The sequence below is a fragment of the Macrosteles quadrilineatus genome, unplaced genomic scaffold (genome assembly GCF_028750875.1).
Source record: "Macrosteles quadrilineatus isolate MER2022 unplaced genomic scaffold, UCM_ALF_1.0 Scaffold_4__1_contigs__length_99947679, whole genome shotgun sequence".
NCBI lineage: Eukaryota > Metazoa > Arthropoda > Insecta > Hemiptera > Cicadellidae > Macrosteles > Macrosteles quadrilineatus.
Window position 1 is genome coordinate 30,876,008 of NW_026542597.1, and position 273,854 is coordinate 31,149,861.

The window sequence follows — 273,854 nt, forward strand, 5'->3', positions numbered from 1 at the left end:
AGCTTCGAGGTGTGTGACTTCAGACATCAGTTTTGAGACACTAATGGGACTGTAATAAAATAATAGCGCAGTTTAGGATAGTCAAGAATAAACAAGAAATTAGCACTACTGTATTATGGGCGTGATGCCTTCAATTTAATTAGTAAACACCAGTTGACACGTACATTTTAAACTTATGTTTACAACTTCGTGTAAAAATGTTGTTAACACTGAAATTTGAAAACATTTTATTTTTTAACAAAACTTTTCTTCTTATAATTGCTGTAAAATGGCTTAGATTACCCCGGATTTAGGGAACGCTAGTATTTGTCAAAAAATATTTCAATGTGTACAACAGTTTTGTTTACAACATAAATTTCAGATTTGGTTTCCAAAAGAAGTTGTAATCGGGTTACAATCCTTGTTTTAGGACATTTTTACACCACTAATTGCAAAAATAGGGTTGTCAACTCATAATTTTTACATTTTCCAGTTTATACTCTGTTTTTTCACATCCTCTCATATCTAAACCGATCTTAAACTGTCGTCGGCTAAAATTATTCATCTAAACCACTATTCCATTATCCATTATCTTTTCAATTGTAATTTCTTCTGCGGCAACCCCATAGTATAGAACTTCTTAGAAAGGTTTAATTTAATAGGAGGATTTACACCTACATCTAGATTGTACTTGCCAAACACCTAAGACTAAACGCAAATCTTACCAAAACACTTTCTTTGAGAGAATTTCAAAACACAAGGGTAGTATTTTTCAACCTCCTCTTGTTCAGTATAGTTGCTAGGCTAGCTGCAAAAAGCAAGCATATAGCTTACAGTAGGAATCAGGCTAACATAAAAAAAAAAACACATCGCTTTTGCCGACTTCAAGCAATCAGTTAACAATCAACAATGCCTGTGGATAGTGAAGGAGTACCCCTGTGCATGCTCGTTGTCTGCCGCTAATCTAGCATCTATAAACAATCAATCGTATGTTTCTCAAAATCAGCCCATAACAGTCAAGCATGTTCTTTAAAACCTTTTTTCTCAGCTTGTGTGCATCGCAGGGAAAATCTACGCATACCGTTAGGAAGATGTTTCCTGTAGGTGTGCAGAATCCCTTTATAAATTAAAAAAGCAAAAAATAAGCACAAAAAATAAATTTAAAATAAAAAAAATTAATATGGGTCTTATTTGCCATGTTTGTGACGAAATAACAACGAAATATAAACAGAAAATCAAAACAAATCAAAGAAATTCCAATCACATGTATACTTATAAAATGTGTACTGTATTAAATGCACTACAGACGTTGGCTGGCGTGTGTACATTAATAATATTTTTTGTGGTATCTTCACCAGAAAGCAATCATCATCTAAAATATAAAATCAAAATAATAACATAAACAAATTTAGTTCTTAGTGGTTGTGAGTCCGATTTTGCACTGATTGTGTGTTGTGTGCTATGTCCGATTATTATATACTTACTTGTTTAGTGAAATTTTGATCATTTTACTGTATTTGTTTATTATAAACTTGAGTGACATTCAAGTACCATTCTGAAATGTCTCTACAGCGAACCTTAAATGGCCGGATAGAAAGAAGAAACCGTAACCGTCCCTATAATATGATAATTATTCAACAAGATGTAGTTATTATACCGAATATGATAGATAGTTTTAAATGTGTGTTAAGAGAAGTGCCTCGGGAGTTTTGTGGCTCAGACATTGGACTTATGAACTTAGATTGCAGCTTTTGCTATGGAAAACACTTCCGGTCCGAAGCCACACAACGTGATACGACGGCATTCACATCATGTTGCCACATAGGCAAAATTGTTTCACAGCCCTTGATACAAAATGCTTTTTTCAAGACACTTTCAAAAGAAATCCCTATCTCATGTTTTATTTACAGCGTGGGGTGAAAATAGAGAAGTCTGTACATGGGGTGAAAATAGAGAAGTTTTTACATTACATACTTTTGGTTAAGTTTTCGACCACTGGACGACCTCTAGTTTATATTAAATAAGCAGATGGTAGGTTGAGGGTTGCAGCAAATAAAATATCAAGTCAATAAAAATGTTATATTTGAAATGAGCTCCTAGTAATAAGTTCCAAACAGAGTATATACAAGCATACGAAGGCTTAAAGCTAGAGATTACTCTATATTGCAATAACACCATGATACATACGCTGACCCTAGTCCTCGCGACCGTGTTGTTCGTAACATTCAGTCTTGTATTAACAACTACGACAGTGAACACGAAAACTTGATCGTAACTTATACATATTAACAGATAATATACAATAATATGAAACAACGAGAGCTTCGACCCTACACTTTGCATCATTACATTTAACTGTTTGAACATCACTGCACCATTGAGGTTCTACAAATCGTTATGAATCTACGTTACATAAATTAAAGCAAATATATGAAACTATTTATTTCATCAGAAAAGAGATGTATATGACAGCACTTTGTAAGAATATTTAACATCATGTTCCTACTTATCTATCAATGTCCATTAACTATCTCTAAATTCTACAATTTACCGATTTTGCAGGACGGATTACACAACCTTTACAAAGGTAAAAACTTAAGACAGTTTTGCTGTAAAGGAATGTTTGTTCATTTTGCTAAGGTTTTTCAATGATCAAATTTGTACTTGCCCTCCTTTAGTCCATTAAACGTAAAAGGGGTATAAGACAGTCTGCAACAATCTATAGTGCAGTGATCAAGAGTTGGCACAAAATTTCTGTACACACAACACACACAACCACGCAGGGCAAGACTGAATACGCACAGCCTTACCAAGACTGCTTTTAACAAGTCTGTACATGTACAACATTGCTTAATCCACATTCGGCAAGACTGTACACGCACAACAATGCCAAGTCTGCGTTGGCAAAGATACACACCTGTTGCTTCACATTTATCAGAAAAACACAAAAACACTAAGCGTAATAAATAGAGTGCTAGAACATCTAATCGATTTGTGATGCGTTGTTGTAAAATATCCTAACTGCTTCCAGGTAATTATTAACAAACGCTTGTTAAATTTTAACTAATGGCTATGAAGCAGAGATTTCTTGGTCCTTTTCATTTAGCAAAATTTAAGGAAATTTAACCAAAACAAGAAAACCGTCATTTACATAAATAATTCAATAGTTACATTTTGTGTGTGGACTTGATTTGTTGTACATAAATTACAGATGTAACAATAGCTTTATTAATACTATAAAAGGTTTATATTGTTTACAATCACTCTAATTCATTAACTAGAAGAAGTTTACTACATATTTAATTATAAAGAAATCTAAAATATATTCTCATATTAGTTGTAAATTAGTTCATACAATTCACAGTTATCTTAAACCAGCAATATAAGAATATCTCTAATGCAAAAAAACACTTTCAGTTTTAAAATTCCAACCCTCAAAATAATTTTCTTTTTCAACTTTAGGCCAGCCCAAACTGCAAGATCACAGTAAGCAACAATAACTAATTTTATTTACACAAGTAAAATAAATAATTACAATTAATTCAATTGAGCTGGTACCACTTGCTTATGCTAATACAATATTCATTGTTCGTTTTTAGGAAAGATGTAAACGTAACTATACCAATGTCTGCCTTCAATACCTATAGTTTTGATACCAAAAGGTTAACTTGATTATTTTAGATGTAACTGAACCATAAACCAGACGATTCAATTATAAAACGTTGTTGAACAGAGCAGAAACCAAAATGCACAAAAATAAATAATTTTACTAAGTAATTTTTTTTATAAATAAATTTTTTGTAGTATGACAAATGACAAGAGATATATTCTTGAGATGATCAACTACACTTCTTCAGCAACTTGTAACAAAAGTTGCATTACATAAGTCTAGTCAAACTTGCATTACCCATCACTATCTTTCAAACATTTACTAGTATTTGAGGTTGAAAATACATTTATGTAAGGACCTATTCTTTTTAATATACTTTAATATTTGTTTACTGTGCAAAAATAAAGAAAGCTAGGCTACTATTAAAACTCACTAAAAGTGAATCATACAAACAAAGGAAGAAAAACCTTTTTCGTCATACTGCAGCAAAAACCGCTGTTTTTAATGCATGCGTTGCGGGTTTAAAGTAGCATTTTTAGTCTCTAGGGAGTAAAAATAATTTTTAGTCTCTAGGGAGTAAAAATAATGTTTAGTCTCTAGGGAGTAAAAATAATTTTTAGTCTCTAGGGAGTAAAAATCATTTTTTGTCTCTAGGGAGTAAAAATCAACTGTTGTAAACAGTTGTAAATTTTGATTGTGGCAATCGTATCGATTGGAACTATTTATCGATTGATTTATTAGGTAAGGTTTTTGCCTATTGTTGTCGATTGCTCGACATATCGATGGCATAGTAGGTAACACAATCCTAATAGACGAAATATTTGAATCACTTACCAAACAGCTGCTTATTTGCATTAGCAGAATTGAAAACAAGCTGGACGTCATTTTGAGAGGATATCTTTACAAAAAAATTATTTTGTTTTCGAACTTTGTTTTTGTTATTCAATGATGCAATATGACGAAAAATATAGTTCACCACACGGGCAAAAAGTGACTTTTTAACCCTCACTCATATTCCAACCTTGGCTTCGCCTCGATCGTAAAAATTGACCTCGGGTCAAAAAGAGTCACTTTAGGCCCTAAATATATTATTATTAAAACAAGCCAACTAAAAAATGTATCCTGACAAGTTTTGACCAGCTAGGTAGCTTAAACTAGTTGACTCGTCATGGATAGTAGAAAATTGAGTAACCTATAAAAAAGAACTGCTAAAAGCTCCTTTGATCGTTCCATTTCTTTTTCAACTTCAATGCTAGTAAATATGTTGTAGCCTATAACAACAGTAAAAGTGATAAATTATAATATAAAATATCATAAAATTATTAACTACATTATGCTCAGAAGCTGCCTTACACTAGATGTGACTTACCAGTGAGAGTTTTATGCATTGAACTATTGTTTTATTTTTACAGAACATGATTTATTAACAAGACAAACTAAACTGATAAAATCATAGTTAGAGTTAAGGGCTGGAAGTAAAGAGAAAGCATGGGCAAATTCAAAACAAATAAAAATGTATCACTTACTTGGGTTGATTAACATTTTCATTGAGCTACTTTATAAGTTATTTATTTTGCTACTTTTAATTTTGTTAACTGACAGTTATTTTGTAGAAATTCACATAATTCTATATGGATAAATATATTGGCAAATAAGACTTCAAACAATCTGGATATGAACGACTTCGAAATTGCTAGCAATCATACAATGTAAAATACAAAAATATCTGTCAAAGCGTACAGTCAACGTAACAACAAAATGCCAACAATACACCACTTATGGTAAACACATTATACAAATGTACAAACATATGCTATACTGAATTAAAAAAATGTTAGTCCGTGGTATTACTTTACGATTAGATAAGATTTACAGACTATCACATATAAAGACAACTAAGCTCACAAAAAATGTCACCACAATTTCAAATTATTACACATATATATTACATTACGCTTTAATATATATATGGACACTGATTAATATAAAAGTAAATTACACTAATTTTCCTACTTGTTACATATATTTACATGTAGTTTTATTTTATAGTAAAATAATTTAAATTGGAAATATAGATTTTTAACTAGATAAAATATACAAAAGGAAAGTATTCCATACTAAAATCAGCGAGGAAGCAGATAGTAACCTCCAGGGGCTTCATGGAATGTATAGTCCTATCAAAATGTACTTTAACTAGACTAGCGAAAAATACTACAACACTCACACATCCATTGACAATTCCAAAATTTTGAGCAAAATATTTAAATTATTTCAAATTAACTTCAAATTTTGTTTAAATAAGTTTAGCACAACTTTGAAATTGGCGAGACATATTATCTGTTCACAACCTTAATTTCCTGATTTTGAAACATTTAAACAGTTCTAAAATTATAGTTAAATAAAAACGCAGCAAATAGCACTACATTTTAAAAACTACAAAATGCTATGACAAAAATTTAGATCACTAAATGGCAGAGATATTGTTCTGAAAAAATCAAAAAGCAAATTGACATTTCAGGGTGTCTACCAGTAAGTACCCTTGAGTAAAAATATGTGTAGTGTACTATCTTCAACAAAGTAAAAAATTACCCGAATTTCATAATCCATGGGTTAATTAAGCAAATTGTTAAAATGTATAGGCAAATCACGCACTGTGTAGTTTTTTTGTTTAAAAAAGTTATGAAAAACTATATTCTATCCCAAAGTTGCTTGTATTTTTGCAAGGTTTTAAAATAGAAATGTCAGATTTTAAATATTTCATGCTTATGGCCCTGTTAAAAATCCTGGACTTGCCTTTAGATTAAAATTAGTAAGTTTCAAGTTATATTAAAATACCGGTAGACATCCTGCGTTTTCCAAGTTACACAATACCTGCAACACTCGTAACAAACACTCAACATTCTTATTTTAGTGAACGCGTGTAAACATCCTGCGAAACAAAGTCAATACGTAACGACAGCGCGAGACGACGGATGTACAGAAGCGCGCAGGGAGGGCCGCATGTTCTCTTGATACTGGGCCAATTGTGCTCAAAGGTTCAGGCGCCGGAGTCACCAGCTGTGTCTGGCAGCTGAAACAAAGGTTAAAATAGTTAAGTTGTATGAGTAAATAAAATTACACAAAACTTATTTTTGTCCTACTGCAGCAAAAAAAAACCATAAGACATACGTTCCGGGTCCAAAGAAGTTCTTTAAGTCTCTAGGGAGTAAAACACATTTTTAGTCTCTAGGGAGTTAAAGTCAGCTGTTGTAAACTTTGATTGTAAGCTATTGTATGTATCGATTTATTTAACCGGTTGTAGCTTATTGTTGCATTCTTGACCAATGGTTCGACATATCATCTTACACCATTCAACACTCATCTTTCACTCATATTTGGGTATAAATACGCCCCCATCTTAATTATTGGTAATTAATAATTAATTAATAAAAAATAAAAATACAACTATTAGTCAAAATTATATAAAAGTTATACCAAATTTGAATAATAGTTAAGTAATTTATGACCCATTATCACCAATTGGATTGAGCCATAGTATTTCACATCTACACACAGGATTCAATCTTTGGCTATTACTCAAAGTAGATATATCTTTCCTACGTTTTTATGATGACAAGAGTTTTTGAACAGAAAATTTTGTGCTGTTGTCAGTTACTGATTTTTCTCACATTCGCAACCTTTTTAACCAAGCAAAAAAAAAAAACTTATTGTGAGTAGTGGATAATCACGAGATGAGTGTATCATTTTTACATCTCGATATGAGAGAAATTCTAATTCATTGACATCAGTGCACTGAAACATTTCTACAGCTGGTTTTTATTGATTGGATTTCTTCTCTAGGTGTAATGTTGTCTGCTGCTTACCTCGGCTGCAGGGGATGTTAACAATTGGATATGACGGTGCTCTCGATGTAAGATGTGGGTACGAAGCCTTCCTCCAAGTCATTCATCCGACGCACCCTCGTCCAGCCGTCACCTTGGTCCACCTCTATGATCAACAGCTCCTCTCCGTCACTCATGGGAATGCTGCCTTCACTGGTCGCTACAATAGAACATAACAATCCATCACTCGAGCTAAAACTCAATAGCATCATACACGTTAAGTAGTGATGAACTTGTGATCATGGAATAGAATACACAGTGGTTTCCCAAAATCTACATGTACTTACATATGAGAACAAATCAAATGACTTATCTACTAAAAGTGTTAAATATCATTACATTCTTAAGTTATCATCCAATAAATTGTAATCAGCATATCTAGTACAAGGAAAAATCTGTAGGGGAGTAAGTTTTAGTTTTTTTTAAAGAAGGGTCCAAGCCAAGATTGTGGTAATGAGATAGTTCAGGTAGGCTATAGCATAAACACATGCTATTCTGTCCCCTGGGGGACTAGTCAAAATTAGACAAAGAGAGTTGGACAAAATGCAAGAGAGTTTTTCAATTTTCTTAGTCTACACTTGACAAAATCCTACAGGTGACAGAATATTGTGTTTTCTGCGTCTTCTCTATGTACTAGTGCTACCTGGACTCTTTCTAAGGTAAGTCAGCAGCTATAAGGTATTACCTTCGAAGGGGTAGAGCGCCCGGCAGGTGCCGAGGGGTGGCAGCAGCTCCATGTCGTAGTACTCTGTCTGTGGAGCGTCGTCTGAGCCGGGGAGTGAGGTGTGCGAGGTTCCCAACCCTGACTCAGGACTGTCCGAGCACCTGACACACACCATCAGTGTAGTAACAGTACACCACCCACACACAACTTGTATCAGTAGGCCAACTTGCTGAAATATTGTTTAAGAGTCTGCGAGCCAGGCAGTCTTTTTTACTCTGGGGCAGAATGCAAATTTTAGCCCTGAAGTCTTGGTCATAACTGGATTGCTTTAAAAAGTATTGATTAGGGATCAAGTTCGGAAAGATAATATGGATACAATGAGACCAGTAGAGGAAGATTCGGAGGACCGAGAGAAATGGCGACACCGTGTTGGCGAGGCCAAGTACCAGCTTGGATACAAGTGGCCATGGCTGTAAGTAATTTTATTACTTCAATCGGTTTACACAATATTGTACATAGCCTCCTACATATCACGAAAAAATTATGAACGTCTTCAGTTTAACGACAAAATAGTTAACATCATCTGCGGTCACCTCAGGCCAATCGCTGGCCTGACCCCACTCAAAAATATTGAGTACCCGTAAACCCCTACTACTGTTTAGGCTTAGAGGGTACTTGCTTCTTGTACTCGTATTTGCTTGCTACACTTGTATAATAGACTAGTCCAACACACTCGGGACAGTTACAGATAGCTAAGAATGCAGGATTACAAGATTCTAAAAATAGCCATTATTGAGAATACAATATGGCAAATGTTGTTAAATAAAGAGCCAGGTTCAATAATGAAATTTTCCATATACCTATCATCAGTTGATTTCTTGAAAACTGCAAAACGTGACTGGAACGTTACCAGGGTTTTACTCCACTTACAAAATGCAAAGGGGAACAAGTACAGCTCTGTACAATTTGGAAATATCAAATTATATTTCATCAAACAAACCCATATCCAAGAAACATTGTCACAGCATTACCAAATGAAAAATTCTTAATTTATTTAAAAAAATTAACACAGCTTTTTTTAATAATCTTCTCATTCTTGAAACCCATACTATGATCATAAATGTAAACAGGCTCAAACAGACTATAATGTGAGAGAACAGGACTACTGAGGTGTGATACTGACCCGTGCTGTGGTAGTGGCGTGCCTGGCGCGCTCTGCTTGTGGTTGTGGTTGGCAACACTGGAGTCAGACGCAGATCTGCTCAGCGACTCTTCCTCTCCTCCACTACCTCCGCTGTTTCTGTCACATCAAAAACAAAGGCTCATTTCAACCCAAAGACTTGGAAATTGTTTGCATAAAAATTGCTTCTAAACCTAGATTCTATATAAACATCAGTATATTCCAAAGACGATTCTGTGAAAATTGTACTTGTATTCAAAATTAAGAACTAAATTTTTTAAAGTTTGGATTCAGATTTTCAAGATTTGCCTTCCCAAAATCATGCGTCTTCTCATTTATGACGAACTGTCGATTCATGCCCTCTTGCACACCCTAGCCTGCCCACCCCCGTACCTGTGTAGCCTCTGCAGTCCGTTGGTGTTGACATTGTTGGTAGAGTTGTTGTGTCGTCTGTTAGCAGGACTGCCTCCACCCCCCTCCACCTCCTCCAGATATCCCTGGTATTTCTGCAGCTCTTGTCTCAGCTTCTCTAGGTTGTGACTGCTCGCGTTCAACTGCCCCTCTATCGTCATTGGGTCTCCCATGCTCGGGTTCGACTCATAAACTCCTTTCATCTTCATCAACCCGTCCCTGGAAATAAAGGTCACTTTACACATCAAGAAAGTAGAACATAAAATCAATCAAGGCCAAGCGTGCTGTCAAATTGTATACCTTGTCAGTCGTTTTGCCCTTCTTAAAGTGGTATAATTTGTGTAATACTATCTGTCTGAGAATACCACTTCAAAGCAAGGGTGAAATGTTTGGTAGTTAATTACTTTTTATGACACGGTTTACACCAAAAACACAGCCTATATAATAAGACAACAAGGAATGTGGTATCTCATAAACTATTCATTAGTGAATAACTAGCAACGAACAAAGATTCAATTTATAGTTGTGTAAAACAGACATTTACAATAATTTATTTATTTGAATTTTAAAATATATTATTTGTGTTAGCCATCATTTATGCGTTCAGAACATATTTTCCAAGTTAAAAGGATTTTACAGTGTCTGGTGTATTCTGAAAGAAAAAAAAACACTAACTCCTACATAAGTTAAGGAAAGGCTTAAAGGACTTCACTAAATCACAAGTTAGTTTGAGGGTCTCACATAGGTTTGTAGTAATAAGTAAAAAGAATACATAATGTCACAAGGCTCTTACACAATTTATAAAGAAGGTAACTTTATAAAGAGCAAGACACAATACCTGGCAGCAGTTTCCTGTTGTATTTTTGCCAAGATCTCCTCAATTTTCATTTGAAGCCTCTTTTTCCTCTGGTTTGGAGGAAGATCACTAAAGTCCTCCTTGTTATCCCCATAAGAAGATAAGTTGTTCTAGAATTTCAAACAAAACTGTCAATTAATTGATTGTAATTAAAGTCGAATGTCTGTCCACAGATAAATACATTTAACATTATAAAATAATATTCACCTATTTATCATCAAAATTAAAATAACATGACATAAAATGTTGGTCAAAAACAAAAATAATATTTCCTTAATTATAATAGATTTTATCTTGAGGAAGACTTTATTCTTTATTGGATTTGGTAACAAGAATTTATATTTAGTTTGAAATATTTAAGAAAAAATTAGAAATAATGATAAGATTATAATTAGGAATCCATTGATTGTTGGCATCAACTGAGTCACATTTCAAATCCTATCCAATGAGGATACCAATTCACAGATAGTGCAAAACATCTGACAGTGATTAAATCCAAAGACTTATTTGACGCTGAAAACATCAATGGATTCTATATTCTTATTTGGCTCAAACTGGATTGCCATAAAAATACAGTTGAAAAGTTAAGGGATTTTCTATTGAATCACACAGTATTTTTACTAATAACATTCATACATTTACAAGTTTAATAAAAATTCTACCTGAAATTGTATATGATAAAACCCCATAATACCAAAAAAACCAAGCCATCTGGATTGAAGAAAGAAAAAAAAATCAATTCATCAAGTCAAGGAAGGCAGCACTCTTCTGAGACCAATTGTGTATTTTTGTTATACAATGAACAACTTTTATCAGAAAGAAAATACCTCAACAGTAAACACGTTAAAACTTTAAAAAAACCTAAACAAGGAGGGGTTGATAGATAAAAAAAAAAAACTTTTAATAGTTTCCCGACCAATCAAATATGAACAGCAGTTAAAATAGGCATAAGCCTCTGTAGAAATGAGATACAGACTACTTAAAACTTAACTGTAATTAAAAAAAAAACTGTACCTGAAACTTACAACTAACAAATAGTAAGCTTAAGCAGACATTTATTGATCACTTTCACAGACAAAGATATAGTGACAGACAAGGAGGGAAGACTTGACGTACCTTCAGTGAGTTGCACACATCGATTAGCTTCTGATAGCATGAACAGACCAAGCAGACGGATCAGTCATGCAGGCGCTACACTACTGCGGTCCGATCCATCAATCGGATCTGATGAATCAGACTTTGCACTACCACCTCTACAAAGCATTAATGGTTCAACCAGAATCTTGTAATGTCAACGTGATCTTTGAACTTGCGGGTTCAATTAACGGGTCATAGCTGTATAACTTAGATCTGATAATTTTGATTAGGTTATCCAATATCACCTATTAGGTCTTTGTGTATCTTTGTGTTTTTCTTTTGTTTTCATTTATACACATCACAATTTAAGTTCTGTTGGCAAATAAAGAAGCACAAGTGATGCGGTAATCCATTGCTGAATAAAACCTGTATATAACCAGGAACCAAACTGGAAACCCGCACTCGGAAAGACGAGACTTCTGTCACAACCCGAATAAGATTCCTAGTTGATCCATTAATATTATTAAACTAGTTATAAGCAGATAAGCAACAACTCTAGAAGCATAAAACCACATCTGCGAAATTTGAAATCTTTTGAACTAAAAACCTCAGCAGCAAATTCTTGAAGGTATATTTCCACATTGGCCTTTGGAGGTTTTTTTGCCAATCATTAAGTGGGATTCCTTTTAATATTGTGACCTAACAAATAAGTAGTAAGTAGCTAATCAAATTTAGTAATATAAATACAATTGATTAAAAATTAAAACTTTTAACTTATTTCATACAATAATATTGCATTTAAAAAATCACTTGCTCTGTTTAGACAATTAGAAGGAAAAAAAATGGTTAAGAACTTTGTTTTTAAAAGTTTCATCCCTACTATACAGGAACATTAAACTTAAATGCTTTCAATGATATGAGTTTTAGTGATTAGGTGAACTCGAAATACATATAACATGACATATTAGAGAACGAAAATTTAATAAATCAACACACAAACTTATTAATTATTGTTAATATGAACAAAAATGTACAAAAACATTGAAAAAGCAAACACAGATGTATATGGATGAAATTAAACATGAGAAAGTAAAATTGACGGTTGAATGAATGAAGAGTGAATGGGACAACACATGTTTAGTGAAAGCACTGAAGTTAGTGGTGAGTTAGTGAGCGAGTGAGTTCTACGTCAATACTTACTTAGAGTGAGCGAGCCACCAGCACCAAAATACAACGGGGTGCAAGGGTACATCAAATTGCAACAGAAAAATACATAATCATCAACACTTTTGTCATCTTAAATACCCAGAAGACCACACAGAAACCCTTTGAGATTGGGAGCACTATTGCTATGTCAGCTGTCTGGCCACAGTCATTGGTACAACAGCTGGGAAAGATTTTTCATAGGTTGTCCATGCTACTTGCACAGCCAGTAGAACTTGTCATTATGGAAACACTGGGATGCTCAGATTAGCAGAGATGGAAAAACAATTTGTTTACACAAAACTTTTTTTTTAGAGAGGTGATTGTCTATACTCACTTCCATGTTCATCATGCAGTATAGTTCTTATGGGAGATAGTCGTGGTATAAACATTAACGCTTTTTGTTATGTGGATTGCGTCTTCATCCTGTCCTCTCGACCATTGTGAAGGACTAAAGTACATTTTACTCACATGGGTAACATTATGTGTTTTATAATGTAACCAAACAAATTATTGATATTCTTACTTAATGATTTGTGCTCCAACTTTGGCAATGTTAAAATGAATTTAGTGGTGAAAAAATTTTAGAAAAAAAGAAAAAAATAGGAGTATTTCTCAAGTTATAATGTTTTTAGGTCGGCTAGTGTTCTGAAACTGCCACTTGGAATACATGGCTAGTTAGTGCTTCAATTAATTTCATTGTCCTTTACGGTATACAAGTAATGAAGTATAGTGAGCGACTTTGAAACTAACAATTCCAAGCTGGTGGGAGGAAGCCGCTGTAATGGCTGCCGCACTGATATGCTGAAAAAAGGTGAGTGGTACTGGTCGTGCAAGCGGCAATGGCAACCAATGTTAAAACTACCTAGCTGTTTGTCAACAAAATGGCCAATAAAATTGGTCAACCAAACGCAAAGGGTTAACTAACGTATTAGGGGCCTATTGAATTTATACAAAAAAATAATCAAGAGTAAATTATAAGTGATCAAAATTCTTCTTTGTTAATGTACAAGTAGACAGATTGTGAACTATGGAACAGTTAACTATCACCATGTTTCTACGGATGATAATAATTATCGGCACAGCAAACAAAAACCGAACGTAAATAAGTTCAAAGTAAAAAACATTTTAATGAGTGAATTCACTGTCACTCAACAGATGCTTAAACTTCATTTTAACTTCACAGTTGGTTGTATAGTTTTTGTATTTTATCATTTTGTGATAAAATAAACCTGTTCAAGATAATTAAAACATACATAAAACTTTAGATCAAATCCCCATGTTTCCTAGTTTAGTCATTTTGTGATTAGAAGTTATGATGTAATTTACCACAACCACCACTTCAACAAGTTCTACTATTGATTGGTTTAGCTAATTGAAGGAAAATTAAGTTCTAACAGTGTTAAAGAATATTAAATCAAACAAAAATATTTTTTTTAATTACTAAAACTACATCCCCACACCAAAAAAATAATTTATTACTTCATCTCTGTACAAATTTTAGAAATGGTACATGCAATCACATTAAAATATATCCTAAATACGACAGTATAACTCACAAAATAAAAAAAATCACAAAATGTAAAGTCATGCTATTTGCTGTGGCCTAAGATTAAAAATATGAAATGCAAACTGAAATTTGTTTTGTCGTCAGAATTAAAATCATGCAAAAAATACTTGCAACGAATAAATATAATTAATAAATACTTAGATGTGACAGTACATGCTGCATGTTGGATTGTTAAGGCCAGTCTACAGGCTAGTTTCCAGCGTGTAAACCGGCCTTTAGTTCCCAATCGATTGAGCAAATAAAATGGAACACAATTCATGAACTTCTTGCAAAACAACACATATACAAATTCACAAAGACTTTCTTTTCATTTAACATTGACATCTTACCTCATATTTTAACCACATTTATAACTATAGTATCCACCACTTATATTTAACACCGACATTTGAGTTAAAGAAAATGAATTTACAAGCAAATATGATAAATAGCTTGAGTAGTCTGCTTTTAAAGCAACATTTAACATATTTAGAATTAAAGTAAACAAAAAATAGTTACCAAATATATTTTTCAAAAGCCAAAATGAACATTAGACCTACCTTGTTTGATCCGAAGAGCGAGAATAGCCCGACCCTCTTCTTGATCTTGCCAGCCGTCATGGTTCCCTTGACTGTGACTGCTTCGGTCCTCATGATGGCGGGGGTGGGGGTAGGGGTGGAGTCTGTGCGGCTGAGGTCCTCAAACGGGAAATCTGCGGGGGGTTGGTAACCTGACTTGTATCTCTCTATCACCATTAATGTGTCCTGAGGAAACATATGTGTCTTTAGTTTAAAGTTCTTATGCCTCAGTTATACAGTCTTCGGATGTTGTTATTATACTGCATTTTAATCTATTCGACTGCTATGACAATGCAAAGGTAAAAATCACAAAGTTACCAATAGAGCATCAGTTCATTGATAACACACTTCACTTTCCAAAGACAGAAATGGCAATGACACTTGAGCTAATGGTGACAGTCCCAAAGCCACACCAATAGTACCATTGACGACACTGCAAAAAAACCACCTAGTGCCAATGATGAGTGACCATTAGTGCTTTAATCAATAGATAGGACTTGATTGCCGTAGATTGCAATTGAAAAAAAAACTTCACTAGTGGTGATTAACACAACAGTAAAATTTCTAGGTGTGTGGCAAGCAATTGAAAAAACGCCCATAATTTTCACAATGATGATCACAATGAGTGATCAATCAAAATCTAGCAAAAGATACAGCGGCCCACAATGACAATCCTTTAACTACATTAATTAATTTAAAATATTTGTTCATAAATTTTTAATAGCACAGCTTATATTATCTTTCTGCAACCCTTCAAAAATCCCACATTTTCCTGACTTACCAGTCTACTGTTAAAACCCTAAGTTTGTTTTAGCAACTCACGTCCTTCTCGTTGATCTGATTGGCCGCAGTGACGATGCCGTCCAGACACTGGTTGATGATGGGGAACACCTTTCGTTCAACGTCCACTGAATGGATCATGAAGTTCTTGATGTTCTTTATCCTCTTCTCATCCAGCTCCTGCAGTTGTCTGAATACTTCGGGCATGTGAATGTGATAATGTTGGTTCTGGAACGTAACATACATTGCAGAATGTAGGACACAATGAGGTAGGGACAACAAGTTTCCAATATTGATTATTACAATGTTCCATTACATGTATATAGTAGAGTGTCGATTATTTAAAACAGTTGGGGCAGAGGAATGTTGAGATAATAGATTTTTCGGATGGTTGGACATCAACGTATAATGACCGTATATCTTTGTTAAGCGTGATTAGAATCCATCAGTCTTGGCATATAGTGTATAATTTGAGCTACAAACAATGTTTGAGATCATTGTAGAAGTTTTAATTTACTGATTTAATGTAATGGTGATCATCAACACAGGTAATGATATCACCAAGATCTTCGGCATATCTGACCAAACAACTTGATCGTCTTTAATTACTGTAGTAATTAAGCATAGCACACTCAGCATTGCATTTAAGCTAAGCATTGAGCACAGTATACTTAATCTACCACCATATTTGTTCTATGAAATGCAAATAAAGCACTGTTTTGGTGAGTTCGGAACAACACTGTAGAGGTATTTTTAATGACACACTTTATACAAACAATGATCACTGATGTCACTGAAACAAAGTAATGTTATGTGTATACGTGTAGGGCCAAAATGACAGCATGATTACTGTGTCACTGAGTTTTGCGAGAAACGTTGAGCCGTGTACGCTCCTGCTGGCCGCTCTTGTAATGTTGGCGTGGAGGTTAATTTGAATTCACCGTCTTTAGGTTAACCAACATTTTGGATAATCGGCCCTCTACTGTAGATTTATACAAAACAAATACAACCAGGAATGTTGTTCCCAATCAAGAATTTCAGGATTTGAAAAAAATCAAAAACCTCTTGAACCGGATAAGTCTCACTTTATTCAGCTTAGTATGGATTGTTGTATGGGAATCAAACCTACACATGAAGAAAATGTACACTCGTAACATTCAGACGAGGGCAGCTAAAGCCTAAATGTGACACTAGTGCTGGAAGGTAAAATCCAACTAATTACTGCCATTCTTTTACAGCACCAGAGAGTTAGCGACTAGTCCATCACACCTCGAAATACCATGACGTACTAGTACCTCAAAAAGTGAGTTGAAAGGTTAAAGGGTATATACTGTAATAAACCTGGGTCTTTCAACTACAATCAAACTCTAACCACTATATAAACTCTCCATGCAACTGCTAATGCCAATAGCACATCTTTATAAGATGTTACCTGTAGGTCGTTGGTCCGCTGCAGCTGGTTGGCATACTCGTTCTTGTTCTCTTCACACAATTGACTCTTGAGTGTCATGTTCATCCTTTGTTTTTCCACCTCAGCTCTGCTTAAGTTGTAGTCTGCATCTGCCTTCTGGAAGTTCTCAATGGCTCTCTCCGCCTCCTTGAATGCCTTCTCGTAGTTCTTCCTCGATCTCTCTAACGTCATTATCTGGTTGTTCAACGATGTCATCATGCGGGCCCCTTCTTGTAAATGCTGCAACAACGATATTCTGTTAGAGTGTAACATGTTATATAAGTATCACAATGGGTAGATAAAAATATACCACAACTGAGCACTCTAAGAGGTAGTTTTGACTATGGATGGAACTAAAAAGCATTTATTCCCATGTTCAAGCCAGTTTTCAATTGAGACATCAGAGTGCGCTGATATAAAGTAGTGATTTATGTTGAATATGCCAACATTTGGAACCAAGCTAACCTACGATTTCAACTTCATGTTTTAAGCTATAACATCTTTTATGGCACATAAAATATCACAGTAAGAAAAACTAAGTGTGAAAATGGTAGTAGTAGGTAGCTCATTCAACTATTTTCTTTAGAGGAAAGGTGGAAAATGACCTTAAATTAGACATGTTTTACTGTTAGTTGCTCGATGTACTGTAAACCAAGCCAGCAGTACAAAAGGTAATGTGAACTTAATCTTAGCCAAGGTAAAACGAAGCTGAGTCATTTTATAAGAAGAAAAAAAAGACTAAAAAACAATTTTTATTTGCAAAAGAACATACTCCTTTATCTTATTTGAAGGACAAAATATAGATAGATGACATTGAAACCTTAGCTGTCTTTCCAATGTTATTTCAGATCTGTGTTTTCCCACTGTCCTATCCAACACTTTTTCAAGTTCTGGCCAGGTTGCCAGGTCTGGAGCTGCGGACGACGGGTGTTACCAATCATCAAACACGGACGGAAAGAAGAGAATAAATAATCCGTGAATAGAACAAGTATACATCCTGTCTCTTCAATGTAAATTAGATTGGCAGAACATGTTTGTGAAGAAGAAACTTTGTTTGGTCTGTTAATTTTGCACTTCCTTTGAAAATAGATATGCATAACTGAAGTTAAAGGGAGATTAATAGCATTAGCGATAATAGTAAGTTGCATAAACTATACTTAGTTCATAACTGAAGCCCAAAAAGATATTCTAAAACATTCTTTAGTAAGCAAAATGTTTTATAGGTTGTAAAATTTGCTGAGTAAGATTGACGATTATGATAGAATTTTGAAGAAGTGTTACTAAACAAATGTACTACAGCCAGAGTTTTTAATGTTGTTTTTACATCACACATATATTACTCTTGTGTAATTCAACAAGGAATTACAAGTCAATATGCATTTGGTTCACCTTCAATACAGACCTTCAGACTCTGATATATAGCTTAATACACTCAATAGGTAATGACCATAAACGAGACAGCCCCGAACATCTCAAGCATTCCTAAATTGTTCTCTGTTTTCAATTTTTACACTGGCTGTGGTTGTGGTTGTCATAGTTAGTTCTCTCATAGCTAGCAAAAGACTCATTCATATCTAGTATCCTCTTCTTCTCTTCAGTTTGATGTCATAAGTTTGATCTGATAACAACCAAGCATGCAGACAACATAACAACATACAGACACCCACCCGAGTAGGCCTATTCTGTAAGAATGGAAGTTTCTATTCCATTCATACCTTTTGTGCTGGTTAACACGTTCGCTACTGCAATAGTACGAAATTTTCCATTCACATGCACCAGCGACGCACATATGCGACGGCCGGTTTCCACCCATAGACTGCCGTCGCATATATGCGACGGCTAGTCACATTAAAATAGACTGCCGACGCATATTTGCGTCGGGGTTCTAATGTTATTAAAATGCTTATATCTTTGTAGTGGTCTATTTGAAGGCACTGAATTCCCTGCAGTGGTCTACAGAGATGTCTGACGCACAACTGCGTCGTTTGGTCTGTGGATATGATGATTGGTGACGTCATATAATAGTTGGAAAAACTGGTCTTTACTTTTCTGCATCACCGTATTTATGTATGCAGTACGTATGCTGCATTATCCTATGTAGCTTTTATATTTGTTCAGTTATAAACTCTTCTTGAATAATCTGTTTATTTTTTTACTTACTTTCACCTTAAAACACAAAAAAATGAACCGTCGCATATATGCGACCCTTAGTCTATTTCAAGAAAACTATGATAATTTTCACTATTGTCTTCGCTGTAGACCGGGCGTCGCAAATATGCGACATTACTAAAGGTTATAAAAATTACAAAAAAACAAGAATAATTTATTTACAAACACGATTGTAGCGTATTACAATGTAAATGATCACTGTTTTACAGGTTTTCGCCCGTGGTCTGTGTGTACTGTTATCCAAGTGACAGACGGTCTATGTGTAAGATTCAAATGTATACCTCGGTCTGTGGCAATTACCGCGGCGTCGCATATATGCGACGCCCAGTAGCGAACGTGTTAAAACAAATTGTCTTGTATTTTTAAATTCTGTATTTGTAAAATGAATGGTTGGTTGAACGTATTTCTTCTAATTTTATGATCGATTTCCAGACTTGACACTCTAAAACTGCAACTCAGAGTGGATTGTGGATGTATGATTACACGTGGTGTGACGGGAAGTTTGCAATAGGTTGCAATTTACTCATTGATGCACTGAAGGTTGGCTAACCTGACTAGTCTAGAGATCAGCTGATCTTAACATTCTTAACTGTCAGAGGCAATGAAGCGTAAAATGTACCTTCATCAGTGGTAAGTCTATTATATTGTAAAGAGGTGTTGCCTGTCTGTGTTTCTGATTTAGTTAAACATAAAAACTACTGAACTCATGGGACTGAAATTTTATACAAAGGTGGTAATGAACCAAGTCAACACACAGACATTTATGGCCTTAAAAACTCCGGTTTTCTACCATCGATATCCATGGTTTTGTGTGGAGCTTCTGAAAGTGAATATTGTTTGGTCTTTATAAACAGAAAAATGAAAACCACTATGTTTTTATTTGTGCTATTTGCATTTAATTTGTTCAGATTTATATTAAGTTATTCAATGTATTTTGCCAAACAAATGACTTGATTTAAAGAAAGCCAGTTCTATCATGTTAAGTTGTACGATTGAGTTTTGTCCCTATAATCACAGGTAGGTGTGTAGGTAACCAATATAAAAGCAGATTAAAAGAACCATAATAAATAGGCCTAAATATTCTCTTCTGCGCCCTTTGCTGCAATGCACTTTATTATCCTCCAGAACCTCAAGAAAGCAAAAATGTTATTTTAAAGTTGGCATTTTTTATATTATGCACCCCATACAATTATAAAATACATTCTTTGGGTAAATATTTTCATCAAAATAAGTTTCACATTTTCTTGCACAAGCAAAAACACAATAGCCAAAAGTCATGCTATTCCAAATAAAATTAGGCAGGCAGCTAACTGGAAAAACTATATATGTAATAATTACCTAATCCCTACTACATTGTATCCTACATTCTGCAATGTATGTTATGTTCCAGAACCAATATTCGATGCAAATACATCAGCACACTTCATACTACATAATGGTTACTGCATTGCATCAGCACACTAGCCGTAAACAATTACAAGAGTAGTTATTTTACAACGAGAGCTGCGAATGTCATGGAGTAGCAGTAAATAAGCTGCCTGGTGACTAACTATGCCAACTGTACTACAATGAGACATAATGTTTCTGACGTTACATCATTGATACAATATGAATCCACCACAAAATTAAAAAATCCAAGCACTACTGAGTACTAGCTGGTGCAGCATCTTGCAATAACCGGGCAGATTACTTTTTATTAACACTCTTAAAATTTAATCCAACCAGACAGTAATTTTTTGGTCATACATTGTTTCGTTGTAGTACTATCTTCTGTAGCTGACTGACTTGTAAGAGTTTAGGTCAATGGTATCAATTACCTTTTTCCTCTCCTCCTTCATGTCCTTGACTAGTATGGTGACTTCTCGGATGACGTCCGTCTGTAAGTTCTCTGCTATCACCTCATGTTGTCCCGCCATGTCATTTACCTCATTCATCATCGACTTGAACGCCTTACATCCTGTGTACCTGCAACAAAGAAAAAAACTCATTGATATCTTGTAACATTGGGAATCAGTAGTAGAGTTTCAAACAAGTTATAAACAATCAAATCAGAAGTAAAAAAGACGTTTTATAAGACATGCTAGTAATTTGAGTGCGTTTGTTGGGACTTTAATGTCCATCACGAGTAACAAGTAAAACTTGTTGCGTGGCCACCTAAAATAAACAGCATATGGCTGGATAGCTCAAGTGGATTCTACGCGAGTTGCACTTCAAATCGGGCATTTTTCTAAATTTAGGCAATTAATTCTAAGTGAATTGACAAAAAAAACTGTTTCAAAAGAATTAGGGTTTTGTAATCATAAGACAAGGGGAAACATGAAAATAGATGTGCATTTTTCGACCTTCGGTTATACGGCCTTCCGTTTTATCCAACCCTCCCTATGGACAATCGAGTACTGTGAAATCCCATGCTATTTCCAAGTGGTGTGACTGTACCAAAACGGGTGCATTGTAGGGATGAACATCAATAGGCCCACAACCATCAATGTACCGATAACATCGTTGCAAAAACATCGATGTGACTCAACAATCACAAGACCAAGACCAACCTTGGTCTTTAGTGATTGTTGATGTTAATCGACGTTTTTCCTGCTCTCTCTACTGCCTTATTAGTATACTCTACTAGGATTGATTAAACACACTCCTTTGCATTTGTTGGTCTAAGCTGCTGGCTTTACGATCTAGATTGGCAGTGTTTCTTTCACACTTCTAAGACGAAAATATCAATATTAATTTATTATGCCGGAGAGCAGGAGTGTTGCCGAGAAATTTATTTCAAACATAAATTGATTTTAGGTAGAATTTAGTACAAGCACTTCACAAATGTAGATAGTTATATCTCTTACCTACTCTACACTAGTCTAAGTCTAGTCGAAATAAAAAAGTTAGTTTTTTGATGAAAAAAACCTTAGTCACCAAAAGATTTTACAAAATATAAATTTTATTAATTTAACGGTAATTATTTGTAATACATATGCTGAAATTGGTTTTAGCGAATTTCCCATATAGGGAATAAGCTATTACCGTAGTACTCATGGTAAGACCTGGACCCGGGACCGTTTTAATTTTTCGTTATGAGGTCCCTAGAGGCCAAAAATACCATCAGTTAAAATTCATATATATTGCTGCAGGTTTAAGTCCCAAATAGAGATTCTACTGTATATAAAATTAGTGAAATGTCCCGTGATTCAAAGGGTAAAATCACAAAGTGATTGAGGATAAAGGCAATCTTGAATTACACATAACAGTAAAGTTTTCTAGCTGAAGGTCTTGTGTACATTGGAGAGGCAGTTGTGTTTTGGCTGAGGTCATGTCTATTCCTGTATCTACCAAGGCCTGCTGGTGAGGAACTAGAGAAATATAGAACCTAACTCGTAAAATACTAATCATTTAAACTATTCCAGATTTCCAACCACTTAATTTGCAACTTCTTGTAAACCGTTATTCACACAGCGAAATTCAGTGTTGAGTATTTTAAAGACTATTGAAACTTATTGGAAATATAGTTTTATTTCTTGACGAGTTCTTAAAAGGTGTGTTACTTGTATTGTTAGAAAAAATTTGATATCTAGTTTAACTTACAGATTTTTAATCAGTGAGGTTAACATAAAAACTACTTAAGAATTATGCCGATATTTACTTGAGAATTATGCCGATATTTTTAGTTTGATTTAAAACCCTATTGCACTGTTATTGTGTTTAATCAACATTCTTTTTTAATTGGGCTAACTAGTGACAGAAGAATATTGAGAAAAAACTCGGATTTCCTACTCTATAGGATATTTATTATGTAAAAAATATGACTGAAGAGAGAATGGCAATAGATGGAAAGAAAATATTTGGAAGACTCTGATACAACAGAATTCGGAACGAAGACATCTACTGTATTGCAGGTGAAGAAGTTTTGCCTACAGAAACATAAAACAAAAGAGGCTCATCAGGACACCTAGGAGAGTGTAGCTACTAAATTGAATATGATTTTTGAAAGTCAGAATCCATTGTGAAAATCCAGTTTGAACTTGAGGAGACCGGAACACTGGGATATAGTCACTAGAGCATGTCTGAAGAGACACAGATGATACTTGATACTAAAGATCCACCTACACCAGGAAGTATCTTCTGTTACTTAATATATCTGGCCTACTTTAAAGTCCTACGATGACCTTGACAAAAGATGTACACTTTTAAGCTAATAGTTTACAATGGGTAAAAATAATATCTTTCTTTAACTGATCAAGGTGTAATGAACCATTTTTGGTCTTGATTGGGTGAGAGTTGAAATTACATATTGTAAATATTTGTGTATGAGAATTTCTCAATTATAGGACAAAATATTAAAAAAAATATTTTGCTCAGCAAAATGTTAGTGCAATAGTTTGTGTAAAAGTAACCGATATTACCGGGAGCTGTAGGAAGGATGTGGTTAGACATTATATCTACCCTCTCTTCCACAACTTGCTGACCACCAGTTGTCAGCTGATCCTAGCCAAACCCTATATTCGGACACCACAAATATGTTAAGATTTGAGAATTTGTATTTACAAGATGTATCTTTTTGTACCATAATCACTAAACCATACACACACATTCCAATCCAGTCACTAAACTACTGTACCTTAAAACATACTCCCTTAGTATTCTCATTATTATGGTTTAGCTGAAGACAATTTTATTATTAGTTCTGTCCGGTGCACTGTTGAGGTTAGGTTTTGTTTCAAATTTGTTTCTTGTTATTTCAGTAATTTAATACCTAGTTTAACCAAATAAAACAATCCAATCATAAACAATAACTTGTCCTCTAGTTCCTAGTTATTTAACTAAACAGCAAAGCTAAAATCAACCCTACAATGGAAACAAAATTTTGTGGACACTAGTGATCAGTGTCACTGGACATGAACTAGACATGAAAATTGAGCTTCAAAATTTACAATGGGGTGAGAGGTCTACTTGTGTTGGTTAATCTATGATTCCGTCTATATGGGACAGATGTAGTCTAGTTTTTATTCCAATAGAACATCAAAGTTGCTGACCATTAAAGATAGTGCTATTATTAATTTTGTTTTGATTTTGGCACTGAGATTTTTTATGTGACGTAGACGTAAAAGATGCTTAAATTTAAAACAAGCCATCCTTCTAATTTGGCTTGGCTTAAAAGTTTGCATTATCAATAGAAAAATCAGTGATTGATATTAGGACTTTTTGTCGGTGGCTTAACTCAACTAGGCTACATCAATTTTCATTGTAAAACTGGCTGCAAATTCAACATGGATTGGGATGTCTACTTAATAGTTAATTTTAGTTACCTATTTATACAACTCTGCTGGTACAGTACATGATAATCAGAGGCTTTGAGCATAGTAGACATAACAAAGGTTTCTACAGAATATTTTGCGATTTTTAATTTTTTTGGGAAATATTTTTGAACCGAAGAACTGAGAAACATCAATTCCCTTTGCATGTGTGGGTGTGGGTTTGCAGGTTACCCTGATATCAACTGGACTGAGACACATGGTCAGTGATCACCGAAACCAACTGGTCTTCACAGTTACTGTACTATTGCTATCTTATATTTCCTGGCAGTTAACCTTATTAACTTAACTTATTTAACTAATAATAATAACAACCTATTGTCTTTTTTAATTGCCATTCCAAAATTCAATAATTTTTCTTTTTTTCTATTTGACAGCAACTTAGCAGACACACAGGTAGCGCCTATGTCTGCTAGTTCCTTTGTTTTATTGTTATATATTTTGGCTTTATTAAAACTCGTTTGTATTTTTAGTGACAAAAGTCTTTGTCTAATAGACTTTATTTTATTTTACAATCACAGTTTGTAGCCAATGTTATTTGGAATAAACTATATATTCATTCATTCACCTCCACGATAATAGTGAAGCTACATATAGGCTCAAAAGAGTTAATCCAATTGGACCTTTCAAATTGTTTCTAGTTCAATTTTTTATAATTTTTTTGTATGTTAGTGCACTTGATGGAGTGTAATCAACCCATGTTAAATTGTCACGAAATTTACTTATTATTCTAGTATACCTAGAATAGATTGTAAATAAATACTTGTAAAAAAATCTTATATTGTTTCACTAGTAGCTTTACTTAAACTTACCCATGAAGTATGAACCTAACTTCAAAGATGTAAAAAATATCTAGTAATACCATTGATAACAGAATTAATTGTCTAACTTCATGAAATACTTTGTTATGACTTATTCTAACTTAATTCAGTAGTGAAGGGCAAAATACATTGCAGTAGAATAAATAAACATACATCATCTGATTTATAAGTCACAATAAAGTTGAAAAATTAAAAATAATTTTAAATGTGTATGAAAGCAAATATTGAAATACATGGTTATTATTTTTCAAAATATTTTATTTCCAAACTTCATTTAAAAAAAGCTTCAAGTGCACAGGCAGAAGCCTGAGTAGAAATTGTAATTATAACAATCCTGGATTCATAGGATATTTGTGCAAAAACCTAAAAACTTCGTTGAATTTGGTTTAGTGGTTTGTGATGGAAAAACGGATACATTTTTATGTATTTTTTATAAAAATATAGTTTTACTATGTAATTACAGTGTTGGCTTTCTACACCTTCGATTGTCCATTAGAGCATGTAGGCAACAGCTCATAAATCATCTGGGCTTTGGAATGAAACTGAAACTTGGTTATTTAGTATCTCAGATCTCTACTTATATTTTGAGTAGATAAAATAATCAATTAAAATCATAGTGAACAAATGTATACATTCTTAGCTCAAATTGTTGACTTTTGAAAAACTCAGCTTTTTCAGCAATCAAAATTTGTTAGAGTAAATTTTACAGAATAGTTAGAATAGTTTCAAGCTGTGATATTTAATTTTCAAAATGCACTTTCAATATATCACAGAGTCTATGAGTATGTTAAAAGAATAGCCTAGCAGTAAATAGCCTAGGTGGATTTTAGCTGAAATCAGAAAATAAATATTAATTAAACCTATTTCATTCAAATTATTAAAAATCTGGTGTCAAAAATTGAAAAAAATGTTTTTAGCCAGCACACTATAGCTGTGTCTGCACCGACAGCTTGGCAGTTAGTGGCTTTATGATAATGACAAGACTGAGTGGACGGTGGGAATTAGTGGGTCTAATGGTTCATTGTGTGTTGTTGCTAGTCATGTGTTGTTGTTGTTGTCTGTACAACAAACGTTCTGTCGCCTCTACAATACAAAGCATCATGTCTCTCGTAACATAACAACTTGTGATAATTAACTGGAACCCCTGTAGTCCATGTTGTATATTGTGTGTGACAGTGTTCACTATGTAGCTAGTTTACAAGCTATGCGAGGACTCGTGGATTAATTATGTCTATAAAACAGATTCAACTGTAGTTAGGATTCGTCTACAACACTTGATGATTGGATCAGCAAGTTAAGTTGTAGTTCTGTACATTAGGAATTGATTCTCAGACTAACTGACAGCAAATCTAACAAAAAAGTACAGTACAGGTAAAATAGCTTAAAACTCTTTGCGATGTAAATTCGCACACAGTGGTTAGGAAACTTGATATATTGAGCTCCAACAACTAAACTAGGGCGAGTTCAAGAAAAATGCTTGGATGCAAAAATAATCCATTCACAATATCCAGACATACTTGTAATTGAAATAAAAATCGCAAGTAGAAAAACCGACAAAGTAGACCGTCTAATAGTCGTCTGCAAGAAGCGGTCGCGGCGAGACGCAGAAAGAAACAAACGAAAAGGAAAGGCTGATCCAGTCTCGTCATCTGGAGGTTCAATGGACCAAGGAATGTCGGAACTTCCACTGTTTCTGCTGCCACGAGTCTGGGATTGATAAAAAAGTAATTTTATTTTCAGGTAACAATAGACACGCACCGACTGCACTGACCACCCGCCAAGACGACAATTCTGCCGGGTTTACGTCTTACAAATCAGCTGATGCACATGTATCGTGTGATCGTGTCGTATGCGTAGTTCGAAGATCAACGTAATTTGCCCTATACATAAAAATACTGTCTTTAGCCGATGAAAACAACGGCAAACTTGTCCAATAAGTTTCTCAAGATCGCACTACTTATTTGCAAAAATAGTTTTTGAATTAAATCCATGGAGAGTGAAAGCAGAAAAAGTGTGACCCATCACACACATAAATGCCACCGTTGTAGAACGATAAAACAGCAAAAAAAGTTGTGGACCCTGTCACGATATTACCTCCAAGCAGACGTCGATGTTGAACACTTCAAGTCTAGACTTTAAACGTCAAATATCCTTTTAATTTTTAACCTTTCCACCAACGGGAGGAGTAGACATCCTTCAAATCCTGAATTGTCTTGTCTCGGTTGTGGACATAAACCCCCTTCGAAAGTACGAAGTAAGATAACCCCGATAAGCAATAACCGTAAGGAATCATCGGAGAACGATTTTATATAATTCTTGGATAACCACAAACAGGTACACCTTATCAATTATTTTATAGTGGCCTTGTTACTTCGGCGTGGTATTTTCAGACATCCAGAAAATCCCAGATCATCAATAGATCCCATTGTACTGAGTCACCCACTCGACAATAGAAGAGGCTTAATAAGTCTACTTCTTACTTCCAGTCCCAATACGGTTCTGAAGATTATACTCATCAAACAGACAAGAGACACCGGAGGTCAGCTGAGTATGTTCACCCCACATGGCACTATCGGGTGCCGATCCATTGCCTATTGTACACCGTACAGTGTACAGCCTCGACGACGCGACGTGTCCATTGTGTGACGTCACGTCGTCACGTGCAGACAGTTGCCAGTGGCCGCTGTAAACTGTTTATCATTTACCAGACGAATTGGGCTATTAGTTGGAAGAAAGCGGAAAATCCCGATTAGAAAAACGACAACCGTTGGAGACATTACCCGCTGTCGGAAGTAGCAATGTAAACTCTGTAAACGTTCGCATTTCACCTCTCCCAGGGAGTGGTCAGGGGGTCAACAAGAGATGCTTTAGAAGGAACCTATAGCAATCAACGTCAGATTAGCTGTTTTTTGCATTGTTGGTTCCAACAACGAAGAGAAGATTCACTTACCTCTAAATTGTCTAGCACTGCACTGAATAATAAACTTGATAAGCTGAATAACGGCAATGTTTCACACACTACTTGTTTCCATAAACTGTAGAAGAAAGATTTCACGAAGAATTCCGTTTTGAGAGATTGTGAAGTAAGTTATACGGGAAAGCAAGTAAAACCTCTCCGAATGTCTGTGTTCTTCAGAAAAGTTAGTATTTTGATTTTTACACGCTTTTTAATTACGACTAGACTTTGCATTGGCCACTGGTCACTTCAAAGTCGTTGAATTTCGAGTGAAGCACACGGTGATCCCGTTGTGTGGAAACACGAGCAACAGAAAGCCAACAACTAGAAAATTTGAATACAGTATTATTTAATTTTTTTTTCTATTTCGTATTCCATTCAAACTAAAAGCCATGCAGTCAACATTCTTAAACTGAATTTTGATTCATACTCTCATTATTTTTAAATAATTTTATCAAAACCATCATTCAATAGAAACATTATTACAATATCCTCGAGAAAACTTGAATCCCTATGACACTTCTACTAGATACACATAATTAGCCTGTAAATAACCGCGTCAGTCTTTATAACTCAACAACACAATAAAGTCCTACAACAAGCTGAATGGAGCTCTAGGACTGGACACTGTCCAAGAAACTTAATTTTACGCGACAAGGAGATTACACGGTCCGCTTCGGTTTGTGATCTGATTGCTTCAATGTTGAAGAAATAGTCTCAACTGAAAACTGGCTATTTTAAATTCAATTTTGAAGGACCACGATTCAAGTATGAAACTATTTTTCTGTAATTAGTTACACATTATATTAAAAAGTATAGGACAAGAAAAGTAGTTTCAGAGGGTCCACAACTGTCCAGTTATAATAGTTATTATACAGGGTGAATAAAAAGTCAAGACCCCCCCTCTAATATTTTTCCAAGTAAATATACAGAGATATCCTTTTGGTGGTCGAGCAATCTTAGCAGGAAGTTTCATTTTATCATTTTGAAATTTTTGAGTGTCCCCCCAAAAGGGGGGATTTGGAGGGCAACTCAAATATTTTAAATGTAAACCCCCTTCAAGTGACACCTCATTTTGAAGTGTTTAAAAAAACATAAAGAATGGTGAAAACTAGAGGTCGCTATCTCTTCTCTATCCAAAATGGTAGCCCGTCAAATGTTGTGGAAAATCAATGGTAAAATTGTTAATATTGGCTGCCATTTTGGATAGAGAAGAGATAGCGAGCTCTGGTTTTCACCATTCTTTAAATTTTTGTAAACACTTCAAAATGAGGTGTCACTTGATAGGGGTTTCTATTGAAACATTTTTAGTTGTCCCCCGAATCCCAACACTCAAAAATTTTAAAAGTAAACCCCCTTCAAGCGACACCTCATTTTGAAGTGTTTACAAAAACTTAAAGAATGATGAAAACCAGAGCTCGCTATCTCTTCTCTATCCAAAATGGCAGCCAATATTAACAATTTTACCGTACATTTTCCACAACATTTGACGGGCTACCATTTTGGATAGAGATGAGAGAGCGACCTCTAGTTTTAACCATTCTTTAATTTTTTGTAAACACTTCAAAATGAGGTGTCACTTGAAGGGGGTTTACATTTAAAATATTTGAGTTGCCCCCCAAATCCCCCCTTTTGGGGGGACACTCAAAAATTTCAAAATGATAAAATGAAACTTCCTGCTAAGATTGCTCGACCACCAAAAGGATATCTCTGTATATTTACTTGGAAAAATATTAGAGGGGGGTCTTGACTTTTTATTCACCCTGTAGTTCCACTATAATGGGAGTTAATCATAAAGTGTAAAAGGCATTATTTTGAAAATTGAGTTATGTTAAAAGGAAGTGGTATTCTACGTATAAAAATCCTGACATACAAAACTCCTAACGATAAATTGAAATAGGCAATGCAACAAACACGTTGACCACACTCGAAGAAAAATAATCAAGTGAACAAACTAAATAATATTTGGTCTACAAAGAATAAAACATACGCCATCAGTCAAGTTTTGTACAGGGTCTGTGTATGTTTAGGACAGACCAAGGGAGTGTGATGTAGACGTGAAGGTCTTGAAAACATCGACGACTCATCAGTAAACATCAGACCCATGTTGGGTTGACGATGTAAACAAACCAGATGGATCACACCTCTACAGCTCGCGCAGTGTAGATTACTGTACAGTATGGCACATACTTGTACTACTTCAACGATACTAAGTTGACAAGTTATATCGTGCGGATATGTTAACAGATTACAGGACAGGTCTCACCATTCCAGACGTTCAAAACACTCACCGCCCCGACAACACCGCCCTCAAACACCCCAAACTCAATTAACGAGCAAAGTCAAGTCGCTTAGCTAATGAACGTAAGCTTTTACTCCCCGTAAATACTACAAAAGAGAGGTGGGAGGGGTTGATCAACGGGCAAGTTCGCTAACTAAGCATTGGGGCGGGAAGTAAAGCGTAGAAAAAGTAAAGGGAACAAGTTATTAACTGATTAACCGGTTATTAGTGATTAAGTGATTAACTGATTAACCGGAAACAACTAACTATAACTATATGCTAGTATAAAGGCGTTGTAGCTATAAAAGTGGCAAACACGTAAAAATGGCATGGAGAATGGAGATGCCTAACATGTAGGGTGAGAGTGGGTGGGGGAGGAGAGTTCATTCATCATTGACGAGATCATGCCCACCCTTCGAGTACGGTAAAATCATTCCGAAATGGATACATACACCATGGAAATGGATGCATATTCAATTACAGCGATTCAGGACTGACGAGTTAGCCTGGTCTGAGCGCTGTGGAATAAAGAATAACTTGTGGAAACTACCCTTCTGTTAAAATGGTATATAAAATAACGAGTTACGATTTTGTGTGCACGTCAAATAGTTTCAGGCAATTGATTGTGTTGCCCCAACTAATGTACACCAAAATTAAAAACATTGCATTTACAAAGCTCTAAGTAGACATAATGAAGATACACAAGACGACTATATTAGTTATAATTTAGAAATAAACTAACTGACTGCACGTTACAAGTGTTTCAATTTCCTTAGTAGACAGAAAACGCCAAAAAGATATTTACATACTAATCCCTAAAAATTTTCCAGCTGAAATAAATATTCTTTTACCAAGCTGGACCTCATCTGAAGCTATCACTGACACAAAAATCTCATTATACCTACACCGCAGGAATAACTACAATGTGGGAGTGAGGGGAACCAGGAGGGTTGCAACCCCTCTGTACACACAGACAGACAGACAGACCGGCACGTGCCCACCTGCTACTGCACGATACACCTCTACCCCCTACTCTCCTTAAAGCCGGTATTGTAGATAATACAAACCATACTACATACCCAATCTCGTATAAACAATTTGTAAATAGGCCCCTTTCCTCAAATGGAAAGCCTACTGTATTATCATCACAAAGTCAACTCATTTTAAAATGGAAAGCAACTCCTCAATTCTAAGGTAAAAAATTTCCAGAACATTCCAAAATGGAAAGTCTATCCTTCTTGAGTAAAAGAATTCCAAAACATTAAACGGCGGACAGTTGAAGAGTGTCCGGGTACGCGGCAACCTGTACAGTAGGACAGACAGACCGGACCTTGTCTGACCATTCGTGGTCAAGTCCGAGACATCTTTAGCGGCGGTTAACTCAAACACGACCCACCCAGAGTCTGGGGCATCCTGGAGTACAGCAGCAGCCACTGCGACGTGGTAAATTGGAACACCACAGACACACACATTGAATGCCACGCTGATACACCCTGAAGCTTCTAGATTAGTTGTGAGCTTCGTAGTCCTCCGTTGCTATTTCAGACGGTTCCTATGATTTTGTTATTTGCTGGTCTGCTGGATACCTGCTATCGTACACAGTTCTTGTTACATTTAGCTCGGGTCAAGTTATTTTACTTTTTTCTGTTATTTTCTCAGTTTTGGCTATTTTGCTCATAGTCCCTATTATGTACATTTCTGTAATTTTTTCCCAGTTTAAGTTGATTTGCAGAGTAGACTAATTGTTTTTTCTTCACATTCTGTGAGCTCGATTCCTGTCATTTTACCCATCTTCTGCCTTTTATTTTCTTGCACTCAAACTACGCGATATTAGGCTTACGCATTACACAAACCCCACATTAAAACCACTGGATCATGATTTACCAACAAAACTGACTAGACAAAAGACCACCACGAGAAAGTGATTCATGGACAAACAACGTAAATCACCGCGGAAGACAATCGACGTTGACGATCCGTGGAAAGTGATGGGAGAGAATTTACGAGCGACGAGCGACGATCGTGTGAAGATATCGACTAACTAGTAACTAGTGTCGCAGGAAGGAAGATGTTGCCGTCGTCGTGGGAGACGAAAACAATGGACAACTCTCATCTCTGATCCGCTCTCCGACCTTGACTCTGAGAGGGAGAGTTCTGCGGGAGCGAGAGGGTAGGAAATAGTGAAGAACATCCGTCTGGGGAACTATAGTTGTGGTCGTTCATAAATACTCTGCTGCTCTGCCAGAATAATATGAGCAAAGATAGATTGTGCGAGGACTGCAGTCATGCAAAGAAAAAATGCAATACTCAACAGTGGGACAGGGGTGTTGACGAAAAATCCCGAATGTTGTTTGAAATTGTTTGAGAAAATGTCGATACAATCAATGTACGAATATTAGAACAGAACTGTATGAATCATAAACATAAGGTGTATGTGTATGATCCATACCATTCTGTTCTAATATTCGTACATTTATTTCAGTCGAAAACGTGTTAATGACACTAGATATTTCATGGATAAAAATAAATTACCAGGATATGTCAAGCACTTTAAATGCCATGCTTTCAACAAACCGGCCTAGTAAAAATGACTGCATTTGTACAATAAATTACCGTATGTATATCTCCAATTCAAAGAGATCTCACCTAAGAAACTATAGTCTTTAAACTACAATTTTAAAAAGCTAAAAGGTGGAAGGAGGTACTTAAACTTGTGTCCTCAAGACAGAGCATCTCCCATCAAGTTATGTCAACACTCCTGATGAGCTACACATTAGACCCGACCGACACGGGATAAGAACTCTCGATGTATACATTGTTGCTTTCTGAACAAAGGGATAACATGTGTATCGTACTTTACAAAATATTAAGTATTAACTCTACCTCACACATTAAAATGTTCTTTTCTACCATCGACGCTCTAGTAAACTTCTTACAAATGTCCAAACTTTAAATAGAATCGACTGTGTACGCAATAGCTTTGGCAAGCGGGCAAGAACTGCAATTGTTTTCGGCCAGCAAAACCAATCCGAAGTCCATTCACAAACACAGCAGCCACAACTAGAAACAATAGGATGAGGCGTAGGCGGCGCAGATTGGAGGGAGATGTGGCAAAAACCGCAACAACTGCTGAGTCTCAGTCGCTCAGTATGAGACTGTGGTTTAACATCTGTCAATACTGTACACTGTGTCTAGTCAATGGCTTAGTATCCTTGTACACTTCCGGATCGTTAATATGCATGCTTATCCTATATCCAATACAACAATACCACAGGCACTGATGTGGCAAATAACAAATAGAAACAGTATGAAAACAAGAACTCAGAAAAATAATAGAAACAGAGGACAGCAAGTAAAACAACAGAATTGATGAAAATAACAGCAAAATATGTAGAACGGTGCTAACCTTTCACAGATACAACTAACTAGCCTACTGTAATTTTGGCAGTGACCAAAATCACAGGAGCTGAAGAAAATAACTGAAACAGAAGGAAATAAGAATAATTTGACAAACTAATAGCAACAGAAACATAAAGGGTACGTGGAAAATAAAATATACTAGGGAAATTGACAAACATTCAATTTGAGTCATCAAGTTGATGAGTCATTTATACTACAAGGTCAGTAGAGTAAGATGTCGTCATGGGATCAGTACTGGTGAAGTACCGCAACAGTGAAAGTACATAGCTGGTCCAGTGTTGTATACCCAACACAGTTAACCACTCACTGGTCGTGTGTTGTAATGATCCAGCTGTCGCCAGACACACGCAATCAACGCTGGCTTCTGACAATCAATCACATTTCGTGACCACAGTTATCCTTTACAACCGTCGTCATAGTTGGTGTAGATCGATACCGGACAGGATAATGAGTATGATAGTCGTTAGTCTTAAAGTAAATTGTTTTCAATGCAAACTTTGGTTCTACTTGGCAGGTAGGGAAGAAAAAAGAATAAAATACAGGCCATGAAAGAAATCAAAATTTTCCGAAATAACTGCGTCCCGGCATTACTTTAACGCAAGTAGACGCACTTCAATTATTGATAACTGATTGAAAATAAATTGATAATAGCTTCCTTCATTTGATTCATCAGAAAAATAAATCAGTAGGCATGGTTGGGAGGAGTGGTTTTAGATACGTTGGTTCCAGTCTTATTCACGACAGTACTTTTAAGACAGATTGCGTATTGTTGATTTTTAACTCAAAAAAGGTTGTAAGAGGAAATGCCGTATTGGCGGAGCTGGTGGAATGATAGTGCCAGGGACGTTGATTGTGTCAACAGCGGCTACGGTAACAGTATCCCTGCGGGACACCGGGACGTGGGACGTGGGACGCGGGACACAGGAGAGCGAGTCCGTTATTGGGGCATGTCGCCTCCACAGCGTACAGCGTGGAGGATATGTCTCGCAATGTACAAGATACAAACAGTACAGGAGGTATAGGACCACAACTCCTCGGACAGAGCGGAGAAAAAACAAAACATTAACCACCCAACTGTACAGAACGCATTGATATTGGGTACAATAAAACACCGTCTGTTGGTTCTAAAAATATGTTTTTAGAGGTAAGAAGAGTCACACTCACACACACGTTATAAGGAGTGTTTCGATCTCCACAAACAAGTTGGTCGATCTTTCGATCACCATAGGTAGGAAGGTGAAGTTTTTTTCAAAACATAGGTAGAATTGGGGGGATTTCGATCTACATAGATACAGTATGTACCTAAGTACATACTCCGTTCGCCCAGTAGGTCGGTAGGTTCCTCGATAATCTTAAGTGGATAGGCAAGTCTTACATTCAATACAAGTAAAGTATGTACTTAACTAGTTAGTTTCCACACAGAAATCATCATGTAGTTTTCTTGTACAAAAACGTAAATACGTTTAAAAAATAAAAAAAATAAAGATGTTGTGATCATCACAGTTTGGTCGGTTAGGTGGGTAATCAATTTCGACCATATGTAAGTACTGTATGTAGTGTTTTTACCAATCATAGATGAACTATTGGGGGGCATGAGCATTTGGGGTACATTGGGCTTTTACCAATAATAGATGCAAAGAAAGTCAGTAACTGTCCGTCTTTCTTTAAAGATTGATAGGCAATAGTTTCACACTCTTATCTGTCCATCCATTGAGAAACATTCTCCACGCTAATAACTTTACTACATCATATTCAATTTTTTTTACTTGATCGAAGCAAAATTTCTTCCGATTAGAAACGTTGGCTATAAAGCCTTGCACGTCTATACAGAAGCGAAATCCACTACATTGACTCGAACAAACACTGCTACAACATAACACAGAATCACGCTACCGCCATTTTCTGCTAATCAGCTAAGAGCCGCATTACACTAACGGGTTCTGGCGAATCTGTCTGACCATGGGCGGAGGAGAATGGACAATATGGTTAGCGAAATGAGGAGATACGCCCAGTAGCGTGCATGTCTGCGCCACCGAGCGCAGACTATTGTCTTGTGTTGGTATACTGATACTGAGCTATAGATTCATCAGTAATAGTCGGTAGACGAACTAGATCATAGAACCCATTCGATTTATTTCCTATGCCAATCGTTTTGTGTTCAAATCAATTTTGGGAGGGAGATGTTCTAGTGACAGAGTACAGGACTTCGGTACCAAAGACAACAGGTTCAAGTCCCGCCTATCACCAATGGTACCAATCAATGTAATAATGCCGTGATCCTGTACGCCTAGACTGAAGTAATGTGTAAAACGGTTCCAGGTTCCAGGCTAGAGCCTATCGTCCTAGAACTTTATAGTGGAACATGAAAACAAATCTATGGCGGCTTCAAGTAGCTATTAAGTTGAGCTACCTTAAGTCAGGCTTAAGTTTATGGATCAGCGCAATGCTGTATATTGTAAACTTGAAAGTATATACATTTTCGGTATACAATATATTGCATGATAACGGCGATCCGGAGAAACCCTCTACATACATACGGCACGAAAATACAACTGTTGAAATGTACCTTCTAAAACCGTGACAAAAAAGAAAACACAACAAATACGAGTATTCAACTACTGTTTTATGAAAAAATATCATCGATCTGTTACGAAAATTAATTGTTTAGAATGATCATTAACGAAAAACTTAGCCCTCAGATGAAACTGTAGCAGAAAATATCTTTTATTAATCAATACATAAATGTATAGTTGCAATGTTTAAACAGTAAAATCTAAAGCAAATTGAATTGAAGAGCTGGACGCAAGCCAACAACCAAGCTTTACTCAGTAGACCGATCACTTACGCTTAACAAACTTGATGGCCACTTGGGGAGGGAAATTACTTTCCACTAGATTAGGACCACTTTTCAACATTTAAACCCTGTCTTTCGTCCCTCTGAGCCGCGCCAAGCTTAAATCTTGTATACGGTGGACGTTTTGTAGAAGAATACATTTCATTCTTACGTTGAAACCTGTACAGTAGCTAGTTTTGGCTGCACAAATTAATTGGCTCATCCGTATGTTCTTTAGAAGCTGGTCCAGTAGACAGGACTTTAGACGTCTACTTCAGTTTAACAAAGTCAATGTAGATGGATTTATCAAACCAAACATCGTCTTTTGGTTGTGTTTACGGCGAATACTCTCCGCTCCGCACAAGATCGATGACAGACCGTGAGAAGCACCGACGTGGTCCTGGTCCATGATCATGGTCCACTGTTGTGAGTTTACTGTTAGGACCCAACAGCCGACACCGTTACAACTTGACATGAGCCACACTGGGATGCCACACCGTCCTCTTGGTCTTGCAGCTTATTACGCATTTTCCCATTACTATATAAATTTTGTAACCATGGAATTACAGTAATATACTTCGTACTCATAGGTCAGACAAAGAATGCGATTTTAAAGTGTTTCTGTTCTTCCCATTTCCCTTGAAGGGAAACCAATTTTCAAAACTAACTTTAGAGCCATGATTTACGGGTCGAACCATATTCGTCTGCAACTTGCACTTCACCTGTTCAATATCCATCTCCATATCTTCAATTTTCACTCGGACCCGGCCAAACCTTCACTTTCTACAAAGCACTTTGGGCTTGACTAAGCACTTTCTTTCTACAATTTATCTTCAGCACGTCAATAACTTTCCCTCGCTTTCAACATTTTCAAAAGTCTGCAAACAAATTTACGCTATGATAATGCACAAATAACATAAATACAGATATTAATATTTTAAACGCGTAGGCTACATTATGTAGAAGACACAACACTGTCTTCCCGCCTGCGAATATTTAGAGCACGATGAACCAACCGCGGAGGATATTACGAAGCGATTGTCTAATAGCAGATTTAAAATCAAACTAATATTGGTTATTAGTTTCGTGTGAATTTTAAGTCCAGGGAGCCGAAACCCCACTGGACTGGGACTTTTCTATGAGTATGTCCTCTTCAGCCGTTATAACATATTACTTGACAGACTTGACATAACTACTGGAGGTTGAAAAGGGAATGACAGACATCCGTTATGTAGCTGTGATGCGGAGTCTCAAACTATGAATCACATGGTCAATAATTGCCATTTGATGGTTCTTTCTGGTGTATTGTCCTGTCTTACTAGTAGTATCGACGAACCTACTTCTTTACTTAGCATTTTGTATTTAGCATTGTAAAGAGGTGGGCACATTTTATTTTATATTTAATTCGAATATAAATTAAACTAAGCTGAGTGATTACACAAGAAATAATCTTTAGCTGAATGAAAATCACCTGCAGTAACTACAGAAACATCATTTACATCCACGACGACAGCATGGAGTGTCTCAACTAAATATAAATCACCGCACCTCTGCAGAATACTTCCCATCATTTCGTTTACTTTATTTAGATTTCCTTTGAAGATAAATCAACGCAAGTGTATTGTACTGAAGAATTTTAGACCACCAACGCCGACAGCCACGACTACGCGACGACGCGACGCCTCCAAGTTGCCTTCCTCAATACAATACACCACAGTTGTGCAGAATACCTCCCTACGTCGCGTCGTTGTCTGATACGTGTGGAGACAACAGCAGTGTCAGTAGGTAGTGACGCGTGACACACGGTAGCATTGTACTGTACGTGACTGTGACTTGACGATACGCTCGTGTGATCCATGACCTTCGCCACAGCCACTACCCGGCCACCTCATTCATCCTGGTGTCTATACATCATCCAAACAAACACATTCTCCGGCTGATGTTGACAAAGTCAAAGAACAGGCCTCACTGAAACGTCATGTGAGAACGCATTCTCTACATCCGAGACTAAGCCACTCCGTGCTCACCGAAATGGCTTGGCATTCAGAGTTTCGATTGGACTTATGCTCAGCTGAAAGGAACAAATACAAGGACCAAAAACACTATTCCTAAATAAGTTTAACATCGTCTCTTAAAACACCCCAGTCAGAAGAAAGCAATATATTCCAAACACATCCTCAAGCTAAATAGGTCCTTCTCAAAATCATGAATAGACCAAATGCAAACCAAAAACCGTAGCATTCGAGGTTTAATTTAACTTTAGCTCTGTACACAGCAACACATAAAAGCCAAAAAACACTTCATTATGTCAATAGATTACGAAGTTTCAAAACACCACGTAAAATACCCCAATTAGAACACAAAATAGGCCAGAGCAAACACTCAGCGTTGAAGAAACATTAAATAATTCAAATGTCAACAATCCATGAGGCCAGGTTGGAGAAGGCTGTGACGCAACAAACGAGACGAACTGTGACAGTTTCGTAAACAAACAAGCGTCAAACAAACAAACACACAGTAGCTACTTGTCTTGACAAAGGCTTGTATCGCCAAGCTGCGGCATGGTATTGTGGCATTGCTACTGAGACGAAACAAACTAAAGAAAAGTGCTTGTAGAGAAAGTTGAGAAAAGATTATACCAATAAACCAGGGTTGCGGGAACGCATTAAGTATGCTTATTGTAAAATCGCATTAGAACCATTCAGACTAAAGCAAGGTACGTTTAGGACAAAATGAGAAATTATGATGTGTTATTTTATGACACTGTATTAGTTTCCATTCTTTGAATAGACCATATAGTTACTTAATATGACGACAGCTAGGATCGAAAATGCAAGAATATAACCACCAAACTACAACCATTAACCAATGTTATCTGCTAGTACGTAAATTAACTCGTGACTATCAAATGAGGCTCAGAGCTGCGGCATGTCTAAGAGATATCATAGTGCGGGACTTTTATCCTAAAAATCCCGGGTTCAAATCCCACCAACCCTCTTACACGAAGTCAACTTTCTCTGTATTGGAAAATTCCCTCAAACAAAAGCACTACGATATAAAACATTTATTTAACCAACCCCCATTATTATTTTAAATTAATTTAAAAACGAGTAAAAACTTACTAAGACAAAGATAACAAAATAATGAGGGATACGACTGGAAATTGATGGGGACGATGCAATGGTACACTCAGATTTGCATCATGAGCAACTGAGAGTCGTGATGTACATAACAAGGAAGAGAGGCTCCAGAATACAGAACGACAATTCCAGCCAACAATGTCAACAGATCCGCGCAGAAATAGCAGATCCGTGGCGCGGAGCCAGCGAGCCTGTGAAGCTGCAATGATCACAATCTCCAGCGATCTAAATGCTGGACATTCTCACAGAACAAGACAACATTCAATGAATACTGCAGGGTGGTTTAGAGCATGCGGCAGCGGCAACAGATAAATTCTAAATAATTATTTTTTTACTGTGAAAATTTCGAAACAGACTTAATTTAACTTAATGACATTTATTATTGCTAAAGTTCCATCAATTCACGGCACACAGCATGGTGCAGAACATATTTCGCCATTTCAGCTTCTTTAACCAATCACTTTGTTGGGGATGCGGAATACTATCCCCCCGAAAAATCACCCCCAGGTGAAACGTGACGTCACGAAATCTGCCAACTAACCAATATGGGAGCCGTGTCCGCGACTGGAACAACCAAGATCAATTGCCTGATAGCCAGGGCCATTAAACTTATTAAGCTACCTAAAACAGAATCTGAATCGAAAGCATAGATACATTGAGCACAAAGCATACTTTTCAGCAAACATCCGACCTTCCTTCAAATTTTTAACTTTACATTTTTTTTGTAATTTTTCCGATGATTGCTTGAAACATTCGTTGTTTTATTATTGCGTAAACCAACCCCGTATTAAACAGTAGGGGGATCTCAGAGAGCAAAGAATAGAAATTGTTTTCTATTTTGTGCTCTCTGGGGGATTTGTTTGCAATATTTCTCAAACAACAAAAACTTGTCATCACCGTGAAGACGTTTGTGTGTGTATGACGTGATGATAAAGAAACGAATCATACATTCTAATAGTTGGATGTGTGTGTGTGCGTTTGTAAGCAGGAGGAGGGAGGAGTCACTACTCTTGTCCGTCGAGGAAATTACTAATTTGACAAGACGATTAGGGTCAAGTCTGTGACGTCACCGGCTGTACATCTCTATGGGAGTCGCACTCTGCTACAATCACACCACTTGTTTTATGCAACATGTTACACTTGTGACACAATAGTAAAGGAAGTCAATCTCCCAATGAATAGATTTATCGGGTTCTATTTCGTAATTTTTAATGCTCAATGCAAACTCGTATGCACAAAAAACATATTAGGATAGCAAACGAACTCTATCAAATTATGATGGTTTTGATCGAGATTTTTTAGCAAGTTTCGACATAGAATGAGTGTACTTGAATGGAGACGCGATGCTCTCTTGACCCGCCGTGGAGTGTCAGTGTGTGAAGAGTAGAGAGGCATCGATCTTACCAACCTACCAACACACAATACACACCAGTAGTAGCTACACAGCAACGCGGGAAAACGTTGTTATATCCTGTGCGGGCTTCATATTTCTGAACCATGGGGCTAATGAACCTAGGAAGAGACGATGATGGACCCAACATTTTCTCGAGCGAGGTTCGTACTATGGTCACAATCTTCTATCAGACCTTCGATTAGGTGAAGGAAATATAACTTTAAAGCATATTGTGATGTAAAAGTCTCTTTCACTGATGGTACTCCAGAATTTACTTATTGATACAGCTTTAGTAAAGGTCTAAATATAAAACGTATATTATACAACCAACTACAATCTAACCCTGAGAACAAAGCCTATTTGAAACGCTGCTGATGCTTATTTTTGGACACTCTTGACAGACAAGTCTATAAACCCTAAAGATATAGACAGACAGAAGATAAAATTGTGTGAGAAGTGAGGATGGCGCTGCACGCTGCACGCACCTCGCCTCTGGCTGGAATAATGATTACCTAGGGAACTGGAACTGGCAATGGAATGATGGAGTAGATCGACTATCACTGGTCATAACTTGGCACTACTCTATACTAGAGACAAATTTCTTTACCCGTGATTTTAGACGGGGTGAACATGCGGCAGAAAATAACGTAGTTCTCCGTTGTAGAAAACAGGTACAAACCCACCATTCGATTGATTGTTCAACTTAGTTTCGTTGTGGATTAACCACTTTTTTTGGATTTTCGTCTTGCGGATCCATTGAAGACAATTTTAACGTATTTCCAGTTTACGTAGAGTGTACTGTGTCGTTTCCTAGTAATTTATTTGCATTTAATTCGAACGTATGACGTCCAAAAATTCAGCGAGATAAGATGAGTGTGGCCCCGGCCTAAGGGGCTTAGCTAGAGGAGGATGTGAGGATACCCGAACACCGCTGAGGATATACAACAGTGTTATGCTTGTGTAGTCCGAGTTAATGATTTACTTTTGAAGATGTATGCAATGTATTACTTCGATGAATAAACTTGTACTAACATTCATACCCAGATAGAGATAACATCTCTGACTACAATAAACTGAGTCAAGTGAGTGCCATTCTACGATAACGCTCGGGTCATTCCCATCATTCTCTCGATTATAGAAGAAATACCGTTTCAATTAGACTTGCATCTCTAGAATATATATCCCTTATTGTTTCGATGCAGAAATAAACTTGACAAATGTTTCAGAAATATTAAACTGTCGAGGAAGTAATACTCGCTTGAGTGTCAACGCCTCAACAGGTGGGCTTCATTTGTTTCCGAGATTATAACTTTGTTGACTCCGAGTTGTTATTCATGAACATTCTTTGTTCAAAATAACAGGTATCATTCGCATTAAGTCTATACTAAATATACCTTAACTGGCTGAGCGCTGTCCCTAGGCCAACTGGATGTTTCTAACGTACTGCTATGATAAAGACTGAAAATGTGGTCTATTTTTTTTTAAATAAAATATATTGACAGTTTTTCCACTAACTTAATTTTGTAACATTGCGTATTTGTATGTAAGAAACAGTGAAATATACAGTATTTAAATGCATTTCCAGGAGCATGCAGTTAACTTTGAGTTCAAAGTAACGATCTTCAATATAAGACGACAAACGATGCATTTGCACCACTTTGACGGTGGAACTTTGCCGAGTGCATCTATTGATTACCATTAACAGCCATTGACAGATTGATTCATCAGTATCCCAGATACTACAATATCACCATGAAGAAAGGTGAACCGGCAAATCTATAATATTTTTATCTCGAATCACTTACTCAGGAGGAAACTTCTCTAAGCCGAATTAAATTATAGCTCTACGACAAAAATTAACGATTTCGATTGATTTAGACACCACATAATTAGTTGTAAACCAACAGAACCATTAAAATGCCGCATGCAAGCTTGATTAATTACACAGCCGTTAATCATGGAATTAATTAAAGTAAAATCTCAATACCAAGACTTCATCGTGAAAGTTTATTACTAACAAAGCATAAAAATGCTATGGAATTTTTAATGTTATGCAAAAGCTAATTGTTAGGCTAAATGGTTTACGTTATCTTGCTTCGTCGGTAGTGATCTTTTTTTTGTACTACACTACTACATATAGTTTCAGATTCTGGAGGAGTCCCCATCATCAGGTGTAACAAGAACATCAGTCATTCATCCGATTTGGCAAGATCCGTCGTTGTGATTGCGAACACTCACAACACAAACACACGACACAAATACGAAAACGAATATAATACTGCAAAAACACTCGACGAAGTAAGGCAACCTAAAACATTTCGCTAAAATTTATTGATCCAGAGGCTACTGCACCATGAAAATAAATTCTTGTTTTGAGATTTTACTGTATTAATAGTCAAATACTTACTGGTAATCTTCTTCATCCTTTTTCTTTGGTGTGTATGTTTTTACAAGTTTCCTGCAACATAACAGATTTGTGTTAAACAACTGGAAGTCACTACTATCTCTATTCACAACAGATAATCTTAACTGCATTGGACATTTTCCCAATTTACATTTTCCTAATTTACCCTATAAGTATAGTGTTGAGTGAGTTAGTATAGCTATTCTTCCTGGATTTACGTGACAAAAACCACGTTGTGTGCTCTTAGGGCAGTATATTGTCCAGGTTAAAAACAATTAAACTATAGCAGATGATCTACCCTCGAGTCACCTAACCTGCGCATTTCCCAGAGAAACTCGTACAACAGACAATATAATACTCGTACGCAATTCCCAAACCGAAGATGATTCCTTTCCAAACGTGACCACGAACAGCAGCCATGGGGTTCTCCAAATGTAATTGTCTGATCCCGGTAGGCCCTATACTTACATCTACACCTGCAATGGCTTTCTAGACGATCATCTCACACTCGCTCACGATCTTTTGCCACGGCTACCTAGATTGAAGATACGGCAACAGTCAGGGTAGGATTTGATAGGGCTTGCAGCTGTTTGAAGAACTTTTTCAACTCGACAGGATAAACACAGAATGTACCATATTTCAAATTGGAGTTTCACAACACCAGTCGCCGGATCTGTCAGTTACCATCAGGGGACTGAGCGATCCATCCTCAAGCGTAACAAGCCATCCGTCACAGCATATGAGGGACGACCACGACGTGCTCATAACCACCAGGGAGCCTCCGCGAGGAGTTGACGAAGAACAAAGCAAAATATGCCAAAAGTACATTCTGTGTTTATGGTAATTTGCAAACATTGCTGCGACACCACAAGTACATGACGGATCGGCGGACACATGACTCACCCTGGACTATTAGATAAAGCACTGACTTAAGAAAGTAGTGCAGCTTAATGACTTTGACAATACATATTCAAATACATATCAAATTTTCCTAAATCTCCTTTTGAACAAGCTCAATATTAACTTAACTATGAAACATGGATATGCAGCCAGTTTCATCTTATAATATGCTAAGAACTTAATCTCAACATTTAGAGGACGTAGTTTTCAGACAGTAATTAATAGCCCGATCGTTTAGCAACTTTCCTATATATCGCGGCCTGGACAGTTTCACTGGTCACGTAATTGTACAATAGCTAGCCACGAGCCACGATCTGCTATGAATGAGCAACCACGGGCCGCGGCATGCATCACAACTGAGCCTGTGACCCACAGAACACGCACGCGCTCACCATTCGTACACATACCGCGCACCGCGCTGTCGTGCTGGCTCCTGGAATGCGCCGATATCGTATCAGAGAGACAGTGCAGCGATTTTAAATTAAGAGTTAAACATTAAATACATTTTGGAATGGATGGTCCTAAGTATATTTTACTTGACAAGTATAAATAGCCAGGCGAATGACAATGTTCGGAAATTGTAATTCTAATGGCTGAAGCAAACATCTCTCAGGAGGGTGTAAAAGCGGCAGGATTTTGGATCAAGATCACGAGTGTGCCTTTAAGCGGAAGCTGATGTATGTAACATTACCGAACAGTGTAAGAAATATCTCTGCCCTACCCTTAATAACCCCCTTAATAATACCCCCCTTATTAATTACCCTTAATAATCTTGCATTTGATTGCAGGCCTAACGTACTTAAATGGAATCAGGAATAACCAATTAAGAAAATCAATGTGTACGCCGAAATACAAGTTTAAACGGTTCGTTTCAAAAATTAACCAACACGATAGTCAATTAATTTAATTACAAATAGGCTACATTGTGTTACTATTATTTTATAAATCAAACAATATACACGCATAATTATATCCCTACCAACACAAGACAATTGTGAATGAAGACTGTATTGTTTCATAAAAAGAATAAGAAATTCTTTTACCGAAGAACTACAATTTTGTCTGACGCAGCGAACACTTTTACACACGCGAGATTTGTTTTTATCTTGGAACTTTTAACTGTTACACATACTGCTTTTTAACCGGTACATGTTGAAAATCTAACATTGCTGCAAGACCAAGACACTGTCCACAGGATACGGAAGATAAGAAGATGCAGCTGTTACGTCATCACATAACTCAGTGGTTCACACGACCTCGCCAGACCTACACCACAGCAGACAGAGTCTCCTTAACACAACCATCGATGTATAAACACACCACACTTATATCCTATAATAGGTATTTATTAATTTTTGAAATAATGAAATAGCCAAAATCCGTGTTATGACAAAGCTAATCAACACAAATAGGATACTTTACGCACAATTTAGTAGCCATCGTACCCATACATAAAGAGCTGTAGCACTCTAGATGCACTGAAGTAATAAGGGCCAATTAAAGTCACTACAAAATGAACTAGGGTCATCTTTTAAGGAAATAAACTCCATCGCCGAAGGAGGATGGGCATGTGAACCATTGAATATTTATTTACTTATTTCATCTTCATGCTAGTAGGTAACTATATAAAGTAATAATAAATAATATAAAGATAAATGGAGCTTCAGATCGATGTAAACACGTATAGTAGTGGACCATCTGAACTGAGAAGGTACAGTAGTAGTGGTGTCACGTTCCAGCCATCTTGACTGTATCTGTTATACACAGGAGCTGCAGCCTCAGATCCATGTAAACACGTAGAGTAGTGGACCATCTGAACTGAGAAGGTGCAGTAGTAGTGGTGTCACGTTCCAGCTATCTTGTCTGTATCTGTTATACACAGGAGCTGCAGCCTCAGATCCATGTAAACACGTAGAGTGGCGGACCATCTGAACTGAGAAGGTACAGTAGTAGTGGTGTCAAGTTCCAGCGACCTTGACTGTATCTGTTATACACAGGAGCTGCAGCCTCAGAACCATGTAAACACGTAGAGTAGTGGACCATCTGAACTGAGAAGGTACAGTAGTAGTGGTGTCACGTTCCAGCCATCTTGAATGTATCTGTTATACACAGGAGCTGCAGCCTCAGATCCATGTAAACACGTAGAGTAGTGTACCATCTGAACTGAGAAGGTGCAGTAGTAGTAGTGTCACGTTCCAGCGACCTTGACTGTATCTGTTATACACAGGAGCTGCATCCTCAGATCCATGTAAACACGTAGAGTGGTGGACCATCTGAACTGAGAAGGTACAGTAGTAGTGGTGTCAAGTTCCAGCGACCTTGACTGTATCTGTTATACACAGGAGCTGCAGCCTCAGATCCAAGTAAACACGTAGAGTGGTGGAACATCTGAACTGAGAAGGTACAGTAGTAGTGGTGTCAAGTTCCAGCGACCTTGACTGTATCTGTTATACACAGGAGCTGCAGCCTCAGATCCAAGTAAACACGTAGAGTGGTGGAACATCTGAACTGAAAAGGTACAGTAGTAGTGGTGTCAAGTTCCAGCGACCTTGACTGTATCTGTTATACACAGGAGCTGCAGCCTCAGATCCAAGTAAACACGTAGAGTGGTGGACCATCTGAACTGAGAAGGTACAGTAGTAGTGGTGTCAAGTTCCAGCGATCTTGTCTGTATCTGTTATACACAGGAGCTGCAGCCTCAGATCCATGTAAACATGTAGAGTGGTGGACCATCTGAACTGAGAAGGTACAGTAGTAGTGGTGTCAAGTTCCAGCGACCTTGACTGTATCTGTTATACACAGGAGCTGCAGCCTCAGATCCAAGTAAACACGTAGAGTGGTGGAACATCTGAACTGAGAAGGTACAGTAGTAGTGGTGTCACGTTCCAGCGACCTTGACTGTATCTGTTATACACAGGAGCTGCAGCCTCAGAACCATGTAAACACGTAGAGTAGTGGACCATCTGAACTGAGAAGGTACAGTAGTAGTGGTGTCACGTTCCAGCCATCTCGACTGTATCTGTTATACACAGGAGCTGCAGCCTCAGATCCATGTAAACACGTAGAGTAGTGTACCATCTGAACTGAGAAGGTGCAGTAGTAGTGGTGTCACGTTCCAGCGATCTTGTCTGTATCTGTTATACACAGGAGCTGCAGCCTCAGATCCATGTAAACACGTAGAGTAGTGGACCATCTGAACTGAGAAGGTACAGTAGTAGTGGTGTCTAGTTCCAGCGACCTTGACTGTATCTGTTATACACAGGAGCTGCAGCCTCAGATCCATGTAAACACGTATAGTGGTGGAACATCTGAACTGAGAAGGTACAGTAGTAGTGGTGTCACGTTCCAGCGACCTTGACTGTATCTGTTATACACAGGAGCTGCAGCCTCAGAACCATGTAAACACGTAGAGTAGTGGACCATCTGAACTGAGAAGGTACAGTAGTAGTGGTGTCAAGTTCCAGCGACCTTGACTGTATCTGTTATACACATGAGCTGCAGCCTCAGATCCATAAAAACACGTAGAGTAGTGGACCATCTGAACTGAGAAGGTGCAGTAGTAGTGGTGTCACGTTCCAGCGACCTTGACTGTATCTGTTATACACAGGAGCTGCAGCCTCAGATCCATGTAAACACGTAGAGTGGTGGACCATCTGAACTGAGAAGGTGCAGTAGTAGTGGTGTCACGTTCCAGCGACCTTGACTGTATCTGTTATACACAGGAGCTGCAGCCTCAGATCCATGTAAACACGTAGAGTGGTGGACCATCTGAACTGAGAAGGTACAGTAGTAGTGGTGTCACGTTCCAGCGACCTTGACTGTATCTGTTATACACAGGAGCTGCAGCCTCAGATCCAAGTAAACACGTAGAGTGGTGGACCATCTGAACTGAGAAGGTACAGTAGTAGTGGTGTCACGTTCCAGCGACCTTGACTGTATCTTTTATACACAGGAGCTGCAGCCTTTACATCAATGTAAACACGTAGAGTGGTGGACCATCTGAACTGAGAAGGTGCAGAAGTAGTGGTGTCACGTTCCAACGACCTTGACTGTATCTGTTATACACAGGAGCTGCAGCCTCACATCAATGTTAACACGTAGAGTAGTGGACCATCTAAACTGAGAAGGTACAGTAGTAGTGGTGTCACGTTCCAGCGACCTTGACTGTATCTGTTATACACAGGAGCTGCAGCCTCAGATCGATGTAAACACGTAGAGTAGTGGACCATCTGAACTGAGAAGGTATAGTAGTAGTAGTGTCACGTTCCAGCGACCTTGACTGTATCTATTATACACAGGAGCTGCAGCCTCACATCAATGTGAACACGTAGATTAGTGGACCATCTGAACTGAGAAGGTATAGTAGTAGTGGTGTCACGTTCCAGCGACCTTGACTGTATCTGTTATACACATGAGCTGCAGCCTCACATCAATGTAAACACGTAGAGTAGTGGACCATCTGAACTGAGAAGGTATAGTAGTAGTGGTGTCACGTTCCAGCGACCTTGACTGTATCTGTTATACACATGAGCTGCAGCCTCACATCAATGTAAACACGTAGAGTAGTGGACCATCTGAACTGAGAAGGTACAGTAGTAGTGGTGTCACGTTCCAGCGACCTTGACTGTATCTGTTATACACAGGAGCTGCAGCCTCACATCAATGTAAACACGTAGAGTGGTAGACCATCTGAACTGAGAAGATACAGTAGTAGTGGTGTCACGTTCCAGCGACCTTGACTGTATCTGTTATACACAGGAGCTGCAGCCTCACATCAATGTAAACACGTAGAGTAGTGGACCATCTGAACTGAGAAGGTACAGTAGTAGTGGTGTCACGTTCCAGCGACCTTGACTGATCTGTTATACACAGGAGCTGCAGCCTCACATTAATGTTGATCGACCTTGTCCGCGCTCTAGCTAGGCCAATTGTTTTAGGTTTTATTAAATATATCTATTGCCAAAGAAATACTATTCCTTATTATCGCACTTTAATTAAAAATAATAATTTAATTTTTCATACGATTTCACTGTCAGCGCTGCTATTTCAACATTAACTTTTTTTAACATTCTTGTTGAAACGTGTGCTTTAATAAACCTGTCCTGTATATTGAATGCACCAATCTTTGTTTTTACATTTGTCTTTGACTACTGATAGACCTACAGTATTTATTATCCAAAAGTCAATGATTCCACTAATCTTATTGACGGTGCTCATCCCAGCTGGCCCTGGAGGTAATCAAGTGATCAAGCTGGGTGTATTGTGATCAAACAAGATGCCCTGGGGACGAGGGCGGCCCAATCAAGACGGAGGATCCTAGGAGGCCCGCAGCAGGGACTAGGGAGATGGACATGATGTAACCTCCTAATACAGTATATAAGAGGGGCTGTAATATACACTTTGCGGTATTAGGGAAAGCACTAGAAGTATATTTAAAAAATTAAATAGATTTGAAAATATCACTTACTGGATACTGTGGATTGATAGTGGCACCATTAATAAATATTTCGCCAACAAATTAAACAAATAAACTCTTTCATATTTATCTGCGGTGAAAACTTACTGGTCATGTAATAGGTTTGTAATGTAATCCCCACCCACTTAAAAAACAAACACAATATGTGAGCAGTTTAATAGGTTATACATATTAACTTGAACTGTCATATGATTTTTCGAATTTACCATTGGTAAAAAAAAATATAGCCTAATCTAGAAACCATGATTTTTTTCTTGAAGTTTAGACGTTTACATAATTTACATATTTTAAACATTTAAGTGTTTGCCATGTTGTGAATCTTGAGAAAAATTATTGCAAAACGAGTCTTTACAACAGAAAAGAGCTTTTTACCCGAACACGGCCATTTAGTCAATTCAGGGAAACAAATAGTCCAATAATCATGTTCTGTACATTAGCCCCTATTATCATAACCCCTATCATATTAACGCAATGCATTTATGTTTTCAATGAAAATTTTACTTTTATTTTAGTTTTAACTATAAAGTTCTGTAGTTCAGAACCAGAGGCTACTCCATCATGAAAGCAGCCTGATAGCCTTCAATGACCCGGTTTTACGTTATAATACGTGGCATTGCGTCTGAGGGGTTGTGTAATGCACTAAGGGCGGAGGGTGGGTTTATTAGCCTACTGGTGACTCACCTACAGTACTAGGGGCGGCGTCTTGTGTCTGGGACGTTCTTTAATCATTCCTCAACTCATGACTCATCCTTGTAAAGTTCAACAATACAACTGGAGCCAGGATATGAGGATACAATCGTAGTTGGTGACGATAACTGTAGCTGAGAGAGCATTAGAGAAGAGCACATCATTTAGAAATTGCTTTTTTAAAACATGTACTGTATTTTGAAGACATTTTATCGTGTTTGTAAAAGTTTATTAAGCTAAACAAAGCTCAAGTATGTTGAGGATAAAATGTTGTAAGTTCAACGATTATTGTAAGTATATAAGGCATTAAAAACCGAGATTGAGAAATACTAGTAGAAAGTATCGAACAAAGACGAAATGTGTTTCTAAAAAATGTAATGCAAAATATGCAGTAAGAGTTTAATATGTTGTATAATAAGTTTGGAAATCTATCGAAGTTTGTGGTGTGTAAATGGAAAAAAATAATAAGATGCAACGGAAATCGTATAATGTAGGCATGTAATCCGTCAAGCGAATCAAAAGATATAGATGTGTGTAATAAGTAGACTACATTAAATCTTAATGATTTTGTTAATTATTGAAAATGTATAGAAGATTGTGAAAAAGGTATAACAAATATAACGAAGTACAGCAAACGTAAACAGAATAGTGAAAATAAAATATGCGAATGTAACTAAATTAAAATTATGTCCCCTCCATTTTACCACCTACCATTGTGTAGTTGTCAATTCGTCATAGAGAGTCGTTGAATAAAAGTTAATAAAAATCGCTCCTAGTTCAATTAGCCCAACACATTTTGGATTTTACGACATGACAACCCAGATTCTCCTATACCGTTAATGGAAGTTGCCACTGACATTGGTAGGTCTTGACATTTGACTGACCAATTGTCAGCTACACTGTCAAGGACAGTGTGTCAATCACTCGATATATTTCTTATTCACACACAAGTTCGTAGAAGTTTAAGTCAACTTTAGATTAAAAGCTTACAGATCTTACCACATATATATTACCAGATATGACTCAGAACCACTTGAACGTGAAAACTGTCAATCGCAAACTACGAAACACTTATCGAATGATAACGAATAGAATCAGTCATTAAAAAATCGACAAGCGTTCATTAAAAATTTACACATGACTCATGATGTACATTAGACTCATCTGCCTAATCTAGCGATGACTAGCTCATAGTCATTTAGCAGCAGATAATGGGTTACCTTGTTATTTATTCTGTGATCTTAGCTAATAAAATGAACCTGTGGTCAAACAACAGAGAAATGTGTTTGTTTAACATTTTGTAAATGTGTTACATTTGGTGATTATCTATAGGGAATTCACAGCAAGCAGGAGGATTAACATATCTAAACTACATTATAATTATCCAGAGCTTATGCCATTACCAGGGATCTTCGTCATAATCTGAGAACTGTCACTGGCTAACTCTATAAACTGTACGCAAAAATATACATAATTTATAATGCCTGTATTAATGTGTCGACAAGTTATCAGGGTTTAATTAAATTTAAGTAATTGTTAAATATACGAGGTAGGACTGGCTAATTATCTCTATCTCTTGTGTAGATAAAATAACACAAAATTGGATAAATATTTTACATGACACACTTTTAACATGATGAAAAAACATTTAGGCTAACTGTACATAAATCATGCACACAGACCGCCAAGAATATAAAAAAAATTATAGGAGCGCCAGAAACACGCAGACGAGTGATAGTGGTTACTTTTAAGTCATAACTGATAAGTGATTTTTCAAATATTTATTTAAGAAAAACCTTTCATTTTATCGACAAAAATACGTACTATAGCAATATTCTAACAAAATCAAGTTGTCATCAGAGCCGTAAAATTATAATATAAATAAACAAAGTTTACATAAGGCCATTCAAGGCGGAAACGAACAGACAATGTCGGAAATGTACGCATGTACAGTAGACCTTGGGTGTTGAGAGTCTAGCAGCTGACTGCACTTGTGACGTCACTCAGATGTAAACATGACTGGTCAATTGAAACTGTCTCTAGGGAGAGAAGGAAGAGTGTCTTAACCTCAAAGACGCCTGCACAAGTGTAAAATTGTGCCTAATCTACAAATATACACAAACGAATCAAAGCTTTCTTAGGATTGTGTTTCGTCTACAAATATACACAAACGAATCAATACTTTCTTGGGATTGTGTTTCGCAACGACTTCCACCTCAACAACTTGCCAAGGTCGTGGGGAGTTTTACGAGATAATTAAGTGGTAAAGTTACAATGAGTAGCAAACGCGGCGATTTATTCCGAATCCGGTATTGTAAGAGATTTAATAATTTTTGAAGTATAATCCTTTCTTTTCAAGTTATGGATTTCAAATTTGGATGAACTAAATGAATACAGAATCAATCAATGAGCAAACTATGTAGGCCTATTGTAAAAGGGAAACATATGCCTATTTACGATGAGCCGCTAATCCCAATAAAGAAAATGCAAAGGAACGGGAGTACTTTATTAGATGTTATTAGGTAACTTCCGAAAGTGGATAAAAAGACATTATAACGACAATTTATCTATACAAGAGCGTACACTATACGGGAAATGGTCTTTAGTCGCTTTTTGTCCACGCTCGATTATTGATATTAGCGGAAACTCCCTCCATTACAATTCAACATAAGCACAAGTACAGACGCGAGTCTGTATACGCATGTCTGTGTATGGTGCTGTGTACGTTGACGTAAAATGTACGTGTGTGAAGGCACCGCAATGTTTACGACCAAAGGTCGACAACCTAGTCTCAGTCGTGTGTATAAACTTGACACTCGCAACTAAACATCACCGACACTGCACCAGCTGCTCACTACAAATTCTAAACGTAATTGATGTTTAACTAAAAAAAATTGTATCCCGCCATCTAATACCACTTTTGGCCGCCCAATCAGCTGCAGTTACATCGGAAATTAATGTCTTCAACAATGACCTAGTTAAGCCAATCACAGATCTTCAACAGGTCAATCGATGAATCACGGGGGGAGAAGGGTACCGAGTCAACAGATGATAGCAGATAACAGATGTTTGATGATTAAACTGTTGAAGTAGCCGCTTAACTCCTCTTTCAGCTGACTGTTGCACGGTCCGTGAAGAGGTGTTTTTCTATCCACTTTACCTAGCCACCAAAGAAGCCCTGTCATTGTTTAGGACGGTTAATTGGATCGACAGCTCCATTGTCTTGTTATTACGCCTCTAGGTAAATCGGTGATTGTGGAATCCGATGTAAACAAGGTACCCGAGTACAGTAATGTATGTATGAGTAAGTAAATTGTCATTGGAGGTTATGTTTAGTATTTTAAAATTAAATGCGCTTAAAAAATGTGTCCTATTTATCCTACTTATACGGTTGTCGTAAATAATGTTGTGAGAATGGTATTTAAAATGTTGTAAAGTCTGCTTAAAATAGCGCAAATATTGGACTTGTTAAATAAAATATTCAAGTTGTTAGCTGAACATCATCGAATTAGCTGTTCTCTGTCTCTCAAAATCCTCTTCCATCAAGGGTGTCCTAAACCAAATTGCATTCACTTTTGCTGTAGATCTTTTTCTTTCAACACCAGTACTGTGTTGAGCCAAAATGTTCGAGCCATATTTTAGCCACATGCTCCTCGTTCATCTTATTTACGAAACCGAATCACCCTGGTTTTACCTTCCGACCAAGACTGTATTAGGACCAATCTTACTACAAACATCCATACTCTACTATGCATTTTACTAAGGATACAGTTACCTCGAATTTCTTAAGCTCGTGTGCGGAAATTGTTCTTGTTGTTTGGTGTACACTCAATAGGTGACGATTCTACTCTTAAACACATCGAGTTGACTTTTTCATTGAATGGCAGCTGTTGATGAGCAAATCGCTGTTCCTTAAACAATATCAGTACCAGAGGCCGCTACTGCTGGTGTATCCAACATACTGTCACGACCACAGTGTAGGCTGGTGATACAATGCCTAGATTGGCAGGACGAGGTAGATGCCCACACAGCGTCGTCTGCTCTGATTCGCCATCTCACTCTCAAGTGACGTCACACCTCCTACTGTCCACCCTCTCACTCGTATAATCCACTACTTTCCGGTCAGTGAAAAACTCCCAGATCCATACATAAATCCACCAGCTGGACTTTAAGGACCATACAATGACGAAAGTTGCACGACCTCTTCATTTAAATACACCTTTAAATCACTACGATTAAGTTCCTGTAAAATCAAGACACAGTTTCGACTCGCTCTACGGATTAAACTGGTAATAAATCGTAATTTGCAATATTCTAAACCACATTATGTATAGAGTCCACGCCGGCCCACACCGGGTACAAGAGAGTTTGCGAAGGCTGAGTGCGTGGCGCCACAAAGTATTGTGTCGGTAAATAATGCATTGGTTAGGTAATTACCACCTTAGACCTGGTTGCTACCGTGGAGTGTGGGACGTGATATAATCACAACGGCCTACCACTAATTGTATATAAGAGTTACTGAATAACCGTCCTATAACGCTTACGAGAGCAGTAAACTACTGAAATGCACAGGTTTATTTTCAATGGTCCGATGAACGATCGCCAAAACAAGCAAATGGTACGATTAATTGATCCAATCCAATGGTGGTCTTGACGACTTAAGGTCTGAGTGGATTTTCCATTCGACTAGCACAAAATCAATGAAAACGATCAATGAAATGGAAATAGCAAGAAAAATGAAGAATATTTCGTGATGTTGGCAAGCTATGGATCTACTTAGGGACTAAAACTAAGAGAGAAGTGAAAGAATTTACAAGAATAATAACAGGTTTACAGGGGTGAATTTCAGTTTAAGGTAGGTTAAAAGGGTTTTTTAATAACCTGAATAAAGTTGAATAGGTGGACATTGGAAAAAAAATGTTTTTTTTTTAGGGAAGGGCACTGCAGATTCTGTTAGGATTCAACATTGATCGTCTACTGGGAGAGTATGATGGGGTTGTCCAAGAGGGTCAGTACATTGAGAGGTAACAACTAGGAGCACGCTCTCTGAAACTCATAAGCTAAAGACACTGTGGCTAAGTATCCTAAGAAACTTTGGATCCAAGAGGCAAGGGATATTTTTTAAGTACATTTACTTACCCTGTAGAATCAGTTCCAACCAATAAAAATTACATTTTTCTTGATAATATTGAATTCTTTAGTTTTTTTTGCTGTAGGTTATATTACAACAAGTACCATTATTAAAAATATTTGTTTTAGCGAGATTTTTAATCCATACAAAACATTCTGAACTTTATTGTCTTAATACAGACCTCAAACGACACAGAGACACAGACAACGCATTTTAAAGGTCCGAAGTCCAAGACTTAATCTACTAGTTTACACAATAAATGTCTCCTAGGTTAAGCAAATAAGATACACCCTTACATATACAAACCCAGAAAATCGAGGGATAATAAAATCACGATCAAAAATTATTCAAATTGAAATTTCTTACCTTCCAAATATTCCAAATATCTTTCTCTTCTTGCCTTCCAATTGAAAGAAATTAAGTTACGCTTTTAACTTTTAGTCGCAAGGCTTTCAGTAGATAGAGTTTCCTTAGACAGGTAAAATTCTCTTCATATTTAAAATCAATCTTTTTATGTAGATAGATGGCACATGTGTATGTGTGATCCGAACCACCTTGCCAAAACATTACCACAAAGGTAAAATCCATTGACGGGATTAACCTCAGGCCTCTGGGACAGAACTGCTGCGCTGTAACCACCGACAAGTTATATTAAAACACAAACAGTATGGGTCATAAACACAAACAATGACGTCACTGGCCCTAATATCCGTAACAGCTGGGTTGAACGTTCCATTTAAGTAGCGTTAAATAATGTTTACTTACGGGCCAGTGACATATTAGTGTTTATGATCCATTAAGTTTCTGTTCTAATATTCGTGGTTACACACGAGACCCGGCCGAGACGGGGTTCGAAACCTCAATCTAAATCGCCGTTTCCTTCAGGCCGTAAAGCTATTATTTTAACTTTTTAGAAAATATGCAACTATTCACTCTAACTCTCTCGATCGCATTGACATTTTGTAAACTACTCTTTACCTTGCCCACTATGACGCTGTCTAACCACTACACCCACGTTTTCAGCTGTTACTCAACAGTGTTTCGTCACACAATCAATCATGACAATCTGTCTTCCACGAACACACAATCAGCTGGGTCCGTGGGCTGCCGTGATACAGCGTAGTCCAGATCAGAGGACGTTGGTGTTGCTTGCTCGTAAACATAACAACATAACAGGAGGATGGGCGGCGAGTGCAATCAGGACAATCTACTACACTGGATCGTGGACAAGCCTTGATGAAGCATAACATTGTGTAATGAAGGATAAAATACGAGTACAAGACATCTTCAAAAAATACTATACAGGGTATCCGGTCATGAGTGTTAAATAAAAGTATCCGTCAAACTACATCATAGTGGTAATTGAATGATGCCTATTTGAGGTTACCAACTCAAACGGCACGGAAATAAAAGATAAATTAGGATAAATAATTGTAGTTTTTACGAAATAGGATTAAAACTAGGGTTGCTTTCAGAGAGGTGAAAGCCAGTTGAGCGGAACAAACGTGATTTGATATTTGTATAAGTAACTAAATGTAAAAAAGTCAATAGATGTATTAATGTTTGTTTTATTGATTATAATTGTAATAATTCAAATTTGTTTTTACTACATCTTGTTATTCAGACACCTCTTCCAGAAGTGCATTGGTAGTTTTGACCAGGAAAATATTACAGTAGTTGGAATCTGATATTAACATCCAAAAAGGGCATTAAAGTATAAAAAAGAGAAAGGAAATTTAACATTCAAATTCAACTTTAGCCTACAACAAAAACATTGGTGTTCATTTTTCACCCTTACAATCGGTTTAAAGTATTTAAGTATAAAAAACAGTAACTATTTAAAAAAACACGTGAGTATTAAAGTATAACATCAGGAGGGAAAATTTGACATTTAAATTCAACTGTGCAACATAAACATTGGTCTTCATTTCAACCCTTGCAATCGGTTAAAATCAGCTTTCTTTGCTGAAAATAATTTATGATTGTTAATACCAAGAATTCTTGATATGATTGTAATGTAACTGGAATGTAGGTCTTCCACCATTATTGGGACGATTTAGAGACGGCATTTTAATACTGGCCTTAATAAAACCATTGACCATTGGATACAGAAGATTTTGATGAAAAAGCTGGCTATAAATTTAACATGGGGATGGAATGTCTAGTTGTATTGATAGTCAAAGATAACCGTGGTTAAAAGTGTACTTCTATAAGTCCAGGTAATTAATTATTTACTTATTACGGTTATAACTGGACGTATGTATAGTCCGTTCTTGGCAATCAAATAACAGTATTTATATAGGATAGGCTACTGTTATCAACATTTGAAATTACTGAATTGTTACCAAATTACTGTTTCATAAAATGCAGATTCCATTTCAGCCGAGCCATTAAAATGAGGATTTGCCGAACAATTATTAATATTACAGAATAGTATTTAATGATGTACAACTTTTCACATTTCATAAATTATATGTTAGTTTTGCAATGGGCAAAGGTCCAAATCCAAATGTTCTTTTCTTTTGGTTTTTATGTAGTAATTTGCTACAATCATTGACTTTATATAAAGTCAATGCTAGAATACAGTAGATGGTTTGTTAAGACCATATGCAAACATTTTTGAAATCGTTTCCCCATTTAACCAACTATTCCAAAAGATAAAAATTATATGGTGCAACACAAATAAACAACTCGATCACCTACCTATAACCTACACTTTACCTTCCTAATCTAACCTTACTTCAAACATTTAATGTAGTCACGAGTACTCATAAACCCCGACCTACCTTCCCCACATGCCTAAATTAGATCAGTGTTCAATCTGCGTTTTATTAATAAGTGTAATAACTTACTGCACCGTCGATGTAATTCAACATAATATAATCTGTGATGTATTATCGGATTAAATATCGATTTCGATGTGGTTCGATATATCGCTTATTAAATCCTGATTTCTAACATTGGCTGTTTCTAATCAGCTGGCAACACAAATAGGTTCCCATCCCAAGAAAGTAGTCACTGGTCCGTATCCCTCCGCTCCTTGTTTATGCTCCGCGCATTGAGAAAGTAGTTCCGTATATTTTCTCGATTTTCAGTGAATTCCGCGCCTTAAAAAAATGTTGTAACAGCATTTTCTTGTTTATTAAAATCATAGGAATGGTTTAAAAACGTTTAAAAGAAAAGTATAGAAAGTTCAGAAATACCTTATGATTCTCTTGTTTACATTTTTCTTGTAAACAAAAAAACTGTCATAGCTACTTTAGTCCCATAAGCCTAATGTTAAAAATTTAAAAATTTAAGTTCGTTTTAAATTGCATTAGCATTATCTAATTGAAATTTGTTTGTTTACAAACCATCTCATTATTAGTCTAAGTAGTCTTGTTAAGTTTGGCTGAAATGTGTTCAGCCGTTATTGAGTGATGGTGTTATATTGTTTGCATTGAAGTTGATCCCAAAGAGCTTCGCTCGCTTCGCTCGCTCCGCTCAAAAAACTTATACTACTACGTGAGAAAGACATGCATTTAAAATATTCTAACTTTTATTCCGTTACCATTTGAGTTGGGAACCTCAAATATGCGTCATTCAATCACCATTATGATGTAGTTTGGCAGATAATTGTATTTATGACACGGACAAGTTTATTTATTAACACTTATGGCCGGACACCCTGTATTTCGATTCACACTAAAACGATTTGCAACACGGTAAATTCAGGGCGTTTTAAAGTACGACATAGCGTTGACAGATTGTTTCACCGTTTTATTTATATAGATAGCTATAAGTTTGTTGTAATATTCAATAAAGTACAACAAAAATTTCCCGTTTCAGGTAAATATGTAAAAGGTGGCTTCAAACTATAATGGAGTAAAAATCTCAGCAAAAATAATTGTTTTGAGAAGAACCGCAGCTCTTGCCCGAAACACCAAGGAACCTTATTCCAATCCTAAGGCCTCTAAAATCATCCTATCTTTTATTTCCTATTCTTAGCAAACTATCATGTCCCTTGTAAACTTTCAAGAGTTTAACAACTATATTTTGATTAAGATTTGTATAACATAATTTTAAGCCATAGTTAAATAGTAACTCCAACGGCTTTAATCGAGTGGGCAAAGATTATGCGAATCACTAACGGATTTTATAGATTATGCATCAAAATCTGTAGCCTATTTTATAGAAAAGGAATATAATAATATCGAGACTCGGTGGTCCGGAACCCCCCTAACTGTAGATGTGGGTCTGCTTTTCGAACTAAAACAGGAGATCATCTCTGAAACGAGATTAATTGAATTTAAATTGCAATTCTCACAGCTTTTTAATACAACATGTTTTCTTTATAAACACAACAAAAACCATTGTCATAAAAGTAAATTAAAACTAGTAACTTTCTTACTAATATATTAAGCAACCACATAGTTGATCTGATAACACCAACAAAGACATCCAGCTTACGACCTTCGCGTGACCTTGCTCTGACTCAACGCTTATCTCTTATCAGATTGAAAGATCAAGGTCATCTCTCTACAACTTGATGCCAAAAACATCTCGTCATTGTTTGTTCAACGAAGTTTTGTGATAAATTACAAGGTTTCATGACTCATACTTGATGCAAAGTTCTATATGAATTACAAACAATGATAGGGATAACGAGATAAAATACTGAACTGCAGCAAATAGACGTGGTCTGGTCACAAAATCAGAGTTCCGAGTTATTAAAAGTTATTATGTAGACTAGTAGTAGTCAATATACAGGGATCCTTTAACCAAATGTGTCCACCGGTAACTTGTATTGCTTTGTCCACTGAATTAGAACAATATAATATGCGCAACTACATCAATGAAAACCCACTGCTTAAAATTGTCAAGATATCCAGCAAAAGACGTAGTTCTAACATTTAATGGAAAAATGCGCCGAGAGGACGGAAAGTAAGCAAATCGGTTCCACTAATTCCTCGGTTGGACGCAGACAATGAGTTGTAACTTGAGACGACCCATTGTGTGGCGATGTAGTGGTTGCCGACGCTGCACACTGCACTGAGCTGCAATTGAAAACTGCTACTGTCGTTACCAATCAGCAATCCGCTTGGACTATATAGATCACTGCTATAATGAATATAAAATCAAACGCTCTTTGAACATATCCGTGCACCCGAGCTTGTTCCCGATATTAAATTGCAATTAAAACTCGTTATTGATAAACGGTTAGCAATCAGCGTGGACGATATAAGTCAATAAATATAAAATCAAGTCTCTGGTCATTTGCATGTTCTTGATACGTTACCGTTCAGCCGAAACTGTGAAAGATAGTCTCATGTATACGTGGGTAGGTTTCAATCTTATTCCCCGACGTAAATTACTAAGTATCGGTTCCTACTCTTTTAAAGTTACCAAGTTAAGCTAATTAGCTATTTACGAGGATAGAATAAAGAAATTGATATGAGAAATTGATTTTGTTAAAAATAGTAGTTATTTTCCAATTTCACGTTAGGTAGCACATAAGATTATTGGCCTTTGGCTAGGGATGGGACTGGACATTCCATTCCGGTGATAAATATGTAGCCAGTTTTGGAATAAACATAAAACAATAGTTGAATGAAGTCTCCAACAAATTGTGCCTATACTCTTGTCAAACTCGTTGTCAATGTTGTAATCAAACAAGAACAAACAGACAATGTATTGTAGGCCATAGAGGTTAATGTCACATCAAATATCTCAGTAACAAAACTTAGCGAAGAATCGGAATTCTAGAGTCTAGCACACTTGGGGTGTGTGATTCAACCATGTTCCCATTTAATCAAAACAAAAAGTAAAAGATCTTCATAACCTAAAATCTTTTACACCAAAAATCGTCACTATCTTGTACACAAATCTAGGTCATCACCAACTTACCTAAGTCTAGCAGCGTATTCCTTCTCGATGTCGCACCTATCCCTGATGAAGTGGCCGTACTTCTCCAGGAAGTCTATGCCCTTCTGTGTGTGCAGGGACAGGTTCTCGTACTGGTCCTGTAACACACGACGGGTGTTAACCATGGCTGAGCCTATACCACTACCAGGCGTGCGGCAGAAGGTATGCGATTGCGAGGGAGAAAGTAAATCTGACGGACGTTGTGAAACAAACACCTCCGTCTGGACAGGGATCAATGGCTTTTGGTGACACAAGAATCCTTTATTAGAAGAGGCTGTAGGGGAATACACTGTACGTTCTATGATAGAGAGGAGCTTCTTATAAAATAAACATGAAAATTAGGGCGGGAAATAATAGCGCCAACTCTGAGTATATAGTCGGGTATTCCTGAATTATCTAACTCCAGGGAGCCACCTGACAGGTTCATAAACTGCACCAAGTGGCGGCCCTCTTTGACTGTATAATTGAGTAGGTTAGGTTAGGTTGAGTTAGGTTAGGTTAGGATGACACGTAAACAAGGACATTCCTTCTTCCGGCAACTCACCCCTACCTGGCTTGGGCTTGGCGCACCTAAGGAGCATTTTTGGGACCCTTTGAGGACTTAGCGCAATTAATGCACGACCGAAAATATATACGTTTCTTAAAAAAAAGAAACAGGTGACCGCAAAGATGCGCTCAAAGAGGGGTAGGTCCAAAAGAGAACGGCTAAATTCTGTGGACAACTCTTAAAAAATAATCGTTTGCTAAAATAATGGCAATGCATCAACATAATGATTTTGACAAATTTTCAATCTACAAACATACAAATATCTTTAAGAGTAGAATATTTGTAGTAACATACCTTCTTAAAGGCTGCAATGAAATGACAGGACCAAACCCTGCAATGTCTGAATCCCATTAAGATTTTTAATTTAACTGTTGGAAAATAATCTGATTAAAATCCCAAGTCACTGTAGTTATTTTATCTCATTTTGAACTAAGACAGCAAAGCGATACGTTTTAAAAGAACATCAATAGCGTGACTTTTCTCAGCTCGAAACATCAACTAATTTAGGAAAACATAATTCAGGATCGAAGGAAAAAGCACTAGCCATTCTGATACTGTATAACTTTTAATATATCACAAAGTGTAACGTGTAATATACCACTTTGTGAGAAACCGAATGCTCTGTTCTATCTTTCAACGCAGGACGATCTGTTATCAAATCTAACTATTCACTTTCACCATCCATTGAATCAGAGACACCCAGCATTACCATAGTTATAAGTTGTGAGTTTCACAAGATAGCTTCATTGGCTGGGGAGGGTTGTGATTGTAAACTTTCTAGCCCAATTAGAACTGTAATTACTGTGATACCACTGTCGCTCCTTGTAAGGGACCAGAGACCAGAGACCAGACCCATCCTGGCATCCGTCCATCTTACGAACCGCTTACATACTTACAGGAGAGAGACAGATTGATGGATCATAAAAAGATCCTACAATGTTACAAACGAGATACAACCTCTTGGTATGCTTGCTAGAAGAAACAAGCATTATGTCACAATATTCAGACCATGTTTTTAATTTTAGCTCGTATAAAGAGAGCGGTGCCGCTGTAATAGGATGAGATAAATTTAAATGGCCTTTTAAGTGGCGAAATTAGGACTAGCACGTTCTCTTAAATTCTTAACATTGCATGCTGTAGTAAAAAATAAAAGTAAGCCCGCATATACAAGCAAAAGTAAATATAGACATATAGTGTGTTTTAGAACTTGCATTAAGTGAAATAACGTTTAATTACCCACGAATCGTATTAAAATTAGTTTCTGATAATTTTATCAGAAATTTAAGTTTCTGAAAATATTAGTAAAGGCACAAATGACAACAAAAAGCAATAAAACGTCGTGGAAAAACTATATGTAAAACGTGTAAGTATTAGCCGAGATAAACAATAACCAGTTATCAACACGAGCTCTGTAGTCAATGTATAACTATATTCAAATGAGCTCCATGTAAATCTAAACGTATTCATTCTGGACAGAATGGCTATATAGTCAGTGTAAAACCACCAACACATGACCTGAGGAGTCAGTGTAATAGCTTCATTGTAGATGTTAGCATTTGGACTACTAACAACTAGATAATATCCGAAAAGGTAAATTTACAATTAGGCAATCCATACAGTTTTATCTGACATTTTATGGATTTCCTAATACTGTAGAAGGTATTTATCAATATAACAACATATTAAACACGAACTCCGTAAAACCAGTGTGCTATAACCTCAACACGTGCTCCGAGTACAATATTTGGAGTGTAGAATGTGGAGTGGATACACGAGCATGAACCACTTTAGGCTGAGGGATGTCGAGTGGTCTCTGGACTCTACAACATCTACACAACCTAGAGTCTGTGGAGAAATCAGTAAGCTACACAACAAACTACACGAATATTGCTATTAAAAGTTGCATCTCACTGAAAGTGTATAGATCGAGAACGTTTATATTAGTCCTTTCATTGATGATTCGGAAGTATCAATTATGTTCATAGCTTTTGGCCAAAACGAAACCAGTTACATGGTAAGAATCCAGTATGCTGACTCGAATATTAAACGTTATCCTGAATAGATTTATCATCCTCGATGATCAGCTAAGTCACCAAGCCTACAAATAATTTTATTGAATTAATTATTCCCCTCGGTATATGTAGAGAACGTCTTGTTCATGATTTACTTTTGTTACTCAGCCAAACTTGAAACTATTAAAACTAAATAAGACAATTTATTCGTAAATTGTTCTTGCCCTCCGTTAAGAATAGCATGGTGGCTGATTGGATAGCGTCCATAATCTCGTCAGAACGTCTTCGGATCGATTCTGAGTAAAGTTAGAAGCACTTTTATAGTTCCGAACTGGACCCAAACTATTTTGTCCTTGGGCATCCTGGATAAAGAACCAGCTGATCTTTGTAAAATGTGTCATCTCATTCATGAAACAGCTATCCTTCACTCTTATTTTCTACTAGGATACGTACCCTCGCGTGTCGACGTCACGGAAATCTACACTTTGTATGGTCACCATTTCATTGAAAAGTATTAAAGTACAGATGGTTCCTTGGGAAGTCTATTTGCTCTATTTAAAGCCACAGTCTATACTCCAGTTGAGCTACACACATTGTGAAGTGGCAATGTAGTGTAATGATTGACGGAACGGGTTCAATCCACGCAACAATACGCGAGCCTTGACCCAAGCTCGGTCACCACACACTATACACTCAGTACAATAGATTGTGAACCGCCTACCGCCTAATGGCTACTCCTTCTGTGCATCCACTACTGACTGAGAAGCCGACAAAACGTATGTAATGGTGAAGGGTGAAGGAATGTCAAACAACTGATAATACTTGCGTGTTGACACACATGGAAAAAGATTAGATTAACGTTCAACACAATATCAGTCTAACAGTTTTTAACCTGGGCTAATTTGTCACTTTCTTCTACATTCCGACGTTTACCGCTTCCGACTATGTTAAGTAAATTAGCATGTTCACACATCAAAACCTTGTTACATTGTACACGCTATGTAGATTTTAAATGCCTTTAAAAATGCCCCAGGACAATAGGAGTCAGGATGCAAAATTGAACACTACAAACATCGTGTACCTTGTTTTTTTTTTCAGAAGATCCCCATATTTTTAAATAAATATTTCATAAGCTCAGAGGCCTGTAACGTGTGGAATGATACAGTATATAGTAATAGGCTACAGCCTATTTTATGTAACTTAATAGGTCATCGTACAGAAAGCTTGCATAAATAATTGAAGAATGCAAGGTTGCAAACCAAATAAATTGTAACTCTCTACAACTTGTGGACTAAAAAACCTTTTTTAATAACAAAAAATAAGTTTCGCCATCAAGCACAGTCGAACTATCCTCACATTACATTTTTAACCAAACTTTGTTCAATTCCAGCTAGTATCAGAAACTTGTAAGTGGGTAAGAGCAAAATACATCAAAATACATGGCGGAAGGGTGCGAACTGGCAACTAAATACCTCATGTAGCCCACACCTGCGCCTGCATCACCCTGCATATACGTAACATCCTCCATCAGTTAATCGATAAGGGAATTTTACCATCCAAACCAATTTCGTACAGTTAATTGAGGTTCACCCCATAGGTCAGCCGTCGACATTTATTGAAATCCAGAAGTGTGGGCTTTAGTCTCTTATCGCTTCAGTGATAAAACAGGCGCCAGCGACCACCATGTGACCTCTGAATGTCGTAGACTGAGAAATGACTCGAGATATTCTATCACTGAAGACAATAGTGGACTAATATAACAGTGCTTTTGAGATTAAGCGGTCAACTGTTGGTAAATGTGTTCTAAGTACGATTGATTATACAGGGTTCCCTGTGAGGTGCGATTTATGAAAAAAAATTAGGTATTTCATAATGGCCTATGTAATTATATAAACTAGTGATCTATTTTAACTATGCAACAGTCAAACGATACCAATAAATGAATAAAATAAATTGCGTTTTCCTACTCAATAGCTAAAAACTTTTCAACCAATTTGAAAACAAGATCAAAAACTACACATTATACTTGGAAAATACCAAACAGCTTCAACATAAGTCCGCGTCAAAACACTGTTTTTACTCTGAAGAAACTGTACTGTGAAATAAAAGCTATTAAACCTCGGAATAAAGAGCACATCCTAATTCTATGTTATAATCAGTACTGTAACATGTTACATAGTGTTCGTTGCAAGCACGTTAATTTATGCATAATGACCATGGATCTTAACACCTAATTAGCGACTGCTGTAAATAGTTCACGAAGAATCAAACGTAATAGAGATTAATAACAATCCGGATGCAACCATTTTGAAGTTAGGCACATTCTAACCCACTGCAGCACACGCCCGTTGATTAGTTTCACTTTTCAACACTTAAAACTGTACCTTACCAGTCTAAATATAGGAGCGGTTAATTAGTGAGGAACTGGTTTTTCAAGAAGCGTACTCTGAGCTACGCAATACGAGTGAGTGACCAGAGCTGTATTGTGTTGCACCTGCGCCGATAAAAACCGTCAAATAACGATATATTTATAAAAAACGGTGATTATTATAAGTACAGTTTTATCGGAGTAGGATTACCAATACAGATAAAGTACTCTTTGCTTGAGAAACCTACTAATTGAGAGGTTTTAGTGCTCGCCTTAGGTTCAATCCTGAGAAGTATTCGATTGTTCAAAACCAGACAAAGCTGTTCTTCATGAATGGTTTGTGGTCCCGGCTCAGTTCGTAATTATTTCAGTTCGTAACAAAACTACACAGGTCAATTCTCACTCTCGTCTTGTAGGCCTATTCATAGGGTTAAATAATTATGCGTCCCAATCCCATAATGGGCCAATGATGAAAGGGTGTTTCTATATGTAAACCTGAAAAAATATAAACGTGCTTAAACTCGAACCGGCAACGTTTTGGTTTCTAGATGAGGGCTATATCCACTGCTGCCCAGCTGTATGTAGTTGTTCAGTTCATGAACCAAAATTCGGCTATTCATTGAGACAAATTGAGCTTGAAAACAACAAAATGCTAGGTTCTCTCGCACGTGTGAAGTGTGCAGAGTCACAGCGCGGAGAAGATAAAAGGTGGACATTTCATCTCATGTAGCACCGCCTCGCGGAACAGAGGAAACCCCTCAGCATTTCCTGAATGCACACCAAGAGTTCCGCTGATAGACCGTAGAGGGAAGCACACGGTGGGTGGAAGGGGGCGACGGATATGATAACAGAATAGGCATTGATAACACAACAATGAACCAATCTTACTTGTCAACTGTCGTGCATACGGACGGACATGTTAAACTACTTACTCTACATGCGGTAACGTACGGTCCTCGTAAGTCTACGTGTTTCTACTAAGAGCATACAAAACAAATACTAGGCATACTGGAACAGCCACGAAATAGACAACTTATACTTGACAGCCTGGAGCAGCATAGGTCTACAGAAAATATTAACTATTTTGGCGACCAAGTTCAAGTTCACCAATATTTATCCATGTTTGCCTCCTGGATTGAATAATAATATAATAATAGGTTAAATACCTTGTATACGTCCTCAATCCAAGTCGTCTTTTATAATGACTATAGTTTCGGGGCCAACAGCCCCATTGTCAAATTTTCTGTCTTGTTAATTACTGTTTATAGCATTGGTCACCGTTGAAGTACACATATACACATATACACGTCATGTACACTGACGGTACACAGTCAGTGTACCGGTCCGCACAATGATGTAATCACTTTTGTTTAGGCCGGCCAAAAGTATAATTTTTCAATGTTACGTGTAAATATAAATGTTTCGTGTGTCAGTGTATGTGTACTGTATATGTGTACTTCAACGGTGACCAATGCTATAAACAGTAATTAACAAGACAGAAAATTTTACAATGGGGCTGTTGGCCCCGAAACTATAGTCATTATAAAAGACGACTTGGATTGAGGACGTATACAAGGTATTTAACCTATTATTATATTCACCAATATAACACTTAATTATGCAGTGAGGTTTGCAAAGGTACGAAAAGTTCTCAGAAGGAACCAAACTGAATGACATGCGATAAAAAAAAAAACACCCAGGACATATTCAAGGATTAGAGACGGTAGGTAAGAGCTGCTTGAGCCCCAAGTACTTTGGATAGTGATTACTATTTTGTGATTGAATACAAAGGACCGTGAACTGGAAGTGTTGGAAAACGGTCTACTAATTTAGGAACAAATACTGGAAAATTTGGCAGTCAGGCATAAAGGCTTTAGAGGTTTACAAGGAGCTGAAAGGTTGACGCGCTCATTTCTTGGCCTGCTTCCCAAAATATCTAGAACGTGCTCAAAAATTAGCGACAGTAAGATGGAGTTATATAAATCTTTTAACTTTAGGTAAATATTTATGTTATTTAAAAATAACATAATGACACATTCATGTACGATGTATCTGTACGTTCTGAATAAAGATTTTATTGATTGATTGATTGAGTTGACAAAACTTGTAGCCGCCGTTACATCATCAAAATACGAAAACACCAAAAATAACTAAGGCTGGTTCACGGTTCAATTTAATTTCAAAAACATGTCAAAAGTTTACAAAGACAATTAAGAAGCCCAAAATGTCTGAAAAATAGTATTGGCATAATTAAACGCTATAAGCAGGCAATAGTGGGTCATTCATGTGGAAAAGAATTCGGGATTGTAAATCCTCTTCTACCAATTAAAATTCTTTTGGACGAGACCGACGCGTTGAGTTGATCAGTGCTCTTGGAATTCCTACGACAAGACGAGTTACTGGGTTTATTAATGGGGATAAAAACATAGTTGAAATAGTCTACTTTACAGAATTTGCAACAAAACATCACATTCGGTTCTCTAACAGAGAATCCAGAACAACACACATAACACCTCAACACACACCTCAACTTTGAATACTAAAATTATAAAAAAAACTGCGACGAGAATTTTTTCCCAGTCAATTCAACAACCCGCATGGTACTTTGTTGGTTATCTAGGCTACAATGTTATGGGGGACATGGCCGTGTGGACATGAGGGGACATGGGAAAGTGTGACAAGAACACGGCATTCATTATACGACACTGCTTGTATAAACTCATAAAATATCTAATGTTACAGAAATGTTATGCCGATAGTGAAAATAATTTGAAGCAAATTTATTACATCAAATTGGAACTCCAATGATAGGCAGACTTTTTTACTTAATTTAATAATTTTTTGATAATTATCAGATCGTTCAACTAAAAGGAACAACCATGTGAATCAAAACAAGGAAAACAAACTATACTTAACCAAAAGAAATGTAAAAAAAATCAAAGGGGCGTATAAATTGGAATGCGTCGAAGATTATAGCATCCACGTAAAATTCCAAATTAATACTGCAACAATGTTATCAGCACAGAATTACAGTTGTTATCTCACAATAGGGACAATAAGATGGAGAGTTAACTGACATAGGGTCAAGAGTGTCGAGAGTTCGTCAAAAGTGAATGTAAATTAGGGAAAGTGAATGATTGGTCGAGATGGAATGTTTTGATTACTTCCTAGACGAGACAAACACATTTACTGTATCTATATTATTGACAGAAGTTATAATATTATTTATACGGAATTTTACAAAAAAAAAAAAAAAACCCTGGACATCTATATATATAATTCTGTAAGACCAAATTTTTACCAGAAAATTGTGGACGTCTGGTAAGTCGCAGAATAGTGGGAGAGGTCTTAAATTAAAGGTCCTGACCCGAGGGACTCAGGAAAAATAGCGGAATTCCCATAAAGTTACCAGAAAACGAGATATAACGTAAAATGTTCTCCATAAGAATAGCATTAGAAGCCATTTTCTGCTAATTTTTGTTTACTTAAATACAGCTGTATTGAAGTAAACAAATTACACATTAGTTAACATTTCGAAGTTAACATTTGGATTATACTTATTTGCCAGTAAATTCAGCAATGTACTATATAAAATCAGGGATAACGTTACCACATTAAGACTTTAATATGGTTTAATTAAGACTTTTTGGTTACGTTATAGAATGTGAAAATAAATTATTTTACTGTGGAACTTTTCAAGTTTGTTTATTTTTTAACGTTCAACATGAAATAACCACATTGAATAAATAATCAACGATTCAAGGTGAAATGGAAAACTTTTGCTTTGTTTTAATTTTAAAACACATGTTCAAGATTTATTCTACACTTTCTTAGTAATTTTAAAAAAATTTTAAATTTGAGATTTATTGTAGTGTTTAATCAATATTTTGCATGAAGTGGAATAACCTCAACGGCTACTCTTAGAAAATAACCTGGAATAAAGATGGAATAGGTTCGTAAAGGAAATATGTATTTGTTAATTAAGTAAGTACTATGACAAGTTACAATGGGAGGAAAAACACTATTGTTCGGAGATTTTAAACAGGTACTGTCTGTTGCTCTAAACAATAAAGGTTAAAATAATATAGCCTAGCATGTATGGTATATAAAAGGGAGCAGCCACATATAACAGTAAAACCTAGAGGTAGTTTCCGTTGCTTTACGTTTCTTAAACAAACCAAAAATATGCATGTCAATTCTGATGAAAAGTAATTTCGTGATTGGTTTCGATAACTGGGTAATGGAATCCTACCAGTCGCAAAAGAGTAAAAAATCAGCCGATGATTATTAATTTGATAGAATATGTAACGTCAATCGCACATTTAAGAGGAATGCCACCACATAATGTTACACTAACTGTAGTTTTTTTTATGTTGATCAGAAAAAATCTAGGGTTAAGTTTGGTCAATGGATAATGTTGTTAACCCTTGACAAAAGGAGTATACACCTAGAAATATTAACTGCGTAGGGATGCTAATTTAGCGTTTTTTTAGGTTTGGCCAAGAACTAAGCTTACCTCAACACACCTTTATTTGCCTGTTCATATTTGATGAAGAAAATTTCCAAAATTTCAATCAGGGAAGCCTTTTTTTATCACCATTAACCACCAAGACCATTAAGACCAAAGCTACCTTAATAAACCAGTATTTATTCACAAACAATTATATGTTTGCTGCCTTTAGCGGAGTTAAACCTATGTAGTGATTCAAATGATTTATTGAAAATAACATCAACAAAGGCAAACAAAGACAAACAACAAACTATTTTTGTGTACACTAAAGATATGGTGTACAGGGATATCTATTCTGACACATAGATAATATATTTCTGAGTTTGTTTGTATATTAGAATAATTTGTTTTACATTATTGCGCTTTTTAGGGACTTGTGTCCCTACAAGCCACTAGTTCAAAATTATTTCATTATTTATCGCTGCACATGTGTATTCTCAATCGATTCTTAATGTATATAAGCTACATTTATTGTACATACCATGACAAATGCTATAGTTTAAATTTTGTTACATTTAATTTGGATTAAATTCAACGAATGGAAAGAAAAACTATAAATGTATTGGACATTTCCCCCATAGTTAAAGACTGTTCATCAGCGTGTGGGTGGGGAGAAGAATTGTTATTGTCACTCGCCTCATTTCAACGGAGAAAAAAGTTATTTAAGGGAAAATAAACTATGATTTGAGTTTGTAACGTAAGTAACCTTAACCTTAAGTTTTAGTTCACATATTAATTACACTGTTAATTACAAAACAATAGCGATAAGTAGAACTGTGGTGAATGAGACAAGATACTCTGTAAGAAAATAAGTGATAAACTAAACTAGTCTAATATCATAGATAAAACATACTACCTTTCGACAGGTCAACCGACCGTGATTAAGAGGATTGCAGCCTGGGTCATGTGCCTACACCCCCTTTCTATATGTTGAATGAGGGCATCATCAGGATATTAAAATTAAGTTCAATATAGAGGAGGAACAATATTTTGCTAACACGCCTACAGACCGATCCTACAAGTTAAAATTGTATTCATGAAAATATTCTTTTTCAAAACACAGTTCGGCTTGGACGAGTTGTGTGGACAAGAAGTGTGATTGGCTGCCGGTCAGCTGATGGTGTTATCACAGCTGAGAGCGGGGTCAGCTGATTGGAGCGACAGCCGCCGCCGCACCGACAGTACAAACAGATCTTGTTTCGGACTATATCATGGGTGAATCATCTGTAGCTTTCCGTTCCAACAAACACGGACCTAAGATGGATTGTAGTTCTACTTCCTCATTCACAAGACTTAAAAACAAAGTGAAAAGACTTGATATAAAAGAACAGACGATAACCGAAAGTAGCACTCTGCAAGATGCCTGTTAATCAACTGTTATTTCTTAGCACAAACAATCATATTCAACTGATTTCAATCAAAGATAAGTAGCAGTGGTGGTAGCGTAGCCAAGTACAGCATCTGCATTGTTGTTATTTTGCGACCTTATCCTCTAACATGAAAACATTGTGACATTGACTATTAATATTGTAGTAGTACTAGCGTTGTTTCAGTTTTGCTAATAGCAACAAATGGCTAACATTTTCTATACGGTGTTTACAATACCACTAAATATATAACTAATCATTGTCACTTTTACCTTATTTATTTATGCTTTTATTCAGACATCAACAAATAGTTTCAGAGATAAACTAGATTAATGACTTGTGGTGGTAAAGGAAGAGCGAAGTTAAAATGTCTTCATTTTGGTGTGGTTGGGGAAACTCGGCACGTCAACTACAGCTATTGAGGCAATAAAACCTAAAGAGGTTGGGGGTGGCTACATGACACATCAGCAAGGGAGTGAATATAGCATTAACAAGTTAGTAGATTATAGACTGGGTAGGGCGAAGCTAATGGAGAGCAAGCGAGGCTGTGAGTGTACAACTCCAATCCATTTCAAGCTATATATATGTAAACTAACTAAAGACTAACTCCTGACGAATTAAATGCACGGCGAGTGTACGTGTGCATATCCATGTTTTGCAGATGGAGAGAAGGACCCCTGATCAAAGTAGCATCCGCATATCCTCCCCCTCTCTCGCACCTGACAGCTCCTGTGATCTGATCTCTCTAGAGCCACCTCCACCTCCACCTGCTTCCGACCTGGCCCAAGGACATGGGGAGCTCGGGTCGGGTCTCGGGAACTGCTTTGTCATTAGTTAACACCCTAATGTATCGGGAGGGTGCGCTAAACAAATGTATTAAATTTTTGAGGACAATTGTAGGCCTACTTTTTAAGTGTCTTAATTCACAAACAACGACCCCGTCCATAACAACGAACAAAATGACTTACACCAAAATACAGTAATTCATTTGTCATCGTACAAGAATAGGAAAGATTTGTGCGGAGGGAATGAATGAGAGGCGGCATCATGAACAAGTAATTACCGCGGTTAGCAACCACTCTGGCGGGAGAAATGACAACCCCAACAGTCTGTGGGAATGTGGATGTAACAGTAGAATCGTAAGGTGTGGGACGTGGATGCTTCCCAAAGTGCACGATCGATAGCTAGTGTGTTAACATGTTAACAACTGGGTGTACATCTTCTTGTCTGTACAAAACCAAACATACACATTCTGGTCTGCTTCGGATGTTCCCGTGTCTTGAGCTTCGACTAGACCTCTCTAGGTTATGCAATCTAACCAGTCCAATCAGTCCCATCTTCTCCACGACCCTCTGCAGCTCATTAAAAATATGCATTTTCTTCTGGGTCTTTCTCTCAGTCTAACAAAACCCAAAAAACCCCAAACCTAGTTCAACTCTGTTTCTGCTATTTTCCTGAGATGGCGTCAACTAGGCCTCTCCATCTTCTACTAACCCCCTAAAGTTCCTCTTCCTTCACAGTCTACCATCTCGCTCATGACATATCTGCACCTCTCTTCACTTCGACTTACCGTTTTAACGTATTCCTCTGTGCTTAAAAAGCCAGCATACAGTACTAGCTACACATGTTCTTTTTCGTATATTTTTGGGATTGGATGTCAACTAGGCCTCTCCAACCTACACAGTCCATTTTCCTCCACATCTTTATCTCATATGCCCACCTTCCTTTAGATTTTTCACAGAAAATATTCGATTTCAATTCTAAACTCTAACAGTCATAGTAGATCAAATAAATCAGAACTAATCCCAACCGCAAAACAAACCGCTATCGGTTTACCATCAACCCGATCGAACACGTTTCCGTTAAGTCGTCCAACAGTTATTGAAGTGCAAATGAAAATGTACATGATAGGATTTGCATGCGAAATGCTGGTCGGGTCAATGGACTAGTTCAAGATAGGTGAGGACAGCCTCACTGGGTCAATGTTATCTGGATGGTGGTAAACATGCGATCATTGTATCATATCCACAACCTGCACACGTGGGGAGTAACTGTACCATGCGAAACTGGGCGACTTAAAAACATTACACAGCAATTACTGGGCTATTAGCGATGTATAACTGTGTGAGGCTGCGCTCCGGACGGGTTATCTAGCTGTGTCGCGATTTGTTCAGGATACTTAATTTAAACGATGGTGAAGCAGAGCTGCATCATTAAAGGGTGAAATGATTTCGACTTTACGTGCAATGACGTTGTCAATTTAAATTTACTGTATATTTGCAGTATTCATTCAATATGTGTCGAGTCGTTATGGTAGAATCAAGCCAATAGAATCAAGCAATTAGTTAAGAATCGATAATTTTAGAGATTAGAACGAGGAAAAACGATAAGTGCATTTAAATTATTTGACTAACTATAAATCAAAATATTTCTACAATTAGGAGGAAGTTTGGTTTACATTTACTTAAACATGGGGATCTAGTAAACAAGAGATTTTATCTTAAATAATTTACAATTACAATTTATATCGATAAAACAATGTTCATACTTTGTTATTTACAATTGCAACTCCTTAAATAAATATCTGAGTAAAATGCCAATTATAACAAATAAAGGGTTTAATATTATTACTGCACTGAGAAGTGATTGCCGTTTTCAGTAACAATCGTTCACGCAAAAGTTGCAACATTCGGATTCATTTTTAGCCGTGATTCACACCAGAAATGCCGAATGAATCACGGCATCCTTGTACCATGGAGTGGAGCAGTGACATCAGTTCATTCATTCGTTTAGCTTCAACGACAGTGCGTCCTGCATCGCTGAGGTTCCTCTGAGTCATGTAACTAACAATTCAGCGACAAGTCTACCCATCGATGTACTGTATATCTATATATACCACCTATATCCACCTAGCTGAATCACAACATTCAACGATGTATGCTTTAGCATTACTCATCAACATAATTGTACAGGTCAATGTGTATTGTGGGAGCCCGCTGAATCACACCATTACCCATTCAGTGATAAATGTACCTCGTTGAATCACAACACTCAACGACGTTGTAGACTAAGCTCTAGAGTTTCTCATCGACATCATTGTACAGGTCAACGTGTATAGTGGGTGGCTGAGTCCCACCTCGTTGAGGTCCCGCTGAGTCACACCATTACCCATTCAGTGATAAATGTCCCTCGCTGAATCACAAGACTCAACGATTTTGGAGGCTACGCTCTAGAATTTCTCATCGACGTCATTGTACAGGCAATTGTGTATAGTGTGGGTATGTTGAGACCCCGTTGATGTATACTGTACTAAAAATTGTCTGGTTAAAGAGATGTCATTTCCGTCGAGTGTAGTCCGGTTAAAAGGTGTCCAGATAAGAGGGAGTCTACTGTACCATTAATATTCAACGACAATTCTACATCACTTATATTAAAATACAGCACACAATATTCTACAACATGTCAGTCTACAGGCACATACTATTGATACGTACTTGTCCAAGGCATTCTTTTTCTTGATTACTTATAAGAATAAACTTTTAAATTAATGAGAAACAAATTATATTAAAGAAAGGAATTCACACTTTTATTTTGATCACACAAACATAAACATGAACACAGCTTAATATAAAAAGTAAAACATATGATATTGAAAAAATGTACATTTAAACAGTTCAGAGGCAAAATTGTCAATGTTCTAATACATACTACTCGTGGACTAGATTTCTACGTCACGTAAGGAAGTCACAAAACTATAAACCAAATCATTAACTCACAGACTTCACCGATCTATTAAAATCTTGGGCTTAGTTGTGTTAAGAAATACAGGTATCTTAGCGTTATACATTTTTATGTTATCTTTTCATAAAACTTCATGAAAACGCAACATAAAATGCTGGTTTAGTAACGAGCATAATCCGATACATAGAAAGAAGAAAGTGATGACATTCCTTTTTAACTAGGCAAAATTCTCTATAAATAATTAATTGGCCGTGCTTAATTAATAGCTATCCAATCTTAGCCTGTACATCCATCTACAGTATAAATGACTTCTCAGTATCCAGTAAAAGCTGATACAAAAGCAGTCCATCGGGTTAATAGTTTATTTCATGGCAACAACTAAACTACAAGCGTATACCTAGTTTGTTAAAATTCCTGTCGAATAGGAAGAAAGGCATTTGGCAAACAGAAGGCAATTACTTTCCAGCTGAGAGTGAAAGCAAACAAGTTTTTGGATTACGAACCAACTTGTGATAGAAAGCTTTCGGCTTTCGTACGACGCTGTCAGACAGTTGGGTCACCTTGACAAGTAGCCAAGCTGCTCCATAATATTTACATTGTTACAAAGCAACACCAACTTATATTTTGGTTGGGTTGTATAGTTTACCAAGTTCGCAGAGTAAATGTTAGTGGGTCAAGTTCATTATGTATTGAGTATAATTGAACTAGGATCCACCTCTTGTACTAGTATGTATGTATCTACTTATGTACTTGACTAATCATCCTGCAGTTGTCACAGACCAAATCTGACGGCTAAATTTCATCCACACGAATTTTACAAATTATCAACTTCAACTTCAACTTTTACAATATTGTCAATCAACATCAATAATGATTTCATCCTTTTAAAATCGAGCTAAGAAAGTAACAAAACCGATCGGCCCCATCGAAAATATCCGACTACTGAATTTGTCGTTGGGTTAGGATACAAACTCACTTTTCTGCCCAATTGTAATCCTTACTGCTTACTGTAGTCTCCACCTGGCCTCAATTAATTGTCCTGAGCGAGCTTCATGATTATTAAACTCTTTTGCAACCCTTCCCTTAATATTAGGAATGTCTACTTCGAGCCCAGCTACCTTTCATAGTGTTCTGTATTCTTTCATCCTGCCACAAAAACCGATGAAGCATATTGCGTGCTCAATTTGGATTATGTTTACACTCAATTTCGTGTGCAATATTTTGTTTGTTTACAGGTTAAAGTGTATTATTTGAGCATCACAAACATATCCTTGAAACACTTGCTACAATCGACCACTTTGAAGATGTCACAAGTGTGGAGTGATAAGATATCACAGAGGAGCGGCGTTGTTGCACATAACTTTCACAGGTGATGTAAAATGTCACTAAAATCGGGCGGTATTGTCACCAATGAAGTCACGAACCGTCTCAAAAGTCCAAGTTCTCTTTACTTGCTTGATTCTATTCACGATAAGTCTTTGAATCATGTGACCCTTATTAACAAGAGGACACTGCAAGTTTTCCTGGGATTTAGTTCACATATTTTCTTTTAATTTTATATGCTAACTGGCACAAATAACCAATGATTCAATAGTGAAAGTAGAGTTTTCATCGTACATTATAATCTGGAGTCTGTTTTGATATGTGTTTCACGTTGGCTACACTTGAGAGCGCTGAATAAAATAGATATTTTTCTCTTACTTAAGGGTAGATATTGCAGTTGGTTGTATACTCTATGATTTTTACACTAAGGAGCAAGCGACTGTTTACGATACAATGGTTATTTTTATTTATAGGTCTTACAAGTAGTCACTGTGGCTAAACAACAAGAACTTGATTTCAAATTTCCTTCGGCAAATCCATGAGACTAATCAAGCCATGCAAAGTGTGTTTAATCTACGATCTGACATTGTGGGTCATACTTCTGTTTTAACAGACACTCCCGCCGTGGTCAAGCAAAACGTGCGAATGATATCAAATGACAATCGATTTGCCGATGTGAGAATGCCAGTCTGCGCGTGTGTATTTATAACGCATGCGCAGACATGAGACGCGGGCAAGTGGGCCGCCATATACGGGGTCTGGCCCAGGGAACCTGTTCAAAGCCGTTACTGCCAGATTCCTTACCTCCGATACTACTACCTTATTCGCGTTCCGTTTGCGAGGCTCTACTACACGCTATCGGTTCGGTTGGCAACACTGACCATTGATCGCAGTGGTCGTATGACAAGTTACCTTATTCGCGACATTACTGTTGGATTTGCATTCCATTTGTGAGGCTTAACAACACGCTATCAATTTGATTGGTAACACTTACCAGTGGTCAGAGGGACTGTTAGACCAGGCACTACTGCTGGATTCACGTTCAGTTTGCTTTACTACGCACAATCAGTTACGTTTGCAACAATGACCAATGGTCATAGCTTTAACCTTTTTCCTACGAAGAGAAACTATTCACATTCGCACATACAATATACATTTCTCGACGTTTGTTGATGTCTATAGTCTTTTAGATGAACAATACCCCATTGAAAGGTCTAGTAAGTTGACAACGGGAAATGTTAACAGTTGTAACAGTATCAGTAAGGTGTGGGTATAAATAGCAAAGTACAAGAAGTGAGGTGGGCGTGGCGAGGCGGTAGATAGACACAAGTAGGTCTGTTAGGCAACACAACATAACACAGTCCACAGCTGAGGTACATACAAGGAATGTTCAATGACGGAGAAAACTAGTGGCAACAGCCTTGGCCAAGTAATTACACATTTAAGTTAAAGAATATATACGTGACAGTTTTACAGTTACAAAATACAGTAACGCACATCCCTAAGAGTGTTAGACATCTGATCTGGGACAAATTTAAACGTGAGATACATAAAACAAATCTATGAGAAACCAGAGGAAGGCAGTAGGAAGGCCGTGCGGAATTTCCTCAGTCACAAATAATTAACCATCCACAATCCACAGACGGCCACCGTAACACCACATAACGGCTTGTCCGGCCAACACACAACACACGGGTGCGCGGAGGCATATCAGTAGTGCGGTAGTGCGCAGTATACAGTAGCACTGGCATCTGTGGTCAATTGGCCTAGTTTTAAACACTAGATTAACCTTCATCCACCCGTAATACAATGATACGGACTTCGCTTAAATCTTGACAGCAGTTGGTAAACATGTCACACAACAACTTTATGAATGCCCATTTCTGAAATACAGTACGCGGTTTAGTTGTATAGTACCTCAGCAGTATTTCCTTAAACCAAAATACGTCTGTTTTCTGTGTTTTTAAAGGTGGTTTTGTATACGACGATAGCCCACAAGGCCCAGGATTAATACATACTTTCTTCATACTGCATCACCTATTTCATTAAGGACGTCTTAGTCCCTCTGAGTGAATCACGCAAGAAAGTATATTACAGAACATACAAAAACGGGAATTCATATAGAACACTAGAAACACAGTGAACATATGAAGTTGTCGCCACTAACGGTATATGTTAGCGATGATACTAGTGGAAAACTAACTTTCGACGTTTAAAATTCAAACTGGTATTTGAAAACACATTTTGTTTTAGTACGGAATCAAATTAATTTTTTTTTCGAAATAAAAAATGAACTTGACCAAATGTCAACAGCCGGTTGCTTTCACCCAGTGTCGGCGCAGCTTTCATGTCCCTTGGCACAACCATCTGCGACACGCGCTCACTTACTCCGCATACATGCTGAAAGCTGTTTGGAAATTTAACGACACCACATTTGAATAAACAGCTTCAGAAAGTGCAACTTAAAGATTAATGTACGTAAATAACATCGGTGTGTCAAACCTTCTGGATCACGAGATTATTTCAAACTCCAGTAATAATGTGGCCTAAGACTAAAACTACTAAAAACTCAATTTAGTTGTGAGTCTTGAATCATCAAAGTATAGTCTGCAGACTTACGTTCCTGCGAAATAGGTTAACAACTCAAACTGCCACAGTTTTACTCCAACTTACCTGTAACAAAATTAAATTATTGTAAACACATCAACGAATTACTTACATCAACATAATAACTAAGAACAGTCCTATTCGTCTGATAAAAACATAATTCAATTAAAACAAGTAATAAACCCGTCATTCATCTTACTTGCATTACAGAGACGGATACACAAGATGCTTATAAACTTGAAAATGGGTGAAGGAAGGGTATCGAATAAATTAAGATGCCTGTAATAGCTTTGTTACATACTATGACTGGCTGTTTCTCATTGACAACCATGATTGAGAACAGCTGGGTGCAGTTTCCAACCATCAATGTACCAACTCTTCTCAGACGACTTGCCGACCTTTAAGCAAGCACTGTTATATTTTAATAGTTTCTTCGTCATACCGCAGTAAAAACAGCCGTATTTAATGCATGCGTTGCGGGTCTAAAGTAGCATAGGGTGGAAAAACGTTTTTTTAGCCCCTAGGGAGTAAAAAATCAGCTGTTGTAAACACATTTCTATCCGTAGTCGAAGTTAAAGCTGAACTCGTTTGGATTTGATTAACCACCGCTCCACAACATGTGATCAGTTCAACACAATCACACCATTGTAGGAAGGCAATCACTTGACACCAGTCACCACAAGTAGGGCAAACAAGCAGATCCAGGACGAGCTTTACTTTTCACATTCCTGCGGCAACTGTTTGATTCCTTCACTCTTCCTCGGTGGCCCTTGTTCTCGTTCTGTACAACACTGGGACGGTGGCACTAGGAGGTCACGAATTGTGGATATTTATAGGCATGCACTGTGGATGCGATACTCCTTGGTGTGGATTAACGTCCGCAGTGAGTACTAAACTACCTGAAGTACTAATCCTGATAATTAGACCAATTCGTTAATTACAAGGCAAAAATGTTGTTCGGATTCCACTATAAACTGTGGGTCCCTTAGTTGTCATTAGCTGTATGGGCTATTAATTAACAGCTGTGCCCAAGGAATATGTCGGCCTTAGGTTTGACTACTAATAATAGTTAATTAATACTTCAGTATCATTTAGTCAATGGTCTTAGTCACTAACAAGTCTACAAGATCGCCACTCATCCTACACTCATCTCCATTCATACTTGGCTTAAAATGCCTACTTTTGTATGGTCGCCATTTAAAAGTAAACGTATTAAAGTTTTCATTTTCTCTATGCCAATTCTCGACTCCTTGTTCAATAATTATGATCTCAGCCTCTTCTCACATTACTTTTTCTTTTTGTGCTTATCCTACTCTTATTTTTGTCTTATTCCTCTTTCAGTCATTTTACAAGCAATTGGAGTAGTCTTGTTGGTTTCTTCAATGCCTTAACTTATTGCGATCTTCCTGTTTTATGTAACTTTTCCTCTGCCTTTCAAGTACGTTTTCTGTGCTTTCAGTCGAAATTTGATCTTCATCTCATTGTTGCTTTGGTTCTTGGTGGAAGTGCAGCTGTACAAAAATATCAAAAACAATCTACATTTTTGGCCCGAAGATAACCATTGACGCCTATCTAAATTTGCATGGTATTGTTGATTCGCTGCTACTTTCTCAATCTTTTTCTATGTTACCTTTTTAACAAAATGTCCGAGTGGTTAAATTACTAACCTTAAATTCTGAGGATTGCTAGTTCGATGAAAGATGCCATTTGTCATTATGCTACCATTTAATGTATTTTACTAACAGTTTGACGTTAGGAAAATAAAGCCTGAGCTGGGAAAGATCTTAAAAAAATACATTAAATTATAAGACACAAAACACAAAATTGTTGCAGCTATATTTTAACAGAATCCTCCTAACACTCGTTGTTTCACCAACAGCACGACTTGCTTGCGAGTCGTCAGAAATACCTCGCCAAAGATCACGAGGTCGCCCGGTGCTGTCAACAATAAACCAAGGAAACAAGAAACGAGGAGGCGAGGGCGAGGAGACGACAGAGCTACAGTCTGAAGTCTACCGACAACTGCAAGTGGTAGGCAAGGGTAACAATTTAGAATTTAAAAATATTAAATTAGGCATAATCCAATGACAAATATCTTCCCACTTAGGACGGACAGACGGGTTTAGGAATTGATTCCTGTTGATTGATACAGCTGAGTAGCAGAGATGTATTTTTCCCATCGCCGATTTTCTCCTGAGTAACGTCAGTTGCTTTCTGTGTTTGGAAAATGAGACCACATAATCAGACTACCAATATATTCCAAAAATATTAGCCAAAGAAACGGCTGATTAGTCACTAAAAACCCTATCCAAAGTTTCTCACGCTATGATACAACTAAATTTTAATTGTTAATTAACGAATTGACCATACATGCTACATATAACAGCTACTTTTGCGTCTTAGCATCAGACTTCATTAGAATTGGCTATGGAAAACACGATTTTGATATGGAGCATATTCACAAGCACCCATCATTGTGATCTTTATACATGCACGTTGCCCTGACCAATTTGACGTTGGCCAGTAAAGCTGGGTTTTCCTAGGCGCGTAGTCGGCAAGCGGAGAGAGGAACGCGGAGAGCGGAATCGAAATTAACATGGCATTCCGCTCCGCTTCTAGGAAAACAGTAACATTAAATTGCCTAAGACAAGTGGAGTCCGCTAAAAGCCGGGTTTTCCTAGGCGCGGAGTCGGCGAGCGGAGAGAGGAACGCGGAGAGCGGACTCCACTTGTCTTAGGCAATTTAATGTTACTGTTTTCCTAGAAGCGGAAAGGAATGCCATGTTAATTTCAATTCCGCTCTCCGCGTTCCTCTCTCCGCTCGCCGACTCCACGCCTAGGAAAGCCCGGCTTAAGAGGAAAACCCAACTAGGCTAGATCATCTGAATCACTGTTAAAACAGGTAGGCCTACTGTAATTGTGGCTAATAAACCAACAAAGTAGTTCACAACTCAGGCTTAACAACCAGATTCTAGATACATTTACCTCTAGGGCAATCGATGTAATTCCCAGCAAATGGGCCAAACATGGTATTTTAATCCGAAGCAAATCCCACAGTAGGCAATCCGATCACCTGTAAGGCTTCCTACAAGTATTATAGGCCTACCAGTATGAGTGACTGTTTGTTGCTTTTAACCCTGATCTTTGTATTTTAAAACTGTTGCTGTAGTTTGTAAATTAATAGGCGAAATAAAAACAATTCAGTATATAATTGACTAAACCAATTTGCGGTTCTTGTTTTAACATAAGGCTATTTCTCGTGTTATTTATACAACTGGTTGAGCGATTGACAAATGTACCACGAGATCACTATCTTAACGGCGGAGATAAATGGTGGACTGGGAATGTAGACTAACACCAAGTCACACGTCACCGCCTTATCAGACAATGGCACAGTTTGGAGTTAAATAAAACCCAATTCAACACAGAGGTATTTTAAGAGGGTGGTATTGGTTATGTAATAATTCACCATGGTAGTATCAGATTCGTATTTCTTACGTATATTGTTAACCAACCATAAATAGTGTGCAATTCAAAAATGCATTGTTATAACAAATCCCATTAAAGAACTTACGAAGCTAGAGAAATCATACACTATGAAATTTGCATCAGAAATGTAGGTGAAGCTCACAAAAACTCAAGAATATTTAACGGTAAATATTAGTCAGATAGTGTGTTTTGATTACAATAAACAAGTTCAGTTCCCACACAAGTGGAGTTGAGCTGTCTCAGACTGGCGAGGTAAAGTGACGGGACAGACACGCTATATTGTATCATTGTACGAGAGAGTTATCAAAAAACGAGATCAACACAAAAAATAAATAAAACCTATCAATTCAACGCGATGATCCTCTTGAACCGTGGGCGATGAAAAACAAAAACTGCCGTAAGTTTCCAATGCGTAATTTCCAGAAACTCCTGGCGGGCGTCGGCCCAAATAACAGCCGAATTATTAACAGCAGTCAAGTCGTAAGAACTCTTCACAAGGCGAATATAACGAGACCACTACGGAAGCGCAAGACGAATGTATCCGCTGTCCGCTGTCTTATAACGCGGTTTGCATTATAGTTCCGCTCCAGAGACATTGGTGGGTTCGGTTCTAGTAAGGTGTTTTTCAGTGTGAAATGTTGACGATAAAATATCTATGAATTGTGCGTGACTCGCGAATTCCAAGTATACTACACTAGGGCCTAAGTTTATCGACCAAAGTCGGAAAAAGTTAGAGGGTAGAAAAAGAACACGAGGTCCATGTGATGAACTATATTTTTCATCGTACTAAACCTTTTCCAAACTGATCAATTCACACAAATAATTAGTTAAATTGTTTCTCCTTCAAAAGTTATCACGTAATTGTCCCCAACTTATTTTGGTATTAAGAATATAAACGAACAGTAACTAGGAGCTAACCAAGTGTTCGGTCTTTGCAGACTTGGAAGAAAGATATATACAACAGGTATTATTCAACCAACGCAAAAAGTATTAAAAATACTACCAAAATACAGTGTTTGTATACTACTGTACTTAAAATAGTCTACAAAATAAAGGGACGTATTAGTTAGATATCAAGTTTAACACAGTTATAAACACAAATACAATAAAACAAATGCTTTGTCAAATTTGTAGACAAAAGTTGACAAGCGGGGAAAATGTTCATCAGATGTCAACTCCAGTTGATTAATTTCACCCCAAGAAAAATGCAATTATTTTAGCCTTGCATTTTATTGGAAACAGCAGTTTTCTCTGCCAAACAATGAGTGAATACAAAGCTTGTATGTGGACACACGAGTGGCGGCTGTCCGGTAATAATTAAGTGTTGCAATTTCGTTCTCGCCACCCGATAAGAAAGGAAAGCGTGAAAAGGCTTATCACAACCACAACCTCATAAGAGTCACGTGCAACCTCTCCACCACCAGACATACCTGTTGCAACCTCTCATTCATCAAATCTGCAACCGACAGCCGTCAGGTGATAAGCAAGATCAATGGAGTTTGTCTCTTAACAAACTGATGATTCAAAGACATTGTTTGTCGTACTGCCAAGTGACACAATTCACTCATTAAGTATGTTACATATATTTAAATAACGAACACGATTATCCCAACTTTTAACCGCAGTAATCAGGGTGGTAAAATAAGAAGTTTTAAACTGTGACGGACTGAATAAGGATGAAGACATATTTTAAAATATTTAAGTAAAGTCGATTTTATGTTACGACTAGCTGCTGTACCCGTACTTTGCAACGAGAAGAAGACTTGAAAGAGAAGAACTTGTTCTTTGCATATGTTTTAGAAACAAACAATTCAACCGTACCACTTCATTTTATAAAGGTTTGTGGCTTTTAATTCAGGTAATTAATGGAAATCGCCATATCAATAAGATTACACTTTCAAAACTCGGAGACGAAGCCTAGGTTGATACAGCATCGGTTATGGAATCTTACTTAATTCTATAATCAATGACACGATCCAGAACAAATAAACCAAACCTACCACATAGTTGTGAAATAGTTTTTTGTTAGTTTCAGTGTCATTTTGTACCTTTAAGATAACACCCAACGGTTCATTCACTGATGAGCGAATTGGCCAATGTCGTGCCTTCACGTTCCAAATCTGGAGTGAGACAATGGTAAGATTGTCTCACTGATGAGCGAATCAAAAAATAAAGCACTTTCTCAAAACAGTGAGGAACTGTACATTGTTATGTAACTGCAGGAAAAAAATTATTTTATTTGTTTCGATCAGCTGTTTGAAATTGTGAAGTAAGTATTTGACAGTTCTACTTGTTTACACGATTAAAAGTCAATGCAAACGTAAACATTGTGAGTATTCTCACACTGTTATCGATACCAATCAATATTTACTTTTGAAAACTTCACCTCAAAACTTTGGACATCCACGGGCCGTTAGGTGATCTGTGGAAAGTAATAGGCTATGACGCTCCTAGATATATGGATCTTAAGCTATGGGTTTCGTATTTTAGTCGTGACAGCCGCCCAGACAGACACCACTTCAAATAAATAATACTATAGATAAATGTAATATTAGTAGGATCGTAATACGAATTAGTACTTAACCATAGATAACTGTGCGTATTAGGTTGCGATTACAGATATGGTTCCCAGTTGGGTTTTTGGTCGTTACATCATACTCGCATTGCTAGTTGCATTGGCCATTTTGTTATAACAATCTATACTGTCGTTTCATCGGACTTTATGCGGAAACAATCTAAACATAGGCGGTGTTATCTTAAGGTACAAAATGACACTGAAACTAACAAATTCATAAGTGTTTAGCCTACTCAACATAACGACTCTGTCTGGAGAAAGCGTGATCGACGTCGACACCGGTGTCATCCACCCTGCAGTTAGATGCTAATGGTAAAGTAAACATCGTCCGTCATCCGACAACAGGTCCCAGCTGTGTGTTTGAACTGCGTGATGGTGACACCGTTCTCGACTGACCTTAATTCCGCATACAACTAGCCCGGTAGTGAGTCATGGGAATTTATACTACTTGTCAGAGCAGTGATACTAGAAATGATCAAATCTAAAGAGTTAAGAAGTTGAAATCGGTAAACGTGCTCTAGGGTGGGAGTCGGAAGGGGAGAAGAAAGAGCATATAAGCTTTGTCAATGACTCACAGAGAACAATAACTGCATTGACTTAATATTTTACTTTCGATAAATTTCCAAACGGTATAGATGAGGAAGTAAACTTTTGTGGTTACCTCCCGCTATCTCCGCGTCCCGCCACCTCCGTGTCCCGCCATCTCCGAATTTCAAAGTGACCCCTATAATCCTCGGTTAATACCTGCGTTAAGACTTTCCGTTCAAACCTAACCTAACCTAACCCACGGGTTAAATTTTCAAAAAATCTCCCATCCACGGGGCTTTGCAGCCGTGGATGCAATGACAGCTACCAACGCAGGCAGTGACGGTATTATAAGGGTCACTCAAGAATTCGGAGGTGGCGGGACAGATTTGGGTTCGGAGGTGGCGGAACGCGGAGATAGCGGGAGCACACGAACTTTTGTGGGTGTTATTATAAAATTGTCTACTATCCTAATATTACAGTTTTATCAATAATCCGGATAAGTTCAATATATTATAGAAAAGTATTGCTTACTGCTTGAAAACATAGTAATCTAACCTAGCCTGATCGTTAAAAGTATTAGTTTGTATTTAGGAAGGTATGATACCCAGAAATTTTAAATTCATAGCTATTGAAAAAGATAAGACTCGACGTAAAAACCATATCGTATCTAAGCCGAAAAAAGAACGAGTCATGTTTAAGAGTCGTTCAAAGAGCTTATCTCTTCCTTTCAATTCCCCTTCAGCCCATCCCGAGTCTATATTGAAATCTAATTCAACAATACAATATTCAACACGTTTAGTTTATCCTCAATACAGAAATTCAAAAGACAGATGCTTGTTTTACTACACACAATTACCAAAGAGGAGGCTGAAACTTTGATCAGACCTAACCATACTTGACTCTGACTAAACAATCTTTGACCCTTCGACCCCAGTCCGTCTTAGATTGCACTGGCTTTGGTTGTTGTCACCGACATTATCTAATCCGCAGTAAACTATTTAAATATCTTCCCAAATTCAGTTTGAGCTTGAGCCCTTTAACTTTTTAGACTGATAACAACCAGGCCTACTCACAGGCACCTGCCCATGTAGGCTATCACATTAGTACGGAAAGTTTCAACTTTGCTGTCCTGTAATGTTGCATAACTATTTTCTGTTTAGTTCACATTTCTTATGTACATTGGGATGAATAAACGTTTTAATTTCGTTTTCATTTCATTTCCCTCTTTCATCGCTTCTTCTTTGATAGCAAACTTTCCGTGGGCGAATATTTCCAGGAACGAATACAAAAGACGCATGCACCCAGATATGTTCTCATGGTCCAAGGTGCCAATGAGGCGATGGGGTGCGAAGACACGCAAGGTCCAGCGATCAGTCACCTTGACACACGGCCAGGGGCGTCACGTGCAGAGCGAGGTCCTGGACTCCGGGGAGGGCAACGCGTGATGCGACTAGCGACACAAACAAGGTCCACGGAGCAACGGCCTTGAGTAAAGCTTTGATCGAACGGCTGGACACGAATTGGACAACAGTCCTATAGCTTTAGAAAAAGTATACTACCGTCCAGACGCAATGGAGACCTTTTCAGCCAGACTGAAATAGCCTAGATACGTAGAGAAACATTGAAAATCAATGTATAAGTGGAATAACTTGTAGCCTATCTATATCGGCTGGGCACGAACTGGACATTCGTAATTTCATAACAGAAAGAAAATTGTCTAAGAAATACCCTAGGACACTTGTTCAGCTGGTAGACGAACACCGTCTTAGCCCAACACAACCTACCACCAAGTCTAGGAGCCGAAAAGTTATCCACTATTCGATGGAACAGCTCAAGACGGAAGCAATAATGTGGTCACATTTGAAACAAACAAATTCGTCACATACAGTGCGCATTATTTAGCGATTAGAGCTATACCAAGGATTTTTACCAAAAGAGAACAAGAAGTAGGCTAGCCTAACTGCACTGCCAAAAGGAGTGTTTTTACAGATTTTTCTAATGGAATCAACATTTCCATGTAAATCCTTGCAACAGTGCGGAGCTTCGTATTTAGATGGCATTCATAGGAGGTGAATTTCGTTCGACGCAGTTGATGTCCAAACAATTCTTTGGATTCCGTTCGCAAAAGCCTGATATGAAGTATACAAATTTTAAGTTGTACGTTTGCGCATCAGCGTTACATTTAGCGGCCACAACGGGTTCAAGGACTGCCAGTTTTTGCCCAGCAGTGGCGATCCTCTAGACTCTAGAGGCTGACCTATCTCCGCCACGACCTTGCGTCGTAGAGCTCGTCACGACCTCAATGTCGTCATCACACGTCGACCTACATCGCCTATCCATCCATACAATGTACAGTGAACACCTGTCACATCTACGACTGTCATATACGTGTCAGAGTCGACGGATTTCCGAATAAATGTCAATTAAATAATGAAATGATGACGGCACGGCTGGTCAAGTGGTCACAACGCAGGACTTTTGTTCAGGAGACGAGGATACAAATCCATCCAACCACCAGTGTATTTTAACAATGTGATAATGCTGTAAACCACATGGGTTGGAGGTCACCCATCCGGTAGGTGTGTACTATATATGTGGATATATAGAAAAATAATAGGTTTATCAGAGTGAGAACATTTATGTACTGGAGGTAACTTCCCCCTCTCTGAAATTTACAACTATCAATTACCTACTGAGCAGATATCACAATCATGATGCAAGTTTTGATCGGCAAAAACAAAATACAAGAACCATCAACCTCGGTCCAACGTAGCAGCCCTAGCTAAACACAGATGAGGTTACTGGTAAATTACAATTTACTGTAGATGTTGTAATGGCATGGCAATCATAACCTCGCTAAAACTATGTTCCTTATACATTCTCAAATCAAAAAAAATCACAAAAAGAAACCTCTATATACAATTTATCTAAAACAAACCTCAGGGAAAACAACACAGGAATGCAAAATTTCAATCCAAAAAGTGTGCAAAATGTAACAGTAAACTAGGAAAAACAACCCTATTCGAACTGTCGCGAAGCATAATTAAGATTGACAGTCATCTTGCACGAGTTCCAAAGCGTTTAAAATCAACCGTCGTTATCAGCGAAAGAGTTAACAACCCACTTGTCACATTATCAGACTAGACCACGTGCAACATGCGTCACTCAAGACAACTCCTCAGTGTTGGCCTCACTGTTCGGTGCAGAGCTTGCATAACAACTTACACAACGATTCTACTAATCGTAATTGTTTACCCCTCAACAGATACGAAGAATTATTGTTGCAGTTGCCTAACAAAGCCGTTAAGCTGGATTGCAAGAGTGAATGTGATATTGGTTTGTCTAGATAGGTTTTGAGTCAGCAAGGAAGTTTATAGGACAGTCAGAAGACGCCTACGCACATAAACTAAATAATTCAATCTCCGTTAGCTGGAACAATGTTCTCTTATCACTTACACTGTAACACATCTTCAGGAAAATAAACGACCAGAAGTAGGAGCACGCCTTTAGGTAAAGAGCTACCATCACGTGGCAAGTATATACAAGGATATACGTACAGAGGAGGAAGTCTTGTCAATGACCTCTGCCATTATCACTTATCTTATCAGACAGTCAGATAACACAGCCGCTGGACGATGGATCAAAGACTAAATACAAGAGATCACTATTAGTGCAGAGGTCTACCATCGCGTGGCTACAGAGGAGGAAGTCTTGTCAATGACCTCTAGCATTATCACTTATCAGATAGTCAGATAACCCAGCCGCTGGACGCTAGACCAAAGACTACATACAAGAGATCACAAGTGTATTACAGAGGTCTACTATCGCGTGGCTACAGAGGAGGAAGTCTTGTCAATGACCTCTAGTATTATCACTTATCAGACAGTCAGATAACACAGCCGCTGGACGATGGACCAGAGACTACATACAAGAGATCACAAGTGTATTGCAGAGGTCTACCATCGCGTGGCTACAGAGGAGGAAGTCTTGTCAATGACCTCTAGCATTATCACTTATCAGACAGTCAGATAACACAGCCACTGGACGATGGACCAGAGACTACATACAAGAGATCACAAGTGTATTGCAGAGGTCTACCATCGCGTGGCTACAGAGGAGGATGACTTGTCAATGACCTCTAGCATTATCACTTTATCAGACAGTCAGATAACACAGCCGCTGGGCGATGGACCAAAAACTACATAGGCTACAGCACAAGAGATCACTATTAGTGCAGAGGTCTATCGCGTGGCTACAGAGGAGGAAGTCTTGTCAATGACCTCTAGCATGATCACTTATCAGACAGTCAGATAACAAAGCCGCTGGGCTATGGACCAAAGACTACATACAAGAGATCACTCCACTATTAGTGCAGAGGTCTACCATCGCGTGGCTACAGAGGAGGAAGTCTTGTCAATGACCTCTAGCATTATCACTTATCAGATAGTCAGATAACCCAGCCGCTGGACGCTAGACCAAAGACTACATACAAGAGATCACTACACTATTAGTGCAGAGGTCTACCATCACGTGGCTACAGAGGAGGAAGACTTGTCAATGACCTCTAGCATTATCACTTTATCATACAGTCAGATAACACAGCCGCTGGGCGATGGACCATAAACTACATAGGCTACAGTACAAGAGATCACTATTGTTGCAGAGGTCTACCATCGCGTGGCTACAGAGGAGGAAGTCTTGTCAATGACCTCTAGCATGATCACTTATCAGACAGTCAGATAACAAAGCCGCTGGGCGGTGGACCAAAGACTACATACAAGAGATCACAAGTGTATTGTAGAGGTCTACCATAGCGTGGCTACAGAGAAGGAAGTCTTGTCAATGACCTCTAGTATTATCACTTATCAGACAGTCAGATAACACAGCCGCTGGGCGGTGGACCAAAGACTACATACAAGAGATCACAAGTGTATTGTAGAGGTCTACCATAGCGTGGCTACAGAGAAGGAAGTCTTGTCAATGACCTCTAGTATTATCACTTATCAGACAGTCAGATAACACAGCCGCTGGGCGATGGACCAGGGACTACATACAAGAGATCACAAGTGTATTACAGAGGTCTACTATCGCGTGGCTACAGAGGAGGAAGTCTTGTCAATGACCTCTAGTATTATCACTTATCAGACAGTCAGATAACACAGCCGCTGGGCGATGGACCAAAGACTACATACAAGAGATCACAAGTGTATTACAGAGGTCTACTATCGCGTGGCTACAGAGGAGGAAGTCTTGTCAATGACCTCTAGTATTATCACTTATCAGACAGTCAGATAACACAGCCGCTGGACGATGAACCAGAGACTACATACAAGAGATCGCAAGTGTATTGCAGAGGTCTACCATCACGTGGCTACAGAGGAGGAAGTCTTGTCAATGACCTCTAGTATTATCACTTATCAGACAGTCAGATAACACAGCCGCTGGGCGGTGGACCAGGGACTACATACAAGAGATCACAAGTGTATTGCAGAGGTCTACCATAGCGTGGCTACAGAGGAGGAAGTCTTGTCAATGACCTCTAGTATTATCACTTATCAGATAGTCAGATAACACAGCCGCTGGGCGATGGACCAAAGACTACATACAAGAGATCACAAGTGTATTACAGAGGTCTACTATCGCGTGGCTACAGAGGAGGAAGTCTTGTCAATGACCTCTAGTATTATCACTTATCAGACAGTCAGATAACACAGCCGCTGGGCGGTGGACCAAAGACTACATACAAGAGATCACAAGTGTATTGCAGAGGTCTACCATAGCGTGGCTACAGAGGAGGAAGTCTTGTCAATGACCTCTAGTATTATCACTTATCAGACAGTCAGATAACACAGCCGCTGGGCGATGGACCAGGGACTACATACAAGAGATCACAAGTGTAGTGCAGAGGTCTACCATAGCGTGGCTACAGAGGAGGAAGTCTTGTCAATGACCTCTAGTATTATCACTTATCAGACAGTCAGATAACACAGCCGCTGGGCGATGGACCAGGGACTACATACAAGAGATCACAAGTGTATTGCAGAGGTCTACCATAGCGTGGCTACAGAGGAGGAAGTCTTGTCAATGACCTCTAGTATTATCACTTATCAGACAGTCAGATAACACAGCCGCTGGGCGATGGACCAGGGACTACATACAAGAGATCACAAGTGTAGTGCAGAGGTCTACCATAGCGTGGCTACAGAGGAGGAAGTCTTGTCAATGACCTCTAGTATTATCACTTATCAGACAGTCAGATAACACAGCCGCTGGGCGGTGGACCAAAGACTACATACAAGAGATCACAAGTGTAGTGCAGAGGTCTACCATAGCGTGGCTACAGAGGAGGAAGTCTTGTCAATGACCTCTAGTATTATCACTTATCAGACAGTCAGATAACACAGCCGCTGGGCGATGGACCAGGGACTACATACAAGAGATCACAAGTGTATTGCAGAGGTCTACCATAGCGTGGCTACAGAGGAGGAAGTCTTGTCAGTGACCTCTAGTATTATCACTTATCAGACAGTCAGATAACACAGCCGCTGGGCGATGGACCAAAGACTACATACAAGAGATCACAAGTGTATTACAGAGGTCTACCATCGCGTGGCTACAGAGGAGGAAGTCTTGTCAATGACCTCTAGCATGATCACTTATCAGACAGTCAGATAACACACACGCTGGACTATGGACCAAAGACTGCATACAACAGATCACTCCGTAGTGCAGAGGCCTACCATCGCGTGGCTACAGTGGAGGAAGTCAGCAGACAACCTTATCAAAACTGGCACACTTGTGCTATACTATCACACGTTTTCAAAACCATTCATTCAGAAGAGCCGTATTAACGATATAGATTATCCGCGCAATTGAGCTAACTTCATAACGATCATCTGCAGACTGCTTCAACTAGCTAGGTTGAAACGAGGGTATTAGACAAGCCTGGGCAAGCGTAGGTAGACGTCGTCGTGTCGACGGGATTATAAAAGTATCGCCCACCGCCAACCTTGAGATACACCGGGGCGTGGACTGGCCGGGGCAGTCGTCTGATCCGGGACATACTGCAGGAATAGCAAAACTCGAATCTATCGTATACACTGAGTCATTTATCTACCCCAAGCACTATTTCTAACTGGTAAAAAGAAATCAATAACTTTCAACTGATTTCAATAGGTATGAATATGCATCGCTACTGTCAATATTAATCAATAAAACGCATCAATCTTAGCGAAATATGATATAGCGTATCCTCTTTATCATGTCTCGAAAATAAGTAAATGGTATTCAAAATCTGCACCTGGATAATACCACTTTTGAGGTTTACCAATTATTTTTGTTAAAAGTCCAGAGAGTAACCAGTTAACCCAAATTAAAAAGAGTCAGAAAAAGCGCTTAAGTGTTCCAATAGCACGCAGAAAACTAGAGAAGAAGTATCACCATCCATCACGTTTTACAGAAGGGCAAGACGCCAATGAAGCACGTGGAAGTATGTGACAGTGGGAGTAAACACTAGGACTAGACGACCTTCGAGACAGAACGGGCGAGAGAAATGGAAAAAAGGTTACAATATTGCAACTACGTTACTTGACAATCGCTGTGCGTCACTAATTTCTTATAAAAAAATTAAGTGTATAAATGTCTGCATCTTCTTCTAACCAATATTTCGTGTGTTTGTTAAAACATTTCTAAGGTAGGTAACCGTCAAGTCTCGCTAAAAATACACAAAAAACTTGAGATGAAAATAAAACGTAAATTATGCAATTTGGGTCAGATTTGTATATTTAATTCATGTTATACCTGAAAATAGCCTGAAAATAATTTTACCAATCTCCATTCTTGATTGAATGAAGCATTGGCTCATACATTCGTATGGTCGCCATTTCAGAATAAATTAAAGTATTCTCATTGCTACTTTGAGTTTAGATTCAGAGTTTGTTTGTGATTTATCTAATTGTATCAATGTTCCTCATGACTTAACATGGACGTTATTTAAAAGAGAATTTAATTGTACGAGATTCACTTTTATCTAAATTCCACGACGTTATCGCTTAAAACGTAATTGATCATGATTTAATGAAGTTTGTAGATGAGTACATAGAGCAAGATTTACAGTCTTGCATTTCTTGATAAATATGTACTTTAAGGAGAAAATTGGCAAAAACCCTGTGACAGAAATGACTGGCCCACTTGCCATGTGATGTGACAGCCGGTGACTCACACAACAGAGGACGATCGATACGTTCAATTCAACTTGATACACAAACACAACACGTCAGTCATATCATATAGTTAACATCTCCATTCTGTACACAAATCTGAAAACTACACATCAGCTGATCGGCAATAAAGTTTTAATACAGGGATATGCCAACCAAAGTAGGTAATAAGCTTTTTTTGTCAGTAGGCCTAGCCTATAGGCCTACACTGTCATACTCTATTTGGGTTGAGTGAATAATGACAGACACCCTGTATATAAAAAGAATTGGTAGCCTAAGAATAAGAAAGATCCAAGCCGTTGTCAACTATTTTATGGCAATAATAAGATATAGTATTTGACCTCGACTTTTAACTAATTTTTTTATTTTACATTTCAACGGACAACTCCATTTTTGCAGTTTTGAACAATACGAATGAATTCAAGACACTGACAAACATGCGTAAATGTATAAACCAAAATAAATATGCATAAGGTATGGCAATGACGAATGAATTTTTGTGCTTATTAATTTAGTAGAAAAAAAAAACATTTAGGCCTGCAACCAATGTCTTGTGTTACAAATTCAATAGGGTACTAGAACAAACGTGCAAACAACCAGAAACCTAATGCTTGTTTTTTTCATTTATTAAATGTAAATACAGTAATTCTTATTACTCAGTATTATAATTACAAAACACTCAATTATTAATTGTCTCAATTAATTGTTTAGTATTCTCAATTCACAAAACACTTTCTTGTCGGTAATTATTAGTCTTATTAGGCCTTCATCTAGGGTAAATTTTAAAAGCGTTTCAGTAGTGGACATCGTGGACTAAAGCAGTGGAATATGATCAAATCATTTTCTTAACAGCACTTAACTTTATGTGGCTATGTCAACTTGAAAACTCTTGACAGTGTTGGTGCATGATGAGGGGGTGAGGGACACCCAGGAAGTGGGAAGGGGAGGAAGTGACAACTAGAATATCTTGCACCAGGTGCAATAAGAGTAGGCTATTTCTTAAGACGGAGAGGGCTCAGGGCTGCACTGGAGATTTTTTCTTCATTGAGGGTGTCTTGATTTAACAGTACAGTATATATACAGTACAATATATTGTTGAAAAAATTCAACAAATATTTTGCCCCCAATAAGTGCTGCAGTTAGCCAAAGAGGTGGCTGTGCCAAATCCCATAGGCCTATAGGGAATAAGCTATAAACGTTTTTTTTTATCAAAAATGTCATAGTTGATGTGAGCCACCTACAGATTGCGCTGATCTAAATTACTAAATTCTGCCGAATACACAATATTTTTAACCAAGTCAAACTTAGGGAATTGCTTATGATGAGTTATAGGAACTGTTATGACCCATCAACCTGGTCAGCAACAAAAAATAGAATTTTAAACACTATCGCATTCTGTGACTAGCTTACACAACTAAGCTGTAAATCCTTTTTAATAAAAAATTGGCTACAAATGGTCCATCATCGAGTTGTAGTAATAGAGATCGATGACGATGGTCCATATAGATGGGAAGTCTACTTCAGTATCCAATAGTCAATGATAAACATAATTTAGGTCCTAGTAGATTAGACATCCTTATGGAACATCTGAAGCCAATTTTATTGTTAGGCCTAGTTAAGTAAGTAGCACTGCAGAGGTCGTGTTTTGTTTACAATCTGTTTCTTCTTATTTCAGTCATTTAAAACCTTGTTTAACCAAATAAAACGATCTAATCATAAACAATAACTGGTCTCCTTATATACATATACCTTAACTATACATTAAAGCACAAATCATGAATAGCCCTAAAATAATAGAAAATAAAATTTTGTCTGGGCTACACTAGAGTTCAGTGTTGACGTTACATGAACTACAGAACTAGATACGAAAAGCAAGCTTCAAAATTTACAATGGAGTGAAAAGTCTACTTGTGTTGCTTAGTCTATGATTTCCCTTTCAAAAACAAATAGGGGAGTGTTTTATACATAGACTGTTTTATAATAGGCTACTTTTCAATGAAATGGCGACCGTACAAAGTAGGTATTTTAAGCCAAGTATGAATGAAGATGACTGGCGCGATCTTGTACAGTACCTAGTCTTGTTTGTGACTAAGGTCGACTTATTCCTTAGACACAGCTGTTAATTCATAGCCCATACAGCTAATGGCAACTAAGGGACCTACAGTTTATAGAGGAATCCGAACCACATTTTTGCCTTGGTTGGCCCCAGTTAGGTGGTTAGGCCTATTGGCAACTGAACTTCGAGTAATGTAGGCCTTAGGTACTAATATAACACTATGGTACCTTACTGCAGTTTCTATCACGTTTTATGTCATTCAATACTCCTATGGGTAGGTGTATGGCTATATGAAGATGCCAAGTTGTGAGCCAACCAACTAGCCTAAGCTAATGATGTTCAAGCACATTTGATGGTAGGCCTAATGAAACTCCTTAAATCCATAGGCTGTAGTTTTGATTCAGATTTCCATCGTAAATAGTAAAGCAATGTAAATAGGCCTACATTCTAAATCAAGCCAAGGTGCCATAATTTATTCATTTCCAAAATATCAACGAACCTTATAGGTTTACAAGAGTGTATAGTTAAAGGAATTTCAGAGAACCATCCCATTCTCAATTAAGACCTAAAGGCTAGGCTTAATATTGTTAACACAGAGAGGTCAAATATTTTCAAGCAACCTACCCAAAGCTCCGTCCCCCAGCTCATGTTTGGTAGGTAATCCACAAAATTGTTGATTCAAACACTATAAACACAACACACATCAACATTAATTTTCACCATGAAAAAACTGACACTACACTAACACCTTGACATGGCTGATGGGTGACTAAATTAATAACATTGGTATTGGTTGATGGTTGGCAGTTGGCAGGGTTTGGAAATGGCATTATGGGAGCGAAAGACACTGCCTTCCAGATAACAGTTCCTCTTGTTTGTTACTCTTTGCAATTGAAGTAGTATTACATATAATATTTAATTTGAATAATTGTTTTTCGTTGCCCCATTGAAGAAAATAACTAGAAACACAGGAAAATTTCGTTTTAATGCTTTGCTTCATTCTCTAACGAGTACCGTATTTTATATTACCCTCTAATGTTCATTACATCTCCTGTCTGAGCTGGAGATTATCCATAGAGGAATGTAATCTCTCTTCAGTGTTCGTTCAAATGTTTGAGCCTTCGGTCTACCATTTTGTAGTTTTATTGACCAATGACAACTCAGGAAAACATAAAAACATGTAGAAATATTACTGAAGATTGTGGACAGTCTCTAGTATATATTTTCATTACTGTCTGTTTTAGGAGGTGTGGGGGCCATTTGGAGATTGATTCTTTCATAACTTAATAATTTTTTGGTAATTTTTCCTTGCAATAGATGTATATCTACAGTAGTTTTATGTGAAAATAGTTTCAAAAATTGCATTTATGGATTCTTGTAAAAGCGTTACCATTACATCAGATGAAGAGGTGAGTTGTTACAGAACTCTAATTTATAACAAATTTATTATTCTTTGCCAGAATGTTTAACCTTAGCTCCCTCAAGCCCATATGCATTAAAATAAAAATATTACCGTAACAGTCAAGTGTAGACGATATGAACGTTAAGCTAGCCTAGACCTAAAGTAGCCTAATGTAAGTTAAACATGAATAAATAGGCCTCAGTAAGTTATATAGGCATATTAGCCTTTTAAAAATAAATTGAAGAAATAATTTTATAATTTTGATGAATGTAGGCCTAGCCTAGGCCTTTTTCTTCATTTCAAATACTGAAACTTAGGCCCAACTTATTGTAGGTAATCGAAGTTAGTGCTATTTTGTGGGTTTTGGAGGTTAAAAACAATAAGTTAGGCTACAGGATTAAGTGTTATTTTGTCTTAAGGCCTATTGAGAGGTAGGTATACTGATCAACTACACTGTAGTAGGTAGTAGGTTAGGTACAGTAAGCTAAGTTTGATAAAATAGGCTGCCTATAGTTTTTGTAGACTTTCATTAGTGGGGCCAAAAACAACCGAATGAATATATCTATCGATATATTATTCCATTCGATATTTAAGTTATCAAGTTTGTACTAAGCTTAAATCCAGATAGCCTAATTGCCTAACTCCCTACCAGAGACTATTAAACATAAAAACACACAGAAGTTAGTAGGATTGCGTTAACTTAGAAGATTTTTATCAGCGGAATCAGGGTTTCTTCTCGGGTAGACTTCCGTATCTGTTGGCACAAACAACCGAATGAAAATATTGATTATTTCATTAAGTTTAAATATATCGTTTGGTTAGTTAACCCTAGCGCTGACAAACGCCGGATATACGGCGCGAACGGCCGCGGCCGAAATGGCGACGCCGGATATACGGTGCCAATGCCGGTGTTCGGTAGGCCTATATATATATATATATATTTTTTTTTTAGTTTTGTTAACTTTTAGCGAATTTCCCTATAGGGAAGTAGCTATTACCGTAGGTGGCATGGTAAGACCTAGGTGCGGGACCGATTTACTTTTTCATTTTGATGTCCCCAGAGGCCAAAAACACCATTCGTTCAAATTTTTATATATGTATATATATATATATAGGTATATATATATATATATATATAGATTTATATATATATATATGTGTCCGTGAACACGATAACTTGAGTAATTTTTATCCGATTTTGATGAAATTTGGTTTGAAGGTGTAAGGCGGGATAAACTTGAATGAGTTCGCGAACCAGCATGATCGGACCATGGGAACGGGGTTTTACGGGGGGTTTTATGGGGTAAAAATGGGTTTTTCTAATTTTTGACCCTACAAACGAAAAATTTCCCAATTTCTCTTCAGACCTTCTTAAAGAGCTTAAAAAAACAAATAATTTAGTATATCAAAGTGTTTTTGTACTATTATTAGTTACGGAGAAAATTCAAATAATTGTTATTTTAAAATTCCCATGTTATTCTTATGGGGAATATTGTAAAATGTTGTAGTCTGCTTGTTTATGGATATATTTTGATCAAACTTGGTACATTTATTTATTTTATACTAAGTTATTAATATTTCTCTAAAAAACACACTTTTTTACCCTCCCTGTAGCAGCAAGCCTATGTACTCATAAAAATTAATGTTTATTAAATACATTTAATTGAAAATCAATTCAGGCAACTGGAAATTCGCTTAGTCGGCAGGTTTGCTGCGGCGGGGGTATTTTTTTGGGTTACTGTTGTAATAAATAAGTTAAATAATACAAACCAGAGTACCCTGGAATTATATATTAAAATAAGGTGTACGGATTTGTACGACCTGGGTTGGGTGATTATTTGGTACTAGCGCGGGGGTACGATCGACATAGTAATAGGGCTACCAAACAAAATACACAAAATAAGCTAATATAAACTATATATTAACTATATATTATATTGTTAGTGAGTCGGTGGCTCAGTCGGTAGCGTCGCGGACTTCGGGCCCAAGGCAGTAGTGTCGTGGGTTCGGATCCTGGTCACTGCCGATAACATTTTATCAGTACAGTTCACCTTTGTACTGTACCGGCTCACTCCTTGCTTTGCTATGAACGATCCACGCACGGGGGCTTAGTCTATGTGGACGGGCAAATGCAAGGTTAAAAGAGGCCGCCAACCTCTTTAAAAAAAAAAATATATATATTTTTGGAATTAGCACAAAATTTACCACAACTTTACAATTTACCTTATGATGCTAAGTCTTACATGCACTTAGCTATACAACGGAATCTATAATTAAACATTTTATAAAAAAATTAATAATGCCCACAATTTGGAAAAACTAAAAAATTTTTTTTGTGGTAACCATGTAAATCACATATATAATATTGTTCTTTGTCTTATTCTGAACAAAATGATATATAACAATCCAAAGTTATGTTGCCATTTCTAATTTTTATGATGGTTTAAAAATGATATATATATCTATATATAATACGCTAAGCCGATTTTTGTAAACAGAACTCCTCCCTCATTTTTTGACCGATTTTGATAATTAAAGTGTCAAAAGAATGGCCCTGATCTGTAGTTTTGCAAAGTCTTTTTAATTTTTTGAAATTTTTATTAGTTTGGGCAGGATCTTCCATCAAAGTTGGATTTTCTCTCATAAGATTAACATGGGGAAATCTAAATATTTAATTGGAAACTTTGTCTCCACTAATTTGAGAGAACGACTGGGCGTAGAAACTTGGTAGAGGTGTCCAAAGAAAGGTCTTGGTCTCTAGATGAGTTACCAAAAGAAACACGAGGTGAATCCCGTTAGGGCTCTGCCCCAGAAGCATTTAAAGATCCCTCCACAGATTTGTTTACATTTTCATCATGTGGATAATACTTTTGAATTAAACAGCTGTTAATTCTTAAATTGTATTATAAACAACACACGTTAATTGGGAGCTATTGAATTGTCTAAAAGAAGTATTTGCAATGTTATTTACTGATTTAAAAATTGATGAGCTCTTATCGTGTCTAATAACATCCGAACACAGAAAGAAACCTTGCCTAGAATGGTACCGGTACCTATCTTTGACAAATTATTTGCAGTGGCCTATATTACGGACCGTGGCCCACTGGGTTGGTAGCATTTTTGAAAATAACACGACATTTTGGCTGTAAAAATGGCCCAATGAGTAAATACTATTTGATCAGCTACTGTAATGACAGAAAGGTCATATTCCTTTTAAACTAGACCACATCATCCTTTATACGATACGTTGATTAACAATGCATTTTAACATTAATATTTACGTAACAGCCAATTTACAGTATTCTTTCTTTTTGAAAATGCCACTTTGCTATGTCATTTATTTGCATTATTTGTTGCCAATGAAGCCGCACGCCCATATATAAACGAAGAGGCCCCTAACCGTCGAATTCGACGGGTTTCTCCTAGTAATCAATAATATCCCTATGCCAGTACAGTGTTACACTACTGCCAGCTCTAGGGTTAAGTTAGGTTAGGTTAACTTTACCTAACTAACCTAACGACATATCGATCGGTATTTTCATTCGGTTGTTTGTGCCATGGTGGAAGTAAATACTTCCATGGAGGAAGATATTTACTTCCACCATGGTTTGTGCCAACAGATAACTTACGGGAGTCTACCCTTCTTTTCTTTGAAACCTAATAAGTTTTTTCCCTGATAAGGTTTTCTAATGCTTTTTTGTCATGCTCAATTGTTGCAGCCAAGCCTTTAACCCTGCGAGTGTTAAGCGTCGCATAATCGACGCACAACACACCCGCCGTGGTGTTATGCGTCGCTTTTGCGACACACAAACATCATTTACAGCGAAGGCTCTGGGACTGACTGAATCAGATTGAACTGGATCGAGATTGGTATCGTTGTTTTCGGCAGATTCTAAGCTTTCTCCTGATGTCTGTTTCTAGACGCTTTTAATTTTAGTTCCAAAAATATTGTAGCAGACAGCTGACGTGCGTATTTGTAAACAACTTGGTTAACCTCGCATCGGTGACTGATGTGTTTTATTACGTTTATCATTGTTTTAGTGTTAAAAATAAAAAGTAGTGATATACGTGGTGCATTATAAGAAGATTTAAGTGATTTTGAAGGGCTGGTTGATGATCCTGAAGAAGTAGGTAGTGATATTGGTGTAAATTATCCGCCAGATTCCTTGCTATGGTTAGGCTATGCATTATTAGCTAACGCTAAATGTACATAGCGTTTAGCTAAGAATGCTTAGCTAGATCTCTGGCAGATAATTTACATCAATATAACTACCTACTTCTTCAAGATCATCAACCAGCCCTTCAAAATCACTTAAATCTTATTATAATGCACCACGTATATAACTACTTTTGATTTTTAAACTAAAGCAATGATAAACGTAATAAAACACATCAGTCATCGGTGCGAGGTTAACCAAGTTGTTTACAAATACGCACGTCAGCTGTCTGCTACAATATTTTCGGAACTAAAATGAAAAGCGTCTAGAAACAGACATCAGGAGAAAGCTTAGAATCTGCCAAAAACAACGATACCAATCTCGATCCAGTTCAATCTGATTCAGTCAGTCCCAGAGCCGTCGCCGTAAATGATGTTTGTGTGTCGCAAAAGCGACGCATAACACCACGGCGGGTGTGTTGTGAGTCGATTAAGTGACGCTTAACATTCGGAGGGTTAAGTTTCTAAGATACATTTTAATCCCTGCAATTGCACAATAAATGGGCGGACATTAATACCCTTATAGAGACTTGGAGTGTTAATAAAATTTTGTCACTACATTTAATTCATGACATGTCAATACTATTAGTAAAAGCGAATCAAGTTAAATAAAGGCGATACCACCGAGCGAAATAGGCTATATATATTTTTTTTATAAATATTAGTCTAGGTAGGTATCTTGTTTGTTATTATCATAAACTAAACTTGAACCAGCTTAAGCCAAATTTAACTACCGGTAAGTACTGTAACTTAACATAACAGTCTTGTGAAAAAAGGTTTCTTGAAATTTTGAAAAACATTAAGGTGTAAATCAATAATTAAATAAAACCCAGTGGAGACTATCCGATAGGATACAAACATCATACTAATATTTAAAAACTGATTATGTAATGACATCTAGGTTCTCTGAGGAACTGTAACTTAAGTAAGTTGGCTGGCAAAAAATCATAACTTATTTTTTTAATGAACACAGATACAATGTTATAGTTTTAGTGATATTGGTAACTATCTCAAATGCAGATTTGAAACCAAAACGAAAAGCTTAGTACTTATAAATTCTCTCTTCACAACAAAACTTGTATTCTTAATCCTTGACTGACTATTTTTGGATGGATTTTGTGTAATGTCTTTTATGTAGGCCTAGGCCTACCTATATTAATTTTTTTTACTGTTTGAAATAACTATAAAAAGTGTGTGTGAGTGGTGGAAATGAATGAGCTCATTGAAGTTGAGCTTATATAATCAACTAAAAATTAATGAAGTTTTGCTCCTACAAGGGTAGGCTTATTAGGCCTATTTTATAATTTAACTGTTCTTCAAACCTAGAATCATCTTAAGTAACTAAGTAAAAAGATACTTTTCTTAATAAATAGTTTAAACAGTTTTTTTGTATATTTTTTTTAGGGATGTATGCCGAAAATCATCAATACAGTATCCCTCCAAGGAACTGAATTGCAGTTCAATGACGAGCCAGAGAACGAAGAAGATCAGAACCTGCTGTTCCCAGTATGTGAAATTAAGGAGATTACAACAAATGAAGGGATCAAGACTGAGCCTGTGGAAAACGGACTCTCACCGTGTCCAAATGTCAATGAAAAGAAAAAGGAAAAGAAGAGGCTTACAGTCAGTATTTTTTCTTTTTAAAATTCTTTGGTCTTGAACGGTGTTATAACTAAATCTAATGAACCATAAACTCACCTTGCCTTTTTTACATTATTGGATGATGGGGCATGGTTATTTTAAAATTAAATGATTGTTGCGGTTATGTAGCGTCAAAATTGTGCTAAAATTGTCACATCTTATGATTTTGTTTATTTCTAATGTCATAGGAAGAATTAATTATTGACCAAGCTGTTACAGAGCCTTTAACACGTTCAATGCTTGGGGCAGGAATTCACGTCGCGCAGTACCACTGGATTCACCACTGGCGCGGGGCGGGAAATGTCGTTCTTCTCCAATGCCAAAAACATTGCTTCAATGTGAGCTCAGCCATTGACGGGGAACGTTATAATCGTTGCCAGCCTGTAGCTTAGAATGTAAGCTTTATTCTGGTGTAGGTTGGTACTAAAATTTCACGTAAAATCCCGTCTGGCAATGCTTTTGTCCCGGTTCCGGCTATTTTCTCTTTTCAAGCCACATTACAAAGACACTTTGGCAGAAGGATCCAGGCAGTGCTGCTACTTTTGGGTGTTTCAATGAACTATGTGCACTCTCGGGATAATGCAGCACAATCACCGGTGCTCTTTTTTTATTCGTCATACTGAAATATTTGAATGCCAATTGCGTTTTCCCATTCAGTCGTGCGGCGGGGCTTCGCCCAGGCCTCTTCGCCATTTGTGAGCGCCTGCTTGAAGGTATGCCGCACTGAACGTGTTAAAAGAGCTATTATTCAAGAACTCTTATAAATTACAATTAGTGTAAATGAATCACAAAAAATATTGTAAAATGGTAAAACTAATGGTAAAATGGTCAAACTTACCTACCAGAAATATCAACTAGAAATTAATTTTGAAGTAATCATTTTGTTTCAGTTGACACAGCTGCCTCCTGTAAAACGTGAGAAAAGCTCCCACATTAGGCCTTCTACGTCGAGAAGAGATGACGTAAGTTATTTTATATTCAACTTTATGTTAAGCACAACTAATTCTTATTATCTCCTTTACAAGAACAATATTGAGGCTTCAAATTTTATTACTGTGCATTTTATTCAACTATAAAATAGTTTGGGTATACAGTTCCCAAACACAGTCCCCTTAAGTTGATTTTTAAGTTAATTTGATTGATTTCATTGGTTTAATCTTTCCAATTGGTTACAGGTTGTTGACGCCAAAGGACTGGCTTTGCAGGAGAGCCTCTTCAAAACCAAGGAACTTTTTGATACTGTGAGTAGTCCTTATTCCTGGTGCCGTTTAAACATTGGTTTAGCAATAGAAGTTGATTTAATAGAGTTTGGGAATACTCTTTGGCTTTACCAAGTTGTGTTTCTGTTGCTAGATATTCAAATAACCTATAAAATCATTTATAGAAAAGAAAGACAGTACCAAAGAGTAAGATAACTTGTTTAAAACAACCACTGTGTTTGCCGCAGTTCCTGAGGGTCTGCCAGGACCATGAAAACTCAGAGCAGATGGAGCGGGTGGTGCAGAAGATGACTCGTGCGTATAGAACGGCCAAACAAGAGTTCCTCGGCTCCTTGTTCTTCCAAAACATTCTGGAGACGGAGACAGAGAAAGTCAACACTTCCAACACCAAGCCTTGGCTCAATCTCATGCTTGTGATAAGCGAGCTGAAACACAACAAGGTAACTAACTGATAATACAATCTTGGAAGTATACTTGTTGATAAACTGTTTAGTCATATTGTCTAGTTGTTTTCCAACATCCTATCTTTTAGGGATGTGTTGTAGTTTGAAATCTGAGAGCAATGCAAATAACATAAACCTTAATTTATTAATTTTGCAATCCAAAGGCTTATCTGTCTTAGTACGGGGTGGGGCAGGGAAGTATCCCTAATTTTGAAGGTACCTACATTAAAAGACAACAACGAAATATTAGAGCCAAATTTTATATTGGGGTTAAAAGGTTACACCTGGGAGTTTATTGTAATATAACTTAACATGGATTAAACAGCATTTCATGTAAGTGGTGTCCCTAATTGTAAATACACTGCTGTTTTCTGGATCTGGAGCTCATCATAACTTGTTTGAGGCATTTGTTGTGGAGTGCGGCCAACCTCAAGCTGAATTGCATCCTTCAAGGCATCATTGTCCTCTCGTGAACTACCCTAGGCATAGCAATAGAGCATATTCTGCTTATTTAACGCTCCAGAAATATGATGCCAGTGTCGTTGTGGGAGTTCATGTGCAACTACAAGCTTGTATGGATGGAGGTGTAGGTCCTCATGGAGAATACGAGGCACAGCACGATTAGGCAACACCAGCTCGGATGCATGCTTACTCGTACTAGCAGAACGTTGAGGAGACTGCAAAATCGATCTTCTAACAAGGTAAGCGTTTTCAGGAGTTTGGATGGTACTTTGAGCTCCAAATATCCTTCACAAGACACCACTAATACTCTGAAGCCCAAAATGTAACAGCTTTACAGCAGACCATCCGATAACAAGTTCGCAGCACACGCTAGCTGCACAGCAACAATAGACTGATTTGTGAAAAAAATGCATCTCGAGTGCAAAAGCACATTGCTCACTCGAACAAGCCATGTCTACTACTGAAAGTGATATTCTTAGAAAATCCCAAAGCAACAGCGTCATTTGAGCCCAACCCCATTCCTCCAGTACACCCCACTACTCACAGTGCCATCTTAAAAGTAGGGATATATCTAACGTGACCATATATTTTGGAGTTCAAAGCGGGACAAACCTTGCCGGGGGGTCTGGGGGGTATGGAATTTTGAAAAATAATAGGTGTAAACTAGCGTTTTTATGCAATCTAGACGTGATATTTTTTAAATCATAAATTGATTTTTATTTGAGTTTTTACTATATTTAACCTATTTGTTTAAGGTGTTTAAACATGAATTTAAATTAAGTTCATTGGACGGAACATATCTTTACTTCGAAATATCCTCAAAAGTCAAAGTGGATAGCTTCACCAAGTGCACCCTAACAGCGGGAAATGAGCAAAGGAACTGAATTTACAAATGGCGGATGGATGTCATCGGGATTCGGGAATAACTAATAAAACGTAACATGGACAGTTTTTAATGTAATTTTTTATCATACAGTAAAAAAATGCATTGTTATCCCTATATAACATTTTATTCAAAAGTAAATATCCTAATACACCAATAAATGCTCAGCTTAATTGGTAGGCCTGCAAAAATCATCAAGTTTAATCTCGGTGTTCAATTCTAATCGTCAAATAAACATTTGTAAATTATTATTCCACTATGTAAATGTTAACCAACTTTATCCTTAACATCCAACAAATGGATTGTCAATAAGAATCTCAATAAAAAGTTTGCCATTTATTAATTTACAGCGCAAGAAATTCACAAAATCGTCCTTAATAATAAAATAACCATTGACATTACATTACAAAAACATAACAAATAATACTGTAAATGAATACTAGCTCAAATTGAATAATTATTTGCATCTTAGTTTTTCTTAGCAAACGTAAACACACTACGGTAAACGACACAAGGGAACCACTTAACTTAATTAAATATTTGCTCAAACCGTAGCTCAGTCTACTTGATCTCAGAGTTTAGTGGTATATTTGTCACTGGAGGCTATTTGTTGCAACGCTTTTGGAGATGATCGTAACATTGCATAAAAGTCCTGACAACTCAAATTGAAATTAAATTTTGTTTGAAGAATCGATTTTAAAACATTGACAGAAAGTTGAGTTTTTTCAGATGTCCACACTTTTGTCATTGATGAAAATACTCTTTCAACAGATGCATTGCTCCCTGGGAGAGTCAACACATATTCCACAATTTTACTTGCGTATTCGCAGTTTATTGAGTTATCTTTAAAGTGCGTGAAGATCTTAGACCATCTTGAATCTGTTTCAACTTGTTCTTCGTTCCAATTAGCAACATTGCTTTCAACATATTTCAACACATACCCAATTTCATCGAATACTTTAGTATCACAATCTGGTGGAAAATACTTATTCTTAATTAAATAGTCAACTGACGGTTGGATGTCCTCCCACTTTGGAGTGTTCTTCAACATCACCCATTGAAATATCTCCAAGTTTTGAAAATGGACAGTCCATTGATCTAAATACTGCAGTGATGTCTCGTAAAACGAAACAAAGGTGGTAGTGATACTTTGTTTTTCTTCTTCTGAGCAACATTTCGTCATCAAATTGCGAACTATGACATTAGACATTAGACATTAGACATTATTTATTTGCACATAACATTCTTTTAGATGTGATAACATATAGAACAGGTGCATTGTCAAAATTGAGCCTAGACTAGAAAAATACAAAGTACAAAGTAACAGGAAAAAATACCTAGCCAAATAATGTTACAGTAGTTAAGCAAATTATTAAAAACAAAAAATTAACTCAAGGGATGGTTATAAAATTCTTCTATTTTATAAAACGCACGTTCAAGGAGTCCATTTTTCAATGTTTCTTGAAACTTGTTTGAACTCATTATTTTATAATATACCGGTAGTTTATATACATTTTTAAACCTGCATACAAAGGACTTTTTTCAAATAAGGTCAAACGGTGATTTGGTAATCTGAAAATTGTTTCGTTTCTTGTACTATAGTTGTGTGTGAATTTGAATGAATCCGGGAGGTTATTTTTTATATTGTGTATGTAGTTTAATAATTCAAATATGTATAGTCCTGTGAGTGTTTGGATTTTTAAATTTTGAAAATGTAATTTACAAGGACTTCTGGGGTGGGAATTAGTCATAATTCGGATGATTCTTTTCTGAAGTCTGAAAATAGTTTTTGCATCAGTTGCCTGTCCCCACAAAATCACACCATACCTCAAGATGGATTCTGAGTAACATTTTAAGTACTTCAATGGTGACACATTCTCTCAAGTGGACAAAGACAGATGATGCAGATCTAATTTTTTTCTTTATAGCATCTAGATGCACCTTCCAGTTAATATTTTCATCTAGATGAATGCCTAGGAATTTATTTGTATGGACTAAATTGGAAAAACTATTTAATTCTCTTTCATTTCTGGCTGAAAATTTTATAATTTGGGTTTTATCCACATTTAGTTTAAGGCCATTTATTTTAAACCAATTTTCCATTTCTTTCATAACTTCTGTGAGAGATGTAAGAAGCTCTTCTCTACTATTTTCTTTAATGATTGCAGTAGTATCGTCAGCAAACAGAATCAAATCTCTATTAATAGCTTTAGGGAGGTCATTTATGTAGATTAAAAAGAAAAGGGGACCTAAAATGGAGCCTTGAGGCACCCCAAGCGTGTGGAACAAATTTGTTCACGGCCTTCTGTTTGAGATTTTCCTTCAAGATTTTTACTTGAACAGTTACCTCGATTGCTGAGACCTTGTCACCTTCTACATTTGAAACAGTTTGTTGAAACGTAGCTGCTTGGCTATGTATGAAATAAAGCCATACTTCTGAATGTGGGATTCCAAAAAACTTCCTCAGGATCTCAGGACATTTCGGCTGGTTAAGAAAGTACTCTTTAAGTGGCACAAAAAGCTTCAAAATTCTTTCAACTGCTGGCATTAAAGCAAGCCAGCGAGTCTTGCTGTATCCCAACATTTTGTGGTACTCAATGTCGACCGAATCACATATTTCTTTGAAAGCTTCCACCCTTACTGTGTACAGATAGAAAAATGAATACACTTTAACGACAATAACCTCTACATCTACTGGCAAACAATCTGATGCACTTAGTATGGCGTTATGCACTATATGTGCTGCACATCCAATGCCTACAATATCTCTGCCTAAAAAACCTTTTAGTTTGAAATAAACATTTTCTTTCCTCTTTCTAGCTGCACCACCAAAATTTGTATCGGTGTTATCCCCGCTGAATGAAATTACTTTTTGTGTTAATTGATGTCTGTCATTATACAAACATAGTTGCAACTAGTCAGATCCTTTTTAAGCTCAGCCTGAGCTAATGGGGCAATAACTTGTGTAACTACAGCCTGCGTCTTGGTCTTAGCACAGTGGAACTTTGGTTCAAAACAAGTATTTATTACCTTGGATGCGCAGTCGTTGGAGCGGAAGCTGTGGTTCTCACGTACGGTGTGGTAGGCCCAGGCACCCTCAGCCGCTGAGACGTCCAGGTCTTTTTTGTTCGGGACGTTGCTTTTGAAAAATGAAGATATAGTTTTGCTCGAGCACGCAGCATGGTCAGAAGCAACATGTTTGTTTGACTTTAAGTGTTTATCAATATCATTAGCTCCTCCATGAGCAACGCTAAACTCAGTACGACACTTCTCACAGACTACATCACTTTTGTTCGTCTCAAACTTAAGTTTAATAAACGGATATTTCGATTGTAATTCACTATTAAATGTGCACTTCCGTTTGGGCATTATCTAATGCAACAGTAATTAAACCGTAGACCTACAATAGTCAAATCACAAACAAACTTGCACCGAATGTAAAGTTAGAGGTTAAGGTACTGTAAACAACTTGACAGTTTAGTTTACTGACTACATGCGTCTTTTGAGGCCGTAGTAGCCTACAGCGCTTCAACACTCGCGCGGAAATAAATTGTACTAGTGCCGATCGTTGCCTAGTACAGTATATTGTATAGTCGAGTTCACGCGATCGATGGATGAACGATGAAGTGCTAATTGTACAGTTAACCAAATAGGTTAATAGGTTGGTTTCCGTCAGCTTTCCTTAAAATTACTAACTAGTATTCTTACACGAACTAAACATTAGTGTGAAAAGGCGAATTTTCATATTCCAGTGAATATTTCAAACGCCTGACCTCCAAAGCGGGACATTTTGGCGTCCCCCGGCCGATTGTGGGGACAGCGGGACAACTTGTTGTAAAGCGGGACTGTCCCGCCGAAAGCGGGACGTATGGCCACGTTAGATATATCCCTGTCCTACCCTGTATAGTGTTTTATTTTTTTTATTTTTTTTTTTTGTAATTTGGTTTTGTTAATTTTTCAGAAAGGTGGTAGCTCTAAACTCAAAATAGGTGAATCGGAGGAGAGCCAGGACGCAGGAGGCAGCAATGATGATGAACCAGTCATTGAATGTCCCAAAAAACGGAGGCACTTAAAGAAACTGGAAAAGGTTTTGAGGGTAAGTTACATACAAATTAAGCTAGGTATGGGTAAGAGAAAAAAAAGAAATGAGTTGTAGAACCATTGGCTTACCAGATCTTCTATCATTGTTGTAGTTGATCAAATTTCATTTCGTAACCTAAAACCTAATTCAATGAAATTGCTAAAAAACCACAAACCTTTATTTATAAACTGGGGTCTGTGGGTCTCCATAATTTTTGGGATAGGCAGGGCAACAGTTGGCCTGAGAGGTAAGTTCAGGCTATGGTTTCTGAACCATTTCCGGGCCAAGCTCGGGTCGGGTAATTTATGTAAGAGATTAGCAAGCAGTTGGATTTTTGAGCTGAGCGTTTATTCCACAACATGATCGTGATTGCAGAAAGTGTCTATAAGGATTTCAGGATACAATATTCTGTAGATTGATTCTAAAATCGTAGTACAACAATCAATAGTTATAAAATCAATTCTTTCTATACTGCATTCGGCAAGTGTTTGGAGTGAAGCGCCGCTCATTAGGGGAGTGTTAAGGCTAGGCCGAGTCACAGTGAAACCACTGTGGCGCAGCCTTGGAATTGGTATCAACACTCGAGTCCATTCAAACTCTTTTGTTACCAGTTTGAGGGTGGAATGTTAGTCAAAAGCCCCAGAAAACCCTGTCAGCCTCTTTCACCATTTTGCCATGGCGATAAAAACCCTAACTCGATGTTTAGACTGTTGGCAAGGGACTGAGGGCATGTGAACCAGCCTTTTACAATGACACATTCTGTTACACTTTTTCTTTTCCTATAAGCTGCAACCCTCCAGTCCCATTAGACTGGTGGAAGCGTTTCACTCCAAAAACTCACGGAATGCGGTATAAAGCAACTCCTGATTTTTTTTCTCAAAAAGCAAAAATCTACAATTTTGAACCAAAGAAACAAGTTTGGCTCACAGGCCCCTATTATAAAATCATCCCTAACTTCAGGGAGTAGGCCTGGTTTTGAAAACTCCTGAAACTTGAAAATTATTTATTATGTTTAATTTCCCCTGAAAATCATAGGCCTACCCTGGAACCAAGTTCTTTGCAATATTTTGTCGAAAATACTCCATCTAAATTAGTTCATCCGGTTACTTGTATAAGGTATGAAAAATAATACAAAGTAACCAATAGTTTTTGATTTCTTTGAAAACAAGTGGTTTGGGAAGACGTCAGGTGATAAATAAAAAAATATAAATTAGAATCTAGGATACCTACTATTTATGACCAACTTGACTTTTTTCATTCAGGCGATCAATTTGAAGATCAAGAAGATTGAGGAAAGAGAAGTAGATTGGGACGACGAGGATAACTCAGCGTATCTTAAACTCGACAGGTAGGCAAGGTATAATACTACAAAACCTATGATTTACTTGTACTAGTATATTTATTCTTTTTTAATTTTTTTTTTCCAATGGTGGACAATGAATAGTAACTTAAGAATAACAGTGGTTCGACTTCTAACATGCCAAAACACTGATCATGTTACTATCTGTTGTTCACTAGGCCTATATTCTATTTCAGACTATTGCCTATTTCTGTGTGCCAAATTTATTTCAATTCCTTTTGCAAATGGAAATAGAGTGATTTGTCCAATAAATTTTAAGTGTATTACTACTGTAATACAAAAAGTGCCCATTCACTTGTGTATTGATAGTTAGAGTACTTGTAGCCTTTACAAATAATTGCAGAATTTTGACAGTATCAGCTGTGTCTGTCGCTTACCATATTAGACACTACAACCAACAAAATTTGTGTAAATAAGCGTATATTAAGAAAGCCTTCTGAGGGTGGTCGAGTGTTTTTATATTGGCCATCTAAGCGACTAGGACAAGCGATATCAAATATATATCAGCTGCTATTTTTATACTAAAATTTAAATACATAGTCCTTAGGATCACAAGGGGCTGTTGAATGTACAAAACAAATTGTTGAATTGTACCACTCACTTGAAACTGGTTTTAGTACCAACATCTATTAGTACTAAAACTATTGTTGTAATTTTTAGGTATCGAGAACAATTTACGAAGATATATGCTAAGATTTGTGAAATAAAGGGAAAACTGCCAGACGCTGACAGGCCTTACCTGAGGAAGGTCTCGTTTGCAGGTAATCATAACACCTTCTAAATTGATATTTTATTGAAATATTTGTAGTAATTTTTTACACGAGTTTGTTTATTTATTCATTTTGGTTTATTATGTAAAACAGATTTTTCAGATATTTTAGCCAATTCAAGCCTCCTAGTGTAAATTGTGTAGGTAGCATTTATGCAATCTAGAAATTTGCTGATGGGCAAATAATTTTCTGGGTAGCGGAATCATTATTGTGCTCGCCTTCAATTCTGAAGGTTGCTGGTTCCAATCCAAGCGAGATCGTTTCCAGACCCAGATGTCATTTGTCATTGGGCTATGAATTAATGTTGCTATAAAAAAAAGGTCAACGTTAGGTAGTAACAAGACCAGGGTTTGGACCAATCCATTTCAAAACGTAAAAAATGCCACTGGCATAGAAACACAAATAAAAATTAAATAGTCATCTCCATCTGGCCAGTTCTGGATGTCTTGCAGTGGTGTAGTAGTAATATGCCCCAAAGCAGAACAACGAGCGACGCTGCGACATTGTCGCGGACACGAAACGCCGAGAAACGCGGGCCTGCGGACACATTTACGGAGTCATAACGACGATCGCGCCGTGGCCGCGATTATTGGACCGACGATCGCACCGTGACCGCGAGTCATAACGACGATCGGGCTGTGACCGCGGAGTCATACCGACAGTCACGCCGTGACCGCGGAGTCATAACGACGATCGCGCCGTGACCGCGAAGTCCTACCGACGATCACGCTGTGACCACGAGTCATACCGACGATCACGCCGTGACCGCGAGTCATACCGACGATCGCGCCGTGACCGCGGAGTCCTACCGACGATCGCGCCGTTACCACGGAGTCATACTGACGGTCATGCCATGATGGCGAGTCATACCGACGATCACGACGTGACCGCGGAGTCCTACCGACGATCGCGCCGTGACCGCGAGTCCTACCGACGATCGCGCCGTGACCGCGAGTCATACCGACGATCGCGCCGTGACCGCGGAGTCCTACCGACGATCGCGCCGTGACCGCAGAGTCCTACCGACGATCGCGCCGTGACCGCGGAGTTATACTGACGATCATGCCGTGATGGCGGAGTCATGCTGACGATCGAGCCGTGACCGCGAGTCATACCGACGATCGCGCCGTGACCGCGAGTCATGACGACGATCGCACCGTGACCGTGGAGTCATGACGACGATCGCACCGTGACCGTGGAGTCATACCGACGATAACCCCGTGACCGCGGAGTCCTACCGACGATCGCGCCGTGACCGCAGAGTCCTACCGACGATCGCGCCGTGACCGCGGAGTCATACTGACGATCATGCCGTGATGGCGGAGTCATGCTGACGATCGAGCCGTGACCGCGAGTCATACCGACGATCGCGCCGTGACCGCGAGTCATGACGACGATCGCACCGTGACCGTGGAGTCATACCGACGATAACCCCGTGACCGCGGAGTCATACCGACGATCGCGCCGTGACCGCGAGTCATGACGACGATCGCGCCGTGACCGTGAGTTCTACAGACGATCACCCCGTGACCCGCGAGTCACAAGTTTCTATAGGTACCTGTAAATTGTTACCCATTTTTTGGTTTTTATAGATCAGTGCCACAAATGGTAAAAATTGATTTCGTATGTCTTTTTTGGTAACTGCAATACAGTACTTTTTTTTATGCACAGAAAAAAATCCTGTCCCATCCCGTCCCGAAAATCGGGAAGGAAATAAAAATCCCGTCCCGTCCCGTCCCGAACTAAAATTTCAATCCCGTCCATCCCTAGTGTGTTTAGATAAAGAAACTATAGTACATTTAAAGTTTTACTTCTGAAGACCTTGTTAACACTTGTTAAGGTATGTGTATATATATACGTATTTAAAAAAAAGTAAATTTAAATAACCTGACTATGCCTACCCCTTAATAGTTTTTTAGTTTTTTGTTTTAAAAGTAGGCTATACAAGTTATTGAAATTTACTTATTTTATTTAACTATATTACTAGTAGCCCTAAAGAGTATATATATATACCGGTATATAAGTCATTATTTAGCTTTTTAGTTTTAGCGCTTGCGGACACATTTTGAGGTTTTCACAGGCCGTTGCAGACACGTAGGAACCATTCTGCTTTGGGGGTAATATGTCCGGTGTGAAACAAAAAATACAAAAAACTTACTGTAAGTGACAATAATACGAGAAATAATACTGGTGATGGGTGTGCTCAAAGTGATTGGACTGAACTTCTGTCCGATCACGTAGCTAGACGTATGAGCTATGTATCCATTCCTCTTGCCTTCAAAGTTTAAAAAAGTTCTTAAACGTATTAAACAAATATACAGATCCGTACGTAATGTATGAATATAAAACATTTGTGTTAATTTTGGATTATAAAAACAAAAACATATTTAGGAACGACATACCCACACATCAACCGATGCATTGAGAAGTTTTACAACAAGCATCGAGAGTTCCCAGACTTCCAGGACATCAAGAAGCTGGTGACTCTTGCTCTGAAACAGGAAGGCATCGAGATGCAGCCAATCAAGATACATTCCATGGGTGAGTCGTGCTTACAAAATACAACTGTAGCTAGGTATGGAGGTCATAATAAAACCTAGTGAGGCCAAGACACTTTAATACTATGATTGGATATATTTGAACCTCAGTGCTTGACATCAAGTTTGTAGGGAATCCTAATACATTGACGCTCCATGCAAAAAGTCGTATGTAAAAAACTGTAGTTTTCAGTAGACACAACTTAAAGGCTAGGTTTTGTTTGATGTGCTAAAAAAGCAAAAGTCTTACAGTACTTTGTCACTTGTCAGTGGCTGTAGTAGTTCCAGGCCTCTCCGCTGCACTGCAGCAGTGTCGCTTCGGCCAAAGCGACTCTCGCCCGGTCACTCCTAGGGAGTTGGTGGCAGTGCGCAAGCATTTCATATCAGCATCCTCGGGATAGGCTCGTGGCACATGCTGCCAGGAAACCCAAGAAAGGCCCCACTATGGCGAGCCTATGCCTTTATGATATGAAGAATCTGATACTATAATATGTACTTTTTCACTGACACCTGTTTTGCTTTTTTTAGAATATCAAAACAAAGCTTAAGGTGATTGTAGTTGTTGTAATGTACCTTACAATTTTTTTTACATGAACGTCAACGTATGGATTTAAGTTGCTTGTAAGTGGTTCTGATGTATTGTGACAGCTGTAATATGTAGGCCTACAGATTAAGTTGTCGTAGTGTTTGTTTTATTCAGTACTAGTTTGGTTTGCCTGGAATTCACAATGAACTGTGGATGTAGAAGAGAGTAATTAGATTCTTTATACTGTAACTATTATAGAATATAACTGTTACACTGCATTAAATGTTAATATTAGGCTATAGATGTAAACCATGGTTTTATCTTGGATTTTATCTCTGAGAAGATTTAATGACTTGAAGAGGGCCTAAATTATGCCAAATTCATGAACTTGGGTTATAGGATATTATCTATTTACGCACATATAAAAAAAACCATCACTTTTTTAATAATATTGTACATTTATTTACTGTTTGAAACAGCTCAAGCAGCATTCAAAGAGTTTGGGGAGATGCTGAAGCGGCTGAGACAGTATGATGACTACGATGTTCTTGTTTCCTACCTCGACCAGCAAGTAGACCCAGCACGAGACAATGAGGAGCTGCAGGAGCGATTAAACCAGAACGCATTGCTGTTCAAGAAGAAGGAACAGGAGGTAGGAAACCAGGGGGTGGTTGTGGAAACAGGAAGTAGTTCTTGTGAATATGTGAAAGAACTCAAATTGGAAAAGAATTAATAAATGTGGATGTATTTTTCTAGATACAAAAGTACCTGATATTTGGGTGGGATTTTTTACACCAGGAAGGGTTTTCTTTGGGGGTGCAAAATTTTAATTTCAATGAAATAAAATTCCTTGATTTCCCTGATTGGAGGAAAAATGCTGTCTTGTCCTATCCAGAACTGACATTTCAGTCCCAAGCATCTCCAGAAATAACCGTAGCTGGCCGGAGATGCATGAGGTACGGATGCTAAGTTATGAGGGATGATTGTGTTTGCCTTGCCAGGAGATACTTAAATCTGCTAAGATACTCGAGACACAGGAATGTCTGATGGTATACTCTCACTGGCTAAGCTTTCCGTGGGAAGGAACAAAAGGTAAGTAGCCTACCTCAATCCTCATCAAGGATGGGCTGTACAATCCCGTAGGGATACAAGACATCATGTACCAGGCAACTTAAATATTTTGGGTGCCCATTTAACATTACAACCTCCCTGCACGGATCAGTTATTCATGGTCATTCAAGTACAGGCCTACTTTTGGCTGTCTCATGAATAGTGTCTTGTGGCTGGATAGATCCTTGGAAATACTACAACTGTAGCAACATCCCCTCAGGACTATCTTTTTATCTTCTTTTAGCATAGTCATGGCATAATCAGTGTTTAACTCCTATGAAGTGTTGCTCAGTCCAGTACCTTTGAGATTTCTTTACATAACTCATCCAAGTTTTTCTTTAACTGGTATTCAGTGAGTGCCCTCCAGCACGTATCTCAGTCACTTGTACTTCATGAGCACAGACTATGGACCCTCTTTCTCAGACCATTCCTCTGTTCCACCAGCAATCCTTTGTGATGGTAGCCTACTTATTTATGTTATCTTCTGAAAAGTTTTTCTTACCTACTGTCTTCTATCAGTCCTCAAAGGAGCACAAACTGCCCTTAAGCACCTCTTGGTTTGAATGTACTATGTCTGATCTTTTAACCTAGCATCACAGTCAATATTATGGTACGTCTTTTGGATGATTTTGTTTGGCAAGAGGTATTGCTGGGATATGTGGGAGTAATTGTGTTTAAGGTAACCTGTATGACTCATACTTCTAGTGTGAAATTATTTAACACAAACTCTTAATTTGTAGCCCTAATTTGTATGAGCAATTGACTATTGTAATCAAGTACTGTAGTAACATTCATAGAATTTTCACAAAAAGAAAGAGTTATTAAATTATCACCACTCACATGCCTTGCTTGTAATTAATTTTAAATTCTGGTTTCTCTTTTAGGTCATAGATAAATTTGCTGAGCGAGAGAGTGCTAAAGATCTTGGCTCTGATAGTGGGGAAGATTCTGATGAGAAGCCAAAGAAAAAGCGAATGAAATTAATCAAAAGTTCTGATCCAAAAAGAAAACCCAGTTCACCAACTAAACATCACGGATCTAGTAGTGAAAGTGCAGATGAAGAAAAGGAACAATCAAAGCCTATTACAGGTCTTAGTAGTGATGATGAGACTGATTCTGAAGAAACCTTTAAAAGAATATTTAAATGCAAGGGTAAATCCCTGATAGGTAAACAGAGGATAGTTAAAAAGGGTGTTGCAAAGAACTCTCCAAACAAATCTAAGAAGCCAAAGACCAGTATAAGTAGTGACGAGGAGAGTGCCCCAGGAAATACCAAAGAATCATTGACCAGTTATTTGGGTTTGACAGGTTCATCCAGTTTATCTGCAAAAAAAGAATCAAAGAATGTTTCAGTAAGTGAAGATGAAACCCAAAGGTTGGCTGGAGGATCTCATAACCCAATGAGAAATGCGTCATCAGACAACTCCAACAATGATCATCAATCAAGATCAGTAGTAGCTCAATCAAAGAGAAATGGCATAACTATCAGCAACGATTTTAGCAAAAGTGATATGAATATCAACACAATCGCTGACAGTGATAGTGATGTTGAACCAATAGCGGTTGTTACCAAAAGTCCGCCCAAAAGTGAAGCTGCACGAAAACATAAACCGAACCAAGCAAGAAAGAGCACTGGTCCGAGAAATCGTAGCGTTCCTATGAAGCATGTTCCCGAAACAAAAATCAACACACACGAAACCATTAGTGATAGTGGAAGTGAGAGCAGGACTAGTGTTGAGAGTGAGAAGAAGAAACTAAGTGATGTAGAACTTTCACCAGATTCGAGTGATGGAGGTGAGAAAATGAGGAGAGAAGCAAAGGCTGATGATGATGATGATGATGACACCATTGTTATCTTGAGTGAGGACGTCCTTGAGGAACCAAAGCCTCAACAAGACAGCAGTGACAGTGACGATATATGCATCCTCTGTAAGTATACATTCTGCTTAAATCTACTTAATATTTTTTAATTCAGTTACAATGTGTATGCAGTAGGCCTACGCACCAATTTACAAGAACACTTTTTTATTACAGCTGAGTAATCGCTTCACGCCATACCCCTCTCTTAAGGTCCATTATGATGTGGATAGGATACGTTTTCATAAAAAAAAAACCTTAACCTTTTTCATAAAATTATTTACATTACCTTTATTTATTTTTTTAATTATTAGGTTTTAAAAGGTAAAAGCATAATGAAATCTATAAAAAATACTATGAATATTCAAGAAGACAGGCTGACAAGTTGTTTGACATAATTATTGTTTTGCTTTAGGAGCTTATCAGTTTTGACTCTCACTGTTATTATTTCTGTTAGCAATTTTTGTTTCGCTCTTACGTAATATATCTTTTCCCATTCCATCATCTCTACAAATATTCAATTGAAATTAATTTTTTAGCGAATTTCCCTATAGGGAAGTAGCTATTACCGTAGGTGGCACGGTAAGACCTAGACCCGGGACCGATTTACTTTTTCATTTTGATGTCCCCAGAGGCCGAAAACACCATTTGTTCAAATTTTTATATATGTATATATATATATATATATATACGTCCGTGAACGCGATAACTTGAGTAACTTTTGTCCGATTGGACCATGGGAACGGGGCTTTACGGGGGGTTTATGGGGTAAAAATTGGTCTTTCTCACCTTTGACCCTCAAAACACAAATTTTCCCGATTTCTCTTTAGATCTTTTTAAAGAGCTTAAAAAAACAAATAATTAAGTATATAAAAGTATTTTTGTTCGATTATTAGTAGCGGAGAAAATTTAAAAAATTGTAAATTTAAAATTCCCATGTTATTCTTATGGAGAATATTTTCAAATGTTGTAGTTTGCTTGTTTATGGATATATTTTGATCAAACTTGGCAAATTTATTTATTTTGTACTAAGCTATCAATATTTTACTCAAAAACACACTTTATTAGTTTCCTTGTAGCAGCAAACCTAGGTACTCGTTAAACCTAATGTTATTAAAATATATTTAACTGAAAATCAATTCAGACGAATGGAAATTCGCTTAGTCGGCAGGTTTGCTGCGGCGGGGGTATTTTAATTTAACTCTCGCTCATTGAGTATCTATCATATCTATCTATTCTGTTGATTTCCACAAGTTCTGCACCGGCATCATCGATCTACAGTATAGAGAATCTACTAAACTTTCTAAAAGATAACACGCTCCCTCAACTAAAACAAAAGCAGCATTTATGTTTTGCTGTTCTAATTCAATTTAAGTACACATTAGACTAAATTGGCCAACAAAATGTAATAGTTCAATCTCCTAATTGTGATGGAAATAAAGTCCAGTTTTTGTACACAGTTGTCGATTTAAGCCCATAGTAATTAAAATAATCTAGTAAACCCACTATTGTAGATCTTTTTAAACTGAAACAGTCTTTAAATTTCAAACATTGATTAATCAAACAAAATGGGTTTTAGGCCTAAGAGATGACTTGAACATCAATAAAAGAAAGCAGTCCAAACCACTGACAAGTGCTGGGTATCAAACCGGTTGCTCTCTTACGGTTCAAGGCACTTACCACTAGAATGGTGACAGTCATTCAAAAAACCAGAGTACCCTTCCCATTTTTAAGGGAAGGGGTTTAAAAAATATTACTCTACAGGTATCGAAAGAAATGAAGTACATAAAATTTAACAACATTGAATGTCATAAAAGAATCAACCCAGTAATTTCTCCTGTTTTTCCAGCTCAAATTGAAGTCGAAAGGAGAACTGTTGCTCCGAGGAAGATGAAACCTAATAGTGTCACGGCGAGTGGGACCCAGCTGCGGAGACCGAGTCAGGCTACGTCGACTCCAAACAAGAACAGTAAACCAATCGTAAGTATCTCAGCTCTCTGGGCTTCGATGGCCACTCACTGGACGTGAAGCCTTTATTTTCTGTGTTTAATTCACAGTTACTAGTAATAGTGTGTTGTTCAAATACATTAATACTTTTGATTATCATACCTCCAATCTACCTGGCTAACTACTGTATCCGGATTACCTCAAGGAAAAGAATAATATCTACACAAAAAATTAAATTCATTACAGTTTTTTGCTATATGGGTATGGTAATATAATATTTTTATACTGTATTTTAATGCTTGTGAATTGTTAATCATGCTCCTAGTCTGTTGTAGTGTTGTATCTATTGGCAAGCATTGAGTCATCTGCCTCACTGTTTTATGGTAGAAAGGAGTTACTTTTTTCAGAAATCTGAGTATTCAGATTTATTTTTTCCGAACATTTGCCTAACATTTCATATCTGAAAAATATCCACATTCTCTTTATATAGAGTAATTTGTGTCACATTGAGACATTTTGGCTTATAAATGTTTTCATGTATACAGTGAGTTGCTGAATAATTTTCCATGACCACTAATTAATTGATAACCAAGAGATTCTTTTTGAATTTTGATAAACTTCAAATCTCAAATGTTGACTCAAGATTAACATTTTCTATTATTTTAGATGAAGCGGAGGTTGTCTAATCAATCAAACGATGATAGAAGCACAAAGACGCGGAAGTTGAATTTGTCGAGCAATTTCAATGGCAAACAAACGCAGTTGCCTCAGATGATCAATGGAGCCTCGCGCAAAGTGTTGATATCACGAGTTACCAAGTCGGGCAGCAGTAGCGGCAAAAGCACCCCCGACAGTATACCTCTCATAGAACTAGATTAGCTTGAATCTTTGTAATTTATTTATATGTCAATGTGATTTTTTAATATATTATTTGTATTAGTAGTTTTTTATTATTTTAATTATATAGATAAGGATATTTATTTTTATATTTAAATTTGTTATCTATTTAGGACAAATCATGGGTTTGTAAAATGCCAAGAAATCAATTGTACAGAATATACTACTGGCAGTACTTTACTTTATATTAACAGATTTTGTGTAAACTTAGATTTTATATATTTTCCAATTTTGATCTCATGATGTTTAGTCTGTCGTGCTTATTTATGCTTTATTCAGCATGAAGGAGAAAGTCAATATATGTTTATCAGGTGCACAATAAGCTGTTTCAGCTGTGATGGTCTACTCCAAGCCTAGCCCTCTTTTTAGCGAATTTCTCTATAGGGAAGTAGCTATTACCGTAGGTCTCATGGTAAGACCTAGGCCCGGGACTTATTTACTTTTTAATGTTGATGTCTCCAGAGGCCAAAAACACCTTTCGTTCAAATATTTATGTATGTATACCTTCTATCTTACTTGTAAGTCTGTGAACACCATCCTGAGAGAAGAAGATATTGTTAACTATCCAGTAGGGTTTCTCGACTCAGTATCAGCACCCGGTTCGCCTGCCTATGAGCTCACCTTGAAGATTGGATCTCCAGTGATGCTGCTAATGAACTTACATCAAGCCAAATTGTGTAATGGAACGCGTCTTCGTATTCGCAGTCTCAAGTAATACATCATTGGAGTAGAGATTCTCACTGGTTGGTGCTGAGGAATTGGTATTTATCAATTTATCCCAAGACTTCCATTAATTTTTATCAACTACCAATTGAGTTCAAGCAGCTACATTTCCGGGTCACAGTTTGCTATGTCATGACGATTAATAAATCACAAGACCAGACGTTTTCCACAGCCGAATTGAGCGGATCAGCATGTTTCTCTCACGGACAATAGTTGTACGTTGCGTATTCCAGTGTGAGATCCAGCAAAAGCCTCTTCATTCATGCTCCGGGCAGCCAGACTGCAAACATATAATCGTGTATGAGGAGGCACTCAGATAAACCACCCACATTGTCTTTGTCACATTGACTCTTTTTCAACAATAGAAACCTTGGGTGAAAGAAGGGGAAGATCTTCTAAATGGCATATTTATACCACTTCTCATTTAAATGTTTTATTGTAATAAAAAAAACCATATTATTATCAATGTTTAATAGTTTAACTGACATTATTTCCATATAGTATCTATATTATTATTATTTCTTGTTAATACACCGTACTTACTATTGAGTTAGTTATAACTCTTTCTTTTTATTATTACTGTAAATGAAATGCTCGAATTTATACTTGACGTAATAAGATTCCTCATTGTATTGTTCGTACTGTATATTGTATTCACCCCTTACGTAAAACGGGTATACAGCTAGTATATATCTATATAAAATATATATATATATATATACTTATGTGTCCATCCAGACGATAAGTAATTTTTGTCCGGAAATTTTGTGTTTAGAGTGTAAAAAATTAGAAAAAATCAATATCTATCCCATAAAACCCTGTGTCCAAGGTCCAATCATGCTGGTTCGCCAACTTATTCAAGTTTATCCCATCTTACACCTTCAAACCAAATTTCATCAAAATTGGACAAAAATTACTCAAGTTATCGTGTTCACGGACACGTAGCCTATATATATAACAATTTGTAAAAATGGTGTTTTTGGCCTCTGGGGACATCAAAATGAAAAATTGAAAAAGGGCCTTGGTCTTACCATGCCACCTACGGTAATAATTGCTACTACAAATTCGCTAAAAGCTGGTACTCCATTTTATTAATTAGTTTTTCTATTAATTAACAACAATTAGACTAACTTTGGTTGAAAATGCTGTCAGTGACATATTCAATTTTTTTAATTGTCTTCATTAATGAACAAGGAGGTAATCTTTCTTATTCAGACTATCTCCAAAATCTGTTAAGTATATACACTATATGATTCCTCAGTACATTTTAATGTGCAACGGAAAATGGTTATTTGTGTAACTAGTGGGTAAAGTGGCACTTTGCTGCACACGAGAGCAACGTTTACGCACTCGCCTGTGGCTCGTGCGGAATGATCTCGAGTGCAGCAAAGGCCTTTTGCACCCGTGTTACACATTATATTTTTCCTACAGTCACTATAAAGCATATAAATAATTAGTCTTTCAAACACTATACAACACGTTTTTAGGTTCAGCTGGCAACACAAATGGTGCCCTAGAGAAAGTAGTACCTGCGGTCCGTATCACTCCGCTATTTTTCCTCGGCAAGAAATGTGCTCTGCGTTTTGAGAGTATAGTTCCGTATGTTTTTGCAATTTGAAGTGGTTTCCGCGCCTAAAAAAAATGCTTTAAAGGTATTTTCTTGTTTATTAAGATCGTAGGAATGTTTTAAAAACATTTAAAAGAAAAGTTCAGAAATACCGAAACTATAAACACGAAATGACAGGTTAAATCGTAGTTATAATAGTCAATCAGCTGCTCATAGTATTATTATCTTTAAGTGTTGCCAACCTATTTCCAAGCCTACACGGATTACGTGCATAATAGAACCATGCTGTTTTGTGTTGTTTCGTTGGAATCCTGATGTGCGGCAAAGTATAAACCGGACGACAAAGTATAAACCGTACGGCAAAGTATAAATATGCAGCAATTAGCAGCTTTCTGAACTATAAACAGTACAAGGAAGCCAACTTTGTCGGGTGACTGTTGGAAAAAATATTTGTTTCATCTTGCTAGTCATTTGGAAGTAAACGTTTGGCTTTCCCTAACATTTGAACCTGTTTCAGATTTTTTTTAAGTTAAAACTTGAATATTTTTCATGAATTAACGGTATCAGTAATCTGACACAAACTTTCTCCCATTAATTTGTCAAAACCCCTTATCACGAACAAGCAGTGAGAGAAACTATGGTACTTTATGGGTGAAATCAGATGAGTTGCAATAACTAACTTTTGAATGGTAATTTTTACAGTATTGACCATTAGGGGTTGTGCCATTCTGTATAGAGGAAAAAGGACCATAAAATACCAAATTTTGATAATACCCCCGTTACAGCAAACCTGCAGACTAAGCGAATTTCCATTTGCCTGCCTGGATTTCTACTAAAATATTCCCTAAAACTTGTCAGATTTATTTCCTATTTAAATAACATTAATTTTAGTAAGTACTTATAAAAAAATCTAAAAAATCAATAGTAGCATGAAAGAAATGTTAAAGAGGGAAACTACTTTATAACTTGATTTATATATTTTTCCTACAGTTACCTAACAATGTACATGTTCTCTCACTGATTTGAGAAAGCAAAGTGGCCAATTGCTCATCAGTAATCAATGACAATTACTTACTCACTCTCATTACTTTGTCTCACTCACTCCAGATTTGCAACGTGAAGGCATGAAATAGTGAGCGCGTAACATGCAGACAAGGTAGTATGCACGCGAAATACGTTGGCAGTACTGGCTGTAAATCAGCTGGTCAGCTGTTGTACTGTTGTATCATTAATTGTCATATTAAAAGTTCTCTTATGTGTAAAAATATGTCACGTTTCTTTACCAATTTATTTGTTTTATGGTAACTGTAGGAAAAATATAATGTACAACTCGAGTGCAAAGTGCAATTGACTCACTCGAGAGAAATACTTACTCACGAGCCGTAGGCAAGTGAGGAATGGTTTCTCGAGTGAGGCAACTCCCTTTGCTCACTAGTTGCACAAATAACTATTTATACTTACAATATCTAATTTTTTGGTTTTGAGGTTCCCACCTCAAAACGTAAATTGGTCTCGGGACCATGTCTTACCATGAGACCTACGGTAATAACTTACAGAAATTTGCTGAAATAAATGTTTAAGCAAGCACAACCTTCTTTGTATAGGATAGGACTTGTAGTAAAATACCACTTTTCATGTATATGTTACTGGATAAACCCGATTTTAGGACCAACTAACAATAAATACCTTTAGTTTTGTTCCTCAGTATATCGAGATGTTAATTATTCATGCATTACCCTTAAACTTTTTATGAGACTCTAATAATAGTTTAAGCAGTAGTTTCAAACGTCTAAAGCAGGCCAATCTGGTTTATTCTATCGCCACCCTGCCAAACCAGTTAAACCTGTAATCTATAAGGCCAAACTAGTTTGTCCTAAAATCAGGTTTTGTCTGGTAACATATACAATGATATAATCAAATTGAATTATTGTGTTTCTGTTTACAGTACTTTAGAAATTATGAATATTGTTTTCTTGTTTTGTAATAATTTATCAGAGAAAATTGTTGAATGATTTTGGAAAAGGAATGTACATAATTTATATACTAAATTATAAATTTTTAAAATTATTTATCGTTGATTTTTTCCCTAGTTATTGAGTGGACTACAAAAGTATGCAGTAAACATCTATTAGTGGATATTTTTATATCAAACAGCAATATTAATAAGTCATTTAGACCAGCATGGAAAAGGCTTGGACAATAGACCAAGCGTTATTGTACATAGCGCCTGCTACAATGATTACAAAAGCAATTCCCCAGCTGGTACGTGGTCAATTTATATCAAGGTTTCTTAATCTAATTACAACAAAAACAAATTACATCTAAACAGCATGGAAAAAGTCTTATCTTGGGGAATTATTTATTTGTTCACATTACTCATAGCATTTATTCAGACACAAGTCGCAAGTTATTAAGAAACTTTAAAAATATACTAAACACTATTCCAGGTACTTAAATATTACTTAATGTCTATTACATATTGTATATCATAGCCATTGATTGGTAGTTCTGTTATTTTCAATTGTTCATAGCCTTCTAGCTGACACGTTTTATCAGCCAACCTATACCAGATAGATATTGGAAAACCAACCTGATTATTTTTCAGTTGTTTCAAATATGGAGAACTCAATGGTACATGTGATAAGCCTTTCTGACCGTGATTTAGTTTTTATCAATTTCATGGGAAAAGGCAAAAGCCTTCTTGGGGTTCTCTAACTGTTCAGAATAATTTTGCTGTGAAGGTGAATGCCTTAACCTTAAACTCAAGGAGGCTCAATGTTCATTAAATCCACTCTACTGAGACTCACTGCCACAATGTTCAATGTTTATACCATGAGTTTCAGCATGTGCCCTTTTGATCTTGGCTACAAATCCCAACCTCAAATTTCTATAAATTTTCAAACACAAATTTATAAAACTTTGTCCTATTAAAAAAATTGAAAGCGGCTTTGGTGGGTTTTTTTGTCAGGGCATATGTTTGTCACGTGTGCAGGTGATAACTAAAGTTTTTTTATTATATATATACAGTATAACAGTGAGTGCGCTCTTTACTCGGGTTTTATTACTAGAGTCCAAGCTGTAATTTACAAATACATTTTTAAATAATAGGTTATCATAAAACAGACTTGGAAAATTGTTTCTCAGCAAAATCACAAGGATGGCAAATCTATAAGGAAGGATATCTGAGTTTAAAAGAACTCAGATTAAATTTGTCTCAAGAAGTTGCCTCTTACCTGTACTTGGGAGAAGTCTCCTCACAGAGACGCATGCCAGGTATTGGGTACCTCATCCAGCCCAATTAATCAGTATTTACCTATATAATCAAAAATAGATTATCGTCATACTGCAGCAAAAACAACCGTTATAAACGTTGCGGTAGCATTTTTATTCTCAGGGAGTAAAAAGTGATTATAGCCCCCAGGGAGTAAAAATCAGCTGTTGTCAATTTTGATTGTAAACAATCCCATGTATCGATTGTAGCTTACTTAGGTGCCTTATTGTAAATGCTGTAGTTTGTCATATCGATAGTATAATGTACACAAACACAATCATGATAGACAAAATGATCGAATCATTAGCAAATTATAAATTGAAAAAAAGTCAGAACTAGTTTTGAAAGGTTATCTTTATTCGTTTAGTTACATAGTTTGTTCAAATAAAGGTGCAATATGACAAAAAATTAAGTTCATTGCATGATCAAAAAAGTCAACCCTGAATCGAAAAAAAAATGAGCTTGGGTAAAAAAGAGTCACTTTACGCCCTAGTGATGAAATAAACTGAGATTGATAAAGAAAAATACTGCCAGGAAATGAAAAAAGATGGTAATGGAACTAGTGTTGAATGTATGGTTATATCTGACTTGTTTGAAATCAACATTAACATCTTTTATCAAGCTAAACATTTTAAAACTAGAATCATCCATTTGGAAAATAAACCAACAATAATATCAAGATCTTCTCATAAAATTACAGCGGACCTACTTTTAACCGGCCGTTTGGATTGTGGACATTTTGAACTTTTAATTCCAAATGAAAGTATAGTCAGCCAAATAAATCGAAAAGATAAAATATGTGATGAGATGATTACTAATAGTAAAATTTCTAAAAGCATTTCCAGAGAAGTGAAATTTAGGACCTCAAAAGTAAAAACTAAAGCCAAACCAACTCCAATTTCCGATAATACAAATAAAGCTGTATACAATGAATGCTATGACCACGGAAGTGTTCAATTTCTTGTAACAGCAGACGATGTCAATCAAGATGATATGATTAAAGACAATTTTATGAACAAGTTATTTACCAGAGGATTCGGAGTTCCACTTCTTAACTCTGTAAGTTCTCAAGAAAACAATGAATGGCACAAACGGTGGCTTTGTGCAATGAAATTAAAAGGAAGACAATATACAATACCACAAGGTTCAATTGGAAGGCAATTTGTAGATGTTCTAGCCAAAGAGATCCAAGCAGTCCCTAATGGTATAAATTCAACCGAAAGAATATTTTTCTTATGTGCTACCATTCTTCAAAAAGATAAAATGATAAAAAATGGGTCTGACATAAGACGTTTGATGAAGAAAAGAATGGAAATGTGGGAAAATGATCAATTTGATGAATTAATACGTGAAGCTGAGAGATGTGATCGGCAAATGAAAACATCACAAGAACACCAAGAAGAAGACCAGAAAATAAGAATCTTCACAAGATTGGTATTACAAGGAAAATTGCGTGAAGCTACAAGACGGCTCACAGATCGCTCCGGCGATGGAGTACTCACACCTGACGATATCCTTCCTGATGGTCAAAATGTTTTTCAAGTTTTAAAAAATAAGCACCCACGTCAAATGGTTCCGAATGACAATACCTTTCTAGCTGATGAGAACTTACCATTGATGGTAGATGTAGATATATCCAGTGACCACATAGAGAAGATGGCTAGACGTTTGCATGGAAGTGCTGGCCCTAGCGGAACAAATGCTGATCAATGGAAGAATATGTTGCTGCGCTATGGAGCACATAGCACTCGTTTAAGGGAAGCAGTCGCATCGTTAACTCGATGGATGGCAAACGGGATAGTAAACTGGAACTCGATCAGAGCTCTGTTAGCTAGAAGAGGATTAGCACTGAACAAATACCCTGGTATTCGCCCAATAGGAGTTGGAGAAGTTTTGCAGAGACTATGTGCAAAAACCATGGCTTTTGTAACAGGTGACGATGTTCAAGAAATATGTGGATCTGACCAACTCTGCGCCGGAACGAAAGCTGGAATAGAAGGTGCTATACATGCTATGACGGACCTATTCAATGAACCAAAATTGTATTTTACTTGTAGATGCTTCAAATGCGTTCAACGCCTTGAGCAGGCCTTTAACTCTGTGGAATGCTAGGGTGCTTTGGCCTCGTTGCGCTCGTTTCCTATTCAATACATACCAAGGTATGCAACCATTATGTTTAGAGGAAGCAATAAAATCATCCTTAGTCAAGAAGGAACCACTCAGGGAGACCCTTTAGGCATCCTAATGTATGCAATTGGCATATTACCTTTGGTAAAAAAACTAAAAAGCCTAAATTGGAAGCAAAACTGGTACGCTGATGATTCTGCATGTTTCGGTGAAATACTTAAAGTTAGAGAATGGTTTAACGCTTTACGTGTTGAAGGGCCAAAATGGGGGTATTACCCAGAACCCAAGAAAAGTGTATTGATAGTAAAACCTGAATATAAAGAAATACCCCCGCCGCAGCAAACCTGCAGACTAAGCGAATTTCCATTTGACTGATTGGATTTATACTGAAATGTCTACTTAAAAATATAACATTTATTCTTGATTTAAATAGAATTAGTTTAACAAGTACTTAGGTTTGCTGCATCAGGGAGGGCAAAACTGTTTTTTTTTTTTTTTTTTTGTAAATGTGAATAGTTAGTAAGAAATGAAAACATTTTCCAAATTTGATCAAAATATTTCACAAACAAACAAACTACAACAGTTTACTTATTCTCCATAAGAATAACATGGGAATTTTAAATTTAAAATTTTTTTGAATTTTCTCCGTAACCATTAGTCGCATAATAACGCTTCAATATACTAAATTATTTGTTTTTTTAAGCTCTACAAAATGGTTTGGAAAGAAATTGCTAAATTTTATGTTTTTTGGGTCAAAAATGGGAAAAACCTATTTTTACCCCGTAAAACCCCCCGTAAACCCCCGTTCCCATGGTTCGATCATGCTGGATCGCGAACTCGTTCGAATAAACGTACGTTTACACGTTTGTACCAAATTTCATCAAAATCGGATCATTTTTGCTCGAGTTATCGTGCTGACGGACACATATATATATATATATATATATAAATATATATATATATATATATATATGAATTTGAACGGATGGTGTTTTTGGCCTCTAGGGACCTCAAAACGAAAAAAAAAATCGGTCCCGCGTCCAGGTCTTACCATGAGTACTACGGTAATAGCTTATTCCCTATATGGGAAATTCGCTAAAAGCAGAAGAAATTTTCAGAGACCTACAAGTGAAAATTGTAACATCGTACAGGTTTTTAGGGGGTATATTATTGGTAGCTCAGAAGAAAAGAAGGAATTCGTGAAAGAAAAAGTAAAAAAATGGGTTGATTGTATAAAGAAATTTGGCATAGCTGCACATAAAAGTCCTCAAGCAGCCTATACTGCCTTTACTAAGTCATTACAAAATGAATGGGCATTTCTCCAAAGAGTAACAGAGGGATTTAGTGAAGAATACGAAGATTTAAAAACTGCCATACATCACCATTTCACTCCCAACCTTTTCGAAAAAGAGATTTCTGAACTTGAACATGACTTGTTCTCTCTCCCTACTCGTTTTGGAGGCTTAAATATTCAGGACCCGACAAAGAACGATGGTATTTCATTTGAAGCATCAAAACAATGCACAGAAAAATTAATATTAGCCATTAAAAATGGACAACCATTAAAGATTAATGATCATGTATCAACACTACAAGATGTAATAAAGAAGAGAAAACTAGAAAAAGACATGTTGGCTAAAGCAAATAATGAACGAATTATGGAATTACTTCCTGAAAGTCAAAAGAAGCCAATAATTAGAATTGTAGCAGGGAATACTAGCCAATGGTTAACTGTGACACCATGTGCATCTGATCATACGGATTTGTCCCCGGATCAATTCAGAGATGCTTTGTCAATTCGCTATGGCCGCACACTAAGAAATTTACCAGTACGATGTGATGGTTGTGATCAACCTATGAATCTAACACATGCATTAAATTGTAAAAAAGGAGGATTGATCAAACATGGGCATGATCAACATTGAGACCACTGTGCTGCGATAGCAAATATGGCCTGGAAAGGGGTTGAAGTCGAGCCTATTATGAGAGAAGCTGACCCTGCAAACAATGTGCCTGCTTTAAAAGCTGATTTTAAAGTTAATGGTATTTGTGAGGCTGAGAGAGTAGCGTTTTTTGATAATCGCATTGTTAATGCTGACGCTCCCTCTTACGCCAACCAAGAATGGGGAACAATATCTCGAAACCATGCCATTCAGAAACACAATAAATATGACAAAGCAGCCGAAGACATCAGAGGAAGCTTCACACCATTAATATGTTCCACGGAAGGAGTCCCCCACAAAGAATATGAAGCGTTTCAGAGGAGAACAAGCGAAGCCCTGGCTGTAAAATGGAGAAAACCATACTCCCAAATTATCGGATGGTTGAGGATCCAAAGCCAGCTTTCCATCATTCGAGCAGTTTCGCTAAGGCTACGGGGAACTAGACGAAAAATTCGAAGCATTCAATTTGAAGATGGTGCCGCAATTCCCCCATTGCTCTATTGAGCTTTCATTTTATTTTATTTTTTTAAACATTTATATTTGATTGAAAATCATAGTCATATGTTGAATTGTTTGAAATGTATAAATAAAGTTTTATTGTATTCTGATTATTACACCAATTAAATGTTTTAAGAAAAATAACCTCAACTGAGAAAAGATGACAGTAGGACAATATTTCAGTAAACAGATAGGTAGTAAATGACATTTCTTTATTGTACTATTGTATACGAATTATAATGATACAAACTTAAACTAAAATATATTTACAAATCAAATTAAGTTATCGTAGAAATCAGTCAAAGAATAGTCTTTTGGTCAGTTATATTTACACTCTGGCTTTCCCAGGGCTACAATGGACCTGTAATCTCATCTTCACAGCTAGAGTTATGTTTCCTTTCTCTAGTTAATAAAATTAATAGATTTAAAAATAAACAGCAGTAGTTAAAGTTACAGGGAGTAGTAACAATTGTTAAAAAAAAATTAATACAGTACTCGACCCCAGGGCCTGAAATTTTTTTTCATCAAATTGTATTCATCCAGACAGAATTGAGGCTACAAACAAAGTGCTACCCTTCTTTGAGTAGAGTAGTGTTGCCACACAGCTCCGGAAGAAATCCCTCCTCACAAGCATAAAAATCCCGCTTTTCCCTCACTAATCTGCGCACAATACGTTTAAAATACCTGCACTCTGTAAATTAACCTGAGTCTAATATTAATATAATGCTAGAAACATATAAAACAAGTTTTCCATTAATTTTTTCACCTATAACGAAATGAAGCATTCAAAATATATTACAGGATGTTTACACTTGATGCATGCTTACAGTATTACACGTTTATAGCAAATTTCATCAAAATTGGATAATATTTCCTTGAGTTGTCGCGCTAACGGACACATATATAATATATATATATGAATTCAAACGGATGGTGTTTTTTGCCTCTAGGGACCTAAAAACAAAAAAGTAAATTGGTCCTGGGTCCACGTCTTACCATGAGTACTACGGTAATAGCTTATTCCCTATATGGGAAATTCGCTAAAAACCAATTTTTACCCCGTAAAACCCCGTTCCCATGGTCCGCAAACTCATTAATGTTTATCCTGCCTTACACCTTCAAACCAAATTTCATCAAAATCGGACAAAAATTACTCAAGTTATCGTGTTCACGGACACGTGTATATATATATATATATATATATATACATAGCCTATATAAAAATGAACAAATTGAACGAATGGTGTTTTTGGCTTCTGGGGACATCAAAATGGAAAAGTAAATCGGTCCCGGGCCTAGGTCTTACCATGCCACCTACTCTAGCTACTTCTCTATAGGGAAATTCGCTAAAATAAAACCAAGGAGACACTCTTTAACATAAGCAGTACAATCGAGTTGGGTTCTACCTGTATTATGATTGGTGAGTGTATAACTGTTTTTACAGAGGATTTAAAGAACCACTTTATTCACTTCTGTATTCTCACCCCGCTGTGAAGGTTAAAGAATGTAGTAATTGTAAACTTGTACAAAACATCAAAACAAAGCAACATCGAAACAACAGAAAGTATTTTCAACCAAGGAAGGTTTGAGTTGGTAAGGAATCAACTCGTACTTCCATAATTGAAAATGCCATCAAGGCTCATAATATTCCAAGTTTAAAGTTTTTGTGTTTCATAAACTAGGACAGGCTCTTTGCCATTATCATAAAGCCTTACCATCCCAACAAAAATTCATGAAACTAAGATATTTATCTTCACACATTGTAACACTTTGTAACACTTTGTAATGAACTGTAACCAAGTCAGAAATTAATATTACCAATTAATGACTATACTCTATTTTTACAACTTAATAAAATCAAAATGCACCATACACAAAGATATATACAAATATTTTCTAAATTACTTTCTTGAAACTATAATACTGCAATTCTTATACAACTCAAAGTTTATAATTTGAGAAAATGAATTTTAAAGAGCAGGTTGTCATATTGTTGAGTAGAGACTGGAGCTGGGTGTCACGTGGTGAGATCCATGGGAGTACTTGAGCCACTCTCATGAACAAGTGACCTATCTCCCAGCCCAGAGGAGTTGTGATTCTGGGGTGGTGCCAGTTTGCTGTGCAGTATTGCAGGGTCATTGAGTACTGTGACAGGATTACTAATTTCTATCATTGGCTCATTGTTTATTACAGGCGGGCCACTTTGTAATACTACTGGATCACTCTGAAGTATTGCCGGGTCACTTTGAAGTATTGCCGGGCCACTTTGTAGTACTGCTGGATCACTTTGTAGTGCTGCTGGGTCACTGGGTAGTACTACTGGATCACTTTGAAGTATTGCCGGGCCACTTTGTAGTACTGCTGGATCACTTTGTAGTGCTGCTGGGTCACTGTGTAGTACTACTGGATCACTCTGAAGTATTGCCGGGTCACTTTGAAGTATTGCCGGGCCACTTTGTAGTACTGCTGGATCACTTTGTAGTGCTGCTGGGTCACTGTGTAGTACTACTGGATCACTTTGAAGTATTGCCGGGCCACTTTGTAGTACTGCTGGATCACTTTGTAGTGCTGCTGGGTCACTGTGTAGTACTACTGGATCACTCTGAAGTATTGCCGGGTCACTTTGAAGTATTGCCGGGCCACTTTGTAGTACTGCTGGATCACTTTGTAGTGCTGCTGGGTCACTGTGTAGTACTACTGGATCACTCTGAAGTATTGCCGGGCCACTTTGTAGTACTGCTGGATCACTTTGAAGTATTGCCGGGTCACTTTGTAGTACCACTGGATCACTTTGAAGTATTGCCGGGCCACTTTGTAGTACTGCTGGATCACTTTGAAATATTGCCAGGTCACTTTGTAGTGCTGCTGGGTCACTGTGTAGTACTACTGGATCACTCTGAAGTATTGCCAGGTCACTTTGTAGTGCTGCTGGGTCACTGTGTAGTACTACTGGATCACTCTGAAGTATTGCCGGGCCACTTTGTAGTACTGCTGGATCACTTTGAAGTATTGCCGGGTCACTTTGTAGTACTACTGGATCACTCTGAAGTATTGCCGGGCCACTTTGTAGTACTGCCGGGTCACTTTGTAGTGCTGCCGGGTCACTGTGTAGCACTGCCGGGCCACTTTGCAGTATTGCCGGGTCACTGTGAAGTATCGAAGGGTCATTGTGCATTATCCTCTGGACCTCGTACTCTATTGAGCGCAACAACCTCGCATTGTTTATGCTGGACACGCACATGTAGAATGAAACCCCATTCTTCATGCTGTATGAAGGATCTGAAAATTTCACGCACAATTCAGATTTATTAATAAACTAGAGCGGTGTCAAACACTTGGATCACAGAGAATTTTGGGAACGTTAAAGCTACATAAATACTGATGACACTTTATTGTTCATCTGCTACTTCTTATTAAGTGGAAATTAAAGAGCTACCAACCACACAACATGTTGATGGGAAGCAGAGACAATACTGCCTCGGTCGCCGGCAGACGACGCATGTGAGACAACACTGTGTGAAGCCACTCTGTTGTGCCTAGAGCCTGCTTGTAGCCGCATAGTATCACATCCCCCTCCACTGACAACCCTACCTGTTACAAACAACACGTATAAAAATTGTCTCACTAGCACACAGCAGAGGCAACAATATTGTCTAGGTAGTTAAGTGGTTATCGCACCGGTTCGATTCCAAGCGAGATCGTTTCTGGATTTAGATGCCATTTATCACTAGGCTATTAAATAATGATGTTAACAAAAAATGTCAACGTTAGATATTAAAAAACCAGGGTATGGGTTTGGACTGTCCCATACAAAAAACAATAATAATAAAAACACACATGAAATGAACACTGCTTTGTTGGCACTCAACCAGATAGGCAGTTAACATAAAGAAAGAAGAAAAATACATTAGCAAAAAAAACTCTCTAACCCAACTCTGATAGTTTTGGCAGTGAAAATACTCTAACAGTATTATCTGCGGGTTTAAACTCTGGTTTCTTAGAATTCTTGCATCACAAAAACTTAAACGTGTGAATTGTAACATTGTAACAGAAACAGATGCTGCGCTAGACTTAGACTGACCTGATAGAATGAGTGTGCCAGTAGGAACACAACTGCGACAGTAAACTGAGTGAACAGTGGAAGACCTTGGACACACAGACTTTTGGCTACAGGGAGATCTCCAAGAGCCTTGCACAATCTATCCAGCAACTCCAGGTTACATTGAGAACTATCAGTGAACCACGGCAGCTGACTCACATCCACTGTAGCACTGGTAGACACCTCCGTACTCCTGCAGACACAGCAGCAAGATGATCAGTCCAGTCACTCAACAGAATTTGTTTCTAATGAGAATCCAGGCTTTTACTGGCATTCTCGAAAGAGCCTTGTGGTCTTATGGGGACTGTTTTGTCAAGCTGTCAAAATTATCATACTTGAACTTGTTGTCAGAATTCCTCCGTGGTTTACTCGACCGATTATGTTAGTTTACGGCTCATTTGAAATATCTCTTTGAGTAGATGTCATTTAAGGTCTAACATGTAAACATGTAAAAAGGTTGCTTGGGGCTCGGCCTCATGGCCTTTGAAGTTCCCGCATTATCCTTATGGAGAACTAATTTGTTTACCCTATGATCAGCTGGATAATTTAACGGCTGTCAACATTTAAGTTGCAATTCAAGGATACACATACTAAAAAACTTTTACTGATTAACTTGATAGCATATATCAATAAGAATTTTTTATAATTCATTTTAAGTGCACTACTGTGAGCAGTATGAGCAGATATCATGATTTAAGTTGCTATTTATTTTGATCTTACTCCTTACGGTACACTTTTTAAACCTCACTCAGCTCCTTTAATTTGTCAGCCCGCATGGCCCTCAGTGGATAAGGTGGTGTATTGTATGCCAATGATGAACAAATCATTTCTTTTATCTGACCATACTTCTTATTAACTATTTGTAAAAATATCGACTCACAGGGATGTATAAAGTGATGGATATTTTAGTTGGCAAAATACTTCTAGCATTCGACCGTTGCAGAACTTGGAGCTGCGGACAGCTGACACTGGCTGAGCAGTCTTCAGCTGCAACTCTGGTATCTGCTTTGTGTTGAACTGACAAACAAATACAGAATATAAAGTGCACTGTGTTGATTACAGTAAGGTAGAGAGAATAAAATATTAGTTAGTAACTCTAGGAGTAATTTTCGTATGGTTTTTTGCTGTCCCACACGTTTATTGTTGAAAAATTCACTTTAATTATTTTGATTTTACTCATTACTTTTTAGTTTCAACATAAGAGGCATTTTGTAACACAGAGCAATGAACGCTTTTAAGGAAAATTGGTTTGAACGCCTAAATATTTATGTGCATGTTCTAGGCAAGTCCAAGACCCTAACCTCGAGGCTAGCAATTTTTGTCAAATTAATACATATTGTAAAAATGGGAATAGCTATTGTACAATGAATATCAGCTTGGTTTAAAAAGTGATTTAGTTGTGACGCCCTACTATCTTCTCCTAGTGTGTATGCACTTCTTATTTACTTAGGAGTTAAGTGTCAAAGCCAATGTTGACAACTAATCTCACCACAAACCAGCAGACATTGTCAGTGTGCGGCCACACACAAGACGCCGACACTTCCACTACTCTCTGCCACAACTGGCACATCACGGCACCGTGAGGCTGGTCCAGCGCGGCACGGCGCAACCGGTCATTGAATGTCCCTTCTTCTTGCCTCTGCGCCAAGTTGAAACTAGGTGTCTCTGCCTGCAATCATACAAACTATTAATATTATACCTTTACGCTATATTTTGGGACAATTAAAAAGAAGTATGCAGCGTTTTTTTTCAAAAGTTAACACCAAAAACATAAAACAACTAATTTTAACAACCTTTATTGGTTGTGTTGCTAGCCTAGTGGTTAGCGTCTCAGACTTCGGTGTGGGAGGGACGGGTTCAATCCCCGGCACATCCACTAAACATTTATTCTCTCGTGAAATGCCACTGGCGTAGAAAAAAAAACCTACAAAACAATCTGCTGGTTAAATAAATTACTTTAATATATTAAAACTTGTACGATTAATGTTAGCCTAAAATAAGTGTTTTAATGTCTGGTAAAGCTTTGAATATGTTTTTGAAGATACCCTATAAGATCAATATAATGTTGTAAAATCCATCATTACACCATTGGACAACAAATGAAACAGTCACAGAGTTCACAATGGCAATAGTACTCATGTTTTAGTACCTATACACTGTATGTACTAAAACTATAGGCTATAGTGTATGGTATTCAATGAGAACTTAAATTTAAAACTAATAAGGTTTCTAGTACAACCAAGAAATAATGCTGGCCAGGAAATCGTAGATACGAGATGGATTCAAGTCAGAAAACGCTGAAAAAGAGGGATGCAAAGTGGGGGTTGAGCGATAGCGCAACTATTGTGTGCGTACTTTTTCATAGTGATTTATGTGCACTATTTAGCGCAGCTATTGAAATATGAAAAAAGAATAGTATTAAAGATTTCCAGTGAGGAATTACTTTGTGCTTAAATACTTCCCTTAGTTATATTCTGTAGAAGTAACGTAAACAAAATTACTCACCAGCACTTTATTTCCGACAATGTATTTGTCTATTGGCTGCATCTCGTAGTGTTCTAGATACGTGTCAGCGACCTTCTGCTTGATCAATCGAGAATAGAGCAGTTTGGGAGGAGTCGGAGAGTAGAAGATATCCAAGTTTCTCTCTATTACTCCAATCTAAGAAATTATCTTAAATATAAAAAACAGAAAATAAAATTGAGATCTGAAAAAACTAGTCTATCTTAAAATGATTTCTGAAAAAATAATCAACTTAATATCGTTAAGTAGCCTCTAGATCACTGAATTTAAGGGTAATTGGTTTATATTACATTTTTGATGGATGTTTTTGTCTCACTTTATGATGGACTCTAGTAATCCGAAATTATAGTTGTGTACTACCGTACTACTAACTAACCTAGGACCATTTGACACAGCAAGGTGATATTTTAAACCATTTAAGTTTACGATAAATTTCTTTTAGGCCTACAGCTTAAAATGAGTTACCTGGATATCCGTAAACATTTTTGCACACTCATAAACCTGAACTTTAAATTCTTCTGGAATATCTTCTTCAGCAAACATAGCCTTTGACATTGATGAACCTGAAATTCGAGGCAGACTTATAGTTTGAAAATGTCTGATAAATCTTAGTAAAGAGGTTATCAACAAATTACAATGTTAACAAGGAAATTGTTTGGGGATTCAAGCATTAATCATACATTAATGAATTATTGACTGAGATAGACTTGCAACACTATTACCTTGTTTTCACTATCATTTTAATCGTGAAGGAAAACGCCTACAATAATTTTTATAAAGCCTATACAAGAAATATTTTAAAATAAAAAATTATTTTCTTGTAAATACTGTACATACCATACTTGTCTAACAGAGTGGGCAGCCATGGCTCAAGCGTGTCTTGGCCGAGGTACTCAGTGCAGACGACATAAACCTCCGAGTTGCCCTCCTTGCTCTTGACAGGCTTGAACACGTTGACAGTCTTAAACACACACACAAGTAGGTACAGAAGACAGATGCTTTCGCACTCTAGTAGTGTAAACATCTTCAGCATGAAACTGCCACCTAAAACAGTACAGTCAGGTGCAAAACTATACAAAGAAAGAGGAGGGAAAAGAAGTAGAGATATAAAAAGGGAAACTGACAATAGGCCCAATAGATGTTTCATTTTTTTATAAATACTAGCTACTTGATAACTCTGTTGGTTTGTCTCTAGGAGGCCTAGATAGACTGTGTCAATAATAATATAGATTTTTTTACAGAGATGGCGGCAAGTTAGAAAAGTGACACGTCATCCAACTCTTTTAGCACATACATCTCCTACGTCTATTTACAAGCTTTGTCCACACTGAGGTTTTAAACTTAGTAATTTCCAAGTTTCTTATGTCTGGGGAGCGAGCTGGTCTAGTGGCTAGAGCACGGGACTCCAGTTCCTGGGGTCCCGGGTTCGAATCCCGCCAAATCACCATTGGATTTTGATTTTATCTAAGTGATAATGCCGTAACCTCTAGGTCTTTACTGAAGTAATGTTAAAAACAATTCTGGGCTCGTGCCTAGCGTCCTAGGACAAAAAAAAAGAAGAAAAGTTTCTTATGTCTACAGGTAGGCTGTTGAAGAGTTCCATTGCTGCCACTGGGAAGCTCTTAAGGGACTTTGGCAATCTGCCATAAGAGATTCGACACTCCTAATTGTGTTGTAGGCCTACTGGTGAACATCTTGTCATCTTTCATAATATAAGAGATGTTTTGACGCATGTATAGTAGGTAGTTGAACACGCATTGTCCGAAGACCGTCAAGATGCCAAGCCGTTGGAATGGGCTATGGGCAGTGCTCAATTTGTAAAAAATGAGGTGCCGGAACTGTAACCTATTTAATGAGATTTATATCTGTTTGTGTACCTATATATGCCTATATTTTTATCTTCCCGAAAGAGAGGTACCGGAACTCCGTTCTGCCCAGTTCCCCCACAAATCGAGCACTGGTTATGGATGAAAACATCTCCTCTTATTCAGTTAATGTCATCACTCTCACAGCTTCCTTCTAGAGCAATAATATTCCAATGCAAGTAAAAGCATAGCCCAGAGGAGAATACCATACATTACATGGCTGTGAAACAGGCAGAAGTATACAGTAATAAGGTACTATTCGGTGACCACATCACGTAGCTATCTGAGAAGGAAGACCTTAAAGAGAAGATCTTAATGATGATCTTAAATTTGACTTAATTCTTTGGAGGTAGGTTTTAAGCTCTCAAGCAAGAGAAGATAATTCAGCATTGCATAGCAATGACACATGGCACTTCAATAAATTGTAGAGATAGGAAATGCAACACATACCAGGCTGCAGTATAGATAGAGCTGTGAGTGTCTCGCAGTAATGTAGGGGAGCCACGAGAGCTTCTTGCTCAGCTGGGTTGGTCTGACAATCTATACTTCCATCAGCTGTTACCTGCCAAACATTAAACACGATTAACTACTGACAACTGTTCACTCACTTTGAGCTTCTCTAACTATTTGGTAATTTAACAATCCCCATTTTAACCATGATTTCCTTTCAACATGGAATTCTAAGATCTTTTACAAAAGGTTTTCAGTGGACATACAAAGAGGTAGGATTAGTAAAAGTAGCAAATTACCTGATTTATCGCACAAATAATATACTTATCCTGTCAACTTCAACCCAAAGCCCTTACGAAGTAGTTCTAAATTTGATTGAGTTGCAGCAAGTGTGAGCTTTTTTCAACAGTTTTTGTTGAGTTGCACTTGTATAGTAATGGAACTTTGGTTGTCTCTTGTCAGCTATAACAGTAGGTTCAGCTGAGTTAACCCCTCAAAAAAGTCGGTCAGTGAGTCGGTCGTCAGTTTTCAAGCCGTGCACGTGCTCTAAATGTTTTCGTGTATTCGTGTTTTCGTGTGTCCGTCCTGTACATATATGTGTATTATTTATTCACCCCATGACGCAATGCAAATGAAGAAAACTCGTGTTAAATGTGACAAGACTATAGTTTAGTGTACCACTACGCACCTGACGACGCAAACGGCCGTAGTGAAATATTACTCCTGATTGCGTTGACGGTAAGAACTTAGATATTATTATTATATTTTCACGCAATCTGCCACACTCAAGAATATAACTCGTTCATTCAAAATGGTATGATCAATTTGTTATGTTAGTTTATCCTCAGTAAAAGAAAATTGAATGCTTTTACTTGTCATTTACCTAGTGAGTTTAATGTTGTACACTGATTACTCAGGCATAAACAGGATAACCCAATGGTTTTCATCCTGATCTGACCTTAGGGCTCCGCTAGAGACATTGACAAAGTTCCTATTACCGACGGTATTAAAATAACAACTAAATAAAGAAGTGAAGAATCACTTTAGAATTTTTAAAACAGTTTACCACGATATTAACTAATTTAATAATGTATAGTTACATTACCAGAACTGAAATTGTATTTAAAACAATCCATCAAAAGCAAAAATGTTAGTCCAGGATTATGTATATTACATTATAACAAAACTTTTAGTGAAATTAAAAATGATACGTAGATTATTTATTGTTAAAATAAATCTTATTGTTTTATTATGTGTGTAGTTCGATCATAATAAACAAATGCTTCCTAAAAAACCTGTCTGCAATATAAAACAGATGATTGTTACAGGGGATTTCAGTGTAGAAAAGGGTGAATGAGTGGGAGATTTACCATGATAGGGAAATCATATGTTGAATTCCAACCGCACAATTATTTTAGACATACTATAACATTAAAATTGTCTTCAGCTGATTCATAAGGATGGTGATAAATCTATATAAAGAAGGCTATTTTTGAAATAAATTTAGCTCACTGGCTTCTGATTAAGAGGTAAAAAAATTGAGGTTATATATTTGTGCACATATAAACAAGAAAACTGATCTATTGTTACCAAATTGTTAAGAGGTTATTTTATGTATTTTTGTTGTAAAATAAAAGTTTTTCTTTGAAGATGACTTTACGCACCAGCATGACGTTGCCTCCCAATCTGTTCTCCACCTGCTGCTGCAGATTTCTCAGGTTGCCCAAGTCCATCAGGTTTCCCGTCCCATCCCTTCCGAACGTCCAGTGTTGGAGAGTGTGCAGAATGAACCTGTCGTCCTGGATCATGTGGGAGAGTGGGTTACTCTCGTGGTAAGGATTCAGTGTGGTTGCCAGCCAATCCCACTGTAACACCACGTGATGTAAATCAACTATTAGGAGAGCTTGAACTGAACAACCACCCTACAGATATCGATGAGATAGCTAGACTCTAATATTGTCACCATTTTTAACTTAGATAGGCCATCTCAAATCTTTCTTTATTGAAAAAGCTTAAGTGACGTTGAATGAAAGTGCAGACTCTGTTACAAAAAGGACTACTTTCTTGATTGAGATTCATTATCATATGGATTTTCATACATAAATTTAATCCACAAATAATATTGATTGAGATAAAAATACAAATAAGTTTTTTTCCCAAAACGTTCAAAACTATTCTTGGTTTAAATAAAAAATTAAATTACATTCAAACTACCTGAGTATCTGGGTACCAAGTCTGGAGGAAGTGGTTGAGAGCTGATATAAATGCTCCAGGAGCTTCACAGAGGTGAACAGAGTTGAACTGTCCTCCTTGAAACTGCTCTGGCACCATCCAGAACATCGACAAACACTCGTACATCTTGCACCAGGCCTGTGAACATGTCAATTGCTCACAGCATAGGCAACACAGGTGGACTAAATTGAACTGTCCATCCAGAACAGCTACAGATATCCTTGAAAGATGTTATAACTTAAATTTGTCATATTAAGAGTCCTTGGAGGCTAGCGGCCATCTTGGATGATTTCAAACAGCTGTGAAGAGTTATTTACCGTCCAAAAATATTTTTTCAAACACCAAAGTGATTATAATTTAAATGTCTAGTATACCGGTACTGTGAGATTAGAAATTTTCCTTGTAGTTTTGAATTGTTTTCCAAGGGAGTTCATGGAAGCTAACGGCCATCTTGGATTTGCCCGCCATAAGAGCAATGTTGATTTCGTTAATTTCAAATAGCCGCTGAAGAGTTATTTATACCATCTAAGAATATTTTTTCAAACTCCAGAGTGATAGTAATTTAAATATCTAGTATATTGTGAGATTAGAATTTTTTTTTGAAGTTCTTTAATTGTTTTACGAGTTAGAATGTCTAGGCTCCAAGTACTCTTAAAGAGTAATTTGAAGCAACTGCAAGTACGATATATACAATACAGGATTATATAAGTAATCTTTATTAACAAGGATCTTTTCACTTAGGCCTAACAATAAAGGAAGTGTATATAGAGAGGGAACAACACTTGACATAGGTAGTTATACATCATAGTCACAAAACATCGTAAGGGTGGAAATTTTGCTCCTTCCTCGGAATACCTACTTAGACTGCAGATATTATACTCTACAATTTCATTATTTGTTAGAAAAGGTTGTACATGTGGAAAGGGCTTATTATAAAGAAATGGCATCCTATGCATGTTTTCTTGAAACGGTCAAGTCAACTCTATAGGCCTATTATATATTTACCTGGGTTAGGAATTCCGGGCCAAAAGTATGCCTGACTTTTTTCAAAACGTCTCCAGCAGTATTTGTGCTAGAAGTATGGAAATGCCAATCCTTCAAATTTAAATCATTCAACTTGCTCTTCGTCTTGTTCAGTTCTATTTTCAACTGTTGAAATCGTTTATCCTGTAATACATTTGCACAGTGAAAACCATTAAAAAAATACACTTTAAACTTTATTTGAAAACACTTAGAACAAATTCAACAAAATACTTTTTCTAACACTTTTTGATAGGCCTATAGGTTTCTATCCTAATAGGCTTACTGAACAACTATAGTTCGCTACACCACCAAGTGCCTATATATGTATAAAAACTTATCACAATGACAGTGGCGGCCCAAGAGATTGCGGGGCCCAAGGCGAAGTTCCATAGCGGGCCTCTCTTAATATCTGAAATACCACAGTGCCTGGGGCCCCTGGAAAGTGTGGGGCCCCAGGCACCCCCTTGTTCGCCTTTATGTAGGGCTAGGGCCGCCTCTGCACAATAACGATCAATATGAAAAGCATATATTTGGATTATTGTGAGGAGCATATCACGCCATACTATCTTGAAGCCCACATCTTGAAATTAAAATATCAAAGATCTAACACAACAATTTATAATCTATCACAATTTTGTCATTGGTTTTTTAGCCTTTAGAAATTAATTTTGAAAATAGAGTGCCCAAAATATTTTATGTCCTATTTTAAATTTGTATCTCAGGGTAGTTCACGAATTTTGTGTTCTTCGATCACATTGCATATACCTCATCATGTATATGCAACCACATAAATGACAGGGCTTTTGTTGTTACCACTTGCCGTCTGTGGAACGGATTAGGAAATGTAAAAATATTTAAATTAAAAGAAATGAGACACACCATGTTAACATGAGCAAGAAAAACAATGTGTATTGAAAAATAAACAACAAAAAAACACATATGAAATAATTACACATAACTTAAATGCAAATAATCAATTATATTGACAGGTCAAGGGAAAAAGAAAAGGTCTATGAAAAAGAAAAGTCTTCAACAGCCCCTTTACATTAAAATCCTTGAAAATCGTTCCCAGTTTTGGCGGCACTGAAAAATCTCTACTTTGAGCAGATGGTCTCGGCTGGTATATCCTAAGGCTTCTGTGTATTTACACAGTTACCGTTGCGTGTGCCCGTGAGTGTGTACGAATGTGTTTTTGCTGTCTGTCATGAAACTTCAACAAAAATCTTAACATCGTCCGCAAAAAAAGGGCCTCCACGTTAAGCATACTTATACACAATGTCATTAATGGAGGTTATAAGGTGGTAGGCGTGAGACTTCGGTCCCTGGTTCAAATCACCAACAAATTTTAAGTGATAATGCCGTATCCTCTAGGTGTAGCTTGAAGTAATGTGAAAAATATTAGGCATAAAGGCTTGTGCCTAGCGTTCTAGAAGAAAAAATGTGGTAACAAAGAGCCCTGGGGGACGCCTGAGGGTTGCATCAATTCATCAGAGCTGCAAAGGGGCACTTTTACATTCAAGCGCCGCCCTGTAAGATAGTCTTTTATCCACTAGAGAAATGAACCAAGGATTCCATAGGCTTTCAGTTTGGTGACAAGGATAGAATAAGTAATCAACCTTAAAAAGTAAAGCTAATATTATAACAAGTAGGCCTACGCTTATTTTGAAGTTTCTTGAATGTTGCTTTGGCTATTACGCTCTAAACATACAGCTTAAAACTATTTTCTACTCACTTTCCAGTTTTCCACTTGAAATAGAGATGATGGTTCTGGAAGTTTACATGCATTTTTATCATGTATCTTTTCGTGGAAAAAAGAAAAATGTTTATTGAAAACTGCTTCGACATCATTATCAATCAAATGGTTTATTATTTGTGGCTTCTTATTCGATCTCGGTCGATGATTTTTCACAAATCGCTTCCTTTGATTTTGTTGTTGACCAAAACTTGTAGGTAGTCCAAGTCCTTCCATTATCCAAAAGAGACTTATAAACAATTCTGTTTGAACAACTCGGGAAAATGAATCCCTTTGACTTAGCACCTACCCTTCCTATGGCTTCCCTTTGGAATTACCTAGTTAGCCTATGAGCTAGGCCTCACAAGCCTACTATTTTTATTTCAGAACTTATAGATAAAAATCACAATCAACCTCAAATTTGACAGTTTATGAGGATGATAGGAGTACGGTAACTTCATTAACACTAACCATTGACTATACAAAGTCAATGCAAAAACTTATCAAAAGAAGTGGTAACATAGAAATTAATTATAATTTGAAATTGAAAACAATGTGTTGAATAATGACATAGCAAGTTAAGTTAGTAAACAATCACACACTAACAAAACAACTAACAAGATCAACTACTTCGAACTTCGATTCGATCTTCCTTCAACTAGCACTAGCAGACAATTTTGTTCTAGAAGAAGTGAGAACAACAACAAAAAATAACCTAGCTATTCTTCTTTTCTTTCTTATTAGGCACGTAGACTTGTGATGCTATCGATTATATTTTGTCTGTCTTACCGTAGATTAATATTAATCTCCCAAGGCACGGCCGCCTTTAACTACCGTAGTTAAAGGCGGCCGTGCCCAAGGTCGCAAGCGCCAACTTATTGATATGTGAGGTGGAAAGTGAAAAGTGACTTACTATTGGCAATTTCCAATTTTTAGCTATATTTTTAAATTCCTTATTAAATTCCAAACCATTTGGTGCAAGTGCCGATTTATTTGATCAAAGTTATAGGACTTTGAAATTTTGTTAGGGAAAAGGGTCATTTTTGGGAGTAAACTACTTAATAAATATTACTATATTACTATTTAACTATTAAAATACGCATAAAAGAGTTTTTATATACATCCAAGCAACGATTTTATATCAAAAGAGGCTTATAATGTCTTCTTTGAAGGCAATGCCAATTTTTGTCTTAACTCACAGTAGTTCCACGGCCGCCTTTAACTCCAGGCCGCGGCCTTCGAAGTGGCAACGTCGCAAGTGGTGTTGTAACAGCTGTTTTGTTTGGAAGCAGCTAATGGTATTTGTGTATTTAAACAAGATTGGTTAACTGGTTAATGACAATATTGACTCCACTTAAAATGTACAGATATCGATTTTTAATTCATATTGTTTCGGTTTTCAATTCTGTATGTTTTATTTTAAATTTTTAATAAATTTATGTTCATAAATTTAAATTTAGATCGATAAAGTGCGAAATAATGAGCTGATGCACGGCCGCCTTTAACTCCAGGCCGTGGCCTTCGAAGTGGCAACGTTGCAAGTAGTGTTGTAACAGCTGCTTTGTTTGAAACCAGCCAATGGTATTTGTGTATTTACGAAAGATTTGTTACTGGACTATGACAATATTGACCCCGCTTAAAATTTACAGATATTATATTTTTTATTCATATTGTTTCGGTTTTCAATTTTGTATTTGTATTTCCAATATTTTAATAAATTTATGTTTATAAATTCAAATTTAAATCAATAAAATGCGAATTAATGAGCTGATGTCACCTGTCTGCCATGTTTGCTTTTTTTTTCTTTCTTAATGCCTTTGGCTGACTTGGTATTTTAACACCATGTAGTCAATTGTACACAAACTTATGAATTTAATATCCTTTTATCATCTTGTGGTTGCCTGGGTTAATATTTTTTTACATTATCTGCCATGTTATCTTATGGGACGTCTGTCACAAAACAACACCACTTACGACGTTGCCAATTCCACCAGGCCGCGGCCTGTAGTTAAAGGTGGCCGTGGCTGATGTCACCTGTCTGACAGTGCCATGTTATCTTATGGGACGTCTGTCACTATACAACACCACTTGCGACGTTGCCAATTCTACCAGGCCACGGCCTGCAACACTCAACAGCCAACCCAATCACTCGCACTCGATACCATCGATCTGTATTATTACTAGAGATCGATGCTCTACACTCATACCTCATACTCTATCTATCTACTTCTCTCTCTACTTAACTAACTACTCGTCTCGTCTCGTCTCGTCCGTCTCGTCACGTCAATCGTCTCGTCGTCTCGTCACGTCACGTCATTTTGATGTTAGCTATGTGTGTAACCTAACCTAAAACCTGTGTTATTTACTTTACTGACTGAGCCTAGGACTTTAAATTTAAAATAGGATAACCCTAAATCTATACAATCTTTGTAAACCCCGAAAATAATAATGGTGCGAAAGTTAAAGTTTCATGAGAAGAAGCTCTTAAAAAAAGTTGATTTTATATCATGGGAAGTGGACAATAATTTACATGAAGTGAAGGTGATGAGGAGATATTGTATTCAAAAAAGAGAAGATTACACAAAGTGAGTGTAGCCTAGGCCCTAGTCATAGTATCATTTGGGTACATTTTCTTAGCTGGGTTACCCTAAATTTGATTGAAAAGATAACAACAAAACTAGACCTGAAACCTCCAGGGTCACATCCAATACAAGGACGAGCCAGAGCTGTGACAAAAATTGTTATTATATTAAATAGCTCTGGTAGACAATCACAATGAATAGAATGAAAACTATTGATCTGTAGAATTTAACCTAACTGGAAAGGCTGCACTTTATTTGACGTCCTACACTCATTCGATTGTTTTTTCGATTCGATTGTTTCATTCGATATATCGTTTGGTTAGTTAGGTTAGGTTAACCTTACCTAACTAACCAAACGATATATCGAATGAAGCAATCGATTAATCGATATATCGATCGATATTTTCATTCGAATGAGTGTAGGACGTCAAGTAAAGTGCAGCCACTGGAAAGATTATACTTAAAATGGTTTAAAATACCTGCATATAGTAATCCTTTGTTGCTGATTTAGGCAACTAGTTTCGGTTCTTGTTTTGAACCATCTTCAGGCCTCAAGGTGTCAAGTGATCACTTCATTCGAAGGTCGTTAACAGAGTTCAATAAATAAAACATATACAAAACACGATACACGGAACGGACACACATTACAAAAAACACGAAAAACACGAAGGGACATTGACAATCGATCGTGACCGGGCTGAGGTAAAGTCTAGACTGGTGGTCAAAGTGGTCTATGACGTTGTCTCTGTCTTCTTATCACCGGTGCGTGTTCATTCATTCATTGTTCCCTCCAGTATCCTTATAGCTGTGTTGTAAATATAGTTGGATTGGAAGGAGAGTTTAGTTAGTTTACAACACAGCTATAAGGATACTGGAGGGAACAATGAATGAATGAACACGCACCGGTGATAAGAAGACAGAGACAACGTCATAGACCACTTTGACCACCAGTCTAGACTTTACCTCAGCCCGGTCACGATCGATTGTCAATGTCCCTTCGTGTTTTTCGTGTTTTTTGTAATGTGTGTCCGTTCCGTGTATCGTGTTTTGTATATGTTTTATTTATTGAACTCTGTTAACGACCTTCGAATGAAGTGATCACTTGACACCTTGAGGCCTGAAGATGGTTCAAAACAAGAACCGAAACTAGTTGCCTAAATCAGCAACAAAGGATTACTATATGCAGGTATTTTAAACCATTTTAAGTATAATACAGTAATCCGGAGGCTAAACAACTATTTTTTAAAATGAAGTTGGAAAGATTATATCTTGGACACCTTATATCTATGTAACCTTAATACCTCCTGCGACGTGGTAGGCCTATACCAGAATTTCTGGATAGACTGTGTCTAGGATGAAAACCACTTTCACAATTTTTCACATCAACAGGATAGTTGTACCAACCAATTGATTTAAGCAATAGGGTTGTATCCCAGCATTTTTACTCATTTTATCGATGGTAATTACAATTCATTGCCATAGATCCTCATTGTTTTGTGGTAAACAATAAGTATAATATTAATTCATCTGATGTATTACCATTATTCTACTTGTTACTGTGTTTCATAGGTATAACAAATTATCTAGAGAAATCAGAACAGTTGCCAGAAAAATAAAGGAGATAGATCCTAGTGAACCATTTAGATCAGATTCAAGTGCTGCATTGTTGGAAAAACTGTAAGTAGTCTAGTCTCTTTGTTACTAATATTTTAAAATACAATAAAGTTCTATAGTTGGCATGAAGAACAGAATTATCTCTTTAACTGAGGATAATCATATGCAGACCTGAAGCTTAAATAGAAAAGTGCCCAACCTCCTTGAAAGCATCGTTTGATACATGGGAAGTAATTTCTTTGACAATCCAGATGAATTACTTGCCATCAGTGAGAATGCAAAGATGTATTTTGGAGAGTATGTAGTGCGAGGAGAAAATAACTATTTTTATTTAGCTACAGCAGTTGACAACAAATAATTGTTTGATAGAATCAATGATACCTGTTTGTATAGTATCTGTTTGGTATATATTGTATAGGCCTACACATTTTTGAACATTTCATCAGAAATTTATCTGACTAGCTGTGTGCCCGTTTTACGCACAGGGATCTTATCATAGTCAGTTAAAACCTTCTTATATTAAGCACAGCAGTTGGTTTGCATACTTTCAGATATGCTGACAAAACTATTATATATAAACCTTCGCAAATACAGTATCTGACAGTTTCAAGCCAAAACTAATGCTTCGCAATTAAATGTCACCCGGATCTTGTTGGTCCATATGTTAAATCCAATGATTAAACTAAAAAAATGCTTTATAGATCTGTAAGGCATAGCCCTAAGGTTGGCCTATAATTGAAACTTTCCACAATGGTTAAAATCGTCATCCAGCTACCAACGGACGCTGCTGCGGCGTGCGCCTTTAACTACACGGCACTCGTAGTGGTGGATGCCAGAAATATGCTAACCGCAGCACTGCTGTCGGTCTATATTTAATTTTTTTGTCTGATAGGACTGATGGACTTTAGAGATTGTAAACATTTATTAAAACATCTAGTTATTCTGAAAATTTTTGAACGAATTAAAAACATTTTCCAAATAGTGTTTACATTTTAACGCCTGTTTAACACCTGTGGTCTTAGTCTCTATACACTCTTGTAGAAAAACATTTTAAAATAATCACTCTGCCTATTTTCATTGTCTAGGCCTTTTGAGTCAAAGCCTATATTCTATTTCCAACTAAAATCACATTGATCTCCTCAGCTATATTCTGGGCTTAATCAACACGAAGTGGGACCTGGAGTCGTGCGATGGTGTCACAGCCTCCTCGTTCTGCCGCCGTCGTCTGCCGGTGGTCATGGTTCGACTGCGGATGGGCCAGACTGTCAAGATGGCAACCAAGCTGGTTCAGCAAGGTCACGTCAGGGTCGGCACCGAGGTCATCAAGGATCCTGCCTTCCTTGTCACTAGGTGAGCATCAATAGTTAAAAAGAGTAGTTTTAAGATGTTAAAACATGACTTAGCACTTACCTTTGCTTGCTAACTTTTTGGAATTAGTTACCATTGTGAATGAATTAGTTCTTTACTATTAACATACAAAATTGCGGTTTAATTGGCTCAAAGCAAGGCTGGTAGTAGAGCGTATGGTTGTAACAAGTTAAAGTCTCCCCCATTGCCAAAATTGTTAAGTTGTTTGATTATTCTCTAACCCAGTGGTTTGGAGCCTAATTGTAGTGAATAAAATCAACAGTCAATGATAAATACAACTACTGTCGGGACCACGTAAGTTTGCAGTTGGGGGCAGCCAATCACAAGACAAGGCTAACAACACTAATTAAAATATACTAAGCAATATTTTCAAATCATTATAAACCTAACATTACAACAACAGAACCAAATAGTTGGGTGTCCCACCACATTTAGTACTTATTTTTAAATATTGCATTATTTTTAAGCATCTTAAATGTAAATTTCATTAAGTTCAAAGGACATACAACCAAACTATATTTTAAACGCTCATTTTATTTCTTTAATATAGATTCATTTATAGATGTCTTATATCAACAATTAAGACCAATAAAACTGTAAAAAGATTATTTAAAAATACTTTTTTGTGTTACAGAGCCTAGCCTACTGAAATTGGAGTTTATTGCCTGTCTTTACTTTTAATGTTAAAAACGACATTGCTATAACTTTTAAAGTGATAAGATACTTGTTCTATGAATAACACTTTTCAATGTCAAGAAATCGTCCTTTATTGTCATTATGCATAGGGCAAATTGTGCTTCAACCTAGTTGGTACAGAAAACAGTATTCAGCAACTTATCCTGAAATCGGCTTTTAATTTAAACATGTTGAAATTTGTAAAGTAAAAATAACATGTATGCCTACTTGGCTATGTAACAAGTTGGCTATAGTAGGCTTGTTCTTGCAAGGACTAAACAGATATATTCCTAATAATTGAACTTGGAACTTGGTATTCGTCTTAAACCATAGCCTCAGTCCTTTACAAGAGCTGTTAGCAGGAGCAAACTATGCTAGTTTTTCAATGTAAGTTTCATGTTATATGGAGATTTTTTTCATTAACATTACCATGTAGTCTAGGCATATCTTAAATCTCATCAGGTAATTTCCTCTTTGTTAATTTAGTAAACCTTTGAAAAATCTTCGTAATCTAACCAAGGAAGGGCTTGTGATGATGTTATGTATCAAGAAATAAGTCCATATGCTTTATTTATAACATCTGTCAGATGACTGTTTATATTATTATGTTTTGTTTACTTTTTAGTTTAGTCTGATTTGTGAGTTCAATAAATTTGGTTTTGTTTCAATATTCTAAACTGGCGACGAGGATAACTGGATAATCCTGAATCTCCAATAAACCCACCATTCCACCCAGTATTCCAGAATCCTATTCAGATGAGAACACCAGAAGCTCAACATATCACTCCAGTTCAACCACCATCAATGGTCCGCAATCCTATTATGATGAGAATACCAGACGTACAACCAATGCGACCGTCAGTGATGCAACAATCTCGTAATTCCTTTAGTAGTATAGAAGGATCAATTAACCCTCATCAAGAAGATGCTGGTTTCAACGTTTCTGGTTTAGCTGGTCCCAACGTTTCTGGTTTAATTCAAGACTCCACTAGCATGAGCACGAGTCCACAACCTGTTCGGTCACGTGTCTCTAGATCAAACTCCCAAAACACTTCAACGAGTACGAGTCCTCGACCTGTTCCGATCCGTCGACCACCGGCATATCTCAAGGACTACCTGACGGGGGGAGGAGTGTTATGTATCAAGAAATAAGTCCATATGTTTTATTTATAACATCTGTCAGATGAATGTTTATATTATTATGTTTTGTTTACTTTTTAGTTTAGTCTGATTTGTGAGTTCAATAAATTTGGTTTTGTTAATTATGTTTCAATGTTCTAAAGATGATAAACCACAATCAACAGCTGAAGCAAAGGTTGAAAGACCAGCTTTCTCATTATGTTAAGGTGTGTTGGTTTCCATTTAACTCCAAGTTGAAACATTATCGATATAATAAAGAAACTAAATTGATTACTAATTTCCCTGTCAATCACTTGCAAGCAGTCAATAGCTTCTCTTGTCACCGGTAACGTTTAAACGTCGTCTGCATCTAGCGATTTTATTTTATCTGACAGTAATCATAGAGTAGTAAATTAAGGTAATTAGAGCCAAAAATGTGGATAACACTCATTTAATGGCCTCTATGTCCACACAACGTTGTAATAGGGAATGAAACGGCTGCAACCAGCTGTATGAAGCCAAGAAAGTAGGCCTAATTTTTTTGTTTCACGTAAGGTTGAGGTTATGATCAAAATCACTATCTCAAACAAATGTTAATGTAGCGAGAAAAGTAGCTAAAATTCCGCTACAACTACTTTAAAAATTTAGCTAGCTTCAGCTAAAGCTACAAAATCTTAAAAGTAGCGTAGCTACAGCTAACGCTACAAAAAAATTAGCGCGCTACTTCCCAACACTGGTAATTTGTCTAACCATTACTTTTGTTTTTATGTCCATAGAATAGCTTTATTATAAGTGACATGTGCGTCAATGGCGGTAATGAATCATGTAGTGTTTTTATCGGGGAATGTTGCTGGAAGTCAACAGTCCCGGAAGATCAAATAATTTATACCTGTGCCGCTAGGTCAAAAACTACAATGTTTGCAGTGTCTGTAGATCAAAAGTCCCAGTAAGTCAAATAATACAGTCCGAGCTAAAAACGTGGTCTATGTTAAAGCAATTGACTTATTGGGAATTTGACCTAATGCAACAGTAGTTTTAATATAACGAAATACGGTAAAATACAAGTTCAGTTTCGCTGAGTCAACAGTGCCGGAAGATCAAAAGCAATAAAAGTGAACATCGATTCAGTGTAAAGTAGACCTCCTGCAACGCTTACTACACCAACAAAACTCGCTTTTAGTTACTTTGTGTTTTGTCATAATTAGAATAGAGCTAAAATTATCATATTTGGCACATAGCATATCTATTAATGCTTCTTGCCAACTGTTTGGTCAATACTGTAAATAGGTATAGCCTTTCGTCAAAATTTGTGGCATAAAATACCCGCAAGGACGATCTGAAAATTTCTGGTTATTATATACGTTTGTAAAAGGAGATCCATTTAATTGTAGAACTATTTTATGAGTTATAATGTCGTCTACATATAAACTGTGTAAATGTATTACGCCTCGGAAGGGTTGAAACCTGTCCAAACTATCATATATTATTAAAACGTAAATGGGGTTTTTTCACGATTCTGAATCAACCAGACGATGGATTTTCATTAGTTTTGTGTTCAAAGAAAGACAATTTTGAGAACTAGGGAATTTCAAAGCTATAATTTAAAATTAGTGTCCCAGTTTTTTATAAATTAAGTTTTAGTTTTTAAAAAGTCTAGCAGCCGATGCTAACCTTCTCCAATAAGTCAATGCTTCTAGCTAGCTTTTAGTACAATATAATTTGCTTAACATAACAGCTGTAACATTCAGCATTTGTGACACAAATTCAGCATTTGGAAGAAAATTCAAATACATACGTACGTTGGTTGGCTTATTTATACTATGTGTAATGCTGACCATTGATACATTTAATTCTTCGGTACGAGGATGGCAGATTAATTAAATATGCATAGTAAAATACAGTAGTAGGATGTTCAAATTATTTTTTAAAGTATTCTTTGTAATCATCGATTTGTTTTAGTCCAATATAATTTGTTTTAACTAACAGCTGGTTGAATGTGCTATGTATACTTATAAAAGGCAAAGCCCTTACTGACACACTCACTCTCATTCACTCATCATCACTAATTCTCCCACTTCCCATTTACCTGGGTGGCTGAAATTCGATACACCGATTCTTTGGGCATTAAATAGGAAAACTGAGTAATTTTTATTATGATAGGGCATTCGAGCTTCGCCCCATTAGCTCTGGAGTTTCCCATGTTAACCTTATGATTTTTCATATTTAAAAGGAATTAATGAATCTTAACAGCTGTGTCAATTAAACAATTTATGACAACAGCAAATTTGCAACCAAAAGCTGAGTGAGCGTTTCGAACGAACTTCAACCTGGAGGCGAGTTAACCCCAAGGCAAGTGAGCTCAGCGAACGAGCTCCAACCTAAAGGTGAGTGAGCGTAGCGAACGAACTTCAACCTGGACGTGATTGAGCCATGCGAACGAGCTAATCTTGAAAATTAATTAGTTAAACGGGGCAAAGCCAGCGGGTACAGCTAGTTATTCTATAGAATTGTTAGGTTTTTAGCGAATTTCACATATAGGGAATAAGCTATTACCGTAGTACTCATGGCAACACCTGGACCCGGGACCGATGTAATTTTTCGTTTTGAGTCCCTAGAGGCCAAAAACACCATCCGTTCAAATTCATATATATGTAAGTGTATAAGACATTTTGGGGACTTGACTTCTTCGGGTCTCAAGAATTTATATGAAAATACACTATTGCAATATTTTGAGGACTTGAATTTCCGTATGTGTGTAAGACATTCTGGGCACTTGACTTTTTATGGACTCGAGAATTTAGTACTTTTCGAGGACCTGTGCAAATTATTCCATTCCAAATGCAGCGCGTTATTGATCTTCACCCTTTTGTGGGCCTCCCATTCGCTGACGGAATGTCTCGTGGCGTATGACGACCGGATATAAATAGTCACTTTACACTCACTTATCTCGTTATTTTTTCAGCATATTCGTTAACCCTTCTGCAGGTCTTATGTTGACGGGCTGTCAGAGCGTCTGTTGCAATAACTGGAATTCCTTATGTATGTTTGCTGCTGATTACGGTGAAGTATTGTTAGTAATTCCACCTAATCTTTAAAGTTACCCATTAAATTCATAGAAATAATAATATTTAACTGTTTGACGAGTACACCTATTGTATTCAAAATACTAAACGGCCCAACCCAATATTTAATACAAGCCAAAGGTGTCTTATAGATTCCGAGTAAATTATTATAAACTATCAAATGGAACATGTAAAGTGCATTATAAATAATTAACAAACCCTAACATAATTGACTATTGATTCAGTTACTGATTCGGGAATTACAATTGCTGATGATAACTGAATGCTCTGACCTGAAGCAGTGTTCGTCTTTACTTCTTTACCTATAAAACACATGGGATACAGCCTTTCTTCACTGATCACGTAATGTGTGATTTTCTATAAAGTCTTGGAAAAATAAAAGAAAAAATGGATAGAATACAGGTGTACTGTATGTGGTTTACACACAAATATTCATCAAACTGTGTGATATTTTGTTATAGCAATGAACAATTTGAGAGTATCGTATTGTTTAAGTCGATGGAAAATCTCTGTTGATCCTGTTTTACAAGCAAACCAAAAAGATACAGTAGTCACCACTCTATGCGACATATTATAACCAGAAAATTGTAATCGTATGATTCTATAAGCATTGGTAGGATTGCAAAGTACTACACAAACATTATTTCAAGGGTAATAACAGTCACAATTTCCGTTGACTTCAAAAGAGTAAACTATTATACTAATGGACACACAACTAAATGGAACAACTAATGGAAATTCTCACGATGTACATTCGTTCGATATAAGCATTGAGTATACATGTCAGTACATACGTGTATACCCAATGATATAAGCAACGGTTCTTGCAATTTATTGCTTATTGTTTTTTAGAGTTGTTTTCAGACTTACTCTGTTTTCGGACTTTCTCACACTCGTATAAGGTTTTCCACGTTTGTCATTGATAATGTAGACATGTTGCTTTGAAATGGCGACCATACAAATGTATGCATTTTAAGCCAAGTATGAATGGAGATGAGTGTGGGATGAGTGGAGCGATCTTGTTGTCCTGTTTGTGACTAAAGCCGACATAATCCTTAGACACAGCTGTTAATTGATAGTGCATACATAGTCTAGTAAAATTATGATTTGACCTGTGCAAAATTGCTTCATAAGCCATTGAAGTGGTATTCGACTTAACAAATGTTACTTTACAACATATCCAAAATCCGACAAAATCCGACCATGGGAAAGTGTCTAAAAGTAAACTTTAAAATGGCGGCTATTTTTCTTAAGAGCCATTTATTTTAAAACACCAATAGTCAGATAAATATGGGATATGGCCTTAAAACAATGCAAGAAAACATTGTACGGTTTTATTTGGTATAGTGTTAGGTGCGTAGAGTGACGTACTATAAGTTGCCAAAAATCGGTCTACAGGAAACCCCCTCTAATGACGATTAAAAATGGCAGTTATCCCCAACATTGAACACATTAAAAAATATATCACATGCAATTTCATGCATTTTTTTAGATATTCACTTATTTGTTAATTTGTTATTTATTATTTGAGATTACCACCGATATTTATTGTGTGGTTAGTCCTTTAATATGATAGGGAACGCACTTTGGCCACCATGTTGAATCTGCCATATTAGTTCCGCCATATTGGATATAAATATATATTTTTAAACGTAATGATAGTGTTGTGACACATCATTATAAATTAGATTTTCACGCTGATTTCAATGCTAAAATCAGTTTTTAAATGTATTTTTTTCGTTTTGAAGATATATTCAAACGAAAATTCCCCCTTATCCATTTCTTATGGACGTTACGTAGTTTGAACATTTTTTAAGATAATTTTTCTTATATCTCAAGTTTTTACCAACGCTTGCAGTTTGTTCTAGCCTTAAAATATTCGGTGATAAAAGTGTTTTCATTTAAGCCATTGATAATTAAAATCGGACGTGTTATAGACGAGCTACAAACCTTAACACAATATTAAATTTAACTTTTTAAAAATATTTTTTTTTAAGATGTATATCTTGGGTTGCTAATATGTCACCAAGTTCTTTCTTGTCTCAAATTACTCAGTGGATGTTTAGCTTTAATTTTATGTATCACTTAATGAAATCAGAAAAATTTTAAATGAGTCATGAATCTTTATTTAACAGTAAATTATTAATTTTACAAAATTTGTCTTTAGTTTAGGGCATTTATCCCCAATTCTAATAACTCCCGATAAGTAATCCATAGCTAAAACAAAAGTCAATAATGTTACTATTTATTTAAGACCGTAAGATTTTTGGAAGTTGTTTAGAATTGGGGATATATGTCTAAAACTAAAGACAAATTTTGAGAAACAAATAATCTACTGTTAAACAAAGATTCGTGACTCAATTAAAATTCATCAGATTTTAAAAAATTGTTAATAAAATTAAAGCCAAAGATTCACTGAGTAATTTGAGACCAGAATGAACTTGATGACATATTAACAATCCGAGATATACATCTTTTAATAAAAATGTATATCTAAAAAGTTAAATTTAATATTGTTATAGGGTTCGTAGCTAGTTTCTAAATCATCCGGTTTTAATTATCAATAGCTCAAATGTAAACCCTTTTATCACAGAATATTTTAAGGCTAGAACAAACTGTAAGCGTTAGTGAAATCTGGAGATATAAGAAAAATTATCCCAAAAAATGTTCAAATTACGAAACGTCCATAAGAAATGTATGGAGGTACGACTTATTGTTTTGTAGTCTTTTTGCATTGCCTGTTTTGATATGTTTGATGTTTCATACTATAGTATTCATGTTTAATGTTTCCTATAATAGTTATTTTTCACATATTTGTTCAAACGTCTGCGAATAATGTCCTTCTTGGTGCAAAAACTCGTACTACCGTACAGTATCTGAAATACCGCCAACCCTAGAGTGATTATTGAAACTGGTCCATTCATCTTTTATAACCCATTGCGCAACTGTGGATGTAAACATAATGGCCTGTCTTGTTCTGCTTTTTGAGGGGAGTGCCAGATCAATGAATGTAAGAACATTGAAACAAAATGATAACAATTATTTAAATGAATAGTTTGTCCAAGAAAACCTATTAAATTTAATTCTTTTTAACTATGGAAACTAAAATGTACATACAAATATGCCCTTGTCGTTTTAATAAAGTCTATTCTTGTAAATATTTGATATTTCAACATCCAATCTGATATTTAATTTATGTATATGTGCTTTCCGTCATCCCATACCGCCAAAAGTTCTAAAACAAATATCACAAAAATATGAAATTTTGCCGCCATTTTGAATTTGATTTTTTAGTAATTTCCCATGGTCGGATTTTGGATATGTTATAAAGCATTATTTTCTGTGTTGAATACCACTTCAATTGCTTGTGAAGCAATTTTGCCCAGGTTTAAGGGTAATTTGTCGTATTTTTCCTGGACTAACAGTCAATTAATAGCAGCAGAGGTCAAGTTTGGTATCAAATTAAAGGTTTTATTCATAAAAATACATTGCCGCAAACCCAAACTCAAACGATGATGATGATAATAACGTTAATGATGTCGCTAAAACGTATCGTTTGAAATTTAACAGCTGAAAATAAGTGAAATAGAAAAGGTTTTGGTTAAATCCATCAAATTGTAATTGGACACTAGTAAATACTAGTGCACTTGTTGCTACCTCCCCCCTTCGGTTTCATGTATTCCTCTCAATCAGTTCAAACCTAGGAGGATTAAACACTAATGTTACCTAATTAATGTTAAATCCTCCTAGATTCAAACCTGAAACACCCAGATCGAAACTCGCCTCTCGTTATTTTACCATTGCCCTTTTTTTAAAAATATTTTTCAAAAAAGAAATATTATATTGATTTACTTTGGATTTTAAAAATGTTAACGTTTTATTTTGTTAAAGATTTATGGTGATACATAAATATTGTGGTGTAGTAAAGTATATTATATTGTAGTTAAGTGTTAAATTTTGAAATTTTAGGGTGAATCGAGATGAATCTTTTTTTTTAATAACATGGGTCTCTCCTACCTTAACATACATACCAAGTTTCATAAACATCGGTTGGAAAAGTGCAAAGATAAATATTCGTATGTAAAAAATACAAAATGGTGGGTATCTGGTTAACGAAATGATTTCGGAAAAAATGTTATCCTTGATTTTCTGTTTATTTTGGCCCAAGGAATTACTAGGTAAAGTATCTCCCCGCTTATTTTTAACACCCTGCTTATGATGTAGGTATTCTTATAAGTGAAAAATGTAAGCTGGTAATACAGAAAGAGGTTTTATAAATAATATGAATGTACTGGTGATCTGTATATTCATCTTTTTCTTGTTCTTAGAACTGTAAATTAAAAGTCCACTCAGCAGTCGCATCGTACGATGTAGTTCTTTCCATGCGTTGCGAAATGCTAAATTTGCCGTCCTCTTCAACCCAAGTTATAATCTCGCATGCTAACTTTTTCATGTTATAAATCACGATTTAAAACTATTTCACCATACATATCAATTTTTATTAATTAGATTGGTAAATAGTTTAAAGTTCCAACAAAATAGTCATCGAGTAGGACTTACCAAGAAGCTCTGTGCCAATTTTCAAAATTTTAGCACAACTTTAAGTACACCAAAACACGAAATTATTAAAGTCATGCGTCGAGAGGACTATCGTTGTTTTTAACAGATTATACTTTTGACCTTCCGGCACTGTTGACTCAGCGAAACTGAACTTGTATTTTATCTTATTTCGTTATATTAAAACTGCTGTTGCATTAGGTCAAATTCCCAATAAGTCAATTGCTTTAACATAGACCACGTTTTTAGCTCGGACTGTACTATTTGACTTACTGGGATTTTTGATCTACAGACACTGCAAACATTGTAGTTTTTGACCTAGCGGCACAGGTATAAATTATTTGACCTTCCGGGACTGTTGACTTTCTGCAACGCGTCCTTTTATCGTCTTTTGTATTTGTAATTTCTTTACTGCTAAGCATTTCAAGACACTTTATTTATGACACATTATCAAAGATGCAATACCACTAATTGTCAATGCGACAGCTTTAGGCATGCAAGTGTAAGATGGTTTTTAGTTCTCATTCACCTTCTACTAGTTCTAAAAAGTGTGGAGGCTTGGATCTCCTAACTGTTGCTTGTTAAATGTTGGTAGCCCTGGTCTTAATTGACGTAGGTGATCAACTATATTACAAGAACCAACAGTGTTTATGACTGATTAAAAAATCTTTTTTGCAGAAATCTAGAAGACTTTGTCACGTGGGTTGATACTTCAGCTATCAAGAAACACATCATGGAATACAATGAGATGGTAAGTTCAAGTTGTTCTTATGGTTATAGAAATATTATCGTTTATTAGTGATGTCCCTTCTTTAGCTTACTTTGAGTGTGTTTTAAGTCTTTGTACCGGAATGCAGTAAATTTAGGTAGTTTAAGGGTAAGGTTTCCCGAGTTCTCCCACCACTTTTAGCTTAATGATATCAGCTAATCAGCTGTCTACTGTTGTTTCAATGTTACGGTGAGGTGGAGGGGATGGAATCACTTACCCTCAATCCGCCTATATTTTGTGAACGGAGTATATAGCTTATCCTATGAACAGGTAGATAATTTTATTTTCAGATATCAACCAGATCATAACTTGAATATGAATTTTTTCTTCAAACTGTGTAACTTATCACTCTAAGACCTTTCCTTTTTTACAAATCTCTTGTAGGATTTGAGCTAGAGGCATGAGTCTTGATGTATGTTTGGACGTAAACAGTCAGGTATATGCAAATGAAATTAGTCCTTGTGGCATCTTTTCCAAAGTTTATAAAATTTGTGTCTTCAAGTGCATATATTCTAAAATCCGTCAAAACAATTTGCTATTAATTATTTTTCTCAAACTAATATTTTGCCGAGTTTGAATTTTTTTACTCTACCTATCAATTTTATATCTTTATGATTTTTTTAGGCTAACCTTAAAAAATAATCACAAATGTTTACCCTACACAGAAAATTTAGAATATTTAACCACTAGTATTGGTGTACATATCATCGTAAATGCATTGAATTTTCAATTTGATTCAACGCAGTAATTTAGTCTATATGCATCGGAAAAACCGATCTAGTTTTCTTAGACCAGCCACAAAATCAGCAGTGTCCGTCAGCAGGTTAGGTCAGCAACTAACCTCTTGTTCACACAAAATTGTATTTAGTACATTCTTTACTTTATTTTTTTAGGTTAATGATCCATTACAATAGCTCAAGTTAGTTGTAAATAATTTTGAAAGAAAATCATACCGTTTCGAAAAAAAATGCTGCATCACACAATCTTAATCACTGATCGCATTTTTTTTTCACGGACGGTTGTTTTATATTTATATTGAGAAAATGTTTAACTTGACTATTAAGAGTCCTTGGAGCCTAGACATTCTAAGGGCCGCTTTCCCCAAATCAAGTTTAACTCTGATCACGGTTTAAACTCTAGCTAGTTTAACCTCAAATTCACTTTCCCCAAAATAATTTCTCCGTTTAAACTAGGTTTAAGTTAACCCTAGGGGTGAGGATGGTTTAACTGGCGATCCGTGGGTTAACCCAGGAGAGAAGCTTGATTTTGATTGGCTCTTGGCTGACTTGTTACGTTCGGCAGACGGCAATGGCAAATATCCTTGTTTGTTTGACATTTGTTAAACATAACCTAAAATAAATTGAACTGGAAATAAATTAAGAAATAGTAAACCAGAACCTATGTAGACAATTCATGACTATTTCAAATTTAAAGATATAAGGCTATAGATATACAGTAATGGTTTTAAGGTTTTTAAATGCGTAGAGTAGGCCTAAATTATTATATTTTCGGTAGGTAGTATCGTAGTTGTGATAGGTTACCTTGTCCACAGCAACGCAACAGTGGTTGGAAAGTTTGCTCATAAGAAGCCTTTTGGTTTGATTTTATTTTAACACGAGTCTTACATTACACAAAAGTAAATATTAAACATTCGGGCCTAACGACTAGTCTATTATTATCATGTGTAAATTAACAACTACTGTAGTACGCCTAAAATTAAATTTAGTTTAGAAACATCGAACGTGTCTAATGCTGAGTAGCCTAGGCCTGCCATTACAAAGGATAGGCTCTAGTTTTTAATCCACAAACATTAATTTTGCGTCTTTCCCAACATTTTATTTTCCCATAATGTAATTAATGCTTTTATTTGATGCGTCAGTAGGCCTACTGTTTAATTAAGTTTGAGCTTAAATAAACACAAGAAATGAAATGCTTATAAATTAGCATCAGTACAATTTATCACCCTGCAAATAAAAATGTTTCGTTTTTATGTCAACAATTGGAGACAATGACACAAAATTTAATACAAATAACCAAAACACGAGAAAATTAATGACAGATATGTCATAGTGGGGAGTTAAACAACTAATATTGCAGACAAAATTGCATAACAGTGTTGCCAACATTGTTGCTTGCAAAGAAAAGCTAGGTTAAACTAAACTTTCATGACAAAATAGTGGGGAAAGCCATCCTAAGTTTAACCCGCCGATTAAAGTTAACCGAGATTAAGTTAAACTTGATTTGGGGAAAGCGGCCCTAAGAAAGACATTTCTAATCTCACAGTATACTAGATATTTAAATTACAATCACTCTGGAGTTAGAAAAAAAATTTTTAGATGGTAAATAACACTTCAGCAACTGTTTGAAATTAACGAAATTAACATTGCTCTTATGGCGGGCAGATCCGAGATGGTCGTTAGCTTCCATGGACTCCCTTGGAGAACAATTAAAAACGACAAAGAAAATTTCTAATCTCACAGTATAATAGATTTCAATTATAATCACTTTGGTGTTTGAAAAAAATATTTTTGGACCGTGAATAACTCTTCACAGCTATTTGAAATCATCCAAGATGGCCGCTAGCCTCCAAGGACTCTTAAGAAACATTTTCATTTTGTTAAATACATGGATTTTTCAATTGGACCCCTTAAGGTAACATTTAAAAGAAGAAACTGCTTCATGTTAAATCCTTAAGATTCATTTTGAATCTCTTAGAATACAAATTTAGGAACAACTGGAAATTCACTTACTATCAGTATTTATTTAGGTTTGTGATAGTTTGGGCCTAATTCTACAGTTAACTTACTGTGAGTACAGTATGTGTTGTTTAATTTTAGTAGGTTTAACTTTAATACTTTAAACTTTTTGATAATCATTAACACCATTGTTTCAGAGGGATGATTTTGACATGATGGATTAACTTGAAGTTCATGAAGAAAATGCATTTTTTTTATATATCAGTTCAATAACAGTAAATTTTATAATAAAATGTCTCATTTTATTTTAGTTTTCCTTTATCCAACAAGTAAGCCAAAATAATGTGAGTATTATGTGTTTCTACAACCTGAACAATTGAAATTCAGACAAAACACATTCACAAGTTGATTTTTTATTTGTACAGGTAATTGCGAGTGATTAAAATGTTTTTCTTGTGTAGAAGCCCTTTAGAATTCCCTCACATATATATAAATAAGATATAAATTCAACAAAACTTATATTTTACAATGCTTTAAAGCTATGTCCCCAATCACAATCTTGTAACATTTTTGTCTTGTTGACGAATAAAGATTGTTTGCCTTGAATCAGAATGAGTAGGCTTTATTTAACACAATTCAAGTAATAAAGAGTTAAATCTATAGAATGATTACAATCAACATCTATTCTATATATAATACGCTAAGCCGATTTTTGTAAACAGAACTCCTCCCTCATTTTTGGACCGATTTTGACGATTAAAGTGTCAAAAAAATGGCCCTGATCTGTAGTTTTGCAAAGTGTTTTTGGTTTTTTGAAGTCTTTATTAGTTTGGGCAGAATCTTCCATCAAAGTTGGGTTTTCTCCCATAAGATTAACATGGGGAAATGTAAATATTTAATTGGAAACTTTGTCTCCACTGATTTGAGATAACGGCTGGACGTAGAAACTTGGTAGAGGTCTCCAAAGAATGGCCTTGGTCTGTAGATGAGTTATCAAAAGAAACACGAAGTAAATTCCCTTAGGGCTCTGCCCCAGAAGCCTTTAAAGATCCCTCGACAAATTTGTTTACATTTTGGCCATGTGGATAATACTTTTTAATGAAACAGCTGTTGATTTTTCAATTGTGTTTTAAACAACACACATTTATTGGGAGTTATTGAATTGTCCAAAAGAAGTATTTGCAATGCTATTTACTGCAATACTACCCTCATTTTTGGACCGATTTTGACGATTAAAGTATACAAAAAATACCCTGATCTGTAGTTCTGCAGTGTTTTTAATTTTTTGAAATCTTTTATTAGTTTGGACAGGATCTTCCATTCAAGTTGGGTTTTCTCCCATAAGATTAACATGAGGAATCTAAATATTTTATTGGAAACTTTGTCTCCACTAATTTGAGAGAACAGCTGGGCGTAGAATAGAAACTTGGTAAAGGTGTCAAAAGAAAGGTATCGGTCTGTAGATAAGCCATCAAAAGTAAAACTAAGTAAATTCCCTTAGGGCTCTGCCCCAGAAGCCTTTAAAGTTCCCTTCCCAGATTTGTTTATATTTTCGTCATAAGGATAATTTTTCACTACTTTTTAATGAAACAGCTGTTAATATTTAACCCTCTATCTGGCGCTGGTCGATTTTAGACCACTAAAACGTGAGTTCTCAGTGGCGCTGGTCGATTATAGACCAAGATGAGATGGGTCGGGTTTTTCTATTATTAAAATATGAAAACAGTTTTAAAACGCAATAAATCTTATACCATTAGAAAGATGAGATTCTGAGGATTCATTTTCATGCATAAAACATTATTGAGTGAGTATTATGTACTGAGAAACGGTAGTTTGAAAAACTAGAGATTTCAAAATAGATTTTGGCGGTGGAAAGTTTTGGTCACCTGACTACAAAAACAGCTGTTTTTGGTGATTGTCAATTAAATTGTATACAATATTAGTACATATTCTGAAACTACAATAAATTCCCTACAATTACCTGTGAATCTATAAGGTTGATTGTAAAAATTTTATTTTGTTTTTAAAAATGTCATAAATATTATGTTTTTGTTAAAAATTCTTCAAAATTTTACATTCCGACGTAAATTTCTCAGACATTTTAGAATTCAACTAAATATAACTATATATTTTCAGAAAGATCTATTTATTACCTATTGTACAGTATCGTTTCATTTTTTGTTGATGCATTCTATAATTTCCTACGTGACAAAAAGAAATTTGGTAGTTTTTCAAAAAAGAAAATACGTATGAAGAATTTATTTTTTTATAATTTTATTTTTATGAGTATTTAAAAAGCATTGATATTTCTACTTAGGGAATCATATTTCACACAAACTTTACATTTAGATAAAATGTGTAAAAAATTATCTTGTGGGTTGCTTTTGAAATTTCTAATTTGCATAATCCAAAAATTTGCAAACCTTTTGCTACTACGCCTAAACGCATTGCTAGGAAAAGAATATTTTTTTATTATTATATTCTAAATTCATCACTGAAATAGAAAATATATATATGTGTGTACTTATATTCACAAATAAATGTTCTGTGGCAAAATATATGATACCACTACAAAAGCGCCAAAATATACCCGCCACTGGGAAATAAAATGACCGCCAGATCTAGGGTTAAATTGAATTTTAAACAACACATATTATAGGGAGTCACTGAGTTGTCAAAAAGTATTTGCAATGTTATTTTCTGATTTTAAATACGGGAATTGAGTAGTCCAGTCAAACTGAATATAGTGTGTCTATTATTAATTCTAGCATAGTTTAAGCAGATCAAAATTTATAGTAAAGAAAAGGCTTCCAATATGAGTTAAAACTAGGGTCATTGTTGTTTTTCCAACCTTTTTCCATCCCACAAACTTTAAATACTTTTATAGAGAGTTGTCCCTGACGGTATTGTACATTATAATACATCGGAAAGTTCTCTAAGAGCCAACTGTAAGTACTGAAAACCGTAACATAATCACTGTCTTCTCAGTAGTTAAAATCTTGTTTGGCTGAACAGTGTAGAAAAAGACCTAAGGTGGGCAGGGTCATGAGAATAGTTAATGACTTTGAAAACGTTTAGAGACTAAGGGAAGATGTTTGCATCTGACACATCATCTTGAAGCCCACCCAAAGAATACCAAGTCCCTGCTTTCACCATTGCAAACTGCCCACTTCTTTAGTTACAAAATTAAAAGAGAATGAATTGCTGTCCAAATCAACTTCCCTGGGCCAAGGGCAAACATCTTGAAATTATTTTTTAGCAGGAATAATTTCTTAACCTCTGGTGGTACTGAGGTAGGTGGCATGGGGTATATTAAGATGGGTTCGCAATAAAAGGCAGGTCAGCGAAATTCAAAGGGAAAGTGGGACTGAAGGTAGAGTTTCAGTTGCCCTTTACAAGAATTGATTAGCTCGTATATCCACATTTCTATATTGAATGTCTTAACTTAATCAGGGGGGCATGATTTTTTTGTAAATTCTACATCTTTTGTTATACACTACACTGTTTTAGGTTCGACTGCTAATCAGTTTAAAATCCAAATTCATTTTGGATTTCAAAATCAAATTTAAACACACAATCTAGAGAAAGTGTTATATAAATGTAAATATAAATTATATACTTATCATAAAATGACAACAAAAATTAAAATGGGTTTTCTAAGTCCTTTAGCAGTTTTAGAAACATAGGAATGGGACAGTCTACACTAAACATTCAACATCCTACTCAGAACTCTAAAGAGCCATGGTGTTATTTTACAAGGGCTGTCCGTCCACCTTTGGAACTGTGAGACTGCATTGAAGATCTTGTGGGGTTCTAATATAGGTTTTAATAAAACACTGATGTCAATTTTTTTGGCTTGTTTATTCAAAATGCAAATGTTTCGTGAAAAAATTCTTTTAGACATTTTTGTACAATGTATAATTTAAATTCGTCAATGACAATTTGACACATTTGATGTTATAACTTTTAAAGTTGTCAATATTACTAATTGGCAGTAACAGTTTCTGGCTTGACAAGGTGTAATGACATATGATGACGGTTTACACCAAGTCTTACAAATTTGATGTTTCTTGCCGGCCGTTGTTACCGGCTGTTAGAGTTGTTAATAATGCTGTTTTGATATCATTATATATGTGATGTTAATGTTGTTGGAAGTCCACATCCTGATGGTGACCAAACTACGATGTGGTTCCCGCTAGAGCCACCCGTGAATATTCTTTCGTTTCACGCGACGCTGTTGCTTTCCACAAACACCTGCATTGATGACAAGCGGATCTGGTACATGACACTCGAGCAAGCGCCCAGCAAACGTTCCGATCTATACTTTCAAGTTATGTTGGTGTCTTTGCTGTGCACTTACGTCGGACCGACTAGGTTATTAAAACACTGATTTTATGGTCTTACTCAAATAACCCGGGAAAATCTCATTTCTTAGAGTCTCAATTTTAAAAAAATCAATAAAAACACTAACAAATATATAAAAAAATAATTGTTAAAACTTCGATCATTCATCAAAATAAATAACATTCTTCGAGGCAAGATCTCAAAACAATATACTTAAAGCGACGCATTCTCATTGTGGTGAGGTCTGGAGAAATGAGATACCAGGTGACTACAAGACAATCTCAGGGAGAACACTAACTAAAGTTTGTCCCCCGACAAAACCAAACTCAACCATGAATGTATAAATATAAATAGTTCAATGCACTAACACAAAAACTGGATGTTAAAATTGAAACAAAAGTAATAAAAATATTGTTTAAGCAGTGCTCTCAGAGACAGTGTTTTGCACTGCTTGGGTAGCTTCAGCAGCGGGTGCGTCTGTCGCTGGCTCTGGCTTGCCAGACTTGGACTCGCTCTCACGTGTGCTGTTTCGAGCTCCTCTAGCCCCCCGCCTGCGGTTGTAACGGGGACGGCCAGCCCTTCCCCCATTACTCTCCTTTCTTCCGTCCCCCTCCCCCTCACTGGTGTTCTGCAACAAACAACAGATTAACATTCAATGATTAAATATGCAAATCCAAATGCTAAACAAATTTGTTTTAATTTCAGTTATTAAACCTTTCAAAACAAAAGTACACATTAACTAAAGAACAGTTAACTTTCTATTCATGCCTGGTGAGTTGTGTGTCTGTTCGGTATTCATATTTTTAGAGTATTTAGAAATTAATCATTATGTTAATTAAGTCACTGGTTAATTAATCATGCTAATGTGTATATAAATCACCACATTTATTGTAATATTATTTAGTCTCAGTAACAATTTATTGTAAATAGACTCCCGCTTTCAATATTCAAATGAGATTGCTAAGCCTGCTCGAATTTCCCGCCACAGTAAGGCCTATTTTCCTGTACTACATACCCATGAATCACCTGACGCCGTGTTTGCTTCAATCGCATTTCCTATTGGCCATCGAATTCCTAGACCCCTCTAAACCGCAATTGCATTTTTCAAAGTGTGAAGCCGGCGATCGGCGTCTGTCTGTCCACGGTCGGCGTCCATAACTCACGGTGTATTCCGTTTCTCGTATCTCGGGACATTAATTGCCCATTTTACCTCTCTTAAACGTATTTTTAGGCTATAGATTAATTATATCTGGCCTCCCTCTCCTCTATAGTACATTTAACTATATATACATTTTAATTTCCCCCTTTTGTTTGTGATTAAATTACTTAAATTGTGATCTAGTGCTTTCAGACTCTTCAAACCTCAAGACAGTGTGTGCGCGTCCGTGTATTACTTCTAGACTTTCCGTACGTTTTCACCGCGACTTCCGCGTATTAGTGAGCTCTTTGTGATTATGAACTTGGGTGCGTTGCGTTCTCCAAAATTCTACAAAACAGAAGCACTCGGTCTAAGGACTCCGCCATCCGCCCTCGCTCCACCATAGACGACGCCGCTGCCATACTCTCCACCTTTGGATAATTGGACTCAAGGTACAACCTTAAAGTTTTGTGTGTGTTTTAATTAGACTCTAAAACTAATCTCATTTGCCCCTCACAAGACATTTTATTCCATCTCGGGACCTCAGTGCCCTTCAAATTGCAGATTCGCCATTTTCTCTAATTTAATTATTTTTCTCTTGAACTATTAATTAGTTCTGGTCCTTCGAGTTATTAATTATTTTCATTTTTACCCATTACGCCCCCAACATTTGGTCCTTCGAGCCGGATTCATTGTCTAAAGTCCTGTGGTAATTAATTTCAGCCAATTTTCATCATCAACCATATTTTTAGCGATCTGCAATTTTCAATTTTCGCCATATTGGTAAAATATCGGCTCGCGTTCGTTCCGTTCGTGGGCGTGGTTTAGCAATCTCTCTCCACTCGCGCGTCTGCGCAGGTCACAATCATAATCATGTACAATTTGCTGTTCTCTCTAGTAGTAGACAATTTTTCCCTACTTGGCTTTTTTATCCCGAAAACGGGATTTAGTTTTAGTTGCGGGATTTAGTCGCGTGTAGACGGCCGACACTAGTAGCAGACGCATATCTCAACTGTCACTCACTGTACAGCGTTTGTTGTTGTTTACATTTTCTCATTTAAGGTGTATTGTGTAATAAGGTTGATTGATATTATTAATAACCAACTATTAGGTTATTATTAGGTATTTACTATTATTCTTTGAATCAATATTGCTCTTTTGAATATCATACTAAATAAACAATAATTTGTCATTGTTATTTAACATTGTTTATGCTTTCTGAATTTTGATTTTAAATGAAGTAAAGTTAAATTAGTTCATCTCTGTAATTTTGGTTGACAAACGTGCGATATTATATTTAAGGTAATTTTATCTTGTCAATTAACATTTTAATAAATAGTTCAAAATAACCGTTTTTACTGGTTCTTATTACTAGTGTTGTACATATAAACAAAACTGTTAGCTAGCGTATTTGTATTGTGATTCATATTTCATTGATGGTTATAATTTTATGTTCCTTTCTCATTTATTAGGGTAATAACTTACTCTTTATGTTGCAATTCTTGTTTACTAAGGATTATTCTACACTGTTTCATTAATGAGGCCTACTCTCATTAAACTTATTTAGATCCATTTATTATTTTTGTAAATAACGGTGAACTTTCATGTGACTCATTCATTTGTTCTATCATATCTCTTGTTTTATTGTGCATTATTATTACCGTACTTGAATACTTTCAACTAAGCTCAATTGTTGATTTATAGTTTGAAAATCGAATTAAACCTGCCACACTCATTTAAAAATATTTTATTGCTATTTAACGTGTTGATAACTTAGTGTTTTTCACTATTTGCCTCAATTAAGCTACAAAGTAGGTGGATATATGTTTTAGATATTTATAATATTTTATCTCTATATTATTCAGCGGACAATTAATTACTACATTGTTAAGCTAATACCATTCATAGGCCTAGCTACAAGCCTTTTGTGTACCCATAACTTCCATTTTCGTGTGAATACTTTCAAGTGAACACTTCACAATGCCTCCTAAAGCATCTGATTTTAAGTCCGCAATCTACACCCGTTCTACGGCGCTGATTAAATCACGTTTTGAAAAACTTAAGGCTACAGTAGATGAATTATCAACTCAAATCGACCCTCTAACACCATTACAACTTAAGAAATTATCCGCTTACGCGTTGGAAATAAAAAAGAAACGCAGTGAATTTGAAAATAACCTTCAACGTGCCTTCGTTCTGGAAGATGAAGGGATCGATGATAAGACTCTTTCCAATGATCAAGATGCTATTGAAGACATGTTCTCTCACATTCAAGCTACGATTGAAACTCTGGTTCCCTCAGAACCACCAAAAACCCCTTCCGCGTTCAGTGAATCGTTTTCTGTTTCAGAAACTCATCCAAGCTCACAAGTACGATTACCTAAACTGGACTTACAAAAATTCTCTGGCGATCCATTAACGTGGACAAGTTTTATCAATCTTTTTGACACTGCAATCCACCGTAATGCTTCATTATCCTCTGTTATGAAATTCCAGTACTTACTCTCTGTCTTAAATGGAGAGCCTCTCAATTTAATAAGGAGTTTAAATCTCACCGCTCCTAATTATCTAGTCGCCTATGAATTGTTACGTGACAGATATCACAACAATCGAAGATTGCAATCATTGCATCTTAACCAATTGTTGGACCTGCCAAACATTACGGCAACTTCACTCAAAGGTTTGCGCCAATTTGTAAACCTGTTTACGGAACACACACAAGCTCTTAAGGCATTAAATTGTGACGTTAGTGACAACAACCCCCTATTGTCCGCACTCCTTTTGCGTAAAATGGACCAGGAACTACGTAAAAAACTTGAATCGTTCCGTTCCAGTCAAACCGAAGATCCAGTTACTCATTCATTACCAGAAATTGGTGAAATAATAAAATTTCTTAACCAAGAATGTTCGCAGACAGAAGATGCTAACATACATAACATGTCATCGGCCCACAGAAGCGTTCAACCTTCACCTCACAAAACCATACCAAAAAAGGTGCATTTCCGGTCTGACGTAGGCCTAGCCATGGTAGCTACTTCGAGATCTAATGCTCCCCCCTCTCATAGCTCTCAGACTAAAAATAGTCCTGTCTATAACAAATGTTTTGTTTGTAACAAAAATGATCACAAAGTTTACACTTGTGACGTATTTCAAAATAAATCTCCTCGAGAGCGACACGCCATTGTTAAAAAACATAATCGTTGTTTTTCTTGCTTGGGTGAACATAGCTCCAAAGAATGCCGCTCTCAGTTCACTTGTCGCACATGTAAACAGCGACACCACTCTCTCTTACACCTTGGTGATAATAATCAAACCTCTCAGATGTCTTTTCGACCTCAAGGTCAAAGAACTTCCCCGACCACTTCAGGTCCATCTCACACTCAGACTGGTGATGTTAATTCACAAGCCTCTATCTCCGCCACTGTCGCGGATGTAAGCAATTATTCTGCCCAAAATAACTCATGTACGACTTCGGGTAATTATACTGTATTACTCGGCACCGCCTTGGTCAAGTTGACTTCCCCTCAGGGTATCTCTCATGTGTTTCGTGCTCTACTAGATACTGGCAGTATGTGTGATCTGCTCTCAGAACGCGCTGCGAATCTCCTGAATATAAAACGCCAGTCTTCTCAACTCAAAATATCTGGTCTTTCTCAAATGGCTTCCTGTACTAAAGGGTCAACTTACTTGAATCTTGAAACTCTCTCAGGTCGAGTAATAGCCACTGACCATCAATTCCATATTCTTGATAAGATTTCCGTCGACTTACCTCGCTCCCCTATATCACCGGAAGTGCTAACAAAAATCAAGCCCTATATTCTAGCTGATCCTACTTTTCACTTGCCTGGTGGCATTGACGTGCTTATAGGTAGTTCTCTGCTACCCCTCCTCTGGACTCATGAAAGTTACTCCCTCGGCACGCACATGCCTCATGTGATAGGTACTCATCTTGGCTTTATTCTGATGGGTAAAGCTCCCTGTGCAACTAACTCGGAACCCGTGTCAGGTTTTGCGATCTCTCTTCTCTCTGTTAGTGATAATTCACTACACTCTTCCCTGCAACGTTTTTGGCAACAGGAGGAACCCCCTCACTTCCAGGTTAAGTCACAGGAAGAGCTTCTTTGTGATGAATACTATAAAAAATCACACTCTCGTGATCAATCAGGTCGTTATGTTGTGCGACTTCCGTTCAAGACGGACCCCTCCATTCTAGGCCAATCTAGGCCCATTGCTGAAAAGCGCTTGTTGTCTATTGAGCAGAAATTTAAAGCTCAACCCCATTTTTCACACTTGTATAAGACGTTCATGTCTGAATATCAAACTCTCGGCCATATGACAAAACTAGATTTTGTTGAAGACATACACCCACACTACTTCCTACCTCATCATGGGGTACTGAAGGACTCTAGCACGACCAATTTAAGGACAGTGTTTGACGCCAGTAGCAAAACCAGTTCCGGTCACTCCTTAAACGATATTCTTTTGACAGGACGTGAATTACAAACTGACATTTGTGACGTAATTTTGAACTTCCGCTCTCATAAAATTGTGTTTTCATGTGACATTCGGCAAATGTACCGCCAAATACAAGTGCACCCTGACGATCAAAAGTTTCAACTGATTCTGTGGCGTGACGACCCTTCAAAGGAAATCTCTACGTTTCAACTTACTACCGTCACCTACGGCATGAACAGCTCCCCCTACCTTGCTATTAAAACTTTAATGCAGTTAGCGGAAGACGAAGGTGATGCCTTCCCTCAGGCTTCTCACTCTCTACGTCATCACACCTACGTGGACGACATTATCACGGGTGCTGACTCCGTTGAGGCTGCTCTTGAACTACAGGACCAACTTATCCAACTTCTACATCGTGGTGGCTTTGAACTTCGCAAGTGGGCCTCCAACTCCTCTGCTCTTCTAGAAAAATTTCCTTCGGAACATCTAGAGACTCCAAGTTTCCTGCAAGACGCTCAGCTTCCCCAGTACTCCATCCTAGGTCTCCATTGGTCTCCTGAAGAAGACTGTTTCTGTTACGCTTTCAACCCCCCGTCTGAAAAGCTGACTAAGCGCTCCGTGCTCAGCTTTATTGCCAAACTATATGACCCCTGTGGATTTTTGTCCCCATTAATCATGGTAGCAAAATGCTTCATGCAATTACTATGGACTCAAGGTCTTGATTGGGACGACCCTCTCCCTTCTGATCTCGCACATAAGTGGCATGTGTTCACTAGTAACACTAAAGACCACCTCGGTCAAATTAAGATCCCCCGAGCATTTCCGCTCGCTCACTCCTCTGATATCGAGCTTCACGGTTTCTGTGATGCATCGGAATGCGGTTATGCCGCGGTAGTGTATTTCCGGTGTGAATCTAGTGACAAAACAGTCATTGTGAAACAAATATTGTCTAAGACTCGTGTTGCCCCGTTAAAAAAGGTAACTTTACCCCGCTTGGAATTGTGTGCAGCTCACCTCTTATCAAAACTAGTGCATTATTGTGAAAAACAATTTAACTCTCTTACTACGAATACCACTGTATTGTGGAGTGACTCATCTGTAGTTCTTACTTGGCTACAAACCCCTCCATACAGACTAAAGACCTTTGTGGCTAATCGTGTAGCCCAAGTGCAAGAAATCATTCCCAGTTATCAGTGGCGGCACATAAAAGGGACGGAAAACCCCGCTGATTGTGCCTCACGAGGAATTCTAGCCTCATCTCTCATTGACCATCCCTTATGGTGGACTGGCCCACCATGGTTACAGCTCCCTGCGGCCAACTGGCCCCCCTCATGTTTTTCGCCGTCTGAACTCACTCCCACGGACGAAATTAAAGAAACTCCTCTTAGTGTACTTAGTGCAACAGTCGCCCCTTCGGAATGGGACTTATTGTCTAAATATTCATCTTGGTTGAAACTAACCCGTGTGCTAGCTTATGTACTACGATTCATAAACTATTCCAGGTCTAAAAACAAACTCTCTGGACACTTAAAACTCAGTGAATTAAATCTAGCGGAAGTGACAATTTTTAAACTAGTGCAAAAACTCCATTTCAGTGCGGATATTAAATTATTGAACAAAGGCTCAATATGTTCTGCACAATTACAGAAACTCACCCCCTTCCTCGACCCTAATGGTCTCATACGCGTCGGTGGCCGATTGTCACATTGTTCGCTTGCTCATGACATACGTCACCCTATTGTTCTACCCAAGTCTCATACTGTAGTGAATTTGCTTATAGACTTTTACCACCAGGTACACTTGCACTCAGGTCCGCAACTAACTCAATCACTACTCGCCCGAAAAGTGTGGATTCTATCGGCCAGGAGCGTTATCCGCTCGCGCATATTTAAGTGTCTTGTGTGCTTTAAAAATAAACCACGAAACAAAATCCCTCTAATGGGTGATTTACCTGCTCATCGGGTCAATCCTACTCGTCCATTCTCATCTACAGGCGTAGATTACGCCGGACCATTTAGTGTTCGCGTTTGCAGTCTCAAAGCTCTTAGACAGATTAAGGTCTATTTGTGTATTTTTATCTGCATGGCTACCAAAGCTATTCATATAGAGGTAGTCACCGATCTTACCACCTCAGGCTTCATTGCCGCTCTCACACGTTTTGTGTCGAGACGCGGACTCTGTTCCGATCTGTATTCTGACTGCGGAACCAACTTTGTTGGTGCAAACTCGGAATTACGCAAGGTAATCCGTGAAACCATCCTTACACCTGATTCGCAGGACAAAATTGTTCATTTCACCACCCCCAAAGGAATTAACTTCCATTTCAACCCCCCCTCTGCACCTCATCAAGGTGGCTTATGGGAAAGTGCCGTTAAAAGTGCAAAATACCATCTGAAACGGGTAATTGGTGAAACCATTTTAACTTTAACCCAATTTCAAACTTTGTCCATTCAAGTAGAGGCAATGCTAAACTCGCGCCCTCTTACAGCTCTTAGTTCAGACCCTTCCGAAATTTCTGTGCTGACCCCTGGACATTTCCTCATCGGAGCTCCATTAGTTGCCCTGCCGGAACCTCACCTGTCTGAAGTGCCCTTCAATCGTCTTCGTCAGTGGCAGCTTGTCCAGGCTTTTCACCAGCGTATCTGGAGGCGTTGGCAGCTTGAATATCTCCACTCCCTCCAGCAGCGATCCAAGTGGACCACCCCTCATGAGAATTTGAAGACCGGAGACTTGGTGCTCATTCACTCCAATTCACCTCCACTCACCTGGCCTCTTGGACGCATCGTCTCCACTCACCCTGGCGCTGATGGAACAGTTCGAGTCGTCACAGTGAAGACAGCTTCTGGGACTTTCACACGGCCTGTTCACAAGGTCTTCCCTCTGCCATGCAATGAAGACTAAGTCCAAGAAACCTACTCTATGTACATATTAGATTTAAGTGTGGTTTACGTTTGCTCTTGTGTTTTTTAATTAATTGTCTGTTGAAGCTGTAATGCTTCAAGGGGGCCGGAATGTTCGGTATTCATATTTTTAGAGTATTTAGAAATTAATCATTATGTTAATTAAGTCACTGGTTAATTAATCATGCTAATGTGTATATAAATCACCACATTTATTGTAATATTATTTAGTCTCAGTAACAATTTATTGTAAATAGACTCCCGCTTTCAATATTCAAATGAGATTGCTAAGCCTGCTCGAATTTCCCGCCACAGTAAGGCCTATTTTCCTGTACTACATACCCATGAATCACCTGACGCCGTGTTTGCTTCAATCGCATTTCCTATTGGCCATCGAATTCCTAGACCCCTCTAAACCGCAATTGCATTTTTCAAAGTGTGAAGCCGGCGATCGGCGTCTGTCTGTCCACGTTCGGCGTCCATAACTCACGGTGTATTCCGTTTCTCGTATCTCGGGACATTAATTGCCCATTTTACCTCTCTTAAACGTATTTTTAGGCTATAGATTAATTATATCTGGCCTCCCTCTCCTCTATAGTACATTTAACTATATATACATTTTAATTTCCCCCTTTTGTTTGTGATTAAATTACTTAAATTGTGATCTAGTGCTTTCAGACTCTTCAAACCTCAAGACAGTGTGTGCGCGTCCGTGTATTACTTCTAGACTTTCCGTACGTTTTCACCGCGACTTCCGCGTATTAGTGAGCTCTTTGTGATTATGAACTTGGGTGCGTTGCGTTCTCCAAAATTCTACAAAACAGAAGCACTCGGTCTAAGGACTCCGCCATCCGCCCTCGCTCCACCATAGACGACGCCGCTGCCATACTCTCCACCTTTGGATAATTGGACTCAAGGTACAACCTTAAAGTTTTGTGTGTGTTTTAATTAGACTCTAAAACTAATCTCATTTGCCCCTCACAAGACATTTTATTCCATCTCGGGACCTCAGTGCCCTTCAAATTGCAGATTCGCCATTTTCTCTAATTTAATTATTTTTCTCTTGAACTATTAATTAGTTCTGGTCCTTCGAGTTATTAATTATTTTCATTTTTACCCATTACGCCCCCAACAGTGTCTTTAAATCTTCAAATTCTTTTCTAAAAAAAGGTTAAAGAAAATTCCTTAAAGTGTCAAAACTTTTTTCATTTAGAATAGAGCGATAGGAAGGATAGTTTGATAATACATAAAGAACAAACATTCGTTTTTGCTAATGTTGATAAAGAAACTAGCAGATATTACAAAGCCTCCATTAGTGTCTAATAAGACCTTTTATTTCATACATTTAAATAGTCTTGTCTTTCAATGAGAGTGTGTACTTGTATGTTGATTAGCTATTGTTTCCCCAGACAGAAACTTCACCTACACAAGACGTACAGACACAAGAAGGCTTATTAATATTAGTGAGTATGTAATAATAAATAATGTTATCTCACCTGGGGGCCCTCCGAGCTGCGGGCGCGCATGGGGGGGCGACCCCCTCTGAAGTTTCGGCGGAAAAAGCGGCGTGGCGCACCGCCCCCCCTGCCTCTGCGCGGCTCCCCTCCCTCGTAATCTCCACCACCTCCTGATGACTGATTACCCTCACCATCATCTCCGCTGGTCAGGGGTCGGCCCCCACCACGACCTCCACGGTAGCTATAGTCTCCGTAGCGACGGCGGGGCCTGTAGCGACGCGGAGGACCACCTCCCCTCTCATCTCCGTCCGTCCCGGCTTCCTCATCTTTCTGGGAGTCATATCCTGCGACACACCACAACCACCATAAGGTACTTAAGTACTAATTCTTCACGATAAAACTTGTTTACACATTCCTTGGTCAAAAATATTTAAGTTTAATATTCAGGTATATTCTGTTACCGAAAGACACTAATACATTGACATATATAGACTAGTTTATACCTATAGTAAAACACTACATACATAAAAAAGGTTTGGTCTGCTTATGAAATTGAAACTAGAAGTACCCCTTTTATTATTTTGAGAAAATTGTTTACATATATAAACAGCTAAAATCACATATGAAAATAAATGGAAACTGTACACAATAATCTTTTCAGGTCAAAAGTTTGATTTACAACATTGTGTAGCAAAGGGTTCAGTTTACATGCACACAACAGCAGATAAGCTTTGGAGCTAAAACAAGGATTGATAAGCCAAAAGATTAAAAAACATGTCATGCATAAAGCAATTAAACTAGGCTACTGATAATAATAGTTTAGATAAGGAAATAATATGACATTGTTTTCATTTATTTGATAATAAATCATTTTGGACAGATATTATCAAACTTACTATTCATAATGAGATGAGAATGTTAATAGGTCTATTAGTATCAGGATATTTTAGTGATTTCCTTACACCATATGAAAAGAATACACAATGGCCTAAGTAATGAGAGAAAAAGTAATTTTAAAAATGATAATCTCTCACTTAATTATATTTCTGTGAAACGTCCGCCTGAGTTATGACAACACTAAATAAACAGGCTGTAATGCTTCTCTGGCATGACGTCATCATAGGCGACAGCAATAACATGATGTTATTTTTTTTAGTTATATTTTTGTTTTCCAAGAAAAGATTAAAACAAGCAGCTGATCACAAATGGCAAACATAACAACATTTCCGTCGCCTATGATGACGTCATGCCAGAGGAGCATTACGGCCTGTTTATTTGGCTTGCCTGTAATACAAAAGTAATAAGAATATTGTTTAAGCAGTGCTCTCAGAGACAGTGTTTTGGTGACGCACAAAGCACCAACGCATAATAATTAATATCCATTATAATTAATATATGGTGTCCACCTAAACCATAAGTATAAAAAACACAACTAAAAACATTGATATTTATTGTGATATAAGTGTTGTTACATACAGTTTCTGTCTTAATTAGGCCTAATATTTTTTGAGCCAAGCACACTTTTTAAAATAAACAATGTTTATTTAACAGTAATTTTCATTATGAATTAGATAAAAAAATTGATTGACAGGGACAATTTGAATTTATTTGACTTAGTTTTTTAAGACGATATTTTGGTCTCCCTTATGTAACATGACACTGATGTTACATAACTGAGGACATACAAGTACCAGCCTACACTGTATTAGCACAGGAACTGCAAAACTACAATGTACATTTAGACCATTACCTAATAAAAGAAAACTTCTTAAAAAAGCCAATGGAATGAATAAAGAAAAAATTGATTCCCTCTCATTCGGACCCCTGTGGACCCTTGTTCGAACAAAAGGTTAACACCTGACCAAAAGATGATAAATTAATGATTTTTTTTTAACAGAATGTGTATGCTACACTGCTTAACTACAGTATAATTTAGATTTACCAAAACAGGGATGCAGCAAAGTAAATGCCCTTTATGTATCAAACAAGACAGACAGGCCAGAATGACAAGTTTATGTGGCTACAAGGCTAATTTAAGTGTTCATACACTACACAGGTTGCTGCAGAAGGAGGGTCGCTACTGCATAAGCCAAACACTATTCTTTGTTCGATATAGGGCATAGGAATAAATAATTATTAAATGGAAAAAAAACATTAATACAGTGGAACCTACTGTCGGGACCACGAAAGTTTACAGTTAGCGGCAGCCAATCACAAGACAAGGCTAGTGTGACGTTGCCATATCGCCCGTTGTCGACACTTATTAAAATACTAAAAAATATTTTCAAATCAGCTGGTATAATTAGATTTGACAACACCGTCCTCATTGGCTAAGTCACGTGGTAAATAGGCTTCTCCCTCAACTGCAAACTTTCGTGGTCCCGACTTAGTAATCCTCACTTAAGATAAATAATTTTACTATATAGGCCTACTATATTTACGCAGCTCATTAATTTTAACTAGAGGTTGTCCAGTGGTCGAAACTCGACCAAAAATATGCAATGTACAGACTTCTATATTTTCACACCACACATACATGTGATTGGAGTTTCTTCCATTTGTTTTTTATTTTCTGTTTAAATTTTGTTGTTATTTCGTCACCAGCATGGCAACCCATGTTAATTTTTTCAAAATTTTAAATTCATTTTCTGTGCTTATTTTTTAGCCTATTTTAATTTATAAAGGCATTTTGCACATCTACAGGAAAATATCTTTCCATCAGTATGTGTAGATTTTCCCTGCGATGCACACGAGCTGAGAAAAAAGGTTTTAAAGAAACATGCTTGCCTATTAATATATAGATAGATAATATAAACAAAGTATATATTTTGGCTTATTTATACACCGCAAATGAAGTAATACTATGTGCAATGAATATGAACAGTGTTACTTCAAAACAAGGAATTTAAGTAGTCATTTAAGAAGGAATTTGTATTATTTGTTAATTCACTCAACGGTTATATCCCGGCTGGATAATAGTGGTTAATAGAGGTTTCACTGTATAGAAAAAGATCAAAATAATAACATGCAATCTTTAATATTTTTGTTAAAAATGAGTTATCTACCAACTAAACTACGCAAGTGTGTGCAGGCATACAATACCTTTACCTTCCCCTTGGCTGTCTCGAGGCTGTCTGCGGCCGGGCGGGCCTCCTCCTCTACCTCCGCGTCTAGGGCCGTAGTACCACTGCGGCCGGTAGTTGCGCCGCTTGTCTGCCGCGTAGGGTGAGCCCTTCACCGGCTCTCCATTGGGACCAGTTACATTGGCCGCTTCATTGCCCTTCTCACCCGCGACCACGTCAAACTCTACGATCTCCCCGTCACCCACGCTGCGGACGGCCTTCTTCGGGTTGTTCTTGATTATGGCAGACTGTGAAGAAAAAATCCAACTACATCAGCATTGGGTGCACAGTGAATTATGATCAGGTCTACATATATTTAATTTTTGGGTGTCTTATTGAATAAGTCAAGGTACAACTGAATAATTTAACAAAACAGATTGGGTACTTTATTACAAGAGTTCATACTGATTTGAATTGCACATTCCTTGGTATTTAACACTGCAGCTTAGTATGGGTAAAACAAAGTATCAAACCTCATAACATACACCTTGGCCATGCAAACTTCTAAATAATCTTTAGACTATTGGACTTACTATGTTCTAATTGTGATTTAAAAAATTTCATGAGCATACCTGATGGACAAAAACGTCTTCTTTGGTGTCATGTCTGTAACAAAAGAGATCAATTGATTTAAGTGATAGTAAAAAGTTTATAATATAATATGGTTATTACCCAGTATGTGTTTATGGATTTTTTTTTTTGGGGGGGGGGTTAGAATGTAGGGGGTTTTATTCCTTGGACAACAATAAGTTTACACATACGTAATTCAAAAACTAAAATAAATTTTTGCTGTAATTGTTAAAAAATTAGAACAAAACTAAACATTAAACTGTACAACTTTGTTGTGTTTTATAATAAATTTAAGTAGGCCTATACGTTAGTTTTTAGTAAACACAACTAGGACATATCAAACAGAAAATTAAATTTTTTTAACATGTTGGAAGATGTATTTTATTATATTCGTATGATAGCGGCAACATGAAATGGCAATCAAGAAGAAATTACGCCATGAGCCATGCTATTTCAAAATGGGTTCTGAATCTGACTAATGAGTTTGAAACAAGACAATTTTATGTAAAAAATAACAAACCAACCAAGTTTGATCGTAATTCGCACTAAAAACAATGTCTTTTTAAGGTATAGGGCTATGTTTGTTCTTTTTTTGACAAGACTAAATTTGTAATTTATATTTCTTTTTCATGTTAATTGTTATTGATTATTGCTAACATCAGTGATGCTGTTGCCGTGCAGGAGTTGCTTGGTCAATGTGACAGGTAGTACGCTGCACACGTGCGACAGACACACACACAGAAAGAGAGAGGGACAGACAGCTGGTCTAAGCTTAGACACAGCTAGGTCAATAACCCTGCAGGGTTTCCCCCCTCCCACTGTCTGCACTCTTCATTTTTTTATACATCATACTATTTTTAGAATCGATCATTAACACCCTCTCAAATATATACAAAACTAAAATGTTTCTTTACCGAGTCAAATTTAGGACCTTAGTTACAGTTAACCTTTAAATGAATGCAAGTAACATATCTAAACCAATAAAAACAATTTTGTAAGGTAATGAGATGATCTAAAAAAATACACAAGTTATTTTTCCCTGAAAGTCAGTTAGAACACATTCACTCTTTAATGAGATGATCCAAAAAAAATACACAAGTTATTTTTCCCTGAAGTCAGTTAGAACACATTCACTCTTGCAACTGTAGGCCTACTTATGGACATTTTTACAATTAATTATTTTAAACTGAATACTTGGAGATTTTGGGGTTGCTTTTAAACATAGGGTTACAATATTTTAATTAATTGAGTAGGAATAAGAAGCAAAAATAAAAATCTATGCAAAAAAGGTATACAGTACATACTTAACTATGGAACAAAGCAAATTATAAAAATCGCTTTAATACTTGAACATTAAGTGTCTCCTTTTAAACCTTGGAGGTAAGAGCATAACAAACCTCTATACACAAACCTTTATTGCAAGTCTTGGCCACTATTAAGTTACCTATACAACATTGTTTGGTCTTAACCCTAGCAGTGGCCAATGTTAGAAGTGGGGAATGGCCAACCCATTTTGGCGATTTTGCAGACCTTTTTTTGAAAATTCGTAAAAATTCAACCGTACAAGTAAACCTAGCCAACCTCATATTCATTTTGTTCGGAAAGAACAGGAGAATCTAGAAATAGTAATATCATAATGATTTAGACAGTGTATTTTATCGATAAAGTGAAAAAAATAAAAAAATTTGAATTTTTTTTTTTGAAATTTCAAAAGCGGCCTTGGTATTTTTTTTCTACGGATTTCTTTATGGGAAATTCATTATATACATTTTGTAGAAAATCTAATTCCCTACATAGAAATATATAACATGTTAGGAAAATATTTTTTTTTTATAAGTTTTTGGGGCGAAATATAATGACAAACGGAGAACCGAAAAAATTGAGAACCGTACAGTGTTAGTTTATGTTGTAAAAAGTTCTATAATACATGTGTATACTAATAATGATATATACATGTTTGTAAAGCTAAAGAAGTAAGGAATCAAAAAAAGTCATAAGGTTTATCGTAAAAAAAATTTTTTACCTATAAACATACGTATATAAAATAATGTTTATATATTTTAGCGATTTCTCGAAAAACAAAATTCACAGTACTTAGTATACAACTTTTGTACCAAATTTTTTTACTTCAAACCAACATAATAATCTTGAAGTGTATTCAATTACCAACATAAAAATGTATAACATGTTAGAAATATTTTTTTTGTAGGTACGTAATAGGGACATAATAATACAATAACCGCAAAACCGCAAATAAGTGTAAACTATAGCCTACAGTGTTTGCTTGTGTTGTGAAACATTATGTAGGCTGATGATATGTAGCCTACATATTTGTAAAGCCAATGAAGTAAGGAATCCAAAAAAGTCATAAGTATGATGGTAAAAAGTTATTTTCACCTATGATTATGTAGGCCTATCAATTTGAGAACGTTTTGAATTTTTTGCGCATTTCGAGAAAATGGAGTGTACAGTATTTAGTAGCCTATATAATTTTTTACCAAATTTTTTACACCCAAACCAATATAAACATGTTGTAGTGTATTCATTTACCTTTATAAAAATGTATAACACCTTGGGTAAATCATTATAACCCCTCTGAATGTCAGAATCGTCATTTTTGGACATGATGCTAACAAAATAGCCTACAGTAGTAGGCCTATTTAGTATAGGCTATAACTTTTTTACAAAATTGTTTACCCCCGAACCATTATAAACATGTTGTAGTGTATTCATTTACCTTTATAAAAATGTATAACACCTTGGGTATATCATTATATAGGTACAACAATCTCTGAATGTCAGAATCGTCATTTTAGGACATGATGCTAACAAAATACAACCTTTTATGAACACTATTCCACACAATTCAGTAATATTTATGCATGAAGATAACTGTTATACACACACACAACACTTCACTTACACTAACACTACGAACTAATAACATATTTAGTAATAAATCGCGGATAAAACTATTACGGCAACAACACAAACAAACAATGGCAATACAAGACAGCTGACAGACTGTGGCAGTAATGACTCACTTCCGTCGTCTACATCACTGTCTACATGCGAGCATACAGAAATAACACTGAGTGCAGGGCTGCCACTCTCTGAATCTAAATTTCTTCCTCTTCAAAATGATATACTATATGACTAGTAATAATAACTTTCACTGTATATAATTCGTATTTTCCATACTGTCACCAGACGACTGTTGGCCATTTGTTAGAAATTTCGAAAACAGCTGTTTTCATAAAATCGTACCGATTGTGCAATCAATATTTAGTTATAAATATCACTACCACAATGAAGATAAAATCAATGGCTATCCAGTGGTATCACCCGCAACATCCCAAGACGAAAATTACCCGAGCAGGGTAATGCCAAACAAGACGTGTTTTGCCAGTTCCCAAGTGTCGGCTGCAAAAGTCGTACCGCGCCAAAATTTCATTTGATTTCTAATCGTCGTGACATTGTTATATACCTGCTACAGGGTTTGTTTATGTAATCAAATGAAAGTTCAGAATGTGATCTTTCGAATGGTATATATATTATTCTAATCTGAGTTGATTGTAAGTGTTTTTTTTACCGTTAAAAAAATTTCGGCCCATACCGTAACCAGACGACTTTGGCCATTCTAAGCATCAACGTCATACCGTAACCAGACGACGGTTGGCCACTGCTAGGGTTAAAAGTTTTAATGTTTTATATAACACGGTTTTAACTATTTAAATAATATTATTATTTATTTAAAAAAACACAATTATGGTTCTCTAGGGTGTTTCTTTTTAGATTTATTATGCAAGTCAATATAAACAGTTAGCGTTAAATGTGAGTGTTTCATCCTTCAACTAAATCTATGTTGTTTTTAAGGAACTTATTCCATATTCATTTCAAAATCAATATTATATGTGATTAATTAGTAGCCTACTATGTATACAGATAACTGAAGAGGGTCCTATGACTTAAGCAACCCCAGTGAAATGTTAAGAATCCTTTGAATCAGCTAGGCCTACCTAGTTGTAATTTATATTTTACAGAAAAGCTATTAGGCATTGATGTCCTATATTAGGACAAAATAATATGTTGGGCCTATGTGTTATCTTATACATTAAAACGTGACAGGTTTTTTTTATTTCACGATTCTGAATCAACCACTTGACGGATTTTCGTGATTTTTGTGTTAAAAGAAAGATAATTTTGAGAACAAGGGAATGTCGAAGCCATAATTTTAGTTTAGGGTTTAGGTTTTTTAGAAATTTAGTTTAAAATTTTTAAAAGTCTAGCAGCCGATGCTAACATTCTACTCTAGCTTTTGGTATAATATAATTTGCAACAGCTGTAAACATTCAGCGTTTTCGACACAAATTCAGCATTTGGATGAAAATGAAATGACATACGTAGAATTTACTTATTTATACTATGTGTAATGCTATAATCATTGATACGTTCATTTATTCGGTAAGACGATGGAGGTTTATTTAAATATACAAAGTAAAATAATACTAGATTTTCTAATTTATTTTTTGAGCAGTCTTTAAAATATTTAGTTTGTTTTATTGCAATATGATTTGTTATAACTAACAGCTGGTTGAATAAAAAAATATTCTATAGAACTTTGAGGTTAGTTTATTTACTCTGTGATTTTGTCATTGATTATAGGAAATAAGTAAGATTATATAACCATTGCTGTATACAAATCAAAGCTCACGAATCTTAATCCATAAATGAAATCAAGATATTATAACATTTGTTAGTAGTTACTAATCTGACAGCTATTCCACATTGTTCTTAGGGTTTCAGGTGCAGCACACTTGTTCGTTACAATTGTTGACAATGAAGACAGCTGAGCACACAATGAGACACAACAATTGTACCAACATTGCATCTTAAAATCACCGAAACCCGACTTTAGTACTGGTTGCAGAATCAGGATGTAAGAGGTTGCAAAAATACAAATGTGTATGAAAAATAAATAGGAATTGTAGTATCATCATAGACCAAAATCGGAACCTATCAAAGTTTAAAAATACCCCTAACCTGCAGACTAAGCGCATTTCCATATACTTGGCTGGAATTCCACAAAATTATTCCCTTAAAATTGTCAGATTTATTTCCTACTAGCTGTAACCCGCGGGCTTTGCCCCGTTTAACTTCTTAATTTTCAAGATTATCTCGTTCGCATGGCTCAATCACGTCCTGGTTGAAGTTTGTTCGCTACGCTCACTCACCTTTAGGTTGGAGCTCGTTCGCTGCGCTCACTTGCCTTCAGGTTAGCTCGTTCGCTACGCTAACTCGCCTCCAGGTTGAAGTTCGTTCGCTACGCTCACTCACCTTTTGGTTGCAAATTAGCTGTTGTCATAAATGTAAAAGAAATAATAGTGCTGCACCCTGTTGGTAATTTTTGTAACTTTAATGCTATTGAACATCACAGAACAGAACCAACTTGTTTAATTGAAACAGCTGTTAAGATTCAATAATTTCATTTCTCATAAGGTTAACATGGGAAACTCCAGAGCCACTGGGGCGGAGCCCGAAAGGATTTTTGAAATAAGAATATGCCTATATGTTAATCGGGAATGTGAGCTATCATCATGCCAAATTTCAGCCCAATCCGACCAGTATTTTTCGCGTTCACTTGTCACAAACATACATCCATACATCCAAACTTTCTCATTTATAATATTAGTAGGATTTAAATATTATTAATTATAATGAGTATTTGCGTTTGTTGCTACAGAGAAGACAATAATGTGTGTTTTTCTTTCATTGAAATAACAAAAAAGTAAATCGGCCCCGGATCCAGGTCTTACCATGAGACCTACTGTAACAGCTTATTCCCTATATGGAAAATTCATTAAAACTTAAAGAGAACAATTTTCACTCAAAAAGTTTTGGAGTGATTAGTAAGCACAACATTTTAAAACGAGGAGTGCAACAAAATATTGCTCAGCAACAAAAACAAAATACAGACTTAACCAACCGTGAAACCTTTTATGTTCCAAGTTAAGTACATAATTTACATAGTTATTGCTTGAATTTAATATTTATGACTTATAAATTGACTTGTAAAATATGTCCATATTTTGGCGCTTTTTGTTTCCGGCGTTATTTTTCAATTAAAATTGTCTAAATTACATATGTACAACAAAAATTCAATAGGCTATTATTATCATAAATAACTTCTTGGTCAGCATTTACTTTCCAATTATTATTTTCAAGGAAAGAAAATCAGTCACTTATACAAATCTTTTTTATGTGCCTACCTGTTGATGAAGCCATAACCACTCTTGACATTGAACCATTTGACAACCCCTGTTACTCTGCTTGCTGAAACATACAGAAAATAACTTAGTTAAGACAAAAATCTTGAAAAAATACCTTAGAGTAAACTTTGTAACTTAAGATACAAAGATGTGTAATAAATAACCCCCAGTCTCCCAAATTATAAAAGTCATAGGTTAATTTACAAAACTGATTTACATGCTAACTAATAAACAGCTAAGAAAATGTAATTTATTCATAAATCCTTTATAATTAAGAAATAAATAGGCCTAGAAATTAGGGTTTTTTTTAAATTTTTATTATAATTCATTCATTATAATTTTAAGAAAAGGCCTTTATTACAGTACCTACTGTACTAAGTAACTAACTTAGTACTGTAATAAAGGACATGAGATGGTACTACTTAGAAGGATTATGGTTCTTGGTCAATGTTTAGATTTGAGAGGTTGTGGGAGGTTGAAAACTAATAAGTAGGATTCTTAGATGAAGAAGTTTTGTATAGACAGGAGTAGTTTGTTATCATACTTTGTATATTGAAAAAAATTATGTCTAATTGTGACCAAAATTTGAATACAAGAGGAAATCCTAGCACATGTTGAACTACCAATAAATAAAATTAACTTGAGTTTGACCTACTGATTCGGCTGACTAAATAAGGCTCCTGAATGTTAAGACTCTGCAATGAAATAGTCAAAGCTTCATTTATACTTATAGCGATTTGTATTTACCCTAATCTCTTTTGAAAAATTCATGGGGAAATTGTGGTTATTGATAATTTATCATAATTATTTCAATGGGTATTTTTCTGTACTGTATTGGTCATTATCACAATGAATGCATTATTTATTACATAATATTGCAGATTGGCATAAAATTTCAATCATTGCTGAGTGGGAAGGTCAAGCGATAAGGACAGTTTTTGCACCAAGAAAGGGTCAAAGATACCTACTTTAATCAGAGATCAAAGGCTATTATTATCTTCTACTTTTTGTTCAGTTATCTCAAAAATATCCTACATTGAATAGCTTGTTGCACAAAGAAAATTTCCCTGTGCTTCCAAAATATTTAATTATATGATGCAGACATCAGTCTAAACGAGGACATATCAATAAGTAGGGTACTTAATTTTACAATGCTACTTAATTTATTGCTCCCTATCTTCTTAGAAATGATCATAGGCTTAAAAGTCTTCAACATTATTGGCTGGGACATTAAAACAATCAAACAGCCAAACTATTCATAATAATTTTTTAAATAACTAATTGTGGACTTTAACCTTGAAAAACCAAACCAAGGTAGGGTGACAGAGTAGAATAAAATTAATATTGATAATAGTAATCACAGGATGTCAGATGTCAATGGGGAGACTAGACAACCTCATACTATAAGAGATTTTGAATAAAAATAAAGCGAGAATGGAGGGTAGGTAGCCATAGTTGGGAAAGTTAGTCAAAATAGTTAGAAGTTATTAGTTAGTCCCATAAAAAGTAACTGATAGAAGTTATTAGTTAGTTAGTTTAAAAAGTAACTGATTGAAGTTATTAGTTAGTTAGTTTAAAAGGTAACTGATAGAAGTTATTGGTTAGTTGAAAAACTAACTGATAGAAAATAAAGTTAGTTTTTGTAGAAGTAGGCCTATCTGTTTGTTGGGCAGTTGTTTTAAAGGATTTTGTATGTAATGAAATAATGACACATCTTGGTAACTAATCTAGGCTATACTATAATATCAGTAAAACTTGTGCACAATGATTTAAAAGAACGGCTCCTACGATTTCCTCCAAATTGTTAGAAAGATCTTAGTTTTATGCTAAAAACAATATCAATACCAGGCTCTGTTCTGGGAAAATTGATTTTTCATTAAAACCTTATTTTAATATTTTAAACATTAGTCTTATGGACTGTCAAGTAGCTATAACAGTGTTACGAAAATATGGATTGTAAGATAAGCTTGTAACAAATCATCTACAGTACAGTAGCAAATTACAAAATACAGTACAAAGGAAAAGGAATGCTATGCATTCTATGAATGCTATTGAGCATTGCTTATAAAATATATTTGGATTGTATGATGTATTACTAACCAAAGGGATAATTACAACTGTTCAAAAATTAAGTATTTTACAGCAAAACATTATATTATCAATTGCATGCACCCCACGTTTTTCGTTTTAAATCTTACAAGTATTTATACTCTCCACATATTTATAAATTATTTTCTACTTTTTAGTACATTTATAAACGTTTAGTTTTAAAAAAGTTTTTTATTTATAAATTATTTTCTACTTTTTAGTTTTCAATGTGTGTGGATGTTAAATCTATTTCATGCATCTATATCAGATTAGGACAGATTCTTTTCATATAATGATGTATTAGATTGAATGCATGGCCTACCAACTATAAATATATCAATCTATTTAATTTATTGTTTACTTTATAGAATACTAAATAAATGACAAATGACATTATTAACAAACACCTTTATATCTGCAATCAGATTGTTTATCTTTATTTTGAAATGTTTGTTTGTATAAAGAATCTCTTTGGAGCAGAACCTGTACCTCTTAACCTCTGCTTTTTGAACTGTCAAATTTAAGTATTTTACAGCTGACTTTAATTAATTGATATATTTACATTCTTTCAAAATGTAAACATGAAAAATTTGGAAGCCAGTGGGGCGTAGCCCAAGGGAAATATGAAAATTAAATGCTATAATATTGTATTGTCATCCACTTGTGAGCTATGTTTCAAATTTCAAGTCCCTAGCTCATCGGGAACTTTGTTTAAAATTGATATCAAAATTTGTAGGAAAGTGAGCCAATAAAAACAAGCCCATGGGGCGTAGCCCAAGGGAAGTATGAAAATTAAATGATATAATATTGCATTGTTATCCGTCATTGGTTTTATCATTGATGAAAATCTCTCATGGGATGATCACATCAACCACCGTATCTATGCTCTGAGACAGATGTCCAGAGTCTGTGATTTGGAAACTTTAAAAATTATTTATTAGCCTATTTCATTAGTTCAATCCCACATTTCATACGGAATCACAATCTATGGTGGAACAACAAAATCAAATCTTGATAAAGTACTTAAACAGCAAAAAAGAGCAATTTGCACTATTATGAAATTATGGAAAACCATCTCAGTGAAGAATCTTTTTCATAAATTGGACATTTTAACTGTGTATAATTTATATATTCTTGAAACCATAATCTTTTTGAAACAAAGGGAACTAACAACACCCTCCAATCCCGGGCATAACTATAATACTAGGTTAAAAATTAGATTGCCTCAGCATAAATTAGAATATTATACAAAGAAAACCACCAATGCCGGATTGAAATTGTTACAATATTTACCAATAAGCATCCGGCAGGAGACAAATTAAAAAAAAAAAATCAAAAAACTTTTAAAAGAATTCTTTGTAAAAAATCCTTTTTATTCATTACAAGAATTTGTAGATAAAAAAAATATTTCATTTGAATTCCCTTATATTTTTCATAATGGACATTTGCGTTGATTTATGTTTAAATGTGTATGATTTGTATATAGATTTTGACTCTATTCAGATACATGTATGTTTTATATATGTTATATATTGAATAAAGACTATTTGAATCTTGAATCTTGAATCCATTTGTGAGCTATGTTTTAAGTTTCAAGTCTCTAGCTCATCGGGAAGTATCAAAATTTTCATCATCGGGAAGTATCAAAATTTTCAAGAAAGCGAGTTAATAAAAACAAGCCCGTGGGGCGTAGCCCAAGGGAAATATGAAAATTAAATGATATAATATTGCATTGTCTTCCATTTGTGAGCTATGTTTCAAGTTTCAAGTCTCTAGCTCATCGGGAAGTTAGTATAAAATTGATTGCAAAATTTGTAGACAAGAAAGCGAGCTAATAAAAACGTTTTAAAACAGGTAGATTTATTTGTGCAACTAATAGGCCTATATCAAATTGCATTGAAACACGAGATGGTCAGAGAAAAGTGGTGGTACTTTTTTAATGTATAAAAGTTTGGTGTCCACATAACATTTTAATATTGATATTATAATATACAGTAGACTCCCTCTTATCCGGACACCTTTTAACCTTCCGAGTGTTAAGCGTCGCGTAATCGACACACAACACACCCGCCGTGGTGTTATGCGTCGCTTTTGCGACACACAGACATTGTATACAGCGAAGGCTCTGGGACTGACTGAATCAGATTGAACTGGATCGAGATTGGTATCGTTCTTTTCAGCAGATTCTAAGCTTTTTCCTGATGTCTGTTTCTAGATGCTTTTCATTTTAGTTCCGAAAATATTGTAGCAGACAGCTGACGTGCGTATTTGTAAACAACTTGGTTAACCTCGCACTGATGACTGATGTGTTTTATTAAGTTTATCATTGTTTTAGTGTTAAAAATAAAAAGTAGGTAGTGATATACGTGGTGCATTAGGTTATAAGAAGATTTAGGCCTAAGTGATTTTGAAGGGCTGGTTGATGATCCTGAAGAAGTTGGCTAGGTAGTGATATTGATGTAAATTATCGGCCAGATTCCTAGCTATGGTTAGGCTATGCATTCTTAGCTAACGCGAAATGTATGAAATCTGTTTTTCACCCATACCGGTAACTTATTTATTTGCAAATTTACTTCCTTATATTATTATATTTTCGTAATCCTTATAAAATTTAGAACAAAGTGGCTATTTTAAAATATTTGTAGACTTATAAATTATAAAAATTTATTGAGCGCAAACATAAAATTTTTTCATTTATTTTATAATTTTTGAGAAATGTTAACCCCAAAAAATTTTTTGAAATTTTTATTTTTTTTTGTAATGTTTTATATATTAGCCTACATTGAAGCCCATAATTTCCCAAACAAAATGATAGGCTATATAAAACAGTATACTTTACATGACTGAACAGCTAGTTTACACATATAAAGAAAGTAAAGATAGTAAATAATCGTGTCTACTGCTAGTGGACCACGTTACCATATGACCCCTTTCACACTACACGATTGTAGTCATGCGGTAGCCCAACCCGAGTGCAGTTCGTTGCTTATAGTGTTCAGATATTTTCTTTTCACAGTTTAATTGTTTAATTATTGAGTTGAATTACTTTGCATACGGTAGCCTATTATTTTATTTAGTTGTTGTTATTAATTAGGTACATTTTTGGGTACTTTCATGTTAAAGGGAACATTCATTATTGTTGATGATTTCTTTTTGATATAGGCTACCGGTATTGATATTTTTCTTTTCTATCCGATATATTGATAGTAACAAATTGAAACATATCAGCTGACAACTAAGATAAAGATACAAATAAATATTGTTCAGTATCAACAAACAATAAAAAAATTATATTGAAATGAAACCGTTCTAACTAACCTAACCACCAAACTTGCTGTAGGCCTAACATTTCAAAATTCTGTTTGATAGCCTATTCCCCATATGCCATTTCTGTTAAAAAACGGAATTTTGAAACGGTAACTTAGCCTACAGCAAGTTTGGTTAGTTATGTTAGGTTAGTTTAGAATAGTTTCATTTCCTAATCCAATATAAGTTATAGCCTAGACTATTATTTGTGCCTAAAAACAAGGTTAGTTCTTAATTTATAATTTAAATGCGCTTAAAGATACTGTGTTAAAACAGAAGGGATACTGATCATGAAGTAGGCCTAAAACAAAAATATCGATAGGCCTATATCGAAAAGAAATCATCGATAATAATGAATGTTCCCTTTAACAGGAAAGTACGGTACCCAGGGCCGGACTTACCTATGGGCGGAGAAGGGGAGCGCCCGGGGCCCCCGGGCCAAGGGGGGCCCCGACAGGGTCCCCCTTGCACAGTAGTTTTTATTAATAACTTTGAAAATTGATCAGACACTTACGAAATGGCCTTCTTTTGTAACAGCTTTAATTTTATTTTCGTTATCCTATATGTAAGGTTATTGTTAGGTGCATTTTAAGGCATTACTAGGAACGAAATTCTTGACCCTAAGGGACTTTTCCTCAGAGTTGCACTGGGCCCCACGCTTAGGCCTGGTTTACCCTAGCATATGTGTTAGGCTGTGACGGACAAGTTTCAGTTTCAATAAAGCCGCTTTCCCGAACGTACGGCCGCGGCGAATGAGTTGAAGGGGTCCGCGCGCTTGGGGCAAAAATACAATAAATATAAAAACTCTTGTCCCAACGTAGAACGTAACTTTTAAAATTGTGTTGTGTTAAATGGAGATTCACTTTAAGTTCAAATACTTTAAAAAATAAAAACATTGCTCAGTTTTTGTTTTATTAAATGTTATTCTTTTCTTTTCTATCTCTAAGTATATACCAATCAGGATTTTAAGGGGTAGAAGTATATTATCCATTCAATTTAAAGGTTTTGTAAAATATAAATTAATTAAGTTAGTTATGTGTCAAAATTTTGATCTTCAATTTAGTCTTTGGAGTCAAAATCATACAGCGCCAGTAAGATTTTATAAATCTATATACTAGACACTTTAAAAACAACTAGAGTCGTCTGATGTTAACAAAAAATTACATTTATTGAGAGTGGGCGAGCATTGTCGACTGAAATCGTAAACAAGCGATAAGCAGAAGCAGCTGCAACAATAAATGATAATGAGCTGATAAGGGATCCTGTCTAGTCCTGTCTGTCTCACGCACGCGCATACACACACATAAAATGCCTTATCGCCTATCCAAAACAATTTAAATCACTTTACTCCCATAGTTTGTCCTTTGAGACTAGTGGTCACGTCCATCGATGTATAATAACTCTACTCACGTCAAGTTGGTTGAAATTGTCTTACTTTTGTGTTATTTATTGTAATTCTGCAAACTAACAGTACAAAAACAAAGCTGAAGTGAGTAATGTTGTATTCAATGCTATGTTTGTGTTGTATTAATATATATTGGATCCATTTAAACATCTTTCAGTTACTCATATAAATAGTAAGCTTGTGAGTGTTTATTAGACATTGCAAGATTTTGCTCGTCAATAAAAAACTCAAACTAAGTCCTCAATGGTACTTTTCATGCTAGGACTTTAACATATTATAAAAACGAGAATGCCATAGGTACCAAAACCATTATGAAAATAAAATAATCCCACATATTTTGTAGTAATATTGAAAAATCATACAAATCAACGGCAATAATCGATAATTTAAATACGTAATAAACAAAAATATATCAATAATTCTAATACAAATATATTATGGTAGGTAGCCTACCATGCTACCATACCAAATATGCCGTCACTGGTACTACACAAAGCAATTGAAACATTTGGTCATAGTTTGTTTAAATAGTGAATGCAAGAGATTAGGTTTCAAAAATTTTAATTTTTTGTGTATAAAATTAAAAGATACTATTTTTACAACATGAAACGGCTGTAGTCAATTAACTACAAACCAGGATCACTTGACGGATACAGGTAATTTAAACCTTTTATTGTAAAAACCAGTGATCCAGAGGCTAACTTATACCATAAAAATAAAAGATAGGCCTACTGTAAAAATATTTAAAAATAGGCTAGTTAATATTTTTAAAAACGATTTTTTATATAGAACTTATTGCTTATTTGGCCTTAAATTGCTCTAGGCCTATTTGAAGCCTAAATTTAGAAAATTTTTCCGACCCCCCTTTGGCTTGGGGGTATTCCATACCCCCTAATCCCCCCGGAGGGCCCCCCAAAATGAAATCCCAGGGCCCCATTGAAAAATTTGCTCAGGGCCCCTGAAGTCCTAAGTCCGGCCCTGATGGTACCCATTTTTGTTTATATAAAACTAAGTTAAAATTATGGATGTGATTGACCCTGAAGCTTAAGATAGGCTATTTAATGTACGATTCTCTTGACATCCACAATTGAAAAACTTTCCTTCGTCATTTTTCAAATCTTGAAAGCTGAATGCTCTAAAAATCCTCACTTCCTCAGGTCTCAAAATTTATTTGATGCACCTAGTGGAGACGGTCGCGTTTCTTTATTTTTCTCCACCAGTAAATTATCAAAGCACCAATTATTTGCTTTTGATCCATACTACAGTAAGTTACTTGACAATTTCCACTAGTGCCAATGAAATCTGTTCTGGTGGAGTGGAGAGTTACAATTTTTTAATCGTACGATTACAAATCGTATCTAAGTTTAGTGTGAAAGCAACAGACCCACGATAATCTGCCCGTACGATTAGGCCTAACACTCGTACGAGTGAAATCGTATAGTGTGAAAGGAGCGTTTAATCCTTGCTAAAAATAAGGTTTAAGTTTTGGAATGAAAATAATACAATAAAGGACAGACAGATATATCCTACCTGCCTAAAAAACTTAAGTCTGATTAGGCTAGCCTACCCGCAAAATGTTCTTAATTAAGTTTAGGCTGCTAAGAACTCTTGACAAAATTATCCCACCTGCGGAAATTTACCCAGACAGCACTTTGAATGGAATCCAGGTTGACAGAATAACTTCATACCAGATATTAAAAATGTTCAACTCACAAGTTAGAAGTTGAACCTTTATTTTAATGAATCAATCAGTTACTTAGGTAGTGATAGTGTTGCACGTTAATCTCAATCCTATAATTATTTTTGTTAGGAATCACAGGCACTTGCAGAATATTTAGAAAAGACCATGTGGTCTGACTGGCACTTAAGGCCAGGTCCAAATGGCCAAAGCTAACTAAGTTAAGCTACCCCAAGTTTCAGTTAGGCCCATAAAAACTGCTGATACTTTAGAACATATCGAACACTATTGGTATGAGATCAATTTAATAACGAATTTTAAGTGTAACTAACTTAAACCAAAACTGTAAAGTTTGAATGGGTATCGTTCCTAGATTAAACCCTTCAAGGCATGAGGGCTTGTAGAATCATGTTTTTGCGTGAAATTCGGTCGTTCAAGATAATTGTAGGTAAAGTGACATAGTTACATATGCAATTTAATTGAAATTATTATAAGGATTGGTTCATTTAATTAATTAAAACTATACAACCACGATAGTCCAACACAAAGGGGACTCCCGTGCCTCCCAACATGGTGGTAACTGAAATTGGAGATTTCGCGGCAATGAAAAATTCCAAATTCCAGCTCGATTTTCGAACTTATCTCAAACATACCTAGGACGGGCTTTTGTTGTACAGCCTTTGGTTGTTCGGGCTGCTTCTCCGGGTCAGCCATGACGTCCTAAGGTGGTGGAAAAGGTGTTAAACACGCCGGACCGATGTTCGCCTTGCTTCCTTGTCTTCAGTTACTTTCCGACTCCCTCTCCCTCAATCTTTCATCATGATGGCTACGGTAAAGCCGCAGCTGCTGTTGGGTAATTTTGGCTTGAAGTTGATTGGTTGAATGTGAATGACGTAACGATACCGAAGTAAGTACATAGAGAACATTGTTACTCTGAATGCAACAATGGTCAACACCATTGATTTAAAGGCCTTTGTATACATACATTATAATTTTATAGCTATAATAAAATATTTTAATAAATTATACCCTGCGCTTAATTTTTACTAGTAGTCATTCTGTTGTCTACAGAATTATAAACAAAATTCTGTGTTCTTGCTTCGTTGTTTACGAAATACGACGGCCCTGAAGGAACATTCAGTTTATTTTCGTTTTTCATTTCTTTGACCTTTATCTCGAAGTAGTTCAACTTTATTCTTGAAGTAATTCGACTTTATTCTCGAAGTAATTCGACTTTACTCTCGGAGTACTTCGACTTTATTATCGAAATAGTTCAATATTTTTTGTCTAATTTCAGAATACACAACTTAATCTCTGTTTCTGTCATTTTCTTTTAAGTGTCCACTCACTTATGCAAATGTCATGCTTCAATAAAAGAATTGCAAGTATTTCATGCTGTTGAAGGCATAAATTAAAATATTGTTCAATCAGTTATTCATTAATGTCATGATGTGTGCTAAAGAAACACTCTCTATCTATCTGCAGAATATTTATTGAGTTATCTGTCGATTCTGATACCCCTACATCTATACAGGGTGTCCCGGAACTCTTTACCAATATTTTAGGGCATTGATCCTGGGTAAGAAACGTACCTAAATATCATATTTAAATTGTCCGGAAGTCCTTAGTTACTCACACAGCCACCATTTGGTTTTTTCCAGTTATTAATTTTTTTCTAAAGAATGGTTAAACATACGAAATGGAAACTTTGCACAAACATTTATGACAACTAGACAAAGCTACAAAAGAATTATGAAGATTTTTCAAATTCATAAAACAAAATGGCGGCCATTTAAAATTTTCTTTCTTAAATAACTCAAAAACCGTTGATTTTACAAAAATTTTAAATGACCGCCATTTTGTTTTATGAATTTGAAAAATTTTCATAATTTTTTTGTAGCTTTGTCTAGTTGTCACAAATGTTTGTGCAAAGTTTCCATTTCGTATGTTTAACCATTCTTTAGAAAAAAATTAATAACTGAAAAAAACAAAATGGCGGCTGTGTGAGTAACTAAGGACTTCCGGACAATTTAAATATGATATTTAGGTACGTTTCATACCCAGGATCAATGCCCTAAAATATTGGTAGAGAGATCCGGGACACCCTGTATAATTAATACGCTACATGAAACCATAGATAAAACATACTCCCTGAAACTTTGTCGGTTGAACTCCTCCGCCATTTCTTAACCGATTTTATCCATTGACTTCTCATTGGAAAGAGCGTGTCGCGTAGATTTGCAAACTGACATTACATTTTTGAAAAATTTTCCTTGGGCTCTGTCCCAGTGGCTGTTAAAGTTCCCATGTTATCCTTATGAAGAAGATAATTGTTTACATTTTGATCAGCTGTATAATTTAATTGCTGTTATTTATTTTGCAATTCAAAGTCTTTTAAACTCATCGAAAATTATGATGACTTTAGTTTTTAAATAACTAATTTACTTCTTTGCAATTGCTTGATTTCGAGCAACGTGTTTACTGGTTTTAAGAATTACCTTACGTTACTAAATAAATTACCTTGAATATACCAATTCATCATGAGTTTAAATTATTATTGTACGATTGTTTGACATCTTACTAATATTATAAATGTGAAAGTTTGTGTGTTTGTTTGAAGTTCAGTAACGCATAAACCACTGGACGGGTTGGGCTGAAATTTGGCATGATGATAGCTGTCATTCCCGATTAACATATATGCATATTCTTATCTCAAAAATACTTTCAGGCTCCGCCCCAATGGGTGATCCACAATGAGAACTAACTGTCAAAGTAGGATTGTTTACAGTTATGTTTATGTTTTAATTTCATGAATAATTTGTGGTATTTTGCGAATCTTTGGTAATTTTTTTTTTTTTAATTGTTTAGGTGAAGTGGTAGAACATTATGGCTATGGTAGATGTGTAATACTATAGAATATTGTAAATTTAAAGAAGCAAATTTTATCGAACTGTGTCCTCCCTCATTGCAAACGCAAAGCTTGAGTATAACTACAATAAGCATTTTATACTTCTATGCCAACCCCGTACGAAGGACGGGTACCGTACTCTGCTAGTCAACATTAACATTTAACTAAATAGTCGTGGTTGCAGTTGCCGTAAAATTATAAAATAAAATGAAATGCTTTAATGTCGTTAAAACTAAGTACAAACATAGATAAAACATACTCCCTTGTGTTGGTTAGTCTATGGTACAAAGTTCATGACAATCGTGTCAAAAGAAAAAGAAAAAGAAAACAATCAATCAAACATATAACAAACTTACGACGGCCCTGAAGGGACATTCAGTTTGTGTGTTGAAATTAGACTATAAATGTCGAGCTACTTCGAGAATAAAGTCGAATTACTTCTAGAATAAAGTCAAAGTACTTCGAGAATAAAGTCGAAGTAAATGAAAAACAAAAAGAAACTGAATGTTGAACCTGAAGAAACCTTCAGGGCCGTCGTACCACCGTACAAAAATTTAATTTAAGGCGGATTTTGTTATTAACATAGGATTTTTTTTATTTACAGAATCATTGACTTTTCTCTGTAAACTATAGGCGTACAACTACGCCCCAACTTACAAAATTCTATTTTTTAACTCTACAAGTTATTTTGAGAGAAAATGAACAAAAATTTTGATGAGGGTTAAAACTTGGAAAAGTCATTTTACCACATAAAACCAAGTTCTCATAAGTTAGTCCAATCATACTGTTACGAACTACAGTAGTTCAAAAAACTATCCTATATTTACACGTATGGCGTATTTTTAGTGTGCCTTGGGCCCAGAGAGTGGCAGGGGGGCAGCTGCCCCTCCCTACAAGCCAGGATAAGGTATAACAAATTGAGATCCAAGAAAAATGTTATTAGTATGAAAAAATATTAGTAAGATAGTTACAGATTTTTTATGACATTTTTTGACACATGTTGTAAATTTTTCACCAGTTTCTGAGTTATTCTTAAATAAAAAATTCCAACAGTAGTAATAAAAAGACCAATTTCTTAGAATGTGTATAAACTAACAACTTTGTCTAGTATAATGAATTAATATAAACCTATTTTTTGTGACATTATTTTGTTTTCATTTGCCTTCAACAATAATGTAACGAACAATATTACTCTTACGGCATGGTTATCAGGCATTCTTCAAAATAGCTTACCATATATTTCGGATGTTATAAATGGATGTGAAAAGTTGGCATGGACACAAAAATACAGTTTAATGTGTATTGTACAGGTAAGCAACCTGCCCTGACCCCATTGACGTAAATAAAGCCGCTTTATAATCTCAGACTTTATAAACTCTTTGAATATCGAGCTAGGTTTGTTATATTAATGTCTTAAAATAGCGTAAAAACGCTAATTTCAACATATTGCTTTTAAAATTTTCCTGGGGGAACCCACAGAACCCCGCTCCAGACTGGGGGGTAGCCCATACGCCCCAGGCTCCCTGGTGGGCCCTCCCAGCGACTCGAGTTATCATGCCAACGGACTTATGACTTATGTATGGATTTGAACGAATGGTATTCTTTCCTCTGGGAACGTCAAAACGAAAAAGTAATTCGGTACTGGGTCCAAGTCTTACCTAGTGACCTACGGTAGCTTCTACCCTATAAGTTATGGGAAGAAACCACCTGCACACGCTCGGCCAAATAGTACCCCAGCAGTTTGAGACTTATACCATGTACACCATAGTAGTTCAATTCTTTTAGCAAAATGTCATCATCAATAGTGTAAAATCTTGCTGAGGTCACACAGGGTGGCCCCAGAAAAAACCACCACTTTCAAACTACATGCTCAAAAATAGGCTTCGTAAAACAGTAAACACTGCGAACACTTTATGCTGCGGTGCTGCGGACCAACTTGAATGAACCAAACTGGATAGCCGCCTTTATTTGTTTGATTCTTGGGAATAGGAGAGGAATTCTTAATATACCTTCGAACACCTCAAAAACCAGTTAAAATTTAAATATATCTGTATTATAATCATCGGAGAACTGAAACCGACTATTATATACAGGAATTAATTGTAAGCAAACATAGATACTCGATGTCACATGGTGAAGCTCACGACAAAAAACTCATATCAATCAAAAGCAACCGAGTTCATTATTCAGAGGGCAACAAAAGCTAAAAAAAATAGGCGACAACTTCACCGTATTTTCATAGACAAAAGACCCTACCCACGGCCACCTTTAATTTCAGGCCGCGGCCTGGTAGAATTGGCAACGTCGCAAGTAGGGTTGTTTCTTGTTTCATGGTGGAAGGAAAATACATAGGTGTTCTATTCCCGTATTTTCCTTCCACCATGAGGTTGTTTAGTGTCAGACTATAGCTTATAAGCTTATATAGCTTAGCTTTGGTGTCCTTGTTATTTCATGTAATTTCTCTTAATAATCTGTTTCACAAAAAACTGGAACGATTTCTGGAACTGTTGGTGTTGTCCGTCGTGCGGAGCGGCTGAAGGGACCCTCTCCGGATGAAGATGATGACGTCACCGTCCCTTCAGCCGCTCCGTTCGTCGTGGTCGGTTCCTCGGTTTGGTTCCCGTTCCCGTCGGAATCGGATTCGGAATCGGAATTTTCGATATGGATGGCTAGGGTCGGATGGAACGCCAAACGCCACTCATTGACTCATTATCCTATCCGATCCGAATCCGAATGAATAGGAATTGTTTGTTTTTTTGTTGTGTTAGATAGGTTAAAAGGGAAACAAACTATAAACTAGGAATATTTATTATTCCTAATGTTTATTACTGTCAATTGTTAGCATAATTAAATCAAAATTTAAATATTAATTCAGTTAAAAGGTAAGTTTTTTTTTAAATTTTACTAACTTAGACCCTAATGCGTTTTATAGTAAAGGTAAAATAAGACATAGGCCTAGGTCTAGGTAGCCTAAGTTTTAGGCCTTGTGTTTGGTCTCTACCTTTAGACTTCATTACTTTCTGAATTTTTACTAATTAAATTTTAGCATTCTAGGCCTATTTCGGCTAAATATTCACCAAGTTAAGTTTAACTAGCCTAACCTATCCGCAAGCTTCCCCATATTTTGGGCTGACTTAGACTTGGCCTAGGCCTACTACTCAGGGAAACATTGTTCATTTAATTATTAGGCTATTCGGTACTTCTTTAGGACCCAGACCCCAGCTTAAACGTTATAAAACACTTAAACTATTCTAGGACATCAATACTAGGCCTACAACTTTATTAAAGAATTTAATTTATTTTATTTTATTTATCAGATGACCGAGGCTGGGCCAAGCACTAGTACGAGCAACAGTCAAGGAGAGGAGAACATGGGAGGCAGCAACTCTCCTTCGGCGGATCAGTCGGTCTGGCAGAGTAACCTCCAAAGGATACAACAGCGGAAGCAGCAAGTGTACAATTGGCCTCACACCAAGAAGCTACTCAAGCTGGCAATATACTCGGCGTGTCAGACGGATGGGTGCAAGTGTGGGGGGTGGAAGGCACCAGCCCCTCCTCCCAAGAACTCTAAGGTTGACGTTACGCAGCCTCTTGCCAACTTCAATGATCCATGCACCAACTGCACTCACATTCTCGGTAAATTGAAGTGTAAAGAAAATATGGTACTTCGATTGTGGTGGTGTAAACCTTTGCTGGTGCTCAGTGGTTTAGGTGACCCAGTTGTAGGCTATATGCTAAAGTTAGATTTAGATAGGGTGTTGAGCTCGGTCTGTAGCGGAAGTATGGTGGCTTAACACAATTTCTGCAAGTCCGAAACAGAGAAAATAAATTAATGCATAGCAATTTTGAGAATTTTGAAAATGATTTTTTTATGACTTTTATAAAAAAACACATTGATTTTCCCCTACACAGCTTTTGGACATGTTGATTATGTCTATTAAATAAATATTTTTCTACTTTGTGGTTGTTTCTAAATTTCCTAAACACAGCCAAGAGTCAAGTAGACCTAATTAATTCAACATCATTAGTTGGAATTCTGCCAACCTAAGTAGTTAATTTGTTTAAATCCAAATTCTTAAGCCAATATGATTAAGAACAAAAAATTTCCTAACAGCAATTCTTAAAATGTTTTCCTTGCATATTTCTCATGATTTCTTACAATAACAAAATTATAGTTAATATTTGGGGACCATCCCTAGTCGAAATTGCTGAAATCATAAAATGGTACTTCAACCTACCGTACTGTAATGTAGCCTATTTTAATGACTTTTTTGTAGGTCAACACGTAGCACATCTTAAGTCGTTGCAGGAGGAAGAGGTGAATCGGTTGTTGGGAATGGTTGTGGATGTAGAAAACATCTTCATGAGTATGCATCGAGAAGAGGACCCCGACACCAAGAAAGTATATTACTATCTTTTCAAGGTGAGTTAATAGAATTTCTAATACACTTTTCTTTAATACTTTTTTAGTAAATGGCGACCATACAAAGTAGGTATTTTAGGATGAGTGGCACGATCTTGTAGTCTTGTTAGTGACTAAGGCCGACATTCCTTAGACACAGCTGTTAACCCTCCAAGTGTCTCTAGTTTTGGTCTTAATGTTCGCCCATTTATTGCGCAATCACAGGGTTTTATTACAATTTATCTTAGAAACTTAAAAACAATGTAAAGTATTCTGTTTTATACAGGGTGTCCCGGAACTCTCTACCAATATTTTAGGGCATTGTTCCTGGGTAAGAAACATATCTAAATATCATATTTAAATTGTCCGGAAGTCCTTATTTACTCAGATAGCCGCCATTTTGTTTTTTTCGCTTATTAATTTTTTTCTGAAGATTGGTTAAACATACGAAGTTGAAACTTTGCACAAACATTTATGACAACTAGACAAAGCTACAAAAAAATTATGACGATTTTTCAAATTCATAAAACAAAATGGCGGCTGATTAAAATTTTGTTTCTTAAATTTCTCGAAAACCGTTGATTTTACAAAAATTTTACAAGAATAACTTTTTTAAGGCAATTTTATTAAAAATCGATCGACACCTTAATCTTTAAGATCGGACGAGTATTAACTGAGATATGGCAGTTTTAGTGATACGTGACTGCTTTCAGCATGCGCTGCAACTAATATCCGGCGGTCACGTATCACTAAAACTGCCATATCTCAGTTAATACTCGTCCGATCTTAAAGATTAAGGTGTCGATCGATTTGTAATAAAATTGCCTTAAAAAAAATATTCTTGTAAAACTTTTGTAAAATCAACGGTTTTCGAGTAATTTAAGAAACAACATTTTAAACAGCCGCCATTTTGTTTTATGAATTTGAAAAATCGTCATAATTTTTTTGTAGCTTTGTCTAGATGTCATAAATGTTGTTGCAAAGTTTCAACTTCGTATGTTCAACCAATTTTCAGAAAAAAATTAATAAGTGAAAAAAACAAAATGGCGGCTATCTGAGTAAATAAGGACTTCCGGACAATTTAAATATGATATTTAGATATGTTTCTTACCCAGGAAATATGCCCTAAAATATTGGTAGAGAGTTCCGGGACACCCTGTATATAATTTTGTTTGGAAAATTATAGGCTTCAGCGTAACTTATAAAACATTACAAAAAAAATGTTCAACAATTTTTGTGGGGTTAACAATTCTCAAAAATTATAAAATAAATGAAAAAAATTTATGTTTGCGCTCAATAAATTGTTATAATTTATAGGACTACAAATATTTTAAAATAGCCACTTTGTTCTGAATTTTATGAGGATTCCAAAAATATAATAATCTAAGGAAGTAGATTTACAAATAAATAAGTAATGGGCAAAAAACAGATTTTGGTACATAGCGTTTAGCTAAGAATGCATAGCCTAACCATAGCTAGGAATCTGGCTGATAATTTACATCAATATCACTACCTACTTCTTCAGGATCATCAACCAGCCCTTCAAAATCACTTAAATCTTCGTATAATGCACCACGTATATCACTACTTTTGATTTTTAACACTAAAACAATGATAAACGTAATAAAACACATCAGTCATCGGTGCGAGAACCAAGCTGTTTACAAATACGCATGTCAGCAGTCTGCTACAATTATGATCGGCTCGAGAAAAAAAAGCGCTTAGAGACAGTCCTCGGGAGAAAGCTTAGAATCTGCCAAAAAAACTATACCTAACTCGATCCAGTTCAATCCGATTTAGTCAGTCATAGAGCCTTCGCCGTAAACAGTGTTTGTGAGTCGCAAAAGCGACACAAAAAACTACTCAAAGTGTGTTATGAGTCGCTTTTACGACACATAACACTCGGAGGGTTAATTAATAGCCCAAACAGCTAATGGCAACTAAGGGACCTACAGTTTATAGTGGAATCCGAACCACATTTTTGCCTTGGTAAATACAAATTGGTCTAATTATCAGGATAGGACTGCGGATCGTCGTATAACTCACTTGTGCGGACGTTAATCCATACCAGGGAGTATCGCATCCACAGCGCATTCCTATAAATATCCACAATTCGTGACCTCCTAGTAGCTGGATTACAAGACGATGCCACCCATCCCAGTCGCTAATAAAAACTGTCAGAATAATTCTACAACTAAAGGACATTATTTTGTAAAACAAATTCAGCTGTCGGAAATATGTTATCTAGTTCTAGAAGCAACACTAGGTGTAAAGTTCACGTTACATCTTCATACCTACCTCTTGATTAAATTAATTACCCTGTAAAGAATTTTGATCAAATCTTAAGAAAGAAAAAAAAACAGGGAAAATGTTCATTGAAATTATTTGTTTATTTTTAGAAGACCTGAGGTACCGGTAATCATAGATTGTAGGTCTCTAATTCAAACAACAAGTGCACATGAACTTTTGTACTGAATCCAGTCAACATAGCTGAACTCACAGATCCATCTCTTGTACTTTCTTGCTTTGATAGTTATCAATAGAACAGCAGCTCAAAACTCATTTTTAATACAAAATGGTCTGGACAAGCTTTATCCCGAGCGTAAAATTGAGCAATTTGATTAGGTACAAGAAACACTTACTTAGATTTTTAAGAAGTTTTGTTGGGTTGAAGATGTGCTAGCACATTTTAGTTTATTAGTCCAGCGTGTGTAGCCTTGATACCTTAAAAGGTAGATTTTGGGGAAAAACCTTTTTTTGAACTACCAGATCGCTCAAGTCTGCTAAACTGTTTTTAGAATAGCGGAAGACAAAACCAACCAGTCAGAAAACATAATTGCCAGAAGGATCTCTGTAAAAGTACGCAACCTCTAAGTTTATAAATTGCCATATCGGAATAGAAAATTTTAGTATGTTCACTGATGGACAGTGTCTTCTTAACTGTTGATGTCTCGTCGAGCTTATGCTATAATGTCTTTGTCTACCTACAGTTGTTGAGGAGATGCATTGTGGATATGACAAAGCCTACCATTGAAGGACCACTCGGACAGCCTCCGTTTGAGCGACCAAGCATCGCCAAAGCTATCACCAACTTTGTTCTGTACAAGTTCAGCAATGCTGCTGCCAGAGTATGTAAAACTTTTTTTACAATCATAATTGTTGTTTAATTTTAGCGAATTTCCCTATAGGGAAGTAGCTATTACCGTAGGTCTCATGGTAAGACTTAGGCCCGGGACCGATTTACTTTTTCATTTTGATGTCCCCAGAGGCCAAAAACACCATTCGTTCAAATTTTTATATATGTATATATATATATATAGATTTATATACAGGGTTAGTAAAAAGTGTGGAGACCCCCTGTTATTTTTTTAACGGCCCATACTAGAAAAACTAAACTCGGCACACCATTATGGCATGTTATGAAGTACTTTTTGGGCATAACTGCCACTTGGTGTTCATCCCCAAAATGGGGGATTTTGGGGGAAACTAAAAAATTTCAAATACAAAGACCCATCGAGTGACCCCTCATTTTGAAGGTAATGGTATAAGAAAACCAACAACGCAAACTAGAGGTCTCTATCTTAGTTCAGTACAAAATGGCAGCCAATTGAAATTCTCATAAGTTCCCAAACCCAAAATGGGGGATTTTGGGGGAAACTAAAAAATTTTAAATGATAAGCCCCATTGAGTGACCCCTCATTTTGAAGGTCATAATAAAAGAAAACTAACAACGCAAACTATAGGTCTCTATCTTAACACAGTAATGGCAGCTAATTGAATATAAAATTGCAAGTTATTTCCGATTTCTAAAGATTTCAATCAGCTTCCATTTTTTACTGGATTGAGATAGAAACCTCTAGTTTGCGTTGTTAGTTTTCTTTTACCAGGACCTTCAAAATGGGGGGTCACTTGATGGGGCTTATCGTTAAAAACTTTTGAGTTTCCCCCAAAATCCCCCATTTTGGGTTTGGTAAGCAAGTGGCTATTAGGCTTAAAAAGTACTTCATAACATGCAAAAAAGGTGTGTAGAGTTTAGTTTTCCTAGTGTGAGCCGCTACAAAATTTACAAGGGGTCTCCAGACTTGGAAAGCTGCAAATTAAATTCAACTTCTGAGAATTTAAATTGGCTGCCATTTTTTACTGGATTGAGATAAAGACCTCTAGTTTGCGTTTTTTGTTTTCTTTTCCCAGGACCTTCAAAATGAGGGGTCACTCGATAGGTCTTTGTATTTGAAACTTTTGAGTTTCCCCCAAAATCCCCCATTTTGGGGATGTACACCAAGAGACGGTTATGCCCAAAAAGTACATCATAACATGCCATAAAGGTGTGCCGAGTTTAGTTTTTGTAGTATGGGCCTTTAAAAAAATAACAGGGGGTCTCCACACTTTTTACTAACCCTGTATATATGTGTCCGTGAACACGATAACTTGAGTAATTTTTATCCGATTTTGATGAAATTTGGTTTGAAGGTGTAAGGCGGGATAAACTTGAATGAGTTCGCGATCCAGCATGATCGGACCATGGGAACAGGGTTTTATGGGGGGTTTTATGGGGTAAAAATTTGTTTTTCTCACTTTTGAACCACAAAACACAAAATTTCCCAATTTTTCTCTAAACCTTCTTAAAGAGCTTAAAAAAACAAAAAATTCAGTATGTCAAAGTGTTTGTGTACGGTTAAAATTGGTTACGGAGAAAACTAAAAAAATTGAAAATTTAAAATTCCCATGTTATTCTTATGGAGAACTAGCAGAATACCCGTCCTTCGTACGGGGTTGGCATATAAGTATAAATGCTTTTTGTAGTTATGGGAGAGGACACGGTTTAGGCCTATTAAAATTTGGTCTTTTAATTTATACGGTATTAAGTTATATAGTATCATATAGTGTCCTATAGTATCTACCATAGCCCTAATATTCTACCACTGCACCTAAACCATGAAAAAAAGTTAAGTTCTCATTGTGTACCACAACTTTTTGTTGCTAGTTGGTTAAAATTAGCTGTGGTTTCGCGTTTTTAGCTGTGGTTTCGCGTTTACTTGTCACAAACATCCATCCATCCATACATCTATACTTCCGTACATCCAAACTTTCTGATTATAGAATCTTAATTATTTCCTATATCCATGAACAATTTATTTACAAAGATTTATTCCCTGTAAAATATTATTACAGCATTTCACAAATATTAGAACAGACTCAGTATAATAGATCATAAACATAAACAAATGAAGTAACTGAAAGAATCATATACTGCTAATAAAATTACATTAACATATGGTTTGACAGCTCCATTCAACTCCATTTAAGTAATGTTAATTTTTTTTTTTTTATTATATATTATTGTATATATTAAGTAATGTTAAATAATGTTTACATTCGGGCTAGTGACATCATTATTTTAAATTTATAATCCTTACCCTCTCTGTTCTAATATTCGTGCAGTATTTAATATGTTTGAACCAGCTGTGTGGAATTGTGAAATCAAAATTCATTTGACAGTTAGTTCTGCTTGTTTACATTTTTAAACTTTGTAGGTTGGTTCTTTGTTACCATGGATACCATCAATCAATATTTACTTTTAAATCTCTCACCTCAAATTTTTGAAAGCCCACGGGGCGGAGCCCTAGGACAATATCGAAGCGGGAATAGTTCTATATGTATCCTCGGAGCTGTAGCTTCATTTGTGTGCAATTTGAGCCCAGTCCGGTTCTGTAGTTTTTGAGATTACCTCATACAAACACACACACACACAGACACCACCTCTTCTTTATAATAGTATAGATATTGTAAAATGTTGTAGTTTGCGTGTTTATGGATATCTTTTGATCAAACTTGGCAAATATATTCATTTTCTACTAAGCAATAATTATTTTACTTAAAACACACAATTTATTAGTTTCCTTGTAGCAGCAAACCTAGGTACTCGTTAAACCTAATGTTATTTAAATAGATCGATTGAAAATCAATTCAGCCAAATGGAAATTCGCTTTGACGGCAGGTTTGCTGCGGCGGGGGTATTTGAAAACCCTAACATGTAGGTTTGAGAATGTTTGACATTGATGTTAATTAATTACTAATATGGGCTTAGTCATATCTTTGATCTGTTTTGCCAGTTAGTTGTTTTTTAAGCATAGGCAAATAGAATAAATATAGACTATTAATGGAACGTTCCATTAATGTGCCGCTAGTTGGCAACCCTGGCTCCAACTACCAACTTGTCATAACAATGTTTGCTAGCGCTTGACGCTGCAGCGGTGTGCGCCGAAACTGCTTTTGCTTTTGGTATGTTGGCTGTTGGCACTTCTAGCGGTGGACGCCAGATTATATGCTAACCGCAGCACTGCTGTCTGCCTATATTTAATTCTTTTATCTATGGTTTAAGTAAGAACAGTATGCTACACTCTTCATATTCTGTTAGTAATACTAGACATTGCCTATAAATGCAAACAATTTGCAGCTGTCTTATAAAATTTGAGCGTAAAAGCTGGCATAATTTTTTATGTGAGGGTTGGGGGTTGGTTTTTATTTAATAACTTTTTGGGCCATAGAATTCATTGACTGTAAAGACAAAGTATCATTTATTATTTTTTAAATGTTTCTACTGTACTTTAATCTCTTAATATTCTAACACATCAGGAATGGCAAACGATGTACGATTTGGCCAAGATGCTGCTTCACTGCCTCAACCACTGGAACTTTGAGACTCCGAGTGCTCGTAAACAGACTGTCTCCGCAGAGGAAATATCTGCGTACAAAGTCAACTACACCAGGTAAACATTTAGTGTCCAACGGAAACAACAACTCAGGGCAGGAAATTATGGCCTTAAGTTACCTTATGAAATACCTTATCTCACTTTGATATATTATGGCTTCGTTGTTGGCCAATGAAGTCTTACTAAAATCATAATGGACTGTATTTGTTACAAATATTAAATTATTATTTTTTTAATGACTTGAAGTTAGGCCTATGTTAATTTTAGCACAGTTTTCTTATGACCTCAATGTTCAGTGCAATCGACTCTCTCTCTGTCACATTAGCTGGTCTACCTTTAATGAATACTGAACACTCCCTCGGCCCTATAAAGGGCCAATCTAGGTTTTGTGGTGCAGATGAATCGAAGAATTAATCATTTAAATCATACTTACAGTATTTTAAATACCTGAACATATTTTTGTGGCTATATTCAGATGGCTGGTATTCTGCCACGTGCCTGTGTTCTGTGACTCACTGCAGCACTTTGAGACGACGCTGGTGTTCGGCCGAACGCTGCTGCGCGCCGTGTTCCGCTCTGTCCGTCGTCAGCTGATGGACAAGTGCCATAGTGAGAGGGACAGGATGCCACCTGAGAAGCGAGTGCTTGTCCTCACACACTTCCCTAAGTAAATCCTGTAGATTTTCCTTTATTTATTAGCTATAATCACAAGGTTCGGGCAGTCCTAGGTAGATAAAAGGTCAGGAAACAAGTTTTATCGTACAGACTATAGTGCAGTGCAGTGCTCTATCTAAGTTAACCCATTGGTATACATGGATAGAGTGGTATACACTTCTGTCCTGCCGCTAATGCTCCCTGGCATTCCCAGACAAAACTTTTCCCCCCTGGGACATTGCTACTAGCTAAAAATTGTTCCGAGGGATCGCAGCACTTGTTGGGTCAATAATTTTTTTTGTGAATCTGTAATAGTTATTGTGTGTATTTTCAGTTTTTTGTTGTCTTTTGACCTGTTTTGGAAAACAAAAATATTTGACAACAAGTGGGAGTTTTGAGGTTATGTTTTGTGTCAAAATGCCGCAACCGTCTTGTTTACAATCAAGTGAAATAGGCCGATACATAGATAATTGTGAATTGTCTTTCTAAAGAGATTCTTTAACGTTTAATATCTTATTTAATACAGAATGTTTCTTTCAGGTTCCTACAGCTTGTTGAAGAGGAGATATACCTGTCCAACTCTCCCATCTGGGACCCTGAGTTCAAACAAACTCCTCCTCAACATCTGCAAATGTTGCCTGATAGTAAAGGTATGCTTGTACCATCAGTATGTCAATTACCTCGTTGGTGGCTATATTTTGAAATAAACTACAAGGATTTTATCTTGACTTTTTAAATTACCTTTTTGAATGTTCAATTTATTGTTGTATGAAATACCTATAGATCAAGGCAAAATATTTTCTATAACGGTAAAGTAGGTAATATTTGAAATTGAGGTTAAATAGTGATTTACCTTTGAGAAATGAATAGGTTTCCTAGTGATTTCTTTTTAGAGTGACTTTTTTACAATTGAGTAGTATCATAGTATCTAGCATATGAGGCCATTACAACCAAATTTATTGATGGAAGGATCCTTGTACACTACCCTGGTGCTCGCTCAACTGAATATTGTGGAAATTTATCTGTAATTACAACAAAACTATTTTGACTGTAAAGTAGGCCTACAGTAAAACCCCGGTTAACCGAAACGGTTCCATAACTTAATACAGGGCTAAAATATAAGTACAATAAGTAATATGTAAACAGAAAGGCCCTTTCCTCTCCCGAAAGGGGCTTTTCTATAACCCATTGTAACTTTTTTGTAGTTTAAATAAAACACTGTATTATATTGTTTTAAATTCATTTTTCCTACACACATTTGTAATACATAATACATAGGCTATTTTAGTATTTGATGGGTTAACCAAAAAATTTGTTGTCCAAAACGGCTCTCCCCTCTTGATTTTGGTTAACCGGAGTTCTACTGTATGACCAAATGTTGTTTGGTAAAACTGTTTTAAAAGTGAATACTGTAGTCATTTTTCATCTCATCTATCCAGTTAGTTGTATTTTCAGGAGTAAAATATTGCACCTTAATTGGACAAAGTTAATTTTTTTTTTTTAAGAGGTTGGCGGCCTCTTTTAACCTTGCATTTGCCCGTCCACATAGACTAAAATTAATGTTTGAATTGTTTTTTTCCCCTAATTAGCAAATCAAGAAATAGCATGGATAGGTGACATATTTCAGTTTTATTTTAAAAATAAGTAGGCCTAAGGTAATAAGAATAATTTGATTCTTCTTTTAATGTATTTAAGACTTTTTTTAGTATTGATCTCATCATGACTTCACTCAATATCAGACATTTTGTATGGTAGATACGTGGTTTGACAGCTGTATACAACATAATCACACTAACACTTCAGCGTCAATACAGATTGTCATCTTTGCCACCTTTACTTGTCATCTGCACAGTGAATATCTAAGTGGTGTTCCCATGGCAAGAGTATTGGTTTTAGTTAGGGGTAGGTGTCCATGGAGTGTAAATCAGAGTGAATTTTTGCCTGTTGTTGACATGGTCAATGGTCATCGCCCGAATCCCATAACTCAATATTAGTTCACTTTGGAAGCTTCTCAATGAAGATAAGCTTTATGGTGTTTATACAAATTATTTCAGTCAATGTTTGTTTGTAACTACATGGGATGGTTGTGTACAGGTTCTCCAGTAGTGCGCAGGGCTGGGCAGTTTGAGAAGCTCAGTGTCCCTCCTAATGACAAGGATTCTTTCACAACAGTCAACCTCACGCCCGGGCTGCCAAGTGTACGCAAGAAGGCACTCCGTGGAGACGGGTGAGTGTTAAAGCCTACTTCTGCTATGAACAAAACACAATTGAACTTTGAAAGTCCTCTTTCATAAAAATATGTTTCATTTAATCAAAGGGAAAGTAGGCCTAACATGTGTAGTCTGGGTGAAATGTGTTAATTTAATCCATATTCAATTTTGTGATGGAAAGATCAGAATTGTTAGTAACAAAGGATTATGTTGCATGTGTTAAAACGGTTGCATTGATCTGTTGTAGTTTAATTTAATATGAAGAAGTCTGTGCTTTATACACACTTCTTCAGGTAGAATGCAAGCTGGTTAAAAATCCCTTATGGCGGTGATTGGTATTGATCTAGTTTAAAAATAAGCACATGACATTAATGAAACGTAACATTTAATGCTGGTTGATAAAAAATACAGTTTACACATTATAGGGTGCTAGTGAGAAGCATAATATTGCAACTTTTTCATGATGTGAAATATAAATGTTTTTTTAAATTACAAGTCAATCCTAAAGAAAGATGAGAAATATTACAAACATCCAATTTTATCTAGATGTAGTTGTATTGTATGTTGACTGTGTGACAGGGAGAAGCAGCGTGAAAGCAGTGGACGGTCGCCGGATCTCAAGCGTAGAAAGCTGGACGGAGAACCAGCTGAGGACTTCAGTCATGAGAAGGTGGTGGAAATCATAGCTTCCATAGGAGATAACCAGCCCTCCATTACTACAGGGGTGAGCATTCCGTTGTAATTAATTGTAAACAGATGTGATAATGAACAGTGTTACAGCTGATACTTGATCTGGGGCTAGTTTTTAACTTTGACAATGGATAGGCCTAGAGCTAGACATTACATCCCCACGTCAAATTTGTCACCAGTTTTTTTTTATCTAAATAGATGTATTTGAATTAAAGCAACAACAGACACCCAATAGTAATATCTTTGCCCAGTTCTGAGATAAACTGTTTTAGAAGTTAAGCGAATAGGTTACCAAGCAAAAGAAATCTAATGTCAGGATTCTTCTTTAAGGCAACTCTTATCGTCAAGCAGAAGATCAATTGGATGATAAATTTTCATCTAGTCCACGATTAGGATCCCACTGTATTGCAAGATGAACTTATTCTGGCAATCGGGGAACCAAGAGTAAGAGTTCTTCTTCAAGGAAACTCCCTCATCAAGCAGAAGATTGTGTGACTGATTAATTATATCTTGACCAAGGTCACACGGTGTTTCAAGATAATCTGCTGCGTAGGCCGAGAGACAAAGTTTCCCAGCAGGAGGAGGCAGCTGGTGTCATAGAGTTCTTCCTCAAGGAAACTCCTTCATCAAGTAGAAGATTGTGTGACTGATTAATTATATCTTGACCAAGGTCACACGTTGCTTCAAGAGAATCTGCTGCGTAGGCCGAGAGATGAGGTTGCTAAGCAGGAGAAGGCATTTGGTGTAATAGAGTTCGTCCTCAAGGAAACTCCAGCATCAAGCAGAAGATTATGTGGCTGATCAACTATAATGTCTTGTCCAGGGTCCCACGGTGTTTCAAGAGAATCTGCTGCGCAGGCCGAGAGACGAGGTTGCCAAGCAGGAGGAGGCAGCTGGTGTCATAGAGTTCTTCCTTGTGGGTAACTCTCTCACCAAGAAGGTCACTAAGCAGACAATCCTGTGGCTTATTGGACTACAGAACGTCTTTTCACATCAGCTGCCAAAGATGCCTGTAGAGTACATTTCCAGGCTTGTCTTTGACTGGTATGACTTCCTTCTGTTTGCAGTTTCATATTTCAATGAGAATGACTAGACTAATTAAGGAGATTGTTTAGTAAGTAATTATCCCAATATTTCAGTTTCATTTCATTATTTTTTTTATAAATCCTAATCTGAATCCTATTTTTCCTTTAGGAATTCATTCAAAAATATTAACAGTTGCCATTATATTCTCTCAGCCATTTTGGTAAGGGAGAGAATTTTCTTCTTAGTTTTGTGAATTGCAAAGAATCAGAGAACATTTCCAATGTTTTGGTAAACATATTTTTTGCCTCCTTTTCAAAATAGCAATCAGCGGTCTTATCTCCGCTCATCTCCTTTTACAAAACCATTATTTTTAGTGTGGCGCTACGTGCACTACTTTGAAATCACTAGATGTCTGAAACAATGTCAAATGAGCTTCTTCTGACTACGCCCTTTTTGTAAGATTCACTCATGATTAAAGCTTCAATATGTTTGACTTGCAGCGAACACCGGACTCTCGCCTTGATCAAGGACAAGCAGCCGATCGGTGGGATCTGTTTCCGCGTGTATCCGACGCAGGGCTTCACGGAGATTGTGTTTTGCGCAGTGAGCTCTCACGTGCAGGTGCGAGGCTACGGCACTCATCTCATGAACCATCTCAAAGACTACCACATCTCCATTGGCATCCACCACTTCCTCACGTATGCAGATGAGAACGCCATCGGTAATACCATACTAGGATTTAATGACTAAACACTCCACAAATGCTCTCAGATGTTTAGTTTGAAATATGATTTATTAGCCATCAGATATTTAGTAACTAAGAATAGTAATTGATTCCCAGTGTTCACCAGACCAAACATTGGTGGTTACCTTTAATTTTGTTGGTTGCCTTGTGTTCTTGAAGTTCAAACAATACACTGATTTGCAAATTACACATTTTGCCACAGGGTTTGGTATCTTCAGAGTTACGCTAAAACTATCACTATAAACTACAACCAAGCTTTTGTACATAAATTTTTGTGATGCTTTTAAAGTGTTTGTACATAAATTTTTATGTACAAACACGTGTTTGTGGTACAAACACTCACAAACATTCTAGAATTTAATTTTACAACCCTATTAAGTGATCAATTAGATGACAACAGATCTTTGTTTTCCTTTACGGATGAATTTATTGCACTAGAATATTTATAGTATATTTCATACCTAGGGCCGAAAATGAGGTTTTTGCCGGCTCGAGATAGTTTTTAAGTTCGAGATGAAGTCGAGAACTTAAAACGGTCGAGAGCTGCAAAACCATTTCGGTCCGTGGTACAAACGCTATTTTTCACCACACTATACCACCCTGTTACCACTATTCACCACATTATTAATGCACACTGATAGTCAACACAACTACAACTTTAAGGTTATGTGAAGAAATAATTTGAGGAAACAGTAAAAATAATAATAATAAATAGTTGCTAGGCAGCAGTGACAATAAAACAATTCTATTGCAATGCTATGGATACTGATTGTGTATTTAATATAAGAAAGTAAGCGGGCAGCTGATTTTGCGGCCCTAGGGATGTAAAAACCTGTTTGGTCCCCAAATGACAATGACAGCTGGCATGGCCAACAAAACGTAACTTTCAGCCACCAATTAACGTGTGTAAAACAGCTAGAAACATCATAGAGTGGTGAAAAAGAATGTATAACTTTAAAGAAAAGTAAAGCTAATCAAACAAAGATCAAAGCTTAGATGTTTTCCCTCGAAACCGAATCTACAATAAAAAACAAAAAGTTATATTGTGTCAATGTTTTGTCTTCACAGGCTACTTCAGGAAACAGGGTTTCAGCAAAGATATCAAGCTGAACAAGACAGTCTACCAAGGATACATCAAGGACTACGAGGGAGCCATGTTGATGCATTGTCATCTCAACCCCAGGATAGTTTATACAGAGTTCATCTCAGTCGTACGCAAACAGAAAGAGGTAGGTAACAGCTGTTTACCAGTCCCACCTTAACCCTAGGAGTGGCAGACCGACAGAAAATGTCGATTTCAAAATGTGCCGCTGGAGTGGCGGGCGACAGAATATGTTGATTTATGTAAAGTTTTTTTCCGTTGCATGTTAAGCACATTTAAAGTCGGTGAAATTAGATAACTCTTATACCAATGGAAAGATAAGATTCCGAAGTTTCATTTTATTACAAGAATGAACCTTATAACATAAATATATCGATCTTATAATGAGTTACATTTAAACGAAAAATACGCGCTAACTCGCGAACGCCATGTTTTGTTGCGAAATCATAAAAGATGAGTCATTTCAAAAATAAATAGCAGACGTAATTTTTGTCTCTGACAAAAGCAAGTGGTACCACTGCAACAAGCATGAAGTAAGCTTTTATTCTGTATAAAGTATTACGTCATAATACATTCCAACAGCTGATGAACAATTTTTGTAAATAGCCTATTTTTACGTATTGTTCATGTGGCGGATCGACATAAAATGTCGATTTCTAAATCGCATATATATATGTCAAGAAAAGTACAAATATCGTTGTGTTATATATGTCCTTATAGACGAAGAAACGTAGAATTCAATGTTGTCAGGTTGGTCACTCTGACAGAAGTTTTGGATATTTCACAGCTGAAAAAAAAATGACACTTGTCATCGGCTAACCAAAAATGGCGTTGTAATCGCGAGTTGTTATGCAACAATAAGTGTAAGTTTTTGTCCGTATATTTGGTGTAAATGCGTAATTTTACTGTGTATATGTGCGGTTTAGTGTAGTGTAGTGTATTATGTATAATATTTATGCATTAGCTTGCATAAATATCTACACTGTGCGATCTAAAATTGGATATAAAATCAGTGAGTTTTTGTGTTATTTTAGCATTCAGAAACATGGATGAATCTTCAATTTTAGAGGCGCTCGATATTGAGCCCTTTTCTGATGAAGAGGATCTATCAGTGGATGATCCTGGCTACAATACCCCATCAAATGAGTCAATACCTGATGTGCCCCTTCGCCCCCACAAGGACTTACCCACTAGGCCTAGGCCTAGGCCTAATGTGCTACCAACACTTGGTGAAATACAGCCTGTTTTCCAAATTGAACAATTAGCTGCCTCTTCCATTTCCAATCCTGAACTTTCTCAATCCTCTTATTCTTTACAAGGACCCACCCCTGATACATCCCCCCCTCGTACATCGACCCCCCTTCCTTCTGCGCTCTCTCCAAAAATAATAGATACCGGTACTTCGCATCATGCTCCAACCCCCCCACAACCTCCTATTGATTTGGCAGTACCTTCTTGCAGCAGTTACCCCTCCGATAAACTCATTTTGAGACAAAAAAATGAAGCCGCCATGAAAAAGGACATTTTAAAACGCAAAAACGTTGGTACCAGCTCGACCCGGATAAGTGAACGTCCCAAACGATTTCAGTTGTCATCGATCCTGCAAACCGCAGTTGACGAAGACTCAGACATATCAGCTGATGACCTGATGGATTTTTCCAGCTGAAGTGAGGACAATTACATTCCTGACATCGATGATCTGGATACTTCGGACCGTGAAGATATCCCCGCAGATTTTCTGCGAACACAGAACCCAGAACAGTTTGATTTTTTCCCTGATTCACCCCCACCTCCTCCAATGGAACCTTTGACGCTCAACTGGTTCGATGTCTCAGTGGAAGAAATGAAGAAATTTATTGGCCTTCTCTTGTCAATGGGACTTACCCGTCGTAAGCACGTCACAGAATACTGGACCAAGAACCCTGTGCTAGAATTACCTTTCTATAGCAAAGTGATGTCTCTACGACGCTTTCAGAGCATAATGTCTATGCTGCATCTGAGTTCTCGCGTATCTCCACCCAAAGACCAACCAGGGTATGATCCTTGGGTGAAAATATGTGAATTTCTCGACATGATGAATGACAGCTTTAGGCATTATTTTATTCCAAAACAAGAGGTATGTATTGATGAAAGTATGATCGGGATGAAAAACCGTACTACTTTCATCTAGTACATGCCTAATAAGAGACACTCACGCTTTGGTATAAAGAAATTTGAATTGTGTGACAGTGCACCGGGGTATGTTCTTCAGTCTGTTCTTTACAGTGGTAAGTACTTCTTGTCTGGGGGTGTTGATCCATTCACCCATAAAGTTGTTGAGTTTCTGTGTACCAAAGTGGGTTTATTGAACAAAGGATACCATCTCTTTACGGACAACTTTTACACGAAAATTCCTCTGTCCCGTTTCTTGTATCGTCGTAACACCTTCTTGACTGGCACGATAAATAAGCGGAGCAAGGAAGTTTCGAGAATTGTCCAGAGAGCAGCTTTGGTTGTTGGCGAAGCCATGTATTTCAGAAGAAGATTTGAGCCCTCGGGCTCAGTTCTCCTTGTGAAATTCAAGGAAAGGGACACTAGGAAACCGGTGCACCTAATCACAACAGCCATTCATGCTCAGGACACAGAAAGTGTCAGTAAGAGTGGAAGAAGGTCTGTAAAGCCGGTTGTTATACAGACATACAACCAGCACATGGGTGGTGTGGACTCAAAAGACAAAAGTGTTTACCACATCTCCTGCACTCGTACTACTACAAAGTATTGGCGGAAAATAGTTTTCAACTTTATCGACATGGCTGTGTATAACGCATATGTTTTGTATGTGGCCCAAAACCCAAATCATATGTCTAGATTCAACTTTGTCGTTGACTTGGTTAGTAAACTATGTTCCGTCAATACTCAGGCCCCACCCCCTGCGCGTCCCATTGGTCCTGCTGGTGATGGCCCTGATGCTGGTCCTGAAATTGACTTTGATGACCCTGATGCCGTACTGGAACAACCGCCTGCTCCTGAGCAAGAACACCGTATCATCAAGATGCCACCTGGTCTTGGCCGAATATGTGTTGTATGCAAAAGTAAAGGACTAACAAAAAAGGGGACATATTACTGTCCGCCCTGTGATGCTGGTGTTCATAAACTGTGTGCAGACTCACTCCAGCATGACGTCGCACCCCGTAGGCGTAGGGGACCGCAGCAACCCCGCTAAAGAGTTGAGTGTTGAGTGAAACACCTTTTTAGCGAATTTCCCATATAGGGAATAAGCTATTACCGTAGTACTCACGGTAAGACCTGGACCCGGGACCGATTTTTTTTTTCGTTTTGAGGTCCCTAGAGGTCAAAAACACCATCCGTTCAAATTCATATATATATATATATTTATATATATATATATATGTGTCCGTTAGCGCGATAACTCGAGCAAAAATGATCCGATTTTGATGAAATTTGGTACAAACGTGTAAACCTACGTTTATTCGAACGAGTTCGCGAACCAGCATGATCGGACCATGGGAACGGGGGTTTATGGGGGCTGTTATGGGGTAAAAATGGGTTTTTCCCATTTTTGACCCAAAAACCATAAAATTTTGCAATTTCTTTCGAAACTATTTTGTAGAGCTTAAAAAAACAAATAATTTAGTATATTGAAGCGTTATAATGCGCCTAATGGTTACGGAGAAAATTCCAAAAAATTGTAAATTTAAAATTCCCATGTTATTCTTATGGAGAATAAGTAAACTGTTGTAGTTTGCTTGTTTATAAACATATTTTGCCCAAATTTGGAAAATGTTTTTATTTCTTACTAACTATTAACATTTTACATAAAAAACACTTTTACCCTCCCTGTTGCAGCAAACCTAAGTATGTTTTAAACTGATTCTATTTAAATAGGGAATAAATGTGATAATGTTAAGGAGACATTTTAGTGTAAATCCATTCAGGGAAATGGAAATTCGCTTAGTCTGCAGGTTTGCTGCGGCGGGGGTATTTATGTTTTGTTTTAGGTTAGTTGTAATAGGCTTGGTGTTTTGTATTTTCTTGTCATATTATCTAATTAAATTGTGTGCTTTCTTGTAATATTATCTAAATCTTTTATATTTATCTCATTAGTAGTGGGCACAAATACTATATAGGCCTAATGTGTCTTACATTTTTTTCATATTTTTGATATATATGCCCTCTGTATATGCCTATATACATATACAATCCTAAATAGAATCTAATAAATTATCATTACACTGCTAATTTTAGCTCAAGTGGCCGGAAATTTATATTTTTACATTTATCTATTCCAATAAACCAAACGTGTATACAGGCGTCGTATCGATTTTTCATATTTTTCATATATGGGCTACAAATATATATATACATATACATATATGTACATATTCTTGAAGGGTACTAAATTTACTATTATAATATTGTTTTGTTTTTGTGATGGGGGCTTTTTACAAAATATTTATATAAGTTTCAATTCAAAAAATTTTTTCTTCAAATTTTTTTTTTCATATATCAATGTTTATAATAAGATAAGAAATTTTTTTTTCTCCCAAACTTGTTATCTATTCTTATTTGGAACATTATGGGCTTACAAAAACATCTGGGTTTATAATATTCATTTATTATTAGAGGGCATTTTTGAATCTGACAATGAGTTAGTGTAAAAATTGACGTTTTGTAGTTTTTGGGTTTTTTTTTCTTGTAAATATAAAAAAAAGTTTTTATGTATATAATTGTATATATTCTTGAAGGGTACTACATTTACTATTATAATAATGTTTTGTTTTTGTGATGGGGGCTTTTTACAAAATATTTATATAAGTTTCAATTCAAAAATTTTTTTCTTCAAAATATTTTTTTCATATATCAATGAATATAATAAGTAAAGAAAATTTTTTTTCTCCCAAACTTGTTATATATATTCTTATTTGGAATATTATTAGCTTTCAAAAACATCTGGCTTTATAATATTTATTTATAACTATAGGGCATTTTTGAATCTGATAAAGAGTTAGTGTAAAATTTGACGTTTTGTAGTTTTTCCGTTTTTTTCTCGTATAAAAAAAAAAAATTTCATATATTATGGTATTTTTATGTAGAGAAACAAATTGTACACAGTATGTATATATTGAATTTTTCAATAAAAATTTAGAATTTATGTGACAAGTTTTTGCTTTTGAAATAAATTTATAAAAATATATAAATTTTGTTTTTTTTTACTTTTACCTCTAAAGTCATCTTTCAAAAGTAATTATTATTGCGATTTTTGAATTCTACTGACTATTAGGAACAAAAAGAGTATGAGGTTCAATAGGTTATCTCTGCTAACTAGTTTTATAAAATTTTTTGAAAAAAACCTTGCAAATTCACCAAAATTTGCCTGCCACTCCACACCGCACATACTGAAAATTGGTCCCGCCACTCCTAGGGTTAAGGTAGTTTTTTTCCAGAGTTTATGTTTATTTATTTGCTGGGCAAACAAATTTAAAAATCCTGAAGGCTACTACTTTGTAAAGTAAACTTTAAGTTTAACCGCGCTCTTCCAACCCAGCACAACATTGACTTTGTTGGTGCTAAAAGCTACAGTTGTTTTCTGTAGTTGTTTTCTGTCTAGCAGCATGAAATAGTGATAGCATATTGTTCTTTATTTATTGCCTATCCTTGTCATGGCCATATTTTCAAAGACGTTTTTCTGCTTATCCGCACAATTTACTTTGTGAATAAAAACAAGTGAAAAATTATTTAAATAGTATGAGATGTTCCATTGTGTTTATTTTATGTACGGTACAGGTATAAAAAAACACAAATATAAAAAACTAATTTTTTAAATTTAATTTATTTTTGCCCATCCTAGGACATAAAAGTTGCCCATCCGGGAAGGGGTAAATCCTCCAAAGTTGTATTGAGGAGTCGATACGATGAATATACCTTAGGGTGAATATACCCTATTGTTTCCTAATCTTAGGATCTTTATCTTTAAAAGATAGGTATGGTGAAGAAGTTTGCTTATTATGGTTGTGGTTTTGTCTATAACTCTAAATTAAATTTTTCCACCGTAAAGTTCATATTTATTGGAATATATATTGGCTCACAAGTATTTATTTTACTAGATCATCAAGAGGTTGCTGGACCAACGCAAGCAGGAGGCCCACAAGGTGCATCCGGGACTGTCATGCTTCCGGGAGGGACTGAAGGTGATCCCTATAGAGAGCATCCCGGGTATCCGGGAGACTGGGTGGAAGCCGTCCGCTCGCAACACCCGGGTCTCAAAGTTCAGTGAAGAATCTGCTGATCCCGACACTCTGATGAAGTCATTCAAAATAGTGCTCAACAGTGTAAGTGATCTTTGATGCATAAATTTATTGCATATATTTATGTACAAGTTTTTCATTATACAGCTAAAGTTTGTAAACAAATTATCAAGACCAGTATTTTCATCACTTTTAGTTACTCACTCTTAGTTTTTTTTTTTTTTTTTTTCTTAAGTAGGTCTATATAAACTTACATACAACTATGTTTAATTTAGTACAATATAAAATAGGTTTACAAATTTTACGTCATCAATCCTAGTGTAGTCTTGGGTAACTAGTTTTAAAACTGATGTTTCATTTTCAAGCGCTTGTCGTCAAAAATAAAATTAATTTATCATGATTTCCTCGCCAAAATACACAAGTATAACAATTAACACACACCAATACATTAAGTTAACGAGAAATGCACAGCCGGCCATAACACGCAACTAATTAAAAATTAAAATAATTTAATTTAATATTTGAATTTTAGACAAAGTCTTGAAACAGAACCTTGTGGGTACAGTTGAATTTATGGCATCTCTCTGATTCCAGATTAAAAACCATCCAATGGCTTGGCCTTTTCAAAAGCCCGTGGATAGGAAAGAAGTCACAGACTACTATGATCATATCAAGTATCCCATGGGTAAGTATGTTATATTCAGATAAAAAAGCTAAGTTGTAGCCTATTAGTTTTTAGTGTGTGTACCTTTAATTTATAAAAAAATGATATGCCTGATTTTTAGTTACTTTTGGTTTTTATTATTTTTCTACAAAATGAAGAGCAACTCACTTCCCCACTAAATATTGTGTCTCTTGACAAATTGCACTCTCATAAACAATTTCACAATTATTTGTTCTAACAGTTTTGTTTGAAATTGTTTAAAATAGAGGAAAGTAAGAAAAGGATTTTTGAGTGTTGACTAGTACCACACAATTAGCAGCATGTTCTAAACTCGTATTTACGCCATGATGTTGATAGATCTGAAGACTATGAGTGACAGACTGAAGGCTGGCTACTACACCACTCGGAGACTGTTCATCGCAGACATGACCCGTATCTTCACCAACTGTAGAACCTACAACTCCCCCAACACAGAATACTGTCTGTGTGCCAACAACCTCGAGAAGTACTTCCAGACCAAGATGAGGGAAATGGGTCTCTGGGACAAGTAGTTGGCTACACTGATGCAGTTCTTTGTTCTTCCTCGGACGATTCCTAAAGGTGGTAAATCCTGTTCTTCGGCTGACGGCCGCGTAGATGCAGACGACGATGATATAGTTTCCAATGTTTCAGACCTGATGCAGCAGTTCATTCTCAAGGATTGCAATATAAGCGATGTTACTAATCATTAGATCATCGTTGTCTTCGTCTACACAGTCGTCACCCAGAGTTTACCATCTTTACTAATACAGTTGATCACACATGTAATATTTCTTGGACATTATGTTGGCCAAACTGATTCAGTCATCATCGTCAACAGTGCTCACTTCAGTGTAAGGCCACTGTAGTGAATGGGCCTGGACCCAGGTGCAAATAACTCTTGGGCCCATAGCCTGGACTCGCTTGCAAACCGTGGGCCTGCTCATGTGTTTCTGGTAAATGTAAAAAAAAACTTCATTGATCATTGTTTACAGTGATCACATGTGTGTTTCTTAGATTGGCAAAGGGGGTTCAGTTATCAGGGGGTTCAGTTGTTGACAATGGTCACTGTTTAACAGTGGTCATTTTTGTATTAATCTATAGACTCAGTTGGCCTCACTTATGCAGGCAGAACCCATTTGGGTGTTAGTGGGGCTCAGCACTTGTTCTTGATGGAAATTTTTTTATGGAACAGAATAAGTGGATAGTGACATTCAGATTTTTGAGATATGTTTTTGAGATTCAGTAAAAAAAATATTAGGCTATATACTTTGGGTTCAGAAAGAAATCAAATATAGTTTTAATTTTAACTGCAGGGAATGGAATTTAAAGACACACGAAAGTGCCTGGTTTTTTTTAATATGTCTGGAAACATGTTGTACATTTTATGTCTGCCTTGTGATAACCAAAAAGATTTTATTTATTTTTATGTATCGCTCTTTAATCAGTTTGATAAGTTAGGTATGAGTAGTATTGTGAAAAGCGTGTAAAGTTTACAGTTGTAAATACTTTCCTACTGAGTAATAGGAAAAGTACCTCTTAAACTCAATAAATAAGACTGTTTTGTATTTTTACCAGATTATTTATCCTGGCCTTTTCTTCTTCTAAGTCTGTCAAAATATGTTGGCTGAAATGTGCTAATTACAATAGCATAAAAATTCCTGTCCTTTTACCCCTGGTTGAAAATCCACAAAGCACTGAATAAGCCTAGTTACTAATAATACTACTGCTCTGGGTTAGGGCACAGAAAACATACTACTATAACCCAGAATGCCAACCGCATGGTAAAAAGCATTAAGTGTTTTGAGAGAGCTTTGCCTGTCAATCGTAGGCAGCGCCACCAGCGTTGCCATGCACTCAGCATAGCAACGCTGGTGGCGCTGCCTACGATTGCCAGGCAAAGCTCTCTCAAAACACTTAATGCTTTTTACCATGCGATTGGCATTCTGGGTTATAGTAGTATGTTTTCTGTGGTTAGGGATATTATTGCACAGCAGTCGACAGCTGCTAGCACAATCTTTTAGGTGATTCAGGTATCACTGTAGTTTTGATGTCACAGTTAGGACTTAACTAATATATGCTTAATTGCTTTGGAAAGCTATATTGGCCAGGATATAGTAAACATGAACATAGAATCTATAGCTTAGCCTTTAGCATTAGTGGATGGATATAGTGAGCTGAGCACCTAGTGTGCAGGTTGGATTCTGAGAAGTCGGGAAGTCGATGGTTCAAAACTGGACCCAGCCAGGGACACTCAAGTAAATGGGTCCTGGGGGTGAAAGAGGTTTTAGGTTTATTGGTGTGCAATGAAGAGAAAATTCCCCCATGAGAAAGAATGGCGTAATTATCTATTGGGGCCCGGGCCCATACATAAGTGGTAAAATCACTTCTAAAACAAGAAAGAAACGCTACATACTGTACTTATATTTTTAGCTCAGTCTGGCACCTGAGTTGAAGATGATGTGGTTATGATTCAACACACTTCTTCATTCGTTTACAAATAAAACTTTATCAAATATATTCGTTCATATAGTGGTGTTATTATTTCATAAAGATTACACACACTATATATTGGTTGAGACTCAGGACAGGATAACAAATCAAAATCAGACAACCGGAAGAATAGCTTACCCTATACTGCCTTCTTGAACCAGCTAAACCTGACCTTTGGGTGTTACCAGCTTGTAACATTAGGTGTTTCGAATAACCGATATTGGCCATGTACAGTCCTCAAGCTTTGATACACAATTGCCTACTCTATTTTCTTAGGGTTTAATTTTTTATGATTTGTGGTTTACTTTTTAACTATAACTGGACGGCTATTTTTTTTTTATGTTGAGTTGTTTTTGGTTAATAGGTTTTAAATAACTGAAATAAGAAACAAATAGTAAAAAACCTCTTTGCTGAGTATGGTATAAACAACCTTACTTATGGTTTTTAACGAGTACACAATGGACAATAAAAACAAACTTAATTTTATGCAAACAATACTTGTGATGAAGCCTATCAAATGACAAAATGCCAATAAAAACACATTGTATATAACTGCAGAAGCTAAATATGCAACCATAAACCGCTTTACAGCAGTAGTCAGTAAGTTTTCTCCTTGACAAAAACTACTAAAGGAAATTCACATAAACATTTGATTTATGAATTTAATAGCTATCATACAATTGTATAAACAACCTTACTTATGGTTTTTAACGAGTACACAATGGACAATAAAAACAAACTTAATTTTATGCAAACAATACTTGTGATGGAGCCTATCAAATGACAAAATGCCAATAAAAACACATTGTATATAACTGCAGATAAAAGCTAAATATGCAACCATAAACCATTTTACAGCAGTCAGTAAGTTTTTCTCGTTGACAAACACTACTAAAGGAAATTCAACATAAACATTTTATTTATGAATTTAATAGCTATCATAAAATTATTTATATCATGATCAAATTATGTTAAATGGGACTGTGATTGCGTAATTACCCCAGTAATAAATTTAGGATGTTGTAAAAATTATCTGATAATTCATATTTTTTTATGTTTTCCTAACTACTCTGCTTGAATCCCCCCCCCCCCACCAAATCCTAACATCCTTAAAATCCTGCCAAAAAATCTGCTTGTGACAACAAAAACCCCCCTACAGTTAGCAGATTCAGTGATTTGAAGCCGTTTTGTCGGTAACTATAAGTAGGTTTGTATGACTGACTATGATGCAGACTTTCCTACATGAAAAGCCATACAATTTGATTTTACCTACCACGTTTCTTCGTCGTCATACATTGGGTGTATAAGTAGGCCTAATCATAATTATTCAATTACCGGAACTAAACGTTAATTATTAGCGTCATAGACTGTAGGTTTGCAAAGTAGTAGTTACTGTACCTCACATAGTACCTTCAATATAGCAGTTCCTTTCATCTTTTTCTATACACTGATTGTCCCATCAATCCATTGGATTAGACGTCGGACGAAAATCGATCCCCTACTCCGCAATCTAGGGGAGTGCACGCACCGTGTCAGTCGACAACGCGTGAAAACTGCAAAAACAGGATTGTGCGTAGAGTCATCAGTGGGTGGTTTCATAGGGTGGCAGCTCGTAGAGGTCATACGTGTAAGTGTAATTGATTCGAAAAGCACAGCTTCGAAGTTCACTGCTCCAAAACACATTTCAGAACAGTGCCTATCAGAGAAATATGTTTCGGTTAGCCTACGCCTGACTATATGCAGCGTATTATTTTCGGAGTACGGGAGTAGTACTTAAGCGACAAAAATATTTTTTAGGAGCGGTATCGTTCGGAGAAATTTGGCTCATCGCCTAAGCTTATAGGTATTCATACCCCTGATGATTATGATATCGTGGGTTAAATCCAGTCCTCAACAAAATCGTGCGTTGTAATCCTATCTCTTTATATTAATTACTTGAGGGCTGTTTTTTGTGTACAAAACTACTCCGTTATTTCAGGACCAATTTTAACGTTTGAGGTGTCAAATAATTCGTCTCAATTCGCAGTTTTACATTAAGGTTTAAGAATTAAAAAATTCTTACCCTTAAGAGCGCGAGACTCTCTCAAATGTCGCATATTACCAAGGCCCCACTAGAAAAAGTTTTTTTTTTAGTGGGGCCTTGATATTACCCATAAGAATTACATTGAACAAATTTAAAAACAAAAAACAGCTGTATATAAAATGAAACTCACCAGCTTTTTGGGAGTAAATATTTATATTTGTAATATTTAGGAGGTTATAAAAAATCTAAACAAATAATAAGTTTTGTTGGAATAACAGAAAATTTCTTGAATTTAAAGGAAAATATTGAAAACAGCAGGAGGAGACAATTAATAGGAAATCTTATACGTGAAAATAGTAGAGGAGAGGCCTGGTCTCACAGTAAGGAACCAGGTACACAATCTCTTTGGGAGATGAATTATTTTTGCCAGTTATGCTAAGCAACTTATTTCGGAATTAAAAATTCCATGAAGAATTTACACATCATGTTGTCACAGTGGTAAAGTAAACCTACCTAATGTCAGATCAAATAAATACATGAAAGAAATGTTTAGGCCTACTGGTAACAGCTTTAAGTCGGGAAACATTTGTAGAAAACACTAAAACATAAGGCCGGGTCTAAAAATGCTAACATATTTGTACAACAAGCGTTTATTATTTCAAAGCACTATTAAATAGCGTGAGTATTGCAATTAGTTACATAAGCTTTTAGTCGGGTCTTTTAAACTCAGAGAAAATTATGACTGTTATTACTGTAGTTTTAAAATAACTTCTGTATAATACCGGTACTTGTCAATTGCTCGAATGCGAGCAACAGTCGCACTAGTATCCTATACCAAATGAGCAATGTTTGCTTATGTATTTGTATGTATGCTTGTTTATGCTTGCACAACGATCTCGAATATGGCTTCGATTATTTCCTTCAAATGTTTTAAATAATTTATGCCTGACCACTGGCCTAAAAACGTGTTTGCTTTACTGAAGTTAAAACTGCAAACAAAAATCTAATTACGTTAAAAAATTCAATTGAAAGTCAACGTTTAACATTGGCCTTATGGGTTGCCAAGTAACCATGTTGGTTGAACAAAATAACAAGGAAAAAGTAAACAAAAGACTTGTTATGTGTTTATAACAAGCATGGGTGCCCACAGGGAGTTGCAAGGGTGTGCACTTGCTCCCCCCTGGCTAAAAAAATAAGAAATAAATTTAATACCCATAATGTTGTTTAATCACTTGGGTAAAAAAAAAAATTAAAGTACGTTCATAATGGTCATTTCTCCAAATTATTTAAATTTATGTTTAACTCAAATAAGTAGTTGACTCGAAGATTTCCCATTATTTTATACTTTAACAAAACTATTAAAAAAACTAAATATCAACTTTCTTGGCTGTAGGCTTTATTTAACTGTAAGTTTACTTTTCCTTTTATTATTTGGCTTGTGGATTTAACCATATAAATTATACATAATAACTTCAAATAGCTTATTAGTTTTTAATGTTGGCATACAAACGATAACTTTTACCATCCTTGATACTCAATATATTATTTAGTTTTTTGTTGGTTCTATGTGTTACCAATTGGCGTAAAAATACGTTTTAAAACATTTTACCAGGGAAGGCCCCGGACCCCCGGGGCGTTTGTTAGACCCATGTTAGACCTATACATATATTGCACCCCCTGTTCCAAATCCTGCGGGCGCCCATGATAACAAGCCATCCACAGTATACTAGCAAATTACAAAATACAGTACGCTACAAGGACAAAGGGAAAAACATCAGTTAGCCTACTATTGAGCAAAGATTACACTGAAGATTACTCGATATAGGGGCAAACTATACCAAGCCATGGCTCGGTCCCAGCTACTATGTTTATGGTGGGATGATAAATTGAGAATTTGTCGATTTTACTTCAATGTGGTTTTTCATGTTCTGTATATTTTACTTATAGCGTTGATGAATATTTATGTGTACTGTACCAATTAGGGGGTTTCCGAACTGCCGCCGGGGGGTCGCGACTCGCGGGGCAACATAAGGATAAGCTACCAAGTACTAAAAGGATGCAATACAATTTTGTATACCAGTATTTACCTAATTTCTTATAAATGCAATAGCCACTGGAATTTTTCCGAGGGACAATATTATCAAACTTTATTATTTCATTTTTTCATAATACAAATTTAACTATATGTTTGGATAATTTCAAAGATACATTAGGGACCTTTTGAAACTGAGTCAGGACCTTTTTCTGAACACTTGTAGCAAAACTGGTTAGCGTTTTATTCCGTGGCAAACCCTATTCAGGATGGGTGTGAATTTTCAAAGGCTTCTATGTGTAGGGCCTACAAGGTACCGCAATATTTTTAACCTAAAACAAGGTTGATTCGCGGACCGAGGAGCGCACAATACCTGCTCTAATGGGAGGTCATAAATAAAATCCGTAGGGGTAGGACCAAGGAGCGCAGAGGTACCTTGCGCGCCTCGGTCCTACCCATGCAAGGAACTAATCCCCTAATTATACGGATTAAAAGAGACAATGGCTGGGTCAACCCTGCAAGTAAATCCCATTAGTCGTGCCTCATTGAATACACAACTTTAAAATGAAAATGTAAGTAGTAATTTTGAAACTATAAATATGTTAACAGAGACAATGCAAGATACTGTATTATGCGTATGTACGAAGTTGAAGTAGTTATCTTAAAAACAGTTGGTTTTTGTCCTACGTTAATAAGCCCATTTTCAATGCAGACAAACTGCATATTTTTCTAAGTGCAGTTTAATAAAAATTAAATATTTATCACTAAATAGTACTGAACTAAATTTGCATTTATAATTAAAATCATATTAGATTATTCGAGACAGCTAAACTTTCTCTCTGCGTTTCAGAACTATCAAATGTTTACATTATTTTGTTTTGCAGGTATAGTTTATACAATTTTGAAATAGCTTTGAAGGCATGACGACTATTAATTGCTTATATCATGCATGATTCTACGTGATTTGTTTTGATCATCGACCCGTGATTCAACCTTCGTCTCCGTCCTGTGGAAACACCTGACATTTTCTCTCGTGATAGAGGTTAGGATATTGAATGACTTAATATTACCGGACGTTCGTACTATTTAGGAGCAACGCATACCATTCTTGAAACTAATTAATTCTTAAGAACAACATTATATTATGTTGTGCATTTCCGGATTAGGTGGGTGAGCCTACTGCTGAAAGTGATATTTGCCAAATGACAATGTGCCTGGGCTAAATTTACTTCAAAAAGTAGTGTTGTTTACATAGGCTTTGTTTAAATTTAAAAATACTTTTTGAATAAGAATTACTTAGGTTTTTCTGAAAGTATATAGTTAGAAATATCTGAAAATAAATCGATTATTTTGTTTCGTTTACTTTTTTAACTGTTGTATTGCCGACAAAAAAGTGTATCTAATGAAAACATTTACTCCTCAAGATCCTATAATTATTCCCAACTGTTTAGACAAGCACAAATTTGTTTAATCAGAATTTACTTGGCTATTTCCAAAGTAATGGTTTAAGCATCGTTTAAGTAGATTTTATTGCCTCCGGATTACCAATAAATATAAACATAATTACTCTATTTTAATGCTAAATTCAAATAACAATAACCGGCACATACTCTAAAAGGAATTCTAAAAAAAGAGTAAACTACAAAAATTAAAACTTGTCTTTATTAAATAAGAGATAATAAGTAATGAGTAACTTACAATCAGTGACGTGGGGTTTTTTTAATTTCTTGCTGTACATCTAATAAGGTGACCAATTTTACAAATTCGTTACCGGTGCAGATTCCTAAAGAAAGTTCTATTCTCGGTTAATGTTAACGGTGCAATTGGTACATTTTCTAACTAATGTCACAGATTCGTGGGTAAAAATACTTCATTGGGGCAAATAAATCCTAATCAGAGTGCACCATTAGTCAGCATCCACAATGTAATATACTGTGATTTTTCTTTAAATTAACAATAACTGTTTCATCTAAATAAGGCTAACTGATTATTTCAGGGCAAAATAATCAAACTTATTTATCCAGCGAGAACAAAGTTATTTTTGAAAAACATCAAACCGTAGGCCTACAGTTTAAACATTTTTTAGGCCTATACAAACATTAGTAACAATGAATTATGTTGTTAGACGTTGTGACATGTTGCTATTTAGACATTGTGATGACAATGTTATATTATCATTTGTGTCATTTAACAAACGTTTTACATGGTGACAACATAAACGCCAAATATAGATGATAATTCGAAAACTAAAAGAAAGTAATACAAATTGAGTTTAAATTAGGAAGATGATTTGGAATTGCAATAACTTTAAAATTATATGGAATTTGATTCATGTCACCATATAAAGTGTTGGCTAAGTAACTTTAAAAAATTGTTCCTTTGTAAAATCTTGTTTTTGTAATATTATGTTATCACTGTTGACATTAAAAAGTAAAGCTTACCTCCTAAGAAATGTGAAATGAATTGAGAATGGCCCGTATTGTGTTTTTGGAAAAAAATATATGGGATTCGAAATAGTACAAAATTGTCCACATAAAAAGTCATCATTTTGACACAAATACAATATACATAGTAAAATTCTGACTCCGATCCTTGCTCTCGAGCCTGAGAAACTGCAAAGTATATCAACTATATACTGTATTGGTACGTATGTTTTGTATTACCTTTTCTTTTTATCAATCAATGGAAAAATAAAGTACTTCAATGGATATGCGCATTTTACATATCATAAAGAAGAGATGGGTTCTGTCTGTTGAATTTACCTATAAAACTAAGATTAAAAATTCAGGTTGTTTTTATCAATGGTGGGTACACGTTGAAAGCATTTAATTGTATTCATGGATTTAAATTAGCTAAGGATTTTACAAACCATTCCTGCATAAAAATTAGTAGCCTATATTTCATAGCGAGGGGTCCCATTGCAAATTTGCACATTTTAATAGGGTTCAATACCTATTCTAAGGTAAAACTAACGGTGCAATACCCCTTTATTTTCAAAGATTATGTTTGTTTAAAGCAGTTATTAAAAGTGAATAAACTTACTAATTTGCAATAATTTCCATTCATTGATTTTAGATCCACACCATGAAGACTAAAGTCACCTACCTTAATCAAGTCGCAATTATTAAAAAGTAGCCTATTTAAAATCCATTTTTATAAAATGAAATAAAATCTAAATGTGGTTTAACATTCAACTGAAGGATCAGCTTTTATATTGCAATTTAAATTCGAAAGTGAAAGTGTACGGCCTGGTAATTTGTTGATACATTAGTTTGGTAATAAGTTGCACTAGAAAAATATACCTGAATCAATGGTGTAGTCAGTGAGGCGCGACTAATGGGATATACTCACAGGGTCGACTCAAGCATTGTCTTGTTCAACCCTCGTAAGTAGGGGATTAGTTCCTTGCACGGGTAGGACCAAGGAGCGCAAGCACCTCTGCGCTCCTTGGTCCTACCCCCGACGAATTCTTCGGCCGAGGGGTTGACAGTTTTACGACTTGCGCTCCTCTGTCCGTTTCCCAACAAGATTAACCTGATTGCATCTGGAATTAGTACTTATGGATTTCTCAAATTTCTTCTTAAGAATTATTTGCTTTGTTTACGATGAATGGCTTGATTCTCCAGTATGAAAGCTGAATCTTGTCGCACTAAATATGGTTGTATGATACAGCTGGGGGGTGAGTGGATATAGTGCTCTCCTGGTAATCAGAGGTCTGTCGGTTTGATACAGAAAAGCCTAAATCTACAATGGTTCGCAACTGGTACCAGATGTTTAATAAATAACCGGCTTATGCAGCTGATATTAGACACACAAAAAATGTCTAATGATTCATTATAAATTTTCACTCATCTTTACCCTATCGAAAAAATCTGATCTAAAATGTTAATTTTCTTTAGATCTGCAACACCTACTGATCTAACAGACCTGATTCAAGTTTTTATAATTTGCTATACCAAAGAACCTGAACTGGGAGCAAAAACTGATTGCGTCATTGAGACGGGATTGGATCATAGGAGAACCGGCTCGGCTGGTGAAGTGATTGTACCTGTACTCCGAGGTTGCGTGGCGGGCGCCAATGCCGCCAATAGCCGAGCACGGGGGGAACTGGAGTCGCGGCGGCGTTGCGCGCGCGGCGGCCTTCACTGATAAAACATCATTGGTCAACCCCCCTCCAAATTATTGAATTTAGCACAACACCAATCAAAGATGCATTTCACTACAGGGCCTCCCCCTGCGTCGGTCAACAATTAGTATTGTCGATTTTTTAATCATTATGCTGCAATGCGATTGTAATAAAGTAATTAAATATGCAATGGAGACCAGTTGAGAGGACTATTGTGCAATATTGAATTTGATAGGTCTATGACGCATTTGGGGGGTTTTATCACATTGCTGAATTGCGATTGTGAAATTACTTTTGGGCCACGTCTATAATGCGTAGATAAGAATCCAATAAGCGAAATTAAGATAATAGCATTTCAAAGGTCCTCGTGATTAAAAGCAGATAAAAAACAAATCTGTATTTATAATTTATCTATATAATTTATAAAATACTTTTACATTCAAATTAGCTATTGGAGATAAACTAATATACCTACAGAGTTTAATCAATTAATACGCAAATTATAAATTCATCTTGGTTTAATGTACATCAGATTTCAGAATATTGAGTTCGGTTCTCTATTTAAAGGTTACCATGCCGGTAAAGTAGTTAATTTATAAAAATTACCATAACCTAAGAGCAGAAATGTCCCAATCGTTAAATATACCAAAAAAGAGAACTATGGGTTTTATATTCTTAGAAGATAAAATATTGAAAAGTGAACAAGTTTCTTACGTTTACCTCCAAATAAAGCCTATTTTTGCACTATTGTCGCACGCAAAATATCCGATTCTTTACTCATTCATTATTTTTTTATTTATAATTTGCCACACTCTATACGACATACAAATACAATATAGCACCAAAAACAATGGTAGATATGCAACTATTTCATACTGTACAACATAGTTAATTATTCTGTGTCTTCTCTCAGTTGCGGATGGTTCCGAAGCGCGGGCATAGATGCACTAATTACTAATAGGGCTTGCTAATAGTTTGGAAAAAAGTCCTGGCACGGTAAAATATTTCAAAAAGTATGACAGGGCTTCAAAACTTGGTACAGTATACAGTTACTGGGCATTGGAATTATTTTAACACATTATTCAAAGATGCGCTTCCTCATCAGGGGTGGACGGCCCGCTAGTAGTCGGAAGAAAATCAAAAACTTAAGCATAGGTCGATATGCATATCAATTTAAAGGGATTTATTAAAGGTAGAACACAATGCCACAAATGTGAGCTCAAAATAACAACTAAGTAAAAATGTCGTACAAAGACATGGCAGATTCAATTCAAGATTCAAGACTAAAACATCACCAAATTTAGCTTTCAGACCTGACCCATCAAATGCTATCAACCTACTGAAATCTAAATTAGGCAATCCTAAAAAAACTATCAAAATTGGACATGTCTAGAATTTATGAAATTAATTTTAATGATTGTAATATAAAATATATCGGTCAAACAAAACAAAATATAGTATCAAAACTAGTTTTAAAGAAAAACCAAGTCCATGCGAAATACTGAAGACCTAAAAAGTCAGCCCTTGTATCACAGTATCAATATTTTTTTTAGTTTGGGGGAACTTAAACGTTTAAGCCCAATTAAGAAACCTCAACATCTTAATGCATGGGATTGTTATTTTATAGGGAAACGGGTCAAAATGATTTGCGAAATAATGAACTTTTAATTATTAACTCCGAATTACTAAAACTAATTACACCAAGAACAAAGTACACCTCTTTAATGGAGTAAGGAGCGATTTCTATAAGAATTTTTTAAATTATTTTTTAAATTTGATGCTGCCAATGGTTTTTTAAATAATTTGGAAGAAAACGTAAAAACCTTCATCCGGCACAGGTGGGCTTTTTATTTGAAAATGAAAGATGGTTGCGACTAATTTCCTCTTGTATTGTAGCATAATTGTGCGTTATCTGGTATACTTTCTCTCACAATGAGAGCAGTTTCAAAAAAGTATTGGGCAAAAACAGTTATTATTTAAATTTTTTAAATGAATTTTTATACTTTAATCATTATTTAATCCCATCTTTGTTCTTAATGCCCTTTGCTGTAATTTTAGGATTCTAGTAAGATTTTTCTTCGTTGTAGCATAAAGGTATGCCGTATGAAATGTGGCTATGGACAAGAGAATGATAGCCTATATTGTTTTCAAAGTACCGATTTTACATAGATATCTTTTTCAATTCAAATATCCATGAATTTATCTTTGAGCAAACATGATCAACGTGGTCCTGCCAGGATAGGTGTTTATCAATTTTTAAACCTAAAAAATCTATTTTTCAACTTGTTTTGATTTCATCAGAATCCAAATGATTTCTACATTGCTTAGTTGAAAATAAAATAAAATTAGTTTTATTTTTGTTTATTTCGAGATTATTAGATATTGCTTTCTATCCGATAAATATGACTTGAACCACGACAAAATGTGACCATCTTCCTCCCATATCTTCTATGATTATTAGGGTTTGGGTGAAATACCCTATCAAAAGCCTTCGTAAGGTCCATTGATATTCCTATAACATTTTCGAGAGCAGCTGTAATTTGTTGATCTGCCTGAGCGAAAACCATGTTGGCCACTAAACAGAAGGTTGCTATTTTCTATAAAAGACACTAGCCTAATTTTCATTGCCTTTTCAAATAATTTTGAAATAACTGGCAGAACTGATATTGGTCGATAGTTTTCTACGCACTGAGGGTTCCCTTTTTGAAAATAGACACAACCTTAGCAACTTTTAATAATTTTGGGAAATGGGCGGATATAAAAGATGAGTTGATTAAATGAGTAAAATTTGGAACTAGTTCTTGGTTTGTATATTTGATTACTTTAACGGGAATTTCGTCGTGTCCACGTGAATGTTTTTTACGTAAGGAGTTCACCAATTTCTCTACTTCCTCGCATGAAACAGGTTCACATCGAAATACTGTTTTAGATTTTACACAATCTGTTAGGTGATTATCTAACACCTTATTTGAGTTTACAAACCCATTCTGTCCAGATAGGCTTACAAAGTAGTCATTTAGTACATTAGATTGCCCTGGGAACCGCATTAGTTCCATTGTACGCAATAGTCATGTCATTCACTAAGTTATTTTCTTTGTTACCTACTAATGTATAATTTCAAGATTGTTTTGTCCACTTACGATTTGGAACGTATACTGTATTATGAATGGAAGATTTTTATTGCCAAAAACACACCTTATGCTTACCTACCAAATACACTACAAAGCAATGATTCAGATTCTAGAATAGGATAGGATGTAGGATGAGGAGTCTACTTTCAGTATCCAAAGTCAATGGTACTTCGCATAGCATATTATCTTTGACTATTAAATTATTCTCTACGTTATTTATCTATCTTGTCCCATACCATGAAGTCATCTGTTGATTTGTGTGCTTATATAGGAGCGCACCAAATCATAAAACCTACGCAGGGAAATAGAGGGACAACAATTTATTTGTATCCCTTAAAAATATTATTTATATCTTCTGTTTGCTCAATACAGAGGAAGGCAATTGAAATCGACTACAGTATTGCCTTCATATATATTATAATTGTTTTTAGATTTTCACAAGTGAATGTGTTGTTTAATTAATTTAATAATGAAATAATGAAAATATAATAATAAAAACGTTCTGAATTAAAATTAACTGTTTGCACCTTTTTAGCCTTAAAACGGATAGTATCAATGAAATCAAACTTGGTTTGTTCTAGGAAATAAAAATGAACATTTTTACTGTCCAAAGATATAGCGAAATTGTAAACTAGGTACATGATACAAATGACAATTGTGCCAATGACTATAATAAAACATACCATAAAATATTTTTGTATCGTGTTAGTTAATAAATTAATATAATTCTAACTGAGAGCTTTTTTTAACATTTTTGTCATACTTGAATGCAAATTAAATCCGCCGTAATATCTGAGTAGGTCGTCATCAACATGTTTGTTGAATACTAAAACATTCATCTGTAGTTTAGTTTTCGATGCTTGTTTTGTTTCATTACATAACAATTGATCTTTTAGTACTGTAGTAGTTTAAAAATTAAGTCGGTCCCAAAATAACCAAATTTAGGACAATTGGAAAATGTGATATTCTATTCTATTCTTTTTTTAAATTCATTTATTTGGCCATAATGCCAATAATGCTTAATAATGTCTGAAAGTTTCATTACAATCGAGCGGTTTCGTAGTCCATACACACTTCCTATTTTATAGATACGAGGTGTTAGCCCGTCCTACGTACGCACGATTACTTAGAAACGTGTACGTACGGGAGTAGTCAGTTAAAACTGTGTATAAATCAGAACAGCTAGCTTACACGTATAAATACAAATTTTATACCAGCCTACAGTAGAAAGAGTAATTATCAATTGAGAAAGTGTTTAGGCCTAGTCAACGATATCACCTTCCAATTCCATCGTATACCTGCCTCTTCCATATAATCAATATCAACACAATACAATTACTCATACTATACACAATTTCCAGTAGCTCTGAATAGAAACTCCCTTAAATAAAACGAAAACATCCAATAAAATTCACAGTACACATAATTATAACGTTGGTGTCCTGTCCTGACATCATTAAACGAATCGTCCACACATATCCTTTATCAATTTCACTGCATCAATTGCTAAATAAATAAGTGCAAACAAAGAAAAGTAAAAACAACAACATATAGTTTTTTTTTTTTGTTTTTTTTTTTTTTTGTAAACAGCTGAGTCAAAAATAAAATAATATTCATCTGAACAAAATAACTGGTCACATGTTGAAGGAATTTAAAACGTAAAACACGCTAGTAAAGCTAGTGACGTAATTAATTGTCTATGTTTATTATCCATTCCGTTATCAGTTCTAATATCCTTAATAATTAAACCACCCTCATTGAATCAATGTACACCGTAATTCCCCATATTCATTTATTTAAACTATAAAATATTTAGCGCCTCCAAACGTAACCACAACTAAACACACGCCAAACAACTTTTTAGATTTCATAAAAGGATGGTTAGTCCAATTGCAGTATCCTAGGTCAATTATGACGTTGTGCTCGATCTATGTCATTCATATCTTTGGATAAAATCCGTCTGGGTTGTGGTGGTAATTTAAAATTGTATTCCTGAGGATTCTTGATCTCCTTCTTTATGACATCAATATTTCCGGGCCTAATCCAAACAAAGTTTAATCATTCAAAAACATTGATTGTAAACAAACTAAGATGAATTAAAACGTGTAAAAATGGATTTTCCTATCCTTTCCTAAAAAAAGTTGAGCAGTATAATAATTTGCATATCTTTTTTTTAAGACTAACTTGTATACATCAATGGTGTTACTTTTCTCGGTGGTCTAATAATCTTACTTATTTCCTAAAATGACTCAATGACAAATCAGAGTAAATAAAATAACCTCATAGTACTACAGGGCATTTTTATATTTAACTAGCTGTATAAAAGAAAATTATATTGCACTAAAACAAACCGAAGATTACAAAGATTTATTTAAAAAATCGTTTGAACACCCCATTATTTTACCTATGTATATTTAAATAATCCGTCATCCTCTTATCGAAGGATTGAACGTATCAATGATTAGCATTACACATAGTATAAATAAGTCATCCCTTACTATGTCTTTTAATTTTATCCAAATGCTGAATTTGTGTTACAAACGATGAATGTTTACAGCTGTTATGTTAAACAAATTATATTCCACCAAAAGCTAGTTTAGAATCTTAGCGTCGGCTGCTAGACTTTTCAAAAATTAAAAGTTAATTTCTAAATAACTGGGACCCTAAACTAAAATTATGGCTTCGACATTCCCTAGTTTTCAAAATCATCTTTCTTTCAACACAAAGATCATGAAAATCCGTCGAGTTGTTGATTCAGAATCGTGAAATAAAAAAACCCTGTTTCGTTTTAATATTATAGATAGAAGATAGAAGATAGATAGATATAGATTTGAAGTAAAAAATTTTAAACATTCTTATAGTTTGTACTGTTAACATGTTTTCTGTTCATATATGTTTTTTTTTGTTTCAACACCCATAAAACTTGGATTTGGCATACACCACCTTATAGTAAATTCTTTTGCCAAATTTTTAAGTGTTGGTTATGCTGTATTTCTGTGTGTCGCTGGTTGGTGGTAAGGAATTACTAGGCACAACCACAGTTTTGAGCGTGATTTTATTTTAAAGTGTCAAGAGCAAGGACGGACATAAAATATTGTGACTAATAAACTTTATCATTAATCTTAATCTTAGCAGAGTTAGGTACAATAAAATGATTAACTATATAATGCGTTGTTTTGTGCCAATGTGAGTGCCATGGAAGTCCACGGAAGTTGTTTAATCCCCACAAAACAACTGTCTCAACTTCATATTTAGGGTGTATTGTTTTGTGGTAATTTGGATGCTATTTTATGTACATGAGAACGTGTTCAATCACAAGAGCAACAGTTCCTTACTTAAAAATAATTTATTTTTCTTTATTCTTTCTTGCCGTTACCGACATTTTTTAGATAAAAATTGTATGAAAAGTAAACAACTCTTGTTGTTTTCTTTTCACACAATTTTTATCTAAAAAATGTCGGTACTGCAACAAAGGTGGTGACGAAAGTGGTGAGAAATCATTAGGCCACGTTTTAATTGTTATTTTAATTTGTCTTGGATTGTTATTTTACTAGCACTTTTACTGTGAAAAAGTGAAATGAAAAAATTAGTGATTGTAGTTTTATAATGAAGTTGAATTACAATATGTTCTAACAATCAGTGTGTAGTGTGGGTCAAACTGGAGTGGCCTACTGTACATATAAATGTATATAGGATCAACTACTACAAGCTTATTCTGATTTAAGGACATCCGAAAAGTATGACGATATGCATACAAGAAAAGGAAACATGAAGAGCCTGTCTCAAGCACTGCACAGACCTTTACCGACTTTCACGAAAAACGGCAAAGACAGCACATAAACTGCAAACCCAATTAAGTTTTTTTGCCATTTCCACCAACAAATCACAGTTGTGTACCCTAAATCGCAAAAAAAGTCAATAAAAAGTCCTCCTCCTTTTCTAATTATGCACGATACAGTGTGCCAAGTTCGCTAACTGTTATAAACTGTTCCATTGCAACACTTTCCTTTTTTAAATAATAATAAGTCAAATTTACCTTTAATCAAAGTTTTCTTGGCTCGGCTTCGATCACTTGAATTTCTGGAACCAGAAGCTCTCGCAGAATGAGACGCTGTAGATGAAACTCTCTCGTATAGATTCATCATCCACTGACCCCCGGAATAAAGTTTGGGGATTTGGGGAATGTTTCCATCCCGTTTATGTCGATGGCATTTTTGTAGGCCAACGTATTCAACCAATTTTAAAACTATTTTATTATAATATAAGAATATATTTCCAACCCCCCCCCTTGTCATAATATTGTTATAAATGAAGGATTAGAGCCCAATACACGCTTCAGATTTTCCAATAGAATAACGTCTTTTTGCAGTACCCGACAGACGTCGTCCTGTCCTAAACGTGGTTTTATGTCAAATGCTTGTTCATTTTCAAGATCCTGGTTGAAGTTCGTTCGCTACGCTCACTCACCTTTTGGTTGCAAATTAGCTGTTGTCATAAATTACAAAAAGAATAATCGTGCTGCACCCTGTTGGTAAACTTTTGACGGATCTGCACCAAACTTCACACAAACCATCATTGAATAATGCTTAATAATGCCTGAAAGTTTCATTACAATCTGTCGAGCGGGTTCGGAGTCCATAAAGGACAAACAAACAAACATACATACAAACAAACATACATTGGATTTTATAGATAGCACAAATCAAACAATAAGGACAATCACGAATGCTTGAAAAGTATTCGTAGGATAAATTTACACATGCAGTCCTTTCAGTTTGAATTTTGTTAGTCAAGATCTTACGAGATCACCGAGGTGGTCTCTAATTATAGTCCAGGTTAGTAAATAGAAAAAAATTTCAATTCAAGAGTATTTATTGAACAACTAGCTGTTTGCCCGTTCTACGTACGGGAATCTTGTAGTAAGTTGAAACCTTATATTCAGAACAGGAGTTGGTTTGCATATTTAGTGTGCAATTTTCCAGATATGCTAGCAAAACTATTACTGTATAGGAATACATATAAACCTTCGCAAATACAATTTCTGACAGTTTCAAAGCCAAAACGAATGCTTCGCAATTAAATGTCACCCGATCGTGTTAGTCCATATTTTATATCTAATGATAAAAGGAATTGCTTTATAGATCTACTAGCTGTAACCCGCGGGCTTTGCCCCGTTTAACTTCTTAATTTTCAAGATTATCTCGTTCGCATGGCTCAATCACGTCCTGGTTGAAGTTTGTTCGCTACGCTCACTCACCTTTAGGTTGGAGCTCGTTCGCTGCGCTCACTTGCCTTCAGGTTAGCTCGTTCGCTACGCTAACTCGCCTCCAGGTTGAAGTTCGTTCGCTACGCTCACTCACCTTTTGGTTGCAAATTAGCTGTTGTCATAAATGTAAAAGAAATAATAGTGCTGCACCCTGTTGGTAATTTTTGTAACTTTAATGCTATTGAACATCACAGAACAGAACCAACTTTTCATTTCTCATAAGGTTAACATGGGAAACTCCAGAGCCACTGGGGCGGAGCCCGAAAGGATTTTTGAAATAAGAATATGCCTATATGTTAATCGGGAATGTGAGCTATCATCATGCCAAATTTCAGCCCAATCCGACCAGTATTTTTCGCGTTCACTTGTCACAAACATACATCCATACATCCATACATCCATACATCCAAACTTTCTCATTTATAATATTAGTAGGATGAGGCATAGCCCTAAGATAGGCCTGTAATTGAAAGTTACTTTTCACACTGGTTAAAATTAGTTAAAAAAACTACCTCAACCTCACTACTGCACACTTTATTCGGGTTGAAATTTTCAATAACAAAGGTGCTCTTGTCTTTTCCAAGAAACACTGAGAAATAAGGACATTAATGCGTTACCAACATACACACACAATAGCAGAATTGAATTAGGGGATTTGCTACGCTTTAACCAAAGCAAATTACAAACAAAATAATTATTTGAAAGTTTTGATAGTGTCATCAAATGTTATGATAATCGTTTTTAGGCCTAATCAAACTGTAAAATTTGTGTAAATCCGTTGGTAAATATATAAATAAGTAAATAAATACACAGTCCAGAAATAATTTATTCGTTAACAACGCCAAACTTTAAAAATTCATGATGGTTTGCTAACAAATCTTTCAATAATGTTTTATCATTTCATAGCATAAACTAACATTTTGGAGTCCAGACAGAAAACGCAAAAATTATACAGTAGGACATCAATTAAATTTAATAAGAAATAAGGTGCAGCACTAACGATAACTATAGTTGTAAATAGTGATGTGTTTCTACATAAAAATGATTCTTACTGCTACCACCGGTTCTAAGGAAAATAGCAGTACCACAAACCAACGTTTACATTTAAGAAAATAACTATAGTACTTACAACCAATTCAAACTGTCCTTCTAATCAAACTGTTTTATATAGGTGTTAATCCGTTGGAAAATATATAAATAAATAAATACACAGGCCACAAAACATGTAACATGTAACGTTAACAAAGTAAAGCTTTAAAACTCACTATGGTTTGCTAAAAAAAAAACTTTCACTTGATGTGGTGCAGTACCGAAGTTATTAATCTCCCTTGGTTTTAAATGTCTTTTAAGTTTTCGAGAATCAAAGTTATTTCCCAATAATAGCATTATTTGTAAGCAACTTTCAATGTTAACATATCTCTCTCTAAACGATAATTGGTACATATATCTAGCAAAAATTCGGAGGAAATGTGACAAAAAACGCACAAATCTGGGGTTTTGGACGTTTGTAGTTTTACTTCCTAAGTAGGAAAAGTACCGATATCGTTGTCGAAATGTAAGTAGTAAAAACCAAAAGTGACACATTGGAAAAGCGAGTTTAGCTACATAAGTTAAACCTCTGTTACGATCACAGCAAAATCAGAAAGATCTTCCAAGATCGCAGCAACATCCACGATCACCCAGTCACCCACTGCAGTTGTGATTTTTTACTTTGCACTTACCACAACTGTCCTTGAAGCGCCGTCAATGAGTGGAAACCTTTTTTGTAAGGCACAACGTTTTTAATCTCACTTGGTTTAGATGTGCTAACAAAACTTGATCGGAAATGGTTGCGGTATTTGTAAACAACTTTTACTGTAAACATATCAGTGACAGCTAGAAGTGAGAACTAATCCAAACAGCTGATCGTTACTTCATCAAATGTAATAGTAAACATTAGGAGAAAATTTGACAAAAATCGAACAAAATTGGGTTTTTGATAAAACGTTATTTTGTTTTTAAAGAAGCGAGGCCAGGTTTTTATAGCCAAAGACACTCTCACCAATCCAGTAAATACAGACAAATGATTAGAACCTTGATCGGTACTCTAGTTTTCTAGGAGTAGGCCGCGTAAAATGACATTTTGGCGTTACAGACGCAACCACAGAATGGACAGACAAACAGACAAACAGACATACAGACAGAAATTGAGATAAGACTCGTTTCGGCTTTCTTAGGCTATGAAACGTAAAAATAACCAAAAACTGCATGATTCCAAGCAATGTACAGACAAAACTGTAATTTTATTTATATAGATGTGAACATTAGGGGACCTTCCGGTTTTGCCAATACAACCCTGTACCTGCCAGCTGCGATTGTGTCTATCTCCGCTTGAGTTAAATTTAAAGAGAAGCGATTTGGTAGAAAGACAATATGTGGTGTCCTTTCAAATATTATGTCTAGAATCACACTTGTGCCGTACTCCCGATGAGAATGTAGCCTCGCTCCAGTGATTGGATAACCTGCTGGATCGATCAAATCTGATATAGATGCCCTCAGAGGACCTCTGCTTACTTCCAAGTTGTTCAGTTTTGACTTGAAGTCGGACATTGTACTGTAAATGAAACCCACAATAGAGTTAGTTGATATATCTACAGACTGGATTTATATAATTTATGACAACGGGTAATACTTTGTGACGATCAGTTTGATTGATTAATGTGATATATTTTAAAGTTATACACAAGTAGTTAGTTTGTGTTTACAAATTGGACTGACCGATCAACCATGTCTAAGGTTTCTTTGTCATTCTTATGTCATTGCGTAAAAACTGAGAGGTAGCGGAATTTTATCCCCCTGGAATTTTATCCCCCTGGAATTTTACCCCCTGGAATTTTACCCACTGGAATTTATCCCCCTGGCATTTTACCCCCTTGAAATTTACCTCCTGGGCGAAACTGACGTCACAAACCAGGGGGTAAAACTCCGGCCGCGAACTTTTGAGTTGCACAACATCAGTTCGATAGATTAAAGTTGGAATTAAATGTATATTTTCACGGTTGTGAATTCAGCCAGAACACATCAAATTATAAAACCTTGAGTGTACGGGCCGGAATCTCGCCCCCGGACTTTTACCTCCTTCATGAGGTCAGCTCAAAATGTACGGCCCGGATTTTTAGCCCATGAATTTTACCCCCCGGATCATTAACCCCGGAAGTTTACAAAGCCATATCGGTAGCTAATTTTTGGAAAAGCGAAGTCTGATTTCCGGAAACGGAAAGTAAGTAACCAACAGTTTGCACCAAACCGAATCCCGAATATCAAAATTAATCAAAGGTAGGCTACTTAATAACAAAATGTTTACTATTAAATTAAAAATGAAAGAAACAAATTAATAATTCTCAATAATATCTATATCCAGACAGGGGGTAAAATTCAGTAGGGTAAAATACCGGGGGTAAAAATCCGGGTTGTACATCTACAGTTGCCTAAATTCCGGTTTTTATTGATAACTAGCAGAGTACCCGTCCTTCGTACGGGGTTGGCATATAAGTATCAAATGCTTATAGCAGTTATGAGTGAGGACATGGTTTAAGAAATTTCGGTTCTTTTTGAAGTTCGTTCGCTACGCTCACTCACCTTTAGGTTGGAGCTCGTTCGCTGCGCTCACTTTCCTTCAGGTTAGCTCGTTCGCTACGCTCACTTGCCTTCAGGTTAGCTCGTTCGCTACGCTCACTCACCTTTTGGTTGCAAATTAGCTGTTGTCATAAATGTAAAAGAAATAATGGTGCTAGTGCTGCACCCTGTTGGTAATCCTTGTAACTTAAATGCTATTGAACATCACAGAACAGAACCAACTTGTTTAATTGAAACAGCTGTTAAGATTCAATAATTTCATTTCTCATAAGGTTAACATGGGAAACTCCAGAGCCACTGGGGCGGAGCCCGAAAGGATTTTTGGGATAAAAATATGCCTATAATCGGGAATGTGAGCTATCATCATGCCAAATTTCAGCCCGATCCGACCAGTAGTTTTCGCGTTTACTTTTCCCATACACACACACAGACACCACCTCTTTTTTATAATAGTATAGATAGATTTATCACGCTCTGTCTATAGCTGAAATAGTTCAGCTATGTCAGTAAATTCCACCCGCGAACTGACTTTAGAGCGCTCAGGTTACTACGTCATAGGGATTTCAGCTTTGCCCACGGGGTAAGATTCCAGGGGGATAAAATTCCGGCAACCAAAAACTGATAGCGAATTTTCCTTACAGGGAATAACAATCGCTCAGGTTGGTAGGGGGGGAGGGAGCCATGCTGTTAGGGGTTGGGACACAGAGTGTGTATGGACGAGGATTGAAAGTGGCTGAAGCCTAAGAAGAAAGAAGATTTATCATTATCAAGGGGAATCGGCCTGGCAATAAGTCCCAGACTTGAGCCAGAGGTGGTGGTGGGAACGAGAAGCTTAGGTTTATCATTTAGGTTATCATCGATTAATCAAAATAGCTTTTACTGGCGTTCACAAAGCTAACTGCAAAAACGTCAGGTAAACTGCGAATCAGTTAGGCCTTTTACAACAAAACCAAGAACCCAGAAACCGCCAAATAAAATGGATCAATACAAATTCGTCTTGTCTCTATTGCACACGATTATGTGCTAGTAAATAATTAGGCAATGGTCGTGAAAAATAATTGTGCGTGCTATCACAACAATTACAACATACAGTATTATTCTCCACTTCTGCCGCAGCCAGTGTCCGTAGATGAAGTTCTTGGAGTCTAGGAAAACATTTCTGCATCTTTCAATCTTGAGGCTTGGCGGAGATTGACGATGAGCTGTATCATAGATAAAACATAGTATTTTGTATCTATGGCTGTATATTAAATATTGCCTGATATTATTATAATGTTTCTTACCATTCTTGTGACAACTTGAAAGCTAACACAGGAGTAGGATTCGTTTAAAAGATCGTTCAGTGAGCTTTCGTTCTCTTCCCCCCCCAAGCACATCTCCCCAGGGAGCGCATCTTGTCCGCAGCGTAACTATCCTGTACTATCCACATCCAGTACCACATTTACTAGATCAAAATTGCAAGCTTTTAATTGTCAATCGTAATCGTTAACAAAAAATTAGATTTATCATCCTTATTATTTCTGAGCTCTGTTATTGCGCAGCCAAAGAGTAAAGCATAAAATGTAATCTACCCTACCCTATTAAAAAGGTTTACATCGCATTTATACCTAGAGATACGCTTTGGGAAGATCATTTCACTTGCACTATTTTTAGTCAAATAAATGGTAGTATTTCACTGGTGGGAGTTTACTTTCTTCCATAAAGATCGAGGCTAAAATCCATTTGAAATGTATTTCTCCAATGTTCAACAGAATCTACTCTAAATAAAGAGGGGAAATTTTTGTTTACAACGCATAACCAACACGAATTAACACTTGACCATAGGAAGTAGGAAGATAATCCCACTATCTTACACTACTCTTATATTCATAGTAAATTATAGTAATAAAGACCAAAGGGTAAAATCAGTTGAAATTTATTTCTCAAGCTTTTAACAGAATCGGTGCCAAAAGGAGGGAAAGACCAAGATGGAAAATAATTAGAATTGCAAGAGTACTCGTTATAATAATTACTACTTGCCATCCATATTCGTTAGTCAACTATAATGTTTCACTTTAGGATTTACTTTCTTGTATAAGGATTTAAGTTAAAATACTATTTAATTTGTTTGCTCGAGTCGAAACAGTGCATTTGCATAACCAATATGAAGTTACGCCCATCAGTAATCATCGTAGAAACAAACACTTTAAAATAGGCATGGAATTCTTCGTTGGATAGGGTTTCACTGGAAAGGATTTACTTTCTTCGATAATGATCGAGGTTAAAATTCAGTTCAAATTTATTTCCCGGTTCAACAGGAACCGGTCCGGCCGGCGGCTCTGGGCCCAACAATAAACACCAACAGCTCTAGCATTAGTCTTCCTGCTGACAGTTTAGAGTTCCTTCCTCCACTTGGCCCAAGGTTAAGACGAGCAAAAGAATCTATTGTTATGCAAATATCCGAATTCCTCCTCAAACGGTATAATATTAGGTCGATGTTCGGATGACATCTTGTTTATGGAGCGTGTAGGTGTGGTTGGCTTATCCAGTGACATTCTTTTCGGGTCCGTGGGTCTTATTCTTTCTGGTGAAATCGTAATAAAGTTACTAAAAAGCTGGTATTTTGACAATACCATGGGCATTAGTTTGTGAGGTAAAATGAGGTAACGTAATTGTTATATTTGGTAATTTTACTTATAAAACTGTATATTCTCCCCTGTCCTATTAAGAAACGTTCAGGAAACAGCCAAATCAGGCTATTACGTTGTATAAGAGACTCTTCGACCTGATAACTCTGTAACTGGAAATCGTAGAGCGTTCACTCAAAATTGTTTTTATTCCTCTTTCTCAGACGAACAAAATGAGCCTTCGCATAATGCTCAAAGTCTTATGGTTCAATTTATGCAAATTGTAGTAGGATGCGGAATTTCTAGGAACAGCCTAGAAAGATTCAAAATTGAAGACATGTCGTCTTCAAAATTGGCCAAGATAGCACCAATTAGTGTGTTTAATCAACTGTAAATATGCACTGGCCGAGATAGCACTCATTTCTTAGGAAATTAGGCTTTGGCCGAGATAGCACTTGGCCGAGATGGCACTACATCGTTTCGTCGTTTCAAAAGTACCCAAAACGTCGGGGCAGTTTCACTACGCCCATCCATTAGATAACTTTAGAAATCATATGGGATAAAAATAGCACCTTGCATGACTGTTTAGCACATGAAACTGTCAACATCAATTTACTCAAGGTCAAACTGATTACAATTTCTCCCTAAAAAATACCTACATCAATGGCTAACTAAGTGCCATCTGAGAAGTTGCCGATCTGTCGAGTCTGCTCTCTACCTACGGAATAAACGTGTTACACAAAACATAGGCCTAAATCAGTTTTTGAAGTACCCTAGTTGGTACCTAGAAAATATATTTTTATTGTCTTGTATGCCTATATTAAAACGAGAAAGGGTGTGTTATCAAAAAATATTGAATCAACCACTTGACGGATTGTCATGATTCTGGAGTTGAACGAAAGATGATTTTTTAGGGGAAGGGAATGTCGTCATGTCGAAGCCAAAATTTTAGTTTTGGTTTTCAGTTTTCCATAGATTGAAAAATAATATTTTTAAAGTCTTGCAGCTCACACTAATATCAAAGATTAAACATACTCCCTTAATTTTTTTCCAAAGAAACCATTAATTTTGCATACTGGAAGTAGATCTTGAATGGGATGTCTATTTGCAGGATCTAAAGTCAATCCTAAATCTGGTTCAGGTCAGTCAATATATATTTTTATATGTATATTCGATCACAGAAGAACGTCTCTTTGCAGTATCCAAAGTAAATGAATAGTACATTTTGTCATTTGTGTCACATATGGAGTACCTATTTTTTGGAGTATCAAAAGTCAAATGGTGCATTAGCCTAACTAATTATTCATTTTGTAGTAAATTACGCTCAACGGTATTATAAAGATTATTCTTCCCTTGTGTTCTTTATTTGTAATGTGTTGGTTTTGATGATTTGTTGATAAACATGTGTTATGATTATTTTGTTTACTTTTTGTTGTTGTCTTTCAAAGAATGCCATTAAGTGAAATTGGGGAATAATTTCCACACAAGTTACAAGTTAGTTACACACCACATTCTGATGGATACTAGGTAAATACCTTGCCTTCCTTACCTACGTGGTTAAGCTTCGACGTTTAAACTGAACCGTTCTACTTTTCGGCTTACAAATTGCTGTAGTAAGTATTTGTCTTTGTACTTGACTCTATCTTTATCTTAGATTTAAGGTTTATAATTAGATGTTATAATTTTAAGCTAATGCAGTTATTGTAGCTTTCTGTGAAAACTAAAACAGGAGAGCGATTCCTTTTTGAAAGTCGGTCAAAAAGGTTAAATTCCTCTCCAGTCTACCCCTCCCCAGCTCACACCCCTCTTTGAGCAATCTTTCCATAAGTGCAACTTTCCGTATGCACATCGTTCCTGAACTCTTCAAGTGAATTAGCTATACCTGCAAATAATTGTCATAACCCCTTACTGGGGTTCAGTATTTATGTTGTTAGGCTATATATTACAATAAGCTTCAATTGAGTACGTGTCCATCTTTATGAACTCATATTATCTCAAAAGCTAGATGACACTATTATCTCATATAAATGAGTCACACGGAGGGAAAACAAATTTGTCTACCAAATCTAAGCTTTTCAATTACAACTCTTGCCAGCTGAGAAGAAGACTTTACCCTCTCTCATGGGATCAACAAGTAAAAGAGAAAGAGGTCACCGTTTAAACAATGACTAATTTAACGCGATTAAAGATGCCCACACCATCAAAGACTGTTGCTTTTTTTTAGAACCACCAAAGAGCTTAAGACTTCCTCATGATTAACCTAGCAATCTTCTGTTTTATTTTTAATTTTTATCGACAATTTATGGAGGGTTAGAGTATAAAGTAGAATGGGGTGAGAGTCCTGTGCAGTCTTGTTCAAGAATATAAGTTGTTTATTCAGACAGTACAATTTGTTTACATGGCCAAGAGGCCAAGGCCAGCCAAGTGGTAGACAGCCGTGTCTTGAGCTCCTTTGAGGGCTTTGCTTGCCACCACATTGTGTGACCTCAGTAAGGTCTCAGGCTTTTGATACTGTGGATCATGAAATGCTGCTAGGTATTACGGAATCGGTGGTGTTGAACTGCAACTGCTCCGGTCATTCTTGGGGAAAAGTGAGCACTGAGCAGCAGCAGCTAGTTGCTGGGTTGCTGTACCCGTACAGTTTATCGCCTGACCTGAGCTCTCAGTCTCGTCGACCCAGGGCTAGAGATATACAGTCTCGACCTGTTTGCCCAAGGCACTCCTCATGGGTCTGTTCTCGAGTCTTTGCTTTTGATTTGATAATAATGATGAGTGATTTCTCAGTCATGTTGAAGGTGGTGTGACTCATCTGCATAACAGACCACGATGACACACTACTGGTTCATTGCTCAAATTGTTTTCGAATTCAAATTCTTGTGGAACTCGCGATGCTATCAACAATTGTGCTTGTGCAGGCCTCGATTAGGTTACATACTATTTTTTTTTTGCCTCCTAATGAAATTAAAAAAACAATATTTTTACTCTGAAAACTTAATATTTTATATGACTTCTGTTAAGCTCTTGGGTAGCCTATTGTTATTGATACGAAACTGACTTGGAGCCCTAATGACTTTCCTTTTGTTGAGGATGGTTTTTATTTGTATTATATTGAATTATGTATTGACATAGCCTATTATGTAATGTTTAATGGCCAAATAAACAATTTGAATTTGAATTTGAGGAGTCACAAATAATAGTTGTTTGAATTTGAATAAGAACTGTTTGAAAAAGGCCCACTTAGCTTTTTTCAGGCCATTATTTTGTATGGACTCAGACTCTGGGATGGGTCTGCAGAAATCAATCATGTCTTGCTAATCCAAAAGAGAGCAGTAAGAAGCCAAAGTGTAAAAGTATGATGCCTCTGTTTGTAAACGAGGAAATCTTGACTGTGTGTGTATGTTATCTTGTCAGTTGTGAAAATAAAAATTATTTCCCGTCACTTAGTTGCAGGGGTGATCATCTACAATTATATTGCAAATAGTTTATTTGGATCATGCTACCAGAAATAAGAAGATCATCTATGTACCATTTCTTTGCTAGAAGAAAACACAAAGAAATTCCAGCCAGTTAAGTTACACATGAAACTAATAAACTGCATTGTTTACAGCTTGGACTTTTGGATTTTAAGTCCATTTTTGGAACCAAACCAACGAAGCATTATTAAAACAACCTTCGGGCACTCTTACTGGCTTTTTCCTTTTTACGACTGCTCAGACATTCTGAAAAAGATACGTTTTTCTAATGTAAGTAAATTGATTTGGTTTTGTCTGTAGTTTTGGTTTATGGTTTACGTATGTTCTGTTTGCTGTACGGTTTTTTGATTGAGCTTTGGATTTATGTACCAATTTGTGTAAACAGTATTGTTTATATCAGTGGTGATAGGCCTACTTTTTGTATGTAGGATGCATAATAGAAAATAAAGATTTTCATTGTCCACGAAAGCTTTTTGTAGGCATACCAATTTTAAATTGAATGGCATTGTTTAATTTACGTAAAATTAAGTTTTACTATAATGTCAACAATGATAGCAAGCTACAATATATTTGCTGTACATTTCTTCTGAGGTCTTGTAATAGGATACGGGTAGCAGGTGGCTGATTAATGACGCTCGCACGCGCATACATCTTATCGCCATTGGTATGCGGTGTGGTGACGATGACGCGTGACTCCAGATCCCCCTGTGGCGTCTGAGCTTTTCAGCCAATCACAGAGCGCGCCACCCGCGACCCCCTGGCTTCCTATTGGTCGATGCCGGGACATCGTCCCGTCGTTTTTAATGTTACCTCGGCACCAGAACAGAACACAGAACTGTGCGGGTTTCGGTCTTGTACGCCGAGAAACGTCATTTTGGTGTTGGTGGACAATTTTTGTTAGACCTTCATATATTTGGATTACACTTATATTTAGGTAAGATTATTTTTATGTATATTACAATAATGTTTGTTTGTTTTAGTATACTAGTATACTTAGAAGTAAACTTGTCCAATTGTTGCAGTAAAGAAATTCTAGTTGCTTCAGGTTCCTAATGCAATCGTAATTCACCTCGTACAAAATGTAAATAGAAATCTGCATGATAAGGTCTCCTCCATTGCGACTCCGAGCGGCTGGAAATTGGGTCAGTGGGTTATTTGGCGCCCGCCGTTACACTTATCATACAGTGACTGTCTACATAGCGATTGCTTATCTTATGCCATCCAAATTCAAATTCCATACACAGCTATGGTAAATGGTACACACACTTAAAGATACTAATATTTTTAGACTTTAATTATATCACGGCACGCGATTTTAGATTAACGATTATTTTAGATGTGATAGTTGGTAGACCATTCGCATTTTATAAAAGGGTTATATAAGGTTTAAAAAATGCAAAGGAATTATTAATCACCTTTATACTTAGGAAATATTCACGATATATACTTTTATACAGTAGTGTTACTATGTAATACAGTAGTATTATTATTTTATACTATATTACTTGTTCCATTGTAACGGCAAATGGTATCTTTTTACAATATTCTCTGCGTTTTGCCGCAACATAAAAATGTTCATTCTAGTAATAACGTAACGCTCTCCCCAGTACAAAAATCTCATTCGAAAATCTGTCTCCATTGTCGGTTTTCTTTATCGTCTAATTGGGCCGTTGTTGTTTTAGCCAGCTGCTCGGCGCGTGTGCGGCGTTGCCAAGTCGTGCGGTCCGGCAACGTCGCAGCGTCCCCCTGTGACCAATCACAGACCGCGCGATAACGACTCTCCCTTCCCATCTCCCCACGCTCTATAATTAAAAAGGGAATGGGATTACTATGGATGCTGGCTGGAGGGCGAGAGGGGCCGACCCTTCTAAAAGCAATCTTCTTTCCTCTCCATCAATTCCCGACCCTCGCCCCTCGACACAAAGGGCCAAAGGAGGGTTTCTCCCCTCGCGTGGGGAGGGGCAGGTGATCCCCCGGACGCGTCGCAGGAAGCTTGGTTGTTATTTCCAGTCTCGTTCTCGTTGTGTGCAACGAACGAGCCAAGCCAACGATCGCCCAGTTACGAGGAGCTGCGTAAGCGGACAGCTTTAATCCTTCCGGTGGCGGTCACGTGTCCAAAAACTTCCGGTCAGTTCTGCTGGGAGATAACAGTCCAATACATTCAACGAAAAGCGGTTGGTTTCCGCCTAGGCCTATGTACAACATTTTTATCGCGATGAGTAGGCTATCCTGTTGAGGCATGCGCTTTTTTTTAAAGTCGCACTTGATTAAACATGGCCGATGAGCTGTTTAGTACAACTCTAACGCTATTCGATATATCAAAAGTTTTTTTTCGACCAATTTCATTTTTTGTTGTCTTCTTAAAAAGACGAAATTGCCAGTAATTTAGGGGCTAACCTATTGCTAGAGGAATTTGTTTCTTCCAAGAAGATTTGTATGACGGCCAACATGCTCAGTGCAATACTTAATGCTATTTTTTTAGGCCTGCGCACAACTAGAGACTGATCTGAAATTTGAGCAACACAGATTCTAAAAAAAATCTCGCACATGTGATTAAAGAACAAAAAGCATGATTATATATTTTATGTCCATCAAAATTAGGCCGAGGAAATAAACAAAAAATTAGGGCCTGCTTATTTATTTATTTATTTAGGCTATTTATTTATTCGTACATACGGCAATCGTCATTTTACAAAATATGTTTGATTAAGTATACAGAATATTATGATACATTGTTCTTTCAAGGCCGCTTACATGCAATAATAAATACTTAGAACCTCGTCTAAGATAGGCCTATCTGAATTTTTTTCCGTTGGTCGGCTGTTTGGAGTATTTCATCAATCTATATATATATAAAATCCAATGTATGTTTGTATATTTGTATGTTTGTATATTTGTATGTTTGTCCTTTATCGACTCCAAAACCGCTCGACAGATTGTAATGAAACTTTCAGGCATTATTAAGTATTATTCAAGGATGGTTTGTGTGAAGTTTGGTGCAGATCCGTCAATAGGGCTCCGCCCCAGTGGCTCTGGAGTTTCCCATGTTAACCTTATGAGTACTCATATTTAAATGGAATTAAAGAATCTTAACAGCTGGTGCAACTAAACAATTTGATTCTGTGATGTTCAATAGCATTAAAAAGTTAATAGGTTTACCAACAGGGTGCAGCACTATATTTATTTTTGATTTATGAGAACAGCTAATTTGCAACCAAAAGGTAAGTGAGCGTAGCGAACGAACTTCAACCTGGAGGCGAGTTAGCGTAGCGAACGAGCTAACCTGAAGGCAAGTGAGCGCAGCGAACGAGATCCAACCTAAAGGTGAGTGAGCGTAGCGAACGAACTTCAACCAGGACGTGATTGAGCCATGCGAACGAGCTCATCTTGAAAATGAACGAGCATGTGACATAAAACCACAATAGGACAGGACGACGTCTGTCGGGCCAGCTAGTGTACTTATAAATGTAAAATTCGCCACGAGAAAATAACTTGAATGAGCCCTCACAAGTGGTAATAAAATAACCAATTCATTGATTAGGGTTATTTAAAAAAATAAAACTGAGCATACTTCGTTTACTACTTACTTTAGTACAGCAAAATTGATACAATGACACAAGCACCCACATTGACATCTGGAGGCCTAAAACGATAAATTACTATCATGGTTCCAGGCTTAAATCAGAAATCTTACTAAATGATAAATGATTTATTTACTATGACGACAACGACAATAGCTACTTTACCACTAGGATTATTAACAAAAATAATACCGGTTAAAACATTGTACTGATTTTAGTGACATACTATCCAACGGCTTTGTAAGTTTCAGTATAATCTATGTTTATTCCTCACGTGTGGCAAGCGTTGCACTTGACGCGGGAGGGGATTAACAGCTGATTATCAAACAGCTGGTAGTACAGCTGAGAGGTCAACGCCCGCTGGTCGGACGTCTACCTGCGCCACCCGCAATGCATTCTTCCCTCGGCCCTCGGCCTTGTCCACTAGGGTGCATCGCATCCCTTCGAGAACTTGCCTTTTGTTCGGAAGGTTCGCTGAAATTTGGCTGGACTTGGTTCTAGATTTTACTGTCACGGAGTAGTCTACAAAAGGACGCTGTATACCGGTGGGACATCAGACAATGTTGTAAACCACCTTTGGCTCATTTCTCTCGAATATGTCGATTTTAAAAAGCATTCAAAATTGAAAAGGCAACCTAACTGTAAACTACACAACTGCTGCATTTACTATCTCAGTAACGGTACGGTAACATGCTACAGTAAAATTAGCTGGGTAGTTATAGTGCAAGCACAGTAATCATAAGGGTTCGATCCTGAGTATGTGTACCTTTTTGAACGTTCGAAATTGGGCCCATAGCTGTCCTTGATCATTGGGTTTTTAATTAATGATCCCGGATTGTAAATAACCTGTCCAACAAACTGCTACACAAGGTAACTGGCTACATTCTATAAGCATCCTTCACTCATAATTGGGTGTCTCATAATCGTTGTCATACACAATCTCATGACAACGATGGCAGCAACAAATACCCCCGCCGCAGCAAACCTGCTGCCTAAGCGAATTTCCATTTGCCTGATTGGATTTACACTAAAATGTCTCCTTAAAAATATCACATTTATTCCCTATTTAAATAACATTAGTTTTGCTGCATCTGAGAGGGTAAAAAGGGTTTTTTTTGTAAAATGTTAATGGTTTAGTATGAAATGAATGCATTTTCCAAATTTGATCAAGATATGTTCATAAACAAGCAAACTACAACAGTTTAATTATTCTTCATAAGAATAACATTAGAATTTTAAATTTACAGTTTTTTGGAATTTTCTCCGTAACTTTTAGGCGCATAACCACGCTTCAATATACCAAATTATGTGTTTTTTTAAGCTCTACAAAATAGTTTGGAAAGAAAATGCTAAATTTTAAGTTTTTAGGGTCAAAAATGGGAAAACCCAATTTTTACCCCATAAACCCCCCCCCCCCATAAACCCCTGTTTCCATAGTCCGATCATGCTGGTTCGCGAACTCGTTCGAATAAACGTAGGTTTACACGTTTCTACCAAATTTCATCAAAATCGGATGATTTTTGCTCGAGTTATCGCGCTAACGGACGCATCTATAAATATATATACAGGGTGTTGAAAATGTCTGGAACCAACATTATATGTGGTGAGTGGTTAAAGAAAAACAACTGATATTTTGGATACGGATATACTATGGTTTTACCTATCTTTTGGTGCCTTATGACATTTTTTACCACTTATAGGGAACGTCCCGTAGAGGATGCAGTAAAAAGTTTTAATAGAAGCCTATGGTAAATGATACATCATTTTAAAGGCGATTTTTTTCTGAGTAAGGAGCCACAAGTTTCATCTCAAAAGGACCACCCTAGCAAAAATGGCGACTGTTTGAAATTTAAAATTCAATTATTTTCAAAAACTTCAAACAGTCACCATTTTCGCTAGGGTGGTCCTTTTGAGATGAAACTTGTGGCTCCGTACTCAGAATAAAATGGCCTTTAAAACGATGTATCATTTACCATAGCCTTCCATTAAAACTTTTTACTGCATCCTCCACAGGACGTTCCCGATAAGTGGTAAAAAATGTCATAAGGCACCAAAAGATAGGTAAAACCATAGTATATCCGTACACAAAATATCAGTTGTATTTCTTTAACCACTCACCAGATATAATGCTGGTTCCAGACATTTTCAACACCCTGTATATATGAATTTGAACGGATGGTGTTTTTGGCCTCTAGGGACCTCAAAACGAAAAAGTAAATTGGTCCCGGGTGCAGGTCTTACCATGAGTACTACGGTAATAGCTTATTCCCTATAGGGAAATTCGCTAAAAGGTCCATTCAACTAAGTTCCATTTAAATAAAAGAGTGTAAATGCGATGTCTACTTCAACATCCAAAAGTCAATAGCATAACGTTTTACCAGCCCGCTTTCAAATGTAGGCTATTGCGTTGCTGCGAGCCCGTATCGATCAAATTCCGTCAGCTACAAGAAAATTAGATTTTTAATTATCTATTGTTATAATACCCCCGCCGGGCACCACAGCAAACCTGCAGGCTAAGAGAATCTCTATTTTCCTTCCCGAGGCTTATTTAAATAGCATTAGTTTAATGGGGAAACGGACAACCTTTCCCAGGGTTGAAATTGACCTGCGAATTTCTGGCCTGTTTTGCAGGGATGGACAACCTTTCCCATCACTATTTTAATGAGGGGTCGGGGTGGGACAGGTTGGCCGCCCCTGCTGCCAGGATTATCATCGAGTTTGACGACAGGTGACAGGGGATGCAATGGATTATATTTCTAGCATTTGCACTGCGATGCACTGGGAGATATTATTTCCCTTGGAATTGTTAGCGTTTACGGATTCTATTTGTGATATTTCTTTATGCGATTTGAAAAAGGAAAAAATCTAACAAAAAGTCAAATCAATTATTATCTAAATATACTAGAAACGTGAGCTATTAATGACTTTAAACAGTGTTTAAATATATTTTTCCTACAGTTACCTAACAATGTACATGTTCTCTCACTGATTTGAGAAAGCAAAGTGGCCAATTCGCTCATCAGTGAGACACACTCCAGATTTGCAACGTGAACGCACGAAATAGTGAGCGCGTAACATGCAGACAAGGTTGTATGCGCGCGAAATACGTTGGCAGCACTGGCTGTAAATCAGCTGGTCAGCTGTTGTACTGTTGTATTTGTCACTTCACATTAAATGTTATATTAAAAGTCACTTCTGTGTAAAAATATGTTACGTTTATTCACTAATTTATTTGTTTTAGCGAATTTCCCATATAGGGAATAAGCTATTACCGTAGTACTCATGGTAAGACCTGGACGCGGGACCGATTTTTTTTTTCGTTTTGAGGTCCCTAGAGGCCAAAAACACCATCCGTTCAAATTCATATATATATATATATTTATATATATATATCCATATATATATATATATATATATATATATATATGTCCGTCAGCACGATAACTCAAGCAAAAATGATCCGTTTTTGATGAAATTTGGTACAAACGTGTAAACCTACGTTTATTCGAACGAGTTCGCGATCCAGCATGATCGGACCATGGGAACGGGTGTTTACGGGGGGTTTTATGGGGTAAAAATAATTTTTGATAACCATTTTTGACCCAAAAAACTTAAAATTTTGCAATTTATTTCCAAACCATTTTGTAGAGCTTAAAAAAACAAATAATTTAGTATATTGAAGCGTTATTATGCGCCTAACGGTTACGGATAAAATTCCAAAAAATTGTAAATTTAAAATTCCCATGTTATTCTTATGGAGAATAAGTAAACTGTTGTAGTTTGCTTGTTTATGAACATATTTTGATCAAATTTGGAAAATGTTTTTATTTCTTACTAACTATTAACATAAAAAAAAAAACAATTTTACCCTCCCTGATGCAGCAAACCTAAGTACTTGTTAAACTAATTCTATTTAAATCGGGAATAAATGTTATATTTTTAAGTAGACATTTCAGTGTAAATCCAATCAGTCAAATGGAAATTCGCTTAGTCTGCAGGTTTGCTGCGGCGGGGGTATTATGGTAACTGTAGGAAAAATATAATGTGCAACTCGAGTGCAAAGTACAATTGTCTCACTCGAGAAAATATTCCTCACTCGCCTACGGCTCGTAAGTAAGGATTTCTCTCGAGTGAGTCAATTGCTCACTAGTTGCACAAATAACTATAGTCCCACAGTAAAATATTAAGTCTATTTTACGTGTGTAATGTCCAAAACGTTTGACTGCACTAATGACGTTTAAAACTTTAAATTAACATAAAAATAGGATATTGCAGATCTTGTATGGAAATGAGACAATTTATCTTTATTTATTTTGTAAACACATTTTATATTAGACGTATTATTCATATTATCCTCTTTTATACGGTAGACCTAATACAAGCTATTTAGGTCTTGAAGTTTTGAAAGACTTATTGTAAGCTTTAGCATCTTTTTTATCAAATGAAATATATCACTTCCAATAACTAAGGACAGGTGGTGTATAGGCCGTAGCACAATCTGTAAGTGACTTATTCAATTATGTTCAATTTTATAAAAAAAAATGCTACATTTGGTGCATATTGATAACATTTCTACTTCATTATCAACATACTTGTTATTCTGTAAAATATACATTCACGTATCCTCTATATTATAAATTTTGTTAATTGTAGAAACACTAGTATGAATAGTAAGTTGACATAAGATCTTAATCTGTTAAAACACCTATGAAATCGTCATACTTATCAATTTTATAAATGCAAAATGTTAATAACGTATCTATTATGAAGTTGTGTCCTATGAAATTTAAGGGGCAAATAAATACCCTGCCGCAGCATACCTGCAGACTAAGCTAATTTCCGTGTGCCTCGTAGGATTTTCAATTAAATCTATTTAAATAACATTAGGATTAACAAGTACCTCTAGGTTTTTTGCTTCAGGGAGGGTAATCAAGTGTTTTTTGTAAAATATGAATAGCCTCGTAAAAAAAATAAATTTGCCAAGTTTGATCAAAATATATCCATAAACAAGCAAACTACATCATTTTATAATATCTATACTATTATATAAAAATCTAATGGTGTCTGTATGTATGTGTGTTACTAATAGGTGCAAAAACTACTGAACCAACTGGGCTTAAATTTTACAAAAATATAGTTACCATACCAAGGACCATTATAGGACTATTCACATTTCGATACTGACCGTAGGCTTTGCCCATTTGGTTTTAAAAGTTCTCAGGTGAACATTTTAAAAGTAAATATTGATTTGTCTCCATGGCTGCAATGAGAACACTAACAATGTTTGTTTACATTTGTTATGACATTTAAATGTAAACAAGAAGAACTGCTAAACTGCATATTTTACAATCTCAGACAGCTGATACAAAGAAATTAAATATAATATTTTCCATAACTATAAGGTAGGTTTATTTTAATCTAACCTTTTATCATGGATTATTTATTCTACTTTAAATGAATTCTAACTGCTTAACATGTGTTAGATTAATTTAACATAACTTGCACATCACATTGTTTTTTTATATGTATATTTAGGTAAATTAAGTTATTGTGTTTTGCTAAACCTATGATTAAATTAAACTAAAAAATATCATCAATAACTAAATTGTACGTCGTTGATTTTGGTTTTTAACCGACTTCCCCACTACCAACAAAAGGAGGAGGTTCTCAATTTGTTTGTGGCGATGTTTTTTTTTCGATGTATTTTCACCAATTTCTCTGTGATTCTCTTACCGATCAGTGTGGTTCCACCACCAAAATAACCAGGAGAGTTTCTATTTGGTACCTTATATATTATGTTTAAGTATAATATTTGTTTCGGTGAAAAATTCTGAAAACCTTAAATATTCAACATTTATTTTGTTTACATTTGTGTAGATTGTTTACATTTTTGCAGAGAAGGCAATAAATAATAATAACATTCCTACAGCTGTTAGTTGAAACCATTTAAATGAAGCTACAGACAATTCTTCATGAAACAGTTTAATTCTGTTTTTATTAGTATTGAATATTCTGACCTTCAAAAACATATATGTTTCAGTGAATAGCTGTATGATATTGACAAATAAAAGTGTATTGTGAATTCCAAAGCATTCGTAAAACAGGTCTAAATATAAATTAAATGCAATTATTCCTTACACGACCTAAGAAGTGTCACAGTGCATAATCGTCAATTGTCTTAAAAGTGTTAAATATTTTAATTACTAAACATGCATTTGCAGATGTGGAATGTTTATTGATATTCTCTACCCAGTTACTATATCATATCAATACTATTATGCCTGCTTCGGAAAGTCCTAGAGGAAGATGATTTGCAATTTCGACTAGGCTATATCTTGATCAAACAAAACCACCTACATGGCTTGCACCACGTTTAGCTGAACCAATCTTTCATAATATACATATTTCATTGCAGATGTGGAATGTTTATTAATATTCTCTACCTAGTTACTGTAACATATCAATACTATTATGCCTGCTTCGGAAAGTCCTAGAGGAAGATGATTTGCAATTTCGACTAGGCTATATCTTGAGCGAACAAAACCCCCTACATGACTTACACCACTTTTAGCTGAACCAATCTTTCATATAATATTTTCCAAAGGTACTATACGTGTTAACGACCAATTTTCCACTTTTTAGAGATTTTTTAGTGCTGGTGGCTGAGGAATAACTTTCATATTGTTCCAAAAGGCTTGAGACGTTACTGTATTTCTTTTTATAATGTAGAAGTACACCGATTGCAGGAAACGATGATGTCTGACATTTCAATGTATCTAGAAAAGACAATTAGTTTTTCATTAGGCCTAATGTAATGGACAACTCTTTCTTTCTTAAGGAATATCTAAAAATGTTTATTTTCATACCCATTGATTATGTAACCTGAACAGGTGACTCAAGCAGTTTCAAAATAATGATTGTTCTGTTGAACTTTTGATTGTTTCAAACAGTTTTGCTTATCAAAAAACCTCAAGTAATTAATACATAAAAAATTATACAATCACACTAAAAATCATGAAATAATTTATTTTTGTAAAAAAAATACAACCGACTTAAAACGCTCTAAAAAGAATGAAATAATTTCAATAAAGTAAACTTTTGTATTAGGCAAGCTCACGTATTTTAAGTCGGCGCGGCTCTATGATGATCTTTGATACAAAATTGAAAGAAGGTGTGCATATTGCAGGTGACTATCTATAACTAAAGGTGTTAATCTGCATGTCTTTTTCATAGTTATGCGTTAAGTGTTATTTTATTACCGTAATCGGAGATCGGCATTATAGTGGTATTAACGAGTATCTTTAAAAAGATTATAACGCATTTAAATGTTTCTAACTTGGAAAAGTAACGTTTTAATACTAAACTAGCTTCTTTTCCCTATCATAATATCAAACTAAATTATTTTCCTATTCATATAGAACATTTGTGTGTGTTATTTTCATAATGCATTTATTCTGAAGTAAACATAAAATACAAGAAAATATTTCCTTTAATATATAAACAAAACAGTTCAGTATGTTTTTTATATATTAATGTTATCCAGCTACAATTTATTGATTTTCAAAATACACACAAAATATTTAATTTCAATCATATTTGCAGTTTGAGCCGCGCCGACTTGAAATACGTGAGCTTGCCTAATACAAAAGTTTACTTTATTGAAATTATTTCATTCTTTTTAGAGCGTTTTAAGTCGGTTGTATTTTTTTTTACAAAAATAAATTATTTAAAATCTGTTGTATATATGTAACCATAATTAATTATCAAATGGTAATACAAATTAAATAAATAAGAGTTAAATTGAAAAAAAAATCATTTAAATTTAATGGTAGTAACTTCAAAATTGAAATTAAATTTCAATAATAAATAAAAAGATATATGTAATTAAGGAGATGAAATGGTGGTATCCACTACTTACCAGATTTAAAGTCATAACTTAAATGTTTCTATTAAGGCCATAAAAGTTGAATTTCGTTTCTAAAAGTGTTGGCGGATGTGTAACTATTATATGCAACCAATATAAAGATTAAAATGTTTCTATTTTGGGTCCTCTTCCCGTTGCAAAGCACGGGTACAACAGCTAGTTCTCTATAATAATTACGTAGGAATTTTAAAAACTCATTTTTTAAACTTTCTTGGTAAATTAAAAAAACCTACATTTACTAACTTAATATAGGCCTACTTTACCAAGGTTTTCACAATGACTTGATTGTTAAGAAGCGCAATGAGCAAGCTGACAATTAATTTTTTAGTCCCTGCAACATATTGTGTTCTCCGTGTTTGATTTGTAGTCCTGGTGTTTGATCCCGGAAACGCAAAGATATTCCTTAAAAGTATTGTTACTTGTATTCGAAGCTTATGTTGCAGCCTAGAAATATCAATTTTATGCATGCTTCAGTTAAGTACTGGTATCTTATGATTACCTACTTTCAACCCCTGTCCCAGGTTCTACTAGTCTAGGGTCGACCATTAAATATTTTGGCTAGGGCAGCCAACCTGTCCCAGCACTAATCCTCATGCACCCTGGGACAGGTTGGCCGCCCCCGCAGAAATATTTTACGACCGACCCTTGGCGAGGAGACCCTGGGAAAGGTTGTCCTGCAATCAGTTTAATGAGTGCTTAGATTGGCTGCTACAGGGAAGGTAATTTAAAGTGTTTTTTAAGTTCAATGTTAATAGTAGCCTGTAATATGAAGTATATAAAATTTCGATCGAAAAGTGTTCATAAACAAGCAAACTACAGCACTTTCTTATTCTCCATTAAAAATAACACAAGAATTTTAAATTTACGGTTGTTTAAAAACTTTCTCCTTAAGGACCAAGTGACAACGCTTTAATATACCAATATTTGTTTTTTAAAGCTCTACAAAATTATTGAGAAAGGAATTGCAAAATGTTATGATTTTAGGATAAAAAGTGGGAGCACCCCATTTCCCCCATAAACCCCCGTTCCCATTGTCCAATTATGCTGGTTCGCGAACTCATTCGAATAAATGTAGGTTAATAGGTTTATACCAGATTTGATCAAAATCGGAATAGCTTATGGTATTCCGTACAAATTTTTGACATTACTGTACAACATTTTTGTACAGTATTCAAATATCTAAACAAAATTTAAAATTGACAAGCAGCTTCGATTGCCCGCCTCGCACGTAGGCCCACTGATGGCACAGTACAAAGTACAACAGGCGAATGTTTGCTATTTACCAGAGCGATGGAAATGATGTCACTAATTTAAAAACAAAAGCCCATTTGTCAGACGAACAAGTGGTTAGTTCAACCTCAAAGTAATAAGGTTCAACCCATGTTTACAACATTCACAGTGTTGGACGATTTTACTGGGAAATATTACAGTATATCCATTCGAAAAGCTATTCTAAAAACACAATTCACACGATGCACCTACCTAGTGAGTATATTAGCCACTGCCCACTATAGACAAATGTTTGCAATATTTAAATTTTTTTAGTATTGAACTTTTGCTAGCTTAATTTTGCCAACCTTAGCTCCAAAGTTATGTTTTAGTCGAGTTGCATGTATGCCGTTAACCATTGAGCGTTAATCAAACGCTTGCCAAACGATATTTACTTTGTTCTCAGCATTTCAGTTTACATTTATATTTTTAATCCCTAGGCTTATATTGTATTTTTATATACTAACATACAACACTGATTGACATCCTAGCGACGACGTATAAAAAGAGAAAAACGTGATAATCGGGGCTATAGAATATATACTTTTATATTTAGGGTATGCTATTAATTGCAAACCAATTTTTTGTTTGTTTTAACTGTCAAGAATGGTCTGGAATCCTTGCGAAGAAAACATGATAATAACTGTCACAACACGCTTTTTGTATTTTCTTTTTTGTATTTTTTTTTTGCGATCTATAAACAATTAATTGTCTAGGCTAGATAAACTTGAATGAGTTCGCGAACCAGCAAGATCGGGCGGGCAATGGGAAAGAGGTGTATAGGGTATTAACGGGGGTTTCAAAATGTCTTATCTTTAAAAATCGGGTACTATTGGGAAAATGGTGTACGGGGGTTTAACAATTAAATGATGGGGGTTTCAAAGATTTTATCTTGAAATGGGTAAGTGGGAAAGGGGTATTAATAATTTAAATAATATTTGTTTCCAAAATGTTTATCTTAAAAAATACTTAATTTTTATTGCAGCCATCGTGTAAAACTTTTTAATTAATTGCACAATATAAATGTTTATATTATTCTTACGTAGAAAAACTTAAAACTGTCGTAATTTGCTTGGTTATGGATTTATTTTAATCAATTCTGGCAAATTTACCAGTTTTTTTTCCTACTGAAACCTATAGTTCATTTAAATAGGGAATACATATCAAGGAAATATTTTAGTGAAAATAGAATATGGCAAATTGGAATTGGCAAAGTCTGGACTCTGGAGGATTACTGCAACGGGAGTATTTTGTAATTGGTATAATAATGGATAGGTTTGAACTTCAAACCTAGTAAGTAATGTCTGAGTTTCGTTCTAGAAATGAGTCGGTTAATAAAACTAGAGTTATCAAAAGTTTTGAGTCAATTGGGCGTTGTTGTATTTGTTACACCACCTTAAAATCAAGTCTTGGTTAATAGGCATAATTAAAAGTTGGATTTTACAAACCTTCAAGGTTTTATGGATGTTATTCGAAAGTTGGTCTGCCGTTGGATATGGAAGGGTTGGGTCTAGAAGGCGTTGACCGCCCTGAGCCAGTTGGTAAAAACCGGTTTGGTTTACTGCAAGGAATAAACCCCGGTTTAGTTTAGTCCGCCGGACCACCCGATCTCCCTTGAAAACTATTGTATAAAATAATATAGTGTACGTAAGGCGTACTAGGTTATCAGAAACAATGTTATTTTAGCGATTTTAGTACACCTGCTTTGTGAAACCATTCTAACCATGAATAATAATTCACGTCATGAAACCATGACGTGTAGAATCACAGAATGTGACAATTAGGGTAAGTCAAAATGCAAGATTTCCTGTGGATGTTGGTTTCGAAAGTGTGTGTCCAAAATAGGGGATTTAAATGCAAAGCAGTTCAAACGTAGGCCACAAAGTCATAAGTATAATCCAAAATGTGTTGCCAATAATTCTCACTCAGGGGCTACAGAACAAAACCCACATACAAGAGAATTTTCCATGAGAAATTTACCTGAAGGACTTGAGAATAAATTGAATATTTAGGGGGCAAAGAGCGTGATCGAACTGTAAATTTGTTTGTTGTTAATTATTTTGGGGAATAGTAGGGTCTATGTAGTATTTAGAATTCTTGTTTATAACTACCCTACTTTTGATTGTTGGAGGTTTTTTATAGACCGTTTTTTAATCTCTTCCATACCGATGGATAATTAAATATAAGAGTCCGCGCGCTTTTCAATTCAGAATAGTGTCTCTCAAACAAAACTTTGGTACAACTAATACATTTTTATTTATTGGTTTTAGAAGGAGGATATTAATAATCACTGTAGACTAGTATCATTGACTATATAACACTGTAGTATCCTACAAACTACAGCTACAGATAGTAAGGCCGACTTGCCCAGTGAATGGCCGTTAAAAGTTAAACTGAGACAGGATTGAAAAACATTAGTTTAGAATATAGATAGTACTATAGTAGAATCCGAACCACATTTTTGCCTTGGTATTAACGAATTGGTCTAATTATCAGGATAGTACACTAGTACTGCGGATAGTCGTAGTTTACTCACTAGTGCGATACTCCACACCAGGGAGTATCGCATCCACAGCGCATGCCTATAAATAGCCACAATTAAGATAAAATGCTAAGTGGCTAGAAAACTACACGTTTTATGGGACTCCTGTTTACAATGAGGTTAGTTGAACTGGAGAGCCAATTCGAGGGATATCCGTGTATTGTATTATACCATTTCCAGCGAAACAATACCAAGTTGGATTGTTTTCGATGCTCACTGCGAAATGCGGGTCTACTTCCGCATTTCCCGACTGCATTCCCGTGGTCCCGTAGCGGCCGTAGCGCTGCACATTTCACTATACTTATAGTTTATAGTTTAAAATGAGTTTGCTACAAGTGAACTTGAGTTACAGGCCTGTAAGCGAAAACGAACTAGCAATACAGTATAAGATATAAGCTAGCGGCTGCAAGACGAAGGAGTGAGCCTATTGTTATTTTTGTTATTGCCTTTCCTAAATGCCTTTCCTACTCGTATTACTTGTATATTTGTGGGACAGTATGGTCAAGTTACTTCATCGACGATTCTTTAAGTTCCTTACTGTCTTCACTCTGACCACAGAATCGTACTGGACTCCACGAGACTCCTGCCACATTTCACCATTGACTAATTTATTGTAGTTTGCATTCGGGACCATAAATTGTGTTAATCCTGCCGTACTGGTACTGTAGTAGGGAACAATTATCGTATTAGATGAATTGAGTGAGCGCTTATGTTCCAGATACAGTACGAGAAAATTCAACCAATCCAAAAACTTACTACGGTACGATGTTCCAAACTGGAAGTACAACTATTGTTCTCATAATCGTGTACGTCTGTTAATACTCAGTCGCTGGTCCATTTGCAATTAAAGTAATACGTTAGTTTTCGTTTTTAGACACAACTATAACGTTGGAATGGATGTGCCATTCCACAAAGCCAACATTCATTGGACATTCCAATATTACCAAATTCCAATTTGGAATGCGCACAAGACCGGAGTCAAAGTAACTTTTATTAATTCCAGCGTAAAATTTTACAGATTTCTGCCGATTCCGTTGTGTTTTGCATCCTCGAAGTGCCGAAACACTACTGATGTTTTATGTGACCCCAACGAGATTAAATTTACAGCGACGAGATTAAAATTAGCTAGTGACTGTGAGAAATGAGAAATTCAACGCAAAAATCCGCGTGAACGCTATCTATACCGGTATACCAGACCCCAAGCGGCGAGTCGCGGCCCGAGATGTAGGCCCGACACAGCCGCGAGTTGTGCTGTCAATTTGTCGGGCGTCCGTCCCTCCATCAGAGACGGAGCATGGAGGGGATCCATTCATTCCTCGTCATTTCTATTGCGGCGCGCAATGAAAGCAAAAAGGCGACATGTGGATGCATTAGCATAGTCAGAGAGAGGGGAGTCGCCCGGCCAATGTGGCAGACATAATGGCTGCCGAGATGTACAGCTTTAAAACGTGCGTAAAGTTACGTTTACTCGAACGAGTTCACGAACCATCTTGGTCGGAGTATGACATTTCATAGGGTAAAAAACTTAAAATTTCGCAACATCTTTCCAAACCATTATTTATGGCTTAAAAAGCCAAACAATATACGGTGGTAGGAGTGTGTACTCTAGGTAAATGGTTACAGAGAAAAGTAAACAATCTAAAAATTCCCATGTTATTTTAGTGGAGAGTTAGTAGGGCCTAATAAAGAGTAGGGGTTTGAATTAACAATTCCCCCGCCGGAAGTAACATTAGATTTAACAAGTATGGCTACTTAGGTTTGCTGCTACAGGAACGGTAGGCCTAATAAAGTATGTTTTTTGGTCAAATATAAATAGCTTAGTATAAAATAAATAAATTTGCCAAGTTTGATAATAATATTTCCATAATGAAGCAAACTACAACAGTTTACTTATTCTCCAAAAGAATAATATGGGTGTTAGAACTCGTGTGAAATAAAGAACTTTTACAAAATATTATCTAATAAAGAACTGATTTAATTCTGATCCATAACAAATATTTTATAACATTTCTCTTTAACTAAATTGTTATGTTCTTGATCACTTTCTTAAATTCTTAACACAACTCTTCTCTATTGTTTTTATGAATTAAAATAAAACATCTGTTAATTAAAAACAAAGCCTAACAAATTATTATATTTTATGTTGATTAATATTGAATTTGTACTATATAAAAATAACTCAATTTCCAACATCCTCCCCACCTTGGAATTTTGCTTTACCTCATCAAAATTTCAAACAAAACTATTTACATGTTTCAAGTTCACAAGTCCATTTTCCTAGGGATTTTTTATCTTCCTCCCTCTTTTTATTTCTGTAGGAGTTGATGAATTATCTTCTGTTTCAATATGTACATCCTGTTTCCTTGACATGTCTTTGAATTTATTTTCATAGATTCAAGAAATATGAATCCTCTTCCTTTTTTCAATATATACAAGCACTGCATGATACCTTTTCTTAAATCTTGATCTCTTTGATGATGTTTTCATCCTTCTCACATGTTGTTTCCACATATCTCCCCACCATAGGACACTCGGAGGATCGAACTTCAAAGTTATTTGATGGATTTCAAATTTCTGTTTCATGGTTTTCCAATCCAGCGGCTTCCTAAATTTCATTACACGGGATGGTATTAAATTTAAGAAATTTGAACCTCTTGCAAAACATTCGTCTAAAGAATTACCTCTTTTGTTCTTTGTAGACCAATCAAACACTGGCTTTATTTTTTAAGTTAAGCTACTTACTATCTTTTGTCACTGGGCGATGCAGCAATTGATGAACCGTTGTCGACTCTGCTGTATCTGAAACAATTTCTCTACAGTCACTTAATTTGTTAGGAGTATTTAGTCTTTTGCTTGATGACAAATTGACTTCATATCTGTTTTCAACGTTCACCGCTACATTTTCTTTAAAAAGTTGAAACACTTCTGCATCAATTGAGTCTCTCTGTTTCACCCCAATAGGACCCCTTCTTCTGAATATCTCCCAGCTCCCTAGATCTCTGAATTCTGGTTTACTCTGGCAAAATAAAGTTAGAAGAGACGTATTACGACTTCCACTGCGTGGTTGTTTCCCCATCACGGTCCATCCAAGGTACGTTTCAATAGCAACTAATTTGTCGTCAATCCTCTGGATAGTTCCTGTATACAAATCCACTAATACATCTGCACCAAGTAACATTTTTACATCTGGTACATTTTCACCTACATCAGTTAAAATAATGTTCTTTTCTTTCAAGATGTCAAAATACTCTTCACTCTTAAGCCTAGGTACATGGTTGCAAATTGTTTCTTGATCTGTCACAGGAATAGAGATCTTGAAAGAGTTATTTACATTCTGAAGAGTCACTAGGTAATTTTTATGAGATTTTTGTTTTAGATTTACCCCACCAAACAAACTATGATTAATGACTTCACTACCTGTTTCTTTTAGACCTAATTTAGTGACACAGTCTTTAGTAATGTAGGACCTCTGTGAACCTGGATCTAAAAGTACTCTTCCCAAATACTCTTTACCTTTCTCGTCTGCAACCTTAACTAAAAGAGTCTGTAATAGAGTTTCTCCTTTACTATTTTCAAAATTGCTTAGAACCTCTGACTTAGGCTTAGTTATACTTTGCTGCTGTAAGTCTGGTTTGTCAACATCAATTGTGGATCTACTTTCATATAAGTCCCTACACATGATCCCATAATGCCTCTTACGACAGAAGAGACATTTGACAAATACCTTGCACTTTTTTGCTGTGTGACCTTGCTTCAATCACACAAAGCAGCAATTTTTCTTTTTCAGATGCTCCTTTCTTCCATCTAAAGTCAATTGTTGAAAATAGGAACAATCTTGAGCATTGTGCCCTCCTTTAGAACAATAAGTGCAGTTACTCGCCAACCTTCTAGGACCCTCTGTACCAGTTGTCAATAGAGCTGCTACCGTAGGTTCACTCTGACGAGGTTCGTGAACCGTTGACATTTTCCTGGGGCTGCTGCATTTGCTGTTGTTGTCTCCTGGAGTGGCAGATTTAAAACTAGAACGAGCAAGCGCCAGCCTCTCTTCACTCTCCACCTCAGCCTTTAGAAAATCAAGAAGTTCTTCTAGAAAATTACTAGAAATTACTAGATCTGACGATGTAGAAGTTGAGGGTGTGTGTAGTAACCTACTTGAACGATGCCGCTCCCAGGCTCGTAATATTTCTTCGGGCAAAGCAGATTCTACAAGAGGATACAGCATTGAAGCATACTTGTCTGAAGTGACTCCTAAAGTTTCAAGTGCCCTTAACTGTGTTTCTAGTTTGTCATACAGTCGGCATAGTTTAGTATTAGGACCTAGCGTTACTTGTTGGAGCACTAAACTGAGCAGTTCCCTCACATATACTTCTATTAAAAAGTCATCCCTACCAAATCTTGCTTTTAATTGTTCTA

At 36.3% G+C, this 273,854-nt stretch overlaps 6 protein-coding genes across 11 annotated transcripts; 3 read left to right on the top strand and 3 right to left on the bottom strand.

Annotated features, from left to right (window-relative positions):
- Positions 1-2,044: 2,044 nt before the first annotated feature.
- Positions 2,045-98,191, bottom strand: LOC128991387 (formin-binding protein 1-like). Of its 5 annotated transcripts, none has more exons than XM_054414203.1 (14): positions 98,008-98,191; positions 62,025-62,140; positions 43,948-43,998; positions 21,205-21,352; positions 17,201-17,458; positions 15,811-15,996; positions 14,971-15,174; positions 11,698-11,724; positions 10,564-10,691; positions 9,708-9,944; positions 9,318-9,434; positions 8,156-8,283; positions 7,453-7,630; positions 2,045-6,659 (listed from the first exon to the last, which is right to left on the bottom strand). In XM_054414203.1, exons 1-13 carry the CDS (start codon positions 98,029-98,031, stop codon positions 7,470-7,472), a joined length of 1,785 nt encoding a protein of 594 aa, XP_054270178.1. In that variant the 5' UTR covers positions 98,032-98,191; the 3' UTR covers positions 2,045-6,659; positions 7,453-7,469. The 5 variants fall into 5 exon arrangements, with proteins under 5 accessions (XP_054270178.1, XP_054270177.1, XP_054270181.1 ...); XM_054414202.1 differs by having other exon boundaries at positions 8,156-8,295; XM_054414206.1 differs by lacking the exon at positions 11,698-11,724 and having other exon boundaries at positions 8,156-8,295; positions 10,564-10,661.
- A 406-nt stretch (positions 98,192-98,597) lies between these two features.
- On the top strand, positions 98,598-122,930 carry LOC128991663 (death domain-associated protein 6-like). Its single transcript, XM_054414749.1, has 13 exons — positions 98,598-98,792; positions 104,406-104,624; positions 105,533-105,604; positions 105,818-105,883; positions 106,090-106,302; positions 111,612-111,746; positions 112,994-113,079; positions 113,752-113,852; positions 116,253-116,402; positions 117,404-117,576; positions 118,919-119,963; positions 121,741-121,871; positions 122,505-122,930. Exons 1-13 carry the CDS (start codon positions 98,751-98,753, stop codon positions 122,715-122,717), a joined length of 2,646 nt encoding a protein of 881 aa, XP_054270724.1. The 5' UTR covers positions 98,598-98,750; the 3' UTR covers positions 122,718-122,930.
- An 11,127-nt stretch (positions 122,931-134,057) lies between these two features.
- Positions 134,058-147,395, bottom strand: LOC128991662 (uncharacterized). Its single transcript, XM_054414748.1, has 13 exons — positions 146,789-147,395; positions 145,039-145,200; positions 144,016-144,171; positions 143,466-143,666; positions 141,802-141,913; positions 140,324-140,530; positions 139,952-140,049; positions 139,469-139,624; positions 138,453-138,632; positions 137,844-137,980; positions 136,946-137,156; positions 136,305-136,455; positions 134,058-136,143 (listed from the first exon to the last, which is right to left on the bottom strand). The coding sequence occupies exons 1-13, from the start codon at positions 147,023-147,025 to the stop codon at positions 134,882-134,884; spliced, it is 3,270 nt and encodes a 1,089-aa protein (XP_054270723.1). The 5' UTR covers positions 147,026-147,395; the 3' UTR covers positions 134,058-134,881.
- A 1,703-nt stretch (positions 147,396-149,098) lies between these two features.
- Positions 149,099-165,548, top strand: LOC128991666 (U3 small nucleolar ribonucleoprotein protein IMP3). Its single transcript, XM_054414753.1, has 5 exons — positions 149,099-149,373; positions 150,940-151,047; positions 152,128-152,334; positions 162,465-162,537; positions 165,449-165,548. The coding sequence occupies exons 1-5, from the start codon at positions 149,237-149,239 to the stop codon at positions 165,473-165,475; spliced, it is 552 nt and encodes a 183-aa protein (XP_054270728.1). The 5' UTR covers positions 149,099-149,236; the 3' UTR covers positions 165,476-165,548.
- Positions 165,549-169,093: 3,545 nt separating this feature from the next.
- LOC128991665 (Y-box factor homolog) lies at positions 169,094-198,799 on the bottom strand. 2 transcript variants are annotated; one of them, XM_054414752.1, is made up of 6 exons: positions 198,637-198,799; positions 189,507-189,570; positions 183,240-183,273; positions 182,654-182,915; positions 179,585-179,889; positions 169,094-170,223 (listed from the first exon to the last, which is right to left on the bottom strand). In XM_054414752.1, exons 1-6 carry the CDS (start codon positions 198,695-198,697, stop codon positions 170,011-170,013), a joined length of 939 nt encoding a protein of 312 aa, XP_054270727.1. In that variant the 5' UTR covers positions 198,698-198,799; the 3' UTR covers positions 169,094-170,010. The 2 variants fall into 2 exon arrangements, with proteins under 2 accessions (XP_054270727.1, XP_054270726.1); XM_054414751.1 differs by having other exon boundaries at positions 182,648-182,915.
- Positions 198,800-203,659: 4,860 nt separating this feature from the next.
- LOC128991664 (histone acetyltransferase KAT2A) lies at positions 203,660-226,942 on the top strand. Its single transcript, XM_054414750.1, has 15 exons — positions 203,660-203,773; positions 204,209-204,527; positions 205,169-205,314; positions 208,284-208,421; positions 211,930-212,063; positions 212,482-212,673; positions 213,201-213,310; positions 214,755-214,887; positions 215,450-215,594; positions 216,384-216,604; positions 217,087-217,307; positions 218,400-218,560; positions 224,538-224,762; positions 225,273-225,363; positions 225,700-226,942. Exons 2-15 carry the CDS (start codon positions 204,209-204,211, stop codon positions 225,891-225,893), a joined length of 2,430 nt encoding a protein of 809 aa, XP_054270725.1. The 5' UTR covers positions 203,660-203,773; the 3' UTR covers positions 225,894-226,942.
- The last annotated feature ends 46,912 nt before the right edge of the window (positions 226,943-273,854 follow it).

What these genes read in the sequence shown, in the direction of transcription:
- LOC128991387 (XM_054414202.1), bottom strand. Translation starts at nt 98,031, where the DNA reads ATGAGCTGGGGGACGGAGCTTTGG. An exon ending in AGCGGACCAACGACCTACAG is followed by an intron (nt 15,997 to 17,200) that starts GTAACATCTTAT and finishes GTTACGTTCCAG; the next exon opens with AACCAACATTATCACATTCA. An exon ending in CAACAGGAAACTGCTGCCAG is followed by an intron (nt 9,945 to 10,563) that starts GTATTGTGTCTT and finishes CTTTATTTCCAG; the next exon opens with GGACGGGTTGATGAAGATGA.
- LOC128991663 (XM_054414749.1), top strand. Translation starts at nt 98,751, where the DNA reads ATGGATTCTTGTAAAAGCGTTACCATTACATCAGATGAAGAG. An exon ending in TCAAGAAGAAGGAACAGGAG is followed by an intron (nt 117,577 to 118,918) that starts GTAGGAAACCAG and finishes TTTCTCTTTTAG; the next exon opens with GTCATAGATAAATTTGCTGA. An exon ending in ACAAGAACAGTAAACCAATC is followed by an intron (nt 121,872 to 122,504) that starts GTAAGTATCTCA and finishes CTATTATTTTAG; the next exon opens with ATGAAGCGGAGGTTGTCTAA.
- LOC128991662 (XM_054414748.1), bottom strand. Translation starts at nt 147,025, where the DNA reads ATGGAAGGACTTGGACTACCTACAAGTTTTGGTCAACAACAAAATCAA. An exon ending in TGGGAGGCAACGTCATGCTG is followed by an intron (nt 141,914 to 143,465) that starts GTGCGTAAAGTC and finishes AATGTTTGGCAG; the next exon opens with GTAACAGCTGATGGAAGTAT. An exon ending in TGGCACACTCATTCTATCAG is followed by an intron (nt 136,456 to 136,945) that starts GTCAGTCTAAGT and finishes TGTTTGTAACAG; the next exon opens with GTAGGGTTGTCAGTGGAGGG.
- LOC128991666 (XM_054414753.1), top strand. Translation starts at nt 149,237, where the DNA reads ATGGTGCGAAAGTTAAAGTTTCATGAGAAGAAGCTCTTAAAAAAAGTT. An exon ending in GCTGCATTGTTGGAAAAACT is followed by an intron (nt 151,048 to 152,127) that starts GTAAGTAGTCTA and finishes TGATCTCCTCAG; the next exon opens with CTATATTCTGGGCTTAATCA. An exon ending in TCATGGAATACAATGAGATG is followed by an intron (nt 162,538 to 165,448) that starts GTAAGTTCAAGT and finishes CCATTGTTTCAG; the next exon opens with AGGGATGATTTTGACATGAT.
- LOC128991665 (XM_054414751.1), bottom strand. Translation starts at nt 198,697, where the DNA reads ATGGCTGACCCGGAGAAGCAGCCCGAACAACCAAAGGCTGTACAACAA. An exon ending in CAGCCAAGGGGAAGGTAAAG is followed by an intron (nt 179,890 to 182,647) that starts GTATTGTATGCC and finishes GGTGTGTCGCAG; the next exon opens with GATATGACTCCCAGAAAGAT. An exon ending in GCAGCTCGGAGGGCCCCCAG is followed by an intron (nt 170,224 to 179,584) that starts GTGAGATAACAT and finishes TGTTTGTTGCAG; the next exon opens with AACACCAGTGAGGGGGAGGG.
- LOC128991664 (XM_054414750.1), top strand. Translation starts at nt 204,209, where the DNA reads ATGACCGAGGCTGGGCCAAGCACTAGTACGAGCAACAGTCAAGGAGAG. An exon ending in TACAAAGTCAACTACACCAG is followed by an intron (nt 212,064 to 212,481) that starts GTAAACATTTAG and finishes GGCTATATTCAG; the next exon opens with ATGGCTGGTATTCTGCCACG. An exon ending in AAGGCACTCCGTGGAGACGG is followed by an intron (nt 214,888 to 215,449) that starts GTGAGTGTTAAA and finishes ACTGTGTGACAG; the next exon opens with GGAGAAGCAGCGTGAAAGCA.